We start from the raw sequence: 268,425 nt of genomic DNA, 5'->3' as shown, positions 1-268,425 counted from the left end.
GGAAGTGGGTGCTGCACGAGGTCCACCAGAATGTTGGACAGCACGCAAGATGGCAGCCACCGCTGGACGGAGCGAGTTCAACTTAATTAAAACAAATAAATCTAACACGCAGCTCCGGAGTCACACTGGCTCCATCCCCCACGCTCGGCAAACCCCGGAGCCGGGGCCGGGGCCATCCTCGGACGGCACGGCACCAGAGGTTCGGGCTGCAGGCAGCTGGGACGGGCGCTGGGTGCCTGGCCACCACGGGCCCCGGGGCTCCCCTGAGCCAGTGTGCTCAGCACCCAAAGGGCTGCGTCCGCGTTTGCTGCCTCATGGGGTGGGGGGCAGAGCAGGGGGAGTGACCGGAGGGCGGTCAGGGAGAGCTCCCTGGAGGAGGAGGAGTGTCGGGCAGTGGCGTGGGCAGCGAGGGCTGAGGAGGGAGCGAAGAGGAAGGTGGGGGCAGCTGGTCAGGATGACAGCTCACACCCCCAAAGGCGCCGGGCCCCACGCACACGCTCCGGCCGGCAGTCCTGATGGCCCCAAACTTCCTGGGGAGGAAATGCTTTCGGGAGGGAGGCCCAGACCCAGGGAAGCAGGAGGGGGGGACTGAGATAGACTCTGGGCTGCACGGGGCCACAAGGGAGTGGGTGGGGGGGGGGCAGGGAGGTGGCCCACAGGGCCCAGCCCGAGCCCCCCTCGCCTGGCCTGGCGACCTCACCCCCGGCTCGAAGGAGCCGCCGTGCACCTGAAGGGCCCCTTCCCGACGTGTGTTTTTTATTTAATTTTCCAACGAACACGCTCTTTTATCATCCCAAACCGTGAAAGTGAATTAAGGAGAAATGGGTTTCTTTCAATTAGGCCTGGCGTGGCTCTGAGTAACTGCCTATAATTCTATTTAATGAAAAAATAAAATCATTATTCCGCGGCTCCCTGCCCCGTCACGAGCCCGCAGACGGGCTCCATTAGCGTGCCCCGTAGATTTATTTAATTAGAAAAATATTTTGTTTTCTCCGATTCTTTGGGAAAAGGAGAAAAAAGAAAAAACCCTCCAGGCACAAAATTAATCAAATCTGTTACCTGGCGGTTAATGGCTGCTCGGCTGCGGCACCTCTGGGCCCGCGCGGCTCCGGCCCGATTTCCACCCAGATGTGGGCGCCGCCGCCGCCCGGCCCGTCTGCCAAGCCCTCGCTGCCGGGGCGGGACCCCGTGGCGGGCGCACGGGGAGGGAGCCAGGTCCCTCCCTGCCACAGACGCAGTCCACGGGCGCGGGGGCGCAGGATGCCCCACGGCCCACACGTGCTGCTGGTTAGGCCGGCCCGACGGAGCCCACCCGCGACCGCCCCCCGGGCCCATCTGGTCCCTGGACCCGGTGGCAGGAGCCGGTGGCAGGAGGAGCCGGCGGGCCGGCTCCCTGTGACGAAGTGGGGATGGCGGGGTGGGGGGCAGGCACTGGGCCCGATGAGGCCTGCGCTGTCCGGGCCGCCCCGGCCTGAGCAGGGGACCTGGAGGCACCGCCCTCACCTGGCCGAGGACGATGCTCGGGCGGCCCCCCGAGGCCCAGAGGGCTGATAGGGAGGAGGAAACTGGGGCCTCCCCTCCTCCAGGCAGGGGGAGTTGGGGAGCCGGTGAGACTCAGGAGAGAACTTGGGGGAGCAGGAAAGGGGGCAGGACTTGTGCCCCCGGCGTCCAGGCTCGCGTGCGGAAGGTGAGCAGCTGGCCTGAGCAGGAGGGAGGCCGGATCCTCAGCCCCAGAGCTCCCCCCCTTCCCCTCTCCTGCCTGCCTCCCTCTTCCTGCAGGAACCTCAGAGCCTTCCTCCCAGTGGCCAGCCCCGGGGAGCCAGTGGCATGGGGGGTTCAGGGAGTGGGAGCCGAGAGAAGCCGCCAGGCGCTCCGGGGTGCTGTCCCTCCTGGTCCCGTTCTGGGGGGGGGTCCCCCCCCACCCAGTCATGTGGATTTGTGTCCCTGGCCTCCTCAAACACTGCCATTTTCTTTTTAAGTATACTTTTATTGATCTCAGAAAGGGAAAGAGAAACATCACTGATCACTGATGAGAATCATTGATCAGCTGCCTCCTGCATGCCCCCTCCCGGGAATGGAGCCCACAACCCGGGCCTGTGCCCTGACAGGAATCGAACGGTGACCTCCTGGTTCCTAGCTGACACCCAGCCCGAGCCCCACCGACGGGCAGACATGACCTTCCCAACAGCCTGACGGCGTGAGACTCCGTGTTGTCTCGTCGCTGCTTCAGCGTTTCCGGCGAACGCCGCTCACCTCTGTTCCTGGGGAGCCAGGGGGCCAGGCCAGGGGGGCCCCGAGGCCGGCAGGACGCCGGGCCCGTCTATCCGGAGTTCACCTCCAGGACCGGGCCCTCGGCGGTGGCTGCGCGAGGAGTGCCCAGGCTGAGCTCTGACCCTCTGCGGGGTCTGCCCCCCACACCCCCCGACACAACGCTCGCCCTCTGCTCAGCCAGCGAGCCCAGCTCGGCTCCCGTGGCCCAGCCCCCCGTGACTCAGCCTGTGGCCTGGCTCCCCGTGGCCCGGCTCCCGTGGCCCGGCTCCCGTGGCCCGGCTCCCCGTGGCCCGGCTCCCGTGGCCCGGCCCCCCGTGGCCCGGCTCCCCTGGCCCAGCTCCCTGTGGCCCGGCTCCTCGTGGCTCAGCCCGTGGCCCAGCTCCCAGTGGCCCAGCTCCCCGTGGCCCGGCTCCTCGTGGCCTCGCAGAGAGACCTACAGACCCGAGGCTGTAGGACGTGCTGGGAGCACTGAGAGAGCGTTCTCAACCGACACCGTGGCTAACGCCCGGGCCACCCACAGGCAGGCCTGGAGCCCTGCCCCACACCCCACCTTCCACCCCGCCCTGGGCTGCGGACTCCGGGAGGACACCGTGCCCGTGGTCTCCCGCAGAACAGTCGGGGGCCCCCTCTTGGCCTCTATCCCCTCAGAGGCCCCAGCCAGGACCACACCCTGCAGCCACCCCACCCCGCCGGGGTCAGAGGTCGCCAGCGGGAAAACCCGTCTCCGTGGGACCAGTAGTCGGGCCCTGTGCCCTCCCCGACCTCCCAAACAGAACCCAGGCCGGAGTCCCGACAGGTCTGCTGGCCCTAGGCAAGCCCCTGGCCCGCCTGCCTCAGTCTCCCCTCCAGGCACTGCCCCCCACTCAGGCACAGCCTATCGCCCTGTCCATGGTGACATCTCAGAGACCACTGCTCTCCGCCTCCAGTCCCTGCAGGTGGCTGACCCCACTCCGTCCTCCCCCCTTTTGTGAGGGTGAGGCTGAGGCTGGGGCTGGGGCTGGGGCTGGGGCTGGGGCTGAGGCTGGGGCTGGGGCTGGGGCTGAGGCTGGGGCTGGGGCTGGGGCTGGGGCTGGGCTGGGGCTGAGGATGGGGCTGGGGCTGGGGCTGAGGCTGAGGCTGGGGCTGAGGCTGGGGCTGGGGCTGGGGCTGGGGCTGGGGCTGGGGCTGAGGATGGGGCTGGGGCTGGGGCTGAGGCTGAGGCTGGGGCTGAGGCTGGGGCTGGGGCTGGGGCTGGGGCTGGGGCTGAGGCTGAGGCTGGGGCTGGGGCTGGGGCTGGGGCTGAGGCTGGGGCTGAGGCTGGGGCTGAGGATGGGGCTGGGGCTGGGGCTGGGGCCTGGCTCGCCCTCCCTGGCCACCACCTGGAAGAAGGAACCAGCACAGGCCTTCGGTGTGTGGAGCACGGGCTCCCTCTGCTGGCGCCCGCGTGCAATGACCGCAGGAGGGCGTCGGGCGTCGCAGGTGGCTCATCCAAGGCCTTGGCTGGATGGGCTGTGAGGGCGGAGCCCACCCCGGCCAGAGCCCAGCCTCAGCCCTGCAGGGCCCGGCGGGGGCCGTGATGGACAGACCAGCGTCCACGGAGTGCGGCTGGGAGCAGAGCAGGCAGCCTCGGGGTCAGGAAGGAAATGGAGGCACAGATGGGACACGGATCAGAGCTGATGGGAGAGCCACACAAGCATCAAGGTTGTCACCCTCCTCCATGGCCCAGATGGAGGAACTGAGGCTCGGGCCCCGTCGGGAGCTCTGCCCCACGCAGGCTGCTGGTCTGGGCGCTCTGGAGGGGGCCTGGTGTCCGGGAGGACGAGGAGCCAGCATGCCACCCCCCACCACCCCCCGACCTCTTCCCCACGCAGCTGGGAGGGCCTGGAAGCCAGCTCGGACCCGAGCGAGAGGTGAGAGGTGCCTGCTGCTCGGGGTCGGCCCAGTCCTCCCCACAGGTCGCTGGGCCTCCCCCTGGGGCCCAGCCCCGGGCCCTGACCGCCCGCAGGTCAGCGAAGGTCCTCCGGACGGCCCCCCCGGGCCTCCCCGATGGGGCTCTGCGCTCGGGCCTGCCTCCTCGCGGGAAAGGACACGTTGTCTGACGAACTAAACCCGCCACAGAAAGCTTCGTTTTCTTAAAAACCCAGCCTTCGCAGTGGCTCCAGGGAAGGCTGTGCATGAAGTCGGGGAGCAGCGCCCGCGTGGCCGAGGCCGGGGTCCCCCTGCCGGTCCCGGGCCCCGGGCCCCGGCCCCTCCTCAGGCCGCGGCCGGTCCGGGCGCTCCCGGGACCCGAGGGCGCCCCCGGAAACACGAGGCGCAGGCCCGGCGCACCCGCACCCCCATCCCCACCCCCGCTGCTTCCGCCCGAGGTCAGCGGCTGCCCCCCAACTTCCTGACCGACTCCCCGTCCGGGTCCCTGAGGCGGTGCCACTCACAGCTCCCTCCTGAGGCGCTTCAGCCAATGGGATACGAGTACACATGCGCTCTGAGGCACTTCAGCCAATGGGAGACGAGCACACATGAGGCTGAGGTGCTTCAACCAATAGGATGCGAACACACGTGTGGCTCTGAGGTGATTCAGCCAATGGGATGTGAACACGCTGCAGGGCGGGGCCTGGAGCACACTTGGCACCGCCCACAGCCCCTCCCTTCATTACCTCAGCTGAGACCGAGCCCCAGAGCCCCCCTCCCGCAGAGGGCCCCCCGGGCTGAGGGCCCCCCGGGCTGAGGGCCCCTGGGCTGAGGGCCCCCCTGGGCTGAGGGCCCCCCGGGCTGAGGGGCCCCTGGGCTGAGGGCCCCCCGGATGAGGGCCCCTGGGCTGAGAGCCCCCCTGGGCTGAGGGCCCCCCTGGGCTGAGAGCCCCCCTGGGCTGAGAGCCCCCCCCAGGCTGAGGGCCCCCCTGGGCTGAGAGCCCCCCCCCCAGGCTGAGGGCCCCCCTGGGCTGAGAGCCCCCCTGGGCTGAGGGCCCCCCAGGGCTGAGAGCCCCCCCCCCGGGCTGAGGGCCCCCCTGGGCTGAGGGCCCCCCTGGGCTGAGAGCCCCCCCCCAGGCTGAGGGCCCCCCTGGGCTGAGAGCCCCCCCCCCAGGCTGAGGGCCCCCCTGGGCTGAGAGCCCCCCCCCCCGGGCTGAGGGCCCCCCTGGGCTGAGAGCCCCCCTGGGCTGAGAGCCCCCCCCAGGCTGAGGGCCCCCCTGGGCTGAGAGCCCCCCCCAGGCTGAGGGCCCCCCTGGGCTGAGAGCCCCCCCCCCCGGGCTGAGGGCCCCCCCCCCGGGCTGAGGGCCCCCTGGGCTGAGGGCCCCCCTGGGCTGAGAGCCCCCCCCCCCGGGCTGAGGGCCCCCCCGGGCTGGGGGCCCCCCAGGGCTGAGAGCCCCCCCCCCCGGGCTGAGAGCCCCCCCCCCCGGGCTGAGAGCCCCCCCCCCCGGGCTGAGGGCCCCCCTGGGCTGAGGGCCCCCCTGGGCTGAGAGCCCCCCCCCCGGGCTGAGGGCCCCCCTGGGCTGAGGGCCCCCCAGGGCTGAGAGCCCCCCCCCAGGCTGAGGGCCCCCCTGGGCTGAGAGCCCCCCCCCCCGGGCTGAGGGCCCCCCTGGGCTGAGGGCCCCCCTGGGCTGAGGGCCCCTGGGCTGAGGGCCCCCTGGGCTGAGAGCCCCCCCCCAGGCTGAGGGCCCCCCTGGGCTGAGGGGCCCCCTGGGCTGAGGGCCCCCCCCCCGGGCTGAGGGCCCCCTGGCTGAGGGGCCCCCCCAGGCTGAGAGCCCCGCTGGCTGAGGGGCCCCCTGGCTGAGGGCCCCTGGGCTGAGGTCCAGGTGGGCAGCAGGGCCTTCGGGGGGCTCCTGGGGGAGGGGCCCCTCCTCCGCCTTCGGAGCCCACAGTGCGGCTTCTCCTCTGACCTCGCCTTTCAGGGTCACCTCTCTCCCACTGTGTCCCCCACGTCCCTGCGGAGACTCGGGGCCACTGTGTAATCAGGGTAACCCCGTCTCCACAGCTCCTTTCCCTCTAAGGTCCCCTGTCCACAGGCCCGGGACTCGCAGGGCCCCACCCAGCCCTCGGTGGTTAGAAGGAGAGACGGGCGGTGCTGTGCCCAGAGTGGCCGTGGGCACCTGGCAGCCCTGGGCCAGGGGCTGGACGCCCGGAGCAGCTGAGGTCAGAGCAGCAGCACCTGCCCCATCTGACCCTCACGCAGGGCCCATCGCCAGGCCCAGGTGAGAAATCTGATCCCATGCACATTGAAAGGAATCAGAAGGAATATTTTTTTTCTCTACAATAGAAGTGTCAACCCAATTCATGATCAACAATGATGGAAACACGCACACATTGGTGCCAGCAAGAGCTTTATATGTATCAGGCATGTGCGAGTCAACTTAGCCATATATATATATATATATATATATATATTTATAGGGAATAAACTTGCCTCATTAGACCTGCTTTCTGATGGAGCTAAACTTTCCCCAGCCTGGTGAAACACCCCAACTTCTCTTCCAGGTCATTGTCAGCAGCACAGCAGTAAATACCAACGCGAAGCAGATTATTATTGTAGACCACGCAGGGAGAACAAAGGGTGGAATATTTAACTGCAGCAGTGTTTGCACAGTGAGAAAACCTGAAGTCGCTTTCAAGGTCCACCATTTCTTACTTCTTTTCAGTCGGGTCAAGTTTCTAAGCTTTCTAAATCTCCGTTTTCCGGCTAATGAAAAGAGAATGGGGTTCCCCCAAGTCTCCTGTCTACCTACTCCATGACTTCTGTGAGGATCAAATGAGATGAGGCAGGGGAAATGCTTCACAGACATTTGGTTACAGGGTAAAATGTTTGCACCTGGCTGTAAAGCAAGTCGTGCTCCTGGGCTGAAGAAATTGCAAGGAGGCTAGTTGCTAGGGAGAGGAAGCCAGGCGCGGCCCCACCCCAGCACCCACACCACACTTTCCGGGCTGGGCTGGGCTGGGCTGCTCTCTGGGTCGAATTTTACACGATGGCAGCGTCGGCTGCAACTTGGTGGGCTGTGGCTCTGGGGTGGGGCCGCGCCTGTGTCCCACTTGAAGCCGAGAGTTGCTTTGTGAGCTGTGAGCGTCAGGTCCGAGCTTCCCTTCCTCTGTCAATGGCCAGTGCACTTCACAGCAGCTCCTGCGTTGAGCGTCTGCCTCCAACACAGGTGGTCAGTCTGTGTCATAGCGGCCGGCAAGCAGTCCCTTCAGTGGAAAGGACTTTGCTATTAAACGTATCTATAGGTTCTTTGCCTCTTAATCTATAGACACGTTTAATAGCAAAGTCCTTTCCACTGAACACCAAGGCTTTGTCCACATCCCTTCCCTGAACCCCCGGGGTCCTTTGGCCTCCACCTGCCTCTCCAGAGGCCGAGGGGACGATGATGGTGAAGATCACACCTTCGAGGGCCCCCCCACACCCTCAGGCCAGGAGGCGACACCGCCCCGGCTGCTCTGCAAGTGAGAAGTGCAGGCCGGGCACACCTGGGAGCTGTGCAGATGCACCTACCAGACCAGCGTTTGGCCAAGGAACTGTGGGCCCGGCCAGCATGGCTCAGTGGCCGGTCATTGACCTATGAACCAGGAGGTCAGGGTTCAATCCCCGATCAGGGCACAGGCCCAGGTTGTGGGTTCGGTCCCCAGTGGGGGGCGTGCAGGAGGCAGCAATGACCCTCCATCACGGCTGTTTCTCTCCCTCTCCCTCCTCTCGGACATCAATACAAATATGTATTTCTTTTAAATGGCTTCCTTGAGTGTCAGAACAGCTTTATCTCTAACCATGACCTCTGCCGGGTCTCAGGCAGCCAGGCCGGATCTGGGCCCCTCCTGCCCACCCGAGACCACAGCTGGATTGGAGGGACGGGGAGGCCCAGCCTTGGACAGCGCCAGGGGCACCTTGCCTCTCAGCCTCGCCTGCCCTCTGGCACCGACCCCTTGGGCGCTGCTACAAGCCTAGGTGCCAAGTCCTGCCAAGGCCCTGCTGGGGGCGCCACCCGGGCCAGCGAGGCCACAGAGCCCCCACCCAGGGGTCCCTGCCCCCCCACCCCAGAGAGGCCGTTCTCCCGGCTGCATTAATCCAAGCTCGCTCGCGCGTCAAAGCGCACACACGGTTTCCTGTAAAAATGATCAGCTGCTAATTAGGCTGTTCATAACGCGTCTCCCCGGTCACTAATGATCATTAACATGCAAATGAGCTCTGGGAGGGAGGCCGGGCTCATTACCGCGTTAATTACTGTTTGCACGCGGGCGGGATACGGATGGCGGCGGCGAGGCCGGCGCGCCGGTAATTACACGCGGCGTTGGGAGAAGCCGTTCCGCCCGCTATGTTTCTGCGTGATGGATGGCCGCGCCGCCCGTGGGTAAACTTCGTTAGCGCCAACGGCGTGGCAGGTGCCCATCCATCTCCACCCCGGCCAGTTCCCATGTCTCCGAGAAAGGAGAAGGCAGAGGGGGAAGTTGGGCAGCTTTGGGGGAAGTGACCTCCGCTACTCTGCTCTGACGCAAGGGCAGAGGGCGTCCGACTGTCCGTGCGACCGTCCGTCCCAGGTGCTGAACTAGGGGGGACCCAGACTCCAGGAGGCTGACACTGGGGCAGAGTCCAGGTCCAAGGTCATGGCCCGGCTTCCCTCCTCCCTCCCTCCCGTCTCCCTCTCTCCCGCCTGCCAGGCGCCTGCAAGCTGTGCACCCACCCTGCACCCACCCTGCCCTCCCAGGGCCAGCGTCCCGGACAGAAGGGAAGCGGGGAGAGGGGCGAGGAGCTGGTCTGGATGAGGGGCTGAGCGAGGTCTCTGTGGAGGGACAGTGGGAAGTGAGGGAGGAAGTGGGGGAAGAGGGGCCGTGCAGAGGTCCTGGGGCAGGCACAGGCCTGGCAGGGAACGGGCTGGGGCGGGCACCGAGAGGGCCGTGTGGCTGCACCGAGTGGCCCAGGTGCCGGGAGGTGGGCAGCAGAGGGGGGCAGGGCTGTTAGTTGGGGGAGCCGGGCACCTAATGACAACAGAAGAGCCGTCTCCACGGCACTGAGACGTGGCTTCTACCCACTCTCCCCAGGTCAGGAGCTCCGCCCACAGCAGCACCCCCACCGCGGAGGGGCCCCCGCAAACCACCAGCCCGCCACTGAGATCCACACACGCGGCACCAGCTGGGCAGGTGGTGGGGCGGGGACGCTGCATTATTGATCGGGGACAGAGAGCCACCTGGCGGGCGTGCCCGCCCCTCCCTCTGCCAGCCCACAGGAGGCTCGGCAAGGCTGGCGAGGCGAGGGGAGCGGGCGGCCGATCAGGAGCCCCCGACCCAGGCTCCCGCCCAGGACCTGTCCTCCGCCCACAGCTCCCGCCTGGCTGGCGGCCGGGACCAGAGGCTGAAGTTTCACTGGGTGCCCTTGGACCAGGCCCCCGGCCCCCCGGCCCTCTGGTCCCGCAGGCGTCCGGCTGCTGCAGCCACAGGTAAGCCCCGGGGCCGAGCATGGCCTGGGTCCTGGGGTGTCCCCAGGGCTGCCAGCCGGGGGCTCGGGGTGAACACCGGGCTCCGGAGGGCGGGGGAGGGGAGTGGGGGACCCACAGACCTGGGCTGTTGCTAAGTGCTCTCCTGCCTCGTGGGGATTGGCTGAGGGGGTGAGGCTGCCTCCTGGTTGGGGAGCCCCCGGGGGGGGAGGGGGGGAGGGGGGAAGGGCAGAAAAGCTGTGGGCCCTGTCCTCCCTCCTGTGCCGCTGGGGGTGGGGTGGCTGGGGCAAGGCCTACCCATTTGCCCCCAGGGCCGTGCCCAGGCCCCGCTGGGGAGCCCCGCCTGGGCCCTGGCAGGGCCATTGGCTCAGGTGTCGGGGGGCTCAGACTCTCCCGGCCGAGGCGGGGTCTACAGGCAGGGACCTCGCCCAGCGCCCCCTCCTGGCTCCGGGATCAGACGGGACCTGGGCAGCACTTAGGCCTGTGAGGGTGGGCACCTGCCCCTAAAGCCGTGGTCGCCCTGGGAACCTCCCACAATGCACCTGTCCTGAAAGGTTGGCTGGGCCCGGCCGTGCAGAGGGCAAGCGCTCCTCATGGCCCCGCCAACGCCGGGGGCCCCAGGACTAACACAGCCTGGATCCGGCCTCGCCCCGGGCTGTGCCCTCCCCGCTGTCGTGGCCGTGCATCCGGACGGCCCCCCCTTCTTCCCAGCGCGAAGGGGGTGCCCTGGGTCGCCTGCACCTGCCAGCACTGCGGGTGACGTGCAGACCCGGCTCCTCGGCCGGTGCCCGGGGCACGGGGCTCGGGCAAAAACTCTGGGGACCCATCAGGGCTAATGTGACCGTGAACGTGGGGCAGCCCCCCGCCTCCTGGCCCCGGGCCGCCTCGCCTGGTGGCAGCCCGCTCCATCACGGCTCTGCCTAATTAGGGTAATTAAGGGGAGGCCTCAGAGCAGCGGGAGACCTAACTGCCGCGTCCCTGCCCGGCTGTGTCGTGTGCAGGTCAAGGAGCTGGCAGAGCCGGCCGGACAGGAGGACCAGGCCCTGCTGCCCCAGCTGCCCACCCGCCCGCCGAGGCCTCGCCCAGACTCCCAACAGGCCCAATCCCCAGAGCCCAGACCCTGGGAGGAAGCCGGAGACGCAGTACCCCCCTCTGTGCCCACCGCCCTGCCTGGCAGCACCCGCGCCCCCAGGTGGGCACCCAGCTGGCTTCCTGGGCCCTGCCAGGGACCTGGGCTTTGCCTGGCATCTGGGCCCCAAACAGCACCCTCTCCAGGGACCTGCCATCCCCTGCCCCCTCCCAGGGCCTCAGCCTGCCCGTGGGCTGCTGGAATGAGGGGTGGGGGCGGGGCTCCTAATGCATCACCGATGAAGGGGGGCAGAAAGGGCCAGCTGTTCCAGGGGTGCAGGGGCCAAGGCGCCCCCACCTCCCGGGAGCTCTGTCCTCAGCTGCAGGGACTGAGGCTGAGGGGGCCCTAACGTGTGGTCAGCTCCCCCCCGAGTCCAGTGGCCCCGCACGGAGCCTGCCCTTCAGGGTGCCCCTCCTCTCCTCCCCCCCTTGGGCACGGACCCCCCACATCCCCCCCTCCCGTGCTGGGCTGGGCAGCGGTCCCACAGGCCGGGGGCGGGGGGGGCGGGGCCGGAGGGGCAGAGCTGAGCGGGCGGAGAGTGTTGACACTCTCCCGGGAAACGCACGCACCCAGCCTCTGGCCCTCCCTCCGGCTCTCCTGCTTGGGCTCAGCTCGCCCTCCGGCTCTCCCTCCGGCTCTGCCTCCGGCTCTCCCTCCGGCTCTGCCTCCGGCTCTCCCTCCGGCTCTCCCTCCGGCTCTCCCTCCGGCTCTCCCTGGGGCTCTCCCTCCGGCTCTCCTGCTTGGGCTCGGCTCGCCCTCCGGCTCTCCCTGGGGCTCTGCCTCCGGCTCTCCCTCCGGCTCTCCCTCCGGCTCTGCCTCCGGCTCTCCCTCCGGCTCTCCTTCCGGCTCTCCCTGGGGCTCTCCCTCGGGCTCTGCCTCTGGCTCTCCCTCCGGCTCGCCCTCCGGCTCGCCCTCCAGCTCTCCCTCCGGCTCTGCCTCCGGCTCTCCCTCCAGCTCTCCCTCCGGCTCTCCCTCCGGCTCTCCTGCTCGGGCTCAGCTGGGGCTCAGCGGAGGTGGGGCGCCGGGGAGCCCAGCCCGTAGACCCTCCCAGGAGCCCAGCACCCACTCCAGGGAACGCGCCTCTCCCTCCCCTGCTCCCGCACAGCCTCTGAGCACCAGCAAGTGTGACCGTGTGCACACGTGTGAGTAGGTGTGTGTGAGCGTGTGTGAGCCTGTGTGTGCATGCCTAGGTATGTGTGTGTGTGTGCCCAGGTGGGTGTGTGTGAGCCTGTGTGTGTATGCCCAGGTGAGTGCATGTGCATGCCCAGGTGTGTGTGTGCGCAGGTGGGTGCATGTGCATGCCCTGGTGGGTGTATGCATGCACAGGTGGGTGTGTTTGCCCAGGTGGGTGGGTGTGAGCCTGTGTGTGTGTGCCCAGGTGTGTGTATGTGTGTGCGTGTGCATGCCCAGGTGGGTGCATGTGCATGCCCAGGAGGGTGTGTTTGCCCAGGTGGGGGTATGTGAGCCTGTGTGTGTATGCCCAGGTGTGTGTGGGTGTGCGTGTGTGTGCGCAGGTGGGTGTGTGTGCACAGGTGTGTGTGTGTGCACAGATGGGTGTGTTTGCCCAGGTGGGTGTGTGTGAGCCTGTGTGTGTGTGCCCAGGTGTGTGTATGTGTGTGCGTGTGCATGCCCAGGTGGGTGTGTGTGCATGCCCAGGAGGGTGTGTGTGCACAGATGGGTGTGTGTGCGCGCCCGGGTCTCCAGGGCTTGCACGTGCCTGTGGGTGTCGGGGCATTTTGGGGGCGGGGCTTGTCTGCAGGCCCCTGGGGAGCCGGAGAGAGAGGCTGAGCAGCTACTACTTCAGGGGAAGTTGGGGAGAGGAGAGGGGTCTGGGGGGCTGGTCCCTAAACCCACCACACAACTGACCCCCTGGCCCCGGGCCAGTGGCTCCCCAGCGCCACCCAAGGGCCAGGCAGGCGCCCCTTGGCAGCCCGGAACCCCCCCCCCCCGCGGGTGGAGCCGGTGTGGGAGCAGCCAGAGTGCGGCCTGAGGTGGGGTGGGCCTGTTGAGTCTCAGCGCTGAGGAGCTGGGGGCGCCGGTATGACTGGATTGAGGGGTCCGCCTCTGTGAGGACGGAGGGGCAGGCGGTGGAGCGAAGGCTCGGGGTCCCTGACCCCTCAGGCCACCCAGCCTCTCCCCGCTGGGCGCTCAGGGGCACCATCCACAGCCCGGCCATGGCTGGACAGGGCCAGTCCCGCCTGCAGAGGAGGAAGCTGGAGCCCAGACAGCAAATCCTGGAGACTACCCGCAGGCCAACCCCCTAACAGCCCACTCACCCGCTCTGCTCAGGGCCCAGCACCCACACAGGGCTCAGGGGGATGAGCGGGCGGCTGATCTAGAACAGGCCTGGGGGCACAGGGCGGGGGGCACAGGCCTGGGGGCACAGGGCTGGGGGCACAGGGTGGGGGGGCACAGGCCTGGGGGCACAGGGCGGGGGGCACAGGCCTGGGGGCACAGGGCCGGGGGCACAGGGCCGGGGGCACAGGCCTGGGGGCACAGGGCGGGGGGGCACAGGCCTGGGGGCACAGGCCTGAGGGCATAGGGCGGGGGGGCACAGGCCTGGGGGCACAGGCCTGGGGGCACAGGCCTGGGGGCACAGGGCCGGGGGCACAGGGTGGGGGGGCACAGGCCTGAGGGCACAGGGCCGTGGGGGGGCACAGGCCTGGGGGCACAGGGCGGGGGGGCACAGGGCCGGGGGCACAGGCCTGAGGGCATAGGGCTCGGGGCACAGGGCCGGGGGGGGGCACAGGCCTGGGGGTACAATCCTGGGGGCACAGGCCCGGGGATACGGGGCTGAGGGGCACAGTCCCGGGAGCACAGGGTGGGGGGGCACAGGCCTGGGGGCACAGGGCGGGGGGGCACAGGCCTGGGGGCACAGGGCGGGGGGGCACAGGCCCGGGGGCACAGGGCCGGGGGGCACAGGGCTCGGGGCACAGGGCCGTGGGGGGGCACAGGCCTGGGGGCACAGGGTGGGGGGGCACAGGGCCGGGGGGCACAGTCCCGGGGGCACAGGGCCGGGGGGCACCGGCAAACGGGCTGACCGCTGGGAGCACTGACCACACCCCATCCCATCACAGGTGCCTGAGGACTGGACATGGCCTGGCAGGGAGCACGGAGGTGATGGCAGCCCAGGAGCTGGTGGCCTGCCTCTGCCGGGAGGGGGACCAGCACCTGGCCCTGGGGGAGCCCCCGCTGGCCACCGCCTTCTACCTGGCCGCCTTCAGCTGCCACGCCCCCTCCGCGGTGAGGCACGTCCGGGCGGCCCTGGCCGAGGCCCGGGGCGCCCCCGTGCTGGCCACGCTGGAGGCCTGGTGCCGGGGAGAGAGCCAGATCCCCGCCATCCACTGGGACGGCATGGCCGTGGTGTCGCTGACCGGCACGCTGGCCTGCGCCTTCCTGGCCACGCTGTGCCCGGACCACCCGGCCGCGGTGCTGCACGCGCTGGCCGGCCTGCTGGCCCGCGGGCGCCACGGCGAGGTGGTGCGGCGCTGCGGCACCCTGCTGGCCGCCCACTCCCGGCAGGGGCTGGCGCTGCGGCTGACCCGCGCCCTGGCCCGCATCCTGTCGGGGGCGCAGGTGGACGCCGGCCTGGCCGACTACCTGCAGGCCTTCGCCGCCGCGGCCGACCGCACTGTGGCCTTCGTCCTCACCCACCAGCGGCCCTACCTGCCCGTGCTGGTCAGCGCCCTCCAGGCCCACCTCGCAGGGCGGGAGCAGGCCAGGGGCGGCGGCGGCCAGCAGGAGGGCACGGACACCGGCCAGCAGGAGGCCGACGGCTGGAGGCTCCTGGCCGCCCTGGACCCCGGGGGCACCTGGAGCGACGCCCTCTCCCCCGACGCTCTGCTCCGCGGCGGCCGCTACGAGGACTGCCGTGCCGCCTGCAGCCGGGCCCTGGAGGCCGACCCCGCCGGCAGCAGCTCCCGAGGTAGGCGTGCGGGCACGGCCCCGGAGGGTCAGGGTGACGGTCACGGCGGGGTGCTGGGGGAGGGGTTGTGCTGAGGCCGGGACACCCCAGTGACATGCGGGCAGGCCCCTGCCCGCACGGAGTGCCAGGAAAAGGACGGAACAGAACCAGCGCTTTGAGAAATGAAACATGCCCGGGCGCCTCTGGCGGGGTGGTCAGGGAGGGCTTCTGGGAGGAGGTGTCCTTTCCACGGCCACCAGGACTCCAGGTCACTGAGGACGAAGGAGCGTGGGTGTTCCTGCCCCTGAGCAGAGCTAGGGTGGCTTGGGGGGCTGGGGGGCAGAGGGGGAGCAGAGGCCCTGAAGGCCGTAGCCGTGGCCACGCCCTCTCGGCCACAAAAACCTTCAGATCTGACCCTCAAGTCAGGAGAGCCACGGGAGGGCTTTGCACTGGGCAGTGAGATGCTCTTGGTTACACTTGTCACGTCTCCTATGGCTGCTGCATGCGAACCTGCCAGGGGAGCTGGAGTGAGAGCTGAACCTGGGAAACCCAGGGGTGGTCCAACTGGGTGGTGAGGGGCTCCAGGCTGGGTGGTAAGGGGCTCCAGGCTGGGGGGGGGGGCTCCAGGCTGGGGGTGGGGGGCTCCAGGCTGGGGGGGAGGGGCTCCAGGCGGGGGGGGGGGGGGCTCCAGGCTGGGGGGGAGGGGCTCCAGGCTGGGGGTGGGGGGCTCCAGGCTGGGGGGGAGGGGCTCCAGGCTGGGGGTGGGGGGCTCCAGGCTGGGGGTGGGGGGCTCCAGGCTGGGGGGGAGGGGCTCCAGGCTGGGGGGTGGGGGGCTCCAGGCTGGGGGGGAGGGGCTCCAGGCTGGGGGTGGGGGGCTCCAGGCTGGGGGGGAGGGGCTCCAGGCTGGGGGGAGGGGCTCCAGGCTGGGGGGTGGGGGCTCCAGGCTGGGGGTGGGAGGCTCCAGGCTGGGGGGTGGGGGCTCCAGGCTGGGGGGGAGGGGCTCCAGGCTGGGGGGTGGTCCAGGCCTGGGGGGGGTCCAGGCGGCTGGGAGTGGTCCAGGCTGGGGGGAGGTCCAGGCCTTGGAGGGGCCCAGGCAGCGAGGAGTGATCCGGGCTGGGCGGGGCAGGGAGTCTAGGCCGTGGGGGGGTCCAGGCCGGGGGGGGGGGGGGGTCAGGGCAGGAGGTGGTCAGCAAACGTCCTGCAGACCTGGAACACACCTCTGCCTTTGGGAAGAGCTCTGTCCTTACGAAGTGGACACACAGGACGAGATGCAGAGAAAGAGCTGCTTTACCCCCGATCCCCTGCCCTGCGCCCTTGTTCCCTGAGCCTCAGCCAGCTCCGTGTGCCCACGGTTTCTGAGAACTGACAGAAAGGTAGCATCCACCAGAACCTCCCGGAAACCCATGCTCAGTGTGATGTTCGGAAGCCTTCCATTCAGAGGAAGGACGAGGCGGCTGCTCACACTGCCGTGTGTCCATCATTGCACTAGAGATCCTCGCCAAAGCAACAAGACAAGAAGGGAGAAACACGTGTGGGGCAGGAAGGAAGGAATGATGTGACCGTTATTCCACACAATGTCCTTAGCTACGCAGAGGCTCCAAAAGAAACAAGAATGTATTAAATGTAGGAGTAGAATTTATCAGGATATACAAAAAGCATTTATAGTTATAGACACCAGCAAGAAATAGAAACTTTGTGGTTTAAACATAGCCCTAGTTGGTTTGGTTCAGTGGGTAGAGCGTCAGCATGCAGACTGAAGGGTCCCAGGTTGGATTCCGGTCAAGGGCACGTGGCCAGATTGTGGGCTTGATCCGGTGTGGGGCATGCAAGAGGCAGCCAATCAATGGTTCTGTCTCATCATTGCTGTTTCTATCTCTCTCTCCCTCTTTGAAATCAATAAAAACATATTTTTTTAAAAAAGGAATGACACATTTAAAAAAAAAAACATATAAAACTTACTATAGCAACAGAAAGTAATTTACTTCAGAGTCATATGACCTTATGAAGAAAATCATAAAACTTTATTAAAAGATCATAAAGAGCAATGATATGAGTAGGGAAATGTTAGAAAGATTTGATAATATAATATTTTATATTACATTATATATAATTATATTTTATTATCATAATATATAATTATACTATATATAAAATTATATTTTCTATTGCTAGAAAGATTTGGTAATATAATAGAAGAGTAGAGGAGCAATAATAGACAAGACGAAGGAAAAGGGGAGAAAGGGGAGGGGAGGAGGGGAGAGAAGCGGCGGGGATGGAGAAGAAGATGGTGGTGAAGGACTTTCTCTGCCAGTTAATGCAAAATTATACTAATGACACAGAAGGCTGTTGACTCGAGGAACAGAGAGAAATGACAAGGACTGGGCCAGAAATGGAGCAGATGTTTCTGGAACTAACACGTGAGCGTGAGCACCACAGACCCACGGCCCCAGAGAAGAGCATCGTCCGCAGCCCTGCAGCAAAGCCATGTCCCGAGACCACGCCCACCGCCGAGGTTCGGCCGTGGAGGCACAGGAGGCTGCTGTCACTGAGCCTTCTGTGAACATCTGGCTCCTCACGACACCAAAGAGGGAGCCGTAAAGGGAAACGGGGTACCTCTGACAAAACTAAAAGTTTTAAACTTCTGTTTTGCCTCCAGCTGTCGAAAGCGAAGGGACAAGCCACAACAGAGAGAGCGTGTTTGCAGAATGCCCCACAGGCGAAAAATAATAAATACCCAGAGCTCAGAGGAGCTGCTGCTCGTCGATAAGAAGATGTGAATCTGCTGCTAGAGCTTCTCCGCAGACAGGACGCAGATGGCTAACGGACACGTGGGGAGCTCGCAGTGAGGAGCGCGAGGGAAAACGAGGCACCGCGTCCTACCGCCAGCGGGAGAGAGTGTTTAAATAAATGGGCCTCGCTGGTCATCGGAAAATGGACATTAAACCCGCAGTGCGGCAGCCTCTGACACCCCTCAGATCGCCCGGACGGGTGGGTTTTTGCCTGAGGAAATTCCTCAATCCAGGTGTTTGTTTGTTTTTAAAATATCTATTTTTTTTTTTATTGATTTCAGAGGGAGAAGGAGAGAGAGAGATAGAAACATCAATGATGAGAGAGAATCATCGATTGGCTGCCTCCTGCACGCCCTTCCCCCCCTCCCCCCCTTCCCTCTGCCACTAGGAATCAAACCTCGCAGCCCTGGGCATATGCCCTTGACCGGAACCGAACCCAAGACCCTTCAGTCCCCATGCCGATGCTCTATCCACTGAACCACACCAGCCAGGGCTCAATCCAGGTTTTATCCCCATGAAACAGAAGGCGGGGGTTTCACTGGCTGGCGATGTCACAGGTCAGAGTTCAGGATGAAAAAAACGAGTGGCTGGACAGTTAGAAGGAAGTCCTGAAGCGGAGGAAGCCACAGAGGGGGTAAGACCTGGGGGGGGGGGGGGTCCACTTTGAATCTGGGTATCAAACCCACGGAACTCCTGGGCTGACTTAACTGCACGTGCAGGGGAGAGGCTGGTGGTGGAAGAGGCAGCAGCTGGAAACGGTAAGAACATGATGGAGATTCCAGACAGACAGAACACGGGCTTGACTCCCTCCAATGTAACTGCCTGCTCGAACCAACGTGTTTTCTCTTCAGAGGAGCATAACTGATCCCAGTCTCTACAGAGCGTCAGTCAGATGTCTGGTGTGCAATTAAAGATTGCTGGGCATCAAAGAAACCGGAAAATAACACGTGAGCCACAGGCGGGAGGGAAAGAAGTCACTAGAAACCGGCCTTGAGAGGTCAAGACAGGTGCTGACGTTAGCCTGCAGAGGACGTTAAAGGAACTACCAGTCGTACACTGAAGGACTAAAGGAAAATGTAGTCGTAATGAATGAGCAGATGTGGAATCTCAGCGAGTGAATGGAAACTATTGAATGTTCTAGAACTGAAAAGCACAGAAACAGAAATGGAAAATGCATGGCATATTGGAACGACAGAAGAGTCAGTGAGTGAGCTTAAACTTGGAAGAGAAATTATCCAATATGACCCACACAGGGAAAATGTACGGAGCCTCAGTGCCCAGCGGGGCGACGTACAGAAGCCTCGTGTGTGTGACTGGAGTCTCAGAAGCAGAGGAGAGAACACACTTCCATGTGGGTAAAGAAATGATCGTCCCATGGGCTCTGCACCTGCTACAGCCACTCGATCCATGATGTTGTGCACATCGGCGATCAGAGTTCATTTGTCAGGAGTCAAGTTTCTTTTTTTAATAAATATTTTTTTTTAAAAAAAGGGATGGGGAAGGCTCAGAGTTTCTTTTTTTAATAAATATATTTTTATTGATTTCAGAGAGGGAGAGAGAGATGGAAACATCAATGATGAGAGAGAAGCATTGATCGGCTGCCTCCCGCACACCTCACATTGGTGAGCAAGTCTGCAGCCGGGCATGTGCCCTGTCCGGGAATCCAACCACGACCCCCGGGTTCATAGGTCAACCCTCGACCCCTGCGCCACGTCTTTCACTTTGGCCACCAGCACTGGACGGGGCGCCTGGCTGGGGCTGGTTTGCTGATGGGTCGACCTCAGGGTGCAGGATGCTCTCTTGACTTGGCTCTGGGCCGTGGCATGACGCTCAGCCGCACACGGAGGGCAGGGCGCCGCTGGGCCTTCACGCCGGCCGTTTCCACGTCCAGGGCTGTCACTGGCATGGCTGTCACTGATGTGGCGGCCGTGTCAGTGACAGGGAGGCGCTGAGGGCTCCCGAGGGCTCCGTGCACAGAGCGCCTGGGATGGCGGCGGCGGGCTCCGGAATGGTTCCTCAGCAGCACTGTCCTCACCTGTCCTATGGGCCCTGAGGTTCCCTGGCAGTGCGCACCTGCCCTGGCTTTCTGCCCCGACATGAGCCCTCAGCGAGGGACACAGCCATCAGGCCCTGCCCCAGACGCTGGGCCCATGCTGACCCATTCCATTCTCGAAGCTCTGCGACTGCAGGCCATGCCATCCCATTAGAGTAGGGGTGTTGAACTCAATCAGAGAAGGGGCCAAAATCTAAAATCCAGCCTAAATCTCGGGCCGAATGGTTTACTGAACAGTCATAAACTGTCATTGTGATGGAAACGCAGCGGAGTGCAGTGATGACAGCGCGGTGCGGGCCACATTGCAAGGCCTGGTGGGACGGATTTGGCCCGCGGGCCTTGTGTTGACACATGTGCATTAGAGAGCAGAAGGGGAAACTGAGGCATGGGAGTTCCGTCCGTGGCATTGGGTGTGTCCTCCCCTCTTTCCTGGGCCTGCCGGGGGACATCTGTTTCAGAGAGGGAAGTGTTGAGTTCCAGTGTGGCCTGTGGCCCAAAGAATACAAGAAACAGCCCTGGCCGGTGTGGCTCAGTGGATAGTGTGGTCCCCAGTTTGGTTCCGGTCAAGGGCAGGACCTCAGTCGCAGGCTCCTCCCTGGCAGGAACCTGGTGGGCTGCATGTAGGAGTCACCCCATCGGTGTGTTTCTCTCTGTTCTCCCTCTCTCTCCGTCTCCCTAAAAATCAATGGGAAATGCCCTCCGGTGAGGATTAACAACAGAAAGAACAGAGAAACGATGGTGACTGCAGGCCCCTGCCGAGGTCCCAGGGTCAGCCCTGCGCTCTGACCTGGACGGACCCCCGAGGAGCTCACCCTAAAATCCATACTGAAGGGGGGGGGAGGGGGAGAGTTGTAACTAATGTCCTTGTTGGCGGAGCAGGAGGCGGACTGAGCCCCGACTGAGAGCCGGATGGGGTGCACGGCGCCGCCCGCCTCCTCCCGGGGAGCTGGGGGTGCGGGAGCGCTCCGGGGGCCCGGCCACTCCGTCCTCCGCTCTCCCCGCAGGTGAGCGCCTGGCCGCCCTGCTGGTCACCCGCGCGGCCGCCGCCTTCTTCCTGGACCGCGGCGCCCCGGACCTGCTCCGCGACCTGCACGCCGCCTTCGCGGAGAGCCCGGCGGCCGCGCGCCGGCAGCTGGCGGCCGTGCTGGCGGCGGCGGACCGGGCGCGGGTGCTGGCGCTGCTGCGCGAGGCGGCGGACGCGGGGCTCGCGCTCTTCCGGGAGGCCGTGCGCGGCCGCGCCGAGCTCCGCCGCGACTCGGGCCGCGAGCTGCTGGCCCCGGCGGCGCGCGCGCTGCGGGTGCTGGTGCGGGTGGCGCCGCCCGGGGCGCGCCCGGCGCTGGGGGCGCGGCTGGCCGAGTGCCTGCTGCTGGCGGGGGACGCGGGCGGCGCGCGGGCGCTGTGCGAGCGGCTGCTCCGGCCCCGGCGCCGGGGCGGGGGCTCCGGGGACCGGGCGGGGGGCCGGGCGGGGGGCCGAGCGGGCAGCGGCTCCGGGGCCGGAGCGGGGGACGGTGCCGGGGACCGCGGCGGGGACCGTTGGGGGGACGGCGCCGGGGACCGCGCGCCGCTGCTGGCGCTCCGCGGCTTCTGCGCGCTGCACGCGGGGGACGCGGCGGGCGCGCGGGCGGACTTCCAGGCGGCGGTGGCGGGGGGCCCCCCGCACCCCCGCGGCTGCGTGCGCGCCCTGTGCGGCCGCGGGCTGCTGCGCGTGCTGGCGGGCAGCGCCTACCTGGGCGCCCGGGACTACGTCACCGCCTGCCGGCTGTGCCCCGAGGAGGCCCTGCTGGTGGCCAAGGCCTTCGTGCCCTGGAACCTGCGGGGGCTGCTGCGGACCGTGCTGCGCGAGGAGGCCCGCGGCATGCTCCGGCGGAGGCCCGGCCCGGCGCCCGCGGCGCCCCCTGCGCCCACAGGACCCACGGCACCCACCGCACCCACGGGCGCGCGGGGCCGCCGGAGCCAGGCCGCGGAGACCGAGGGCGCCGATGAGCAGGAGGAGCCGGACAGGTAACCACCGGCCCCGCGCGCTCCCGGGCGCCGCATCCTGGGCTTCTGCACATCCGCTTCCAGAGGCGGAGCGGAGGCGGGATAGTTCTTTAACTCACTGGTGGCAGGTATAGAGATAGAGATAGAGATAGAGATAGAGATAGAGATAGAGAGAGAGGTAGAGGTAGAGGTAGAGGTAGAGATAGAGATAGAGATAGAGATATATAGATAGAGATAGAGATAGAGATAGAGATAGAGATAGAGATAGATAGAGACTTGTTTGATGTCAGAATAAGGGAGGGAGAGAGAGAGAAACATCAGCGATGAGAGAGAACCATGGATCGCTGCCTCCTGCACGTGCCCCATTGGAAATGGAGCCCACAGCCCGAGCCTGTACCCTGACCAGGACTCCAACGCTGACCTCCTGGTTTGTAGGGCGGCGCTCACCCACTGAGCCACCCGGCCAGGCGCCCAGGCCTATTCTATAAGCAAATGAGAAACTCAGACACCGACGTGGCAAGACAAGCCGCACCCCTCGCCCCCGCCCCCGCATCCCTTCCAGCTGGCGCTCTGTGCGTGAAACACGCCACAGGCGTGAGGCGGGCAGGCGGGCAGCTCACCCCACTCTGTGCTCAGGGAGCATGAGCACGTCCTTGGTCACGAGCTGCGTGTCCCGCAGCCCAGGAGCCCCCTGGGACCCCGCCACCTGGGACCCCGCCACCCGGGACCCCGCCACCCGGGACCCGCCACCCTGGGACCCGCCCCCGGCCCTAGCTCTTGCTCTTGGCTACAAGGCCTGGTGCCTCCACCCGGCTCTGCCCCTCACACGGAGGCCAAGGGGCTCCTGGTCGGGGAGTGTGCCCCCGTGCGGCCCTGCCTTCAGGAGCTGCCCACCTGCCCATCGGGGCCCACCCCCACCCTGAGGGGCTCTTGCAAACTGCCAGCCCAGTGAGGGCCCCGTGGCTGTCTGAGCGGAAAGCACTGAGCTGGGGCCTTCTGGGGGCGTGTGTGATGCCACCGCCCTCTCTCCCTCTCCCCCTGGCGGCTTGGTTTGGTGGCTGTGATTTGCTGGTGAGGGGGCACCTGTATATTTGTGGGTGGGGTGGGGCCCTTTATATTTGTTCTCTAGGGATTTTCACACCCCAGGGTGCCCACCCCTTCTCCCAGTGGGAGTTCACATCCCTCCTGGGGCCCCAGGAGCTCAGTAAGGCCGGCATTGTCGTCCTGGGTTCGCAGAGAAGAAAAGCAGGGCAGGACATGCCTGTGGCCAGGCTGCCTGGGTGTGTGGGAGGCGGGGGGGAGTATGGAGGCGCCTGCGCCCCCCCAACATCTCTCCCTGCAGAGACGCCGAGGGCGTGTACCAGCTGGCCACGCTGCTGATGGAGCTGGACGCGGAGGACGAGGTGTCCCGCCTGCTGGCGGCCGACGCCCTGTACCGCCTGGGCCGCCTGGACGACGCCCACAAGGCGCTGCTGGTGGCGCTGTCCCGCCGGCCCCAGGCGGCGCCCGTGCTGGCGCGGCTGGCGCTGCTGCAGCTGCGGAGGGGCTTCTGCTACGACGCCAACCAGGTGGGGGCCCTCGCTCCGCCCCGCAGCCCAGCTGGTCCCAGCCTCCTGCTGCCACCTCTCAGCCGGGCCGGGAGCAGGCAACGCTCTGGCCCTCAGGCCCCTCCTCCGTGCCCTGGCCTTGCTGGCTGCCAAGGCCCCTTCCCCCCGCCCCAGGCCTCCGGGACGCAGTAGGCACCCCATATACTGTATAAAAGGGCAAAGTTAAGTTTAGGCTGAGCACACCTCACACCTCCCAGTAAACTCAGTGGACGTGACCCTGCCCGGAAGGGGGGTCGGTGAAGGGGCCCCAGGCCCTCAGACCCCGCTGGCCTCCCCCCGAGACTGGCCGGCTCCCGGGAAGAGCAGACGTCACCCCCGGGGGCTCCTGTTGGGCGTGGCCAGGAGGCTGAGGCGTCTTAGGGGAGGGTGCTGGACTTCGGGCGCTGTCAGCCAAGCTGCCTGTCCAGGTGTCTGTGCCCTGCGCTGGGCATATGGAGGGAGGGAGGGAGAGGAGAGTGCCCAGCAGCCAGCAGGGGCACATGGGGTCTCTGTGGGGTGGGGCTGCCTGAGCTCCAAGGTCATGTCCACCTGGGGCTCAGGCTCCACCCAGACCCTCTGCCTCCCACATCACCGAGGAGGAGGAGTCACTCAAGGACCCTGAGACACCCCAACTCCCGCCACCCAGCGGACAGGAGTAGCCCAAAGGGGCCTCACCTCCCGCACCCAGCCTTCCCCAGGGACTCACAGTCACTGCCCCAATGTGAGCCACGCCCCAGGGCCACGCCCACCACAAGCCGTGCCCCTTTGCTGGCCACGCCCACCCGGGCCACGCCCACACATCTTTCATCGTGAGCTTTGCCCATTGGCCACACCCCCATAGGCCACGCCCATACACCCCACCATGAGCTATGCCCATTGGCTGTCTCCTCGGGCCACGCCCCCATTTGCCATGCCCCCATTGGCCACGCCCTGTGGTCACGCCCCTGCGAGCCCGCCCAGCCCGCAGCCTGGGCCGGAACCGGGTAAGGGGGCACAGGGGTCACTGGGCGCCCTCTGGCCCCGCAGCTGGTGAAGAAGGTGGTGCAGTCTGGGGACACGGCCTGCCTGCAGCCCACGCTGGACGTGTTCCGCCCGGAGGACCGGCAGCTGCTGCAGAGCCACTGCCACGCGCGGGCACTGGCCCTCCTGCGGACGCAGCCGGGCGACGCGGAGGGCGAGGCCCGCACCAGGGAGGCCGTCGCCTACCTCTCTCTGGCCATCTTCGCTGCAGGTAGGAGCCGCCTGCCCGCCCTCGGGGGCCTCTGTGCCAGGTACATGGGAGCCTCTGCCCAGCTGGGTGTGGGGGGCCCGGGTTCCAGGGACGCCCTTGGTTGGGAGTTCCAGGGTGTGTCGCCCTGGGAACATCCATGGGGCAGACAGGGAGAGGTCCCGGGCCTCGGGTGAGTGCTGAAGGCCCGGAGAGGGCAGGCCGGCCTGGACGGAGCTGGGCCTCCCACACCCTGGCCCTGAGGGTAGGGGGACCACCTGAGGGGGTCTCTTCTACCGACTATGGGAGGTGAGTCCCCGCTCCCCTCAGCCCCTCCTGGAAATAGTGGGCTCTCTCTGTACCCGCTCAGTCAGCCAGCCCTGGGTGCTGGGCCGGGGCGGGTCAGAGTCGCAGGGGACAGGGAAGGGACATTCCCAGGGACCACGGTGAGCTGGGGGCTCGAGACTCCCCGTGGACTTGGACTCGGGTGCCAGTGCCTGTCTGGCTGCGCCCAGGGGCACCTCCTCCCCGCCCGGGATGGTGGAGACGCCCCGTGGCAGGACGTGGGGTGAGGGAGCGAATTCCCGCACAGCCGGGGCGGGCCGGGCGCAGAGCTGGGAGCAGGACACGGCCCCATCATCCTGCGGGGCCCGGAGCGCGCCTCCTGTGTCCACCGCTGGGCACACGCGTGGTGACCGCCTTTTTGGGGAGAGGCCACCCAGAGGCCGTGACTGCCCCCCCCCCCGGCACCTACGTGTTTGTGCCCATGACATGCCCGCCCGGAGAACCTGCCTCCTCCTGGCCCCTCCGGTGCCCCCTTCTCTCAGGAGCCCCTCTGCTGTCCCAGGCGCCACCCTCCTGTTTGGGCTCCCACGCCTGCAGCCAGACTGCCCTGCAGCTCCCGAGGGCCCCACAGCCGCTGCCCCCTCTGGTCTTCCCCGGTAAAGGCTGGTGAGGACAGAGGCGCGGTGCCCGCCCGTCACCCACCGTGGCCAGCGAGAGGCCCTGACGCCGCCCCTCCCTCCAGGGGGCCAGGCCGGCGAGTCGCTGCTCACCCGCGCCCGCTGCTACGCGCTCCTGGGCCAGAGGAAGACCGCCCTGTTCGACTTCAACGCCGTGCTGCGGGCGGAGCCGGGGCACGTGCGGGCGCTGTGCGGGCGGGCGCTCCTGCACCTGGCCCTGGGCCAGCAGCAGGTGCAGCTCCCACGCCCCCCGGCCTGGGGAGCACGCGCAGTGGGGAGCGCCCTGGGGGAGGCCCTGCCTTCCCCTCCACCCCCAGAGAAGAGTGGGAATAGGGTCAGGCCATCCCGGCGGTGAGAGGCCCGTCGTGACCCACTGCCCGGGCGCCGAGCCTGGTGGACGCGTCCCAGTGTCCAGTCTCCCTGGGTCAGCATGGACAGGACACGTGCACTAACCTGCAGGGCCACCAGGGGCCCCCCAGCTTAAATACTGAGACCTCAGCTGCATCTTGCTGTCTACGGGGGAGGTGGGGGGCAGGGGGCAGGGGGAGGTGTTTCTCAGAGAAAATGTGCCCAGAGGCAGCCACAGCGGAGCGGACAGGACAGGGTGCCTCTCAGCCAGGCAGAGGCTGCGCTTGGCCGGCTGCCGAGGCTTCACGGAGGTGGGGCGCGGGGAGAGCTGCCAGGTTCTCTGATGAGCCTGGGGCTGGAGTCCTCGGAAGCGAGGAACCCGATCCAAGCTCCCGGGACACGAGGCCTCCTCCACCGCGCTTGCTTCTGTCCGGGGTGCCTGTGTCTGTCCTCCCCTTGTCTGGGTGCCAGGCACACCCGAGGGTGGGCAGGCCAGCCCCTGCCCGCTCAGCCTGTTTCCCCCAGGGCCTGGGCACCCGGTTCCCTCCCCTCCGGGCGCCCTGGAGCTGGGAAGCAGCTCTGGGTGTCCCTCTCGGGACTGGACAAGCGTGTGTTTCCCAGGGCCGAGCCCGTTAACCAGAGCGGGAATGGGCCAGGCGGGCCTGCTGCGGGGGGAGGGGGTGCTCCCACAGGCCCTGAGCTCCTCCTTCGGGCCGGCTCCCCCCAGGCTGAGCAGGCAGGGGCCGGCCTGCCCACCCTCGGGCGTGCCTGGCACCCAGACACGTGACACGCTGACGACCCCCGTCTGCCCTGCAGGAGGCCGTGGCCGACGTGCTCTCCGCGCTGAGGCTGGACCCAAGCTCGGCGGTTGCTGAGCTCCGCTCCCTGAAGCCGGAGGCCCAGGCCCTCATCGCGCAGGGCCTGTCCTCCCACTGCCGGGGCCTCCTGAGCCGGCGGCCGGGCCCTGGGGCCCCACTCAGCGACAGTGACGTCCAGGGCCTCCTGGCCGCGGGGGAGGCGCTGGTGGAGATGGAGGCGGGGCAGGCGCGAGGGCACCTCCTCCTGGCGGACGTGCTCGTGGCCCTGGGTACGTGACGGCCAGGCCCGGGGACGTGGTCTCCCTCCCTCTGTCCCCACTCCTCTCTCCCCTGGAGCCCCTTCTGTAAACCGGGAGAAAGCCTGACCCGGCCGCCTCCGAGGTCCCTCCAGCCGAATCCCAGGCCCCTGGCCCCGGTCCCCTCCTCGCCGTGCCTGTGGGAGGAGAAACAGGCTCTGGCCTCCGTCACTCGGGCGTGAATTTCACAGAGGTTGGCCCAGTGCCCCGGGCCCAGGGCCCATCCAGGTGGGGACTTTCGCCCACACGTGCCCAAATGGTGCCTTTTCCTAAAAAAACCTCATCTCGTTTCAGCACGAACTTGAAGGGGGGGAGTCCTCAGTGCAGCCTGCATGTCTCCCATCGGTCATCCCCGCCTCCAGTCCTGCTCCGGCCCCATGCTGGCTGCTGGTGCGGGAGTGGGGGGTGCAGACCCATGTGGGGGCTCAGAGCCCTGCTCCTCAGCCTGAGAGACACGGGCTGGGGCGCTGGTAGCAGGCACGTCCACGTGACCAGCATGGCATCACCACGTCCCTCTGCGCCTGGCTGTTCCCGCCGGGCTGCGCTCTCCCAGGAGCCCACTGTTCCCTGAGCCAGCACAGAGCAGGAAAGGCCTTGGGGCTCCCCGGTGCAGTGGCCAGCGAGGCCCCCCGCCCCGTCCCCCTGCCCCCGGCACAACCCTGACTGCCCTTCGGAACCCCCGACAGGCAGCTATGAGGAGGCGGGCGCCCGCCTCCAGGACGCCCTGCGCCCCTCCCCACCCTCGGAGGCGGCCCGGGCCCGGCTTGGCCTGCTCAGCCTCAAGAAGGGAGACATGCCGGCCGCTGCCCGGGACCTGCAGTGCCTGGCGGAGACGGACGCCGGGGACCTGGGCTTCCTGCTGAGTCTCCTGGAGGCCTCAGAGCGGCAGGGCCTGGCCCAGGTGCGTGCAGCCCCCCAGGGAGCCCCGTCTGCCCTCCCAGCGCCATGGGCGCTCAGGGCGGCACTGCACTCTGCCTGCTGGTCTCAGGGGGGTGGGTGGGGAGGGGAGCCAGAGACCCCAGGTGTCACCACCTCAAGCTACGCTCTCACTACACCCGGACCTCCAGCTGCTTGGCACAGGCACACAAGCCCCAGGTGACGTGGGTGGGGAGAGAGAGGGGTGCCCTCAGCCTGGCGAGCGCGGCAGGAGCACCTGGCTCCTGCAGGACGCCGTCCCAACGCCAGGTCAGGCGGAGAGACTTCCTGGAAGAGCACAGGTGGGGAGGCGCCCGCAGGCAGCGGGGTCACTGCCTCTCCGGCTGGCTGGTTTTTCACTCCGCTTTATCCCACAAGAACGTCTGAGCGCCTTCCTTCCGCCAGGTGCTGGGGGTAGCCAACAGCCCCGCCCTCTGGCCCTTGAGCTTCAGGGGAGACACGGGGCTCACTTCAGAGGGTGTCAGTGCGGCAGCCCCTGGAGCAGGGCGTGGGCTGGCGAGGTCGCACTGGGGAGGTGAAAGCAGGGTGGGCAGAGAGGTCAAGGCACCGGCCTGGCTGAAGGACCGAGCTCAGAAGACTCAACCAATGGCCCCAAACGGCAGGGCTGGCTTGTGGGGGAGGTTTCTAGCCTTAGCTGTAATGGAAGCCAGCCGCACAGGAGCAAGTGGGTCTGGGCAGGGGGCAGTGCGATCGGTGCGGGTCTGACCACCTCCCCCTGCCAGGGGGGAGGCCACAGGGGAGGGGTGGAGGCTGCCCTGCCCCCCTGCGTGGGGACCCTGCCTGGGGGGAGGAGGGGGCAGGACGGGGGAGGGAGCACTAGGGGACAGAGTGCTTTGAGCCCCGTGTGCCTGGGCGCCCAGGCCTAGCACTCAGGTCCGCCGGAGAGCAGCTCGGTGAGCAGCACTGGCTTTATTAATAGAGGAGCTGGCTGCGCGCAGAGCGATGGGTAAGGCGGCGGGGACGCTGCCCCGAGGGCGGGGGAACCAAGGGGTGAGACAGTGTCTCTGGGACCAAGAGCGCAGGAGGGGCCGCGGGGCCGGGGCTGGTGTCCGCCGCGAGAAGAATCCGCTGCAAGCGCGCGCCAGATGCCCAGGGGCAAGTGCCTGGGTAGGAAAAGAACCGGAAGTGCTCGCGCCCCGCTTCCCGAGGCACTGCGCCTGCGCGGCCGGCGGCCCCGCCTCTGAGCACGGCCGGCGGCCCCGCCTCTGAGCACGGCCCGCGCGGAACCTATCCGAGGGCGCCGCGCCTGCGCAGCTGCGGGCTGGTGTTAACGGACACTGGACCGGTGCCCGCAGGCTGCGCCCCCCCCCCCCGGGCCGTGGCGCCGAGGGCATTGGTAGACCGGCTGCCAGGAGGGAGGGAGGGGCGGGCAGGCTGGCTCCGATGGCCCCGGGCTCTGCAGGGAAGAGCCTGTGAGGGAGCGGGTTGTCGGGGCCGGAGGAGGTGTGGAGGGGCTGCAGCGACAGGGACGCCAGCCCTGGTCCCGCTGGCAATCCGGCTGAAGTGCGGGAGGGCGGAGCGGCCGCAGCATGGCCCCCTGTGACCGGTGCAGCCCTCACCTGTGACCGTGTCCTGCCCCCACCAGTGACCTCGGCTTGACCCCTCCTGTGACCTCGTGCTGTCCCCTCCTGTGCCTGGCCCTGCAGGGCCCTAGTGAGAAGTCCACTGGAGCTTCCTGAGCTTGGGCTCCTGAGGGGGCGCAAGGACCAGGCTGGGCAGAGATGGTGTTTGGCACTGCCCCAGGGCCCTGCAGGGTGGGCAGGGAGAGGCCCAGCAGGGGGCCTGGGGAGGAGCAGGGTTAGGGAGGGAGGAGGCCGCCCAGCGAGAAGCAGCAAGGCTGTGAGAAGGGAGAGCGGGAGGAGGAGAGGGGGGACAGCAGGGAGGTGCCTGCTCCAGACCCGGAGGCCAGGTGTGCAGGGCGGGAGGGGCCGAGGCATCCAGCTGACCGCACTCCCTCTGCCCCAATGCAGGCTGCAGCCCAGGAAGCCAGCGCCCTCCTGACCGCGGGGCAGCCTGGGCAGGCGCTGGGCTACTGCTCGCTGGCCGTGCTGGCCGGCGGGGGCAGGGCCGGCCACCTGCGCCTGCGGGCTGCCGCCCTGGCGGAGCTGCAGGAGTGCAGCCGGGCCCTGGCCGACCTGGACCTGGTGCTCCGCGAGGGCGCGGGGGACGGTGGCCCGCTGCAAGCGGAGGACCTGTGCTCCCGGGGCCGCCTGCTCCTGAGCCTGGGGGACGAGGCGGGGGCCGCCGGGGCCTTCGCCCAGGCCCTGGCGCTGGCACCCGCCCCGGCCCAGAGCAGCCTGTGGGCGCGGCCCGGCCGGGCCCCTGCCGCCCGGGTGCTGCTGGGCCTCGGGCAGCGCTGCCTGGAGGAGCGGCGGTACGAGGAGGCCTGGGCGGCGGCCGAGGGCGGGCTCCTGCTGGACCCCGAGCACTGCGGCCTGCGGAGGCTGAAGGCGCGGCTCCGGAGGGAGGCGGCCTCGGGCTGCCGGCTCCACTGACCCCCTGGGCCGGCCGGTCCCGGGGCCGCCCTGCCATTTCCCCAAACCGGGCGGTGCGGACCCCACCCTCCCGGCTCGGGGTGGGTGTTCGGCAGAGAGAAGGGCGTTACGCCGGCCTGAAGCCCAGAGCCCTTCCTCCAAGGGCCTGGCGTGGGGCCAGCAGGCTGGACACGAAGGCCAGCCCTGGGGCTGCGGAGCCGGTGCAGCCCCTCCCGCCGCACGAGGCGGCCTTTGACCCTGGCCTCACCGAAGACAACGCTCCCCAGCCGGGGCCTGCCGCTGAGGCCCATCCTCCAAGTCACTCTCTGGGCAGCCCCGTGCCCACACCCACCACCGGCCACGGCGACGATGCGGCCCCTCCCCGCTGCCCAGCAGAGAGCCGCCCGGAGGGGCAGAGAGGCTGGCTGCTTGCCGACCGGCCCGGCTGGGGCTGTAACGGAGCGTCCTCTGTTTGCTGGGAAAACCCTCTCTCCCGGGGAGTCGAACCCGGCCCCCCAGGCCCTGGGAAGTCGCCTCCTCCCTTTGGGAAGCTGGGGCAGAAGGTGCACCAGCAGCACGGGGTCACAGTCAAGTTCAGTGAGTGGGAGCCACACCCCGGCTCAGGGCGGGATCCTCGACAGAAGACAGCCGGGACCTGCAGAGGGTCTCCGCCTCCCAGCTCCCCAGGCAGCGTCTGTCCTTCCGTCTGTCCGTCAGCCCTGCTCCCAGCCCTGCCCTCCCACACCCAGTGCAGGTGGACGTGAGGCTGACCATCCCCCCAGCGCCATGCTGGGTGCCACAGCCGGCACTGCACAGGGCCTCCCGGGCAGTATGCCAGGGGGTCGGCCGCGGCCGGTGAGACGCTGGCGCAGGCGAGGAGGCGCTCTGCACCGGTGCCCGCTCTGCCAGGACCGCCGGCCTCGGGACACTGAGGCGGAAGCCTCCTCCCGCCCGCGTGGGAAACGGCTGCTGGTTTCAGGAGGAAGTGAAACCTGGAATTGCACAATTTTGGAAAAACCAGAAACGGGAAGTGCGACGCCTGGGGGAGAGACGCTTGGAGACCCAGAGCTGAGCCCCGCAGACGGCAGCACAGGGAAGCGAGGGAACAGATCAGCTGCCACGTTGGGAAACCAGAAGCAGGAAAGCTTTTGGTAGAAAAATAGAAGAGGCTAAACCGAAACTGCAGTTATTCAAAAACAGTAAAACGGATGAGCCACCTGCAAACAGGAGGAGAAGCACAGGCCCGGTCCTCCCGGCTGGTGACAGGGCCTGTGCTGCCTGCAGGGGCGCCCCAGGCACGTCCCCGTTTGCAGCCGCCTTGGGGTGGACCAGCCCTCGTGGTTGTGATGCCAGGATGCAACTCGGCAGAAGCCGTTGGGGTGGATGGGAGGGGGAGGCCTTGAGGAAAATTCCTTCCTTGGGGTCCACAGGGCAGCTCGGGGCTGGCTCTGCCTTCGCTGGGCCAAGGGGATGCCAGTTTCCTGGGGTCCCTCATTGGCTAGTTAACGAGGGAATGAGGTCTCGGGGACTGGAGACAGGTCGCCTGCAAGGTCAGCGATCGGGGCGCCCAGAGTTCCCCGGCTGCCCAGGCCGCGTGCGGGTCGGAGCCCGCAGCTGAGGGGGCAGCGCCAGCCCTGGGCGCAGCACGAGGGCGCTCGGGGCCGCGGCTGCCCTCTGATCGCTGTGCCTTCAGCTCGGTGTCCCGGGACCCGGACGTCTCCGGGAAGAGCTCAGCCGCACGGCGCCATCCTGGGGCTGCCGACGGCTGGCCTCGTGCGCCCACCACGGACAGCCCCCTCCCCACGGACACACACACACCCCCATCCTCGCTCGGGCCCGTGACAGGGACCGCTCCTGGCGTCAGTGAGTGTCCTCAGCGGGACCACCAGGGCTCAGAAGCCAAACAGCGAGAATCAGAAAGAACTGCTGCCTGGGCGGGCTCAGGTGAGCCAGGAGGCCGCAGCCTGATTCTGGGTCAGGGCACACGCCCGGGTCCTGGGCTCCATCCCCAGTGGGGGCTGCAGGAGGCAGCAGGACCATGTCTCATCCATGTTTCTGTCTCTTCCTCTCCCTTCTCTGAAGTCAATAAAAACATCTTTTAAATAAAAAAGGAACACGCCATTGTGTTAAAAAGAGAAAGAAGAACTGCGCGTGAGCACCGGCTGGTGGCCAGTTGGTTGGGGTGCTGTGCCGATGCGGGGGCACAGCCACGAGCAACCGAGGAGGCCTCCGCGCCGATCAGCAGTGCTGCCCCTTCCCCTCGCGTCCCTTCCATGTAATGAAGAGCTAACATGCAAGTGGTCGTCACGCCGCAGTAACTCCCTAACAGCTCACACACTCAGCACTGGGGAGAGAGGAACGGGGACCAGCCAGGCTGGCGGGAAAGGGACAAGTCACCCGCCCCGCAGTGCTGGGCGCCAGGGCCTCTGGCCCAGTGAAGCCGCCCGCCCGTGTTCCCCTGCAGCTGCGGCCGGCCCAGGGCCTGGCTGCCTGAGGCCGGCCAGAGGGAGGGAAGCCCTGGGCCCCGGGTGTCAGGCGAGGCAGGCGGTTAGGGGTGATCGGGCCAGCAGGGAAGCAGGGGGACCAGGCCAGTAGGGGAGTAGTTAGGGGCGAACAGCCAGGCAGGCAGAGGGATTAGGGGCGATCAGCCAGGCAGGTGAGCAGTTAGGAGCCAGCAGTCCTGGATTATGAGAGGTAGTCAGACATCCCCCGAGGGTCCTGGATTGGAGAGGGTGCAGGCCGGGCTGAGGGAAGCACAAATTTCCTGCGCCGGCCTCGAGTCAGGCAATGAAAAGCATGGCTCCTGAGTTGGCGTTAACTATGGAAGCGGGTTCAGGTTTTAACTGGGATTCCGGAGGCAGTGACTGTAGGGTTCAGATGTGACGCCCCAGCCTCTTCGTCACCCCGACCCTCCTGCCTGCACCCCAGCTCCCTCACAGGCGTCTCCTGAGCACCCCTCTCCTCGCTGTCCCCTGACTGACACCTTCAAGGGAGGGACTCGTGTCCGGCTGTTGGGGCCGAGTTGGTGCTGGATGACGGGAACCTGGGTGGATCCTCAGCGTTCGGACAGGTTCAAGCCTGGGACTGACGGGAGGACAGGTCCTCTTGTGGCAAAGCCACGTGCAGGTCCCAGCGTGGCGGGCAGCGCCCTCCCAGCACAATGACAGCCAAAGGCTGAGGTTGTAGTGTGACCTGATGGACGGAACCTGTGGGCCCAGGTGCTGAGGATGTGGGTTGTGGAGGCGCAGCAGTTGCTGCCAAACAAAGCTCGACAGAGTTCCGGTGCGTGGAACTGAGTGGGTTCAAAACCCGCCAGAACCTTGTAAACATCCTGACCAACCTTCCCTTGCCTCGTGGCAGAAAATCTGACTGTAAAATAGACTCGGCCTGCCGGCTGTGACTCTGTCTCTCCACCCAGACCCAGCTTTATTCTCTTGTATGTCTTCTTTAGTCCTCCCCTCCCCGGCCCCTGCTCAGGTTCACCAGACCCAGACCCACCTCCATCAGGCCTGAAGCAGCGAGGGCTGGGCTCCGACCAGGCCTGCCCAGAGCCCTGGCCCCCACCAAGCCTGCCCCCGCCCCAGCCAGGCCCTCTGGCCCCTGGGAATTGGGGTCTGAGCCTCAGGTCCCCCGGACAGCCCTGCCCACTCCCATCACCATCAGGGCCCCCACCTTCCCTGGCACTGGGCCTCCGGGGGAAAGGAGCCCAGCAGGGCCTGGCACACCCACTACCAGCCCGTGCCCTGGCCCTGACCTCGCACCCTGGGCCAGGTGGCAGCGAGGAAGGGTCTGCCTTCTCTGCCAGCAGCCCCGCAGCCCTTTGGACTGGGCGGTCAGGAGCAAAGGAGAGGGGCTCGGGCGTCAGGGCCACAAGCCTGGAAGGGGCACCCACTGGGCAGGGAGCCTGGGTCTGGGAACTGGCCCCTCCCCCACACCAAGCCAGACGGAACCCGCTGAGGGAGCGGAGGGCCAGCGCCTTGGGGACCCCGCATCACAAACGAGGCTCGGAAGCTCGGAGCCACTGGCCTCGCGGAGCCCCTGGGAGCCCCTCCGCCCGCCCTGCCCCCCAAAACTCCAGGCCACCTGCCCAGCCTCCGACCTGCCCGCGGGGGACGGCCGCGCTGAGTGACCTGAAGGTGAGTGAGAGGAGGGCCTGCCGGCGGCCAGGCCAGCTGTCCTGGGCAGCACCCCGAGAACCCCTCCGGGCGCCCCGCCCAGCCCTGGGGCTCCCGGGCACAGTTCCCTTCTGTAAGGGCCTGTGCCCCTGGAGCAGAAGCCCGGTCCCGCCCCGCCCGCCCTTGCTGGGAGGGCTCCGGGGCAGATGGCGGGGATGCGCACCGGAGGAAGGGACTGGTCCAGGTTGGCCTCAGACAGAGCACAGACGCCGAGCCACCCACCCGTCCCTTCCTTCCTTCCTCACGTGCACTCACTCCCTGTGCTGGCTGGTGCCTGGGGGGCGGGGGGCGTCAGGCTAAGGGCTGGGGACCAGGGAAACGGCCCTGGCCTGTTCCCAACGGGAGGGAAACAGACAGAAATCATGGCTGTTTGTCTGGAGGTAAAACAGAAAAGGTCTGGGTGCAGGGGGTGCTGGGCTGACTGTGTGAATGCAGACCCCACGGAGGCCCCGCTGGGGGTGACTGAGCAGGGCCTGGGGCGGGGTGTAGGGCGGCAGGCGGGAATCTGGGGCACTGGGCGGCCTCAGCCTCGGGGCATGCAGGCGGGGGCACCACCTCAGGGGTGAGCTTGTCCTGAGCGAGGGCCGCACAGCTGCTCCCATGTGCCGAGCAGCTTCCAGCAGTGCTGCAGGTGCAGCAGCGGAGGGGCACACACACCCAGCACGTGTGCACGCCACGCATGCTCACATGCCCACACTCACATGTGCACGACTCACATGCACACACACATGCTCACACACAGTCACATGTGAGTGACTTGCACGCATATGCACACACAGGTGCACACTTCCCGCATGTGCCTGACACACCTGCATGTGCATACACATGCACCCTCACAGCACACAGTACACGGAGCCCTGTGCATGCTCTCGTGCAGGTACACAGGTTTACATGCACATTCACACATGTACCCATGTACAGGGAACCCCTGTGTATACTCACTCATACACATGTGCATGACTCGCATGCAGACACACACGTGCGTGTGCTTACATGGACACGGAGCCCATGCACGCTCACATGTGTATGTGGGTGTGGGTGTGAGTGCGCCCCTGGCAGCCTCCACTGCAGCCCCCGCCCCCCAACCCGCACCGGGCCCCGCCTCCTGGGCCTGCATGGCCCCCGCAACCTCCCCCTGTGGAGCTGGTCCCCGACCTCCCCCTGCCCCTGGGTTCTGAGGCCCCTCCCCAAGCAGAGGCTGGCCCTCTGCTGCCCGGGTGCTCAGAGCCCCCACCCAGGCGCGTGGACTCGGTAATGGAGAGAGGGGCCGAGCACCCCGAAAAGCCCGGCCCCGGCTCCCCGCCAGCACCCAGCCCGCCACCCCGGCAGGGCTCCGGGCTCCGGGCTCCAGGCGCGTCCCCTGCCCTTGGCCCGGGCTGATGGGCGGCGCCCTGTCCCCGCAGGGCCCGGCGATGCGGGAGCCCTGGGGCCGGCGCCCCAGCTTCCTGGCCACGGGGCTGCTGCTGCTGCTGCTGCTGGCGACGCTGGGCCTGCTCCACACCCTCAGCCCAGGTGAATGGGCGCCGGTCCCCGCCCCCCCAAACCCCTCCCCAGGGCCCCCACCCCCCCATCGCCCCAACCCCCCACCCCCCAACCCCTAACCTCTCCAGCCCCCCAACCCTCCCAGCCCCCCAGCCCCTCCCCAACCCCCCATCCCCTCAAACCCCCAGCGCCCCAGCGGCTGCTCCTCCCCGCGCCCCCGAGGGTCTGTGCACCGCCCACCGGGAGCCAACCCCGCCCGTGGGGCAGGCGGGGTCTGCCCGGGGCTGCGGGTGGAGTGTGGGCTCAGGAGGGGGGGGCACTGCCCTGCGGGCCCCGGGGGGGGTGAGGGGGGGCACTGCCCTGCGGGCTCCGGGGGGGGGGCACTGCCCTGCGGGGCCCGGGGGGGGGCACTGCCCTGCGGGGCCCGGGGGGGGGGTCACTGCCCTGCGGGCCCCGGGGAGGGGTCACTCCCCTGCGGGCCCCGGGGGGGGGCACTGCCCTGCGGGCCGGCCCTGGCGGAGGCTCTGCCCGCACGCACCCCCCACCTTGGTGGTTCTGGTTCTGTTGGCTCCGCCTCGGGTCCCTTCCCCTCCCCGCTCCGCACCGCCCCGCACCGCACCGCACCGCGCGCTGCAGTTCCTAGCCGGCCCAGCAGGCGGAGCCCGAGCTCCAGGCTGGGACCTCGGCGCTGCCAAGGCCCTGGGGACCCGCTGCAGCCGCCTACCCCCCTCCTCCCCACCCCCATCTCACCCCCACCCCGGCCCCCGAAGGCCCAGGTCACAGGCGGACACCGGACACGCTGGGTTTGGCTAGACGGCGGGAGGGCGGGGGAGCCAGGGCTGAAGACCCCCACCCCCTCAGGAAGGGGGAGGTGGGGGGGACCTCATGTGCATGCACCGCCCGGGCGCCAGCCACACCTGGGAAACAGGTTGGGGGGGGGGGGGTGCGGAGCAGGGAGCAGAGGGGCGGGTGCAGCAGGGAGCCCCCTGCAGGTGGCCCGGAGGATCAGGCGAGGCTGTGGGAGACGCACGCTTGGCTCTCTCAGCAGCAGGGCACGGCCTTTGTGCTAGAACGTTCCCTCACTAGCCAGCGCCCTCTGCCCCGCCTGCACCAGCTTGGGGCCAACGTCCACCCTGGGCAGGGCTGGCTCTGGGCCCAGCAAGGGCGGGGCAGGGAGCAGGGGCAGGAACAGGGGCAGGGGCAGGGGTAAGGCCACAGGTAGGGGCAGGGCCAGGGCCAGGGGCAGGGGCAGGGGCTGTGGCAGGGCCAGGGGCAGGGCCAGGGCAGGGGCAGGGGGAGGGGAGGAAGGGTCCCTGGCACACAGAGCCCTGAGGACCCGTCCCCGGAGCTCCCAGCCTGCAAACACCTGGCATAGAGGCCTCCCAGGAGCAAGGCTGACCCGCCCCCCGCCCTCCCCCAGCCGTGGATGCAGGGGCCTGACCTCCCCCGGGTAGTGAGGAGCGGCGAAGCCCACCCCAATGAGAGCCCTCCCTGCCCAGCCCCCCCCCCCCCACCGTCTCATAATACCAGGGGGTCTCTGCCAGGGACCTCTGTCCCCCTCCCCCACCACCACCACCGACCAGGGTGACCAGCCCCCATGGAGGGGGTCAGGGCCCCAGCAGGGAGCTGAGCCGGGGCCGGGGCCGGGGCCAGGCTGGAGCCGGGGCCATGCTGGAGCCGGGGCCGGGGCTGGGGCCGGGGCTGGGGCCGGGGCTGGGGCTGACTGAGCTGAGCGTGTCTCTCCCCAGGGAAGCAGCCGCCGCTCCTCACTGGCCGGCTGGCCTCCAGGACAGAGAAGACGGCTGTAGAGCGGAGGCCCCGAGGTAGCCTGGCCTTCCCCCAGGCAGAAGGCAGGGAGCCCGGCTGCGGCTCACCCTGTGCGGCCAGGGGAGGGCCGCCCTGACACCCCGAGTCCCAGGGAGGAGAGGACAGAGGCAGGGCTGCCAGGAACCAGGCTGCCCCCGGGCCTGGGCGCTACCCTGAGGCCTGGGCCTACCCCAGAGACCTGGAGCGGCCCCTTGACACCACCCGCTGGCGTGACACTGGGGGCGGGGCTTTGGGGGTGCAGAGCTGCCTGGAGGAGCTGGCCCTGACCAGGGGGAGCTGGTGGGCAGCCGGGCTTAGGGCCGGCTCCAGCCCTGGGGCCACCCCAGGAGGCACACCCTCCCTGAGGCCTCGGGCCTGGGCCCGGGAGGACCTGTGCTGCCTCAGCCCTTGGCCGGCCTGCCCGTGGGGCTGGAGATGGAGGGAGGCCGGCCCGTCCCTCCTGTGCGCCGCCTCTCCCAGCTCAGGTGCTCCTCCCCACAGCCATCCAGGATCCCCAGGAGGACAAGGTCTGCACCAGCCCCGGCTGCGTGATAGCAGGTACGTCCCGCCCCCTACAGCCCCGCCCCTACCACAGCCCCGCCCCTTCAGCCCCGCCCGCCCTCCCACAGCCCTGCCTCCAGCAGCCACGCCCCTCCCACAGCCAGGACCCTCCCATAGCCCCGCCCTTTTCCCACAGCCCCGCCTCCAAGACCCGCCTCCTTCCACAACCCGCCTCTCCCTCCCATAGCCACGCCCCTTTCCACAATCCGCCCCCTCCATCCCACAACCACCGCCCTCCCTCCCGCAGTTCCACCCCTACAGCCCCACCCCCTAAGCCCCGCCCCGCAGTCCTGCCCCCTCTCACAGCCCAACCCCTACAGCCCCGCCTCTGCCTCCACAGCCCGCACCTTCCCACAAACCCCGCCCCTGAAGCCCCACCCCCTTCCTCCCACAGCCCCGCCCTCACTCCCACAGCCCCGCCCCTGCTGGGGCCGGTGATGGTGCCAGGGCCCAGGACAGGCCTGGGACTGTCCTCATCCTCACCCCCCCCCCCGGCCCCCACACTCCACAAGCCCCTGCCCAGGCCCTGGCCTCCCGGGGCCCCAGGGCCTCGAACCACAGCGTCATCAAATGCTCCCCCAGGAACTGAGCTTAGAGCGGGCTCAGACCTGCAGATGAGCCAGCGGGAGGGGTCCCCACTGTGGGGCTGCCCGCGAGGACCCAGCCAAGTGACAGAACCCTGTGAGCCCAGGGCGGGGAGGGGGGTCCAGCCGGCCACCTCCTCTGAGAGGTCAGCGGGGCCCACTGTCCTGCACACTCGGGGTCTGCCCCCCCATGGTGGGTGAGAGCCCCCCTCCCATGCTGAGGACACCTGGCCTCCAGGGGCAGAGCAGAGCCAGCCCCCCCTTTACCCGTCCCCCCCCCCCCCCCGTGAGCCTGCAGTGTCAGCCCAGCACCCCCGCGGACAGCTGGCTCCCGGAGCTCGGGAGAAGGGAATGGGACCAGAGAGATCACGGGGTTCAAGGTCACGTGGTGGTTCTAGAAGCTGAGTCCCCGCTTGGAGGCTCAGAGAGGGTGACTGCAGCGCCCCGGGGTGCACAGCCCCCAGGCAGCCACAGCTGCACCTCCCCCCCCCCCCCCCCCCCCCCCCGCCCGGGCGAGCAGCCGCCAGGATCCTCAGGAACATGGACCGGTCCGCGGACCCGTGCGAGGACTTCTACCAGCACGCGTGCGGGGGCTGGCTGCGGCGGCACGTGGTGCCCGGGACCAGCTCCCGCTACAGCGTCTTCGACATCCTGCGGGACCAGCTGGAGGTGGTGCTCAAAGGTGCGCCCGGCGCCCGGCCGGCCGGCGTGGAGGGCAGGAGAGGGGTCCCCGGGAAAGGCCAGCCGCCCCGGCTCTGCCAGCCTCCTCCCGCCCACAGGGGCGCTGGAGCACGCGGCCGCCAGGGACCGGCCCGCCGTGCAGAAGGCGAAGACGCTGTACCGCTCCTGCATGAACGAGAGTGCGTGGGGGGGCCTGCACGAACGAGGGAGAGCAGGGCAGGGGGTCCTGCAGGGACCCGAGAGAGTGGGGGGCTGGACCCCTGGTGCTGCAGCGCAGCCCGGTGAAGTGGGTGCCACTCGGGACTCAGGCCAGGGCTGGGAGCTGTGCCCCCGCCTGGCAGAGTGCCCAGCCCCCAGGGGGCACAGACTGCCCGCCAGCTGCCCAGGACCCTCACCCCTGACCCCAGCACAGGCCACACTCTGTTCAGGCGAGAGGAGGCCGGGGGGCCAGTGGCCTGCCCTCCGCCGCTGTCTGGGGCATCTGTGCGTGTCACCTCCCCCACCCCGTGCCCGTGTCCCCTCTTCTGCATCCAGGCCCTCTGGGTCCTGTGCTGCCGTCGACGGGGGGAGGGGGCTGGGCTGCGGGCTGGGGTGCAGCTGTCCGAGGGGCCGTGTGAGGTCGGTGTCACGCACCAGTGTCCGGGCGAGTGACACCCCCCCCCTGTCCCTCCCAGGCATAATCGAGGAGCGAGACTCCCAGCCGCTGCTGGAGGCCTTGGGGGGGGTGGGCGGCTGGCCAGTGGCCATGGACGAGGACGAGTGGACGGACACTGTGGGTAAGGCCTGCAGCGGCTTGCACAGACTGGTCCTCCAGCTCCGAGGGGGGCAGGCATCCCTCCAGGCCCTGAGGAAAGACAGTGCCCCCCACAGGCCGGGGACCCCAGCTCCCAGCTCCCAGCTCCGGTGTGGGCTCGGGCCCCCCACCCTGGCAGCCCCCCCACACTGCTGCCCGGGCCCTGAGCCCTGTGGGCTGTGGGGGAGTGTACCCCATGTCCCAACCCCCGAGACCACACGGGAGCTGCGCAGCCCCCCCAGGCCAGGGTGCCCCGTGCTCACGGAGCTGGGCCAGGACCCAGGGACCGCGGCCCCCGCTTGCCCGCCCCCAGGCCGCCGCTGGGAGCTGGAGCGGCAGCTGGCCACCATGAACGCCCAGTTCAACCGGCGTGTGCTCATCGACCTCTTCATCTGGAACGACGACCAGAACTCCAGCCGCCACATCATCTATGTACGGCGGGGGGCGGGGGGGCGCCGGGGGGCGCCAGGCGCGGCCTGGGCACAGGGGCGTACGGGGGGAGGGGCAGGCCGGAGGCCGGGACCGTGCCTCGCGCACACCACATCGCCTGCTCTGGGGCTGTGGGCGCGGCGCCCGGCCTGGCTCACGCCCTCTGTGTCTCCAGATAGACCAGCCCACCCTGGGCATGCCGTCCCGGGAGCACTACTTCCAGGCGGGCAACAGCCAGAAGGTGAGCCCGCCGGGCGCCCCGCCCTCCCTGGACGCCCCGACCCCTGCCTCCTCCCCCCAGCTGCCCCGTGAGCACCTTCGGGGAGGAGCCTGGAGCCTGGGGCCGGGACCAGCTTTGACACCATCGCAGGGCCTGTCCCCAAACCCTCCCCTAGGGGACAGGCTCCGCGGGCTCAGCAGCCCTCTGGCTGGCTCTCTGCGTGGGGCACCTGGAGACCAGATGCTCCGGGCCAGTCTGCTCCTGTGCCCCGAGGAACCGAGGAGCCAAACGGACGGCAGGGGCAGGGCCAGGGCCAGGGCCAGGGGCCGGAGGAAGGGCAGGGGGTGCGGGCTGGGCAGGGGAGGGGGCACGGTCAGGGGAAGGCGCCGTGGAGAAGCATGGGCAACCCTCAACCCCGGCCCCGGCCCCGCACACGCAGACTCCCCCGCACCTGCTGGTGCCGGCCGGCAGCCTGGACAGGCCCTGGGGCCTCGGAAGCTCAGGGCCAAGTGCCCAGCAGGAAGGGAGAGGGGAGCACCCGCCGGAGCTGCCTGCTGCCGCACCTGGCCTGAGCCTGGGCCCAAGACCAGGCCCCAGAGGCACAGAGGCCTGGGTGGGTGGCTGGGTGGGGGACAGCTGAGCCCCTGACCGGGTGGGCATGACAGTCTGCAGTGTCCCCCATCCCTACCCCCCCCCCCTGCTTCCACCTGCCTGACCTGCAGCCCAGGGTGGCCGACAAGCACAGGGCAAGCACAGGGCGGCCGGCTCCACGCCATAGGCCCATCCGCCCCCGCCCCCGCACAGAGAGCCCTGAGGGCCAGGCGCCGGCTGACCGCCCGTCCCCCGCCGGCAGGTGCGCCAGGCCTACCTGCAGTTCATGGTGTCGGTGGCCTCCATGCTGCGGGCGGACATGAGCCTGCCCGGGGACGGCCGCCAGGTGCAGGAGGACATGGCCCAGGTGCTGCGGCTGGAGACCCAGCTGGCCAACGTGAGCCAGGCCGCGGGCGGGAGGGCCCCGGGCCCCGGCCACCACCCCTCGTCACTGCCGCCCGCCCCCCCGCAGGCCACGGCCCCCCAGGAGGAGAGGCACGACGTGACCGCGCTGTACCACCGGATGCCGGTGACCGAGCTCCAGGGCAGGTTCGGCCTGAAGGTAAAGGGGGGGGGGGCAGGCAGGGGTGGAGGAGGGCGGGGGGCGGGGCCGAGGGACCGTGTGGTGCCTGCCTTGGCGGGAGGCCGAGGGGCCAGCCTCCCCTCCACACATCCTGCCTTCGTTTAAGCCTCAGAAACACTCCCCCCCCCCCCCCCAGGGATTCAACTGGACGCTCTTCATTCAGTCCGTGCTGTCTTCCGTCCAAATCCAGCTGCTGCCGGACGAGGAGGTGGTGGTCTACGGCGTCCCCTACCTGCAGAGGCTGGACAGCGTCATCGACAGCTTCTCCGACAGGTGCGGCCGGGGGAGGCCTGGAAGGCCTGGGGAGGCCAGGGGAGGCCTGGGAGGCCGGGGGAGGCCAGGGGAGGCCCAGGGAGGCCTGGGAGGCCCGGGGAGAGGCTGGGGGAGGCTGGGGGAGGCCTGGGAGGCCCCGGCTGCCTCTGCACCTTTGCCCTGCTCTGCCAGCTCCCCACGGCTCCTCTTCTCAGGAGCCTGAGGGACGCGGTGGGGGTGGGGGTGTGAATGCTAACGGCCAGGGGAGCCATCTGCTAGGGATTAGACCCCTCCTGGAGGCATCTCAAGCGTCCAGAGCCCACAGGCTGCACCCAGGGTAGTGGTTTCCATTCCGAGCACGTCTCCATGTCTCAGGCCCTGCCTCAGAGGCTGCTCCCCGGCCCTGAGCTCCGCCTCAGAGGCTGCTCCCCGGCCCTGAGCCCCGCCTCAGAGGCTGCTCCCCGGCCCTGAGCTCCGCCTCAGAGGCTGCTCCCCGGCCCTGAGCCCCGCCTCAGAGGCTGCTCCCCGGCCCTGAGCCCCGCCTCAGAGGCTGCTCCCCGGCCCTGAGCTCCGCCTCAGAGGCTGCTCCCCGGCCCTGAGCTCCGCCTCAGAGGCTGCTCCCCGGCCCTGAGCTCCCTCTCCGAGAGAACCTGGCAGCCAAAGACCCAGAACCAGCATCCTTCCCCAGCACATCCTCACCTGTCCGTCCACCCTCTGCCCCGCCCCTGCCCACCCCTAGGACCATGCAGACTCCCCTCACCTGTCCCTCCGCCCTCTGCCCACCCTCTGCCCGCCCCCAGGACCATGCAGACTCCCCTCACCTGTCCCTCCGCCCTCTGCCCGCCCTCTGCCCGCCCCCAGGACCATGCAGACGCCCCTCACCTGTCCCTCCGCCCTCTGCCTACCCTCTGCCCGCCCCCAGGACCATGCAGACTCCCCTCACCTGTCCCTCCGCCCTCTGCCCGCCCTCTGTCCCCCCCAGGACCATACAGAACTACCTGGTCTGGCGCCTGGTGCAGGATCGCATTAGCAGCCTGAGCCAGCGGTTCAAGGACGCCCGTGCGAAGTACCACAAGGTGTGTGACCGGCACCAGTAGCTCCGCCCCGGCCTGAGCCAAGCCTCATTCCTTCAGTCCTGCAGGGAGAGGGCGGGGGACGAGCACTGAGGTCATGGGGTCACAGCCATCGAGGAGGCCCGGGAGGCAAGCACAGGAAATGAGGAGCTGGGGCTGGGAAGGGCCCCTCCATCCCCCAGCTCCCTGCCTGGGTGGAACCCCCGGCAAACGGCACACTCGACCCTCCCCACACCCGTGCCGAGCACTCAAAGGTAGGTCTCTGAGTTCATTCCCTGGCCTCCCTCAACCCTGGGCTCTCTAAAGCTGAGGAGGGGGAAGCACACGTTGGTAAATGCCATGGGAAAATGAATGACAGTGAGTGAATGAATAAGTGAATCAATGGGTAAGTGAAAGAATGAATGAGTGAATGACTGTGAATAAATGAATGAATGGACAAGTGAGTGAATGAATGGATAATGAATGAATGGATAAGTGAGTGAATGAATGAATGGATAACTGAATGAATGAATAAGTGAATGACTGAGTAAATGAATGACTAAGTGAATAAGTGAATGAATGGATGGCTAAGCGAGTGAATGAATGTTACGTGAGTAAATGAATGATTAAGTGAGTGGATGGGTGACTAAGTGAGTGAGTGAATGTCTAAGTGAATGCATAAATGAATGAATGAATGAGTGAACGAATGACCGCCAGGTGCTGTACGGCAAGACCACAGAGGAGGTGCGCTGGCGGGAGTGCGTCAGCTACGTCAACAGCAACATGGAGGGCGCGGCGGGCGCCCTGTACGTCCGGAAGGCCTTCCCCAGAGACAGCAAGAGCGTGGTGGGTGCTGGGCTCCCGAGGCCGGGCTCGGGGGCGCACGGTGATCGGGGCAGGTCCACGCCACCGCCTGGCTCTGGACTCGCCCGGAGGAGCCCGTGGCCCGCAGTGTGGTGTGTGCGGGAGGCGGCGGGAGGCACACGCTCACAGGTGCCCGCGGAGGGAGGCAGGGGGCCCGCGGCTGGGGCGGAGCCCGTGAGGGGGCACAGCACTGGGGCAGGACCTGTGAGGAGCGGACAGCACTGCAGGCTGCCCGGGACGGGTCGGGGTTTGAGTGTGTCCGGGGTGGGGGCCCTGGTCCCCTCGACCAGGCACCGCTGCAGAGACCCTGCCCCAGGCGGCCAGCCCCCAGCCCCCTCCGCGCCCGGAGCAGCCGCACTGCGGGGCGCACTGCGGGGCGCACTGCGGGGCGCACTGCGGGGCGCGGCCGGCCGGAGCCCAGGCGTCACCGGGCGCGGGGGCTGCAGGTCGGCGAGCTCATCGACAAGGTGCGGGCCGTGTTCGTGGAGACGCTGGACGAGCTGAGCTGGATGGATGAGGCCTCCAAGAAGAAGGCCCAAGAGAAGGTGGGGGCCGCAGGGCCCGCTGTGACCCCGTGACCCCAGGGCCAGCTCCTTCCACTCCCTCAGCCAGGCCGGGCGGCTGCTCAGGAGGGCTGTGGGCAGGGGCAAGACGGGCAGCCATGCCTGGGAGGCCCCCAGCACCCGGGGGTGGGTGGGTGGGTGGGGAGGCCCCCAGCACCCGGGGGTGGGTGGGGAGACCACCAGCAGCCGGGGGTGGGTGGGGAGACCACCAGCACCCGGGGGTGGGTGGGTGGGGAGGCCCCCAGCACCCGGGGGTGGGTGGGGAGGCCACCAGCACCCGGGGGTGGGTGGGTAGGGAGGCCCCAGCACCCAGGGGTGGGTGGGGAGGCCCCCAGCACCCTGGGGTGGGTGGGGAGGCCAAGGCCTCAGGGATCAGGTGCCCAGAAGTGATGCCAAGACCCACAGGAGCCCCTGGGCCAGGGTGCGGGCAGCAGAGACACCCACAGCCCCCCCTGCCCAAGCCCCCTGGCAGAGGGTCAGATGCAGACCCAGCCCTGCAGGGTCCCCCCATGAGCCGCCTCCGCGCCCTCGGGGGCTGAGTCGGTGACCTCCCCGCCAGGCCATGAGCATGAAGGTGCAGATCGGGTACCCCGACTACATCCTGGACGAGAGGAGCAAGCACCTGGACAAGGAGTATTCCAATGTGCGCCCCACCCCCGCCTCGTGAGCCCTGTCTGCGCCCAGCCCTCTGCCCCACCTGTCCCGCCGCCCTTGACCTCCCTGGACACCCCCTGCCCGGCCCCTGGCAGTGACAGCCCCGGCCCCGCAGCTCAACTTCTCGGAGCACCTGTACTTCGAGAACGGCCTGCAGAACCTCAAGGCCAGCGCCCAGAGGAGCCTCAGGAAGCTGCGCAAGAGGGTGGACCAGAACCTGTGAGTGAGGACAGCAGGGGGGCACTTTCAGGGGAGACAGCAAAGGGGGCGGGGCCTGTGAGGGGGACAGCACTGGGGGCGGGGCCTGTGAGGGGGACAGCAGGGGGCGGGGCCTGTGAGGGGGACAGCACTGGGGGCGGGACCAGTGAGGGGGACAGCAGGGGGCGGGGCCTGTGAGGGAAACAGCACGGGGGGCGGGGCCTGTGAGGGGAACAGCACTGGGGGCGGGGCCTGTGAGGGGGACAGCACTGGGGGCGGGACCAGTGAGGGGGACAGCAGGGGGCAGGGCCTGTGAGGGGACAGCAGGGGGCAGGGCCTGTGAGGGGGCACCACTGGGGGCGGGGCCTGTGAGGGGGACAGCAGGGGGTGGGGCCTTGAGGGGGGCACCACTGGGGGCGGGGCCTGTGAGGGGGGACAGCAGGGGGGCAGGGCCTGTGAGGGGGGACAGCAGGGGGGCAGGGCCTGTGAGGGGGGACAGCAGGGGGGCAGGGCCTGTGAGGGGGCAGCACTGGGGGCGGGGCCTGTGAGGGGGGACAGCATGGGGGCGGGGCCTGAGAGGGGGGACAGAACTGGGGGGCGGGGCCTGTGAGAGTGGACAGCACTAGGGGAGGGGACTGTGAGGGGGGACAACATGGGGGCGGGGCCTTGAGGGGAGACAGCACTGGGGGCTGGGCCTGTGAGGGGGGACAGCACTGGGGGGAGGGGCCTGTGAGGGGGGACAACATGGGGGCGGGGCCTGTGAGGGGACTAACTGGGGGGGCAGGTGAGGGGGGACAACAAGAGGGAGGAGGGGCTGTAAGGGGGGACAGCACTAGGCCGGGCCAGACATGGGGCCAGCTGGGGGAGGCAGTGGGTCCAGTTCAGAGCCGCCCTGCTTTGGGGGAGCAGGCCCTGAGAGGAGCCAGGTGTCCGAGTGGCCCGGCCCCCAGCCTGGCTGCTGGCAGTGCTGGTCCCTCTTGGCCGGTGGCTTGGGCCTAGGGTGCCTGGAGGGAGGTCCCAGGAGGCAGGACCACGCGTGACCAGCTCACTCCGCAGCTGGCTCATCGGGGCCGCGGTGGTCAACGCCTTCTACTCGCCCAACCGGAACCAGATCGGTAGGCCCCCACCCCACCCCGCCCCGCTCTGCCCCTCCTCCTGGGCTCCCTGCCGTTCTCTAAGGGGGAGAGGGCACCATCTCCACCGCAGGGACCCACCCGTCACCCACCCCAGGGCTCTCCGAGGGCGGGCAGCCGGCTCTTTGCCGGAAGGAGCATGAACGGTGCCGAGAACCCGGACTCGGGGCGCTGGCCTGCCGCACCCTCCCCTGCCCCTGGGCCCCGAGCCTCGGCCTGTAAAGGGGGGTCCCCACCTCGTCCTCCCGGGGGGACTACAGGCAGGACCGGGAAGGGGGCGCAGCGAGCTCACCACAGCGCTGCCCCGCAGTGTTCCCCGCGGGCATCCTGCAGCCCCCCTTCTTCAGCCAGGACCAGCCGCAGGCCTTGAACTTCGGCGGCATCGGCATGGTGATCGGACACGAGATCACCCACGGCTTTGACGACAACGGTGGGGCTCCGGGTCAGAGTGCACCCGAAGTCACACCCCCTCCCCCTCAGCCCGGGCTGTCCACCCAGCCCCTTTGTGTTGGGGGGACACCAAGCCAGGTCCCCAAGGAGCTCTGGGGGCGGAGCAGGTCTTGAATGGCAGGCTGGGCGGGCAGAGGGAGGAAGAGGGCTCAGGGCTCCAGGGCCAGATCCTGCCTGCACCCCGTGAGCCGGCCCCGCCCCTCCTGGGCCTGTGACCCCAGAAGCCAAAGCCCGGGCACCTGGGAACTCCAGCGCTGGCCTACAGCCGGGGTCCCCCCAGGCGGCCAGCAGCCTCCGGCCAGGCTGACCCAACACCCTGACTTCCCGCCCCGGGCGCCCCGCCTGGCCTGGGGCCTGTGGCCAGGCCGGGGGCTGCAGCTGCCACCCAGGAGGCTCTTCACCCCGAGCTTGACCTTGGGCACCTTCCGAGGCAGCCCCGCGTCCCAGGACACACCCACCCTGACGGGGCTGACATCGGGGTGGGGTCGGAGGTGGTGTGGAGGCCCCAGCCCTGTCTCTCCGGAGCAGAGCTCTCTCTGTGCACTCCGAGCTCAGACAGGGTCCCGGGAGGGCAGGCAGGAGGGCTCACCACCCCTCTGCCCCCAGGCCGGAACTTTGACAAGGAGGGCAACATGCAGGACTGGTGGAGCAACTTCTCGGCCCAGCACTTCCAGGAGCAGTCCGAGTGCATGGTGCGCCAGTACGGGAACTTCTCCTGGGACCTGGCCGAGCAGGAGCACGTGAGCCCGGCGGCTGGGGACGGGCCCGGGTGGGGACAGGCCCGGGGGGGACAGAGCTTAGGAGTGGGGACAGGGCCTGGGGTGGGGAGAGTCTGGGGGGGGGACAGGGCCCGGGGTGGGACAGGGTCCGGGGTGGGACAGGGCCCGGGTGGGGACGGGCCCGGGGTGGGGACAGGCCCGGGGGGGGGGGGGGGACAGAGCTTAGGAGTGGGGACAGGGCCCGGGGTGGGGAGAGTCTGGGGTGGGGACAGGGCCCAGGGTGGGGACGGGCCCGGGTGGGGACAGAGTCTGGGGTGGGGTCAGGGCCCGGGGTGGGGACAGAGCTTAGGAATAGGAACAGGGCCCGGGGTGGGACAGGGCCCGGGGTGGGGTCAGGGCCCCGGGTGGGGACCTCACGGGGAGGGGGGACCCATCCAGCCCCCTGGGAAGGGAGGGAGCTGCCCGCCCAGTCCTGTCCCTGCTGCAGGTGAACGGGTTCAGCACGCTCGGGGAGAACATCGCCGACAACGGAGGGGTGCGGCAGGCATACAAGGTGGGCCCTCAGAGTGACAGGGTGCCCCTGCCCAGCCGGGTGTACCCCCGCCCCCTTTGCCATCGGCTCGGAGAGCGGTGCCCTGCCGGCTCTGCCCACCAGTCACCTTGACCTTAGCCGAGGCCTCTGCCCTCGGGTGGCCACTGTCCGTCTCCAGGTAGGACAGTGAGGTCACGGCCGGCCCTACCCACAGCCCCACCCTGGTCAGGAGCTCATTCTAGGGGCGGGGGGGGGGGAGCGGGGGGCAGGCCTGGCCTGGGGCCAGCGCCCGGTCGGTGCCCGCAGGCTTACCTCAAGTGGAGAGCGGAGGGCGGCCGGGACCAGCAGCTGCCAGGCCTGGACCTGACCTTCGACCAGATCTTCTTCCTCAACTATGCTCAGGTGGGCCGACCCGCCACCTGCCCCACCCCCCCACCCCCTCCAACCCTTCCCCCTCAACCCCCCTAGTGTCCCCCCACCCCCCCACCCTCTCAAACCCCCACCCCTGTCTCCGCAGACCCTGCTGCGGGTGCCTCCAGGGGCCGGGCAGGCAGGCTAGGGGGAACCAGAAGGGAGAGGAAGAAGGGAGGGGGCGGGAGGAGGAGGAGTCAGTGAAGCGGAGGAGGGGGGCCTGCTGGCGCCCCCTCCCCGGACTCCCTGGGGCCACCTCCCTCCCCTCCAGGCCCAGGCCTGGCCTTTCCCCTCTGGTGTCTGCTCTGATGCCCCCTTACCCCCGGCCCCGCCCCTGGCCCCGCCCCAACCACAACCACGCCCACCAAGGCTCCTCCCCTGGGCCCGCCCCGCCCTGGGCCCCGCCCCGGCCCCGCCCGCAGCCACGCCCCCACCTCGCAGGTGTGGTGCGGCTCCTACAAGCCCGAGTTCGCGGTGCAGTCCATCAAGACGGACGTCCACAGCCCCCTCAAGTACAGGCAAGTCACCCCGAGCCCCGCGCCCCCCGCCCCCCGTGCCCCCAGCCCCCCGTACCGCGCCCCCGCGATCCCCGCCCCCCGCGCCCCTGTACCCCCCCCCGCGCCCCCGCGATCCCCGTCCCCCGTGCCCCCAGCCCCCCGTACCGCGCCCCCGCGATCCCCGCCCCCCGCGCCCCTGTACCCCCCCCCGCGCCCCCGCGATCCCCGCCCCCCGCGCCCCTGTACCCCCCCCGCGCCCCCGCGATCCCTGCGCCCCCGTACCGCCCCGCGCCCCCCGCGCCCCCCGCCTCAGGCCCATCTGCCCGCAGGGTGCTGGGCTCGCTGCAGAACCTGGCCGCCTTCTCGGACGCCTTCCGCTGCGCCCAGGGCAGCCCCATGCACCCGCGGGTGCGCTGCCGCGTCTGGTAGCCCCGGCCGAGCCACCGCGCCGCCCTCCCTCCTCCGAGGCGCCCCGGCTCCGAGCCGCTGCGGCGGGGCCTGCGTGGCTCCGGGCCGGACCCGGGCCGCGGGACTCTGGGCCCGGGGAGCCGAACCTCGAGCCGGCGGGACTCTGTGGAGCCGAACCCTGAGCCGGCGGGACTCTGAGCCCGAGGAGCCGAACCCCCCGCCGGAGGGACTCTGGGCCCCGGGAGTCGAACCCCGAGCCGGCGGTACTCTTGTGGAGCCGAACCCTGAGCCGGCCGGACTCTGGGCCCGGGGCGCCGAACCCCGAGCCGGCGGGACTCTGGGCCCCGGGAGCCGAACCCCACGCCGGGGAGACTCTCTGGAGCCGAACCCCGAGCCGGCGGGACTCTGTGGCTCCAGGGGAGGGAATCCGGCGCTGGCGGGACTCTACCCGGGGAGCCGTGCCCCGCGCCCCACCCCGCCCCGCGCCGCCTGCGCCCGCCTCTGCCCGCTCCGCCTCCTCGGGGCCACCAGCTTCAGGCTTCAGCGAAGTAAACGCTTCAGAGAATCTGTCCCTGCCTGCCTGCCTGTCTGTCCGGCCGCCTGCCTGTCTGTCTCTCCCGCCGCGGGTGTGGGACCCTGGGTGCCGCCCCGCACCCCTCCCGCCTCGGTCCGCCTCGGGTGCCCCCGTGGCCTCGGCAGCGGGGCCGGGGAGGAGACAGCGGGGGGTCAGGCAGCGGTCAGTGCCCGGATGGTGGCCCTGGGTGCTGGGCGCTGGGCGCCGAGGTCGGAGGCGGAGAGGCCCCAGCCCAGAAGGTGGATTTGGGTTCGGTGGGCCGGAAGCCGGTGGAGAGTTAAAGCACCAGGACCCCTCCCCTGCCCTGAGCTCTTTTTTGGGGGGAGAACCCAGCAGCTGGGGGCTCACTGAGGCCCAGACCAGGGGTACAGGGGAGCCACAGGGACAGTCATCTGGGCCTGAACCCCTCAGTCCCCAGAGCCCCGGGGTGGGGGGGACCCCGGCATCCTGGGTGACCCCAGAGGAGGGCTGTGGAGGGGGCCCGCTGTGAGGGGCCGGGCTGGGGCCCTGAGGTGGCAGGTGTGAGGGCGGAGCAGGACCCCCTGGACTGGGCGGGTCCAGGGGGGGGCGGGGGTGGAGGGCAGCACGGAAGAGGGAGGGGGTCCAGGGGGGATGGGCGGGGGTGGCGGGCGGCACCTGAGAGGGAGGGGGAGGTACAGGGGGGACGGGAGGGGGTGGCGGGCAGCACCGGAGAGGGAGGGGGAGGTACAGGGGGGACGGGAGGGGGTGGCGGGCAGCACCTGAGAGGGCGGGGGTGGCGGGCAGCACCGGAGAGGGAGGGGGTCCAGGGGGGACGGGCGGGGGTGGCGGGCAGCACCTGAGAGGGAGGGGGTCCAGGGGGGACGGGCGGGGGTGGCGGGCAGCACCTGAGAGGGAGGGGGAGGTACAGGGGGGACGGGAGGGGGTGGCGGGCAGCACCTGAGAGGGAGGGGGAGGTACAGGGGGGACGGGAGGGGGTGGCGGGCAGCACCGGAGAGGGGCAGGGTAGAAGACACACACGGTAAAGACTTCGGATCTGAGTTCAGGTCAGATCACCAGGGGACACACTGTCCACAGCGCATAGCCGGGGGGGAGGGGCGGGCAGCCGGGGGTAGGGGCGGGCAGCGGGGGGAGGGGGCGGGCAGCGGGGGACAGAGGGTGCGGGCAGCGGGGGACAGGGGGGGCGGGCAGCTGGGGACAGGGGGGCGGGCAGCGGGGGACAGGGGGGGCGGGCAGCAGGGGGACAGGGGGGGCGGGCAGCGGGGGCGGGGGGACAGGCAGCGGGGGACAGGGGGGGCGGGCAGCCAGGTTGGGAGGGGGGCATTGGGGGCGGGGGGCAGGCAGCGGGGGATAAGGGGGGCGGGCAGCGGGGGCGGGGGGACGGGCAGCGGGGGACAGGGGGTGCGGGCAGCGGGGGACAGGGGGGGCGGGCAGCGGGGGACAGGGGGTGCGGGCAGCCGGGGCGGGGGGGGGGGGCAGCCGGGGGACAGGGGGTGCGGGCAGCGGGAGACAGGGGGTGCGGGCAGCGGGGAACAGGGGGGGCGGGCAGCGGGGGACAGGGGGTGCGGGCAGCGGGGAACAGGGGGGGCGGGCAGCGGGGGACAGGGGGTGCGGGCAGCCGGGGCGGGGGGGGGCAGCGGGGGCGGGGGGAGGGGGCTGCCCTGGTCTAGAGTCTCCAGCGGGCAGGGCTCGGCCACACGCCCGGGAGGCGCACCCCAGGCTGGTCCCTGGGGACCCGGAGGCCCCTCTGCGGGCAGCCCCGCCCCCAGCCGCCCCGCCCCGCCCCGCCCCGGGGCTGCTCCAGCGCACACAGTCCCGGGTTCGCCGGTGCCCCGCCCCCCGGTGCTGGGCGGGGAGGGTGCGCCTGCGCAGAGCGCCCAGGGACCTGGGGCGGCCGGACCCCGGGCGCGAGGTGCGGGGCGCGGGGCGCGGGGGCCCGGGGAAGCGGAGGGGCGGGGCGGAACGGGGGCGGGGCGGGCGGGGGTGTAGGTGGGGGGGCCGGGGCGGGCGGGGGCCTGGCCTCGGGGCGGGTGGAGCGGAGGGAGGATGACGGGGGGGAGGGGAAAGGGGCGGAGGGAGATGACAGGGGGAGGGAGGATGACGGGGGGAGGGGAAAGGGGTGGAGGGAGGATGACGGGGGGAGGGGAAAGGGGCGGAGGGAGGATGACAGGGGGGAGGGGAAAGGGGCGGAGGGGGAAGGGGCGGAGGGAGGATGACAGGGGGAGGGGAAAGGGGCGGAGGGAGGATGACAGGGGGGAGGGGAAGGGGCGGAGGGAGGATGACAGGGGGAGGGGAAAGGGGCGAAGGGAGGATGACGGGGGGAGGGGAAAGGGGCGGAGGGAGGATGACAGGGGGGAGGGGACAGGAGCGGAGGGAGGATGACAGGGGGAGGGGAAAGGGGCGGAGGGAGGATGACGGGGGGAGGGGAAAGGGGCGGAGGGAGGATGACGGGGGGAGGGGAAAGGGGCGGAGGGAGGATGACGGGGGGAGGGGAAAGGGGCGGAGGGAGGATGACAGGGGGAGGGGAAAAGGGCGGAGGGAGGATGACAGGGGGAGGGGAAAGGGGCGGAGGGAGGATGACAGGGGGAGGGGAAAGGGGCGGAGGGAGGATGACGGGGGGAGGGGAAAGGGGCGGAGGGAGGATGACAGGGGGAGGGGAAAAGGGCGGAGGGAGGATGACGGGGGGAGGGGAAAGGGGCGGAGGGAGATGACAGGGGGAGGGGAAAGGGGCGGAGGGAGGATGACAGGGGGAGGGGAAAGGGGCGGAGGGAGGATGACGGGAGGAGGGAGGATGAGGGGGGGGAGGGGAAAGGGGCGGAGGGAGGATGACAGGCGGAGGGGAAAGGAAGGGAGCGCCCCCCCCCCCCACCCCGCCCCTCTGCCCGCCCGCCCCGCGCGGGCTCCGGGACGGAAGCGGGAGGAGAGAAGACGGTTAAAAGGCGGAGACACGCACGTCCTCCGGCCGGACACGCCGGCCTCGCCCCCCTCCCCGCGGGCTGGGGTCACTCCGAGGCCACCGGGGGCCGAGGCTCTGAACCTGCCTTCGAGGGCGTCTCTCTCATCCGGGGTTTCCCTTCCGGTCGCGGCTGTGACACTGCCTCAGCAGTTTGAGCAGAAAAGTGCGGATTCAAAGTCCGCAGCAGCCCCGGCCAGTGTGGCTCAGTGGATAGAGCATCGGCCTGCGGACTCAAGGGTCCCAGGTTCGATTCCGGTCAAGGGCATGTGCCTTGGTTGCGGGCACATCCCCAGTGTGGGGCGTGCAGGAGGCAGCTGATGGATGTTTTTCTCTCGTCGATGTTTCTAGCTCTCTATTCCTCTCCCTTCCTCTCTGTAAAAAAAATCAATAACATGTATTTTTTAAATAAAAATAAAATACAGTAAAAAAAATAAAATCCGCAGCAGTGTGTGCGATGGTCTGAGAAGAAGGCTCGCTGACTGAGGCCTCCCCTAAAGAGCAGTTTGTGGGGGAACACAGTTTGCGTGGAGAACAGCTCAGATCCTGATCCTGGTCCGTCTCACCCACCGCCATCCCGCCTGCGCGGGGGGTGTGTGTGTGTGGCGGCGGGGAGGGCCCCCGGACCTCCCCAGGCAACGCCCTCTGCCCTGGGAGGAGGCTCCCCTCCCCGTTTATGGGAGTCCGGCCTCACGGGCCTCCCTCTGTGCAGTGGGTTCTGGCTGCCAACACCGCCTGAGAGGCCCCCCGGCCGCCTCCGGAGGTCTGTGAGGCACATCCCCGCCCGGGCCCCCCGCCCTGGGAGCATCCACGTCCCCGGGGCACTGAGCACTGCTGGGGCACATGTGCCTGTGGCTAGGAATGGGCCTCTGGGAGGGCCTGGCGCTCCCTGCACTCTGGTCCTCCAGCCGTGCTGACCTCTCACGCACACGTGTGTGTGGAGCGTGGGTGTGATTACCCCGTGGCAGTGCGCGCCCCCAGCCCATTAAGGTTCTTTGCAAACACCGTTCTCCGCAGACACCCAGGCTGTTGGGAGCAAAATGCCTGGTGCTGGGTGGGGCAGGGTGGCCCCAGATGTGCCTGGAACATCCTGCTGGGCCAGCGATCATGGAAGGCCCACGGAATGATGGACACGTGACACGGGAATGCAGGAGGCCCTTAAAGGGACCCTCTGCAAAAACCTGGGACAATCTTAGCACCAGAATCAATGGGATTCATGGGTTAGATCCCAGCGAATGAAATAGAAAACGCTGAGGCCATCATGATATCAAGAGTGCATAATGGATGAATGGATGGGTGGATGGATGGGTAAGTGAATGATAGGGTGAGTGAATGGAAGGATGAAGGAATGAGAGAGTGAATGAATGGAAAAGTGAATTAGTGAGTAAATGTATGTATGTATGTATGGATGGATGGATAGGTGAGTGGATGAGTAAATGAATGAATGGGTGAATAGATGAATGAGGGAGGGAGTGGATGCATGAAGGAATGAATGAGTGAAGGAATCAATGAGGGGATGGATGGATGAATGAGTGAGTGAGTGGATGGATGAATGAATGAATGGCTCAGTGAATGGATGAATGGATGAGTGAATGAATGATAAATGAGGGCACTGCTTCCTTCAGTGCAGTGGTGTTGTTCAGAGAAGAGAATCAATGGATGAATGCAGATGAGAAATGGAACTTGCTCATAGGCTAGTCTCTCCCCAAACACTCTCAGCTTCATGCTGCTCCCGACATCTCCCACTTTTCCTTGGTTTTTAAGCTAGCACAATAACTTGACTATTGTTTTTAAACTTGAACATAACTATTAAAACAATAACAAAACATTGCTTCTCGGCCTTTTGGCTAAGATCAAGTGTAAAACAATAACAAAACAATGCTAAAGCAACACAGCAAAAAGAGAGAAATCAAACTACAGACATGTTTCACATTTTAAAAACTTGAATATCAAGAACAAAACTCTGGCTGTTAAAACGATAACAAAACAATACCAATGCAAAATAGCAATAAGAGCGAAATAAAACTACAGACATGTTAACATTTTTAGCTACAAAATGAAAGTTTCTTTTGCTGCTGCTGTATGTTTACATTCCTTGGACTTGGCAAGACTTTACAGAAGACGGGCAGCTCACCAAAGCTAGTCAGCCCCTTGGTCCCCTGCGTAGTCTGCGCTGTCTTCTTCCACATCGCCAGCACCGGGGCAACTCTCAGTCTTTTGAACGGAACCGAGGGACAAGGACCTTCTCCAGCCACCGGTGCCGTTTTTCCATCTCCTCAATGAGGAGACCCCACAGCTCTGCAGGTCGGCGAGCCTCTGTGAGATGGTCTCGACTGCTGCTGTCGGTGACGATGCTCTGGCTCCTCTCAAAGATGCTGTCGAGCCCTGGCTGGTTTGGCTCAGTGGATGGAGCGTCTGCCTGCAGACTGAAAGGTCCCAGGTTCGATTCCAGTCTAGAGCATGTACCTTGGTTGCAGGCACATATCCAGTAGAAGGTGTGCAGGATGCAGCTGATTGATGTTTCTCTCTCATTGATGTTTCTGGCTCTCTATCCCTCTCCCTTCCTCTCTGTTAAAAAAAAAAAAAAATATATATATATATATATATATATATATATATATATATATATATATATATATATATATAAAGATGCTGTCGATGTGAAGATATTGTCAATGCGAGGCTGGTGCTGTTGGATTTCCTTCTGGAGGGTCTGACTTTTCTTTATAGTCCTCAGATTTGGACAGTCTTAGTTTCCCATGTTTTACACCTAGCTGCTACTAAACTTCTCTCCTTACGTTTTGCTTTCTACACGTGCTTCACTGGAGCGTCCTTTCACCTTGCAGTTGCAGTGGCCCTGTACTCAGGCCCCACATTGGTGCCACATGTGCCCCACCAGCACAGACTAGGGTAAACCTGAGGAGGGGCAGTGAAGGATTGAAGAAAAGACAGAAAAGAGAATACAGCTGGGGCTCGGTGGATCTCCCGTGCCTGGAGGAGGACACAAAAGACCCAGCATGCAAGCCAACGCTCTATTTTATAGTCTGATTAAAGCCAGAGTGGAGCCCTAATCAGTTTGGCTCAGTGGATAGAGCATCGGCCTGCAGACTGAAGGCTCCCAGGTTCGATTCCGGTCAAGGGCATGGACCTTGGTTGTGTGCACATCCCCAGTAGGAAATGTGCAGGAGGCAGCTGATGGATATTTCTCTCTCATTGACATTACTAACTCTCTATCCCTCCCCCTTTCTCTCTGTAAAAAATATATATATATAAATGTAAAAAAAATATGTATAAATGTAAGAAATATATATAAATGCCGAAACCGGTTTGGCTCAGTGGATAGAGTATCTGCCTGCAGACTGAAGGGTCTCAGGTTCAATTCCGGTCAAGGGCATGTACCTTGGTTGCGGACATATCCTCAATAGGGGGTGTGCAAGAGGCAGCTGATCGATGTTTCTCTCTCATCGATGTTTCTAGCTCCCTATCCCTCTCTCTTTCTCTCTATAAAAAAAAATCAATAAAATATATTTTAAAAGAGAGAGAGAGAAATCAAAACTACAGACATGTTAACATTTAATATTATTAATATATTTAAAAAAAACAGGGAATGGGGAGGGCGGAGAGTGTGGTGGGAACCTGGTGGTGGGGGGAAGACATGAGGAACCTTTGTAACAATATGAACAATAAAGATTGATTTTTAAAAAAAACAACAACACAGGGAAGATTAACATGTATACAAATGTTCTTGCTGCACCTCCCGCAGCCCATGAGCTCTTATACTTGGGAAGGAATGAGGGAGGCTACAGGGTCAGGGAGAGCTCCGCCCTCCAGCTGGGATGTGTTTGAGGCCCTGACACAGGTCAGCCGAGGCGTGACCCTAGAGCCGCTCCCTACCGTTCCCAAGACTGTTAGTCATATGCTGCGCAGACAGGACACACCCAGGTCCCAGCCCCAGGAGGTGCCTGAGGGCCCGTCCTCCAGCTGAGCAGGGCCTGGGCAGCGCCCGGGGCGGCAGGAGGGCGGCAGGAGCGCCCTGGCTGGGTCCTCGCACCCAGGGTCAGGAGGGGGAGGCTCAGGCCCCTCAGGAGTCTGACGGGGAGACGCGGGTGGTCCCAAAGCCCCGGGCGCAGCTGGCAGTCTCTTCCTCAGCCCGGTGCGTCCCTGTATCCGGTCCCCGGGGCCTCGCGGAGATGGCTCAGGCGTCCGCACCGTGAAGCCAGGTGTCCGCCGGCGGGCCCCTCTGCGGGAAAATGGCCACGGTCTCCTCCACCGGCTCCGTGGTGACGTCTGGCTGGGCCTGGCCGGCCTGCAGGTCCCAACGCGGCTTCCTTTCTGCCCGCTCTCCTGTCCCCTGCACAGACCCTCAGCGTGAGGACCGGGCCGGCTCCCGCCTGGCCCGGGCGTCGGGGTCACGGGTCCCCAGGGGCTGGAGCGGGGCCTCCCTCCCCGGTTAGCACGGTGCACGGAGGACTCCGCCCGCGGGGACCTGGGGCCCACCCCGCCCCAGCCAGCAGCCTCACCGCCGGGGAGCCGGGCTGCAATCCCCGAGGAAAGGCGAATTCTCCTGCAAAACAGAGACGCTGTCAGGATGGGCCACCGGCCGGGACCACGGGCCTGCTGCTCACTGGGCACCGCTAGCGAGACCGACCGACCGCTCAGAGGCAGCAAGACCCATGGGGGGCGGCCCTCCGGGGCGGGCCTGTCCACCTCCCTGCTGCAGACCCCCCATCACCCTCATCATCATCACCACCTCAGCCCCCTCTCCATCCACAGGGAGGGCTGAGCCCCCAAGGGGAGCGGCTGCCCCGGGGCCGGGAGAAGGGACCCTGGGCCGGCCGGGCGCCTCCCGGGAGAGGACAGGGCAGGCCTTGCCCACAGGCCTGAGCCTCTCTGCTCAGCACCCGCCCCCCCCCCTCCCGGGTGGGCACGCAGAGCACCCCATGCAGGGACGGGCGGGGGGGGGGGCGGTGTCTGACGGGGCCTCCCTGTGCTCCTCTGTCCGCGGAGGGCAGGTGGGAGTTCGGGCCTGGTGCTGCTTGGGGGAGGGGGGGAGTCCAGACAGGAAGTCCCTCAGACAGGAAGTCCCGCCCCCGGGCCCGGTGGCCTCTCTTTTTGGGGGACAGAGCAGAGGTGCTGGGACGGAGGGCTGGGTCCTGAGCCGGAGGGACCAGGCTGCTGCTCACCACACAGCTTCCTGGTCCTGAGGTGCCTGAGTCCAAGGGCAATGGCGACGAGGAGGACAATGAGGGCGGAGGTGGTTCCGACCAGGGAGATGACGCGGACTCTGTGGGAGCACGTCACGTCGGAGCTGTTGGTCCCGGGCGTCTCCACGGTGTTCAGGAGGCCGCTGCACCTGGGAGGAGGCCGTGGCAGCGGGTGCGCACCCGGGGCCTGCGCCACCCGACCCCGAGCCAGCGTCCGGGCACAGCCTGGCACCCAGAGGGGAGGCCTACCCCCCAGGGGCCCTGGCAGCGCCTCCTGGGACCCGGGTCACCTACTTGGTCCAGGGCGTGCAGGCCGGCTGGGTGCCCCCCGCAGAGAAGGTGCCCGGAGGGCAGTCTTCACACCACGTGTCCTGCCCCTCGGAGCCTGAAACCAGAGTGTCCGCAGAGGCTCCCGGGGGGCGCCTGGCGGGGGGGGCGGGTCTGTGCCCGCGGGGGGGGGGGGTCTGCGCCCACAGGGGGGGCCGGGGGCCGGGGTCTACGCCCGCAAGGGGGCCAGGGTCTGCGCCCGCGGGGGGGGGTCTGCGCCCGCGGGGGGGCCGGGGTCTGCGCCCGCGGGGGGGGGTCTGCGCCCGCGGGGGGACCGGGGTCTGTGCCCGCCGAGGGGGGTCTGCGCCCGCGGGGGGGGGGTCTGCGCCCGCGGGGGGGGGGGGAGTCTGCGCCCGCGGGGGGGGGTCTGCGCCCGCGGGGGGCCGGGGTCTGAGCCCGCGGGGGGGGGGGGGGAGTCTGCGCCCGCGGGGGACCGGGGTCTGAGCCCGCGGGGGGGGGGGGGGGGAGTCTGCGCCCGCGGGGGACCGGGGTCTGAGCCCGCGGGGGGGGGGGGAGTCTGCGCCCGCGGGGGGACCGGGGTCTGTGCCCGCGGGGGGGGGGGGGTCTGTGCCCGCGGGGGCCGGGGTCTGCGCCCGCAGGGGGACCGGGGTCTGAGCCCGCGGGGCCGGGGTCTGCGCCCGCAGGGGGACCGGGGTCTGCGCCCGCGGGGGGGGGGGGGGAGTCTGCGCCCGCGGGGGACCGGGGTCTGAGCCCGCGGGGGGGGGGGGAGTCTGCGCCCGCGGGGGGACCGGGGTCTGTGCCCGCGGGGGGGGGGGGTCTGTGCCCGCGGGGGGCCGGGGTCTGCGCCCGCGGGGGGACCGGGGTCTGTGCCCGCGGGGGGGGGGGGGGGGGAGTCTGCGCCCGCGGGGGGCCGGGGTCTGCGCCCGCGGGGGGCCGGGGTCTGAGCCCGCGGGGGGGGGAGTCTGCGCCCGCGGGGGGCCGGGGTCTGTGCCCGCGGGGGGGGAGTCTGCGCCCGCGGGGGGCCGGGGTCTGAGCCCGCGGGGGGGGGAGTCTGCGCCCGCGGGGGGCCGGGGTCTGTGCCCACAGCGGGGACCGGGGGCCGGGGTCTGTGCCCGCTGGGGGGGGGGTCTGCGCCCGCGGGGGGCCGGGGTCTGTGCCCGCGGGGGGACCGGGGTCTGAGCCCGCGGGGGGCCGGGGTCTGTGCCCGCCAGGGGCGCTGGGCTCACCTGTCTCCCGCACGCTCTGGCCGGGGCGGCAGGCGCTGTGGGGCCTGCACTGGACACAGGCGTCCCCGTCCTCGCGCACACAGAAGTGGCCGCGCCCGCAGCCGCACACGGTGTTGGCCGTGGAGGAGCAGTTCCGCCGGGTCACCTGGCCCAGGCCTGCGGCCAGAGAAGCCGTCAGAGCAGCAGCCAGACGGCCAGGGCTGGGGCGGTCGCCCATCCCGGGGGAGCCACGCAGAGGGCTGGACGGCGCCCCCAGGCCTGGGGAGGGCGGGGGGGAGGGGGAGGGCCGGGGGAGGGCGGGGGGAGGGCGGGGGGAGGGCCTGGGGAGGGCGGGGGAGGGCCGGGGGAGGGCGGGGGGAGGGCGGGGGGAAGGCCTGGGGAGGGCGGGGGAGGGCCGGGGGAGGGCGGGGGGAGGGCCGGGGGAGGGCGGGGGGAGGGCCGGGGGAGGGCGGGGGGAGGGCGGGGGAGGGCCGGGGGAGGGCGGGGGGAGGGCCGGGGGAGGCGGGGGGAGGGCGGGGGAGGGCCGGGGCCAGCCCCCTCTGCTCCCCCTGGACGCTGCCAGCCCCCGCCCTGCTCAGCGTGACGTGTGCGGGAGGCGGACAGCAGAGGGTGCGGGAGGCGGACAGCAGAGGGTGCGGGAGGAGGACAGCAGGGGGTGCGGGAGGCGGACAGCAGGGGGTGCGGGAGGCGGACAGCCGGGGGTGGGGGGGCGGACAGCAGGGGGTGCGGGAGGCGACAGCAGGGGTGCGGGAGGCGGACAGCGGGAGGCGGACAGCAGGGGGTGCGGGAGGCGGACAGCAGGGTGTGCGGAGGCGGACAGCAGGGGTGCGGGAGGCGGCAGCAGGGTGTTCGGGAGGCGGACAGCAGGGGGTGCGGGAGGCGGACAGCAGGGTGTGCGGAGGCGGACAGCAAGGGGTGCGGGAGGCGGACGGCAGGGGGTGCGGGAGGCGGACAGCAGGAGTTGTGGGAGGCGGACGGCAGGGGTTGTGGGAGGCGGACGGCAGGGGGTGCGGGGATGGACGGCAGGGGGTGGGGAGGCGGACAGCAGGGGGTGCGGGGGCGGACAGCAGGGGGTGCGGGAGACGGACAGCAGGGGGTGCGGGAGGAGGACAGCAGGGGGTGCGGGAGGCGGACAGCAGAGGGTGCGGGAGGAGGACAGCAGGGGGTGCGGGAGGAGGACAGCAGGGGGTGCGGGAGTTGGACAGCAGGGGGTGCGGGGGCAGACAGCAGGGGGTGCGGAGGCGGACAGCAGGGGGTGCAGGGGCGGACAGCAGAGGGTGCGGGAGGCGGACAGCAGGGGGTGCAGGGGCGGACAGCAGGGGGTGCGGGAGGTGGACAGCAGGGGGTGCGGGAGGCGGACAGCCGGGGGTGGGGGGGCGGACAGCAGGGGGTGCGGGAGGCGGACAGCAGGGGGTGCGGGAGGCGGACAGCAGGGGGTGCGGAGGCGGACGGCAGGGGGTGCGGGAGGCGGACGGCAGGGGGTGCGGAGGCGGACAGCAGGGGGTGCGGGGGCGGACAGCAGGGGGTGCGGGGGGCGGACAGCAGGGGGTGCAGGGGCGGACAGCAGAGGGTGCGGGAGGCGGACAGCAGAGGGTGCGGGAGGCGGACAGCAGGGGGTGCGGAGGCGGACAGCAGGGAGTGCGGGGGCGGACAGCAGGGGGTGCGGGAGGCGGACAGCAGGGGGTGCGGGAGGCGGACAGCGGGAGGCGGACAGCAGGGGGTGCAGGGGCAGACAGCAGGGGGTGCGGAGGCAGACAGCAGGGGGTGCGGGAGGCGGACAGCAGGGGGTGCGGGAGGCGGACAGCAGGGCCCGGGGCTCGCTCACCGGGGTCACAGACGCGGCAGGGCAGGCACTCGCGCAGGCCGTTGAGGTGGGCGGTGAAGGTGCCGGGCGTGCAGGGCGCACACACGGTGCCCGCGAACTCCCCGCACGCCTCCTTCACTCGGTAGCCTGCGGGAGGGCACACTCAGGGCGGGGCGCCCGCGCAGGTGTGACCCTCCCCGCACCCACCGCTGTTCCCGGGCCACAGCAAGGACGGGGCCTCAGGGACCCCTCTCCCGGCCTGAAACGGGCTGCCCACCCGGCCCCCGCCCCCTCCCGGAGCAGTGGGGGTGCCCTGTGCCCAGGGCTCCAGGCCTCCCAGGAAGGGGTGCTGGGCAGAGGGCTCCAGCCAGGGGAGGGGGATTCCCGCCCCGAGCACAGCCCGCCCCCCCGCGCCCCGGGGACCCCTGCAGAGCAGCACCCACCTGGCCTGCACTTGGGGCAGCACACGGCCCCCGTGGGGAACTCCTCCTCTTTGCACGAGGGCGTGGCCAGCACGCAGGGCGGGGCTCTCAGGAGGAGAAGACACAGGGCCTGAGGGAGACGGGGCCGGGCCTCAGTCTCCCCCTCCGGGAAATGGGCGCCAGCAGCCCGTGTCCTGGTCCTGCCCTGCCGGGAGCGGAATGGTGGGGCCCAGGACAGGGCGGTCTATAGAGGACCCTAAAACCATGGGGTGGAGCCCTGGCCGGTGTGGCTCAGTGGGTAGAGCGTGGGCCTGCGGACTGAAGGGTCCCGGGTTCGACTCTGGTCAAGGGCATGTGCCTTGGTTGCGGGCACATCCCCAGTAGGAGGTGTGCATGAGGCAGCTGGTCCATGTTTCTGGCTCTCTATCCCTCTCTCTTCCTCTCTGTAAAAAATCAATAAAATATATTTTTTAAGAGCATATGCTCAGGTTGCAGGCTTGATCCCCAGTAGAGGGCGCGCAGGAGGCAGCCGATCAACGATTCTCATCATGGATGTTCTATTCCCTCTCCCTCTCCTTCCATCTCTAAAATCAATATATATATCAATATATATATATATATAATTTTTTTTTTAAGGAGCCTGGTGTGGGGGCGCTCTGTGTGACCTCTGACCCCCTGGGCTCAGGACAGTGGGGCCCCCGCCCCTGGGGAAGCGTGCCCCTGGGGTGCCCTCTGGCCGGTGTGGGTGCTCTGACCCCCTGGGAGCCCAGGGCAGGCACAGCTCTGGGGGCCTCTGGCCTGACCGGCGTCAGAGCCAGGGGCTGGGGAGGGGGCGGGGGCCTGCGGCAGAGCTGCTCCTCAGTATGAGCTTGGTGCTCAGAGGCTTCCTGTCCCAGACGGGCTGCGGGGGTGGAGATTTCATCCCTGAGTGTGTGTGTGGGGGGGGGGGGGGGGGGGGGCGGGGAGTGGGCAGGGTTCGGTCTCTGTGGTGGGGTGTCTCCCCTGGCCGTCCCCCAGGCCCGTGGCCAGGGCCGTGCGCGGCGGGGCTGGCACTGCCCCCCCAGGCTGCTGGGCGCCCCCCCGGGGCCTCGCGGCCTCCGACTCACCAGGCTCAGGACGTCGGCGGAGGGCGTGGGGCTGCAGGGAGTTGGCCCCCAGCCAGGCAGACACTCCATGACCACCTCAGGGACCCTTCACTCCCGGACGGCCGTCCCTGGACTCCTGCCGGCAGGACAGACGGACGGGGGGAGAGACGGAGCCATTCTCGAGACCTCGGTGCTATGGCGGGCAGGTCCCAAATAGAAAGTGAAAGATCCTGTTTACAGCACTCTAGGCAGGCGGGGCAAACCCCACAGGCAGGGAGCGGGCTCAGGCCGGCTGGGCTCCCAGCGCCAGGAGAGGCCAGGCAGGCAGAGCTGTTCTCTGGCCCCGCTCCTGTCCGGGAGCCTCCCACCCCGAGTTCCTAGTAGAAGTGGGCGCCCCCCAAGCACAGCTCGCTCCCCCTGTCGCTCCGCACCCCATTCTCTCCACATGAGGGGCAGAGCCTCTGAGCTCAGTGACCTGGGCACCCACCCCTGCCAGAGGGCACCCAGGGGCCAGCGGGTCCCCCTGGAGCACCCTCAGGGGCTTCCCACCATGTTCCCTGCAGGGGGTGGGCCGGGGAGTGGGGCTCAGGGAGACGGCCGGGCCCGGGGCTCCCGGTGCAAACGGGGCTCAGAACCAAACCCTCCTCGTCCGTCGTCCTCGGGAGAGGCCCCCCCCCCCGCCTTCCCTGCACCCGCTGCCTCCAGGCCCGGGCCCCTGTGGGAGGCCTGGGCGGGAGACCCGTCCCCTCAGAGGCAGGCTCAGGCTTGGGGGCTCCAGAGGGGCAGCCACCCCCGACCGCGACGTTGAGGGGGTGGGGCAGAGGGCGTCCCCTGAGGTGGGGAGGCTGCAGGTGGGGGTTTGGGGTGGGTGCACTGGAGCGTCCGGAACTCACACCCCCCTAGACTGGGCCTGGGGCTCCTCACCCCCTTTCCAGGCCCCTGGTCCCCTCGGTCCCCCCTCCCCTCGGTCCCCCCTCCCCTCGGTCCCCCTTCCCCTCGGTCCCCCCTCCCCTCGGTCCCCCCTCTCCTCGGTCCCCCTTCCCCTCTGGCCGCCTCCCCTCGGTCCCTCCTCCCCTCGGTCCCCCCTCCCCTCGGTCCCCCTCCTCCTCGGTCCCCCCTCCCCTCGGTCCCCCCTCTCCTCGGTCCCCCCTCCCCTCGGTCCCCTCTCCCCTCGGTCCCCCCTCCCTTTGGTCCCTTCTCCCCTCGGTCCCCCCTCCCCTCGGTCCCCCCTCTCCTCGGTCCCCTCTCCCCTCGGTCCCCCCTCCCCTCGGTCCCCCCTCCCCTCGGTCCCCTCTCCCCTCGGTCCCCTCTCCCCTCGGTCCCCCCTCCCCTCGGTTCCCCCTCCCCTCTGACCCCCTCCCCTCAGTCCCCTCTCCCCTCGGTCCCCCCTCCCCTCGGTCCCCCCTCCTCCTCGGTCCCCCCTCCCCTCGGTTCCCTCCCCTCTGACCCCCTCCCCACTCCGTTTCCCAGATGCTAGCAGACCTTGCTCGCCAGGCTCTGAGAGGCCCGGCCGGCCCGGGAGGGGGCCCGGCTCCAGGGCCGGGTGAGGCGAGTGGAGGCCGGGAGTGAAGGGGGATGTGGTCAGCTGCCGTGATGGTCATGGGGCTCAGAGGACCCCGGGGTGATCACAAGCTGCTTCTTCCCCTCCCTCCTCCCCGACACAGTAAAATGACATTAAAAACAGCCCGGGAGCCAAAACGGGTGTGGCTCAGTGGACAGAGTGTCGGCCTGCGGACTGAGGGGTCCCGAGTTCGATTCCGGTCAAGGGCATGGACCTTAGCTGCGGGCACATCCCCGGTGGGGGGGGGTGCAGGAGGCAGCTTGTCGATGTTTCTAACTCTGTCCCTCTTCCTTCCTCTCTGTAAAAAATCAACAAACTATATTTAAAATAATAATACTAAATAAATAAATAAAAATAAAAGCACGCGGGCGCCTCACCTCCTCATGCACCTGCTCGGAGGAGGCGGCGCACGCCCTGGCCCCTCCCTCCACGTCCGTCCGCACGTGGCCCGGCCGTGGGCACGGCCAGGGGCGTGCTGGGCGCCTGGGCCCGAGGCGGGCGGGCGGGGCCGTGCGGGGTGGCGTGTGGGAACTGTGGGCCCAGACAGGACTGTGGTTTCAGGCGAGGCCTCCTGTGCAGAGGCAGCAACCGCCGGAAGAGGCCCGCCCGCCCGCCCTCAGCGACTCCCCCAGTTCAAGGCCTGCGCCCCCTCCAGGGCAAAGGCTGGGACCGCAAAGGGGGCGCTGCTCCCGCTGAAGGCACTGAGTCATGCCCCCCCATTCTCTCCAGAAAGCCATGGGGGGAGGGGGGAGGGGAGGGGGAGAGGGGGAAGGGAGGGAAGGGGAAGGGGACAGGGGGAGGGGACAGGGGGAGGGGAGGGGAGGGAAGGGGAAGAGGGGGAGGGGAGGGGAGGGGAGGGAGAGGGGAGGGGAAGGGGAGGGGAAGAGGGGGAGGGGAGGGAAGGGGAGGGAGAGGGGGAGGGGAAGGGGAGGGAGAGGGGGAGGGGAAGGGGAGGGAAGAGGGGGAGGGGAAAGGGAGGGGGAGGGGAGTGGAGGGGAGGGACAGGGGATGGGACAGGGAGAGGGGACAGGGGGAGGGGAGGGGAGGAAGGGGGAAGAGGGGAGGGGAGGGGTGAGGGGGAGGAGGGGGAGGGGAGGGGAGGGGAGGGACGGTGAGAGGGGAGGGAGAGGGGGAGGGGAAGGGGAGGGAGAGGGGGAGGGAGGGGGAGGGAGAGGGGGAGGGGAAGGGACGGGAGGGGAGGGGGAGGGAAGGGGTAGTGGGAGGGGGAGGGGAAGGGGAGAGAGAGGGAAGGGGAGGGGAGGGGAGGGGGAGGGGAGGGGAGGGGAAGGGTTGAAAAAAAGGAAGGAGCCGGAGGAGGAAGCTCTGGGAGGCGTGTCCGGGCCCAGATGGACCCGCGGCCCCGGGACTGTGGTGGGAGCCAGGTGGCCCTGACCGAGGGGGAGAGGAAGGGGGCGGGTGCCTTCCAGGAAAGCAGGCCGATGCAGAGATTCTGAGTCAGTCACGCGCAGTCACCCAGGAAGTCCCTCTAGGAATTCCGAGTGGGAAACCCACCCGGGGGTGCCCGGAGGCATTTTGGGAAGAGAGACTGGTGGAAACAACCTAAATGTCATCGATGGAGCCACACGGCCCGCCCGGCCAGGCACCCACACGGCCGGCCTGGGCCCCGGCCAGGCACCCACACGGCCGGCCTGGCAGCCTGGCCCCGGGGCCGGCGGAGCTGCCCGGAGTAGTGGGCGCACGGGCGGCCTCGGGGTCCAGGGGCCGGAGGTCAGGGCCGGGGGCCAGGCAGGGGCGCAGGCCGCCTCCAGCGAAGAGGGAGCTGCAGGCCGCGCCCCAGGAACCGGTTCTCTGAAACCAGGTCCGGGCGGCCGGCTTGTGGCTGAGCGTCCACCACTGAACCAGAAGCTTCCATTCCCGCTCGGGGCGCAGGCAGCCGACCCTGATCCTCTCTCATCGTGGATGTTTCTCTCCTTTCCTCTCTGGATTCAGTAAAAACACATCTTTAGCGCTAGCCAGTGTGGCTCAGTGGATACAGCGTCGGCCTGCGGACTGAAGGGTCCCGGGTTCGATTCCTGGTCAGAGGCACAGGCCTGGCTGTGGGCTCAGTCCCCAGCAGGGGGCGTGCAGGAGGCAGCCGACCAGTGATTCTCTCTCATCATTGATGTTTCTATTTCTCTCTCCCTCTCCCTTCCTGTCTGAAATCAACAAAAATCAGGAAACATAAGAAACAAGCCGTGTGTGTAAAGCATAGAACCCCAGCGCCGGCCGGAGTGTCCGGGCGGGGGGACAGGGCGGCCGGCAGAGACGCCGAGGCAGGCGCACCGGTGGACGGGCTGTCCCCAGGCAAAGGCCTGTCCGTCCGGACCCGCCCTGGACGCCCAGAAACCAGCACCGAGGAGCGAGACTCTCCGCGGAGGGGCTGCGGGGCGGGAGGAGGCGGCGCCGGAGAGCCGGCCGAGAAACAGCGAGCGCTCGGCGGTCTGAGGGGCGCCTTCTCTGCGAGCAGACGACAGGGTCCCACACAGAGCCGAGACCCGACGGGGCCACGTATGAAGACACACGCCAGGCTGGTGCACGGACACGCACGGGTCCGGACACGCGGGCACCTCTGCAGAGGCATCTGGGGAAAGCCCACGCGCACCCGCACCCCACGGCAAAGACGGCAGAAGCCACGCCGAGGCCTGTGGGAGGCCACCATGGCCTCCACGGCAGAGGCCCGCCACGGAGCCAGCAAGGCTGGTGACCCTTGAGGCCGGGCAGCGTGCACCTCGGAGCTTGATCACCACCCCGTGGACCCCACTCCCTCTCCGCCAGGTGCCGGGGGGGCCCCTCGGGACAGGCCGCCCCGAGTCCCGCTGGGCGGGCTCTTCGGGTGAGCGGCTCCGAGAGGAACCACGCGCTCCCCTCTCCCGGTGCCCGGAGGCAGGAGGCGCCCAGGGAGCCGGTGCTAGGAGTCGCTGACTGTGCGCCGCCCAGAGGGAGGTGTCCTTTTCCAAATCCCTGAGCAGCACACACAGGCAGTCCCGTAGCCACCCGTTGGGAGCCTCTGGGTCTGCGAGTGACGGTTAGACCGTTGTAACCTGGAATGCATCATGAGCTTGCTCATGGCATAAAGACAGGGAATTCATTTTTTTAAATATGCTTTATTGATTTTTTTTTTTTTTTTACAGAGAGGAAGGGAAAGGGATAGTGAGATGAGAAACATGGATCAGCTGCCTCCTGCACACCCCCTACTGTGTGTGTGCCTGTGTGTGTGTGAGAGTATGTATGTGTGCATGTGCATGTGTGTACGTGTGTGAGAGTGTGTGTGAGTATGTGTGAGAGTGTGTGTGTATGAGAGTGTGTATGTGCATGTGTGTGTGTGTGTGTGTGTGCGTGTGTGTGTGTGTGTGTGTAGGGGCTTCTTGTGTGGGTGGGGGTAGGGAGGAGGGGTGGGGAAAAAGGGAGAGGTGGGTGGGGGAGGAGAGGGCTGGGGAGGGGGGAGGGGTGGGGAAAGGGGGATGGCTGGGGAGGGGGAGGTGGGGGAGGGGGAGATGGGGTGGAGTGGGGGGAGAGGTGGGGAAAGGGAAGGGGTGAGGGTGGGGTGGGGGAGGGGTGCCAAAACCACCTCGGGCGGCCTCTTTTGCATCCTGTGGGTTTTACGCCAGCTCCAGCTCGCTTTACATTTATAAGAACAGACTAATCTAGAACTGAATTAGCGTTCACGGCTGGTGAGGCCGGCACAGGACAGCCCCGGGGGGGGGGGGGGGGGGGGACTGCGGTTCCGCAGAAGGTGGGTGGGTGGTTCCTGTCTACTGCACTGCCCTGTCCCACCTCCGCTGGGCCCGGCCTCCCACGACCTCAGCCCCGGTGGGGAATCAAAGGTGAGTCAGGTGGGGAATCAGAGGTGAGTCAGCCGGCCCCTCCGCCTCCAGGGCTCCCAGCCCACACTCCGGAAGCACCTGCTGTGCGGGGGGGGGGCGGGGGGGGTGAATGAGGGGGAGCACGGTGGGCGTGGAGGCCACCGCCCTCATGGGGGACCCGCTGGCAGGTGGGGTAACTACCCTGTGTCCCCGAAAATAAGACAGTGTCTTATATTAAGTTTTGCTCCCAAAGATGCGCTAGTTCTTATTTTCAGGGGGTGTCTTATTTTTCCACGAAGAAGAATACGGTGCACATTTATTGTTAAATGAAAATAAAGGAAATCTATTACCTGTATATGGTACGGTAGTACGGTAGCTGTTAACACAAACCAGACAAACTGAATCCTATAGTATCAAGAATTTACTCATTTATTCAATGGCAATCATGTCATCATCCTCTGGAACATCATCCTAACAATCCAATTCCTGGATTTCCTGGTGAATTTCTTGTGACTCCATTTCTTTCAGAATCAGTGGACCAAATCTCTCATGTTTAGCCTGGGGGGGCCTTATTTTCGGGGGATGCCTTATATTTCACTCAGAAGGAAACCTGTAAGTAGGTCTTATTTTCGGAGGATGTCTTACTTTCGGGGAAACGCGGTAGAATCTCAGTGCCGTCCACGGGAGAAGCACTCACGCCTGCGGAGAAGCCTGTGGGTTTGGGGAGCCACTGCCCACACCTGCGGGAGGACAGCCCCAGCCCCGTGGTCAGCAAACCGCGGCGCCCGAGCCACAGGCGGCTCTTTGGCCCCCGGAGTGCGGCTCTTCCACAAAACACCACGGCCTGGGCACGTCTGTGCAGATGAAGTGGCGTTAGAAGACGTTTACGTTTAAAAGATTTGGTTCTCCAAAGAAATGTCCATCGTTGGGCTGTTGATGTTCGGCTCTGCGGACCAATGAGTTCCCGACCACGGCCCCAGCCGATGGACAAACGCTCCGGGCACGGCAGCTGTGCCGCTTGCTTCATTATTTGTTTAAATTAGCCCTGACCAGTGTGGCTCACTGGATAGAGCGTCGACCTGCGGACTGAAGGGTCCCAGGTTCAATTCCGGTCAAGGGCATGCACCTTGGTTGTGGGCACATCCCCAGTGGGGAGTGTGCAGAGGCAGCTGATGGGTGTTTCTCCCTCATTGGCGTTTCTACGGTAACTCTCTGTCCCTCTCCCTCCCTGTCTGTAAAAAAATCAATAAAATATATTTAAAAAGTATTTTTGTTGATTTCAGAGAGAGGGAGGGAAAGAGAAACATCCACGAGGAAGGAGAGTCATGGATCTGCTGGCCCGGGGCCCCTGCCCTGACCGGGAACTGAGCTGTGACCTCCTGGTCCTTGGGAAAAACTGCTGTTTGAACTGCCCTGTTACCCTCGTCTCTTATTCCGCAGGTCAGCTCTGCTATGTTTAGACTGTAAAATAACTTGTTTTTTAGCTTGAATAGAAGAGATAAACTTAACTGTCTGACCCTGCAAGCTAGCCGTCTAGCTGATACGCTGACATTGGTGCCATGCGCCGGTATAGATATGTACTCAGGGTCACAGGTGTCTGTGTAGATATGACATGTGTGTTAGCTATGATATGCACTCAAGGTTGCAAATCGTCTGTAAAAGTAACTTACACAGGACCCGAAAAGATAATAATAATAATAATAACAATAGAGAGAATGCTCCCTCCTTTGGGGGTCAGCGCGTAAGGGGCCTCCGCTCTGGACCTGCACGCAGTGAAGATGACTCCTGACGAACGGGTTCCTGCGGCGTCTGGTCCCGCCCGCTGACTGCGACAGGACAGGTCATAGGTCGGCGCTCCCCCTCTGCGCCAGGCTGGCCGGGCCAGTCGGTGTTTTATAACCTAAAAGCAGGGCTCCGCCGGGTGTTTTATATCCCAAACCACAGGGCGCCACCCCTGGGCCTGCAGGAAGTGGCTCCCTGAAGCCCATTGGTTTCAGACCGGGAGCGGGAGAGAGCAAGGCAGGGACCTCCGATTGGGTGAAAGTGAAGTGTGGACACGCCCCTCTCACAGGCGGGCACAGGGCACCTGTGGTCTCCGCGCTCCCGACCTGCCAACGGCCGTGACCGGCTCAGGGAAGGTCTAGCCTCGGACGGGACGGCCACGAGCAGCTTTCGTTAACGAGCTGTCACTCCTCTCCCTCCTGTGGGGCTGGTCCGCCCCGTGTGTGTGAGGCCGCCACCCGGCCTCCCTGCGCTGGCCGGCGTAGCTGTGGCCCCTTGTCTCCCACGGGGAGGGGCACCCCTGGGCGGGCGGCCAGGACCCCCGAGCAGCGTGGCTGACTGCTCTGCCGCCGGCCTGTCCCTCTCGCCGGCTCTGCCTCCCCAGAGGGCCGCCTGGGACCAGTGTCCGCCTTTTCCAGGAATGGGCCCGCCCCCACGTGGCCACCAGGGGGCAGCAAAGCCCTGTGCTCGCTCTTCTGGCGCCTGTGTGAGTGTGTGTGTGTGTGCATGCATGTGTGTGTGTGCATGCGTGTGTGTGTGCATGCGTGTGTGTGCGTGCGTGTGTGTGTGTGTGCATGTGTGTGTGTGCATGTGTGTGTGTGTGTGTGTGTGTGTGTGGCCTGCACACCTTCAGGGAGGGGTGGGTGTGGGTTTGGGCCCCCCTCCCCTTAGGATTGTCTGCCCTCTGTCCCTGCTGTCCTGGTTCAGGGCCCAAGACCATGGGACCCTCCACCTGCGGCCACGCTGGTTGAGGGGTGTCTCTGGGGGGTTTGGGGGACCAGGAAGAGAGGTGCTGGGAGAGGCCACCCCTGCTCTGCTCAGGCCCTGCAGCCCAGTCACAGGGGCGGGACCAGGAAGGTAGGGCTGACCCCACTGCGGAGGGCGCCAGCCACCCCCTCCCCGTGTCCTGGCGCCACCCTGGGCCTGCAGAACCGCAGCTCCTGGCTCACTCATCTGTAAAGTTGGGGGGCAGGGGGCGGGCTGGGTGCCAGGGAAGAGGCCAGCAAGGCAGGGTCCAGCCCTGGGCACAGTGCCCCCTCCCAGGAGGCCTGGCTTCCCTCCCCCTGCTCCGGGCAGCCGTCCTGGGTCTTAGAGGTGCTGTCAGCCTTGGGGGACAGTACAGGGGACGGGGGACGAGGGGGTGGGGGCTGGGGACACAGCCCCGGTGGAGGCTGCAGACTAGCGCCCTATTCCAGCTCCCCTGGGGTCCAGGCTGGGCTGGGTCCTGCAAATCTCAGCACCCCAGCCCACCCCCCACTTCCACATAAACCCCCAGGCCTCCCCTGGCTGGGAGAAGCGGGGGTCCAGCTGTGGGCCTGGCTGGCTGACCAGGCAGCCCCACCGACACACACACACACACACACACACACACACACACACACACACGCCCTGCAGACCAGGCTGCAGGACGGCACTGCCCCAGCCTCCGCCCTCCGCCTGGGCAGCCTCTGCCCTCCACAGCCTTTGTTACCTGCCAAGCCCTGGCCCCGGACCCCTCCTCCAGGGGGAAGAGAGGGTGGGGGTGGGGGCAGGGAGGGGAGCCCGCTCACAGCTAAGGGCCAGCCTGTCCCAAAGCTGGGCTGCTGGCCTCGCCCTGGCACTGGGCTTCAAGTGGGAGGGGAGCCCCAGCTGGTGCGGCTCAGTGGATAGAGCATCCATCGGTCTGCAGACTGAAGGGTCCCGGGTTCGATTCCAGTCAAGGGCATGTGCCTTGGTTGTAGCACATTCCCAACAGGGGTTGTGCAGGAGGCAGCTGATCGATGTTTCTAGCTCTCTAGCCCTCTCCCTTCCTCTCTGTAAAAAATCAATAAACTATATTTTTTAAATGAAAATAAAAATAGACGGAGGAGACAATCCCTCCCCAGGAGGACGCTGAGGGCCGCAGGGCTGCCTTCCCCCGGTCCCTCCGAGGCGGACGCCACCCGTGTGGGGTGGGCCCGGGCGGGCGGAGTTGCACCCCGGGAAGCGGGCCTCTGGAGCGCCCCCCCACCCCCGGGAGCCGCCTGCGCCCACCCCGCCCGCACCCACCGGACGAAACCCCCTCTGCCCCCGGTCCCATCCAGCGCAGAACCAGAACCAGAACCAGAACCAGAACCAGAACCAGAACCGGGCCGCGCCGCGGGCTCCCCTGGGGAGGGCGAGCGGGAGAGGCGAGGGGGACCCGCCCCCCAGGGCGCCCTGCGGGGCACGGCACCCCATCTTCGCTGGGGTGTGGGCGGGGTGGGGGGCGCCCCCCCTCTGGGTCCGGCTCTCACACCCAGCAGAGCAGCACCCCCTCTTTCCCCCCCAGACCCCCAAGTCCCAGCGCTGCCGGGACAGAGGCCGGGGAGGGGTCCTGGCACCCGTCTCCCTGTCCCTCTGTCCCCGCCTCTTCCCCCCCCCCCTCCAGGTGCCCCGGAACTCCTGCTGCCGGCCCCCCGACTGGAGCTCCGGCCGGTGACCCCGTGGCTGCAGGGGGTCTGCCCTTTGGGGGGCTGTGGCCCCTGAGAACCTTCTCCTGGACACCCCGGAGCCCCCAGCACCTCCCCCAGGAGGCCCCCTCCTCCAGGGCCCCCCTCCTCCAGGAGCCCCCCCTCCTCCAGGGCCCCCTCCTCCTCCAGGGCCCCCCTCCTCCTCCAGGCCCCCTCCTCCAGGGCCCCCCTCCTCCAGGGCCCCCCTCCTCCAGGGCCCCCTCCTCCTCCAGGGCCCCCTCCTCCTCCAGGGCCCCCCTCCTCCTCCAGGAGCCCCCCCTCCTCCAGGGCCCCCCTCCTCCTCCAGGGCCCCCCTCCTCCTCCAGGAGCCCCCCCTCCTCCAGGGCTCCCCCCTCCTCCAGGGCCCCCCTCCTCCTCCAGGGCCCCCCTCCTCCAGGGCCCCCCCTCCTCCAGGGCCCCCCTCCTCCAGGGCCCCCCTCCTCCAGGGCCCCCTCCTCCTCCAGGGCCCACCCCTCCTCCAGGGCCCCCTCCTCCTCCAGGAGCCCCCCCTCCTCCAGGGCCCCCCCCCCTCCTCCAGGGCCCCCCTCCTCCTCCAGGGCCCCCCTCCTCCAGGGCCCCCCTCCTCCAGGGCCCCCCTCCTCCAGGGCCCCCTCCTCCTCCAGGGCCCCCCCTCCTCCAGGGCCCCCTCCTCCTCCAGGGCCCCCCCCTCCTCCAGGAGCCCCCCCTCCTCCAGGGCCCCCCCCTCCTCCAGGGCCCCCCTCCTCCAGGGCCCCCCTCCTCCTCCAGGGCCCCCCTCCTCCAGGGCCCCCCTCCTCCTCCAGGGCCCCCCTCCTCCTCCAGGGCCCCCCTCCTCCTCCAGGGCCCCCCTCCTCCAGGGCCCCCCCCTCCTCCAGGGCCCCCCTCCTCCTCCAGGGCCCCCCTCCTCCAGGGCCCCCTCCTCCAGGAGCCCCCCTGTTTGCTCTGCCCCGGGCTGGGCCCATGGGACACATCACCATCCGCTCGCTGGGCTGTCAGATACACACACCCCGACTAGGGCCAGGGATTGAACCTGCAACCCAGGCATGGGCCCTTGACCAGGAATCGAACCCGTGACCCTTCGATGCATGGACCAACGCTCTAACCACTGAGCACACTGGCCAGGGCAAGACCTGGTATTTTTTTTTAATTTATATATATATAATTTCAGAGAGGGAGAGGGAGAGAGAAACACCAATGATGACAATCACTGGTTAGCTGCCTCCTGCACGCCCCCTACTGGGGATGGAGCCTGCCAGCGGGCACGTGCTCTGGACAGGAACCAAACCTGGACTGTTGGGTCCACAGGCGGACACCCTACCCACTGAGCCACACCGGCCAGGTATTCCAGGCAGCAACTGGACCGTAGGGGCCCCGGGGAGAGGCAGGGCTGCTGTGTGTCTCAGAAGAGGAAGCTGCAGTCGGGAGGAGGCCCCACCTCTCGCCCCCACCCTGTCAGTGTGTGTGTGTGTGTGTGTGTGTGTGTGTGTGTGTGTGTGAGGCGCTGGCAGGCGGGGGCGGGGGAACAGCACAGGCGGGCGCTGGCAGGAGGAGGCCAGCGTGCGGCGGGCGGAGCGCAGCCCGTGGCGGCACCGGCACCGGCTCAGCAGCAGGACGGGAAGGTGCCCCCAGACCGGTGCCCGGGACCTGGGGCTGTGCCAGGCTCGGCCGCCGGTGCCAGGGCCCTGCCCAGCTGCCCCCGGGGCCCTTGGGCAGGAGCCGCCCGGACGCTGGCCGGCCCCGTGTGGTCCCGCGCGGCCCGGGTGGCCAGGTACGCGGGCTGCCCGCTGCGCCAGCCGCGGCCCTGAATGGCCGGAGCCTTTGTGGGCGAGCAGCTGGCGGCCTTTGTGCGGCCGTGGGAAAGCCCTGCCGCCTCTCAGCCCTCAGAGCCGGATTATCTCCGCCAGGACACCTCCCAAGGACGTCCCGGAGTGGGGAGGGGCCGCCCAGAGGCCCCCCTGCCTGGCAGGAAGGTCCCTGAGCGAGGAGACCCCAGACACGCTCCCCGCCCCCGAGGCCAGCTGCCCACACCAGGCGGGTTACAGGGAGCCCCCCGTCCCTCCAGGCTGTCCCTCCGGGGTGTGGGGGCCCCTGGCCCCCGGGGGCATGGTCAGCGGAAGGGCCTGCTGGGGGCTGACAGCCCCCCTCCCTGCCCTCCCCCTCCCAGGGCAGGTCCATGACGGGGGAGGGGGGTGCTCGGGGCCTGGATGGGGAGGGGGGCAGGAACGCACCCTTAGTTAGCACCTGCTGCATACAGGCCGAGCGGGACCTTCTCCTGGACCAGCTCAGGATTCTGAGAAGGGAAGCGAGACCACATGTGCCCAGGCCCAGCGCAGGGGACAGGCCACACGGTCCCCAGTGCCTTGAGGCCCCAGCACCCCAGCCTTCCTCTGCACCGCCGGACGCAGGCGGGGTCGCCACCCAGCTGGCTGAGTGAAGGGGGCGGACCCCAGGGCGGGCAGAGCCGGGTGGCCGCAGGTGACTGAGACGGTGACGCCGGCTGCACGCCCAGGGGCCTGGATGCTCTGCCTCTATCGCCCCCTTCGTCCTCAGCACAGGCCAGGGAGGAACTGCTGCCAGCCCACTTCACAGATGGAGAGACGGAGGCCCCGAGGGCAATGTCTGAACGCCAAGGCCGGGCACAGCCCTGCCCGCTAGGCAGGGACTCCCCACAGAGGCCTCTCCAGGCCCAGAGCCGTCTCTGCGCCGGGAGGTGGGCTCCAGAGACCGAAGACGAGCCCGGGGCACTGGCTCAGTGGCTGAGCGTCGGCCTAGGAACCAGGAGGTCCGGGTTCGATGCCCGGTCAGGGCACAGGCCTGGGTTTTGGGCTCGACCCCCTGCGTGGGGTGTGCAGGAGGCAGCCCATCCACGATTCTCTCTAATCACTGATGTTTCTCTCTCTCCCTCCCTCCCCCTTCCTCTAAAACAACAACAACAACAAAAACAAACGAACAAAAACCCCTAACTGCTGTGACTCAGTGGATAGAGCGTCGGCCTGCGGACCGAAGGGTCCAGGTTCCGTCCCCGTCAAGGGCACGGACCTTGGTTGCGGGCACATCCCCAGTTTCTCTCTGTCTCCCCCCCCCCCCGCTCCCTAAAATCAATAGGAAAATGTCGGGGGGTGGGGGTAACAAACAAGCAAAGATCAGCCAGGCCAGACCCTGAACCAGGCCTGTGGGGGTGAAGCAGGCACAGGGGGGGAGGGGGGAACCAGGCTGGGCACCCCCAGGAGCTGAACTTGGGGTGGGGGAGCTGGGTGCTTTGGGACAGCACCAGGCTCTGCAGGTGCAGAGCAGCCAGGCCCTTGGGTGCGGAGCTGTGTGGGTGCGGGAGGGAAGGTCCCGGGCCGGGGAGAAGCACAGGGGAGAAGGGGGAGGGCAGCGGCCTCCTCTGCTCAGCCCCCGGCCAGCAGCGGGGCCTCGGTGTGCCCACCTGGGCAGTGGGCGCGGGGCGCTCCCACAGCAGCCCCCCAATGAGAAGGGGCGGCAGGCGCCTGGGGGCGGGGACCCCAGGCAGTCTCCCCCGGGGTGACCCCGCTCCGTGCCTCAGGGGGGGAAGAGGCGGGGACAGAGGGACAGGGAGACGGGTGCCAGGACCCCAGCTGCGGGCGGGTTTCCGGAAAGGTCTTTGCGCTGAGGGAAATCAGCCGTCAATGAAAGGAAAACAGCGCACGATCCCACTGGTTTGTGGGTAATAAAGAACGAACGAAGAGATGCAGAGGCAGTAAAGCAGCGGGCTGTCCAATGACGGCGGGAAGGCTGGGGAGAGGCGGGAGAGAAGAGACCAACCGAAGGACCTGTGTCATTCACATAAGCACCCAACGCACGCACAGCACCGGGGGGGGGGAGGGCATGTGTAGGAGTTGGGGGCGGGGGGGGGGGCAATGGTAAGATGTGAACACATGTAATACCTCATAAAAAACGAAAAAAGCCGAAACCGGTGTGGCTCAGTGGATAGAGCGTCGGCCTGCAGACTGAAGGGTCCTGGGTTCGATTCCGGTCAAGGGCATGTACCTGGGTTGCGGGCGCATCCCCAGTGGGGGACGTGCAGGAGGCAGCTGGTCAATGATTCTCTCTCATCGATGTTTCTAACTCTCTCTCCCTCTCCCTTCTTCTCTGTAAAAAGTCAATAAAATATATATATATATATATTTTTTTTTAATGGGAAAAAAAATACTAAAAGTTCCCGCTGGAGCTGACCTGTGACCTTCCTCCCATCCCACGGCACACAAGAGCGTGTTCTCCGGGATTGTTCCAACTTTCCAAACTGTGAAGCCACCTGGCCGGGCGGCTCGGTGGTTAGAGCGCGGCTGGGTCAGAGGGTCCGGTCGGGCCCAGGGCACGGACCTCGGACCCGGGTTGCAGGCCCCTCCCTGGCCCTGGTCCCGGCGGGCAGGAGGCAGGTGCCTCTCTCACATCCATGTTTCTTTCTCCACCCTCCCTGAGTCAGGGGGAACAGCCTCGGGCGAGGATTAAAATTAATAATAATAACGACGATAATAACAAAGAAAATGGGAAGCCGTGGGGGGCAGAGGTAGCCCCCTCACCCTGTCCTAAGCCTCCAACCGCCCAGACCTGGTGGGTGGCACGGACGCCACCGGCTCACAGACGAGGGAACTGAGGCACGGAGCGGGGTCACCCGGGGGAGACTGCCTGGGGTCCCCGCCCCCCTCAGCCCCTGCCCCTGGCTCTGGGCATGGACCCCCAGCCTGGAGGCGAGCGGGCAAGGGGGCGGGGGGCGGGGGTGCAGGGCTGGGGGCTGTGGCTCTGGGGGGGCTGTGGCTCTGGGGGGGCTGTGGCTCTGGGGGCGGGGGGCTGTGGCTCTGGGGGGGCTGTGGCTCTGGGGGTGGGGGGCTGTGGCTCTGGGGGGGCGGGGGCGGGGGGCTGTGGCTCTGGGGGGGCTGTGGCTCTGGGGGCGGGGGGCTGTGGCTCTGGGGGCAGGGGGGCTGTGGCTCTTGGGGGGCGGGGGGCTGTGGCTCTGGGGGGGCGGGGGGCTGTGGCTCTGGGGGGGCGGGGGGCTGTGGCTCTGGGGGGGCGGGGGCGGGGGCTGTGGCTCTGGGGGGGCGGGGGGCTGTGGCTCTCAGGGGGCGGGGGGCTGTGGCTCTGGGGGGGCGGGGGCGGGGGCTGTGGCTCTGGGGGGGCGGGGGCGGGGGCTGTGGCTCTGGGGGCCGTTCCCACGCTGGCGGGCGGAGCGTGCCTGGGGCATTAGTGCCGCCTGTGCCTCTGAATGGAGGGCGGCCGCAGGGGGCGGGGGCGGGCGCCGCCCAAAGGCCATCTGCCCGGGCTGGGGGGGCGGTGGGAACGCGCTGCTCCCTGACTCAGGGTTAGCCGGCTCCTGAGGGGGGGGAGAGGGGAGGGCGGGGGGGGGCGGCCACGTGGGCGGTGAGGCCTGGGGGGGTCGGGGTGTGGGGCCTGCGGGCCACCGAGTTCCCACCGCCCCCTCGGCGCCCTCCGGCCCCCGGCCCTCGCCCGCCCGGCCCCAGCGCCCCAGCCTGGCCCGGGCTCCAAGGGCTGTGGCGGCCGGGGGGGGGGGGGGGCACCCGCCATGGAGGCAGGAGCACCCGGTGGGGGGTGCCCTGCTGCACCCACAGCCCGCCAGGGGGCCCAGCCCGGTCCTGTGAGGAGGAGTGGGGCTGGGGTGCAGAGCTGGGCCGCCATTCGGGGGCCAGGCCCCCGAGTCACAGGTCCGCACCCCAAGTGTCCCATTTCTGCGGCTCACCCAGCGGTCCCCAGCGGCCCCCCCATAGTCCCCTCGGTCCCAGCGGCCCCCCCATAGTCCCCTCGGTCCCAGCGGCCCCACCGCGGTCCCCTCGGTCCCAGCGGCCCCCCCATAGTCCCCTCGGTCCCAGCGGCCCCCCCATAGTCCCCCTCGGTCCCAGCAGCCCCACCGCGGTCCCCACGGTCCCAGCAGCCCCACCGCGGTCCCCACGGTCCCAGCGGCCCCACCACAGTCCCCACGGTCCCAGCGGCCCCACCATAGTCCCCTCGGTCCCAGCGGCCCCACCATAGTCCACACGGGGCCCTTTCCACCCCGCAAGCCCGTCCCTCTGGGCTCTGCGCTGCCTGCCCAGCGGGTGACCGGCTAGCCGCTCCTGCTGGAGGCGGTGCACAGGCTGCGGGCAGTGCCCCCTCAGCACCCGGGCCCCTTGGAGAGCCGCCGGGAGAAACTGCCGGACCCAGGTCCCGGGACTGTGGGCACCTGGCCCCTCCCCTCCAGCTCCGGTGGGTGCCCCACCCCATGGTCTCCACACGCAGGGTCCCCAGCCCCCTCGTCGAGGCCCCAGGCAGGGCCCAGCCTCGGCCGCGCAGCCAGGTGCCTGCTGCCGGGACAGGACCCACGGGGCAGGGGGCACCAGAGCCCGGTCTGGTCAGGGTGCAGGGAGCTGAGGCTGAGGCTGGGCTGGGGGCTTCCTCCTGACTCTCCGTGGTGTCCAGCCCCCCAGCCCTCCACGGCGTGGGGCTGAGCAGGTTTCCCTCTCTGCTCAGCGGCTCAGCCAGAGGCGGCGGCCTGGCGGGCCCTGGGGAGCCGCTGTGCTGTGCCTCTGCCCTGTGTGGCCTCCTGCCCCCCCTCCCCGCCCCCCTCTCCGTCTGCACCTGGGCCTGGCCCTTGCTGTGCCCGCTCCGTGTGCTGCCCGGGTTCGAGCCTGCCGGGAGAGGCAGTCAGTGTCCCCAGGTGCCCAGCTCTCCTGGGAACCCAGCCCTCCATGCACCCACTCAGTGAGCACCCAGACCCACACACACACACACCCCGCCTCCCTCTGCTGCTCGGGAAGGAGAAAGGCAGCCTCCGTGCGTTCGGGTTTGGGTTCGAGTCCTCGCTGTGGCCTCAGCAGCCTCACTGCACCCAGCGCCAGGGGTAGGAGGCCCGTGCCTGCCCCTCCCGGCTCTGCCCTGACCCATGCTGTGCCCGCTCCAAACCATGGCTGCTGGCATCTACCTGGCACCCACTGGCCAGGGCACATGGCCAGGCCGGGCTGCCCAGCCTCAGTGACCCGCTCCTGCGGTCGGTGGGCGCAGGGACCCTGCCTCGCAGAGCTGGCTAAGTGGTCAGACTGCGGGCACCCCGGACTCTCACCCCACAGCTGCTGCAGGGTCCCCAGGGAGAGACCCACCCCTAACCCCAGGCAGACCCGGCGCCCACGGCCAGCCCCCCAGGCAGCAGGCCTCCCTCTGATGCCGCGGGGTCCGGGCGGGAGGCATTGGGTTGGCCGGTCCCTCTCCCGCTGCCGTGTCTGGTCCCGCTCACCGGCCGCTCTCCCTGCCCTCACAGGGCCTGGCTGGTGGGGGGATGGCTGGCGCCCCCGCCCGGGAGTCACTGAGGCCTGGGGGACAGCATTGCATTGGGGGGTCAGGGCCAGGCCCATGCCCATGGCGCCAAACACTGCAGCCCCCCCATCACTCTGTGTTTAAATTGTTTGTATGTTTTTGTTGATGTCGGAGAGGAAAGGATGGAGCCCGCAGCTGGGCCTGTGCCCTCACCTCCTGGCTCACAGGCAGACGCTCAACCTGAGCCCCGCGGCTCCACGTTTAACTTTTTGTAAAAAAATATATTTTATTGTTTTTTTTACAGAGAGAGAGGGAGAGGGATAGAGAGCTAGAAACATCGATGATGAGAGAAACATCGACCAGCTGCCTCCTGCACAACCCTCACTGGGGATGTGCCCGCAACCAAGGTCCATGCCCTCGACCGGAATCGAACCCGGGACCTTTCAGTCCGCAGGCCGACGCTCTATCCACTGAGCCACACCGGTTCGGGCACACGGACACAGGCCGCCCCTGGGAGCCCTGCGCTTTGCCATCGCGGGGAGAGCCATGGGGGGTCCTGGTCCCTGGCCTCTGGGGCAGTGACCCGGCTCAGGGTCCACAGGGGCTGTTTCTGGGGGGCAGTAACTCCGGAACCCCACCCCGCCCGGCCTGCTGAGAGCCGGGGGCGCAGGCAGGACAGACCCCCCGCTGGAGGAAGGACCCCTCTCCGGCTGCTGGAGGGGGGCAGGCAGAGAATCTACACCCCCCCCCCCATTCCTGGTGCAAAGCCCGCCAGCCTCAGCCTCAGCCTCAGCCCTCGCCCTCCCCCCGGCCCCCGCCGGGCGGGCTCACCTTGGCGGCGTGAGCGGGGAGCCCCGGGCTTTCCCACACTCCGGCCCATTCACGGCCTAAACGGCCCACAAAGCCGGCGTGTGCCTGGGGCCGCGCTGCCATCTGGCCTCCGCCGGGAGGGGGCTTTCATCCCGCAGGCTCGGCCCATTCACCGGCGTTCCCACCGCCGAGAGCGGATCAAAGTGGTTGGCCCGGAGGGGGCGGGCGGGGCCCCCACGGCCCCCTGGCCGCGGGCCAGCCACCCTCCGCCGCGGGTGGGCGCGCACTGGGCAGCCAGGGGCTGGACCGTGACTCCGGGCACGTGTGTCTCATTGGGGCTGGGGGCCGGCTGGGAGGAGGGGCCGGGCAGGACACAGCCCAGCCACGGCCCTCCACGCTGGGTGCAGCCCTCCCGCCGGCACCCAGGCCACAGGAGGCTCGGCCTGTGCAGGCTGTGCCAGGGCCCTGCGCCCGCACCCTCCGCCTTGGCGAGGCCCCGGGGGCTGCCCCCGCAGGCTGTGGGCATGAGGGCCCCACCCCAGGGGCACACCGGCGCAGCCTCACTCTGGCACCCGCAGAGCCTGCAGCACCCGCCAGCCCCCACCACGGTGCCAGCCCCTGCCCGTGCCCGGGCTGTGCGCAGGGGTGGGCGTGTGGCCTGGCTGCCCATCACCCTGGAGCCTCTGCCGTTGGCACCAAACGAGCCGGTCTCTGGGGTGGGGTCCCGTCTGCTCACAGCGCGGCCCTCCGCCCTCAGTGTCGCCCGCCTCCCCACAGCATGAGGGAGGTGTAGGCAGGGGCGTGGGGGGGGGGGACCAAGTACCAGAGGGGGATGTGGGCAGGGCTGCCTCTCCTCCTGAGGGTTCACCCTTGGAACCCCTGGCCCACCTCATCCAAGGTGACAGCTGCCGTGGGCCACCCAGTGCCAGCTCCACAGCCCCGACACCGTCCTGCTCCCCAGTGGGTCCTCTGGGGTCCCCATAGGCCCCTCAAGGCTGCCAGGACCCCTGCGGGTGGGTCTGACGGCCCCTGGGAGGGCTCTGGAGTTCCAGCCACACCAGGGCGGCTGTGCCCAGATTTAAAACGGGGCTGACGTGCCTGATGCCAGCCATGGCTGTCCGAGCGAGCGGAGGCCCTGTCTCCCCTCACCCCCCCCCCCCGCACCCCCGCCCGGCTGGGCCCCACCCAGTCCCCTGTGGAGAGCCAGGAGGGTGGTGTTCTGGGCAGAGGGCGCTCCCAGCAGGCCGGTACCAGGATGATGGGTTTTCCCTGTGGGTCCTGAGGGCCTGTCTGAGCTGGTACCACTTTTGAGGGGACTCCGGGCTGCCCTGCTCCGCCCTCATGCCTGCCACCTGGCACCCCCTTCAGAACGTCCAGGCAGAACCAGCCTGGCCGTGCCCCCAGGCTGTGCGGCCTGGGCAGTGAGAGCCCGGGTGGACTCTGGCCACATGGGGGGCACCTGTGGGTTCACAGCACCCGAGATGCCCGGCCTGACATGCTGCTCCTGGGGGCACTGGCTGGGGGGGCTCTGTGCTGGGCCCGGCACCCTCTCTGGCTCCTGGACACTCCCTGAAGCCATCGTGGAGGCAGGGCAGCCCGAGTTTCCCTCGGGAGAAGTCCTGTGTCCCAGGTGACACCCCGGGACCCACCACAGAGGCCCCTGGTCCACCTGTGCATGGGGTGGCCGCCCTCCCCGGGGCAGCAGGTCCCTGTGGGGAGGTGCCCGCAGCCAGGAAGCCGGTGCACTGGTCCCTGATCTGCCCGCCAGCAGGGGACGGGAGGAAGGGGAGGGCAGGGGAGAGGAGGGAGAGGAGGTCGTGTCCCCCTCCCCCGCCTGGGAAACGGCGGCACACTGAGGCGCGGGCCGGCGTCAGGCCGGATGCTAATGAGGGCGCGTTCCCACAGCCGGACATTGTGCGGCCCACCTGCTCCCGCGGCTTTGTGCCCGCCATTCACATGCTGCTGTGTGCGGCCGCCATTGGCCGCGAGCGTGGGAACCGCCGCGGCGCCCGGGCCCCAGGGCCAGCCCGCCCCGCCGCCTATAAAGCCGCTCCGCCCGCTGCCAGCTCTGCTCCCGCCGCTCCGGCTCCGGTGCCCGCTCCCGCTCTCCGCCAGCATGGCCCCCGGCGCCGCCGCCCTGGAGCTGCTGAGCCCCAAAGAGAAGAACCGAGTAAGTGCGCGCCCGCCCCGCGCCCCCCTCCCCGGTCCCGCGCTCCCTCTCCGCGCCCCGCGCTCGCTCTCCGCGCCCCGCGCTCCCCTCCCCGCGCCCCGCGCTCCCCCTCCGCGCCCCGCGCTCCCCTCTCCGCGCCCCGCGCTCCCCTCTCCGCGCCCCGCGCTCCCCTCTCCGCGCCCCGCGCTCCCCTCCCGGGCCCCGAGCCCCGCGCGCCCTCCCCGGCCCCGCGCGCCCTCCTCGGCCCCGCGCTCCCCTCCCCAGCCCCGAGCCCCGTGCACCCTCCTAGGCCCCGCGCCCCGCGTTCCCCTCCCCGCTCCCTGACACCTTCTCCCCCCGCCCCGCGGCCCGCGCCTGACGCCTCCCCGCCGCAGCTGCGGAAGCCCGTGGTGGAGAAGATGCGCCGTGACCGCATCAACAGCAGCATCGAGCAGCTCAAGCTGCTGCTGGAGCAGGAGTTCGCGCGGCACCAGCCCAACTCCAAGCTGGAGAAGGCAGACATCCTGGAGATGGCCGTCAGCTACCTGAAGCACAGCAAAGGTGAGCCCGCGCCCCGCTTCCACCTGCGCCCCGCCCCGCGCCCCCTGCCCGCCCCGCTGCGCCCCGCTCTGCGCCCCCCTGCCCGCCCCGCCCCGCGCCCCCTGCGCCCCGCTCTGCGCCCTCCTGCCCGCCCCGCTCCGCGCCCCCCGCCCCGCCCGCGCCCCCGCTGCCCGCCCCGCTCACGGCCGCCTCCCCGCAGCCTTCGCCGCCGCGGGCCCGCAGAGCCGGCGGCAGGACTTCCGCGAGGGCTACGCGTGGTGCCTGCAGGAGGCCGTGCAGTTCCTGGCGCTGCACGCGGCCGGCGACGCGCAGATGAAGCTGCTCTGCCACTTTCAGCGCCCGCCGCCCGCGCCCCCCACCCCTCACCCCGCGGCCAAGGCCGGCCCCGCGGCGCCCCAGCACCAGCCGCCCCGCGGCCTCTGGCGGCCCTGGTGACCGAGGGCCAGCGGTGCGCGGGGCAGGGCCGCCCGGCCCCGGCCCGGCCTCCGGAGAACGCGCCGCAGAGACCCGAGCCCGCACCCCCAGCCGCCTGCGCCGGCCGGCCCGCGGGCTGTTTGCGTCGCGGCAGTGACTCCGGGAAGGGGGGGGTGTGACGTCCCAGCGGGACCCCCGCTCGCGGAGACCGTCTCCGCTGCCCGCCGGCCGGCCTGGCGGGGCGTTGCCTTCCGTGAAGGCGGAACCTAGTGCGTCCTCATAGGAAGCGTGTCAGCCCCGAGGGGCGGAGGGACCGGCCGCCGCTCCCAGCGGTGCGGGCGGGTCCCCACTCTGATCCTCACAGGATCCTGGGCGGGGGTGCTCCGGGCCTGGCTCTGTACTCAGAATCTGAACTGCTGTTCTCGGATTTCCAATAAAATCTGGCTCCCTGTCCTCGCTGTCCTCCCGTTCCTGTTCCTCCGCAGCCGCCGCCCCACGGGGAGGGGAGGGCACTAGTGAGTGCAACTGCGGGTGGGACCCTGGGGTCACAGGACCAAGGGCTGGGTGCTGGGAGGGAGCAGGGGAGGAAGGGAGAAGCTGAGAGGGAGGAGGAAGGGAGAAGCTGGGAGGGAGGAGGGGAGGAAGGGAGAAGCTGGGAGGGAGCAGGGGAGGGAGAAGCTGGGAGGGAGCAGGGGAGGAAGGGAGAAGCTGAGAGGGAGGAGGGAGGAAGGGAGAAGCTGGGAAGAAGGCAAGGGAGGAGCTGGGAGGGAGGAGGGGAGGAAGGAAGGAGCTGGGAGGGAGGAAGGGAGAAGCTGGGAGGGAGGAGGGGAGGGAAGAGGGAAGGAAGGGAGGAGCTGGGAGGGTGAGGCAGGAGGGGGGACAGCCGGAGGCCTGGATCCCTGCCCCAGCCTCCCTGCTCAGGACCTTCCCGCTCTGCCCTGGGAGGCCCCGCCCGCCCGCACCGGGGCGCTCGCTGCCACAGCAGGGCTTCAGCCGGTCCAAACACACAGCTTCCCGCTGGCCAGCAGCACCCACCCCTGGACAGGCCCCGGGGGCCCCCGCCCTCCCTGCTGGAGGGACAGGCAGTGCAGCCCACAGGGGGTGATGGAGTGAATCTAGAGGCGTCCTGACACGCCACGGGCAAAATGTGGGACCAGGAGACATCATTTCCAGAGACGCGGCCCAGCCCGCCCCTCCTTCCAGCTCCGCACTCCCCTCCTGCCCTCTTCCCTCCCTCTCCATCTCCTCTGCAGGCCATGCCCACCGGCGCCCCCTCCCGGCCAGCCCAGTGCCTGCGGAGGCCCCGGGAGCAGTGAGCCCGGGACCGGGAGCGCCTCTTACTGCAGGGGCAGCAGGCACGCCACAGGCACCCCCTGCCCAGGGTCCCGGCTGAGAGCCTCTTGGGAGCAGACCCTGCACCCTTCCACCCAGCATCCCGCCCAGAGCCGCACCCCCACCCCCAGGAAGACACCTGCCAGGCTGCCTCCCCGGGCCCGATGCCCGGCCCCTCCTGTCTGTCAGCCTGGAGTCTCAGCTCCACGGGCATCCGGCTCGCCAGGAGGCGGCCGAGGCCCCGAGAAAGGAAGTTACCGACCTGGGTCACTGGCAGGCCGGCGTCAAGGCCACTTGGGGGACCCCTCTGTCCGCTCCCAACACTTCTTTCCCAAAGCGCCCCAGTGTCTGAGGGGGACACGTCGGAGCCGGGTCCCCAGCACCACCACGGTGCCGTCCCAGCGCTGGGAGATGCTCAGCCCATGGATCCCCTCGCGGCAGAGGCTGCTCCTCCAGGCGGGCTCCGGCCTCTCCGCGGCTGGGCCGCCAGAGCTCACCGCCTCCCGGCTCAGAGCGGCACGTCCGTCTGCGCTGCCCTCGAGGGCACGGTCCCCAACACCCACCTGGCCTGGGGCTTCCGGCACCCGCAGCCCAGCACCCCTGGACACCCCCGGGCAGGGGTCACCCCCAGCCCAGCACCCCTGGACACCCCCGGGCAGGGGTCACACCCAGCCCAGCACCCCTGGACACCCCGGGCAGGGGTCACCCCCAGCCCAGCACCCCTGGACACCCCGGGCAGGGGTCACACGCGCCTCCCGCGCAGGCGCCAGGCTTGCAGCCCACTGGCGGGAAATCGGTCTCCGGTGGCCGGCAAGGCCCAGTGCCCCTCTGGCCGGGCTCAGAGCACCGAGGCCGCACCGAGCAGGGTGCAGAGGTTCTGCGTTGAGCTCCCTTCCGGGCCGGGCCTCTGGGACCTCCGCCCGGGCCGCCCGCGCCGCCCGGAGCCGGTCCTCCAGCCGCCCGGACCACGGAGGGGAGCGGGGCGGGGCCGGCCCGGAGCCTCATTAGCATAATCTATGCGCGGGCGGCGTTTAGCAGTCAAATATATGCGCATATATCTCCATGGCTGATGAGGCTGGCCGGGCACATTCAAAATGGCGGAGTGCGGAGCGAGCGGCGGCGGGAGCAGCGGGGACGGCCTGGACAAGAGCATCACGCTGCCCCCCGACGAGATCTTCCGCAACCTGGAGAACGCCAAGCGCTTCGCCATAGACATCGGTAGCCGCGGGCGGGCGCGGGGACGGGGCGGCGCGCAGCGGGCGTGGGCGCGGCGGCGGGGCCGGCGGGCCGGGGGCGGTGGCAAGGACGAAGGGCGGGGCGCGGGCCGTGGGCGCGCACGGCCTGCCGGGCCTCGTAGTCAGCGGGCTGCCGGCGCGCACGGCCTGCCGGGCCTTGTAGTCCTAGGGCCGCCAGTGCGCACGCTCGTCGCGGGGGCCGGACTACAGCTCCCGGCAGGCTCCGCGCAGCGGGAGCGGGACATGCCGGGCCTTGTAGTCCGGCCTGGGGAGGGTCAGCAGCGCGGTGTGGCCTCTCCGGCCGCCTGGGGTGGCTGCCCGGGCCCGCGACAGGTCTGGGCCAGGATGTGGACGGGCGGGAGCCCCGGCTTTGGCCACGGAAGCCTTGACGGCCGCCCGGAGCCCAAACCGGCTGGCCCTGATTTCAGCCGGTGGCCGTTTGGCGGGAGTTTCGATGACCTGGACGTGGGAGCTTGGAACCTCTGCCGGCCTCTGGCCAGAGCCTCCGAGTCTCCCGGGGGCTGCAGGGGAGCCCCAGGCCCGCTCTCGCCCCCGCCGCTCCCAGGCCCTGCCCCTCTCACTGCACAGGCCCCGTGCTCCCTCCCAGCATCCCGCTGTCACCGGACACTGAGCGGGGAGGTCACCTCGCTGGTAGGCAGCCAGCCCTCGGCCTGCCACGCTGCTGCTCTGCCCACCTATGAGGACAGAGGGCCTCCCGGGGTCAGCTTCCCCGGCGTGGAGGCCACAGCGGCTCTGCACCTCCTGCTGAGTTTGCCCACCTCCGAGTGGGCAGTGTCCCCTGCCCTCCAGCACCTGCCCCATGGTTGCCGCTCAGTAGATGCTGGACGGACCTCACCTTTTCTCCTAGAGAAGCTGGGCCACTGGGTGGGCCTTTGCATTTATTGTGTCCCCACCGCGGGGACCAGCCCAGGCTCCACAGCTGCGCCTTTTTTTTTTTTTTTTTAAATATATTTTATTGATTTTGTACAGAGGAAGGGAGAGAGAGATAGAGAGCTAGAAACATCTATGAGAGAGAGTCATCGATCAGCTGCCTCTTGCACACCCCCTACTGGGGATATGCCGCAACCAAGGTACATGCCCTTGACCGGAATCAACCCGGGTCCCTTCGGTCCCCAAGCCAACGCTCTATCCATTGAGCCAAACCGTTCTCAGCTCCACAGCTGCGCTGGGAGCTCAGCTGGGTCAGGCGTGGGGCGCAGGTCCTGGTGGGGATGGAGACGTGGGGCGGGCCCGAGTTGCCAGCGGCTGGGTGGTAGCAGGGTTGAGATGGTTGGAGGCCAGGTAGGTGCTGGGGTGGCTGGTGCAGACCAGACTCGGTGCCCACATGCATGGGGTGCTGGTCACCCACCACCAGGCCTCCAGGGGCCCCGTCAGCCTCTCGGCCTGCTCTGCAGTCTCCTCAGTGCTGCCCACGCTGGGAGTGACCGTGGTCCGGGTGGTGGGAGCTCTGAGGTTCCGACTTTGCCTCCCTCCTTGGGGGGTTCTGCTCCGAGGAACGGCTCGGCCCTTCACGTTTCTGCAGATGGACTTGCCACGGGGCTCAGCGCGGACCTCCGGTGTGGCCCCGGGGGCCAGCTGGTGGCCCGGGAGGAGGAGCCGCTGCGGGGCCGGGAGCCGCCTGCCGCCGGGGCCAGCCCCGCGGGCTCCGTTGCCTAGGACCTCGGGGTGTTCCCAGCCTGGCCCGTCCTCTCCGGGATGCCGCTGGGCGCCGGGCGCCGTGCCTGTTTGTCAGCGCAGTGCAGGCCGGTCCTCTGCCCGGAGCCCCTGCCCGGTCTGACCCGTTGGCTCACAGATTGGCTGGTCTGCCTGCTCTGCCCTCCCTGAGCCCCGCCAGGAAGAGGCTGTTCCCGACCGGCCCTCCTGGGGGCACCGGTCAGCAGGCAGATTCCCTGTGAAAGCGCCAGGGGAGGCGCAGGGCCTGCGGGGCGGGGTGTGCAGCCCCCGGGCCCCAGCGAGGATGGGTCTGAGGCGAGGACGCTCAGAGGCGGCGGGACCGGGTCCCAGCTCCCAGGCTGGGTGAACGGAGAGCCTCTGTGTGTGGGGCGTGGGCTGGTCGGGGTGGTGGCCCTGGCAGGGTTGGTTGTGGGGGGTCCTGGGCACAGCTGAGCTGCTCCCCGAAGGCTCTGGAGGCCCCCCCCGCCCCCGCTCCAGACTGAGCCCGCACCCCCAGGTGTGCCCTGGCCCGGCTGTGCTCTGGGGGAGCCCGAGGCCCCGTCGTGGCTCCAGGACAGGCAGGCGGCATGGGCCTTGGACCGGGAAGAGCTGCGGGCTCACACCCTCCGGTGCTTTCGTGGCCCCGTAAGAAACCGGCCTTTTGTGGCTCCGAGGGAGTCACTCCCTCCGTGGCTGTGGCCGTGGCAGGGGCGGCAGGACATGGGCCTCCCGGTGTCCCCGTCTGCCCTGAGTGCTCGCCAGGGTGCAGCCTTGAAACCGGTGCCCCGGGGCCCTTCCCACCTGCCCTGACTGTCCCTCCTGCCCCCTGGGCCATGTCACCGGTGGCCTCCCGTGGTCACTCTGGGCCTCGGGCCGCCCAGCCCCAGCCAATGGGGGCAGGATGCTGCTCTCCGGCCCCCGGGGGTGGGGGGTCCTGGTGAGCGCCCCCGGTGGCTAGGACACCCCTTCGCCTCCTTCCCCGTGTCTCCACGGCACCCCCGGTGCTGCTCGGTGGAAGCACTGGGCTCGTCAGCTTCTCTCTTTGGTCACTTTCCTGACCCGCTTGAAGCTGCTGATGAGCCACACGGTTGCCTGGAGACGGGGCAGCTTCCTTCCCGGGGCCGGGGTGCAGGGACGGCGCAGCTCCGGCCGGACTGCAGGGCCTGGGAGGAGCAGAGCTGTGGGTCCTGGAGCCCAGCCTCGGGGTGGTGCCCGCCGGGCCTTCCAGTTCACGTGGCAGCACACGCCCGAGCCCACGACCACGTCCGGGAAGGAGAGCACCGGGCTGGGCTCGGTGCCTCCGTCCGCCTCTCAGCGCCGTGTCTGTCTGTCTCACCAGGCGGGTCGCTGACCAAGCTGGCCTACTACTCCACCGTCCAGCACAAAGTGGCCAGAGTGAGGTCCTTCGACCACGCGGGCCAGGTGGGCGGGGTGTCCGGGGGGCGGGGCGCCCGGGCTATGGGGGCCTGGCATCCCGGCCTCGGGCTGCTGTCCCTGAGCCGCTCCCCCAGGTCCGCGCGGCCCCTGCGCTCCCGGGGGGCTTCCTGGTGTCCGTGTCGCCCCCTCTCGCTCCTCGCGAAGCTCCTTCCCCCAGGAGCCTGCCCCCGCGGCTCTGCGTTTCTGGGTGACGGAAACGGGTGGGCGCGAGGCGGCTGGTCTCGGGTCTCCCCTCCCGCACGGCACACAGACCCCCCTCCGCCCCAGGACGCGGAGCGGGACCGCGAGTCGCCCTACGAGATCTCCGTCCAGGAGGAGGTGACGCCCCGGCTGCACTTCATCAAGTTCGAGAACAGCTACATCGAGGCCTGCCTGGACTTCGTCCGGGACCACCTGGTCAACACCGAGACCAAGGTCATCCACGCCACCGGGGGCGGGGCCTACAAGTTCAAGGACCTCATCGAGCAGAAGCTGGGGCTGCGGTAAGGGGACCACAGGCCCCGGGCCTACAGCCGGCTGCCCGTGGCCCAACCCCAGGACAGAAGGGGCAGGAAGGCTGCAGCCCGGGGGCGGGGCGGGGCGGGGCTTCAGGCGCACTCAGCGCGGGGGGCCGGCCTGTGTGCCCCGCACAGAGGGCCCTGGCCTTCCCGGCCGCTCGGCCGGGGACCTCGTGCCTGGGGGTGAGGGGCTGCGCTCGGCAGCAGGAGGGCGTCCGGGACGCGGGCCCGGCTGCTTCAGGGCCCCCTCCCCCGCAGCGTGGCCAAGGAGGACGTGATGACCTGCCTGATAAAGGGCTGCAACTTCGTGCTGAAGAACATCCCACATGAGGCCTTCGCGTACCAGAAAGACGCCGACCCCGAGTTCCGCTTCCAGACCAACCACCCCCACATCTTCCCCTACCTCCTGGTCAACATCGGCTCCGGCGTGTCCATCGTGAAGGTGAGCTGGCCCGCCGAGGCGCGGCCGCAGGGGGCTCGGCAGGCGAGGGACCTGGCCCGGCCTGGCGGGTACGGCACCAGCCCCGCGCAGAGCTCCCGGCATCGTCAGCAGTACGGTCCCCGCGTCGCCGGCAGTGGCTGGCCGCTCACCGGCGCCTCCCCCGCAGGTGGAGACGGAGGACCGGTTCGAGTGGATCGGAGGCAGCTCCATCGGCGGCGGCACCTTCTGGGGGCTCGGGGCGCTGCTCACCAGGACGCAGGTGCTGGCCGGGGGCTCGGGCTGCAGCTCCCCCTGGGGCTCCCCTCGGCCTCGCCCCACCGTCGGGGCCCCGAAGGGCGGGTGCATCCTGTCGGCAGCACAAGCTCGGCTGCGGGTCCTGGGCGGCCTGTCCCCCTCGCTCCTGGGCTTGGCTTCGAGGCCGGGGTCCTTCCCACACCCACACCTCGCTGCTCCCCGCTCCGTCCCTGCAGAAGTTCGACGAGCTGCTGCACCTGGCCGCCAGGGGGCAGCACGCCAACGTGGACATGCTGGTGCAGGACATCTATGGCGGCGCCCACCAGACGCTGGGGCTCAGCGGCAACCTCATCGCCAGCAGCTTCGGGAAGTCGGCCACCACCGACCAAGGTACGTCAACTCGCCCTCCTGCCCCTGCCCTGCCCTCCTCGGTGCCCCCCCCGCCCTCCCCGGTGCCCCCCCCCGCCCTCCCCGGTGCCCCCCCGCCCTCCCGGTGCCCCCCCGCCCTCCCCGGTGCCCCCCCCACCCTCCCCAGTGCCCCCCCCCCGCCCTCCCCGGTGCCCCCCCGCCCTCCCGGTGCCCCCCCCCACCCTCCCCAGTGCCCCCCCCACCCTCCCCGGTGCCCCCCCGCCCTCCCCGGTGCCCCCCCCCGCCCTCCCGGTGCCCCCGCCCCGCCCTCCCGGTGCCCCCCCCCGCCCTCCCCAGGTGCCCCCCCGCCCTCCCGGTGCCCCCCCCCCGCCCTCCCCGGGTGCCCCCCCGCCCTCCCGGTGCCCCCCCCACCCTCCCCGGTGCCCCCCGCGCCCTCCCCGGTGCCCCCCCCCGCCCTCCCGGTGCCCCCCCCCGCCCTCCCCGGTGCCCCCTCCCCCCGCCCTCCCCGGTCCCCACTCCCCTGCCCCGGCCCCCCCCGCCCTCCCCGGTGCCCCCCCGCCCTCCCCGGTGCCCCCCCCGCCCTCCCCGGTGCCCCCCCCGCCCTCCCGGTGCCCCCCCCCTGCCCCGGCCCCCCGCCCAGCGCCGTCCCGCCCTCCCCGGTGCCCCCCCCGCCCCGGCCCCCCGCCCAGCGCCGTCCCGCCCTCCCCAGTGCCCCCCCCGCCCCGGCCCCCCGCCCTGCCCTCCCGGTGCCCCCCCCGCCCTCCCCGGTGCCCCCCCCGCCCTCCCCGGGTACCCCCCCTCCCTCCCGGTGCCCCCCCCCCGCCTCCCCGGTGCCCCCCCCGCCCTCCCGGTGCCCCCCCCGCCCTCCCCGGTGCCCCCCCGCCCTCCCCGGGTACCCCCCCCGCCCTCCCCGGGTACCCCCCCCGCCCTCCCGGTGCCCCCCCCCGCCCTCCCGGTGCCCCCCCCGCCCTCCCCAGTGCCCCCCCCGCCCTCCCGGTGCCCCCCCCGCCCTCCCCGGTGCCCCCCCCCCCGCCCCGGCCCCCCGCCCAGCGCCGTCCCGCCCGCAGAGTTCTTCCCGGAGGACATGGCCAAGAGCCTGCTGCACATGATCAGCAACGACATCGGGCAGCTCGCCTGCTTCTACGCCCGGCTGCACGGCCTGGACCGCGTGTACTTCGGCGGCTTCTTCATCCGCGGCCACCCAGTCACCATGCGGACCATCACCTACAGCATCAGCTTCTTCTCCAAGGTGCGCCCGCCGCCACCCATGCCCGCTGGCCGCCTGTGACCGCCACCCATGCCCGCTGGCCGCCTGTGACCGCCACCCATGCCCGCTGGCCGCCTGTGCCCGCCACCCATGCCCGCCCGGCCGCCTGTGACCGCCCGCCCATGCCCGCCCGGCCCCCTGTGACCGCCCGCCCATGCCCGCCCGGCCCCCTGTGACCGCCCGCCCATGCCCGCCCGGCCCCCTGTGACCGCCACCCGTGCCCGCCGGCCCCCTGTGCCCGCCACCCGTGCCCACCGGCCCCCTGTGACCGCCCAGCCCCAGTGCCCCCCCCACTGCCCACCACCCCAGTGCCCGCCCGCCCGGCCTCCCTCCGCTCCCCTGTGAGCCGGCAGGTGACCGTCTCCCTGTGAGCGCGGCAGACTCCGGGCCGGCGGCGGGCGGACGGGCGGGCGGACGGGCGGGCGGGTCGGCGTTCATCCCGTTGGGGTCGTCCCCCCGTATTTCCTGAAGGACGGCCTTTCGTCTGCGTTCCACCCAGTCCCGTTGGCACATCGCGCGGACGACTCAGGACCCCCATCCCCCGTCCGGCGGGGTTGGGGTTGGGGTTGGGGGCAGAGCAGGTGGACTAGCCAGTCACAGCCTGCGCCTCGGGCTCTGCGTTGCAGGGGGAGGTCCAGGCGCTGTTCCTGAGGCACGAAGGCTACCTGGGCGCCATCGGGGCCTTTCTCAAGGGAGCCGAGCAGGACAGTGAGTGGGTGCGGCGGGGGGACCTGCGGCCGGGAGGGGTGGTGGGCACAGGTGATGGGGGAGGGGGCCTGCGGAGGGGGAGGGCGTGGTGGGCACAGGTGAGGGGGGAGGGGGGCCTGCGGAGGGGGAGGGCGTGGTGGGCACAGGTGTGGGGGGGGGGGGGCCTGCGGAGGGGGAGGGCGTGGTGGGCACAGGTGAGGGGGGAGGGGGGCCTGCGGAGGGGGAAAGCGTGGTGGGCACAGGTGAGGGGGGAGGGGGGCCTGCGGAGGGGGAGGGCGTGGTGGGCACAGGTGAGGGGGGAGGGGGGCCTGCGGAGGGGGAGGGCGTGGTGGGCACAGGTGAGGGTGGGTGGGGGCCTGGCCGGGTGGCTGTTGGTGGGACGGCGTCCGGACTCAGAGGTGCAGGTTCCGTTCCCCGGAGGCACCTGCCCGGGGTTGGGGTCGGTCGGGCGTGGTGCCCGCGGGAGGCAGCGATGGTGTCCCTCCCTCCGCTCCTCTGAGTCAGTGCGCACACCGCGGGCGAGGATTGAGTAAATGGGTGAAACGAACTGGGGCGCACAGCAGGCTCCGGGGTGCTGGCCGGTAACACCCTTCTCCCTCCAGACCCCGACCAGTACAGCTGGGGCGAGAACTACGCGGGCAGCTCCGGGCTGATGAGCTCGGCCCCCGAGCTCGGCCCCGCGCAGGGCACCCTGAAGGGCGGCACGGTGAGTGTGCTGCCGGCCGGTCCGCATGCGGGGCTGGGGCCGGCTCACAGGCCCCGGGCGTCCCGCTGGCAGGAAGCGACGGGGAGAGGTGGGCGGCCGGGAGGGCGACTGACCGGGAGGGCGACTGACTGGGAGGGTGACTGACCCTGAGGGTGACTGACCGAGGGCGACTGACTTCGCTGGGAGCAGACAGGGTCCAGCGGGCGGAGGGCACCGCAGGCCCTGGCGGGCGGGCCCCGAGGTGGGGCTCTGCTGGCCTCTCCCCAGGCAGCTCGTTGGCCTCAGACGAAGCACAGCCGATGTGCTCGCGTCCCGCCCCCAGTTCGACCTCCTGGAGATGGACCGGCTGGAGCGGCCGCTGGTCAGCCTGCCGCTGCTCCTGGACCCGGCGTCCTACGTGCCCGACACCGTGGACCTCACGGACGACGCCCTGGCCCGCAAGTACTGGCTCGGCTGCTTCGAGGACGCCCTGGACGGGGTGAGGCGCTCGGCCGGCGGGTGGCCGCCAAAGCCGGTCCCAGGCAGTGACCGGCGAGGGGCGCCGGAGCTGGCCCCTGCGGGCTGGCCGCTTCCTCCTGGGGGAGCAGTGGCTCCTGGTTCGCGGGGACGGTGAGCTGGGACGAGGCGTCCTGGGGCTCCTGGTTTACAAATCCCCGCTGGTCCCTGCGCTTCCTCCGGAGGCTCAGAGCGGCCAGCCCTGGGGCCCTGGGTCCGTTTCCTGGGCGGGTCCCTCCTGCCGGGACCCCGCGGCTCTGAGGATGGGACCCCGCGGCTCTGAGGACGGGACCCCGCGGCTCTGAGGACGGGACCCCGCGGCTCTGAGGACGGTCCCAGCCGCCTGGCCGCTCGGGGTGGAGCCGATGGCACGGCCTGAGCCCGGGCCGGCTGGAGGGCCTGCCGGGCCCCGGCCCCGCTGAGCCCCGGCCTCCGCAGGTGGTGAAGCGCGCTGTGGCCAGCCAGCCGGGGGCGGCGGACGCGGCGGAGCGGGCGGAGAAATTCCGCCACAAGTACTGGGACAAGCTGCAGACGCTGCGCCTCCAGCCCTTGTGAGCACGGTGCCCCTCCTCCCCTCCCCCCTCCCCCCCGCCAGCCCGGCCCCTCTCTGCTGTGGGCGCGGGCGCTGTGGGTGCAGGTGCTGGGAGGGTGGCCCGGACGGTGTCCGCCCGCTCAGCCCTCCTCCGGGCTCTGTCTGCAGCGCCTATGGGACCCTGACGGTGCGCAGCCTCTTGGACACGAGGGAGCACTGCCTGAATGAGTTCAACTTCCCGGACCCCTACTCCCAGGTGAGTGCGGGCACCTGACCCCCACTCCCAGGTGCGTGCGGGCGCCTGACCCCCACTCCCAGGTGCGTGCGGGCGTCTGACCCCCACTCCCAGGTGAGTGAGGGGCGTCTGACCCCAACACTCAGGTGCGTGACAGCGCCTGACCCCCACTCCCAGGTGCGTGCGGGCGTCTGACCCCAACACTCAGGTGCGTGAGGGGCGCCTGACCCCCACTCCCAGGTGACTGAGGGGCGTCTGACCCCCACTCCCAGGTGCGTGAGGGGCGTCTGACCCCCACTCCCAGGTGCGTGAGGGGCGTCTGACCCCCACTCCCAGGTGCGTGAGGGGCGTCTGACCCCCACTCCCAGGTGACTGAGGGGCGTCTGACCCCAACACTCAGGTGCGTGACGGCGCCTGACCCCCACTCCCAGGTGACTGAGGGGCGTCTGACCCCCACTCCCAGGTGACTGAGGGGCGTCTGACCCCCACTCCCAGGTGCGTGCGGGCGCCTGACCCCCACTCCCAGGTGCGTGCGGGCGGGCATGGGGTTTGGCCGCCGCCCGGCCCCAGCGCTGGGGCTGCACCTGGAGCAGCACCCGCTGAAGAGCCGCAGCCGGAGGCCGTGGGGACCCGGGTGAGAGCGCTCCCCTTGGCCAGAGGGGGTGGCGAGGGGGCCAGGGGGCGCCGGGCGGGGCTGTGGACGTGTGGGACCAGGGCCTGTGTGCTGACCAGGAGGGCGCGGCCTCCCAGGAGCGGGTTCTCCTGTGCCCGTCCCCCTGGCCTCCCGAGGCCTCGGGTTTGTGGGCTCTGTCCTGCCTCAGGGGTGACCGGGCCAGGGGCAGTCCAGGCCCCGCTCCACAGCGATCACCGGGCCAGGCGCCTGCCCGCACTGGTGCCTGAGCCGCGGCGGGAGGCTCCAGCGGGCGGCACTGCCCTCGGTCAGTCGGCTCCGTCGCCCGCAGGTGAAGCAGAAGGAGAACGGCGTGGCGCTGCGGTGCTTCCGGCAGGTGGTGCAGGCGCTGGACGCGCTGGCCTGGGAGGAGCGGCAGCTGGCGCTGGTGCGGGGCCTGCTGGCCGGCAACGTCTTCGACTGGGGCGCCAAGGCCGTGTCCGAGTGGGTGCCCCGCCCGCCTCCGGGTCCCCTCCCCCCATAGCCCTCAGGTCCCTCCCCAACTGCCCGCAGGGCTCCGGGTCCAGCAGCTGCTGAGACGGGCCCCTGGGATGGTCTCTGGGATGGCCCCTGGGATGGTCACTGGGATGGTCACTGGGATGGTCACTGGGTTGGTCCCTGGGATGGTCACTGGGATGGTCACTGGGATGGTCCCTGGGATGGTCCCTGGGATGGTCACTGGGATGGTCACTGGGTTGGTCACTGGGATGGTCACTGGGTTGGTCCCTGGGATGGTCACTGGGATGGTCATTGGGTTGGTCCCTGGGATGGTCACTGGGTTGGTCCCTGGGATGGTCACTGGGATGGTCATTGGGTTGGTCCCTGGGATGGTCACTGGGATGGTCATTGGGATGGTCCCTGGGATGGGTCACATGGAGCAGCCCGGCCCTGCCCGGCCGTGAGGAGGTAGCAGTGAGGGGACCGGGTCCTGGTTGGCTCAGCTGCTGGGGGTGGGGGAGCCCTTCCTTACCCAGATGGTGCCTGTGGGCTAGGGGTGTGGGCTTGGGGCTGACGTTCCCACTGGCCAAGGCCAGTGCTGGTCACCGCATGGAGCAGGGCCCCCCAGGAGCAGGGCCCCCTTCCCCCGTGTGGAGCAGGGCCCCCCAGGAGCAGGGCCCCCATGGGTGAAGGCCCCCGTGGAGCAGCCCCCCCGTGGAGCAGCCCCCCCCCGTGGAGCAGCCCCCCCCGTGGAGCAGCCCCCCCCCCGTGGAGCAGCCCCCCCCGTGGAGCAGCCCCCCCTCCCCCCCCGTGGAGCAGGGCCCTGTGGCGTCTGTCTGAAGTGGGAGGCCCTGTGCCTCTCGGGCGGGTGGTAGCACGGATGACCGGCCCAGCACGGTGGACAGGGAGCCGTGGCCGAGTCCTGGTGTGACTCCCTCTTTCCTCCCCGTGCAGCGTCCTCGAGTCTGACCCCCAGTTTGGGTTTGAGGAGGCGAAGAGGAAGCTGGAAGGTAGGACGCCCGGGGCGCCCCTGGGGCCGGGGTGGGTGGGAATGGGGGTGGAGGGTGAGGGTGGGATTGGGGGAGGCGGGGGTTCTGTGGAGGTGGGGGGCCACCCCCTGAGCTCTGCAGGGAAGGGGTGTGAGGTGGTTGCGGGGAGCGCTGACCGCACCCTGTGCCCCCAGAGCGGCCCTGGCTGGTGGACTCGTACGACACGTGGCTGCAGAGACTGAAGGTACACGCCGCCGCCGTCCCGGGCCACGTGCGCGGGACCAGCGGGGTCACAGGGGGGCGGGGGCCCCCACGTCCCGCCAGCACCCCGGCTGCAAGGCCCAGCTGACCGTTCCCTGTCCCGAGCCTGACCCCCCGGGGCCCCCGAGGGGGCCTGACCTCGGCTCAGAGGGCGTTGGGGGCAGCGGCTCTGGAAGCTCAGGGCCGCCCAGCGCCGGGCCCAGCAGCCCCGTCCGGGAGTGGCGGGCGGGTGGGCGGGCGGAGGGGCTGGAACGCTTGGCCGCGCTGTGCCCAACTGGACGTCCTGGTTTTGTCTTGCAGGGGCCCCCTCACAAATGTGCCTTAATTTTCGCAGATAACAGTGGAGTAGACGTCATTTTGGGAGTCTTCCCCTTTGTCAGGGAGCTTCTGTCTAGAGGGACGGAGGTGAGTGTGGGCTGCACGCGGGGCCCTTGCCCGGCTGCTCCGCCGGCAGGTAGGTGGGCGAGCAGCGGCCGGAGCCCGGGCGCCTGCCTCCACCGGGCGCTCCTCCGCGGGCCCCGGGCGGTGTCCGGCCACGCACCGCAGCTCGGGGGCGGGGAGCGTGGGGCGCAGCTGGGCTGGGGCTGCGCGGCCGGGGGGCCCCTCACACGCCGGGGTGTCTGCTGCAGGTCATCCTGGCGTGCAACTCGGGCCCCGCCCTCAACGACGTCACCTACGGCGAGTCCCTCCTCGTGGCCGAGCACATCGCAGCCATGGACCCCGTTATCCAGTAAGCCTGGCGGGGCGGGGCGGGGCGGGGCCTGGCGGGGCGGGGCCTGGCGGGGCGGGGCCTGGAGTGTCCCGTCCCCCTTCACCGCGCCCTGTGCCCACAGCTCGGCGCTCGGAGAAGAGCGGCTGCTGCTCATGCAGACGGGCTCCAGCTCGCCCTGCCTGGACCTCAGGTACCGCCGCTCGCTCCCCTGGCCCGGCCCCTCCCCGCCCCGGGCGGTCAGCCCCCTGCCCTCGGCCCGTCCCAGCATCACCACGCTCTGGCTCATGTGGGCGGGAGACGTGGACACTGGGTGCCCGGCTCTGAGGCTGCGGCCGGTCCCCTGGGCGCTGGTCCTGCTCAGGCTCCGCCCCCCCAGCCGCGTTGGCCATCTCAGTCCGCCCGGCGGTCACTCAGGCCACTGCTGACCGCAGGGCAGGAGGCAGATCCACGGTGGGACCAGATCCTTTATAATCTCTTTTTAAAATATATTTGTATCGATCACAGAGGGGAAACCGGAGAGCTAGAAGCTCGATGATGAGAGAGGATCTTTGATTGGTTGCCTCCTCATGCCCTCTACTGGGAAGGGAGCCTTGACCCTAATCGAACCTGGGACCCTTCAGTCTGCAGGCCAACGCTCTGACCACTGAGCAACACCAGCCGGGGCGGGCAGGTCCTTTAGAGGTCAGAGTAGGAGGCGTCGCTGCCGTTGCTTCCAGCCAGGCTGCCCGCGGGCCGGCCTGGGGGCCCCGCCCGGAGGGGCCTCCATGCCCGGGGGCAGACGGGGGCAGGCGGGGTGGGGTGGCCGGGCCGTCGCGGAGCCCGCCTCACTGCCTCCTCCCGCAGCCGCCTGGACGAGAGGCTGGCGGTGCTGGTGCAGGAGCGCGGTGCAGACCTGGTGGTGATCGAGGGCATGGGCCGGGCCGTGCACACCAACTACGGCGCCGCCCTGCGCTGCGAGAGCCTCAAGCTGGCGGTGCTCAAGAACCCCTGGCTGGCCACGCGCCTGGGCGGCCGGCTCTTCAGCGTCATCTTCAAGTTCGAGGCCCCGGCCCAGTGAGCCCGCCCACCGCCCGCGGGCATCGGGGACGCACTGGGCGGCACGACCCGTCGATATTTATGTTGTGCTTCTGTGACTCAGGCGGGCGCGGCGGCTGCCGGCGCCGGGCGGAGGGGCCGCTGTGTCCGTGCCGGAGGCCCGCCCGCCGGACACTCGCAGTGGATGTATTTAACTGTTAAATAACTTTTGTATATGGGAAGTACCTGTCTGCCTGTCGGCGCACAGGCGCGGCACACACCCAATAGAGTTTCTAGAGTGAGCCCGAGCTTGTGCCTCTGCTGCGCCGTCCGGAGCCTGCGGCCCTCCCCGGCGATGCCTCCGCAGCCACCCCAGAGCGAGGCCCCCACTGCTCCGCCCAGGCCGCCGTGCGGGGGACGGCAGGGCCGGGCAGCTCCGGTGAGAGCCGGCGAGCGGAGCCTCAGGGCCCCGAGGGCTCTCGGCAGCAGGTGCGTCTTCAGAGCTCCTCAGACCTTGTGTGGCCTGAGCCTGTGCCCACAGCCCTGCCTGGGCGTGGGAGCTCCGTGGCCCAGCCCTGGCGGTGGCACCGGTGGCAGGAGCCCCTTTCCCTGGCTGCTCCCCCAACGGGACGTGTCCTTGGGGTGCAGGCTGGCATCACGCAAGACGCCATTGGGGACCTGCAAGGCCCCGCGTGTGCGCCAGGCGGGAGGGCTGAGTCTGTCCATCTTTCTGGCTGTCCCCCCAGGGCCCCGAGTGCCCACCTTTCTGCCCACCCTTTCCTTTCCCCTGAGGCTCCCGGTCACGGCCCCCACGGAAGCCGGGGCCCTGGGCCCTGCAGGTGGCTCTGCTGGGAGTCGGGCGCCTGCGCTGCCCGGCAGCAGGGCACAGGCGGAGCCAGTCCACAGCGCTGGGTGGAGGTCAATCTCTCCGGACGTCGCAGGAGGCCCGGGGCCGCCCACGGCGAGGGGAGCGTGTTCTTGGCAGTCGTGTTTGGGAATTTATAGTCTAGAGTGGCACAGAGCAGGGACCCTGCAGAGCAAGCCAGGGCAGGGCCTGGGCACTCACGGGCTGGGCACCCCCCTACACACACATCACACGGCGAACACCGGGAAACAGGGAGCACTCCGCCCATTTTAATGCCATAGAAGCTTTGTCTCGGGGTAGATATGTGTGCACACGTGGTAAAACGCCGTGACAACGCTGCCGGGGGTGGGGGCTGCCTTCCCTGGCCCCCGGGAGAGGCCTGGGCAGAGGGCGGGCGCCGGGGCACAGCTCCGGGACCAGCACGGCTGCAGCGGCGGGTCACAGTCTGAGCAGGATGCCGGCAGCGCCCTTGGGGGCGGCCACGTCCCCGCAGCCCTCCGGGCCCCCGGAGCAGGCGCCCTCAGGGGCACCCCGCTCCTCCTCGGGGAGCCCCCATGGGCCCTGCCGCCGCCGCCGCTCCTGGGCCTGGCGCGCCCGGCTGGCGATGGCGCGCACACGGCTCTGGCTGCGGGAGGAGCGGCGCTGGGAGCGGGGGCCGCCCGCCGCCCCCGCCCCGGCCGGGCCCAGGCTGGTGGGCGAGGTGATGTCCCCCGCCTGCTGGAAGCCCGTGAGCCAGAGCAGCTGCTCCGTCAGGGGGTCCCCCCGGGCCGCCCGCCCCGCCGGCCCCTCCCCGGCCGGGCCCAGGCCGCGGCCCAGGCTCCTGCCCGGGCCCTGCACGCGGGGCGCGAAGTCCTCGGCCGTCAGGTCGCCCAGGCTCTTGGACTTGGCGGACACGGGGCCGTCCCTGCGCGGGGCCCGGGGGGCCGGGGGCCGGGGCCGCAGCGCGGCGGGGGCCACGGGGAACGGGCCGGCCGCCCGCAGGTTGGGGCTGGATCTGCTCTTGGTCACCGACAGGAAGTCCGGGCGGGCGGCCGAGGCCGAGCAGGGCCGCAGGGGCCGGCGTCCGGCCGGTGCCCCCAGCAGGCTCTCCCGCCCCGGGCCCGGGCCCAGGCCCGGCAGCGCGAGGTCGATGACCGTGTCTCCGGACGACAGGCTGGAGGATGAGGACACGCTGTCCCGGTGGCTGCCGGGCTCCGGCCGCTGCCAGAGCCGGTCTCCGGCCGTGGCGTCCGAGTACAGGGCCGGGGAGGGCCCGGCCGGGGCCCGGCGTCCGCCCGGGGGCTCCGAGGGCACCTGCCCCTCGCTCTTGGCCCTCCTGACCGAGGGCAGGTGGCCCGGGGCCCGGGGGGGGCCCCTGCCGTCCGTCTGGCCGCCGGGCGCCCCCTCACACGCTCCGCCGGGGCCCCCACCACGGCACGCCTGCCACCTGCTGTGGGGGGCCGGCTCCGTGTCCCCCTGGCTCCGCGTCCTGAGCCGGAGGGGCACCCCTGGGGGCCGCTCAGCCGTGGCTGCGGGGCCCGTGGCGCACCAGGGCCCCCCCTGGGCGGGGCTGGGCGGGGTGGCCGGCTGAGGCGGGGGCCCGGGGCCCAGCGCTGGCTCCTCCGCAATGGTCTCCAGGCTGCACAGCGAGGAGACCGACCTCTGCATGGAGAAGGGGCGGGGATCTGCGGGGAGAGGAGAGGGGGCGTCGGGCGCAGCCCGTGCCACAGGCCCCCTGACCAGGCCCCTCCAGGCACACGGCGGCCTGCACGATGCCCTCCACTCCGCTGCCGCTGGCCCTCCAGGCGGGGCCCCACGGGGCACATGGGCCACACAGGGCACACGGAGCCCACACGGGGCACACGGAGCACACGGGCCCCACAGGGCACACGGGCCACATAGGGCACACGGAACCCACATGGGGCACACGGAGCACACGGGCCCCACAGGGCACACGGGCCACATAGGGCACACGGAACCCACATGGGGCACACGGAGCACACGGGCCCCACAGGGCACACGGGCCCCGCAGGGCACACGGGCCACACGGGGCACACGGAGCCACCCAGAGCCACACGGGGCACACGGAGCCCACATGGGGCACACGGAGCCACAGGGCACACGGAGCCCACACGGGGCACACGGAGCACACACTGGGCACACGGAGCCCACATGGGGCACACGGAGCCCACACGGGGCACACGGAGCACACACCGGGCACATGGAGCCCACATGGGGCACACGGAGCCCACACGGGGCACACGGACCCCACACGGGGCACACGGAGCCCACACGGGGCACACGGAGCCCACACGGGGCACACGGAGCCCACACGGGGCACACGGAGCCCACACTGGGCACACGGAGCACATGGGGCACACGGAGCCACACTGGGCACACGGAGCACACGGGGCACACGGAGCCCACACGGGGCACACGGAGCACACGGGGCACACGGAGCCCACACGGAGCACACGGGGCACACGGAGCCCACACTGGGCACACGGAGCCCACACGGGGCACACAAAGCTCGCATGGGGCACACGGAGCCACAGAGGGCACACGGAGCCCACACTGGGCACACGGAGCCCACACTGGGCACACGGAGCCCACACGGGGTACATGGAGCCCACACAGGGCACACGGAGCCCACACAGGGCACACGGAGCCCACACGGGGCACACAGACCCCACACGGGGCACACGGAGCCCACACGGGGCACACGGAGCCCACACGGGGCACACGGACCCCACACGGGGCACACGGAGCCCACCCGTGGCACCCAGAGCCCATGGGGGGCCGTATAAGGCACACAGGGGGCTGTATAGGGGCACATGGGCCGCACAGGGGCACACGGGGCTGCCCCATTACCTGGCACGTGGCTGCGCTCAGTTCCTAACTACGGAGGCCGCATGGGGACAGAAAGAATAGGGTGGTCAGCGTGGGGGCGGGGCTGGCCAGTGGCAGAGGGACAGCAGGGCGGGGTGCAGGGAGGGGAGCAGGAAGGCCCAGCATCCCCCTCCCCAGCCTGTGACCCGCCCCACGGCAACATGCTGAGCCGGCTGGCGGCAGGGCTCAGGCAGGCTGCCTGCAGCCCAGGCCCTGACGGCACCTCGGCCGGGGGCGCGTGGGAGCTGCGACGTGGGCCCCCCCGGCAGCCTCGGAGCCCCACCAGGAGTCAGGGGCAGCGGGCCCGCTCCCCGCGGACTGAGGGCAGGGGCAGGGGCAGGACCCCTCAGCCTGGCCCTGGAGGGAGGCCGGGCGGGCGGGGTGGGGTGGGGTGTGGCTGGACGCTGCCCAGGTCCGAGGAAAGCCGGCAGGAGCAGCCAGGCCAGGGAGGGGACCGGCAGGGGCACAGGGCCGGGCCCAGTGGCCTCGCTGGGCTGCAGGCCTTGGGCACAGCCCGGCTCTGTCCCTGCCCAGGGGACACTGCGGGGTGAGGGCGCTGGGCTGGACTGGGCCCTCGCGGATGGACGGGGGCCCCCAAGAGCAAGAGGCCGGGGTCAGGCTGGGTCAGGCAGGAGGAGGACTGGGGCTGAGGGGCAGCCATCGGAGCAGGGGATGCGGGTGGAGCGCACGGCGGCAGCGGACACGAAGCACAGCGAGGGGTCCGGCCAGGCCATGCGGAGTGGGGGCAGGCCACGGGGCGGGGGGCGCCCCGTCTTACCGGTGGAGAACATGGGGGATTTACTCCTAATCTCCTCCAGCTTTTGAACGAACAGGGCGTTCATCTCCCTCTGCAGGGCCCCCGGCGGCCGGCGGGCGCCCTCGGGCCAGTGGGGGGCCCCTTCGGGGCTGCCAGGGCTGCCCGAGCCCGGCCCCGGGGACGCCCCTCTGCCGCCTCCGCCCGGGGCAGCCCGGGGGGCCCCCAGCAAGTCCGCCCGGGCCCGGGGCTGCTGGCGGACGGCCTCGTGCTCGGCCAGGGGCCCCGGGCTGGGGGGCCGCGCCCTCCGCAGGCTCTCGGCGGCGTCCTCGCCTGCGCAGGAGCCCACCACGCACTTCATGCAGGAGGCGGCCATCCCGGCGGGCCTGGGGCCCTCGGGGCCGCGCGGCGGCCGCCCCTGCCCGGGGCTCCTGTCCGCCGGCGCCTTACCTCGGGGGCCGGGGCCTCCGGGCTCCTCCCGGGCCGGGGCCTCGGGGGCCGGGCCGGGGCTGGGAGGCGCCACGTCCGGGGCCTCGCCCGCGTCCGGCGTGCCCGGGGCCGGCTCAGGGGAGGCCTTGGGGCCGGGCTTCTGGCTCTTGGCGGGGGCGCTGGCCGTGCGCCGCAGCAGCCGCTGGCTGACGGAGGGCCGGGGCGCGGGCCGCCCAGCAGCATGACTGTCCAGGGAGCCGGGCTTTGGGCCTCGGAGGAACAGACCCTTTAGGCCCAGAGCCTGCTTGACCTGCAAGAGAAGGAGCCCAGGTAGCCGGCAGCCAGGCCGGGGGCAGGGACGGCCCCGCCCGCCCGGCCCGGCCCTGCTGCACTCGGGCGGGCGGAGGGTCAGCCCTCGGAGGGCACGGTGGGCGCGCTGGGACGGGGCGCTTGGGGCTGTGTAGGGAGAAGGGTCTCGGAGCCTCTACCAGGGACAGAGGCCGCTGTGGCTCAGCGCTGACCACCGCACGGGTGAAGCCAGCAGAGCTGGGGTCAGCAGGTCAGAGGGCACACAAGACCCCCCGGGCTCTCCCAAGCAAAGGCCTCGGAACCTGGACCCCGTGCCACCTCGCTGGGCACCTGCCCCAGGACCCCGGCCCCACGACAGGGTGGTGCTGATGTGGCGAGAAGATGGGCTGAGAAGCAGGTGAAGGAGGCCCGGCCCAGCTCACTGGGCCCGCGGGCACTGCAGGCCGAGAAGCAAGCACAGCCACGTCTGCTCTCCATGCCCCTGCCCACCCGGCCTCGCCCGCCCACCCGCCCCCCACGTGGCCCCAGGGCAGGGCTCAGGAGGGCAGCAGGGGTCCCCGGGACCGGCGGGCGCGTGCCAGCGAGGCCATCGGCTGCAGCTCGAGGGCCCCGAGGGCAGGCCGGAGGGTCCCCACATGCAGTGACCAGGGACGGGGAGCGGGGGGCCCTCGGGGCAGAGGCGTGTGGCCAGCACTTGAATCCACTTCGGGATTCAAGGTCCCAAAGGCAGAGCAATGGTCCCCGATGGCTGGGAGGCCACTTAGAAGAAGGTCCAGGACTCGAGCTCGGAGCCCCTGGTCCCAGGGACCCCCCCCACCCGGCACAGGGAGTGAGGAGCACACGGGACACACGAGGGGTGCAGAGAGGGGGTGCAGAGAGGGGGTGCAGAGAGGGGGGCGGGGGCGGGTGTGGTGAGAGCTTGCAGCGTGGTGGGACGCGGGCGAGGCCGAGGGGCCTGTGGGAGGCCTGGCCAGTCCTGGACCTGCTTCTAAAGGCTGCCCTGTGGCTGGCGATGGCCCGAGGGAGCCGGACCCCAGACCCCGCCGCCGCCATCCGTGTCCCGTGAGCGGGCGGGCAGCCCCCACGGGCTGCTAACGGGGGTCACGGATGCTAACGGCGCCCGAGCATGCGGGTGGCGCTGCGCCCCGCGCCCCGCGCCGGGTACCTCGAGCTCCTAAGGGGCTTTGCTCCTAAAGGCGGGCGGGGCCTAGGGAGCCACTGCAAGACCAAGAGACAGAGCGGCGGCCGTGAGGCGCGGACAGCGGGCGCGGGCCACGGACAACGACAGACAGACGGACGGACAGGTGGGCGGACGGACGGACGGCAGACGGCGAGCCCTGGGAGGCCTGGGGAGCCCGCGTCCAGCCGGCGGCTTGGCCCGTGGCCCGTGGCCCGTGGCCCGTGGCTCATGGCCCGTGGCCCGTGGCCCATGGCGGGAGAGAGGCGGTTAGTGCTAAGGCTGCCCGGGCCCTGACACCGGCCCTGGGACCCCTGAGCCCTGATGACTGAGCGAGTGAAGCCAGCCCGGTCCCAGCAGAGGCAGGCGGGGCGCTGGGGGGTGGGCGGGAAGGGGAGAGCCAGGCCTCGCCTCCTGAGGAGGTGAAGAGCAGGACCCTGAGGGGGGGGGGCTCAGGAGACAGACAGGAGGGTGGGGGGCGCTCGGAGGGCCAGGATGTCCACGTCCTTGTGCCGTGGCTGCCGGGCCCGTGGCTCAGGTGTCCTGGTCGCCATCATGGGTGGAGACAGGCCCTCAGGGTCCCCCCGCGACCTCAGGGCCGGGTCCCTGCCGGGGTGCGCGGGCGGCCCTTCGGGGAGGACTCACCTTACCACTGACGTCGCTGATGGCCACGTGGACGAAGATGGAGGCCTCCTCCATGCCCTCCAGGTACACGTGCCGATAGCCTGGAACGGCAGGCCACATCAGGACCGTCCCACCCCACGCCCCGCCTGCCCCCAGGTCCTGTGCCCACCCACGGCCCAGTCCTGGGCTCAGGAAGCCGCTGGGAATGGCCTCCCCACAAGGACCTCCTCCTCCCCAGCCTGATGCCCCTCCGACCCTGTCCACAGAGCACCCGTGGCCTTTCCCTCAGCTCCCTCTGGGTCCCCCCCTCCGTGGCCAAAGCCCACCCCCAGGGCAGCTGAGCCCCCCGGCCCCGGCCCCTCCGGGCTGCAGGGACAGTCTCGTGGGGCCGGGGGCCGGGAGCCGCCCTCCCGCCCTCCCACCCTCCGGCCCTGCCGCCGGCACCTGGCATCATGCTGCTGAAGGCCAGCGTCCTCTGGCCGATGAAGTCGCGGCCGATGGGGTCGTGGTCCCAGACGAGGAAGCGCACGAGGGCGAGGTCGGGCATGTGCACCACGAACACCATGGTCTCCTCCCACACGGGGTTGAACCCTGGCGGCCCCCGGGAGGAGGTGTCACTCCGCCAGCTCTGGCCCAGGGCCGCCCGGACGGGGTCAGGTGCCAGGGGAGCCGCCCTGGGGGCCGGGGACCCCCCCGGACGGCCCCGTGGGCACAGGAGAGGCCCGGGCCCCTCCGCTCCGGCAGCCCGCCCACACCGTTGTCGTCCACCACGCGGGTCTGCTCCTTGCTGCAGTCCACCGGGAGCCCGATGACCTCCACCTCCACGAAGGGGTCGATGATCTGGGGGGGCACAGGGTGAGGCCGGGCCGGCCGGGCCCCCCGCCCCCGCGCGCCCGCGCCCGCGCCCGCGCCCCTACCTCCCCGCGGTCCCCCAGCATCGAGTCGCGCGGCTTGGGGAGCTGCTGCCCGCTGATGACCCGCAGCACCAGCTGCTTCTTGAGCTGCCCGGGCAGGGGGTCCTCGGAGTTGGGGTTGAAGGTGCCTGGGGGGAGGGGGGCAGGAGGCCGGGGAGAAACCGAGGTGTCGGAGGAGGGAGGGTCCTGCGAAGGCCTGGACGCAGTTGCCAGCGGGATCTCCGCCCTGTCCCTGGGCCCCCTGCCCCTCACCCCGTGCCCCTCACCCCGGCCCCGTGCCCCGTGCCCCTCACCCCGTGCCCCTCACCCCGGCCCCGTGCCCCTCACCCTGGCACATGCGCTGGGGCTTGAGCACGTAGCCGCAGTTGCCGTTGGCGCTGAACTTGGCGCGGTTCAGCTGCAGCATCCGCCCCTCCGACTGGTAGTTCAGGGCGACTGCAGGCCGGGACGAGAGGGGTCTGTGCTGGCCGGGACCTCCCACACCCTGCACGGTGCCCACGCGCCCGGCGGTCGCTGGCACAGCAGGGCTGGGCTCACAGGGGCGTCCGTCCAGGCAGACGGCCCCCGGCCCTCAGGTGCCCGAGGATGAGGACCCAACCCTGCACCAGGCGGTGACGTTGGCCGGACACTGGGCAGGTCCAGAGCCGCAGAGAAAAGCAAGCAGAGGCGCTCAGAGCACAGGCCGCACCCCTTCAGGCCTCTGTGCGCCCCCTAACTTCCATGACCCCTGACCTTCGTGCCCCCTGACCTCTGTGCCCCCCCTGACCTCCGTGCCTCCCAACCTTTGTGCCCCCCAACATCCATGACTCCCAACCTCCGTGGCCCCTGTACCCCCCGACCTCCGTGTCCCCCACCTCTGCGCGCCCCCCCTGCGCCCCCCTGGCCGCTGCGCCCTCCCTGACCTCTGTGCCCCCCACCTCCGTGCCCCCCAACATCTATGATTCCCGACCTCCGTGGCCCCCTGGCCTCTGTGCCCGCCTGACCTCCGTGAATCCCAACCTTCATGCCCCCCAACATCCATGACTCCTGACCTCCGTGCCCCCCGACCTCCGTGTCCCCCACCTCTGTGCCCCCCTGGCCGCTGCGCCCTCCCTGACCTCTGCGCCCCCCCACCTCTGCGCCCCCCACCTCTGCACCCCCCTGGCCGCTGCGCCCCCCACCTCTGCACCCCCCTGGCCGCTGCGCCCTCCCTGACCTCTGCGCCCCTGGCTGCTGCGCCCTCTCTGATCTCTGCGCCCCCCCACCTCTGCGCCCCCCACCTCTGCGCCCCCCTGGCCGCTGCGCCCTCCCTGACCTCTGCGCCCCTGGCTGCTGCGCCCTCCCTGACCTCTGCGCCCCCCACCTCTGCGCCCCCCTGGCCTCTGCGCCCCCCCACCTCTGCGCCCCCCACCTCTGCGCCCCCCTGGCCGCTGCGCCCCTGGCCGTGGTGCCGGCGGCGCTGGACCCACCCATGTGGCAGCCGGCGTTCCAGAAGGGCTGGGGGTTGTAGTTGCTCGAGTCCACGCGGTAGGACGAGGGGTAGATGCGGGACAGCTGGCGCTGGTTGAAGCGCAGGTACTGGGCCGGCTTCTGCTGCAGGAGCTGCTGGGCCCGCGTCTCGCTGAAGGAGGACACCTGCCAGCTGGACGCCACTGCGGGCGCCCGGGGTCACGGCGGGGTCACAGCGGGGTCAGGGCTGGGTCAGGGCTGGGTCTGCCCCCACCACCACGGCGCCCCCGCGCCCGGCGCCCTCACCCTCCGTGTCCACGTCCTGGGAGCCCACGGACTTGGTGTACTTGACCAGGTCCGACAGGGCCCGTGACAGCTGCATGGTCTTCCTCTGCCGGGCAGCCCTGGGGGCGGGGGCGGGGGCGGGGGAGCAGGAGGTCAGGGGTCAGGGGTCAGGACCTGGGTTGGCCTCCCGCTCAGGAGGCCACCTTCTTCAGCTTGTAGTTGCTCGAGTCCACGCGGTAGGACGAGGGGTAGATGCGGGACATGCCGTGGACACACAGCTGACGCACTGGGAGGCGACACGGGGGGCGGGGGGCCCGGAGCCCCCAGAGGACCCTCTCTGACCTGTGACCTGGATGGGCCCCCTGCGAGGGCCCTCTCTTCCGGCCACACCCTGGCCCTGCCCGCCCCTCTGCCCGCCCGGAGCCCTGGGGGGCGGGCACATCTGGCTTTGGCCGTGGCCGGGACAATGGCCACTGTCTGTCTATCGGGGGGTCTGGGGGCAGGCCCTGACCCTCGGTTCTGGCTGCCCTGCGGGTCCAGGTCCTCGTCCGCCTCCTCCACGCTGGCCACCTTCTTCAGCTTGCTGCTCCTCTTCTGTGGAGGGAGGGCAGTCAGGAGCTCAGAGGGCAGTGCTGGGAGGTGGGCCGAGGGCCCTGGGGGCTGGAGGAGGCACAGCGGGGGCAGGGGGGCAGGGAGGACCCCAGCCCAGCGCCCCCTGACCTTGCGCTTGGAGAGGCTGTGCACAAGCAGCCGGCTGTTCCGCCTGCTGGCTCCGGCGTCCTCCCCGGACTCCACGTCCCCCTCAGCCTGGGGGGGGGGGCAGACAGGGACGGCTGAGCCAGCACCGGGCAGCGGGTGGCCAGGCAGCTTCTCCAGGGAGCCAGGCGGCCTTCCCGGAGGAGGGGGCTGAGGGCGGGTAGCAGGTGAGCTGGCTGCGGCCCAGAGGGCTGCTGGGAACTCATTACGTCTGGTTCTAGTGCTTTCCGCAGGCCGCGGCTGCATGGTGAGTGCCGTCAGCCCTCAGCGAAGCAGCTTCTGTGACCCCATGAAGCCCCACGCCTCTGCGCTGCCCGCTCCCTGCCCGGCCACGGCTCCACCCCCCGAGGCGGACCCGGCCCTGCCCTCATCAGCTCTGCTCACCTCGGCCGCAGTGACCCCGGCCCCACAGGACTGAGCGCACTGCTGACGGGGTCCCTTCCCTGCCGGGCCCCTGCCCCAGGCCCAGCCGGCCCATCCCTCCCGAAACTCACACAGGCCCAGCACCCTGAGCCCCCTGCCTCCCGCACCCCGAGCCCCCAGGCCCCGCCCCCGCCCCCGGCCCCTCCAGAGGCTGACAAACTGGTCCAGCTCTGCTCCGGATGTAGGACTCCATCCTGACCCCTGGGAGTCCAGGGTGGGGGTGCACCGGAGGCCAAGGGCCCGTGATGGACAAGCACATGGAGGTGTGACCGTGACCCGCTGACCCCGATGCCCGCCCTCTGCCTGGGTCCCCTCAGGCTCCCTGTGACTCCACCCGGTCACCCCGGCAGGAGAGCAGGCGCTGCCCCCACGTCCTCAGCCTGGAGGCTCAGCCCGAGCGTCCCCTCTCCTCCAGGAAGCCTTCCCTGATTGCCTCCTCTCCGCCCCGAGGAGACGCCGCTCAGACCAAGGCCCAGGGCCAGCAGCCCTCCTGTGTCCCCAGGTGTGTCCAGGGGCCGCCTGGCCAGGAAAGGCAGGGACCTCACATCGCTGCCCAGTGGGCACGCTGCCCGCCATCCCCTGGAGCCTCAGGCACTGTTCCCTTCCCCTCCCGACATCCTGAGACTGAAAATAAACGGCCGTCTGTCAGCCCCCTGACGGAGCACCCCTCAAGTCTGTGGTGGAGCCAGGGCCCTGCACCCGGGTGGGGCGGGACACGCACGCGTCTGAATGTGCCGAGGACCAGCCTCCTCACGTGGCCGGGAGCTGTCCTCCCCCCCTCCCCCGGTCTTGAAGGGCGGTGGGGTCTGTGGTGGGGCGGGCAGGGCTCTCCAGAAACTAGGAGACACTGTGCCACCCGCCCCTGAGACAGGTGTGCACCCCACCAGCCCATACGGCCCTGGGGGCTCGCTGCCCCCGAGGGACCCTGACAGCCCACACCCAGGCTGGCACCCCCCCACACACCTCATGCCTGCTGTGACGGCACCCCTGTTGTGTGTGTGTGTGTGCGTGTGTGCATGCAGGTGTGCACGTGTGCGGGTGTGTGGGTTTATACACAAGTGTGTGAACACGTGTATGTATGTGCACGCAGGTGTGACGTGTGCGGTGTGCGCGGACACGCGTGGTGTCGGCGCAGCAGGGGCAGGCAGGCTCACCCTCCGGCGCTCCGCCGGGGTCCCAGGCCTCCGAGGCAGCGGCAGCGCGGACACACGTGTGTGTGTGTGTGTGTGTGTGTGTAGGTGTGTGTGTGTGTGTGTGTGTGCACCACAGCGGCAGGCAGGCAAGCTCACCCTCCGGCCCCCCGCCCGGGGCCTCCGGGGCAGCGGCAGCGCGGACACACGTGTGTGTGTGTGTGTGTGTGTGTGTGTGTGTAGGTGTGTGGGGTGTGTGGGTTGTGTGGGGTGTGTGTGTGTGTGTGTGTGTGTGTGTGTGTGTGGTGTGTGGGGTGTGTGTGGTGTGTGTGGGGTGTGTGGGGTGTGTGTGGTGTGTGTGGGGTGTGTGGGGGGGGTGGGGTGGGGTGTGTGGGGTGTGGGGGGTGTGGGGTGTGTGGGGTGTGTGGGGTGTGGGGTGTGTGGGGGGTGTGGGGGGTGTGGGGGGTGTGGGGGGTGTGGGGGGTGTGGGGTGTGTGTGTGTGTGTGTGTGTGTGTGGTGTGTGTGTGTGGTGTGTGGGGTGTGTGTGGTGTGTGTGGGGTGTGGGGGGTGTGTGGTGTGTGGGGTGTGTGGGGTGTGTGGGGTGTGTGGGGTGTGTGGGGGGTGTGGGGGGTGTGGGGGGTGTGGGGGGTGTGGGGGGTGTGGGGTGTGTGGGGTGTGTGGGGTGTGTGTGTGTGTGTGGTGTGTGGGGGGTGTGGGGGGGGTGTGGGGGGTGTGGGGGGTGTGGGGGGTGTGGGGGGTGTGTGGGGTGTGTGGGGGGTGTGGGGGGTGTGTGGGGTGTGGGGGGTGTGGGGGGTGTGGGGGGTGTGGGGGGTGTGGGGGGTGTGGGGGGTGTGTGGGGTGTGTGGGGTGTGTGTGGGGTGTGTGGGGTGTGTGTGGGGGGTGGGGTGGGGTGTGTGGGGTGTGGGGGGGGTGGGGTGTGTATGGGGTGTGTGTGTGTGTGTGTGTGTGCACCACAGCGGCAGGCAGGCAGGCTCACCCTCCGGCCCCCCGCCCGGGGCCTCCGGGGCAGTGGCAGCGCGGACACGGCGAGGTCGTTCAGGTCCTCGCAGTCTCTGATCTTCGCTTCCTTGATCAGCGAGTCCAGCTTCCTCTTGGCGATGTGCTCCACCCGCTTCCGGTTAGCGGAGGCCTGGGCAGAGAGGCCGGCGGCGTCAGCCCAGCCCCCGGGCAGCCGGGAGGACCAGCCCGGGGCCTGGGCAGGAGCGGAGGGAGCCGGGCCCGGCTCAGCCCCTCGCCCTGGCGTCCCCCGCGGGTCCTCACCACCCTGACCCCCAGGGACAGGCAGGCCCGGACCCAGGCCCGTGGGCTCAGCTCCACCTCCCTCCCCGCAGGACCCTGCCCTCGGAGCGGCCAGCGCCCACAGGACGCCCGCCCAGCCCCACCCGCCATCCCCACCGGCTCTGCTCACAGCCTCCAGGGAGGCAGTCGGTGAGCACAGCGCCCGCCCGCTCCCGCCAGGGCCTGGGCTCCCACCCGGCGCCCGAGGGGAGGGGGGTGGGGACAGGCGGCCTGGCCCTCAGCGGGCTGGTCCGTGTCCCTCCGGTGCCCTCTCTGCCAGGCAGTCCCCAGGGGCGCTGATGAACTCTGACCCGCAGGGCAGGGCCTGGGCTGTGGGCCGCTGGGTGCTCTGGGCACAGGTGAGGCTGGATGCCAGGCGGACCTCACAGCACTGGGCTCACCGTCGCCCCGGCCACGCGGCCTGGCAGTCAGGAGGCGGCCGCAGGGCTTCCTCAAACAGCCGCCCCCACAGAGCCCTAGGGAGCCACGGGGGCCTGGGTGGGGCCCGGCGGAGGGGGCGTGCAAACCAGCTGGTGCTGGTTTGTGGGTGATGGACAGGATCCCTGGGCACCCGGGCGGGCACTGGGGTTGGCTGGAGAGAGGCAAGGAAGGGGCATCCGGGGCCGGTGCGGGTAGGGGTGGGAGCACCCTGTCCCCCAGTGCCGCCCCGACTTGCCGAGGACAGGCTGTGCGAACAGCGCCCCAGACTGGGCTCAGAAATGGGGGCCGCATCAGGCCACGGCAGCATGCGGCCAGCAAGCAGGCCACACGGGCTGGGGACCCGGGCTCCAGGGCTGTGGGGGGCCTCCGAGGCCCAGGCCATGCGTTTGCCCGGCAGCCAATGGCCAGCAATCGCCTCCTGGCCGCCCCCCCAGCCCGGAGCCCCCTCTCCTGGCCAGCCCCCCACGGCCAGCTGCCCGATCCCCCCTCTCCTGGCCACCCCCCCGGAGCCCCCCTCTCCTGGCCAATCCCCCAAAGCCAGCTGCCCGATCCCCCCTCTCCTGGCCGCCCCCCCGGAGCCCCCCTCTCCTGGCCAATCCCCCAAAGCCAGCTGCCCGGTCCCCCCTCTCCTGGCCGCCCCCCCGGAGCCCCCCTCTCCTGGCCAATCCCCCAAAGCCAGCTGCCCGGTCCCCCCTCTCCTGGCCGCCCCCCCGGAGCCCCCCTCTCCTGGCCAATCCCCCAAAGCCAGCTGCCCGATCCCCCCTCTCCTGGCCGCCCCCCGGGGTCCCTGACCTCCCACTCACATCCCCATTGAGGAGCTTGCAGTCCTCGTCCATCTCATCCGCGCTGTCCTCGTCCGACACCTCACCCTCCTCCGCGTCCTCGCTGATGTTGGGGGGCAGCTTCTTGCCCTGGGGGGTGGAGGGGCCAGGGGGCGGGCTCAGCCCAGGGGCATGGGGAGGGCTTCGCGAGTGTGCGTGGGGCCCCAGGCAACGGGGCTGGGCCGGCCGGGGCAGCCGTGTGGGAGGGGACACGTGTGTGCGTGTGGAGGTCCCCAGATGGTGTGGCCACCGTGGAGAGACTGAGCCAGCGCAGGGGCAGATGGCACAGAGCCCCATCCGGTGGAGGAGCCCTGCCCCCGCCCTGCCCCCCCGCCCCGCCCCATGCCCTGCCCCCTGCCCCCCTGCCCTGCCCCCGCCCTGCCCCCGCCCTGCCCTCCTGCCCCCAACCCCCAGCCCTGAGTCAGGGCCCAGCAAGAAGCACCCCAGCCCCAGCCCAGGGGCAGGCGGGCTCACCTTCACCAGGATCTTGCCCTTGAGCATGTGGGGGGAGGGCAGGCTGGAGGCGTCCTCGCTGCCCACGGACGACAGGTCCAGCTTGTCGCCGAGGACGTCGGTCAGGTACTGGGCCATCTTCTTCTGCTGGGCTACGCTGCAGTGGTTCTCGATGGACAGGATCACCGGGTACCTGCGGCCCGCGGGGGAGGGCAGTGAGGCCGGGAGCGGGCGCGGGAGGGGTCCCCCGGAGCCGGGGTGCACGGGGCTGCCGGCTCGGGGTGGGGGTGGGGGCAGCAGCTCGGAGAAACACCTGCAGGTGTGAGGGCGCGGGGAGGCCTCGGGGCGGAGAAGGTTTGCACTTGCTCAGGGGTGAGTGTCGACCTATGAACCGGGAGTCAGGGTTCAATTCCCAGCCAAGCGCACAGGCCCGGGTTGTGACCTCGAACCCCAGTGTGGGGCGTGCAGGAGGCAGCTGATCCAGGATTCTCTCTCATCATGGATGTTCCTCTCTCCCCCTCTCACCTTCCTCTCTGACACCAACAGAAACATTTTTAAAAGAAAAGGACAGAAGGCCCGGGCCCCTGCCGCTGGCGGAAGCCAAGGCGCTGGAGCTCCAGGAAAACACGGAGCCGCAGGTCGCGGTCTCGGCTCACAGGAGGGGAGAGAGCCAGGCGAGCGGCGGCCGAGGGTGAGGACGGACCCCTGGCCCCGGCCCTGCAGCCCCCCTCCCCGCCCCCCTGCCCGCCGTGGCCCCCGAGGAGCAGCGTCCGGGAGAGCACGGGGCCTGCCGGTGCGGCCGGCTGTTCGCTCTGTTCTCCCGTTGTTTGATTTTTAAAAACCAGGCACACATCCTCCTTGGGTTTTCGCCAGAAAAACACCACCATCCTTTCAGGAAATGTAGGTCACTCCGGCGGGAGGCGCGAGGCGGCGTGGGCGACAGGCCAGCCCTGCCTCGCCGAGTCCTGGGGCGAAGGTGTGCACCCCCCGTGTCTGCGGCCAGGAGGGGCCTGTGCCGGGGCCGGGGGGCCCGGGGAGAACCCCGAGTCTGCAGAGATGAGCCGGCCGCAGGGTGCGAGCTCAGCCTGAGACCCCACAGCACCGGCTCCTGGGCAGCCTCAGGGCCTGTGTGTCCAGCTCCGCCCGAGAGGTCCCCTCCCCCCGCCCACCGCTCTCCGCCGCCACCTCCGTGGCCCAGACTCGGAGGTAACGCTAACAGCACTGGAGGCGGCTGCGGTTCCGGAAATGAGATGGGATTTTGTCAACAGTGTCTGCGGCCGCCGCTGAGTGACAGCGAGCGGAGTCTGGGCACAGGGCTGGCTAATTAGTGTGGAGGCGCGCGGCTGTGGGCGCTGGCAGTCACCGTGTGTGCGTGCATGTGTGTGTGTGTGTATGCGTGTGCATGTGCATACATGTGTGTGCAGGTGTGTGCATGTCCACCCACACGCTGGCCTCTCTCCAGGGCCACTCCCAGCCCAGCTGTCCTCAGCAGAGACCCTGGAGCCGAAAAGGTGTGGCCAGGGCAGGGGAGGGAGGAGCCCCCAAGGCCCACCTCCGGGGCCAGTCTTTGCCACTCTCTCATTCTTATTTTTCTTTTTTTTGGCTAATCCTTCCCTGAGGATATGTTCCCATTGACTTTTAGAGAGTGCGAGAGAGAGAGAGAGAGAGAGAGAGAGAGAGAGAGAGAGAGAGAGAGAAACACGGGTGTGAGAGAAGCACATCGATTGGCTGCCTCCTGCACACGCCCAGACCTGGGAGGAGCCTGCACCCGAGGTACGTGCCCCTGACCGGAACCGAACCCGGGACCCTTCAGTCCCCAGGCCGACGCTCTCTCCACTGAGCCGCCCCAGCCAGGCACTCACTCGTTCTTGGCAAAGGCGTGCTTGTTGATGGTCTCGACGACGTCTTTGAAGAGGATCTTGGAGGTGAGGGTGTAGCCGTGGTGCACGATGGGCTCCCCGTCCGGCCCGTCCCAGCAGTCCACTGCGGGCGGAGACCCGTCAGCGCCGGCCGCCAGCCGGAGCCCTGCGGCCCTGAGCCCGGCAGGGGGGCCCTGAGCCGGGCAGAGGGGCCCTGAGCCGGGCAGAGGGCCCTGAGCCGGGCAGAGGGGCCCTGGCTCCAGGTGAGGGTGGCACCCGGCCCGCACGGCCACCCCTCGGCGGGGGAGGGGGCCCGGAGCCGGCACGCACCCTCCACGCAGCGGCAGCCAGCCTGCAGCACCCAGGCGTACATGTCCGCCCGCGACTGGGACATGAGCTGGTCGCCCACGAGGTAGGTGTTGTGGGAGGAGGTGATGAAGTAGTGGCTCAGTGGCCGCGTCATGTCCTGGTGCACGCCGTGGTGCGCGGGGTTGAAGATGTCGCCGGCCGGGCTGCGCGTGTAGTTGGTGAAGCCTGGGGCGTGGGAGGGGGCTCAGCCTGGGGCCGGGCCGTCTCGGGATCCCCGGCCCCCCCCCGCTCCACCCCCCGCCCCAGCAGGGAGCAGCTGCTCAGGCCGCCCCCCGGGCCACGGCCGCCCACTCACCGTCGATGCCCAGCACCCCCTTGCTCCTGTTCTCGGGGCAGGGCTCGAACTGCTGGATGAGGTCCTGGCAGCTCTCGAGGGTCACCCCGGTCATCTGGGCCCAGAGGGGGCGGAGCCAGCCAGCGTGTCACTCACCCGGGCTCTGCCTCCCGCCCCACCGGCTCTGAGGCCAGGTCAGGGCTGCCCGCGGCGCGCGTGGCTCTGGCCCTGCCCTGGGCTCCCTCCCCTGCCCGGGGCTCGCCGGCCACTCCAGCATCACGTGGCGGGACGGTGGCCAGCAGACGGGGGGGGGGGGTGTCACGTGGCTTTGCTCTCAGGATCCTTCGGGCAGGGAATGGCTCTCTGGCCCCTTGGGCAGGGCCACCCTCAGGGACACGTTAGGGGCCTGAGTGCCGTCGCCGGGGCGGGTGAGGCGGGCAGGGCCCGTGGGTGAGAAGGCCCAGCGGAGCCGGCCGACATGCCACGGAGGAGCCCGACGCCCGCGATCCTGCCCTTCCCCTGCCCCCAGGCTGCGACCACGGCCTCCGGCTCAGGGGGCAGAGCTGGCCAGACCCCCAGGTGAGAGCAGGAACAGGAACAGACGGGGAGGCCCAGGCCCACGGGGGCCCCACGCCGCACCCCCTGCCGTGGCCGTGGGGCTCCCTCTGGACGTGGGGTGCCGCCCCCGGAGCCGCCGGGCGCACCTTCTGCTCCGCCTCCAGGAAGCGCTGCAGGTCGGCGGCGGCCAGGTGGTCCTTGTGGCCGCTGTAGGCCAGCAGCAGCAGGTACAGGTCGCGGCGCGTGGACATCATCTTGTAGAAGGCGCAGAACTCCTCGAAGCCCAGCGTGCCCTGCTGCTCGTCCGTGTCCGCCTCCTGCAACGCCGGGCGTGGGTCCCCCAACCCCCCAGCCCTCCCAGCCCCTCCCCAGGGGTCCCCCAACCCCCCACCCCCCAGCCCTCCCAGCCCCTCCCACAGGGGTCCCCCAACCCCCCAGCCCTCCCAGCCCCCCCACAGGAGTCCCCCAACCCCCCAGCCCTCCCACAGGGGTCCCCCAACCCCCAACCCCCCAGCCCTCCCACAGGGGTCCCCCAACCCCCCAACCCCCCAGCCCTCCCACAGGGGTCCCCCAACCCCCCAACTCCCCAGACCTCCCACAGGGGTCCCCCAACCCCCCAACTCCCCAGACCTCCCACAGGGGTCCCCCAACCCCCCAGCCCTCCCAGCCCCCCCACAGGGATCCCCCAAACCCCCAGCCCTCCCAACCCTCCCACAGGGGTCCCCCAACCCCCCAGCCCCTCCCAAAGGGTCCCTGCCCCCCAGCCCTCCCAAAGGGGTAACCCGGGGTCCCCCAGCCCCTCCCACAGGGTCCCCCAACCCCCCAGCCCTCCCAGCCCCTCCCACAGGGGTCCCCCAAACCCCCAGCCCTCCCAACCCTCCCACAGGGGTCCCCGCCCCCCAGCCCCTCCCACAGGGTCTCCCGTCCCCCCTCCCACTTCCTTTATTTTAACCCTCACCTGAGGACATGTCCACATTGGTTTTTAGAAAGAGAGTGGGGGAGAGAGGGAGAGGCAGAGAGAAACATTGATGTGAGAGAAACACATTGACTGGTTGCCTCCTGCATGCCACCCGGACCAGGCCCCAGGCCTGGGAGGAGCCTGCACCTGAGGTACGTGTCCTTAACGGGAATCGAACCCGGGACCCTGCAGTCTGCAGGCCGACGCTCTATCCACTGAGCCACACCAGCTACGGCCCCACCCCCACTTCTCAGTCCTCCCCGCAAATCCACCCTCCTCATTCCAACACCACAGCCAGGTCACAGCCCCAGGTCACTCCCCGGCCCCCTCTGACTCAGCACTGAGACCAGAGGGCCCCTCCCCCTCCCCGCCTCCGAGCCTGCCAAGGTGACCTGCAGCCCGGCCAGCCGGTGACCCGCACGGCGGGCCAGCAGCCCCGGGAGTCAGCGCCCACCCTGGCTCGGTCACCTGGAGTGACCTGGGTGCCCGCCGAGCAGCCGGGCGCCAGGCCATGGCGTCAGGGGTCCCGGCGCCACAGCGAGGCGAGCGGACGCTGGCCTTGGCCGCTGTCCCCTTCTGTGGAGAGGGGCTCACACAGCGCCCACGGGACCCCCCGGGCAAGGCCACTGGCACCTCCACAGCCGGTGGGCCCCTCACGAGCGAACGGCGCACCTCGGAGGGGCCAGGCCCTGGGGACGCCGGGGCCTGGCTGCCGCCCTGCCCCAGGCTCAAGGCCAGGGACAGACCCGAGGACCAGGGGCCCAGCGACAGGCCGGGCTGCCAGGACCTGAGGTGCTAGGAGCTGGCAAGAACGAGACCCTTAGGAGGGGTGGCTCCGTGGCTGAGCATCAACCTGTAAGCCAGGAGGTCACAGTTCGATTCCCGCTCAGAGCACAGGCCCAGGCCGTGGGCTCCACCTGGTAGAGGGTGTGCAGGAGGCAGCCGATCGGTGGTTCTCTCATCGCCGATGTTTCTATCTCTCCCTCCATCTCCTTTCCCTTCTCCCTGAAATCAGTAAAAAAAAAAATGTCCTTAAAAGCACCCCGAGTGCGGACTGGTTCTTTGCCCCGGCAGGGTGCAGGTGGGCGCAGGGCGGACATGACGGGCTGGAGGGGACCCCGGGGGCGGAGCGGGCAGCACCGCGGACAGCGGCACGCGCCTGACCAGACCAGCTGGCTAGTGCTTCCTGCTGAGCCGCACAGGCCGGGCGGCGGGGTGGGGCCCGCTCCCCGAGGCCCCTCTGGAGCAGGAGCCTCACCAATGAGCCAGGGGGTGGCAGCCACCCCACATCCCGCCCCACGAGACAGGGACAGCTGCGCCGGCCTGTGCTCCCGGTGGCTGCCTCCCTGGCACCGAGGCGGGCACCCAGCCGGGCCCAGCGTCTCCCTCCAGGACCCTTGCCTGTGCCGGGCGCCCATGCCAAGCCTGGGACGGGCCAGAGGCAGGCGGGATGGGGCCCAGCAGAGCCTGGCGTGCCCGGTGCAGGTTGAGGGCAGCCCGGCGTCTGAGCTGCCAGGACAGGCCGTGCAGGTCGGAGGCCCCTTCGAGTGGGGCCGCCCTGGCAGCCCTCCAGGGGCGGCTGGAGCCGGGCACAGAGTGGCCGTGTGCCCTCGGGCTCAGCCCGGGCAGCACAGCCGGACTGGGGGGCGGGGGCGGGGGGAGCTGCCCGCTCTCCACCCGCTGCTGAGCCCGGCAGTGGCTACAAATGCTCCATGAGCCCGTGTGGCTCAGTGGTTGTGCATCACCTGTGAATCAGGAGGTCAGGGTTCGATTCCCCGTCAGGCACAGGCCGGGTTGTGGGCTCCAGCCCCAGCAGGGGGCACGCAGGAGGCAGCCGGTCAGCGATGCTTCCCTCTCATTCATGTTTCTATTGGTATCTCTCTATCCCTCTCCCTTTCTCTTCTTCTAATAAACACATTTTGTAACTTAAAAATGCTCCACGAGGCCTGAAAGGAAGAGCGACTGCCCAGCCCCAGAAACAACCCCCCCACGGGGTCGGGGGCTGCTGTGCTCCCCACAAATGGACAGCAGTCACGCTGGGACCCCTGGGACCCGCCCAGGAGCCACCCGGGACCCACCAGGTGCTGGTGAGGCCCCAAGGCCCTCGCCCACACCCACTGTCATCTCAGATACGTGACGTGGCGCCCAGACACGCTCCAGCCTTCACACGGTCTCCCCTCCGACAGGGCGATCGCGGGCGGACAGGGCATCGCGGCGCTGACACTGCCCAGCAGGCTGCTCGCCTCCCTCCCTGCTCCAGCCGAGCGTGACCACCGCCGTCACAGAGCCCAGCAGGAGCGGCAGGGCTGCACCTGGCAGAGCTCAGGCTGTGAGTGGTGTGTGTGCATGTGTGTGCACGTGTGTGCATGCATGTGCCAGTGAGGGTCTAGATGTGCACACATGTGCGTGTGTGTGCCTTGTGTACCTGTGTGCTCATGTGCACGTGTGTGTCTGTGTGTACAAGCATGTGTCTCCGGGGTGGGGGGTTGAAGTAGCTCTCCCGCTGCAGTGAGAACGAGGCCCTAATCAGACAGACAGGCCTCTGCTCGGCTGAAGGGGCCGAAGGGGCGTGTCCCCAGCTTCTCACACCAGCTGGCTGGGGACCAGAGGGCAGTGCAGGGCAGGGGACCAGGCCTGCTGCCCATCCGGGGAATCCCACCAGGAGAAGTGCACCCCATTAGGGGGGAAAGGGGGTGCAGCCTCCAGTGGGTGTTCTCACTGACCAGCCCCTGCCCTGAGTGCCCAGCTCCGCTGGCCAAGCTGTGCCCCCTGCCATTTGCTGCAGCTCCAGGGCTGGCCTGCCCCAGACACGCCCCTGCAGCCCCGGAGCCTCCCGTGGGAGCGGCTGTGCCCTGGACACGCCCCTGCCCCGACACGCCCCTGCCCACAGACACGCCCCTGCCCCAGACACGCCCCTGTCCACAGACACGCCCCTGCCCACAGGCACACCCCTGCCCACAGACACGCTCCTGCCCCGGACACGCCCCTGCCCACAGACACGCTCCTGCCCCGGACACGCCCCTGCCCCGACGCCCCTGCAGCCCCGGAGCCTCCGTGGGAGCGCCGTACCCTCACCTTGAACATCTGCTTCACGCGCTGCCGGGGCAGATTCACGTTCAGCTTGTGCAGCAGCTGCAGGACCTCGCCGATGCTCAGGCTGCCGTCCCCGTTCTTGTCCGCCTCGTCGAACGTCTGCTTCAGCCACTTTGGGGCGAGTTAGGGGCCACATGTCTCTAGGGCCTGCGCCCCGGCCCCGGCCCGGCTCCCTCCCTCTCCCCCCCCCACCCCCCCACCCCCCCACCCCCACCCCCCCACCCCCCCCACCCCCGCCTTCCCCCGGGTATTGGTCCCGCGTGCGCTGCCGCCGGGCCAGGCTGTCCTCGTCGCTGATGCCGGCCATGAGGTAGCGCAGGCCGGTCACCCAGGTGCGCGCCCCATCGCTGCTGGACGACACCAGGTCCAGCGAGCGGCGGAGGCCGCCGTGGAAGATGCTGAAGCAGCAGGCGGGGTCGAAGCTGCCGTCGGGATAGCGCTGGAACGCCTCGGACTGCCGGCCCTCACTCACCTCCTGGATGGAGTCGATGGAGACTGCGGGGCGGGGTCAAGGCCGCCCGGCCAGCCCCCCCCCCCGGCCCCCCGCCGCCCCGGAGCCCCGCTCACTCTTGGCCTTCTCGTTCTTGCGGGAGGGCCGCCAGCGGATGCAGGAGCGGTGCTCGTCCAGGAAGTAGAAGCGCACGAGGCCCTTGGCGCCGCCCCGGAGCTTCACCATCTGGGTGCCCGCCTGCATGGCGCTCATGCAGCGCTCCACTGGCGCCGCGCGCAGGGGTGGACAGCGAGGGCCAGGGCGGGGACAGGGGACAGGGCGCTGTGAGCACCGGCACCCGCAGCCCCGTGCAGCCCGTCCCCGCCCCCACGCGCTAAGGGGACGCTGAGCCCACAGGGGCCCAGCTCAGACGCCAGGGCTGCTGTGGCCCAGGTGCTGGCACTGGGTGCCAATCCCCCCGGGGACCCTGCCCGGGGGCCGGAGCCCTCGGGGACACAGCGGTCCTGCTGCTGGCCTGCTGCACCCCCTGACACCCCACCCGTGCTCCCCGCAGGGCAGCAGACAGGACCCCGCCCACCTCCTGGACAGGCCACAGCAGCCTCCCCGGAGGCTCCTGCCAGGAGAGACACAGACCAGGTGGCCAAGCTCCTGGCAGGATCCTGGGTGCCGGGCGCCGGCGGGCACCCCTCACGATGCCCAGCCTGGCTTGCCGTTGCCTGCCCCCGCCTGGCACGACCGGGAAGCCGCCCTCCTGTGGGCAGCAGGGATCACTGCAGCGGGGGAGGCCCCGCACATCAGGTCGGGCTCCAGAGCCAGAGCCTTCCCCAACCGGCCCTGGCCCTCCCCGCACCCTCCCCTGCGCCCCGCTGCCCCTGTGCTCGCCCCCCAGGACCAGGGCTGCTGCCGCCCGGACACGCCCTGGGGCTGGAGGCGCCGGCGGAGGGGGGCTCGCGAAGGCCATGGCTCGGGCACCGGCACCCACTGGGTCGGGGCCCCCGCCCTGAGCCGCAGCTTCAGAGCCGCCGAGTCCGGGCCAGCAGGTCCCCAGGAGCTACCCCTGCCCCGCCCTCCTGCACTCAGCCTCAGGCCGGGGCAGCAGGGGGGGCACTGGGAGCCCGGCCCCGAGGAGGCCCCTGGTGGGCAGGCCCTGACCTGTTACCACCTCTGGGCCCCACTGGCCTGGACTGGGCGGCCAGGCGGTCCCTGCCCCGCACCTCCCGGGCCGAGCTGCCAGCTCCCTCCGAACCAGAGCACGGCCTCGGCCAGGCAGGCCAGGCTCCCTCGTCCGGCTGGAGGCTGACCGGTGCTGCCGGTGATGGCCAGGGGTGGGCGCCCGGGGCAGAGCGGCCGGCACCCCAGCAGCCGCCATGGCAGGCACGGGGGCTCCCCGAGGCCCCTCCCCTCCTGTCAGCGTCCCGGAGGCCCCGCAGGGCTCTCCTGGGCCTCTCGGCCTTGGCCTCCTGGCACCTGCTGTCCGAAGGCCCCAGGCCAGCCCCCCTCCCCCAGGACTCGGGACAGATCCAAAGAAAAGCCGAGACTCAGCGTCCGGGGAGGGGAGCCTCCGGGCTCCGCCCGGCCTGTCCGCTCCCTGAGCTAATCCGCCAGCTGGCCCAGGATTGAGGCCGAGGGGCCCCGCGGCTCCGGGAGGGCCCAGCGGGCAGTGGGGACTCTAGGCCCCGACCCCGCACCGTTCTCCCACACTGGGCCCCAAGGCCGCTGCCAGCGCCCGTCCCATCCTGGGCCTCTCCCCTCCCGGCCACGGGAAGGGTGTCCTCAGTCCCCCCCAGCCGACGGCCCCTCGTTCCTCCTCCCCAAACCCCCAGAGGACGCAGCGCCGGGAGGAGGAGCCCTCGCTCAAGCCCGGAGTGGTGTCCAGGCGCTCGCCCTGGTCCTGACAGCGCAGCCAGCACTCTGCCCGCTCCCCCACCCCCCGCCCCAGGGGAGGCTGGGAAATCAATTCAGTCTTCAACCAAACCCGCAGGGGACACCCCCAGGTCCTCGGGACGTTCCCACAGGCTGACCCGCCCACCCCGGTGCCCCACCGGCTCGCGCCTCCCGTCACGGCGCGGTCACTGAGCCGCACTCTCAGCGGGGAGGGGCCGTGCTGGGAGCATGGGGCTCGTCCCTGCCTCCCTGACCCCCGCCAGCCCCCACCCGCCTGCTCACCCAGCCCAGCCCCTTCCTCCGCCAAACCTCCTGGCCTTGGAGGACCTTTAGGTGCCACTTGCTGAGCCCACTTTACGTGGTAGCAACAGCAGGAGGCGTGGCTCTGCCCCCTCCCCCGTCCTCACCCCCCCACCCTCCTCTTATCTGTGGTGGGCCCCTCTCAGCATACAGCAGGCGCTCATCTGTGCTTGGGTGGGGAAAGAGGGAGGGCAGAGGCCACACGGGTCAGCCGGACCAGCCGGCTGCTGGCCAGCACCTCCAGGGGGAGGGACAGGCCCCCCTGGACGCCGGGTCACCCACACTCCTGAGAGCAGCTCCCCTCCTGGTCTGGGGGCCTCCTCCCCCTGCTTTTATTTTATCAGAGCGTGTGAGTCGGCTTCTCACCCCCCCAGGACCCAGCACCCCTGCCCCCCCCCCCGAGACAGGAGTTAGGGCTGGTCTGAGGGGCCACGTGGCAGTGAGGCCTGGGGGGGAGCTTGGCAGGGTCTGCAAAGTCCGGCCTGGGAGTGGCTGAGGGGGCAGCTGGGAGGGAGGACACACCTTTCTCCCCACAGGCTCTCCCCCTGCACCCCACCGGGGTAGGCTGGCCTCAGGAGAGCCCCTCAGAGCCCCTTCCCGTCCTCTGGGCCCCCCACCTCCATGGCATTAACCACAGGAGGCAGTCCTGCAGGGAGGACTATTAATAGCTCCCGGCCGCTCCCTCGCAGATGCCCGGTCTGTGGTTCAGGGGCTCCTAGCCAGGCCCCTGCTCAGAGCTGGGAGGGCCCACGGGCACCCCCTCGGCCGGAGCTCCTCAGGGGGCGCCCAGCCCGTGGGGAGACTCCCGGGGGGCCCGGAGCAGCCGGAAAGGAAGGAGCTCAGCGGCCGGCCGGGCGGGGGCGCGTTCCTGAAAAGTCACCAGATGGAGCCTCCGGAGGAGAGGAAGCTCCCGCCGGGAGGAAGGGGCACGGTGCCAGGGGGTCCTCCAGGCTCCGTGGAGCCAGCCCTGCCCCCCTCCCCCGGGCCCTCGGGCAGCAGCTGGCCCGGCACAGGGGCCAGAGGTCGAGAAGACAGGAAGCAGGAGAGGCCGAACCCCTCCATCTGTCCGTCCGCCCGTCCGCCCGCAGCCTCAGCCCCTCCTCCAGGGCAGTGGCTACAGAGCAGCCTCCCGGGGAGCCGGGCCTCCACGTCTGACTCCCCGCTGTCCCCGTCCCTCCTAGGATCCCAGCCCGCCGCCTGCCTCCTGCCCGGAGGTGACCTCTTCGGGCCTCACCGACCCTCCTGGGGGCCACGCCCCACGCCCCACGCCCCACGCCCCACACGCCCCACGCCCCACACGCCCACCGCTGGCCGCTGGCCAGAGGGCGCTCAGGTGCGCATCCCAGGCCTGAAGGCCGGTGAGGACCTCCATGAACAGCTGCCCGGCTGAGCCCCTGGGGTGAGCCTGCCGCTCGGAGCTGGGCGCCCTGAGGGACCCTCAGGATGGTGGCTCCCAGAACCTGCCTGCGGATGGACCTTCCTCAGGTGCCCCCCTTGGGCCCCCACCCTCGAGACACAGTGCTCGGGGATCCTGGGCCCCTGGGGCGGCTCAGCAGGAGGACTTCCTTCTCCCTCTGCCAGCCTCCCAGCCCTGCACACGCCTGTGGGGGCCCCCTGAGGGGCTGTCCCAGTCAGCGACCTCCTCTCCCCATCCCAAACCCCCCTCCACCCCCCCGGCCCCCGCTCCCCGCTCCCCAGGACCTGAGAAAACCTCCAGTCCCCGTCCTGGTCCTGGGGGGGGGGGTACCCACTGCCCTGCCGGAGGCCACGCCCACGGAGTCCATGCAGGAAGCGGGCCCAGCCAGCGGGAGCCCACGTGCGCCAGCTGGGCACGCAGACCCAGGGAGAAGCAGACACGCCAGTTCCCCAGCCCCCCTCGCCCCTCCCCACGGCCGGTGCACAGAGCGCAGGAGCCGGGCGGCCCCCACGGCCCCCGGACACACGCCAGCCCCGGGAGCAGCACTTCCGTCCGTCCACAGGCTCTGGACACGGTGCCAGGGACAGGCTGCCGTCATCCGCTCATTAGCCGGGCAGATGGAGGCCGGACCGGACACGGGCCATCTGCTCGTCCTCAGCCACGTCCAAGACCGGTTCTCCGGGGAGCGGGCGGACACTCCTCCCAACACCCGCCGGGCCAGGGGTGTCTGCAGGGGCAGCCCACCCACGGCTGCCCCGCCGCCCGGCCACAGAGGGCAGCTCGGCCGGGGGGAGCGGGGCCAGGGGCCCGCTCCAAAGGCTCCCGCGCCCGCGAGGGCTGCCCGTGCCGTCCTCTCCTCCGTGATGGGCTCAGAGAGGGCCAGGGCCTTGCTGGAGGCCACACAGCTCCCGGCAGACCCCCCCTGCGCCCGACAGCGCTCCCAGGCCTCCGAGCCCCTCCCAGGGCATCCGAACCGGGTCCGGGACAGCCGGGTCCTCACGAACCACCAGGAGGCCAGCCCCCGGCCGCCTGGACCCCGGGCCGTAGCCGGGAAGCCCCTCTGCTTCCGGCCTAAGCCACTGCGGTTACACCCAGCACCCGCCCCTCCCCGCTGGCCAGGCGGCGGCTGCCCTGTCCGTGGTGCTGACCGGCGCTCAGCCGCCACCCTCCGCCCTCCAGGAATTAGGGGGCTGGGAGGTTGGACCAGGCGAGCCCCCAGGGTCCCACAGGTCAGGACGCCCCATATCTGAACCCCAATGGAGGTCAGTGTCGCTGGGGGCGGCTGGAGGTCAGGGCCCTGTGAGCTGCCCAGCGGAACTGTCCCCACCCGACACGGAGATGCCCGGACAGGCAGGGGGACGGTCCTCCCAGGCCCCCGTGGAGGGGCCGAGCACTGCCTGTGGGGTCAGGGGGTCACCATGGGCAACTCAACGGTCGCCCTGGGCTCCCGGCAGGGGTGGCCACAGCCCCTTCCTTGAGCCCCTCTCCCCCCCTTTACCTTGGTCCTGGCTGAACCCTCCAGGGTCCCCCGGCTCTCCCATGGCCTGTGGGCGTCACCACGGCTGGCACTGCCCGGGGACCCGGGCAGCAGGCTGGCCCTGCCTGTGCCCATGCCAGTCAGCATCCCAGGCTGCCAGAGCGGCTGGGCCCGCCCCCCCTCAGGAGCTCCGCCCCTCCCCGGGGAGCCCCGCCCTCCTTAACCCTTCCCCACCCGCTCTGCAGCTCTGCCCAAGGTGGTGTGGGCACTCAGAGGATAGCCAGGAGGCCTTGCCACTGTCCCTGTTGGGGTACCTGGGACAACCCCGCCCCCGCTCCTGCTTCCCAGGTCTCCCTGCCTGCTGCACGCCCCCCAGTGCTGCATGCTCCTCCCCCCACTGTGCTGGCAGCCCCCACTCAAAAGCAGGCCCTTCTGTCCTTACAGTCACTGCAGACCCCACAGGCTGAGTCCAGGACAAGTCACCCCCCAGCCCAGCAGGTTGGTTGGTGAGGGTGGCAGCCCCCACACCGCCTGTCAGGGTGCACAGGGTGGGAAAGCAGGGCCCAGGACCCCACATCCCTCCCGGGCCCCCTGCCTGCTTCCTCTGGTCCCCCCACCAGGTCCTGGGGTCCCCACAGATGCAGGGGAGGCCCCGAGCCCACTCCCTGTCTGCCCAAACGGTGTGGAAAGCGTGTGCTGAGCAGCCCCCCATACCCACCGGCCTCCGCAGGGAGAGATCTGGGCGGCCCTGCCGCTCTGGCATCCGAGGTGGCCGCCCTCGGGGCATGGGGAGCGCTGACCTCCGCCCGCAGCTGCCAACAGGCCTGGCCTGCAGCCAGAGGGCAGCTGGAGGTTTGTGGGAACCCTGGACTCAGAGCTTGAGGTGGGCAGGCAGGTGGGGTCCCCTCAAGGCACGACCGCCTCCTGACAGCGAGGCCCCCCTCCCCGGCGTGGAGAGGGCGGGGCCGGGCCAGCTGGCACCGCCCACCCGGGTCCTGCCCTGGGAATGCCCAGGTCCGGCTGCCCAGCTCCCTTAAAGGGGCAGCCGTTCTCCACTCACACCCCTTGAGGAGGCCCTGCCCCTGGTCAGAGCGCCCTCTGCCTGGGCTCGGGGCCCTGCCCTCGTGAGCTGACCTGTGACTCTCTCCTGTCCACCCTGGCCACTGTCCACTCAGTCCCAGAAGGGAGGGGCCCCCGTGTGCCTGGCTTGCACCCTGTTGAGCGGGAGGCCGAGGTGGGGTCCTCCAGGCCAAGGGGGAGCCGGGGGTCAGGGAGCCCCCTCGGACAGCCCCTTCTGGGAGGGGAAACCAAGGCAGAGCCAGGAGGGAGAGGAGACGCGGGTGGACCCAGACGGACTGGGCCATGTGTCCTCGGCGATGACGCGAGACTGAAGTTCAAGTTCCGATGAATAATCCATGCACGCGGCCCCGCCCCCGCCCGCGCCCCGCGAGAGGCCTCCGTTACCACGGCTGCGATTACAGCGGTGATTAAACACCGCCTGCCGCACGCGCTAATTTGCTTAAGATTCTCGTCTCTTAAATCTCTCCGGGCGTTTCAGCAAAATTCTGTCTCTGCGAGCATTTGGCTGGGCGGGCAGTGGGCGGGGCTGCGTCTGTGCTGGGCCCCCGGAGTTCAATCCTTTTCTTGTTCGAAGAGGAACAGCAGACCCTGTCAGGTGCTGGGGGAGAGAGGGCCTGGGGCCCGGCCTGAGCCCCTTACTGTGGGGGTAGGGTTGGGGGGAGTGGGGGCGCCCGTGCCCTGAGCCCCAGGGCTGCCCTCCAGGCCCTGCTCCGTCCACCAGGCGCACTGCCCTCCGGGGCGGCCACCTCTCCCGCCTCCCTCCCAGGTGCCCTCACCTCTGCATGGACCAGACCTTTTCCTGCCTGTGGGCAACAGCACACAGCCACAGGGTTATGGGGGGCATCCTATCCCTGGGGTCGGAGCTCAGGCCCAGACACTCCAGTGAGCGGGCGGGTGTGCCCAAGGCAGAGGGCGCCCAGAGCCATGGTCCCTGCTCCCCGGTCCTGGGACGGAGCCCTCACCTCCACGTCTACAGCTGAGCCCGGGCAGGGCCAGCCTGGGGCGCGTCTGGCCGAGCTCCGTGGGCACCTTGGTGCCCAGAGACATGGCACCCGCCCAGACCTCGGGCCCCGAGCCCTGGGCTCCTGGCAGGCCTGCAGGTGGCGAAGCGTGCCCCCCTCCCGCCTCGGCTGCTTATTGTGCAACGGGAGGGCTGCTCCCAGCAGCCCGGACCACACGGGGCTGCCCAGCCCCCTCCCCACCAGAGCGGAGCCCGAGGGACCGGCTCCTGGCCCCCCTTGTTTCCCAAGCTGGCCTCTGCCGGCCTGTTCCAGCACCCATGGCATACCCATCGGCTCTGTCTCAGCCGGAGGGGCTTTCCGGCTCCACAGAGGCGGCAGCGGCCCTGAGAGCAGAGGCTGCCAGGCTCCGTGGGCAGCACGAGGACCCCTGACTGCCGCCAGCCACTCGAGTCTGATTGCCAAGTGGGTCACTGTCTACAGGACGGGCTCCGGCCCCAGCCGCCTGGCACCCTGTCGGCAGCCCGCCTGGGGCAGGGAGCGGAGAGGGGCCAGGCCAAGTCCTGTGGGGACCCACAGGCCTGCATGTGTGCGTGTGTGTGCACATGTGTGTGTGTGTGTGTGTGTGTGTGTGTGTGAGAGAGAGAGAGAGCGAGCGCGCGCGCCTGTGTGTGTGTGCCCATGCGTGTGCCGGGGCTGGGGAGTGCCACCCTCACGGCCTCCTCGGGATGAGCAGTGTGAAAGGGGAAGCCAGGCCCCCCCACCCCAGAGAGCCAGGAACAGAGGACCCGCTGGGGACCCCCAGCAGGCACCTGTCAGGCAGGGAAACCGAGGCAGGGGCCTGGCCCTGGTTCACAGCCAGGCAGAGGCAGAGCCAAGGCCAGGACCCAGACCCTGGTCCCCAGCAACAGCACCACAGCTCCTCCTGGGCGGGGGGCACCCCAAGGGTCACACTGGTCCCCTGTCCCCTCCCCCACGGAGCACATGGCACATCTTGATCACCCCCCAAAAGGGTGAGTGTATGTTCCCAGATGGAAGGGCCACCCCTCGGGGGACACGGGGGACAAGGTGGCACCCACCACCCTGCCATGCCCCTTACACACACACACACACACACACATACACACACACACCCTGGGAGACAGGCCCTGGGAGGGAGGCATGCCTGGCGGCTCATTAGTCACATCAGAGCCAGTTCGGGGTTGCTTTCTTGCCCCATCAGCTCTGCAGGGCAGTGGGTGCTACCTGGAAACGAATTGGGGTGCTCTGGAGGTCATCGTGCCCCCCCACCCCCTCACTCAACAGGCCAGTGTGCCTTAGCAGCCTCCAGCCTCAGGAAGCGGCGGGGGAGTGAACGGCCAGGGGCTCATGCAGGCAGGGGCGTGCCCCCCCTAATCCCCCACCACATGGAGTCACCCCAGAGCTGAGGAGCTGGGCGGGCCGTGCTAGGGGTGAGGCCCAGAGTGGGATGGACTGAGTGGGGCCGACCTGGTCCCGGCGCCCCGAGTGGCCACAGCTCTGAGGGGTGAGGCCCGCGGACCATAAGAGGGCAGTGAGGTCCCACACAAACAGCTGCAGAGAGGGGGCCTCTGGGAAGATCCCCAAGAAGGTGGGACCTGAGCAAACCCCAGAAACTGGACAGACACGGCCCAATGGGCAAACGGCCGCGGGACCCCCCACGAAGGGGTGGGAGGGGTGCTGCCCTGGGACAGTCCCACCTGCCCCGGGCCACCCCCAGGACCATGCCAGCCTCAACGGGGCATGAACCTGCCTCCCGCTGCCCCCTCATCCACAGAGCTTAAAAAATGGCTACATTCCCCAAGAGTGCACAGTAAAGGTATCACTAAGAAGGCCTGGCCAGCAGGGATCAGTGGCTGAGCATTGACCTATGAACCAGGAGGTCACGGTTCGATGCCCGGTCAGGGCACAGGCCTGGATTATGGACTCCATCCCCAGTATGGGCATGCAAGGGGCAGCCGATCCATGATTCTTTCTCATCATTGACGTTTCTCTCTCTCCTTCTCCCTTCCTCTCTGACATCAATAAAAATATCTTTAAAAGAAGACACACACAGAAGGAATGGTTGGATTTGGGGTCTGTGGAGTTGGAGGGGGCCGCAGAGGAGGTGGAGACCCACTGGCCAGGGTGGTCATCGCCCTGAGGGGGCCCAGGGTGGAGGGGAGCTGGGGCCCCACCGTGGTAACTGACTCGGCCCAGGGACCCAGGCCCCAGCCGGACCAGAGAGGAGGCAGGGAAAATGGGGTGATTCGGGGTAACAAAGGTCAGGAAATAGAGGCCACAGCCAGCCAGGGGGACAGGGCTTCCGGAAGGTTCTGCCTGAATGGGCACAGCCGCCATGTCCATTCCCCCTGGTGTCCAGGGGCCAGGTCCCCACGGGGACAGACCCTGCTGGGAGCACCCTCAGCACAGCTCTCGTCACTCCCCCCTCCTCCCTCCCACAGCCCTGAGCCCCACTCAGCCCAGGGGCCCGGCCAGGGCCCGGGGTCAGAGCCCGGCCGGGGCGGCTCTGACCTCATTGCCGGGAGCCCTTGGGAGCAGCCCTGCCTGCACCGCCCGGCCTGCCCTGTGCCAGGCTGACCTAGATTCCACGCCACGGGCAGCAGCCAAGCAGAACCACAGCCAGCCTGGCATCGGGACAGGCAAGCCCGATTCCAGGGCAAGCACAGCCCCTCGCCACCAGCCCCCCCCCCCCAGCCAGGGGCACCCTCCCCTCAGTGCCCCCGCGAGGTCAGCGGGGAGCTGCCTTGACCTGCCCCCACCCTCCCACCGCCTGGGCCACAGCAGCCCCGCTGACCGGCCTGGGTGCCGCCTGGGCACTGGGTGGGAAGCCGTTGGGCCATTGCACTGATTAAAATGCATAAATCCTCGGAACCAAAAGCGCATGCAGGCAGATGTACCAATCAGCCTGCCCTGGTCTGGGGAGCCCTGGGTGGGGGTGGGCAGAGGCGGGGTCCTGGAGGGGGGTCACAGGATCTGACGAGCCCCGGGAAGACCAGAGCACTGTCCCAGGGACCAGGACCTGCGGAGCAGGAGGGGAGGACTGAGGCCCCAGGGGTCCTGGACAGGGTGGGACCGTGCCCGCTGGGGCCCATCTGGCGGCCCAGGGAGGAGCCAGAGGGGAGAGGGCAAAGGTCGGGGGCTGTCCGCCGGGCCCCACCCTGAATGTCAGCGCCTGCCCCTCTCACGGGGCCACAAGGGGAGGCCATGGCGGACGCTGACATCGTCCTCAGCGCTGCCGGCTGGTCTCTGTGACGACGCGTTTTGAGTGAAATTATTCCTGACTGCACTGGGCTGGGGCCGCTCACACGGTGTCCACACCATCATCTTCACACCGGGAACAGAACGGGTCAGCCGTCACAGGCCGGGCCACAGACGCTGTCGCCAGGGCACATGGGGGGGAGCGGGCAAGGCCAGGCGCCCTGGAGGGGCACGGGGGCATGGCTACGGTTTATCCCCGTGGGGCATCTGGGGAGTAAAGGGGCTGCTCTAGGCGGCCGGACCTGCGAGGTTCCAGGACTGTGCACCTAGGAGGGACCAGGGGGGACCAGGGGGACCAGGGGGACCAGGGGGGACCAGGGGGACAAGGGGGGACCAGAAGGGACAGGAGGGAACAGGAGGGACCAGAGGGGACCAGGTGCCCAGGAGGGACACGAGGGACCAGAAGGGACCAGGGGGGATAAGGGACCAGGAGGGACCAGGAGGACAAGGTGGGACCAGGGGGACCAGGGGGACCAGGGGGGACCAGGGGGACCAGGAGGACAAGGGTGGACCAGAAGGGACAGGAGGGAACAGGAGGGACCAGAGGGGACCAGGGGGGATAAGGGGGACCAGGAGGGACCAGGAGGACAAGGTGGGACCAGAAGGGACAGGAGGGAACAGGAGGGACCAGGAGGGACCAGGAGGACAAGGTGGGACCAGGGGGACCAGGGGGACCAGGAGGACAAGGGGGGACCAGAAGGGACAGGAGGGAACAGGAGGGACCAGGAGGGACCAGAAGGGACCAGGGGGACCAGGGGGACAAGGTGGGACCAGGGGGACCAGGGGGACCAGGAGGACAAGGGGGGACCAGAAGGGACAGGAGGGAACAGGAGGGACCAGGAGGGACCAGGAGGACAAGGTGGGACAGGAGGGACCAGGAGGGACCAGGGGGACCAGGGGGGACCAGGGGACCAGGGGACAGGAGGACAGGGGGACCAGGGACAGGGACCAGGAGGACAAGGTGGACCAGGGGGGACAGGAGGGACAGGAGGGACCAGGAGGGACCAGGTGCCCGGGGGGGAGCTTGAGGCTGACGTGGCGAAGGGGACGCCAGGCGTAGGGGGTTGGGGGTGTTGCACCCACAGCCCGGACCCCGGTGCCGTGCGCTCCTGCCAAGCAGCCGGGAGAGGTGCCCGGAGCAGGAGCGGCCACACACCGCGATCGCCACGTCGGGATGTAATCACTTTAGCGCCAGGGAGCGGCGGTTGCATAAGCGCAGATATTAAAAGCCGGCAGGACTCGGAGCGCGGGGCCGGCCACGGGAGTTACTGCAGCCCCGGGGCCGTGCCGGGAGCTGCCGTGGGCTCAGCCTCCGGGGCCAGGGCTGGGCCGCTCCGGACACCCAGCCGCTCTTGCTCAGCGCTCACTGAGTGGCCCGGGGACCCAGACGCAGGTGGCGGGGAGGGCCAGCGGGGGAGGGGTGCTGCCCTGGTGACACCCCCCACCCCCTCCTGGAGGTCAGGCCAGCAGGGGCAGCCCCAGGGAGAGACAGCCTGGGCTCCCCCACTCTGGGCCCCACTGTCTCACCTCAGTCTGCTGGTCCGGGGGTGCCCTTCCTTACACAGAGCACCCCGAGTCCACACAGCCTCACTCAGCGCCCCGTGCACCCCGGAAAGTGGAGCAGGCACGCACAGCTGCAGTCGCTTTAAAAACACACACACACTCCCGCCTCCACCAGCAGGTCGCCTCCCCCACAGCTCCGATGTGGGGTGAAGGTGAGGACACGGGGGGAAGGGGGACGGGCGCCCCAAAAGCCCTCAGGCGTCTGCCCTTTGCACTGCGCCCCCTCTGCAGTGGAGTCCTCCCTGTGCCCCAGGATCTCAGGAAGGAGGGCTCTCCCAACGGTGGGCCCCTGAGGGGAGGGGGCCCAGGCTGCACCTGCACGTGCCCCCTCCCCCCGCCTGGGCGGGGTCCCCGCTCCTGCTCCCCTGCGCTCCGCCTGCCAGCCCTGGAAACAGCCTGTGAGCTACTAAAGCCTGGGGACCCCTCCCTGGGAGGCAGGGTGGGCCCGTCAGGCTTGGTGGAGGGGTGGTGGGACCCCACACCCCAGCTCGGGCCTCTCCCAGGCCGGGGTGCGGGTCCGGGCAGGGCAGGTGGATGGGCGCCTGCCGGGCCTCTGGGACCCCAGAGGCCAGCCTGACCCCCAGCACCTGGAGAAGCCCACGGCGCCCACATCCTCCCTCCCCCAATCCAGGACGTCATCAGACAGGGGAGCCCCAAGGTCCTGCTGGGCCCTACACCCCAGCACCCCGGTCAGGAAGCCCGGGGCTGGCCAGCAGGCCCCGTCCCAACGGCCTGAGGGCGGCCACAGCGGGCGGCCAGAGGGGTGGGGCTGCCTCTGCCAGGCTCTGAGCCTGAGCGGCGGCCTCGGCTCCCACCCCCCTCTTGGCCCCCCAAACCCCACGAGCCTCCGGCATGGGGCCTGGACCAGAGAGCGCATCCCTGGGCGCAGCCCCGGGCTCCTCGGGATCCACCTGCAAAGACCTGCTTCCCAGTGAGGCCACGTGTGCACGTACTGGTGTGGATCATCTTGGGGGGCCACCACAATGGCCCCCTGCGTCCGGCTGCAAGGCCGGGGCTGAGCAGAGGGACCGGGCAGAGACCTGCCCCAGTCCCTGCCGTCCTGCCTGCAGGCCGCTGGCTCAGGCGCTCAAGGGCTGCAAATAGAGCCACGTCACCTACAGCCACGTCACCTGGAGCCACGCCACCTGCCGCCTCCCGACCCCGCACCCTGTCCCGCTGCTGCTCCCATGGGCGCCTCTGAGCACCCGGACACTCAGGAGGAGGCAGGAGCCGGGAGCGCCCTGTGCCGGGTCCCGGGGCAGCGAGGTGGGTGCTGGCCTGTGGACGCAGGGGCGTGGGTGCCCAGTCCGACCTCCCAGACCCAGGTGGGACCAGGTGCCACCCCAGCCTCCTGGAGGCCTCCACCCCACCCCCACCCCCACCCCCGCCCCAGGGCCTGAGGCACAGCAGGAGCCGGGAAACAGGTGTGGGAGCCGCGCTGATCTGTGGGGGCGGGACCCCTGAGTCAGTGCGGAGGCTGCTGGGAGCACAGACGGCAGGAAGCAGCGCGGCAGGGGGCAGGAAGGGCCGCTGTGCCCGAGGAGGGAGGACACACACACACACACAGACACTCTCTCACACACACAAACACACACCCCACTGCAGGGCCAGCGGCTGGAGGAGCCCCCCCGGACGCAGCCCCTGGGAGCCAGTGCGGGCACCTCGCCGGCCCAGCCCCTCCAGGGCCCGGCCGGGCGCGCTCTGCTGGGCGGTGACCACAGCCTCTGTCCCTTTGTGCGGGCAGCCGAGGGACAAAGCCGCTGGTGGCAGCTGCGGAGACGCGTCTGCAGGCGCCCTTCCTCCCTGCGCGATGCGAGATGCGGTGTTACACAACAGCTAAGAATAAGCCGAGGGCGGCCGCGGAGCCGTCCTCCTCCTGGGCCTGGCGCTGGGGGGAGAGACAGGGTGATGGGCCAGCAGCATGATCACGCACGCACACACTCACACATTCACACACACTTACACATACATTCACACACACACTCACACAAACGCACTCACATTCACACACACTCCTGCCAGGCCAGGACCAGCCAGAGGCAGGGGGCCCGGGTGCACCTCCCGCCCCTGGACGCCGGGTCTGGGAGTCCTGACGCTGCCGGCTCCGGGGGGGCTGGCCTGCGGTGGGACCAGCCGGTGGAGCCCAGAAGGTCCCGGGCCATCTACCCAGTGGCCCCAGTTCCCAAAGTCCCGGCTGGGCCTTGACTGGCCAAGAGCAGCAGCCAGGAGGCTGGGTTTTCATGGGCCCGTGACTGCGTTCCCATGGCTGCCCTCTCAGGGGTCACTCACACAGCCCCCCCCAACAGGGCCAGGGGCCGGGTGGACGAGGAGAGGGAGGGGGCTGGCCTGGCAGACACAGGAGCCGCTGGCAGCCCACCCCTCACGCTGCCCCGGGAGCAGGTGGCAGGCAGCAGGCTCCGGCGGACACCCCTTGGGGAGCCGGCTGCGGGCGGGCGGGCGGGGAGTCCCGGCGAAGGAAGCGGTTCTGCTCGGCGCGGAGTAACAGAATCTGGACGCGGCCCCGAGCTCTCCGTCGGCCGCGGACATTAAACATTAAAATCCAATTACAACCGTATTGTCAGCTGCTGCGGCTGCTTACGACGGCAATCCGTGTCCCGGGCGGGTTACGTAACCGAACTCTCCGCCGGGGCCCGAGGGCCTCCTGCCCCTCCAAGCCCCCCCCACGAGGGTCCATGGGGTCCTCCCCCCTGCCGGCCCCACTGGCTCCTGTCCTGGGGGCCCTGGGGGCCGATCGGCTGGGTCACCCACAGGAGGGAGCACTGGCTGGGTGCCCGGGTGACCCCTGCCAGTCCACTCTGGCCTCCTGCTCACCGCAGGCCCTGGGGGGGCTGGGGTCCACGAAGTCGGGGCCACAGACAGGCCCTGCGGAGCCCCCCAGCAGGCCAGCCCTCCCGTCCTGGGGCCAGGGCGCAGACCAGAGCGGGCCCCAGTGCCGGGCCTCGGGGAAGGAGGCCATGGGGCCCTCCACCCCTGAACAAGCGCACACTCTCCACCTGCCTGCCCTCCCCTTTCTGGGGCCCCAGCGCCTCCCCTAGGGCCATGCAGCGGCCGTGGCTACCGGGTTGGTGCAGGGTCCGAGGGGACGGGATGGCTGGGGTCTTTAGGGTCTATTTCCTCTGCCACCTCAGGCAGGGGAGATGGGCGGTGTCCCCCTCAACCCGGAGAAGGGACAGTGACCTCTGACCTCCGGTCTGCCCCTCCCCCCTCCCGAGTCCCCTGGTGCCTGGGCTCCCCTTGGCTCTGCGGCTGCAGCTCTGATGGAGCCTGTGGGCTGAGGGCCCGGCCGGGTGCCCGTGGGCTCCTGTGACAGAAGCACGCGTTGCCACGGCCCGGCGCCTGGCAGCGGAGTGTCCCCCTCAGACCCGGGCAGGAGGGTGTCACCGGAGGAAGCAGCCTCGGGGGGAGGCAGCGGCCCTCTGTCCCCCCCACCCCGGGGTCACAGAGGGGGGGACACAGACTCCTGTTTCCATGGCGTCTCTCCTTCGCCAGGTCCCGGGTGCCGGTGCCCCCACCAGCACCCTGCAGCCCGGGGTCCCACCCGCCCTCCGTGCCCACCGCACCCCTGAGCTGGGCTGCGGGAGCGGGAGCCGGAGCCGGAGCCGGGCTCAGGGCCAGCAACCGCACCTGCTGCCCAGACTCACGTGCCCAGCGGGCAGCTGCTGCGTGTCCACCAGCGCCTCCTGAAGCCCAGTCCGCCTGCCCTCACGCACCCCACGGGGACCCGTGTCCGCCCGGGTGTCCCGTCCTGGACTCAGCAGTCACGGCCCAGGAGAGGCATTGGCACAGGGGGCCCATCCCTCTGCCCCACCTGCGGCGCCAAGAGCGCAGGACCCTTCACTTCCCGCCGCCCACCCGCTGCCCGCGCCCCTCGGGTGGGCGCCCCTCCGGGTCGGGTCTGGGAGCCCCGGCGCGGACGGTTCGGTGCACGGGGACCGGCAGCTGGGAGCGCGGGGAGCAGCGCACCCCTCCCTGCGCCGCTCAGACCCACCGGCGCCGAGGGCAGCGGCGCTGCCTGTCTCGGACCCGGACCCCGGACCCCGGACCCCGGACCCGGGCGGGAGGGTGCATTCCGGGCGCGCAGCACCTACTGTGGTTCCGAGGGGCGGCTCCCGCGTCCATTGTCTCCGAGGCGGCAGCGGCTCAGGGGGCGCGGGGGGCGGGGGGCGGGGGGGGGAGGTGGGGGTGTCCTCAGCGCCGGCCTGGGGCTCCCGCTCCGGCAGCAGCGCCCGCGCCCGCGGCCCCGGGCTGTGCGCACCGCGCGCGCACCGCGCTGCGCCCGAGCTGCGGAGCGAGCCGAGCCGCCGCTGTCACTCGGCGCTGCACACACCCCCTGCCCGCCCCGCGTGGGGAGGGGGCCGGCGGGCTCCGAGCGGGAGCGGGGGGCGCACCTGGGGCCAGCAGCACCCTCCCCACACTGCTCCCCAGACCCAAGCGCTGTCCCGGGAGAGGCGCCGCCGCCCGGTCCCCCTCCCCGCAGCAACCTGGGAGGGGGCGGAGGGCGGCCGTCCTGACACCTGATGCTTCGCACAGGGCCCCCCTGGCCCCTGGCCCCCCTGCCCCCTGGCCCCGCCCTCAGGACGCGGGGGGCTCACAGGTGCCTGGACTGGGGGGAAGGGGGACAGCAGCCTGCCTGGGGGGCCATCTGACCCCTGCCTGGGCCGGTTCTCCGCCTCCTCCCCCAACGGCCCTCCTGGCCCCAAAGCAGACGGACCCTGGATTCTGCAGACACTCCTTCCTTCGCTCCTTCCTTTGCAGGAGCCTCTCTCCCAGCCCCCCAGCCCCAGCCCAGAACCCTCAGCCCCTCCCCCAGCACCCCTCTGCTCCCCCCTCCCCTCCCAGTCCCTGCAGCCCCCCCAGCCCCTCCCAGTCCCCTCAGCAGGCGCAGTCTGTGACTTCAGAGGAGACACCCCGCAGTCCCTGTCCCGGCTCCTGCAGACCCACTGGTGGCCCCAGCCAAGCCCTGCCCCTCTGGGCCTCAGTTTTCCCAGGTGACGCACCTGCGGGTGCCTAAGGTTCTCCAGATCGCTGCTGCCCAGAGGCCTCTGCCTCCCCCCATGCCACACAGCAGCTTCTGGCCTGAGCCGTGGGCCCTGAAGGCCGCCCCCCGCCCAGAGGGCACCTCGCCTCGACACCTGCAGGCCAGCTGAGCTCCTGAGCCTTCCCACCGCCCAGCCCCCCAGACAGGACTGCACCCCAGTTCCCAGCCCTGGGCCCAGCTGTGCGCCCTAGGGCTCCTGCCACCGCTTCCTGGCTTCCTCTCCTGGAGTGCTGTGCCCTCCCACCCCCCGCCAGGTGACCCCACTCCTCTCCTCCCCTCGCCTGGAGCAGGAGCTCAGGGCCCCAGGAGTGAGGACATGCGGAAGGAGGGAGGCAGGCAGGGAGGCTGAGTGCAGGGAGGGTGGGTGAACGGTCTCCTGAGGCCACTGGGAGCCCGAGGAGCCACAGAGGGAGGGGGCCGGGGGGGGGCAGCTCTCCTCACAGGGATAGAGACGCAGCCGGGAGCAGGGTGACAGGGGCATTCGGCAGCCCCTGGGGTGCAGCCCAGGAACCAGGGTCCTCGCCAAGAGCCCAGACCCAGAGCCAGGGCCAGAGCACAAGACCCAGTGCCAGACCCAGGACCAGGGCCAGAGGCAGAGCCAGTGCGACCATAGAGGGAGACGGAGACGGAAACCAGAAACCAAACCGGGGCCACTTTGTGGTGAGAAGCCGAGACTGAAATGCAAATTGGAAACCACGAAAGAAACCTCCCTCCGAGCCAGGGACTCCAGGAACAGGGGAGAGGCACCTCAGGGGAGCCTGTGCGGGCGGTTCCTCTGCGGACACCCCCACACCCACCAGCGGGTGACGCCCGCAGCCAGGGCAGAGGGCCTGCCCGCAGCCCCGCATCACCCTCTCCTCGCCCCCGAGTCACTCCGGGGCTGCCCTCTGTCTGGCCTGGCCTCCCGGCCTCCCCCCATGCACCCGCCTTGATGCAGGCACACGGCCGGACTCGGTGCTCCAGGCTCCCATTGCTCAGGGACTCCACCACCGCCCACCAGGAGCATCTGACCCTCAGCCTGGCACCCAGGGCCTCCAAGGCCTGGGGCACGGCACCTCCTCCAGGGAGCCTCCCGGGTTCCCTCCTCCCTCGTTCGCCTCCTCTGAGGCGAACGGCATGGAGCCAGGTCCGAGCCACAGAATCTCACTCGGGAGGCGGCCGGCCTCTCCCTGCTTCCAGTTGGCGCTGCCCAGCAAGGTCCTGAGGTACCTGCTGCGTTTTGCCCACCCACTGCCCCCCAGACACACTGGCCAGACCGGCTTCTGGCGGCCTCGGCAGCGAGGAGTCCCGTCCGGTGGACCTGCCGCCCGTGGCCCTGAGACGGCCCTTTGGCAGCGTCCCTCCGGCCGAGCAGGCAGCCGTGGCGAGGGCCCGGCTCAGGAACCTTCTGCAGCCGGAGGTCAGCAGCCAGGCCTCGCCCGGGACGCACAGAGGCAGCGAGAGGCACAGCGGGCCCTCAGCGCTCACACCCGTTCGCGAGCCTCGCTGGGTAAATGTGCAATCAGACGCCAAATTTAGAAAGTGTGCGTCTCGCCTTCTCACGAGCATCTGGTCCTAAGACGTCCCGTTCCCGATCGGAGCTCAAGACGGCAGGCGGCCGGCTCCCTGCCTCCGCCCTCACACAGCACCCGCCGGGGGCAGCCCCAGGCCACGGCTGCCTGGCTGGCTGGGGGCCGGGGTCACAGGCCCCTGCTAGGGGCTCAGGAGAGGGTGAACCGCCCCCGCCCCCCGGACCCCGGCCTGAGACCGCAGGGCGCTCTGCTATGCCAGGGGGTGCCCATTAGAGGAGGAGGGGCCCGTGGGGAGGGGCCTCCGGAGGGGGGCACCGAGGCTTCCCCATGGGGCCCGGGACCAGGCCTCTGAGCTGGGCCAGGGCACGGCCTCCTGCACAGCCCGTCGGCGAGCGGCCGCTCCCTTCCCTGGCTCCCGCACGGAGGTGCTGCCCCCACAACGGGAGCCTCGCCGGGGGACCCCATCCTGGGTGGGCGCTTCCTCAGCCTCTGCATGAAGCCTCTCCTGCCTGCCCCCCCACCCCACCCCACCTTCCAAACAGCCAGCCGGACAGCCGGCCTCAGCACCCCAGACACTCACAGCAGCTCCCCCACCCGGGTGCTGGCCCAACTGCTGCCCTGTCTGCCGGCAATGGGAGGGGATAGGAAGGGAGGGGAGTGGGGGGGAGGGCGCCCAGCCCTGGTCGGCCCAGAGGCATGTGGGTCAGTGCATCAGCCCCAGGTGCCCCTGCCCTGGCCGAGGGAACCCCAAGACCAGGTTCCCCTACAGCACATGTGTCAAACACAAGGCCCTCGGGCCAAATCCGTCCCGCCAGGCCTTGCAATGTGGCCCGCACCGCGCTGTCATCACTGCACTCCGCTGCGTTTCCATCACAATGACAGTTTATGACTGTTCAGTAAACCATTCGGCCCGCGATTTAGGCTGGATTTTAGATTTTGGCCCCTTCTCTGATTGAGTTCGACACCCCTACCCTACAGCAAGCCGCTCCCAGGCCCACACCCCAGAGCCCAACCAGCCTAGGCCTGCAGGCTGGCCCCAGTGACCTGCTGACCACTCCCGGCCCCTTCCCTGACGTGATGGCCCGCAGCACACGACCTTCCCGGACGAAGCCAGCCTCAGTGTGGGGTTCACCTGCCGCCCTGTCCGCCTGCAGAGCGGGTCTCCATCCCCCACGCTGGCCTGGCGTGGCTCCGTGGCTGAGCATCCACCTGTGAACCAGGAGGTCAGGGTCCGATTCCTGGTCAGGGCACATGTCCGGGCTGTGGGCTCGATCCCCAGTGAGGTGCGTGCAGGAGGCAGCGGTCAGTGATTCTCATCACTGATGTTTCTCTGTCTCCCTCTCCCTTCCTCTCTGACATCAATACCAACACACGTTTTAAAAGGAGAAGGACCCACCTCCCAGCCTGCAGACCTGACGCCGGGCCATGAGCCTGAGCCGGTGGCCTCCCGGCCCTGCCCCTCGGCGTCCTGGTGCCGGCCCTGCCCCCCAGTGGTGCCGGGAGGATGTGTCGGCCTCGGAGGCCTGAGACTCAGGCGGCACTATTCTGTGTGGGGACCCCAGCAGTCCAGGCGCACCCCCTCTCCCCTCCCCTTCCCCCCGCCCCCCTCCCACCACCAAGACCTGCTGTCTCTAGTCCCTGGGCTGGTGGGTCCAGCACTGCGTCCCGCCCTCGCCCGCCCACCCTGGTCCTCCTGGTCCAGCATCCGTGACCCACAGCGTCTTGGGGCCGGTACCCTAGATCCCGGGGGCAGGGGGGGGAGGGGGGACAGGGTGCTGTCAGGACCAGGGGCCCAGCCTCGGGCAGCTGAAGCCTTTCCACACCCAGTGTGACCCTTGGTGCCTATAGCTGTGGGCACGGCTGGAAGCCACGTGCCAGGCCCGGCACCGGGTGAGAGCCAGACCCCGCCCTCGGCCCCCGGCCCCCTCCCCCCTGGGCCCCTGGGAGTTCTCGCTCGCTCGTCTGCATTCTCCCCAACCCCGAGCCCCGGGAATGGGATTAAGGAGCTCTGACACCCCCTCGGTTACCATGGAGACCGAGAACTGGGGTAAGCATGCGCAGGGTGGGGGCAGGGGCTGCCGGTGGGGCCCGAACCTCGAGCCGCGGGCCATGCGCATGTCCACCCCCAGCCCGGCCAGCAGGGGGCTTCTCTCCGGCCGAGGGCCAGGGGCCAAGGCTGTGCCAGACCAGCCCTGCTCACCGCCCAGTCAGGCATGGCCACCGCGAGTCTCCACGGGGCTGGCACGGAGCAGGCACCGGGCAGTGCCATGGCTGCACGTGAGCCGCCTGCCCGGGACCCTGTGGTCCGCAAGGCGGGGGCGCAGGCCAGACCGCAGGCCGCACCTTTGGACGCCGCCATGCCCCCCCCACACACCCACCCAGGCCTCGCCCACGGGGGCTGCAGCTCCCGGAGCCCAGACACCGGCCCCAAACGGGAGAGCGCCTGCCGGGCAGGGGACAGTCAGGCAGCCCCGGACAGGACCCGCCCTCCTCTTGGCTGGGACGCCTCCCATTGGTCAGTGGTGCTGCCAGAGGGACCTGGGGGCCAGATGAGGTGTCCATCCCTCAGCCCAGCACCCAGCAAGGACTGGCCGGCTGGCCAGACAGATAGACATCAGCAGAGCCAGCCAGGCCTGGGGGGACAGGGAGTGCAGGAAGGGAGGGGCCCCACGAGGGACAGCAGGTGGAGGGGAGCCCCGTCTCGGGCACCATCCCCTCTGGATCCGGTCACCTCCCCACACCCAGGACTGTAGGCTTCCGCCCCCCAGGGCCCCGCCTGGGCCCGGCCTGGTCTCTGGGCCCAGAGCCCCCCTGCCCCATCCAGCTCCTCCCCACGGTGCTCCCTCCCCGCTGAGCCCGGGAGGGGGTTGTGAGCTCCGAGCGGACGGAGGCCTGTCTGGGCCCATCTGGGGATCATGGAGGAGCAAGCCCAGGCTGGCTGGGCGGGCGCAGCAGGGCGAACATGCACGCACACGCAGAGCACACGCTGCACATGTGTGTGTGCTCCTGCCACCACTGTCCTGGGAGCCGTCGCCGAGCAAGCTGCAGGCCCCCCAGGAAGAGCAGGTCCTGGGGGGCAAGCCCCCCGGGAAGAGGCCCCTCATCACCCCACAGGCTGGCCGGACTTCACGTGAACCCTCACTCCTCGCGCTCCCCCCTCCCGGGACAGCTGAGCCAGTGGAAACCCCCCACAACCCTCCACTCCCCCCAGCAGCCTGCCTGGGCCTGAGCAGAGGGCCCAGCCAGCTGGAAGCCGGGGCTCCCCCACCCCAGACAGGCTCCCCGGCCCCAGGTCCACACCCAGCGGGACCCCTTCCTGTCTGATGGGGCCCATGCCCAGGCCCCTCCACCCGGCGGCGAGGAGGTCACTCCTGATGCACCCACAGCCCAGGGCCCCATGGGGCCCCCGACCCCGGGGGCTGAGTGCCCACCCCTCAGGGTGGCTGAGTCCAGGCTGCCAGGCCTGGGCCCGTGGGCAAACACCCGCCATAGGCATGGGCGGCCTCAGCTCAGCCCCATGGGGAACACCAGGACAGGGAGCAGCCGAGTGTGCGGGGGGCAGGCCAGCGCCCGCTTCCTGTGCCACCGCGCCCGCCTGGGTGGCAGGGCTTCTCCCAGGTGGGCAGATCCGCCCGCTGGACCCACAGCTAATTACACGGCGGCGGGAGAGGTCTGTGCCGTGGGCGGGGCCTCACCTGCACAAACGGGGCAGTCAGAGCAGCGGGCCCCTGGGGCTCAGGGCAGCCCAGGGAGGGGCAGGCGGACGTCCCACTTCCCGTCTGGGTGGCGACTGCCCCCCTCACCGGGCTGCTCACGGAGGCCCCTGCAGGACACTGTGCCCCTCCCAGCGCCCCCTTTACAGATCGAGAGAGAAGACAGTGTCACCTAAACTGGCACAACCGACTTCAGGAGGTCACAGGTCACAGATCCCAAGTCACGGAGAGGACAGGCCCCACCCAGGAGGCGCGGCCGCCAGGATCAGAAGCTGCTGAGGACCCGGAGCAGAGCCAGTGTGCACCTGCAGGGGGCCCCCTCAGCAGCCTGTCCACTGCCCCCCAAGGCACCCACTGCCCCCCAAGGCGCCCACCGCTCCCCACGGCGCCCACCGCCCCCCACGGCGCACACCACCCCCCACGGCGCCCACCGCCCCCCACGGCGCACACCGCCCCCCTCGGCGCACACCGCCCCAGAGACTCGCAGGGCCCGGGGCCTCACTCACCCACGGGCAGGACGTTGGCGCTCAGGAAAGGCCGCTGGCTCCGCAGGGGGGGCCCTGGGTCCCCGGGAGGGGGCGCCATGGCAAGGTCTAGGGCTCTGCAGGGGGCCAGCCGCTGAGAGGTGGGGTGACCTGTCACCAGCTGGGGTGCGCTGTCAGCAGGAGGTCCCTCTGTGCCGGGGTCCCCCGCCGTGATGGAGTCTGCCGCTCATGGCGCCTGGCGGGGGCAGGGGTGTCTGTCAGGCGCGGGGTTCCCTCTGCCTGGGACTCGGCCTCTTACAGAAGCCGTTGTGCTGCCTGGACAGGACCTGCCCCCTGGACCACACACCCCCCTCCCCCGCTCCCAGCCCAGGTCCCCCTGAGGTCACCCCCTGGTCCCACTGAGGTCACACTCTGTCCCACTGAGGTCACCCCCAGTCCCACTGAGGTCACACTCCGTCCCACTGAGGTCACACCCGGTCCCACTGAGGTCACACCCGGTCCCACTGAGGTCACCCCCGGGTCCCACTGAGGTCACACCCGGTCCCACTGAGGTCACACCCCGTCCCACTGAGGTCACACCCCGTCCCACTGAGGTCACACCCGGTCCCACTGAGGTCACCCCCGGTCCCACTGAGGTCACCCCCAGGTCCCACTGAGGTCATGCCAGGTCCCACTGAGGTCACGGCCCAAACCACTGAGGTCACACCCCATCCTACTGAGGTCACACCCCATCCCACTGAGGTCACACCCGGTCCCACTGAGGTCACACCCTGTCCCACTGAGGTCACACCCCGTCCCACTGAGGTCACACCCGGTCCCACTGAGGTCACCCCCGGTCCCACTGAGGTCACCCCCAGGTCCCACTGAGGTCATGCCAGGTCCCACTGAGGTCACGGCCCATCCCACTGAGGTCACACCCCATCCTACTGAGGTCACACCCCATCCCACTGAGGTCACACCCGGTCCCACTGAGGTCACACCCGGTCCCACTGAGGTCACACCCGGTCCCACTGAGGTCACACCCCGTCCCACTGAGGTCACATCTGGTCACACTGAGGTCATGCCCAGGTCCCACTGAGGTCACACCCCATCCCACTGAGGTCACACCTTGTCCCACTGAGGTCACACCCTGTCCCGCTGAGGTCACACCCTGTCCCGCTGAGGTCACATCTGGTCACACTGAGGTCACTCCCGGGTGCCGCACGGCCCTGTGGGCACCCCTCGGTCTGTGCCGTGAGGTGGGGCTGCTCTGGCTCCGAGGCTGCCATCTGCCCCTTGGCCACTTGGCCGAGCTCCAAGCCCCCAGCTCTCCCCCCAGAGGCCCAGGCCCCCTCCTCCTCCTCCCCCCTCCTCCTCCTCCTCCGTCTCCTCCTCCTCTTCCTCCGGGTCCCACTGAGCTCAGCCCTCCCAGCCACTGCTCAGGCTCCCCTCCTGCTTGGGGCCCCCTCCTCCTCCTCTCCCTCCATCCAGCACCTCCTGTGCCCAGGCCAGCCCCCCGCAGACCTCTGGGTGCCCACCCCTCCCTCCCGGGCCTCCTCCCAGCCTCCCCTTCCTCCCCGCCCCCAACCTCCCCACCAGTCTGCTCCCCGACCTCCTCCCTGGCCTCCTCCCTGACCTCCAACCGGACCTCCTCCCAGCCTCCTCCCCTCCTCCTCCCAGTCCCCCTCCTGCCCCCTCCAGCCCCCTGCCCGGCCCCCCTCCATCTCCCCTCCTGCCTTCTCCAGGTTATCCCTCCTCCTGCCCGCCCCCGCCCGGTCCCCCTCCTGCCCCCTCCAGCCCCCTGCCTGGCCCCCCTCCAGGTCCCCTCCTGCCTCCTCCAGGTTATCCCTCCTCCTGCCCGCCCCCGCCCGGTCCCCCTCCTGCCCCCTCCAGCCCCCTGCCCGGCCCCCCTCCAGCTCCCCTCCTGCCTCCTCCAGGTTGTCCCTCCTCCTGCCCGCCCCCGCCCGGTCCCCCTCCTGCCCCCTCCAGCCCCCTGCCCGGCCCCCCTCCAGCTCCCCTCCTGCCCCCTCCAGCCTGTCCCTCCTCCTGCCCGCCCCAGCCCGGTCCCCCTCCTGCCCCCTCCAGCCCCCTGCCCGGCCCCCCTCCAGCTCCCCTCCTGCCCCCTCCAGCCTGTCCCTCCTCCCCGCCCCAGCCCGGCCCTCCCTCCAAGGTCCGCACAGACCGGGACTCGCCGCCGGGCCCCGGGGTCCTGGCTCAGGAGCCTGTGGGCGTGGACCCGGCAGGACTCAGGACGGCTCGTCCTCCCACAGCCACGGCCCCCGCCCCGCCCTGGGCCCGCTGCCGCCGGGCTCCCCCTCACCGGGGTCTCTCCGCCGGCTCCCCTGGCCGCCAGGCTCTCCCCGACCTGGTCCCGGGCGGCGCTTCCTGGCGGCGGGAGCGGCCGTGTCCCGACACGCCTGCCGGGCGCAGGCCGGGCGTGGGGCTCAGCGGGCTGGCACCGGCACCCTCCGGAGGCACCAGCCCCGCCTGGCCCGGCACGGCCAGCCCCCAGGCGGGCACCATGCCACCGTCCCTGACCCTACCTGCCTGTCCCCGCCCCTCGAGCTCTGCCAGCCCCTCACAGGCCCTCCAGCCCCGGGCACCACTTCGGGGCAGCAGGAGGGAGGTGTCCCCAGGGCTAGTGGCCACGTGGGGTGGCGGGGAGTTGAGGGGCTGAGCTGGCCACGCAGAGCCCGTCCCTGGATCCCACCCCCCCCCCCGGGCTAAGGAAGGCACCTCCCGTCTCAGGCCTCAGGCCTCTGCTCAGACCTCGTCCCAGACAACAGTGGCTCCTTCAGGCCCTGGAGACGGCCCCTGCCCCCCGGTGCCCGCACAGGTGGCACCACTCATGCCAGGCGGGCTGGAGGACAGACAGTGTCCCCCCAACAGCGGGTCCCGGTTCCTCAGGACATGGGACCCAGACAGACCGGAGAGGGGCCCAGCCCAGAGCTGAGGGCCCAGCCCCGGCGCCCAGACCGGCCAGCTTGCTGGGGCCCTACCCCCAAAGAGTGTCTCCCATCCTGAGGACTCCAGGCTCCGGAGTGGCTGCCACAGAGCGTGGGGGGCCCTCTGCAGGCCCCAGCCTGCTCCCTCCAGCCCCCACCCCACCCCCTCCCCTGGCAGCGCCCAGGAAGCCGAGCGCCACACCCGCCACCGGCATCCCGGCAGGGACCCCTGCGGCCTCCTAGGATCGAGTGTCTGGGTGGGGCGTCCTCTCCTCCCAGACCACCCGCCCCCGACCACCCAGACTGTGATCCGGCTCCGGGGAGGCGAGGCCCCGGACCTGGCAGGTGGCTGTGTTGGGACTCTCCCTGGCCCAGTCCTCCTGGGTCCCCCTCCCTCTCTCAGGCTGCACCCCTGCCGCTGCCTGTCCCAGCTCCTCCCCCTGGGGCCCCGCAGCCAGCCCCGCCCACTCCCCCCACTCCCCCCCCACACCCCCACACACGCTGGCCAGTGCCCCCAGCTCAGTCTCCAGCCTGGGAGTGGGGTCCAGGGAGGAGGAACCCCGATGACGGGGAGGCAGCTCAGGGCACCCCCATGGCCGGCGGGTGAGGGAAGCTGTAGCTTCTCCTGGGAGCCACCTACCCCCCCCACCCCCAGCCCAGACCCAGAGGAGGAGGAGGAGGAGGCGAAGAGTGAAGGCTGGCGCTGGGCCAGACCCACCAGGCCATGGCAAGCCCTTCGCTCACGTGGGGCTGGGAGGTGGGGTGCATGGGGCCGGGGGGAGGGGCGTGTGGGGTCCATGCTGCTCAGAGAGCATCCGTTTCCCAAAGTGTGGCCCAAGGAACCCCAGGGGTCCCCAGAAACTTTCAGGGCCCAGGCGGTCTGACGTGTTTCCTAATAACGCACCCCAGCAGGAGGCCCCGCACCCCAGCAGGAGGCCCGGCACCGACTGGACGGCAGCTCCAGGAGCGGGGCACCGAGAGCTCGCTCCGCAGTGACCAGTTTATTCCACCTCAGCCCAGAGCTCACGGGGCTCAGATATTCTCTGCAAGGAGACCAGGGAGGGGACAGAGGGGGAGGGGACAGAGGGGGAGGGGCCCCGGGGGGGAGGGGACAGAGGGGGAGGGACACAGGGGGGAGGGGACACAGGGGGGAGGGACACAGTGGGGAGGGGACACAGGGGGAGGGACACAGGGGGGGGGGAACACAGGGGGGAGGGACACAGGGGGGAGGGACACAGGGGGGAGGGACACAGGGGGGAGGGGACACAGGGGGGAGGGACACAGGGGGGAGGGGACACAGGGGGGAGGGACACAGGGGGGAGGGGACACGGGGGGAGGGACACAAGGGGGAGGGGACACAGGGGGGAGGGACACAGGGGAGAGGGGACACAGGGGAAGGGGACACAGATGCCCTGGTCAGTCATGCTGGGGCCTGGGCCTATGAGGAAGGGGTGCCGGGGTTTGCAGGGTGACTTGGGGTGCAAGGAGGGGCTGGGGCTCTGGCTGTCATGGCCAGAACAGGAAGGCGGACTCCTGGTTGGACGGGGTTTCCCAGGCCCCCAGCTCCCCATGGGCCCCAGGCTGCTCTGCTCGGCCCTTGTCTGTACCCCGACAGGGCACACCTTGGGCCCACCTGTGCCAGGCCCAGCCCCACCCCCTGGCCACCACCCCAGTGCCTCCAGGGCCAGGCCTGCGCCACCCAAGGAGGGGGCGGGCCTCCGGGCTGCAGGCGGAGAAACCTGTTTCCCAGGTTCATCCCAGTGAGCGGTGAGATGAGCCCTGAGCCCTGAGCCCTGCCGCCACCTCCCCCAAGCCCCGGCCCAGGCCGTATGCGAGGGAGGGGGCGGCCACGGCGGTGGGGGGCAGGCTGGGACCCCCCCATAGCCACCTGCCTGCGGCCCAGCAGGGCCTCCCCCCCCTCCGCCCCCTGGGGACCCACGGGGCGGGAAGTCATGTGGACACAGGCCCGTTGTTCAGCAGGAGGAACCGGAGTGAGGGCTGAGGCTGTCCTTCGGGACAAGACGACAGAGTCGGAGAGAACGCCTGAGCCGCGCTTCCTGCCCGAGAGGATCCGAGAAACCTGCCCTGGAGCCAGCAGGGGTCTTCAGCCCGGGGTGTCCCGGCACCCTGGTGTGCCCCAAGGCCCTGCCCACAGGCAAGGTCCTCCCCCTGAGCCTGTCCAATAACAGGGCAGCAGCTCACCGTTCACCGTGCGGTGGGAAGGCCTGTCTCAGCCGCAAACACAGGTTTCCCCCAATGCACGCACACACTTTGGACGATTACAAAGGCGTGTGCACAAGACACATCCATCTTCACACGGAGCCGCCCGCGGTGAGCGCGCACGTAGGTTCGGGGGGACAGCCGATAAATAGCGCTTCCTCTCTGTCAGTCACAGAGTAAGGCTGCATCTGAGTGGTTAATTTGGTACCAGAAATCCTTACGTAATTTTTTTTAAAATTTACCGTTTATTGATCTCAGAGAGGAAGGGAGAGGGAGAGAAACATCCACGATGAGAGAGAACCACGGATCGGCTGCCTCCTGCAGGCCCCCCACTGAGGATGGAGCCCGCAGCCAGGCCCTGTGCCCCGACTAGGAATCGAACCCTGACCTCCTGGTTCCTAGGTCGATGCCCAGTCCCTGAGCCCCGCCAACGGGGTGGCGCCTGGTTTTTTAAAAAGTCACTTGGGGCCGAAACCGGTTTAGCTCAGTGGATAGAGCATCGGTCTGCGGACTGAAAGGTCCCAGGTTGGATTCCGGTCAAGAGCATGTACCTTGGTTGTGGGCACATCCCTGGTGTGGGGTGACACCAGCAGCCGATGGCCGCGGCATTAGTGCGGGGCCGACTTGTTTGGTGAGCGCAGTGGGAAACATTTCGCTTCCAGAGAGCAGGAAAAACAGGTTTACGTGCGAGACGCTTATAAATTTGTGCCGTTACTCAGTGTCTGGTAAGTTAACGTTCAAGAAGGAATGTTAATTTTTATTAAGCTGACCTGTTATTTTATGTTGATGACGACTCATGTGTCTCAGCCCCCCGTACCCGGCCCGTCTCTGTCGGGATGAGCCTGCGTTCCTATGAAAATGGAAGCCTTGGTTTGTTGTGGCCACACCCACTCACACCTGGGTCACTGGGCCCCCGGTGGCCTCTGAGTGCGACACGCTTGTCCTCTGTCTGTTCCCCACCTGCCACCCCCGTCAGTCACTCGCTCGGGTGCTGAGGGCTCAGACCTGCCCCTGCTCCTTCGTCCAGGAAGGTGCTGCCTTGTTCTCGTCCATGCTTCCTGGACAGCCCACAGGTCTGGGCGTTAAGATCCAACTTTCTGCCGTAACCTGTTTGGCTCAGTGGATAGAGTGTCAGCCTGCAGACTGAAAGGTCCCAGGTTCAATTCCGGTCAAGGGCATGTACCTTGGTTTCGGGCGCATTCCCAGTAGGGGGTGTGCAAGAGGTAGCTGATCGATGATTCTCTCTCATCGATGTTTCCAGCTTTCTATCCCTCTCTCTTCCTCTCTGTAAAAAATAAATAAAATATACTTTTAAAAAAAAAGATCCGACTTTCTCCCACGACCCTGTCTCTGTTGGTTTGAACACCGACCCAGCTGGAACTTGGAAGACGGGAGGAAAAGTGTTAAATATCTTAGCTCTCCATGGGGCTAGTGTTGACCAGGGGCCCCACCCCCGTTTGCCCCCCACCCCGCCCGCCTCGCCCATCCCAGAGTCCCAAGACCTGAGGACTAGTCGGTCACCCCCTCAGCCATGTCCACACCTTGACACGGAGGCCGGGGAGCGGTCACTCCGCTCTGTCTTTGGTTCCCATCTAAGTTCACACGTGGAGGTGTAACTCAGGCCCTGAACCCAACCCGCTCACGTGGTGGAGCCCATGAGCCCATGGCGACACCTGCTGGCCGTGCTGGAGTCTGACCCCCAAGTCCTGGAGCTCCAGCTGCTAAATGTGCATAGATTTTGGGGGGCGGGGGGAGGACACCCCGTAGTTAGGTGATACAACAGCGTTGCGTCTTTATTGGCCACCTCCCATGATAAAGTTGCATCTGACTGGTTCATCTGGGCATCAGAGATCAGTATGCAAGTATAGGCACCTAATTTTTCAAAAAGTCACTTTGGGCCCTGACCGGTTTGGCTCAGTGGATAGAGCGTCGGCCTGTGGAATCAAGGGTCCCAGGTTCGATTCCGGTCAAGGGCATGTACCTTGGTTGCACTCCCCAGCTTGATTAAGTCTACTCTATCACTGTCCTCTGTAAAAGTCAATATGTATTTTTTAGTCACTTTAGAGCAAAAAAGGAAGGCAATTATTACTTTTTTTCTCTGCCAGTGGCACCCAAACAAGCAGCTGTGGGCGCCCGTGATGGAACCAAGGCGACCTCTGTGAGGCGGGCGCTTCCCGGCCGGCAGCCGGCGGAGGCCGCGCTGGGCCCTGCCTCCCCCACAGGTGCCGCGGGCACTGAGGCCCCGGCCTCTGGGTCCCCCACACCCGCCTTCTCCCACTGTCCTTCCTCAGGCCCTCAGCCCAGCCTGAGGCTGTGCCCCTGGCAAGCCCCGGGGTGTGGCCCTGACCAGCCCCGGCCTCCCGGGTCTGCGCTCGGGCGGGCAGCGGGCGGGCAGCGGGCGTGCCGGGCTGGTCCTCCTGACCCTGGTCCCCAAGCCTCGGAGCCCCCGCTCCCAAACGGGGTCCCCAGAGCCCCTGTGGTGGGGCCGGCGGAGGGCGCCAGCGCAGGAGAGCCGGCCCCGCGCGGGACCGCCCCCCTCAGGCCCGGGTCCCAGCGGCCCGGAGGGCGGGAGGCGGGCGAGGCTTCCCCGGCTCGCGGGGGGTCACACCGCCTCTGGCTTCCAGGCCGCCGCTCAGTCCACGCGCGGGAGCAGCAGCTCCGCTTTCAGAACCGGAACCTCGCCCTCGGACCCGGGCCCGCCCTGCGCCCGCCCGGCTCCCGCGGGTCGGCGCCCTTTGAGCCCTGGCCTCAGGAGGCGGGGCCCCGCGGGGACCCGCCCCCGTCCCGTCCCGCCCCCCTCATCGCCCAATCCGAATCCTCGGGCTCGGCTGTCCTCCGACCCGCCCCGATGGTCCCGCCTACCATTAAGCCCCGCCCCTCTAGTCGCCCGTCCCCGCCCCTCTCACTGCCCAATCGGAGCCCGAGAGCCGCCCAACAAGTTCCCGCCCCCGTCCCCGCGCAGCCCCGCCCCTCAATCGCCCGCCCCCGCCCCTTTCACCGCCCAATCCGAACCCGCGAGCCCGGCTGTCCCCCGCCCCGCCCCAGCCTGGCCCCGCCCCACGGTCCGTGACGCACGATGTGTGCGCCCCACGCCCAGCCGGTCATCAGGCAGCGCCGTGTGGGCGTGGCCATCCGGGTTCCCGGGTCCCTGCAGCCATGGCTTCGGCGGCCGCCAGTCCCCCCGAGGTGGTCCGCGCGGCCCAGAAGGACGACTACTACCGCGGCGGGCTGCGGAGCGCGGCGGGCAGCGCCCTGCACAGCCTGGCGGGTGAGCGTCGAGGCGCCGCTGGCGGTGACCGGCCCGTGGGTGGTCCTGGGCGCCCCCGGACCCGCCCGTCGCACCCCCAGACTGCCGGAGGAGGAAGCGAGGCCGTGGGCGCCCGGCCGCCGGGGGTGGGCCGGGCCGGTGCTGAGGGGGCAGGGCCGGGCGCGAGTGGGCGCCTTAGGAATAACTCACCGAACACCCTGCAGAGTGGGCGTTGGCGTGCCCGGCCTCCGAATTGGGAGCGGGGGGTCCTGAGACCCTGGAACTGCCGAGGCCGGACGAGGGCGGGGAGCAGGGTGGGCGCTGGGCCGCCACTCGGTCTGTTACAGTCTGTCCTGTGGCCCTCCGGCGCCAGGACACTTCTCAGGCGGACCCCGGGGGGAGATGGACTCCGGGTGGGCAGGTACTGGGGAGACGGGGGGGGGGGGCCTGGCGAGGTGCAGGGGGAGCAGAATGGGCCGCTCGGAGCCGGTGGAGGGAGAGGGTGTGCGTTTGGGGCAGCTCCGCTTCGAGGACAGGGTTGTGCGGGGCCTGGGCAGCCGGAGGACCTCACTGAGCCCCTGAGCCCCCAGGAACATACTGCTCTGCTCTCAGGCGCCAGGAAGTGGCTGGAGTGGAGGAAGGAGCTCGAGCTGCTGTCGGACGTGGCCTACTTCGGCCTCACCACACTTGCAGGTGGGCTCCCCATGGGACCCAGGACCCAGGGCCACAACACACGCCAAGCCCAGAGGACAGGAGGGGGGCTGACAGCTCCCGGGGGTGCTTCCCAGCCTCCTCGGAGCCGGACCCCACAACCCTACCCTCTAAGGGGAGGCCAGGCCCGGAGCCACAGGGCCTCAGAGCTCTGACGGCCGTGCACCCGTCCTGTCGGGTTCCTCCTCATCCTCTCTGTGTCCCTGGGACCTTTCTCCTGGGTCGCCGGGTGCCATGGAGACCACTTCTCCGTGGCCGACCCCGTGGTCCGAGAGGGGCCCTGCCTCAGCCCCTCCCCGGTGTCTCCCGCCCCCAGGCTACCAGACCCTCGGCGAGGAGTACGTGGGGCTGGTGCAGGTGGACCCGTCCCGGAGCCAGGTGCCCCAGAGGCTGCGCCGCGGCGTGCTGGTGGCGCTGCACACGGTCCTGCCCTACGTGCTGGACAAGGCGCTGCTCCACCTGGAGCAGGAGCTGCAGGCCGACGGCAACGGCGCCCGCCCGGCTCCCGGCGCCTCGAGGGGCCGGTCGGGAGCCCGGCGCTGGGTGCACAGGCAGGTGGCGGCCCTGCCGGAGCCGCAGAGGAGGGCGCTGCTGCGGGCGGTGCTGGTGCTCAGGCAGGGCCTGGGCTGCCTCCACCGGCTGCACGTCGCCTGGTTCTACATCCACGGCGCCTTCTACCACCTGGCCAAGCGGCTCACGGGCGTCACCTACGTAAGTGCCGGCGCGCCCACGGCCTGACCCGGCTTGCCTATGCGGAGGTGGCTCTTCGGGCCTCTGTGGACCGGCACACGGGCTGGCCAGACCCTCCACTGGGCTTTGTTGGTTCACATTTTGCTAAAAAACAAAAACTGGGGAAGTTTAGTTTCCACAAACCCTGAGGGTCGGGCACGTGTGCCTTTGGGGCCACGCTTGGTGCCAGGCCCTGCGCCTGCTCCGTACTTGGAGCGCAGGCCTGTGGCCACACCTCCCAGCCGTGGCCACACCTCCCAGCCTGTGACCACACCTCCCAGCCTGTGGCCACACCTCCCAGCCCGTGGCCACACCTCCCAGCCTGCCCTGACTGTGGGTCACGTGTAGGTGTTTCCTGAGGAACTTGAGCCCCTTCGCTGACAGCGTCCCACTGTCTGCCCGCCAGCTCTGCTGGACGACAGCTCACACCCTCCTGTCCCAGTCCCCTGGTCCCCAGTCGCCTAGAAGCCGCCCCCGGACCTGCCTGCCCACAGAGGGTCTCCGGCCCCCTCTCCAGCTGCTCTCAGCATGGCACTCCCTTTGAGAAAGCCGCACCGACTCCCCTGCCCCTCTCCACCTCCCCCAGCAGCAGGTCCCGGGCAGGTGCCTCCCCTGTGGGTCCAGTCACGTCCCCATGTGCTCCTGTGTGCTGCTGAGCTGCTGACCAGGAGCCCGGAAACTCAGGCTCAGCCCCAGGCTCTGTCCTCTGCTGGGCACCGGGCAGCCTGGGCTCTTCTCTGCCAGGCACCAGGCCCAGCCGGTCTGCTGGCTTGGCTGCCTCATCCCCAGCCAAGGGAAGGGAGGCGGGCCGTGGCCGCCCCGTCACTGGCTGCAGGAGCGGCTGCTGACCTGTCACACCAGTGGCATGGGCACCTGTTCCTGCCACACAGCTGGTTAGAGCTGCTCCCGCCCCGCAGGGTGCTCTTTCTCAGGCTTCTTTGCTGGCTCCTCGCCTCTCTGAGATGGATCCTTGGATGTCCCCACCCCACATCCTCACATGCAGCCAGCGTGGTCAGCACACTTCTGGCTTCCGTGCTGGGACGAGCCCTGAGCTGTCCAGTAGCGCCCTGACTGCCCCCCTGTGCTCAGGCCCTGGGAAGTGCCCTGCCCTTCTCCCTCCCTGTGGGCGCCGAGGTGGGGGGGCTCATTTGACAGGACACGCACAGTGAATGCAGGCAGAGGCTGGCCTCCCGGTCTGTCCAGTCGTGTGACCGTCTCCGGGGGGCCCTTGGCAGCTCCGCCTCCACCGCCCGCCGGCAGAGGACCTGCGGGCCCGGGCGAGCTACCGGCTGCTGGGCCTGGTCTCCCTGCTGCACCTGGCGCTGTCCCTGGGGCTGCAGCTGTACGGCTTCCGGCAGAGGCAGCGCGCCCAGCGCGAGTGGAAGCTGCACCGCAGGATGTCTCGCCGCAGGTGTGCAGGGCCGGCCCAGGGCTCGGGGTGCTCAACAAGGACCTGGGGGCTCAGTCCTCTCCCCCAACCACAGGAGCCTCACGGAGGAGAAAGCTGTGTCCCGGAACTCGCTGTGCACCCTGTGCCTGGAGGAGCGCAGGCACTCGACGGCCACGCCCTGCGGCCACCTGTTCTGCTGGGAGTGCATCACCCAGTGGTGCGACACCAAGGTCAGTGCGACACCAGGTCAGCTCGCCCGAGTGCAGGCCCGTCGTGACCGCCAGGCGGCCGCCCTGAGCTTGGCGGGCGGGGGTTGGGGGAAGGGGTGTCTGAAAGCCTTGGTAAGCGGGGTCGGATTCGGAGTCAAGGCACCACGGCTGCCGTGTGTGTGGACACTTTGCCGAAAGCACCAGAGAACGTGCGCTGCTGGGAAGGTGTCCCTTCCCCGGTGGCTCTTGGTCACACACGCCAGACCCGCCCCCTCCAGCCAGACAGGCCCCCTACCCAATGACGGCTGTGCGGGAGCTCCTGGCTGCAGGGTGAGAGGGCGGGAGCCCGGGCCGCAGGGCGAGGGTGCAGGAGCTCCTGGCTGCAGGGTGAGAGGGCAGGAGCCCGGGCCGCAGGGCGAGGGTGCGGGAGCTCCGGGCCTCAGGGCGAGGGTGCGGGAGCCGGGTGACAGCAGAGCCTCTCACCTCCATGCTGACCCAGGGGGCCGGTCCCGGGCCCCTCACCTTCGTGGCGTCTCCGGGGCCGGCTGAGGGGAGTGGGAGGGCCACCGGGTGAGGAGGCAAACATGGGGCATGGTGCTCACGGCTCACCAGGCTCGGCTGCTGTCCCCGTCCCTGCTCTGGGCCCCATGGGTGCCTGACAGGCGAGCGGCCGGCCTTGCAGGGCGGGAGGGGAGCTGACCTGGTCGCACCCAGGTGGTCTTGGGGTGGGCCGCCCGGCGTCAGGGATGGGACAGAGAGGGGCACAGGCTGCCCCGGGGTGTCAGCCCCCGCCCGTCACTGAGGGGCAGGCTGGCCGGGGTGACGGCCCTCCTGGTGGGAGGCCTTGGAGAAACGCTGGCTGTCCTACGTTGATGCCGGTGCCGGTGCCGGTGGGGAGGGCGCAGTGGTCTCGCAGGGATACAGTCATGTGACCTCCCCCTCCCCCCCAGACGGAGTGTCCCCTGTGCAGGGAGAGGTTCCCTCCCCAGAAGCTGGTCTACCTGCGGCACTTCCGGTGACAGGACAGACAGAGCCACCGCAGCCGCTGCGGAGCGCCAGGCACAGCCCTCACAGACGTGGAGACCAGGGCGCCCGCCCACACCCTGTCCGGCAGGTGCCTTTCCTGCCTGAGGATCTCCTCAGACTGTGGAGGGAAGGGGAGACACAGAGCATGGACATGAGACACCTCGATTGGTTGCCTCTCACCTGGGCCCCAACTGGGCCGAGATCAAACCTGAAGCCAAGGTACATGTCCTTGATCAGACTCGAACCCATGACCATTCAGTCCGTGGGCAGAAGCTCTAACCGCTGAACCACACCAGCCTTTATTCACATGTCAAGTCTGTTCTCCATTTAGGATTTGAGGTCTGTCCTGGTCCCTACAGACTCTGAGGCCCTTGCCCCCTCGGGGGCGCCCTCTGGGGCAGAGCCAGCTTGCCCGAGAAGTTTTCCTAACATTGAGGCACAGACCCCCTCGAGTTTGGCACTAGGACAGCCGCCACCTGTGTCCGCCTACTTCCTGCCACAGCCACACACTGTATTTGTCAGGTTTGAAACCGTTTAACTCGCACCAGAGACAGAACTTGGCCATAAAGCCCCTTAAAAGCCGGCGTGTTGAGAGCCCTAAGGGTGGGGCCACCCCCGGCCAGGACCTTGGGTCTGCGTGGCTCCCGCTGGAGTGGCCACGCAGGCCGCTCCCTAGAGGGAATTGTCCAGCCAGACTCTGTTCTGAGGGAATGACGGTCATGGCCGCTGACCGGCCACTGAGCAGAGACCTCCCGCCGAGGGCCCAGGTGGCCGCCACCGGCCCAGAAGTCCTGACTCACACTTGGCCGAGCACAGCCTCCCGCCACGCCGGCCTGGCGCGCACTGGGACGGAGCGCTAGGTGAGGCGGCCGGGCCCTGGCCGCAGACATGCTGCTCGGGCCCGTCCACTCCAGGTTCCGCAGCGGCAGGTGGAGGTCTGAGCAGTCCGCTTCGAGCAAGAGCAGCCCTGGCCGGCGGCGAGAGCACCATCCTGTGCACCAAAGGGGTTTTCAGGTCGATCCCGGGGCACGTACGGGAGGCAGCCGTAGGTGTCCCTCTGACATCGATGCTTCTCTTCCCCCCTCCTCTCAAATCAAATCAAATGGACACATATCCTTGGGGGGAGGCGGGTTAGAAAGCAGGAAGAGCTCAAGTCCAGGTGGGCAAAATGGCCAAGAAACCCGTCCACGCCCGATGGCAGAACCCCAGGACACGGGCAGCTGCTCACCGAGTGTGAGCCCCGACCCCCAGAAAGGACTCCGGCTCCGCGCCTGCCCAGCCCTGCCTCGCTCTGCCCACCCTGTGCCTGGCAGAGTCCCGCGGGCGCTTCTGGATAAAGACTCCGTGCGGAAGGGGACACCGTCTTTAATAAAGTTTGAATTAAAAAGTCACTTAGGAAAAGGGTCAGAGTATCTGTTTTCAGTACATCAGAAAGTCGGCATGCAGGTCCACGTTGATCCTGGAAAGAGCCGGGACCCACAGAACTGGGCCTCCCGCTCGCTGCTGTGGGGCTGCCGTATGGGAACTCAAATTAACCAAGCAACTCTTTACGTATGAAAGAATGTCAAAATAATCCAAACAATTAAAATATAATATATATTTATAATTCCAGGCCCCACAGCAATCATGTGGCTAAGACAGAGCTCCAGTCATGAGGCCGTGGGACCGCCTTGGTGAGGGGCGGCTGGGAGGCGGCTGGGACCGGTGTCCTGCAAACCTGTGAGCGCGGCTCCTGCTGTGGCTCCGCTCCCGCTGGGCTGGGTGTGGCCTCCTCGGTCCTTCGCCCCCAGCCCCTCGGCCACGGCCCAGCCCGACTCCCAATTCTGTCCGTTACACCTGGCGTCACTGCAAAGGAATCAATGCAATCAGGTTCAGTGGCAGTTTCCTGAGAACCCGTTATTTCAGTAACAAATAAGTGAAGTCTCTTTTACAAAGAAAATCCGACTCCCTCGCCATCAACTACTTTATGTGGAAAGAAGGCGCGGTTACAATGGCTCAGACCGCCGCAGGCTCCGAGGGCAGCGGGCGGCGTCTAACTCGCAAACGTCTTGCCCACGTCCTCCTTCCCCTTGTACGTCCTCTTGCCGTGCGTGAACGGGATGTACCGGTACTTGATCATGTGCTGGGGACAGAAGGACACGCGTCAGGCGATAAGAGGGCTCCGGCAGCGAGCTTCCACCCCTGGGTCCCTCCAGAGCTGGGGAGCGGGGCGGGTCCGGTCGGAAAAGGTCCCAGAGCAGGAGGGGCCGGGCCGGGAGGCGCCCTGGCAACAGGGAGGTGATCTGCCCAGGCCGCTTTAGGGTCCATGTGCATAACCCTGCACTGTCGGGCAGGTCCTGGCTCTGACCCACAGGACGCAGTGCCAGGAGGGTACCACCAGGACCTTTCCACCCAGCCCAGGGCTGTCTGCCCGGCCCGTTCCCCGACACCGGCCGTGGCCCAGAACCCCTGGCAGAGGGGAGGGAGCCCGTGTCCCCACCCCAGGCCTGCAGAGCTGCTGCTGCCGGCCCTCCCCACGCACTGTGGCCGCTGTGCAGGCCCCGCCTTGCGGGCTCGGGCCCGGGTACCTTGATCTGCCTCTTCATGGTGATGCAGAAGAGCATGATGAAGTACATGACCAGGATGGGCCAGAACACAGGCACATTGAACGCCTCGAAGAAGGTGCAGACCATGGCCACCAGGATGCCCTTGGTGGCCGAGTGCCTGGGGGGTGGGGGGGAGGGGAGGGAGCATCTGACATGGGCTCTGGCCGGACACAGCTCCGTGTCCTCCCGACTCGCCCGTCTGACCGCAGTGCGGGTGCTGACCCACTCCCCCAGGGACCACCAGGGCTCCACCATGCAGCCTGGCCCCCGGCCCCACTGACCCTCCTCCTGGGCTCCCCTTCCTACAGAGCAAGCCGGCTTCCTGGGGGCTCCCAGGTCCCCCCCCCCCCCCGAATGTCACGCTCAGTCCCAGCACGCTGAGCGCCACCAGGTCCCCCCACACGGTGGCTCAGTCCTTCAGGGTTTTGACCCAAAAGTTCAAGACAAAGGGCCCAGAGCCCCACCCCGACTGGAGTCCCCTTCACAGAAGTCACTGCCTCTAGGGGGTCTGGGGAGCAGCCAACCTGGTCCCCTGGCCCAGCACTTCCCGGGGCACAGCCACCCAGCGCCCGCCCCGGGCGGCCCAGCGCGGGGACACCTGAGCGGAGGGGCGCTGTCCGGCTGCCTCACCAGAGGGGAGCAGGAGAGAGACTGCCACGCAGCCCACCCTTCGGGGGGCGAGTCAGCAACGTACCCGGAGGCTCTGCCTGGAAAAACCTCTTTGCACTTTGCATGTTTCAAAGACCTTTGGCCTCAACTGGGAGAGGCCAGGCAGCCGTCACAGGGGCCTGGCCACCCCGCCTGCAAGCACAGGCTCCTGCTGGGGCGAACCCCGTTCTAACCAGTGACGACAGCGCTCATTTCTCCGAAAACTCCCCCGCTGCCTCAGGCGGACCCCGGCCTCGAGGACCGCTCCGGGGCACTCACCAGAACTTAAACTCGGGGAGCCTCCGGATGAACGGCCGGAACTCCTCGTTCTGTTTGGTCGGCAAAGAGGGGCCGTCATCTGAAAGGCAGAGCGCCATCAGCAAAGGCGCACACATGGCGCCTCTCACTTCCACGACCTACACCTGCCCCGCACCTGCCCCCCACACACACACCCCCACACACACACCTTCCCCCCGAACAAGGAGAGCGGGCCTCCAGCCAGTCAGAGTTCGGCCGCTGCTACAGAAAGCCCGTTAGAAACCCTTCAGGAAGAACTGCATGGGTTTCAGTTGCTTAAAAACCCAGCTGCCCCTGGGTTACCTCCGCACACCACCAGCACCACACCGAGGGGCAAAAGGAGACTGGTGTCCGCGGGGGACAAGCCCACCCGCCCGCACTCTACCCCCCCCACCCCCCCCCCCATCCCACCCCCCCCACCACCACACCGAGGGGCAGAAGGAGACTGGTGTCCGCGGGGGACAAGCCCACCCGCCCGCACCCTAACCCCCCCCACCCCCCCCATCCCACCCCCCCCACCACCACGCCGAGGAGCACAAGGAGACGCGGGGGCTGAGCCTGCCCGCCCACACCCCACCCCACCCCACCCTCACCTCCACCCCTACCCCCACCCCACCCCTACCCCCACCCGCCCGCACCCCACCCCCCGCCCCCCCACCCACCCCCCACCACGCCGAGGCAGGTGCTGCTGCTGCTGCTGGAGAAGCTGCGGCCGCAGACACGGCCTCAAGTTCTCCCCCTCCCGCCAGGGGCAACATCTCTGTCCAATAGTCTGCAGAGAAGGGGCTCCGGGTCAGCACTGCACAGCGAGGACACGCCGGCCCTTTCTCCCCAGCCAGGGCGTCCCCAGGCGGGCAGGTGCTGGGACAGGGACACCCCTCCCGCTGCCCGCCCCTCCCTGCTGCCCACCCGCCCAAAACTGGCCGGAGCAGCAGGGCCGGGACCCGGAGCGCCACCCACAGGGCTGCCCGGGCTCAGGCCCAGCTGTGCCGTGAAGCTCTGGCTACATGAGGCCCAGCTGACGAGGTGGAGGTGCCTCCGAGCCAGGCCGGCGGGCGTCCACCCTCACCCTGCACCCTCTGCACGCGGCCTCACAGCTCCACGCTGAGCCTCGGGGTGAGAGGGAGCAGCCAGCGACGTGGCCGAGGAGCTCAGGGAGCCGCCACGACCGGCACCAGGACGGCTCTCAGAGCAGGCGCCGCGGTCTGTGTCCGGAGGCGGAGCGGCCCTGCAGCCGCGGGCGCGCCTACCTGAGTCCTCCATCAAGGACGGGTCCACCTTGGGAGACAGGAACGCGATGAAGAGGTTCAGGTGGTAGATGCCCAAGGCGTAGGTCACGATGTACCAGCCCTGGAAGGGAAGCCAGCAGGTCAGGCCGGAGGCGCCGTGGGCACGCTGCCCTCGCCCGGGCTGCAGACTGGTCCGCCGGCCAAACTCAGAGCAGACACGTCCCTCACGGAGGGGGTCACGAGGGACAGCAAAGTGTGGCGACCGTCCATGGGGACAGTTCCTGCTCTGTGTCTCAGAGGACAAGCCAGAGGGCCAGTGAGATGCCCAAATCCTGAAGCCACCAGCTCCTAGGAGCGCAGAGGGAGGGTCCTCACAGCCGAGTGCCTGGGCCCCGTCTGCCTGACTGCTGACAGCCCTGCTGCACCTTGAACCTGTCCCCACACACACTGAGAGCCTTCCTAAATCCCAGGAGAAACCAGAACCAACAAAACCGGAAATCAAGAATGCAGTTAAGAATGTTCTAGAGCCCCACGGCCTCGGGAGAGGAGGCGGAGGAACCCTGCACTGAGCTCCCTTGGGGAGCCCGGCCACCCTCCAGGTCAGAAAGCAGCCGGTGCGCAGGCCGTGGCCGCCCACAGCCTCCACAGGCCCAGGCCGAGGGGCCACCAGGTGTGACTGGGACAGTCACATGACCCCGCCTGGACTCTCTAACGCAAGGTTCCTGGCTTGTTCTTGACGTCACAGAACGGACCGAGTTCCGACTGAAAACACAGAACTAAACCCAGCGGCAGTGACTTCACCGCGAACCGCAGGCGGCCGTCCTCGGCGCTCCCGCTGCGCTGGCCGGCACAGCCAGGAGGAACGCCGAGGGAGTGTCGGCTCCGCGTCCGGGAGAGGCCCAGCAAACGCCGCGTCCACCTGCGGACATGCCCTCCTCCGTCCCAGGCAAAGCCAGGACACACCTGCCGCTCCAGAGAGAACGCAGAACCGGCCACCTCCCAGAGAACCCGCCTCAGGCCAGGCAGCCGCCAGGCAGGCGCCGCGAGGCGGACCCACACGCTCAGCACCGCGGCGGCCTCGCCTCACACCCACCTGCAGCAGGTAGACCCGGATCATGTAGACGAAGCTCAGGCCCAGCGTCACCACCCATCGCACGGCCGTGTACGGCGTGGACCTGTCCAGCCAGGACTGGTAGATCTGCAAGGACAGGGGCGCGGCGTCACCCGCCCGCCCGCCCGCTGCCCAGCGGGCCCAGGCTGAGCACCCCGGGCAGCAGCGGCGACAGCCGACCCGTTTACGGCGACAACTGGAGGCAGGGCAGCGCCCGGGCAAACACACACCGAGCAGACGTCCCCGGCACCGGCGTTCCCGCCGAGGCAGGAACGCGGGCACCGAGGAGTCTCGCCTGCAGCAGGACTCCGCCCACTGGCCGGGGCCGCCCCGCCCGGCACCCTGGAGCAGGCGCAGGCGCAGGCGGCGGACCTGCAGCCGTGGAGTCTGCAGAGGAACTCGAGTTTATATGAACATACGCATGTATGTATGCATCCATGTATAATAGCATGTATGTTTCCAACTTACTTTTGAAATTGCTTGATTTGAACACTTAGGTTTTAATTGTGAAAACCTTCACCCACTCATGAAGGTACAGAATGTGCGAACCCAGGCCCCTCCCCCACTCCCACGTCGAGCTGTTCAAATCCTTCCCGAGGTTAACACGGACAGCACGGCGCGCAGACGCCCGGGGCTGACCGCAGGGACGGAGACCGCGTGGTGCTGGGCACTGTGGAGGCGCCGCTGGCCGCACAGGCTGTCCCAGCCCACGCTGCTCCAGCACGGAGTGCACACGGCAGGGGCCACGGATGCAGAGGCAGGTGCCAGAAGGGGCGCCGCTCAGTCTGTACCACTTGGAAGCTGAGATGGTTTCCTCGTTATTAAAGGTTGGAAAACAACTCAGAAACCAAGCATGTGGTAAAGCCCAGGGTCATCCATGGCCCCTTAGAAGATACGGCTCCTGACAGAGGGAGCCGGTCCTGAGAGCAAGTGCGAGGCTCCTGTGCCTGCCTGCCCCCCTCCCCCGTCACTCCCATCCCCCTTACCCCACCCCACAGCACCCCCACCCCCGCCGTCACCCCCACCCCACAGACACCCCCACCCCCCGTCACCCCCACCCACAGACACCTCCACCCCGTCACCCCCACCCCACAGACCCCCCGTCACCCCCACCCCACAGACACCCCCACCTCACAGACACCCCCCGTCAACCCCCACCCCACAGCCACCCCCACCCCACAGAAAACCTCCACCCCGTCACCTCCGCCCCACAGGACCCCCGCCCCCCCGTTACCCCCGCTCCACAGACACCCCCACCCCACAGGACCACCCCGGGCCCCATGGCACCCCCGCCCCTCGTTACCCCCCGTTCCACAGACACCCCCGCCCCCCCACCCCGAGGACTCCCCAGTCACAGCTCCGTGCAAACGCGCACCGGCACCGGCACCCACCTGGCCGAGGCGTGTGAAGAACCTGTACACCACAGAAGGCTTCCCGTGGACGGAGTCTCCCACGCTGTCCCCTTCGGACATCCTGTAACTGAGCAAGCGCACACGCTGTTAACCAGGAAGAGGCAGGGCTGGGCCTCGTGCCACCCATGGCCGGCCTCCCCGCACCCTCTGCCGGGCGCCTCCCGTGCGCTGCCTGGAGAACAGCAGGTGACACGGCTGGTGGAGGGCCAGGAAGGCACGTGACATGCAAAGCAGCCCTGGGTGGACTTTCATTTCTCCACGTCACCCAGGGCCGCCCTGCCACAGCCGGGCCACTGCACCCACGCCTGCCGCTCCTCAGACCGCCTCCAGCACCTGCTCCTGTCACAGCCCGGCTCCTGAACGCCCTCCTCTGGCCCAGCCCCTCCCCGCGGCCACTCCAGCCCGGCTCTCCTGCCCCCTCAGGCCGCATCCTCCCCTCCTGAGAGGAATGGCCACGTCCGACCAGGGGTCAGCTCTGCGCCCCAGTTCCTTATCGGCAGGTGGAGTAATGCTAGCTGCTCATGACTATTTCAACACCTGGGGACGGGCCTGCGAGAACCCGCAACCCAGCGAGTGGGCAGCATCGCCCGACTTCACCCGGACGAGCAGGTCTAGGCAGCGAGCGCCTTGCCCGAGGTCAGGAGCACGGACCCACCGGCCGCTGCCCGGTCCTCCGAGTGAGGACCCAGGACCCAGGCGCTTGCTGTCCCTAAGCTGGCCAAGAGGCCAGGACAAAGCTCCCCGCTGCCCCCGCCCACAGGCGGTTTGTTTCCACGGCCCCTGAGCTGTGCGGTGAGACCCGCTCCTCATCTGGGGAAAGGTTCTCATTCCCAGACGGGACACAGGCTGAGGCGTCTGGGGCCCATCAGCCCTCCGTTCACCGCTGGCACCTGCCCGCCTCCCCCGGCTGAGCCCGCGCTCCAACACGCTTCGCCCCAGGAGCATGCAGGACGTCCTCTCTGCAGCGAGGGCAGCAGCTGGGCTGTGGTCCTGGGTCTCAGACAGAAACATTTCCCAGTCACCACTTCCACTGAAAGTCACCGCAGTCGGCCGAAACCGGTGTGGCTCAGTGGATAGAGCGCCGGCCTGCAGACTAAAAGGTCCCAGGTTCGATTCCGGTCAAGGGCATGTACCTTGGTGGCGGGCACATCCTCGGTAGGGGGTGTGCAAGAGGCAGCTGATCGATGATTCTCTCCCATCGATGTTTCTAACTCTCTATCCCTCTCTCTTCCCCTCTGTGAAAAATCAATAAAACATAAAAAATTTAAAAAAAGTCACCGCAGTCCCCTCTGCCACAGGAGCCAGCCGGCAGGGTACCAGGGAGACGCACACAGAGACGGGGGCTGACCAGGACAGGATGCCGCTCCGGGCCCCATGTCGTCGCGTCCCGGAGGGCAGCTCTCCATCCGCCGGGGAGAGTCCGCGTTTCCTAAGGAGCTGACCAGGCAGCAGGAGCGCATCCCAGCAGTCGCCATTCTGCGGTTCCTGGACGATGGTCCCAAGCGGCACCTTCTCACCACGGAAGTGGTTTTTCTCACACCGAGGCCAGGGTGAGCCGGACAGAGAGCACCCGCTGCCCGGTAAGGACGCTGCAGGTGCCCGGCACCCCGTTCCCGGCCTCTGACCAGCAGCAGCCCCGTCTCCAAGACACACATGTCAACAACACGAAGGATGTGAACTTTGGAGTCAAACGCGCTGCCTTCAGCATACGAGTCTGCGGCTTCCTCGCCCAGGGCGGGCCACATTCCAGCCCGCGGCCTGATCCCCGCACCCCGGTGCTCCTCCAGGTGGGGTTCACCGCGGCCCGCGGCCTCCCTGGCACCCGCGGCTGGTCCTGGCTGGGTCCTCAGCACAACGCGCAGTCACCTCTCCTCGGTCCCTCCTGGCTTCTCTCTACTTCCTCCACGGAGCGCAGGCCTGGAGGGGCCTGGCTGGGCCTGTCGCCCGGGGAGGCCTGGGACCAGCAGGCGGCGGGTAAGCTGTCAGCTGGACTGCAGCGCTTTCTTCTCAGTCACACAAACAAAGCGGGACCGAGCACCAGGCTGGGGTCGTGTGCAGCCTGTCGGGCGTCTCCGGGTCCCCTCTCCTGGCAGTGAGCAGCGCAGGCTCCCGCCTCCGCCAGCGTGGCTGCCTCCCGCCCCTCGTCCTCCTGCGGCCTCCGGCGCCGCTCCCGCCGCCGAAATGCCCGTCCAGCCATCGTCGGCTGCCCCGCACGGCCGAGGGCTCCTCCCGCCACGGCGTGACCACCCCGGGGTGTCCACCCGGCCCCTCGCCGCACCCGAGCGGGCCACCGCGTGCGCTCAGCGGAGCGCGTCCACCGCCGGGGCCTCCCGGCGCCCGGCCTCAGCACAGGGTCCTGCCGGCGGCGGCGCCCTCGGATGTGCCCTGGCACCGACGTGTCATCTCGAGCGGCGCGACTGCAGCCCGTCGCCTTCCCGCCGGGCCCCCGGACACCGGACACCGGCGCGGGGACGGAGGACCGCGGCGCCCCGCACGACCGGGCGGGCGTCGGCCGAGGACCGATCACCCACCGACCCGGGGCCCGGCCCTCCTGCCCCGCCTATCCCGCCCCGCCCGCCGCCCGCCGCCCGCCGGTACCTCGCGGCTCTGCAGCGGCCGAGCGCGGTCTCCGAGGGCCGCGGGGAGGAGGACGCGGGCAGGGGCCGCGCCGGCGCTTCGCTCGGTCCGGGAAGGGGCAGACTAGCACTTCCGCTCTGTACTGCGCGGCGCCGCCTCCGGGCTTCCAAGATGGACGCCTGGGCGGAGCCAAGAGCCTCCAACCATTTCCGCTTCCGGTGCGGGCGCCTTTTCCCGGCGGAAAGAACGTAAGCGCCGGAAATGCGCTATGCCGCGCAGGCGCAGGCGCGTCGTCTGGCTCCGGGCCCGCACGACGCCACTCCAGATCTTGCGATCGCCCAGAGGCTGGGCCCGTGACCACACCCCTAGCGACCAAGCAGCCAATAGAGGAGGCTGTCGCGGTTGGCAAGGTAAACCGCTAGCGGCAAGATGGCAGCCGCCAGCCCAGGGAGCCGGAGCTCCCGCCCGCAGCGTCGGGACCCGCAGGGGCGGCCGCCACAGGACGGTAACGGCTGCAGGGCTGGGCAGCGGGCGGGGGGCGGCTGCCCTACGCCCTTCCGGGCCTCCGTCCGGAACCCGCGCCCCTGATCCCCACGCGAACCTCCACCAGCCCCGCCGGTCGCCCCTGGCCCTGGAAGCGGCTTCGTCTCCGCGGGTGCGGGTGCGGGTGCCCCGCGGGCCGGGCCGGAGGGGCCTCGGGGCCTGGAGACCGAGCCGGAGGCGCCCGAGCCTGGACGCGCGGTTCGGAGGTTTGACGGGAGCTGTCCTCAGAGTCAAAGGAAAGGGGCTGAACTCCGAGTCCACGCCGCGCTCCCCTAAACCGCCCCCCGCAGGCTGTGCCCCCCACACACACCAGGGGACTGGGGGGGGGGGGATGGGGGATGGTGCGCTCAACAGCGGCGTGGCAGGAGGGAGGGCTTTGTTCTGATGGGCCTGGAGGCCACCGGAGGGGCCAGCTCTCCCCCCACCCCCTACCCCCCACCCCACCCCCGCATGCCCTCACCTCCCTCTGCTGGCTAGGCTCAGCTCAGAAGTCCCCTCTCCACTCTCAAGGCCCTCCCACCGGGCCTGCCTCTGCGGGAGTAGGCCGGCTCAGCATGCTTGGTGCATAAGCAAACGAGGGAGGGAGGGGAGAGGGGTGGGCAGTAAACAGGTCAAGTCCCCACTCCAGACTGAAGCCCGGGCAGCCATGTTGGGAAGTGCACAGACCCCTTGAGGACCCCCAGCCCGCCCAGCTGGAGCCTGGGCTGGCCGCCATCTGGGCTGCCCGTGCCACATGCTCACCGTGTTCTGTCCACGTCAGGTTACGGCGTCTACGTGTACCCCAACTCCTTCTTCCGGTACGAAGGGGAGTGGAAAGGAGGGAAGAGCCACGGTAAGAAGCCTCTGGCCTCTCCCCGAGGCTGCCCCCCTGGGGGGAGGGGGGGGGACGGGTGCCGGGGGGACTGGGCCCCTCACGGCCACCTTCACCCGGGCCTGCCACCTTCCCGCCTTCAGGGTGCATCTCTGACGAGAAAGAGCTTGTCTCCTTTCGTGGGACGTCTCAGCCGCAGAGAAGCCAGTGTCTGAACGGCACTGGCGGTCTCTCAGTGTCATGTCTGCCTGGGGCTCTGCTGACAGTTCTGTTGAGGAGGAGAGGGAGGGAGGGAGAGAGAGAGAGAGAGAGCGTATTGATGTCAGAGAGACACATTAACCACTCGCCTCCCACACGCACCCCAACTGGGGGTAAGAAGCAAACCCACAGCCGAGGTGGTGCCCTTGCCTGGACACGGAGCCCGGCTGAGACCCCGGCCGGCAGGCGGACGGTCCGGCCCCGGAGCAGGCGGCCGGGCCCGTGTGCTTCCGTGTGAGCCCTCGTCCCCGTGGCCCGCCCAGCGCCGTCGCTGTCGGAGCCTTTCGGCTTTTCTGGCGGTGCTTCTGCCCGAGGTTCCCACTGCTACTCACGTCGCGGCTCTCCCTGGGCTCTTCTCCCTGAGAAGCGTGGGGGCTCCCGCGGTCCGTTCCTCCCAGGCCGCGGGAAGCTGCTGTTTAAGGACGGCAGTTACTACGAGGGCGAGTTCGCGGACGGGGAGATCATGGGCCGAGGCCGCCGCCACTGGGCCCACACAGGTCAGCCCCGCGGAGCCCCTGGCGCCCGCTGGCCCCTGCACCCCGTCCCCCTCACACCCAGACCCCCTGGCACACCGTCCCCCTCACACCCAGATCCCCTGCACACCGTCCACCTCACACCCAGACCCCCTGGCACCCCATCCCCCTCACACCCAGACCCCCTGGCACCCCGTCCCCCTCACACCCAGACCCCCTGGCACCCCGTCCCCCTCACACCCAGACCCCCTGGCACACCGTCCCCCTCACACCCAGACCCCCTGGCACACCGTCCCCCTCACACCCAGACCCTGACGGCCTGCTGCCCCCTGGCACCCCGTCCCCCTCACACCCAGACCCCCTGGCACCCCATCCCCCTCACACCCAGACCCCCTGGCACACTGTCCCCTCACACCCAGACCCCCTGGCACCCCGTCCCCCTCACACCCAGACCCCCTGGCACCCCGTCCCCCTCACACCCAGACCCCCTGGCACACCGTCCCCCTCACACCCAGACCCCCTGCACACCGTCCCCCTCACACCCAGACCCTGGCACCTGCTGCCCCCTGGCACACTGTCCCCCTCACACCAGACCCTGACGGCCTGCTACCCCCCTGGCACCCCGTCTCCCTCACACCCAGACCCCCTGGCACCCCGTCCCCTCACACCCAGACCTCCTGGCACCCGTCCCCCTCACACCCAGACCCTGCGGCCTGCTGCCCCTGGCGACCCTGTCCCCCTCACACCCAGACCCCCTGGCACACTGTCCCCCTCACACCCAGACCCCCTGGCACCCTGTCCCCCTCACACCCAGACCCCCCTGGCACACCGTCCCCCTCACACCCGGACCCCCTGGCACCCCGTCCCCTCACACCCAGACCCCCTGGCACACCGTCCCCTCCACACCCAGACCCCCTGGCACACCGTCCCCTCACACCCAGACCCCCTGGCACACCGTCCCCTCACACCCAGACCCCCTGGCACCGCGTCCCCCTCACACCCAGACCCTGGCGCCCGCTGGCCCCTGGCACACTGTCTCCCTCCCGGCGCGGAAGGCACTCCCAGCTGTGAACAGAGCCTGGCTCCCCGAGGGGTCTGTCACTGCCGTGCCAGCGGGGAGGGTGCTGGCGTGTTCCCACGGCGTGGCCAGGGGCTGCCTCGGACCCTCAGGCCCCCAGGGCAGGCGTGTGGTCAGTTCCAGGGGAGAAGGCTCCCCCTCGGATCTGGGACGTCGCTGCCCACCGAGGCCCCGGGGTGGGCTCTGCGGGAACCGGGAGGTCCCATGTTCCCTCCCAAACCGGAGTCCGCCACCGCTCAGGCGACGGGCACCAGCTCCAACCCTGACCCCGCGCCCCCCCCACCCCCCAGGAAACACCTACTCTGGCCAGTTCGTCTTCGGAGAGCCCCAGGGCCAGGGCGTCATGGAGTACAGAGCGGGGGGCCGCTACGAGGGGGCGCTGTCCCGCGGCGTGAGGGAAGGTCTGCCCCCGGGCCGCACCCCTGCCCGGCGCCCCATCTGTGGGGCGGGTGGGCTCAGGGCCCCGCGGTGACCGGGGGCCCAGCTGGCTGTGGGGTGGGGAGCAGGCGAGGGTGCACTCTTCTGCCCGGAGCCGTGGCTGGCGCAGTGTGCGTGTGTGTGTGTGTGTGTGTGTGTGTGTGTGTGTGTGCACAGGGGGGGGGGGGCGGGGGGGGGCGGGGGGGGGGGGGACGGGGGCTGTGTTTGTAACGCCAGCCACTGCTGCGTGACAAGCCCCCCAAAACCTAGTGGCCCAGCCCTGGCCAGTGTTGCTCAGTGGGTAGAGCATTGGCCTGAGGACCGAAGGGTCCTGGGTTTGATCCCGGTCAAGGGCACGTACCCGGGTTGCAGGCTCAATCATTGGCCCTGGTCGGAGCGTATGCGGGAGGCAGCCAGCCCATGTGCCTCTCACATCGATGTTCCTCTCTGTCGCTCCCTCCCTTCCCCTCTCTCTAAAGATCAATGGGAAAACGGTCTCAGGTGAGGATTAACACAAAAAACAAACCCCAGTGGCTGAAAATAACCCCCTTTCCTTACTTGTTTGCAATCCCGGGTCCAGAGTCGGCCTGGGCTCAGCCTGCAGGTCTTCTGGCCTCGCGTGGGGTCTGCAGACGGCGGTCACGGTGGCCGGAAGCACCGGCAGCAGAGGCCTTGGCGGTCAGGCCTCCTCACCGCCCCAGGGTGGCCGGTGGGCGGTGGGCACAGCCCGAAGGCCGAAGGCTCACGGTTCCCGGAAGCCACTGCCCAGAGGCCAGCAGGACGGTCCTCTGAGGGCTGCTCGTGTTAGAAGTAGGAGGGCCCGGCCGGCAGGCTCAGTGGCTGAGGTCGGCCTAGGAACCGGGAGGCCAGGGCTTGATTCCCGGTCAGGGCACAGGCCCGGGTTGCAGGCTCCATCCTGGGGCCGGGGGAGGGCGGGGGGGGGGGGCGGGGGGGCGCAGGAGTGGGGGGGGGGAGAGCAGGAGGCAGCCGATCCACGATTCTCTCTCCTCAGTGATGTTTCTCTCTCTCCCTCATCCTTCCTCTCTGACATCAATAAAAACACGTTTTTAATAAATAAATGAAAGCAGTAGGAATGGCCTGGCTCAGCCGTCCGTCCAAACCGGAAAACCCGTAACATGGTGCAGCTGCGTCCCCACAGGCTGAGGCCCCTGGAATGGCCACTCAGGCCTCCCCACTCACACGCAGGTCCCAGTAAACACACGTGTGCGCACACGAACACGCATGCATGCACACGCCCCACAAGCAGGTCTGGGTGTGTAGCATCCCCCCGACACACAGCAAGTGCGCCCCGTGCGCCCCTCCCTCGGGGCCTGGAGAGCTGCCCCCCCAGCCACTTCCCCCGGGGCAGCCGCCCCGTCACCCAGCCCCTGGGCGCCCGCTCACCCCAGCCCCTGGGCGCCCGTCACCCCAGCCCCTGGGCGCCCGGTCACCCCAGCCCCTGGGCGCCCGCTCACCCCAGCCTCTGGGCGCCCGGTCACCCACAGCCCCTGGGCGCCCCGTCACCCCCAGCCCCTGGGCGCCCGCTCACCCCAGCCCCTGGGCGCCCGTTCTGCTCCTGTCCCGGGGCCACCCCGGGCCCGCCCTGTCCCGGTCCCCCTCCCGCCCGGCCGCAGCTGGCCTCTGGCTTCTCCCAGGACACGGGTGTCTCGTGGACGCGGACGGGTGCGTGTACTGCGGGGACTTCCACAACAACAAGCGCCACGGCCACGGGCACATGGCCTTCCCGTGAGTACGGGCCTCGGCACGGACAGCTCCGAGCCCGTGTGCGTGCGTGTGTGTGTGTGTACGTGTGTGTATGTATGTACGTGTGTGTGCGTGTGTGTAGGACCCTCAGGCAGGAGGGCCTGCCCTCCTGGGCTGGTTTCTCATCCAGAATCCGACCGCTGGGATCTGTGGGTTCACCTCCCCCTCTTCCTCCCTGTTGTCTCTCCACGTCCCACACCTGAGGCCGAGCCCTCACCTGGGGGGGCCGAGCCCTCACACGGGGGCTGAGCCCTCACACGGGGGCTGAGCCCTCACACGGGGGGGCCGAGCCCTCACACGGGGGCTGAGCCCTCACCTGGGGGGGCCGAGCCCTCACACGGGGGCTGAGCCCTCACACGGGGGCCGAGCCCTCACACGGGGGCTGAGCCCTCACCTGGGGGGGCCGAGCCCTCACACGGGGGCTGAGCCCTCACACGGGGGCTGAGCCCTCACACGGGGGGGGGGTGAGCCCTCACATGGGGGCTGAGCCCTCACACGGGGGGTGAGCCCTCACACGGGGGGGTGAGCCCTCACACGGGGGGGGGGGGTGAGCCCTCACACGGGGGCTGAGCCCTCACACGGGGGGGGGGCTGAGCCCTCACACGGGGGTGTGAGCCCTCACACGGGGGCTGAGCCCTCACACGGGGGGGAGGGGCTGAGCCCTCACACGGGGGTGTGAGCCCTCACACGGGGGGGGGGGCTGAGCCCTCACACGGGGGGGGGCCTCATACGGGGGCTGAGCCCTCACACGGGGGCTGAGCCCGCACACGGGGGCCATGTGCTCTCAGGCCGGGCTGTGGCCGTGCCCATTCCTGCCGGCGCGGCCCATGCAGAGCCTGCGGTCAGGGAGCGGCTGAGCCCGGCGGCCCCCGGCCTGAGGCGGCCTCGTGTCCGCAGGAACGGGGACGAGTACGAGGGCGACTGGGTCCGGGACCAGCGGCAGGGCCACGGGGAGCTGCGCTGCGCGGACGGCTCCGTCTACGAGGTACCGGCCCCAACGCGGCCGCAGCTCAGGCCCTGGGTCCGCGGGCGCCTGAGCCTCCGCCCACCGCCCGCCTGGGTGGGCGCCGAGGCCGGTTCTGCTCCTCCAGGCCAGCCGTGTCCCTCCCCCTCCTCCCTCTCCCCTCCCTCCTACCCGTTCCCCCTCCCTCCTCCTCCCTCCTACCCCTCCCTCCTACCCCTTCCCCCTCCCCCTCCTCCCTCTCCCCTCCCTCCTACCCCTTCCCTCTCCTTCTCCTCCCTCCCCCCTCCCTCCTACCCCTTCCCTCTCCTTCTCCTCCCCCTCCCCCTTCCCCCTCTCTCCTCCTCCCTCCCCCCTCCCTCCCCCTCCCTCCTTCCCCTCCCTCCTACCCCTTCCCTCTCCTTCTCCTCCCCCTCCCCCTTCCCCCTCTCTCCTCCTCCTCCCCCCTCCCTCCCCCTCCCTCCTCCCCCTCCCTCCTACCCCTTCCCTCTCCTTCTCCTCCCCCTCCCCCTTCCCCCTCTGTCCTCCCTCCCCTCCCCTCCCCCCCTCCCTCCTTCCCCTCACCTCTCTTCCTCCTCCCTCCCTCCTCCCTCCCCCCCTCCCCCTCCCTCTCCTCTTCTCCCCCCTCCCTCCGCCCTCTTACCCCCTCCCCCCTCCTCCTCCCTCCTCCCCCCTCCCTTTCCTCCCCCTCCCCCTCCCTCCTCCCCTTCCCCCTCCCTCCTCCCTCCCCTCCCCTTCCTCCCCCTCCCTCCTACCCCTTCCCTCTCCTCCTCCTCCCTCCCCCTCCCTCCTTCTCCTTCCCTTTCCTCCCCCTCCCCCTCCCTCCTCCCCTTCCCCCTCCCTCCTCCCTCCCCTCCCCTTCCTCCCCCTCCCTCCTACCCCTTCCCTCTCCTCCTCCTCCCCCTCCCCCTCCCCCCTCCCCCTCCCCTCCCTCCTCCCCCTCCTTCTTCCTCTCTCTACCCTCCCCTTCCCCCTCCCTCCTCCCCCTCCCCCTCCCTCCTCCTCCTTCCCCTCCCTCCTCCCCCTCCTCCTCCCCTTCCCCCTCCCCCCTCTCTCCTCCCCCGTCACTGCAGAAAGCGCCACCTCGGCTTTAGGGGTGACACGTGGGTGAGGAGGCTCAGGCGCTGGGGAGCCCCCGCCCAGGCCCAGGCCCATGTGCCCCCGGCCAGGCTGCCCCCCACCCGGTCATGGGGCCACGTGTGGACGAGGGGCAGCTGGTGGCTGGAGGCTGCGGTGCTCGGTGTGGCCAGGGGAGCCGAACCCTGGAGACGGGAGCGGCCGTGGGAGGGCCGGCCGGGCTGGAGCTGGCGGAGGGGCACGGGCAGGCGGACCCGCAGAGCGGGCGCGAGGAAGAGCTTTGTTCCCGGAACCCGGTCCTCCCTCGGCCCCCAGGCGCCCAGGGCCTGGCCGTGGGCACGGCTGCCCCTGGCCTCCCTGGCCGGGCACGGCTGGGCCTCCCCTGCACACTGGGGAGGCCGAGGCCGGAGGTGGGGCCGGCTCCTGCCAAAGCCAGGCTCGCCCGGTGCCTGCCGCCCGTCCACTCGCCACCAGGGGGCAGCCCAGCTCTGCCCGCGCCGCAGCTGCGAGCGGATGCCGGTGGGCCGTGGCCTGGGGACCGGCTGCAGCCTGGCCGGAGAGGAGGAGCGGTCTGCTGGACAGCAGCCCCTGGGCAGGCCCAGGGCCCTCGGGGGAGGCCTGCCAGAGGAGCCGTGGTCCCGCCGGCACCGGGGACACAGCACGCAGGCTCCGACCCCAGGGGCACGCGTGGCCCTAACCCCCCGCCCCCCGCCCCCCAGGGGCAGTGGTACAGCGACGTCCTCAGTGGCCTGGGCAGCGTGGCCCACTGCTCCGGGGTCGTCTACCGGGGCCCGTGGATCAGCGGCCAGCCTGTGGGTAGGTGCCGCCTCCTGGGTCCTGCCCGGGCCTGGCCAGGCGCCGGCGGAGCGGGGGGCCCGGCCGAAGGGGGAGCTGAACCCCCCGAGAAAACGCTCCCCGCGGCTCCCAGGCTCCTGACCTCCGAGGCCCGTCAGGCTTGGCACCCAAGGGGGCCGTGCGGGCAGGGCCTCCAGCGCTGGGCGCTCCCGATCCCGGGGTCCCCCACCCACAGCCCCGCCCGGCCCCCCCTGAGCCTGCCCGAGCCTGAGCGCAGGTGGCCAGGGCCCGCAGGGGCCTCCTCGGGGGGCTGCCCTGAGCATTCAGAGGCCCCGACAGGACCAGGGTGACTGGCTGGGAGAGGCCACCGGGCACCGCGGAGCCGGCTGGGGCCTAGGTCCTGGGAAAGGGTGTGCCGGGCCTGGGGGAGGGCGGACCCCTGGGGTGCAGGGCCCCCCACAGCCAGGCACCCCCTCAACGGAGCCTCCCAAGGAGCCTGGCCCTGCAGGGGCCCCCCTGCCTCAGGCTCCTCAGTCACATCACCCCCACATCGGGGTCCTGTCCGAACCCCTGGGTGTGACCCAGCCTCACCTCCCCCAGCGGGATCCGGGGTGGCGACTGCCCCGACTCCCCCCCAAGTGGGCTCTGGCGTTGGTTACCCTGCTGGGCGCACCCCAAAGGCCCACCGCCCGGGGCCTGCTCTCCCTCCTCCGCCGGCCCCGCTCCTCCCATCCCCGGTCCCCTCTCCCCGGCCCCCTCTCCCCGGTTCCTGCTCCCTGGTCCCTGCTCCCCGGTTCCTGCTCCCCGGTCCCTGCTCCCTGGTCCCCGGTCCCTGGTCTCCGGTCCCCGGTCCCTGCTCCCTGGTCCCCGGTCCCTGCTCCCCGGTCCCCGGTCCCCGCTCCCCGGTCCCTGCTCCCCGGTCCCTGCTCCCCGGTCCCTGCTCCCTGGTCCCCGGTCCCTGGTCTCCGGTCCCCGGTCCCCGGTCCCTGCTCCCTGGTCCCTGCTCCCCGGTCCCTGCTCCCTGGTCCCCGGTCCCTGGTCCCCGGTCCCCGGTCCCCGGTCCCTGCTCCCTGGTCCCCGGTCCCTGCTCCCCGGTCCCTGCTCCCTGGTCCCTGCCTGAAGCCCCAGCGCCCGTCGGGCTGTGCGAGAGGCCTCACTCTTGGGGGGCAGACCCCAGAGGGTCCTTGTGCGGGGACCCGCCCACACCAAGCCGCCCGCAGACGCAGGGGGTCCGGGCAGGAGGGGGGCCAGGGGCCGGTCCAGTGTGAGCGCCCAGACCCCCCGCCCGCGCCCCCAGCACTTGGTGCCCAGGAGGTGGAAGCGGGCGGTTCTGCCCCAAAGAATCCCGGGGGGAAACCCCAAGCCCAGCCCCCCACCGGCCTGGGCACCGCGACGCCTCAGGGACGCCCCCCCCAGGCGGCCGGTCAGGGGCTGGCCTGTGCGTCTGCCTGTGTGACCGGCAGGCGGGCCCTCCGTGAGGACGCTGCAGGGTGTCGCCCGTGGGGGCTCTGGCCTCGGGCACCGGCACCGGCACCTCTGCTCCCCCAGGCCGCGCTGTGAGGACGGTGATCCTGGGCCCCGCGGTGCTGGAGGTGGCCCCGGGCGCCTCCTTCTCGGTGCGCGTGCAGCTGCTGCAGGACGACTGGACGGTCGCCGCCGGTGAGCAGGAAGCCTCGTGCGTGTGCGTGTGTGTGCACACGTGTGTGAGCTCGTGTGAGCGTGTGTGTGTGTGTGTGTGTGTGTGTGCATGCCCGTGTGCAGTGGTCACGCAATCAGAGCGAGAGGACGGTGACGGTGCAGCCGGGCGCGTCTGGGAGGCCGGTCTGGCCAGGAGGGGAGGAGGCCTGGCCTGGGAGGGAATCCCCCATCCCCCTGTCATCCCCCCTCCCCCCGTCACCCCCCCATCATCTCCCGGCACCCCCCAGGCCCCAGCCCGTCCTGCAGCCCTTCCCGGGACCCGTCAGCCGGTGGTGCGGCCGGGAGGGACAGGCCGACGTCCCACCTGAGCCACGTGGGGTGGGGGGCTACGGGGGAGCAGGACCCGCTAATCAGCGCACAGGATCCCTGCTGTCACACTCGCCTCAAATATATGTTTACTGGAGGCCGGTGCACGGAGTCGTGCGCACTGAGAGGAAATTAATTGGAAGGTGGCCCCGGGCGGGACTGGGCGAGACGGGCCGGACAGGCCCCGGAGCCGGCCTCCTGTGGCCCCTCCCTGGCTGCTGCCCCGGCCCCTCGGGCAGGCGGGGTTCCTCGGCCTGGCCTGCAGGGGTCAGGCTGACAGGCTCTCTGACATCCCCCGAGGGGTCCCGATTGCGAGAGGGCAGTTCTCCGGTGACGCACCCTGAAATCGGCCCCCTCCTTTCTGGCTCTGGGTGTGTCACCTGAGAACCGCAGATGCCAAGTCACCGCAGCTGGGCAGCTCCTGCGATGAGCGTCTGCCCCCTGGTGGTCAGTGTGCATCATAGCTACCGGTCGGATGGTCTGACGGTCAGAAGGTTGGATGGTCACTCAGGCTTTTACGTATATAGATTGACGTCAGAGAGGAAGGGAGGGTGGGGGAGAGATAGAAACAAATAGAAACATCCATGAGGAGCCGAAACTGGTGTGACTCAGTGGATAGAGCGTTGGCCTGCGGACTGAAGGGTCCCAGATTCGATTCCGGTCAAGGGCATGTACCTTGGTTGCGGGCACATCCCCAGTAGAGGGTGTACAAGAGGCAGCTGATCGATGATTCTCTCTCATCGATGTTTCTAACTCTCTATCCCTCTCTCTTCCTCTCTGTAAAAAGTCAATAAAATATATATTTTTTAAAGAAAGAAACATCCATGATGAGAGAGAATCACGGATCAGCTGCCTCCTGCACACCCCCTACTGGGGATCAAGTCCACAACCGGGCGTGTGTCCTGATCTGGGATTAAACCCTGACCTCCTGGTCGATGCTCAGCCACGGAGCCACGCCGGCCGAGCTCAGCAGGCGTTAATCAGGACGCCGAGGGGTGGTGGCACCACGTGTGTTCACTCACAACTGGCTTACGTAACCACTTCCTGCCCCGTCCTTCACACACCACAAAGCTCACCTGTGTCGTGATCCCACGGTTTTCCGTACATTTTAGTGAATTCGCAGTCGGACAGCCGTCTCCACCTCACAGCGCCACCTAGACGCCCCCAGACAGGCCCTCCACCGCGGGCAGCCCGTCACCCCCTCGGCCCCACCAGCCCCCCCTCCCCGCTCTGCCTCCTGGCACCTCCCATGGGACCCGGGGGTGCGTCTCGGTCCGCCGGGTCCTGCAGCGCCATGCGTGGGCCTCCCTCCCGCCGGTCTCGTGGTGGGAGGCGGGCAGTGAGGGGCAGTGTCCCCTGGGTGGTGGACGGGCCCCCGCTCCTGGGCCAGCGCGCTCCCCCCCCAGGCGAGGACGGCCGGGTCCTGAGGGTTTCCGCGGGCGTCCGGTACGTGCAGCTGCCGGCCTACTCCGAGGTCAGCTTCTTCAGCGTGGACGCCGGCCGACGGGAGACACCCATCCAGACCCCGTTGTGAGTGAGGGGGCGGGCAGGGCCCCTCATCCTGGGGGGGGAATGACCGGAAGTTCCCCCGGCCCGCCTGCTCCCACCAGCACGGGGCACGCGGTGACCAGCACACATGCTCCATCTCGGGGAGGAGGCAGAGGCTCGGGCACGCAGTGGGCACCGCAGGCGGGGGGAGTGGGCACCGCAGGCGGGGGGGGGAGTGGGCACCGCAGGCGGGAGGGGGGAGTGGGCACCGCAGGCAGGGGGAGTGGGCACCGCAGGCGGGAGGGGGGCGTGGGCACCGCAGGCGGGGGGGGGGGGCGTGGGCACCGCAGGCGGGGGGAGTGGGCACCGCAGGCGGGGGAGTGGGCACCGCAGGCGGGGGGAGTGGGCACCCCAGGCGGGGGGAGTGGGCACCGCAGGCGGGGGGAGTGGGCACCCCAGGCGGGGGGAGTGGGCACCGCAGGCGGGGGAGTGGGCACCGCAGGCGGGGGGGGGGAGTGGGCACCGCAGGCGGGGGGGGGGAGTGGGCACCGCAGGCGGGGGAGTGGGCACCCCAGGCGGGGGCGTGGGCACCCCAGGCGGGGGGAGTGGGCACCGCAGGCGGGGGAGTGGGCACCGCAGGCGGCGGGGGGCGTGGGCAGCGCAGGCGGGAGGGGGGAGTGGGCACCGCAGGCAGGGGGGGGAGTGGGCACCCCAGGCGGGGGGGGGGAGTGGGCACCCCAGGCGGGGGGCGTGGGCAGCGCAGGCGGGAGGGGGGCGTGGGCAGCGCAGGCGGGGGAGTGGGCACCCCAGGCGGCGGGGGGCGTGGGCAGCGCAGGCGGGAGGGGGGAGTGGGCACCGCAGGCAGGGGGGGGAGTGGGCACCCCAGGCGGGGGGGGGGAGTGGGCACCCCAGGCGGGGGGCGTGGGCAGCGCAGGCGGGAGGGGGGCGTGGGCAGCGCAGGCGGGGGAGTGGGCACCCCAGGCGGCGGGGGGCGTGGGCAGCGCAGGCGGGAGGGGGGAGTGGGCACCGCAGGCAGGGGGGGGAGTGGGCACCCCAGGCGGGGGGGGGGAGTGGGCACCCCAGGCGGGGGGCGTGGGCACCGCAGGCAGGGGGGGGAGTGGGCACCGCAGGCAGGGGGAGTGGGCACCGCAGGCAGGGGGGGGAGTGGGCACCGCAGGCGGGGGGAGTGGGCACCGCAGGCAGGGGAGTGGGCACCGCAGGCGGGAGGGGGGAGTGGGCACCGCAGGGGCGGGGGGAGTGGGCACCGCAGGCGGGGGGAGTGGGCACCGCAGGCGGGGGGGGAGTGGGCACCGCAGGCGGGAGGGGGGAGTGGGCACCGCAGGCGGGGGAGTGGGCACCGCAGGCGGGAGGGGGGAGTGGGCACCGCAGGCAGGGGAGTGGGCACCGCAGGCGGGGGGAGTGGGCACCGCAGGCGGGGGGAGTGGGCACCGCAGGCGGGGGAGTGGGCACCGCAGGCGGGGGGGGGAGTGGGCACCGCAGGCGGGGGAGTGGGCACCGCAGGCGGGGGAGTGGGCACCGCAGGCGGGGGAGTGGGCACCGCAGGCGGGGGGGGGGAGTGGGCACCGCAGGCGGGGGAGTGGGCACCGCAGGCGGGGGTGGGGAGTGGGCACCGCAGACGGGGGAGTGGGCACCGCAGGCGGGGGGAGTGGGCACCGCAGGCGTTGGAGTGGGCACCGCAGGCGGGGGGGGGAGTGGGCACCGCAGGCGGGGGGGGGAGTGGGCACCGCAGGCGGGGGGGGGAGTGGGCACCGCAGGCGGGAGGAGTGGGCACCCCAGGCGGGGGGGGGAGTGGGCACCGCAGGCGGGAGGAGTGGGCACCCCAGGCGGGGGGGGGAGTGGGCACCGCAGGCGGGGGGGGGAGTGGGCACCGCAGGCGGGGGGGGGAGTGGGCACCGCAGGCGGGGGAGTGGGCACCGCAGGCGGGAGGAGTGGGCACCCCAGGCGGGGGGGGGAGTGGGCACCGCAGGCGGGGGGGGGAGTGGGCACCGCAGGCGGGGGGGGAGTGGGCACCGCAGGCGGGAGGAGTGGGCACCCCAGGCGGGGGGGGGAGTGGGCACCGCAGGCGGGAGGGGGAGTGGGCACCGCAGGCGGGGGGGGGAGTGGGCACCCCAGGCGGGGGGGGGAGTGGGCACCGCAGGCGGGGGGGGGAGTGGGCACCGCAGGCGGGGGAGTGGGCACCCCAGGCGGGGGGGGGAGTGGGCACCGCAGGCGGTGGAGTGGGCACCCCAGGCGGGGGGGGGAGTGGGCACCACAGGCGGGAGGGGGAGTGGGCACCGCAGGCGGGAGGAGTGGGCACCCCAGGCGGGGGGGGAGTGGGCACCCCAGGCGGGGGGGGGAGGGGGCACCGCAGGCGGGGGGGGGAGTGGGCACCACAGGCGGGAGGGGGAGTGGGCACCACAGGCGGGAGGGGGAGTGGGCACCGCAGGCGGGAGGGGGAGTGGGCACCGCAGGCGGGAGGAGTGGGCACCCCAGGCGGGGGGGGGAGTGGGCACCCCAGGCGGGGGGGGGAGTGGGCACCGCAGGCGGGGGGGGGAGTGGGCACCGCAGGCGGGAGGAGTGGGCACCCCAGGCGGGGGGGGGGAGTGGGCACCACAGGCGGGGGGGGGGGAGTGGGCACCACAGGCGGGGGGGGGGGAGTGGGCACCACAGGCGGGAGGGGGAGTGGGCACCGCAGGCGGGGGGAGGCAGGCTGGGCTCCGCGGGGTCTCAGGGGGTCCCAGAGTGAGACCCGCCCCCCTGGGGTGCCCCAGGGCCCCCTGTTCCCACGGCCGGGCGTCCCCAGCTGGTGCCACGCGGAGCCCAGCCCGCCCCCGCCCCCTCCGCAGTGGGTTCCAGTGCATCCCCTACCCGCTGTCTGACCGCCCGTCGGGCCCCGAACGTGCCCGGGCCAGCGCGTCACCCCCCACGGGAGACCCTGAGGCGGCGCGGACCCCGGACGCCCCCTGTGGCCAGGGAGACGCCCCCGGTGGCCTGCCCGGTGAGTGCAGCCAGCGCGGCGAGGGGGGCGTGTGGGGGCGTGTGGGGGCGCAGGCGGCCGGCGCCTGGCACAGGGGAGCGGGCGGCAGGGCGTCCAGGACGGTGCCAGGTGCCGTTCCTAGGTGAGACGCCAGGCTGGGGCTGCCCACCGGGCGCCAGGCACCCAGGCCCGGGCCTGAGCCTGCGGGTGCGATGGGCGCGGGGGTGAGCCGAGCCAGGCCACAGCGCCGTCCCGCAGGTCAGGGACCTCAGCGGGTGCCCCGGGCGGGCTGCCAGGTGCTGCCGGCTGTCGGGGGTGGGGGGAAGGACCTGCCTGGAGGAGGCCTGAGGGCAGCCTGGCCGGACTCGAGGCCCCTGCGAGGGAGCCCGCCCGGGGCCACCTCCGCCCCAGGGTGTCAGTCCGAAGCGGCCGAGGGAGGCCATGGAGGCCGGGCCCGGGCCTGAGGCGTGGACGGCGTCTGCCGGGCGCTGGCCCTGCCTGCCCTGGGCTGCCCTGGGCGCCAGCACCCGCCAGGTCCGGCCGTGCCGGTGGGTGCTGCCTGGCGGGGGGGGGTGCGGGGGGGGACGCGCCCGTGTGTCTGAGACCGCCGGGCGCCGCTGGGATCCAGTCCAGACCGATTCCGGGAACTGAGTCGTTGATTTCTGTTCCGCCGGTTTTTGCGTTCAGTCCCTTCCCTGTCCTGGTTCCCACCACAGCTCTCCCTGGACCTTTTATGCTCTTGTTTTCAGGGGGTGTCTGCCGAGACCCCGTCTGCTAGCCCACTGACCCCCGATGTCCGTGCTGGCCGTTGCCGGGCGCTGGGGGGACACTGGTCGGGCTGGCTGGGCCCGCGGGTCCCACTGTCTCCGAATATGGAACCTCAGACGCTGCAGCAGGCACAGAGCTCAGATTGCTTCTCTGCTGCTGCTGTTTACATTTTATTTTTAATATATCTTACTGATTTCTTACAGAGAGGAAGGGAGAGGAGAGAGAGCTAGAAACATCCATCAGCTGCCTCCTGCACCTCCCCCACTGGGGATGTGCCCCCAACCACGGTACATGCCCTTGACCGGAATCAAACCCGAGACCCTTCAGTCCGCAGGCCGACGCTCTATCCACTGAGCCAAACCGGCCAGGGCACTGCTGCTTTTTATAAATATGTTTTTATTGGTTTCAGGGAGGAAGCGGGAGAGAGAGAGAGATCAATGAGGAGAGAGAATCATGGACCAGCTGCCTCCTCACGCCCCCCAGCCCGAAACCGGGCTGTGCCCCGACTGGGAATCGAACCCTGACCTCTTGGTGCCTAGGTGGACGCTCACCACTGAGCAACACGGGCCGGGCTTTTTTTTAATGAAGGAAACCCTCCAGGAAGTGCCTCCAGCGGGCCCGAGTGGTTCCCCTTTTCCTTGTCGAACGCGTGGCTCTGCGTCCTCCGATGGAGCTGGGCGCGCCCGCCACTGTCGGACTTTAACAGCCAAGGTGCCCTTTGCCGCTCAGCCGATGGGCCATAAAGCGACGCTGAGCCGCGGCCTCCTGGGGGACGGCGTTAGTGCTAATTGCCTGGTTAGCTGCGGCAGAGCAGCCCCTGTCCTTTCGCGCGGAGGGGATATTGGCGCTGGTGCCCTGTCCCAGGTCGGCCCGGCGGGGGCTCCGGGCCAGCACGCCGGGCATGGGGTGAACTCAGACCGGGGGTGTCGGGGGGGTGTGCCGGGAGCCGGGGGCCCGGGGGCCCGAGGCCACACGCCCTCCCTCTGTCCGGGACGTGGGCTCCTTGCCCCAGCTGCCCCGCGTTCTGGGGGCTCCGTGAGGAGGAGGAGGAGCCGGCGGCGGGGGGCAGACGGCCTGGGGTTCGAGGGAGCACCCGGGGCCCGCTCCTTCCTGCCACCCGGGCCTGGTCTGGGACCCGGAGCACTGCCTCCCTTGGCCTGCGGCCACATGGGCGCAGCCAGGGGGCAGCGGCCTGGGACCCACAGCGTCCAGCCCCTCCCGGCAGCTCCGTGGGGTCTGAGAGGCTCCAGGATCCTGGGGGCGAGGGGCAGCAGGGGGGAAGGGGGGCGCTGGGGCTCCCTCCGGCCCGCTGGCGGGCGGCCTGACTGCGCCCCCGGGGACGGACGCCTCTGGCGGGGCTCGCACAGGGGCCCCCACGGCCTCGGCCTGGCCACGCCTGCTCTGGCCCGCGGGGGGCGCCCTCCCTGCGGCCGAGGCCTCGGGGGCCTGGGCATCAGCCGGACGGGCCAGGCCTCTCGCCGGGCCTGGGGAGGCGTCTGAGGAGCCAGCCCTGGCCCTGCGTCCGCCCTGAGGAGGAGCCGGGTGTCCTGGCCCCGTGGGCCCTCCGTCCGAGGCCCAGCCGCTCCCTGAGCCGCGGAGAGGGAGCGTCCGCCCGCGGCCCCGCCCGGTGCCCCCGGAGTCCGTTTCCGGCGGCCTCCCGCCGTCCCCGCGCCCTACACAGGCAATTAGGGAGCTAATGGAGTCCTGCGAAAGGCGATTAACGGACACGCTCCTCGGGGAGGTCACGCCGCCCTCCCCCCCGGCCGCCCGGCCCTCCGGGACCGTCCTGCTGACGAAGCCGCAGTTGCCATAACCGCCCTCCGCTGCCGCCACCGCTGCAGGCGGCTCCGAGCCGGGGGCTCTGCCCGCAGGCCCGGCTCCGGGCGCCCTGGCCGGGCAGCACCCGAAGTGCACCAGGAGCCGCTCAGGGCCCGGTGAGGCGGCCCCCCCCAAGGGTGCTCAGGCCCCGAGCTCAGCTGCGCGAGGCAGCGGCCGGCACCGTGCCCTCGGCGTCTCTTTAATTTTTAATCTATTTTTGTTGACCTCAGAGCGGAAGGGAGAGGGAGAGAGAAACTTCAACCATGAGAGGAAACATGGACGGCTGCCTCCTGCACGCCCCCCACCGGTGATCCACCCCTGGGCCTGTGCCCTGAACCAGAACCGAACCCGGACCCTCCGGTCCGCAGGCCGACGCTCTGTCCCCGGAGCCACGCCGGCCGGGCGGCCCCGTCCTTCCCGTGGGAGCTGCCGGCAGCCGCAGCCTTTTCGCTTCGTGTTTCAGGGGCGCAGAGGGGCTGCAGGAGGTGGGAGCGCCCAGGCTGGGGTGTGTGAGGCTGAGGGGCCCAGGGGGGCCCAGGAGAGGGGGTGAGGCGGGTGTGGCCATGCCGGAGGCCTGCCTGGGGCCAGGAGGGCGTGGGGGGCTGGACTCCAGGCTGGAGCGTGAGGAGTGGGGGCTTAGAGCAAGGGGGGCGAGAGGCCGGGCCGTTGGCTGCACCTCAAGGTGGGGCCGAGGAGAGGCCGGATGAGGGCCGGGAGGGGCGCAGGCCAGGGGGAGGGGCTGTGCCTCAGAAAGGCGGCCGGGGTGCTGGGTGCGGGTGTCGCTGGGGGACGTACGTGGATGGACACGTGGACCAGCTGGTGGCCAGGGTGCAGGCCCGTGTGGGTGGCGTGTGTGTGCAGAGCGGGTGCCGAAGGTGGCGAACCACACGCGTGTCCAGGCGCTGAGGGAGGGGGCTAGGCCGGTGGCGGCTGGGGATCTGCACCCCAATGCCCTCTGCGCCCCGGCCCCTGGAGACGCCTCGGGGTCCGAGGCTGCGATGGAGGAGCTGCGGCCTCAGTGCCCGCCGTCCAGCGCACGCGTGCCCCCCCCCCCCCCCCCGGGCAGAGGGCCGAGGGCGCAGAGCTGGGGCCTTGTCCCGGCGACGGGTCCCGCCATCGCCCAGCGCAGACAGTGCGGCGGGTTGTGTGCGTGAGGTCAGCCCCTCCACCTGCACTCGGGACACGCTGGGCCCGGGCCTCCCCCCTCACAGACGCGGGCCCCCGGGGGGGAGGGCGGTCAGGCCTGGGCCGGGGCCTCTCCCCCTCACAGACGCGGGCCCCGGGGGGGAGGGCGGTCAGGCCTGGGCCCGGGCCTCTCCCCCTCACAGACGCGGGCCCCGGGGGGGAGGGCGGTCAGGCCTGGGCCCGGGCCTCTCCCCCTCACAGACGCGGGCCCCGGGGGGGAGGGCGGTCAGGCCCGGGCCTCTCCCCCTCACAGACGCGGCCCCCGGGGGGGAGGGCGGTCAGGCCTGGGCCCGGGCCTCTCCCCCTCACAGACGCGGGCCCCGGGGGGAGGGCGGTCAGGCCTGGGCCGGGGCCCATCCAGTGCTCGGGGACAGACGCCGTCCGCTCGCCGTCCCCATGGGGAGCGCGGAGGGAGGGCGGGGCGGACCTGCACTCCTGCGGGGGAGCCGGGCAGGGGAGGGAGGGCAGCGGGGCCTTCACCCTCACGCCTGGGAGCCCCGAGGGGCAGGGGCCACAGAGGGTACCCCCTGCAGGGACACCAGGCCCGGCCAGACCCCAAGGGCCTCGGCGTCTCCTGATCTCCGTGCCGAGTCCCCCCTGTGCAGACAGGACTGGGGGTGCCCTTGCCACAGGCTCGGGGGGCCTGAGGGGGCTGCTGTGGCCGGAGCCCGCCCAGCCCCCCGCCGGCCGCCCCCGCCGGGCAGCGGGAAGGGCTGTGGCCGGCTCAGGTGCTCAAGGCCGTCTTTCTGGGGTCCCCTGTCTCCGCAGCCGGGGGGCGCTGTCTGGAAGGCTGCCGGCGAGCGTGGCAGGGCTGGGCCCAGTTCGAGGATGTCCGGCTCGGGGCGCCCCCGCCCGGCTACCACCCCGTCCCCTTCCTGGGCGGCCCGCAGGAGGTAGGGGCCGGGACCCCCCAGCCACACGCGGCCCCGCGGCAGCCGGGGTGGGGGCTGGGCTACGGGCGCCCCTGAGCCTCCCTGCTCCCCCAGGAGGCCAGCAGCCGGCCCAGAGGCGGCCCGGGCCCCGGGACAGGGGCGCCCACCACGCAGGGCCCTCCGGGAGGCGGCAGGTAGGAGGGGCCGCCCTCGGGCATTGGGGGGGTTGTCTGCTGCCCCAGGGGTGCACATTCTGGGGGGGAGGAAGCACGGGGCACAGCTGCCTCGGTTTCCCCCGCCTTCAGCCCTGCAGACGCCACAGGCTTCTGTGGCCTGGACAGCGGGACCTGCCGGGCCTGCTGCTTCGAGGGGAGCCTCGGGGACAAGGGGAGGAGGGGTGAGGGCACATGACCGGAAGCGGGAGGGGGTGCGGAGGGCACTTCCCTCAGAGGCACCTGCGGGCAGCGGGCTGGGCCCCACGGACACGGGGGAGGCCAACCCACGGCCTCCTCCCCTCACAGCCTGAGCCCCCTCACCCTTCCACCCTCCCCTCCCACCCTCACCCCATCCGGTCCTCAGGGGCCCTGGGCCTCCTCCTCACCCTCCCACCCGCCCTGCTGAGGGGCCTCCGCCTGGGACCCAGCTCTGTGCCCGAGTCCCCCAGCCCCCCCAGGGCAACGGGCCCCGCCTGCTCGGCCTCGGGTGCTCCCCCGCCCCCTGGCGGCCGGCTGCCGGCACCAGCTCCCTCCGCCCGCACCGGCTCCGGACCCAGAAGCCCCGGAGCCGGGGCCGCCCTCCCCGCACGGGCGTCTGGTTCGCATTAAGGCCCTGCCTCGCGAGCCGCGGCCGAGGGTGTGTGGTTCCTGCTGGCCCCGGGGGCGGGGCGTTTGCAGGGCTCAGCCGCCCGAGGGGGGCAGGACTGGGTCCCCCTGATTCCCTGGGAGCCCCCCAGGCTCCAGGCTGTGAACGAGGGCCACACGCAGGTGGAGGAGGGGTGCCAGCTCCCGCCCCTCGCGCCCCCAGCGCTTTCTGCCCCAATGTTCCTGCCCCCCTGCCCCCCGCATGGGGCCGCATCATCCGCCCCTGAAGACCTGCTGTGAGGCCTCCCCCTCACGGGCTCTCTGGGCCAACCCTCCTCCTGCAAGGGGGCAGGGGGCAGCTGGCCTGACCCGCTGCTGAGATGGGGTACAGGCGCTCGGGTCCCCCCGGAGCTGGCTCCCACAAGGCCCAGCCCAGTCCAGCAGGCTGCCCGGCCCTGCTCCCCGCACTGGTCCTGCTCCCCACACGGCGACTGTGGCCTGGACACGGCGACGACGTGGCCGTGGGGCCTGGACACGGCGGCACGTGGCCGTGGGCACAGGGTGGCGTGGCTGTGGACACAGAGGCGACGTGGCTGTGGGCCGTGGGCACAGGGCGAGGAGCTCCTGGCGTCAGGGCCATGGGGGAGCCCTGGGCTGGCACGAAGGAGCCTTGGTGAGCAGCTCTGTCTCCCGGTCGGCCCCCGTCCAGGCCAGGGAGAAGCAGCGACCAGGTGGTCGCACTCCACGGGGGAGACCCACATGGACAAGGCCGTCCCTCGGCCACGAGTCCTGGGCTGTGAGCTGACCGGGCTGGCGGCCACGGCCCTCTCGCCCTCCGAGCAGCCTCAGCCGGGCCAGGAGCCCCTTCCTCCGCCCGGTGACCCTCAAAGCCAGGGCCAGCCCCCTCGCCAGGGAAAGGGCGCAGATGGCGGGGGGGGGGGCAGGACTGCTGTCCCGCTGCCCACGGGCTTCACACTCTCCCCACGTGGTCCCCGTGGTGCCCGGCCGCCGCCCCGGGCCAGGTGAGCCTGCCCGTCACCGCTTCCCGCTCCGGGAGGGAGGCCCGTTGCAGCCAGCATTCCTGCGGAGACATTCCTGGCACATGACGGAATTTCACAACATGACAGGCCGACGTGTGGGCCGCAAAGCCCGGCCTGGATTCCACCGCCTCTCCCCGGGAGCCTCTTTCCCCTAAACCGATGGGGCCTCGGGGTCGGAGCCGGCACAGCCCTCCGCCGGCTCCGCGCCACGGCCACGGCCACGGCCACGGCCACGGCCAGGGAAGCCGCGCGCCTCGCCCACGGCTGCGGGAGGCTCCGCAGAGACCCCGGCCGCCCGCCCGGAGGAGAACGGGTGTGACCCGGACTTCCTTCTGGGGCTGCCGCTTCCGTGGTCGTTAGCCGACAGGGGGAGCCGGTTAGCGGTTCTGTTGGGTCAGTGTTGGGGGCTCACAGCCCGCGGCCCCTCCACTCAGGTCCGGGGTGACCCTGAGCATCACAGCAAACGCAGCCTCCCCCCGACCCCCGTGGCTGGGCCAGCGCCCACTCCTCACCCGCCACAGCCTGGCCACAGGACACACACACACACCCGCCGTCCCTCAGCCTCCGAGCACAGCAGCCTGGGCAGGAGCCCACCGGCCGGCCCTGCAGGCCCAGGAGCTCGGGCAGCAGCCACAGGGTCCCGGGCCCCAGAGGACACCTGTCCTCTCGGGTGCCAGCCCCTCGGTCACAGGGAGTGCGGTCAGGGGGCTCCTCCTGGCCACGGGGGCCTGAGCCCGGGCAGTGTCCTGGCCAATTGGGGGGCCCAGCGGGGGAGCTCCTGGGAGCTCAGCAGCCACATGGGGGGAGGCCAAGGGCCATGACGTGGGGCTGCAGCCACAGGGCGTCCAGGCTGTAGGCCCGTGGCCTGTCCCCGTCCCTCCCGGCCGGGGCCTGCGGTGGGCGCTCAGAGAGGACGGGTGGGCGGGTGCCGTGCGACCCAGCGCGGGTGAGGGGAGCAGGTCAGGGGAGCAGCTGGCCGCCCTCACCCCACCCCTTAGCCAGCAATGCCTCCGCCTGGCCCGGGGCTGGAGCGGGCACCCCGCAGAGAGGCTGGGGGTGCTCCGGCAGTCATTGGGGCACCACTCACCGGTACCCCAAACTGAGAACAGCCGGCAGGCTCCCCTGGGCCTGGAGCCCACTGCCCCCGGGATGGGGCCCCCAAACGCTGCCAACCCCTCACCCAGGCCAGGCGGGGCTCATTAGCCTGTGTGTGTGTGTGTGTGTGTGTGTGGGTGTGGGTGTGAGTGTGTGAGTGTGTGTGTGAGTGTGTGTGTGTGTGAGTGTGTGTGAGTGTGTGTGTGTGAGTGTGTGTGTGTGTGTGTGAGTGTTTGTGAGTGTGTGAGTGTGTGTGAGTGTGTGTGTGTGTGTGTGAGTGTGTGTGTGTGTGAGTGTGTGTGAGTGTGTGTGTGTGTGTGTGTGTGTGTGGGTGTGTGTGTGTGTGTGTGTGTGTGTGTGTGTGTGTGTGAGTGTGAGTGTGTGTGTGGGTGTGTGTGAGTGTGTGTGTGTGTGAGTGTGTGTGTGAGTGTGTGTGTGTGTGTGTGTGTGAGTGTGTGTGTGTGTGGGTGTGTGTGGGTGTGTGTGGGTGTGTGTGTGTGTGTGTGTGTGGGTGTGAGTGTGTGTGTGTGTGTGTGTGAGTGTGTGCGGGAGGGACGGGGGCTCACTCGGAGGCTCAGCGTGGCCCCGGGACCCCTGGGACCCCGGAGCCGGGTAAGAGGCCCCCCCCCCGCTGCCCCAGGGACAGAGGGGCCTCCTCGGCCGGCTGAGCCCCGGGGCTGTGGCTCCGGTTCTGGGGGTCCCGGGGAGGCGCCACAGAGGCCTGGCCTCGCGCCCCCGCGGCGGGTCAGGCGGGGAGAGCCCTGGCTCCCCAGTTGTGTCTGATTGGGGCGGGCTCTCCCCGCTCCACGTGAACCCCGTTACCGCGGCGACCACAGGCTGTGCGAGCGCCCCCCACGGCGGGCCCGACCCTGGCTCCGCGGGGCCTCCCTCGCCAGCCACGGGGGCCCTCGCCAGGCCAGGCCTCGGGCACACCCACGCCGAGCCCCTGCCCCCAGGTGGCTGGGCCGTGGCTGCTGAGCTGGTCTCAGCACGGCCGCCTGTCTGACCTCGGGCGCCAGGCCACACCCCAGGGCAGGCTGGGCTGGGGCGCACGGGCTTGGCTCACCAGGGAAGGGCCCCCCCTCTCGCCGCCCACCGTGCGCTCGGCCCGGGTCCAACGCGGCTCCGAGCCTCGGCGTCCCAGCTGCCCAGCGGAGGGCCGGCTGTGCGGGCCGGCTCCGCCCCCTCGCAGTGGTGGCGGTTCCTCCGCTCCCGGCTCCGCCGTGGGTATCCCGGCCCGGCCACTCGGAGGCCTGAGCCAGGCATGGAGCGTGGCTGCGGCCCCAGGTCCGCCGGGTGCATGGCCACGCCAGGGCCACGGCCCCGCTGGGGTCCGTGTGCTCACCCTCGTCCGCCAGCCCTGAGGCCCTGACCCACAGAGGCCGTCAGGGCCCGGAGGCCACGGGGTGTGGGCACCGGGCCCCTCACGGGGGAGTAAACCCCCTCAAACCCGCGTGGCAAAGCGTAACAGCAAAGCCCCAAAGGGTCCCACTCTGTCTCCTCCTCCTCCTCCTGCAGACACAACTCCCTTGTATAACTAATAATTGCTAGGAAACGGAGCTTGACATTATTTACCATTATACCAGCAGCACCCATGGGGCTGCGTTACCACGGGCATGAGAAGCATGTTTTCATGTTTCCCAGGCAGTTTTCTGTTTCAGCTGAAGGTCGGTTACCACAACCAAACGTTCTTAACCAGCAGAAATGTTATGTCCGTTCAGCCAGAGTCTCGCACCTCTCCCGGGGCCCGTCCCTTTGCACAGTAGAAACTGTGACCAGTTCTTGGTGTCATGCAGTCACATGTGACGTCCAGTCTTTATTTGCTGCCCAGTTTCTTTAAGAAAAGAGGAGCAGTCCCCCAGGGCCACATAGACGAGGAGGCTGTGTGTGCAGGAGGCCGCCGCCTCCCGCCGCCTCCGTTTCCTCTCCGCAGGCCCAGCTCCGGCGCCGGGCGTCCGTACGGAACACGGCGGCTCTGCCTCCCGGCTCCCGCCAGCCGCGCTGAGCTCTCCTCCCCTCCTCCTCCTTTTAATGTTTTTATTGATCTCAGAGGGGAAGGGAGAGGGAGAGAGAGAAACATCGATGATGAGAGAGACTCCGGGATCGGCCGCCTCCTGCTCGCGCCCCCACTGGGGTTGGAGCCGGGAATCGAACCGGGACCTCCTGGTCCCCACATCGACGCTCAGCCCCTGAGCCACGCGGGTCGTGGGGCAGGACCCTGTACAGCACCAAAAACACAAGAACACAGGGTGTCCGGCCCCCGGGGGTCTCAGCGCCTGGCCCAGGCACCAGGGGAGTGCCAGGAGGGGGACCCTGACCAGGAGCCCAGCCAACCGCAGCCGCCTGGCCCGCAGCCGGGAGAGGGCGGGGGGACGAGGGGGCGCGGGCCGGGAGGGGGCACAGCCGGGCGGGGGGGGACGACGAGGGGCGGGGGACGAGGGGCGCCGTGTTCAGGAAGGCGGCGTGGCGGTTGGGAGGGTGGGCCGGGAGGGGGCACAGCCGGGCGGGGGGGGGGACGAGGGGGCGCGGGCCGGGAGGGGGCACGGCCGGGCGGGGGGGGGACGAGGGGGCGCGGGCCGGGAGGGGGCACGGCCGGACGCCGTGTTCAGGAAGGCGGCGTGGCGGTTGGGAGGGTGGGCCGGGAGGGGGCACAGCCGGGTGGGCGGGGGGGAAAGGGGGTGTGGGCCGGGACGGGGCACGGCCGGGCGGGGGGGGACGAGGGGGCGCGGGCCGGGAGGGGGCACGGCCGGACGCCGTGTTCAGGAAGCGGCGTGGCGGTGGGGAGGCGGAGGTGTGAGGAGCAGGATGTGGAGAGGTCACAGCAGCTCCCGGGAGACGGCGGGGGGCGGGGTCAGCGGAAGGGGGGAGGACGCGGGAACTCCAGGACGGACGGACGAACGGATGGACGGAGGATGCTGCCGGCCAGAGGCGGCGGAGCTGTGGGAGGACTCCGGCTCCGAGGTGGGGGAGGGAGGAGCCGGGAACACGGAAGGAAACAACAGAAACATTCCCACGTTTTGTGGGAGCCAAACCCCCAGCCGGGAAACACGGGGACAGGCCCGGCCGGCCCAGAGGAGCTGTGTCCTCAGTGTCTCCTGGGTTTGGAGGGAGAGGAGGGAGACGGAAACACCGATGACGAGAGAGTCCTGGGCGGGCTGCCTCCTGCACCCCCCCACACCTGCCCTGACCGGGACTGAACCAGCGACCTGGGTTCCTGGGTGACACTCAGCCCCGGACTGAGCCTCGTCCGGCCCAAGCGGAAACCCCAGGCCCCGCCCGCCCTCCCCATGTCGGCCCAGCCCAGCCTCTCGGGAGGCGGGGGGCTCGCTCCGCGCTGTGCACACAGCCGGTGCCCAGTCCGGGTGTCGGGCTCCCACGGCCGCCCCGGCTCCAGCCGCCTCCGCGGGAACCTCAGCGTGGGGCCTCCGGCGTCTCCCGCTCTGCGCCCCGGCCCCTCGCCGCCTGGCGGGCCCCTCGCCGCCCGGGGGTCCCCCTCTCCGCCCGGCGGGCCCCGTAAAAACCTCGGCTCCTCATAACCGTTCGGTTATTCTCGGCGCCGCCCCTCCCCACACGTCCGACCCCAAACGTGGCTCCGGGGCCGAGCCGAGGCGAAGGAATTTTTAAATCTTTTGTCTTTAAATTTTTATCACCATGTGGTATTGCAGCTCGGCCAGGGCCAGCCTGGCTGGTCGCCAAGCCATCGGGAGCCCCAGTCCCTGCCCTCTGACGGCTAGAAGGGGGGCCATGGGGAGGGGGGGCTCCTGGCTCCCTCCAAGGCCTTTGGGGGGCCGTTCAGGGCAGAGCCAGCCCGTCACACCCGGGGCCTCTGCGCCACCCAAGCCGCTGCCCGGGGCCAAGGACCGGGCGCCCCCTCAAAGCACCCAATCTCCGCCCCTGCCTGGTCCCTGAGGACGGGCGTCAGATCCCCGGGCACAGGCAGTCCGCGGGCCGCTGACCCAGGGGGCCGGCGGGCGGGCCCTTCGCTCCTGCCCAGTGACCACGGCCCCAAAGCCCTCTGCTCCGGACGGACGGGCCAGGCGGGTCTGGAGCTGCCCACCGGGGACCGCAGAGACGCCGGCCGGCCGCCCCTCGTCCCCGCCCTGCCAGGCGGCAGTGACCTTGGTTCCCGGAGGGCAGCCCTGCCCTGGGCCCGGCCCCCGCGGAGCCCTGTGCCCGCCGCCGCTTCTGGTCACTGGTCAGCCGGCCAGGGGGTGGGCTTGTCCCTCTGGCCACCGCTGTCTGTGCCACGTTGGTGTTCAGACAGCGAGATGCCAAGGCCGAGGGCAGAACGTGGCCCGGCCTCGTGGCCCCTCTCCTCAGGGCCGGGCACGCCAGAGGGGCCGACGCGCTGACCCTGAGGGGGGCGGCCTGGGGGCCAGAACAGCCACGGGTGCCCTCCGACCTTCCAGGGCCCCGCACTGTGGCCCCGTGTGCGTGTGCGTGTGCGTGTGCGTGTGTGTGCGTGGCAGGGGAGGGGTGCCACATACGCGGCTGCACTCAGGGCCTCCCTCCTCTTCGCAGGCCGGACGGGGCGGCCAAGGCAGAGCCGGGGACCGAGGCGCTCCCAGGTAGGGGGGCCGTGGGGGGCGGACGCCCCACCCAGCCATCATCTGTCCCCGCTGGGAGGCGGGCGCCTGCTCCCTCCTCCGAACGGGCTGCAGGCCGGGCCGTGGGGCGGGGCAGGCACCCTGGCTGCCCAGCCTGACACCCCCAGAGGCAGGGTCCCCAGAGGCTGTGGGGGGGAGGGAGGGGCGCCCTCAGCCCAGGGGTGTCTGGGTCCAAGCCCAGCCCCCCAGGAAGGTCCTTGTGTGGGTGCAGCTCTGGGATCACCCCGTTTCAGGACCCAGGCGTGCCTGAAGAGGGGTGAGGGCGGGAGGGGGCGCCCCTTGCCGTCTTGGGGGCCAGGGTGGGGTCGCCCCACTGCCGGGGCCTGAGGAGGGGCTTCCAGCTGGCTCGTGGGGCGCCAGGCAGGAGGTTCTGCGGCCGGCGGTGGCCCCAGCCAGGCTCCCTCCGTCCCGCGGCCTCAGGACGGGGTCAGAGGCGGCCGGGCTGGGCCACTGCCCACTGCACCCCCCGCGGTGCCCCTGCCCGCGGCCGCGCTCCCGGCGACACCTAGACGAAACGCATTGCCGGCCCCTTTTCGCCCGGCTGGAATGCGGCCCTCCCCCGCCGCCCGGCCCCCCCCCCCGCCCCAAGCCCCCGCCCGCGGCTCCGCAGGAACCGACCGGGCCCAGCCCACCGGCCCGTGTCGTGTGTGTGTGTGTGTGTGTGTGTGTGTGTGTGTGTGTGTCCCCGGTCCTGCCCGGGCACCGCGGGTCCCGGCCAGGCCGCCTCCGCCCGCTCAGCGCATTCCTGTGTGAGTGCAACCGCGAGGCCGGGAGGGAGAGGGCGGTTTCCATGGCAACCTTACTTTCTGTTAGTCCTTATTTTCCTTTTTATGTTTCCCCAACTTTGGAGCTCTCCGGAGCGTCCTGGCTGCAGAGCGGAGTGCTTTCTGACCCCCCCCCCCCTGCCCCCCACGACCCCCACACCCTGCTCCCCACGACCCCCCACACCCTGCTCCCCACGACCCCCACACTGCTGCCGAGCAGAGCGGCCCCCGACAGTGCCTGCGACCCCCCGACAGTGCCCACGACCCCCCACACCCTGCTCCCCACGACCCCCACACCCTGCTCCCCACGACCCCCCACACCCTGCTCCCCACGACCCCCACACTGCTGCCGAGCAGAGCGGCCCCCGACAGTGCCCACGACCCCCCACACCCTGCTCCCCACGACCCCCACACTGCTGCCGAGCAGAGCGGCCCCCGACAGTGCCTGCGACCCCCCGACAGTGCCCACGACCCCCCACACCCTGCTCCCCACGACCCCCACACCCTGCTCCCCACGACCCCCCACACCCTGCTCCCCACGACCCCCCACACCCTGCTCCCCCGCCGAGGGGGGCGAGGCTTCAGAACGGGCAGCCAGGCCTTCGGAGTGCGATGATTTGGAAAAACACTTTAGAGGAAACGAATTCCTTTTCTCCTAAAGGGGGAGGTGTTTTCTGAAGGGTCCAGCCACGTGGCCCTCAGTGGGAGGGGCTCTCTGCCCCCCGCGCCCCCCACGGGCCTGCCCGGCCCCCCCACAGCCCACCCTCCCCTCCGGCCCCAGCTCTGCCCCCCTCCCCGGAGCCTGAGTCCTGAGGGTGCAGGGGTTACTCGCCAAATTCATTTCTTTTTAAAAACTGTTTTTACTAGAGGCCCGGTGCACGACATTCGTGCATGGTGGGGGGGCTCAGCCCAGCCTGCGCCCGTCAGCATCCGGGGCCTCGGGGGGGTGCCAACTGCCCCGTGGCAGGAGAGGCTCCCACCTGGAGGCTGTGCTGGCAGCTCCGGCCCGCACCCCCCCCCCCCCCCGGAAACACACACTCCTGAGCTGAGCATCTGCCCCCTGGTGGTCAGTGCACGTCATAGTGACCGGTTGTTCTGCCATTCAGTCCATTTGCATATTAGCCTTTTATTATATAGGATTGACTTCAGAGAGGAAGGGAGAGAGAGCATCCATGATGAGAATCGTGGATCAGCTGCCTCCTGCCCGCCCCACACTGGGGATCGAGCCTGCAACCGGGGCCTGTGCCCCAACCGGGAATCAAATCCAGAACCCTTCAGTCCGCAGGCTGATGCTCTATCCACTGAGCCACACCAGCCAGGGCCCAAATGCATTTCCTCACCGTGTGCCCCAGCAGCTGGGCAGGTGGGGGCGGGCGGGAGGCTCGGGTGCCAGCGGGGTGGGCAGCCGCCGGCAGGCAGAGGCCGTGGAGCCAGCTGGAGCCCCTCCCGTCTCCCCCAGGGGAATACGTCATCATGGTCCAGGACGTGACCGACCCCCCATTCCTGGGCCACAGGCTGCCCACGGCCTTCAAGCACCTCCGGGTGTCCGCGAGGGAGAAGGCCCCGGAGCCCGGAGCCGGGAGGGCCGCCCTCCCCCGGGCACCAGCGCCCACTCCGGACACCACCTCCTCCTGAGGGCAGACACGGCACCCAGCTTCCCGGGCGCCACCCTCTCCCCTCCCCGGGGCCCAGGGCCCCAGGCCCCAGAGCCGCTGTGTTAATAAAGTTCTCAACGCTGACGACCGAGCCCCGAAGTCCCGTCACGCCTGCCCCGTGGTGGCCGCTCCGGGGGCGTCCGCACCCCCACGCTCCCCGTCCTGCAGCGAGGCCGGCCCAGCTGCCCACTCACCCCCCGCCCGGCCTCGGTGGGCACTGGGAGCCGCCCCCCAGGGAGACATTGGGGCCAGTGTCGGGGGTTGGTTTTCAAGAAATGGGCTGCCCGTCCGAGCCTCACAGGACCAGCAAGGATGGCGGGGGGCGCGGGGGCCCAGCCGGACACGTGCTCAGCGCGAAGGGACGCCCCTCGTCGGACGCCCCTCCCCGTGGGCTCGCCTGCCCAGAGAGCCCGGCTCCACACCGCTGGCCCCCGTCCCCCATCCTCTCACTGAGCCCCGCTTCCTCCCGGGGCTGTTCCTCCTCAGCACCGCCCCCTCTGGGCCCCTGCACCCTCTGACCAGGCCCCACGGCTCCAGTGGCTCAGGGTCCCCCTCCCCGGCCTTCCCCCGGCCTCCCCCCAGCTCCAGGCCACGACGGCCGGGGCGCAGCCACGACGGGTGACAGGCAGACTGAACGCCCCAAGCCGAGATCCCGCCCATCCCCCAGACCAGTGCGGCCACATCACACCGCTGCCCTCTCCTCTGTGGCCCCAGGTCTGATCCCACCTCCAAACCCCCCTCCCCCTTCCCAGCAGGGGGCAGGAGACACCCAATGGCTACCAGGACCCGGGCTCCCCCCCCCCCCCCCCCCCCGGGCTCGGCCTCCTCTCCTGCTGCCCCACTCCTGCCTGGGCCCTTCCAGGAGGCCTCCTGGCCTCGCTCACCCACCCCCAGGCTCCTCCCACTCGCTCCGGTTCCTCTTGCTGCCTTTGCACGCTGTCAGTCGGCGTCTCCCGAAGGTGGGCGTCTTGCTCACGGTGTGGCCCCAGCGCCCAGCCCGGCGTGGCCTCCGGGAGGGGCTCACCTGGGCAGGTCAGCGAGGATCTGGAGCACCTGCCCGCCAGGCCGTGCGGGAGGCGCTGGGGACAAGCCAGGGGGGGGGGGGAGCAGGAGGATGACAGGGACCAGCTGGAGGGACGCGGAGCGGATGGAAACCAGAGGGTGGGAGTGGGTGGGTGGGTAGATGGACGAATTGGGTGGGTGGTGGATGGGTGGGTGGTGGGTGGATGATGAGTGGTGGATGGTGAATGGATGGTGGAGGAATGAGGTAGGTGATAGATGGATGGATTGGTGGGTGGATGGGTAGGTGGGTAGATTAGTGGATGGTTAAGTGGATGGATGGGTGGATAGGTGGATGGATGGATTGTTGGGTGGATGGGTGGGTGGGTGGATGGGTGGATGGATTGGTGGGTGGATGGGTGGATTGATGGGTGGATGGGTGGGTGGATGGGTGGATGGGTAGGTGGGTAGATTAGTGGATGGTTAAGTGGATGGATGGGTGGATAGGTGGATGGATGGATTGTTGGGTGGATGGGTGGGTGGGTGGATGGATTGGTGGGTGGATTGATGGGTGGATGGGTAGGTGGGTAGATTAGTGGATGGTTAGGTGGATGGATGGGTGGATAGGTGGATGGATGGATTGTTGGGTGGATGGGTGGGTGGGTGGATGGGTGGATTGATGGGTGGATGGGTAGGTGGGTAGATTAGTGGATGGATGAGTACAGATGGACAGCAGACAGATGGGTGGTCAGTGACTCTGGGTGGAATGGAGATGGGCTGGTCCTCAGGAGGTGGGTCCACGTGGGAACTGCTCTTACGTGGAAGGAAGAGCCCAGCATCAGCCCAACACCAGACAGTCCTTCTCGACCCGCCCTGGCGCCACCCCATCGCCCGCCCTCAGCGTTTCCCACCCAGCTTTTCCTCAGCACCCATCGGCGGTGCGAGGACAGATGGACCCCCTGCGGGACCCGAGGGCAGAGCCTGGGCCCCGAGTCACCTCCCCATCCCGAGGCCCCGCTCCCCCAGCACCCCGCCCCCCGCAGGACGGGGCGGTTCTCCGGCTCAGACCCCCCTCCAGCCCCAGCCCCGCGCTGGGCCTCCCAGTGACACCCGGAGCCCTGGGCCCGCGCAACCCCGCCCCGCCCACAAGCCCCGCCCATCACAGACCACGCCCCACAACAGGCCCCGCCCCTTACACCACAGGCCCCGCCCACAGGCCGGTCAGCTGGGGAGGCGGGGGAGGGGGGGGGGGTCAGGCCGGCGCCGGCCCGGAGGCTGCTGTCGGCGGGCGCCCAGGGGTCCCCGCGCCCTGTCCCCCGCCCCCCAGGCCGGCCGGAAGCCGCGGGCCGCCGTCGAGGCTGGTGGATGGGCGTTTGCACGGCCCGGGCGGCGGCGGGCAACGCCGGGAAGTGAAACGGGCGGCGGGGGCGCAACGGGCGCTGCGGGGGAGGCAGCGCCGTCCCGGCCCCGCTCCCGGGGACCCCGCCCCCCGCCGGCCCCGCTCCCGGGGACCCCGCCCCCCGCCGGCCCCGCTCCGGGGGACCCCGCCCCCCGCCGGCCCCGCTCCGGGGGACCCCGCCCCCCGCCGGCCCCGCTCCCGGGGACCCCGGCCCCCCCCCCGGGTTCCACCCCCCCGCCCCGGTCCGGGGGACCCCCGCCCCCCGCCGGCCCCGCTCCCGGGGGACCCCGCCCCCCGCCGCCCCCCTCCCCGGGCTACCCCCCCTCGCCCCGCTCCCGGGGACCCCGCCCCCCCCGCCCCGGTCCGGGGCGCCCGGGGGAAGAGCTGCGCCCGCTGGGCGAGGCCCGGAGGGCCGGCCCGCGTGGAAGGCGCCGGGGCCGGGCTGGGGCTCCCCAGGGGCCCCGCGGGGGCACCAGCGCGCCCCCCCCCCCCCGCCCGGCTTCCGGCCGGAGGCGCGGGAATCCGGGAAATTTGGGAACCGGGACTCTAACCCCCGGAGGTCCTGTCCCGCCCGCCCTGGGCCCCAAGGCGGGGCCTTCTGCCCGGCGCCCCTGCCCGCCCCCCAGCGTGGGGCGCATGGGTGGTGGGTGGCCGCCCTGACCGGAGCCCGACAGCCGGGCCCACACTCGGCCTGTCCCGGCAAGCCCTGCCCCCGCCGGGAGCACCGGTGGAGGGGGCCAGATGGCCCGCCCGGAGGGGCCACACCCCTGCAGCCTCCTCCGGGCCCCCTCCGCCTCCCAGCCTGCAGGAGCCTTTTCTGGGCTTTTTCCTTAGAAACAAGAAGTCTGGGTGTCCAGGCCGGGACAGGAGCCGCCGGCTGGGGGTAGACCCCCTGGGAACTCGCCCCCCGCCCGGCCCCTGCCGCCCCGGGGCACCGTGGAGAAGGGAAGGACACCCACCTGGACCAGCCTGGGTGCCCAGGCTTTGCCCACCTGGTTCCAGCCCAGCACCGGGGTCTCAGACGGAGACGTGAACTCGAGGCACAGCTGCAGGCCTGACCCAGCCCCCCAGTCCCCGCTGCCAGGCCCAGGAGGGCCGCGCCCGTCTGGTCCAGAGTCTGAGAGGCGTGGCTTTGGAGGGCGTTCGGTGCAGCCTGCTTTTGGGGTCTCCCCATGACTGCCTACCCACTCCCACCCCCACTGTGGACCTGGGAACCCCTCCAAGATGGAGGATGGAGCCCAAGGTGGGTAGCCAGGGAGTCGGTGGTCACGGGAGTGGGCCCGGCCGACACCAACTGCCCAAGGGGCCTGGCCAGGTTTGGGGGAGCAGGGGAGGGCTACACCCCCAGACCTGCGTGCAAGCTGATTCATCCGGCTTCCCTGTGCACACCGGCCTCCGGGAGGACACGGGGCCTGTCTGGGCCGCAGCTCAGTGCCCAGGGGACGAGCTGGGCCCAGGCCGCCCCTCCTGCCTCCCCCCCTTCCCCACCCGGCCTGGGCCCGGAGCCGGCCTCAGGGGACCCGGACACGTGTCCTCCGCGGGGGCCTTCTGGGACGGGAACCCGAGCCGCCCTCGAGCTGCCTCCTTCACAAGGTGCCCTGTCCCTGGAGGTTCCTGGAACAGCCTCGCGGCCGCAGGAGGGACGGGGCGAGCGCCTGGGCCAGCTTCCTGCACAGACACTGCCAGGCCGGGCAGAGCGCGAGGCCCGCCCAGCCGGCCGGACACCTGCCCAGCATAGGACGCTCCGGAGACAAGCCGGGCTGGCCCACCTGCCCGTCCGCCCCCGCGGCGGGGCCACCTGCTCCCGGGCCGAGCCGCGGCCCCGGCCCTGGCACTGGCCTGGGCACAGATGGCGTGTGCGCGGGGCCTGCAGGGCACACGTCATCCTTACGCAGGGGGCGGGGGCTGGCGGGCCGGCAGGAGGGCGGGGGCGGCTGCCCCCGCAGGGCAGTGGCTTCCATGTCCCATCCAAGCTCCGCCCAGCAGGGTCCCAGCCCCATCATTCTGAGGGCCAGTGGAGCGGGGTGGGCCAGCCCGGGCCCGGGCACAGCTGCCAGAGGCCTGGCCTGCGGAGCACGGGGAGGGCCTGGGACTCCTGAACCCCTGAGCAGGCTCGGGCAGAAGGAGTGACCCTGTGGTAGACCGGCCGGAGGGAGGGAGGGAGAGGGGCAGGCGGGGGTGTGGGTGGGGTGCAGGCTGAGGCCACCCTGAGGCCGGCTGGGGGAGGGGGCCGTGCAGCTGTTGCTGTGAGTGGGCGGCGGCTTCCTCTTTTCAGGAGGGCGCGCCCCACACCGCCTCCCCATGGGGCTCAAGTCCTCCGCCCCCAGCTGCCCTGACCACAGGGTCTGGGCGGGGTCCGGGGACCCCCTCAGAGGACACGTCACAGGACAGGTCAGGCAGGCGGGCACAGCTGGGGGCGAGGGTGGCCGGGCTGCAGGTGGCAGGCAGAGTGAAAGCTGGGGGTGGGGGGGTGACAGGGACCCCAGGAGGCTCCCAGGAGCACCCCCATTCAGGGCTCAGTTCACCCCCAGGTCTTGGGGGGCAGGAGTTGCCCCAGAGGGAGAAGGCAGGGAGGCTGGGCTGCAGGAAGATCCGGGGGGTACGGGGACCCTGCCCAGGCTGCTGGCCCAGAAACGGAGGTGGGGCCGCTGTCCCCTCCAAACCTGTGCCCTCTCCCCTGCCCTGGAGGCAGGGGCTGCTCAGGACCCGGGGGAGGGGTTTCTCCTGTGCTGACCTCTCCCCTAAACCCACAGGAGGGTCTCTGACCCCCCAGAATGGCTCTGGGAAGGGGGTTCTGACACCAGGTGACTCCCATGCTGCCTGCCCTGGGTGGGGACCTTTTTAATGCTGTGAACTTAGACCGAAGTGGAGCCTGGGCAGGCGGCAGAGCCGGAGCCGGGAAGCCGCCGTGGGCCCGGCTCCAGCCGCCCGCCCCCCCCCCCCCCCCCCTGCCCCCTCCGCTGGCCACATGGACCCACGCCACCTGCCCAGGGCCTCCCGCTGGGCTGGCCTCCCCGGGACACGCCTCTTGTCCAGATCCACCTCCCCACCATCCCCCCCTCCTCCCCATGGCCCCACCCTCTGGAGGGGGGAGGAGTGGCATCTGGACCTGAGTGGGGAGCCAGGGCCAGGGGCTTGGGGAAGGGCCAGGCACAACTCAGGACGGGCCTCGGCCCTGGGTGGACACCAGAGCCCAGCGATGGCAGCTGGTCGGACGAGCCCACGGGTCACATGGTCACGCTGCCCCTCCCCTCGGCTTCCCCATGGCTGCAGGGGCTGGGACCCCGATCGGCTGCAATGGACAGGCGTCCACTAGAGACCTCAGAAGACGGTGGGAGGGCAGCCCTCCTGGTGGACAGAGCAGGGGGGACCCCCGCACCCAGGCAGAGCCGTGGTCAGGCAGGAGACCCCCTCACTGCCTCTGGTGGGGTCCAGGCCCAGGTGGCCCTGGGGGCAGCTGCAGTGGGGGGTGCTCTTGGGGCAGAGGATAGCGGGGCCTCAGCTGTGCCCACTGAGGTGCGTTTGCCCCCCACACCGTGGTGCCCAGGACCCCAGGCAGGGATCCGGGTCCAAGCACAGCAGGAAGGGGGCAGCAGCCGCCCTGCCACCCGGCCTGCCTCCCACCCTGGGCCTCACCCCCCGGGGCAGCTGCTGGGGCCCAGGTTCTGGCCTGGCAGGGGCCATAAGCAAGTGGCCAGGGGTGTGGGAGCTCTCTCTGGAACCCCGGTTCCCCTCAACGCGGTCTGGCCAGCCTGGGGGCGGCGTGGCCTTCTCAGGACACGTGGCCAGGACCCTGCACCTGGGGACACGTGGCGGTGGGGAGAAGAATCTGTGTGCACCCACACTCTGGGCCAGGCTGGGGGGCTTCCCAGCTGCAGGAGACGGGCCTGTGCCGGCTGCGCCTGCGCTCCCACCGCCCGGAGGACCAGTGAGGGGCTGGGCCGGGCGGGGAGGCCGGGCACCCGGGCCCAGCACAGCGGGTCTGCGAGCCTCTGGGGAGCGAGGTGGCGTGCAGGGCCCTGCTTCTCCCCAGGGTTTGGGGTCAGGGTTCGGACACCGTTCCCCTCCCCGTGCGAGACACACTCCGCGGGGGGAGGCCTCCGAGCCCATGGAGGCTGGGCCTCGAGCTGATGCCCCGGCACCAGGAGGCGCAGCTCGGTGACCTGGGGGGAGGATGGGCCTGGCAGCACCCCCCCCCCACCAGGGGGCAGGCGCGCCGAGAGGCGAGCGGGCGGGCGAAGGCGACAGACAGGCCAAGCTTCTCTTTCTCTTTAAATCAGGCATTTATAAACAAGAGCGCATACATTAATTACATAAAAATAGCTTTCGAATCGTAGAGTAAGTCATATTGTCGTTAGCAGCAGCAAAGGAGAGGGGGACGCGTGGGTGCTCCTGGCGGGATGGGAGCCGTGTCTGTTCCTTAATCCGGGAAGGTCCTGGGGACGCGCCTTCGGGAGGACACGCCTCCCCCGGGCCCCGGGCAGGGCCCCCGCCCCGCCCACCGAGGAGCTGCACAGGCGGCTCCGGGCAGGAGGGCTTCTGGGACCCACGCACACGGGCGGCCCCGGGGTGACGGCGTCAGGTCAGCAAGGCGGCGGGAGCTGCCCGGTGGTTATTGCTGTCGTTTCCCTCGGGTCGCCGCTCGGGCAGGCCGGTGAGCACCAGGCCGCACACCCTCGCCGGACGGAGGCGTCACACCTGGTCGCCTGCCCACAGGACCCGCCTCCCCTGGGGAAGGACAGGGCGCAGCGGCACCAGGGGGTGGGGCCCGGCCTTGCCCAGGGAGCTGCCAGGAAGCCTGAGCTGCTGGTGAAGGGGAGCCTTGTGCCTCCCGCCCCATCACTCCCTCCGGGCCAGGGTGGGACCAGAAGCCGCTGCGTCTAGCTCTGCTGGATGCCGTGTGGGGACACAGCTGGCAGAGGCATGGGAGGCTGCAGGGGACGGTGCCAGGGGACGGACAGGTGGCTCCCTCGTGTCCAAGTGGGAGGAGCCGCGTGCGTCTGCCTTGGGGCCCGCCCGCCGCCTCGGTCTCCCCGCGGCTCGCCCGGCAGCGCGGCCGCACAGAAGCACACCAACACGCACAAAGCTCCAGCTACACCGTTTAGTTTCCCTTGAAAAGTGACTGAAAAGAAACACAACTCTGGAAAAACAGGGCTGACACAGCATTCTGCGAGTTGCCTAACTGACCTTTACATGGCACGGTAATAATGCCCATCGAGGGTATACGTGTGGCAGAGGCTCGATTCCATGCATACAGGTTTAATAACTGCAAAAGAACAACAAAGCGGAAAGAATGAAACGAAACCCAAACGCTCGCTGCGAAACACGGAGTCCCCTTTGCATTGCACTTCAGAGGGCCCGGCAGCCCCGGGCCCGTACACCCAGGCCCACGGGGCCCGCGCACCGCTCTGCTCTCCGCGTGGCCGTGGCCGTGGCCGTGGCGTCAGGCGGAGGCGGGAGACTCCGGCAGATCTTCTCGTCTCAGCGGGCGGCCCGTCTCCTGGGACGTCACTTCCGGCCTGGGCGCAGAGAACCTTCTACGGTTTGCATAAACAACAGCGGAGAGTAAACGAGATTATCTGGAATAAATGCAAGGAACTTATTTTATAGTGGCAGATTCGATCGCTATGGAGACGGATATCTGGGGGTAAAAAGTGGGGATTCGCTGTACAGGATGCTGGAAGGCACAGAGCTACCCCCCGAGTTCAGTTTTTGCGCTTCGTTTCCTTGTGATTCCCTTGTTCCACCGAGCACCAGAGGGTCCAGACACCGCGCAGGCGGGACCTGCTCCGGGACCGGGTTCGGCGTCTGGAGAGTAAAAACCTCAGTCCACTGGGGGATAAAAACGGGGAAGGTTTTGACAAAGTGCAGTTCTAAGTGGACGTTTAAATGAACAAACAAGGAGGAAAGAAAGAGTGAATAATGCTGTTTGTTCCGATGCTGCGGCCTCGGCGGAGGGGCAGGCGCCGCCCGCGGTCGGCGGCACGGACAGTCCGGTCCCCTCCGGCCCCCGGGCGCCGAGGGCGGCGGCTAAGGCGGCAGTGTCAGCTCAGGGCGGGTGCACGCTCCCCGCGGCAGCACGGAGACCGGGTCCTCATCGCTGAAAAAATAGACTCTGGAGGGGACCCTGCGCGTCCGCGTGGCCATGGCCGTGGCCGTGGCCGTGAGCTGGATGGCTTCGCCGGGCGGCCCGGCTCCTGGGTCCTCGATGCGTCGCGTGGTGGTGGGGCTTTAAAAGTGAGTCGTTAAAAAACATGGTGATTTTTCTTTTTTTCTGAATGTCAAGTCTCCTTATTGGTTTTAAATAGCTTATAACAAAAGTGTGAACGTTGGGGTGTCCCGGCAAGCGGAGGCCGTGGCCCGGCGGCCGGTCCGGCTGCGGGCCCGGCTTGCGCCTGAACGTTGTGGCCAGTAGAAAATTTGCTCTGGATTCCAAAAGGATGTGGTTGCAAACACTTGCTTGGTTGTAGGCACAGTAAGACGTTGTGCTATCTGGGCTGGGAGGAGGGCGGCCCCCCAGAGCCCTCCAGGCAGGGCCCGCGGCGGCGTGGGACCGCCCGCCCGCCCTCCCCGCTGGTCCGAACGGACGGGACGGCCCGCTAGGGCTCCAGCTCGGTGGCGCTCTCGCTGCCGGCGGCGTCGGGGCGGGGCCGCGGCCACAGCTGCTCCTGCAGCTCCTTCACCACCTTCTCCAGGTGCTCCCGGGCCTCGCGCTCCCGCAGCAGGTCTGCCCGCAGCTGCTCGCGGTCGGCCTCCGCGTGCTGCAGCTTCACCTGCAGGTCCTCGATCTGCAAGGGAACCGGCGTCAGCCCCACGGCCCGGCCGTCAGCGGCCGGGAGCCTCCGGTGCCGCCACACCCAGCGGCCACCGCCGGGCACACAGGGCCCCAGGACGGAGGCTGCCCAGCCCGCTGCCCGCCGGACTGCCCACAGCGCAGGACACCGGCCGCCCCCCGTGGCCCCGGCCGCCCCGCGCACCTGGGCCGAGTACTTGGCGCGCAGGCGGCCGGCCTCGCAGCCCTTGTCGCACACCCGGACCTGCCGCGCCTGCTCCAGCTCCCTCTTGAGGCGCAGCCGCGCCTCGTTGGCCTCCTTCATCTTCTTCTCGTTCTCGGCGCGGAGGCGCTCGATCTCCTTCCGCAGGTTGCGCTTCGCCTCCGTGGCCTCCCGCAGCTTCTCCTTCTTGGCCACACGCAGGAACTCCAGCTCCTGGGGAGGCGCGGGTCACCGCCTGCCGCCGCCCGCGGCCCCCGCCCGCCCGTCCCCTAACCCACACAGCACCCCACAGACACACACAGACAAGTGTGCGCATACACACACAAAAATACATACATGCATGCACAGACACAAATGCATACAGACACGCGCACACACACATAGAAACATGGACGTGTGCATAAACACAAACATGCACATGCACACACACACACCTGCCCGCCCTCCTGGCATCTGTGACCCAGGAGGTGCCACCCCTGGGCCACACCCTCTGCCTCACACCCTCCTGTCTCCCTCACCCTGGCGGGTCCCCACAGGTCCCTCGGCCTAGGCTCTCAGCCCGCGCACCAGGGCTCCACTCTCACCAGCACCCTGAGCCTGGGGTCTGGCCCAGAGGCTCCTGCACCAGAAGCCGCTGTGGGGCCCGGGCCGCCTTCTCCCGCGCCCCCTCTGCCCACGGTGCCAGCCCTGGGCTTCTGTGCAGCCAGGGGTTCCCTCAGCTCCAGCGGCAGGCGCACCGAGCCAGATGGAGGCAACCTCTTCCCGGCTGCTCCGGCCGGTCACCAGGGACCCTGCAAACACGTGTCAACATGCACGTGGGACGTCACTGGACCAGGCTGGGCCGGAGGGCGCTGGGGAGGGGGCGGCAGAGCGCAGAGCCCGATGCCTGAACTCCATGCAGAGCGGCGCCTGCCTCCGGCTCTCAGACCGAGACCGCAGGGCTGTGTGTGCTGGCAGCCCACGTGTGAAGCTGTCCCCGAGCTGCCAGACGCCAGCAGAGGTGTGAATTCACCAGAGCTGGTGTGAGGCCCCGCCCGCCCGCCCAGGCGCTGGGAACACTGCTCGCAGCCTCCCCGCTCGTCAGAGCAGCAGCCGGCAGGCCGGGGACCGAGCCTGGGGCCGCGCCTGGGGGGCTGCTGAGCTCCGGACCCACAGGTGGCCCTGCCGCGTCTGCCCCGCTCAGGGGGCGAGGGTGGCCCTGCCTGTGCCTGGCACCTCCGTGCTGAGCCGCGCAGACACCCTGTGTGGGGCCCGGCGGCACCTCCTCCTAGAACTGAGGCTCAGGAAAGGCCCCGAAGCCTGTCCCACAGACGAGCCCTCTGTCCCAGGCGGCAGCTGCCTCACCTGGTGCAGGCTGCGCTTGGCCTGCAGGGCGGCGCTCAGCTTCTCCTCCTGCTTGACGCGCATCTTGACCACCTCGTGCAGGAACTTCTCCTTGGCCTCCTTGGTGTCCAGGCCGCCCTCCAGCGCTTGGCGCAGGTGCTCCAGCTCCGCCTCCAGCCCCCCGCTCGGGGGGTCGGTGGGGGCCGCAGTGTCGGGAGCCGAGGGCGGGGCGGGCGGAGCGTGCACCCCTGGGGAGCTCAGGTCCTTGGCCGAGCTGGATGAGGTAAAGGACGGCGAGGAGAGCGAGGACAGAGAGGAGGTGACTGTGGACGAGAAGCGGGTGCAGGTTACCGGGGTGCTCGCACCCCCTCCCTGGCAGGGCTGGCCGAGGGGGAGGGCTGGCCGAGGGGATGGGCTGGCTGAGGGGGGTGGGCTGGCCGAGGGGATGGGCTGGCTGAGGGGGGTGGGCTGGCCGAGGGGATGGGCTGGCCAGAGGGGGGTGGGCTGGCCGAGGGGGAGGGCTGGCTGAGGGGGGTGAGCTGGCCAGAGGGGGAGGGCTGGCCGAGGGGGAGGGCTGGCCGAGGGGGAGGGCTGGCCGAGGGGCTTCCACGTACACTCCTCTCTGCTCTCCACCTCCACCTCGGCCTCCGAGTCCTTGTCCTCCTCCGGGGCGGCCGTGGGTGCCTGCGCCTCCGGGGCCCCGGGCGTGTCGGCTGCCAGCTTGCGCTTCCGCGGCTGGATGCAGGAGGCGTGGGGCTCGGGCGCCCGGGAGACGATGGTGGCACATGGCGGGCTGCTCACGACCTTCTGCTGGGCCGGCGGCGCCAGGGCCACGTTGGGGGCCACACCGGTCTCGAAGCTCTTGTAGGAGTAAAAGCTGCGGGCACAAGGCGGGCACGGGGTGGGCATGGGGCGGGCACTGTAAGGCCGGCCCAGCCCCACCCCCGCCCCCGCCGCGGGCCAGCAGCCAGTGCTGAGCACGGAGTGCGAGGGAGACACCTGCAGGGGCCTCGGGAGCTGCCGCCACCCTGCCCCACCGAGTTCCGGACGAGCTCTCCCTGAGCCCATCACAGTGGCCAGGCAGCTGGGCCAGGGCATTGGGAGGCCTACAGTCACCACTCGCCGTGACAGACGCCCAGGGCAATGCCAGGCGGCCTGGCTGGCGGCTCAGTGGTTGGCGTGCCGGCCTGTGGACTGAAGGGCATGTGCCTCGGTTGCAGGTTCCGTCCCCGGCCCCAGTCGGGCGTGAGCAGGAAGGAGACTAACAATCGCAATGTCTCACGTGGATGTCTCTCCCCCCCCCCCCCCCAAAACTCAGTGGGGAAATACCCTCAGGTGAGGACTAACAAAAAGCAAGTAACAACGAAAACACACGGGGCGGGTTCCACCGCCCCAGCCACGCAGGCTCCAGTCGCGGCAGCTGGGCTGCGGGAGCGTGCGCTAGGGTCCCGCACAGACCACCACAGGCCACGCACACATGCACGTGGCCGCCTGAGGCCGCCCCTGGCGGGGCAGCTCAGCAGGGAGCTGACCACTGACTCGGAGGCTGCAGAGTCCAATGGTGCCCGGGCCTGCGGGGCCACTGGCCGCTGAGCAGGGTCCTTACCTGTCTCGAATCAGGGCTGGGAGGTGTGGGGAGAGCTCCTTGTCGCTGGCAGAAACCGCAGGGGACCAGGGTCGGAAGGCGGAGAGGCGCTGGCGAGGGTGAGCACAGCCCAGGCTCTGAGGAGGAGGGAGAGGCTCCGGGTCAGAGGCCAGTGAACTGCACTAGTGGTCCCGCCCACAGCCCCGCCCCACAGCCCGCCCCCAGGCCCCGCCCCCGCCGAACCTTGCTGGAGGAGCTGGCCAGGGTCCGCAGCCAGCTGGACTGCTTGTCCTTCTCCGAAGATGCGGGGTGCTGGGAGGGAGCGTCGTCTGTTTTTCTGATGGAGACGGGGGGCTCAGAGGAGACCTGTGAGCGACACACGTTCCCGTTGGCATTGGGGCGCCCACGCCTGGGTGGTCCCCCCAGCGCTGGACACCTGCCCTGGGACCAGCCACACTGCGCTCAGGCGATGGCAGCGTCCTCGTGGGACGGCCGCACACCGCCCGGTGCCCACGGCCGGCAGCAGCCAGGGCCGCCCAGTCCGCCCAGAGCAGCCTGCGCCGGCCCGGTGGCCTGTGTCCGGCCGCCCAAAGCTTCCCCGCGGTGTCACCGGCTCCTCAGAGCTCTGGGTTTCACCAGAGAACTAATGTCAAACTGCTCTGGCCTGTGCTGTGTGAGTGTGTGTGTGTGTGTGTGAGTGTGAGTATGTGTGTGTGTGTGAGTGTGAGTGTGAGTGTGTGAGTGTGAGTGTGTGTGTGTGTGTGTGTGTGAGTGTGAGTGTGTGTGTGTGAGAGTGTGAGTGTTTGTGTGTGTGTGTGTGTGTGTGTGTGTGTGAGAGTGTGAGTGTGTGTGTGTGTGTGTGTGTGAGTGTGTGTGTGTGTGTGTGTGTGTGTGTGGAGGGGGGAGTGACCATGGGCCTCCGAGCTCACACCAGGCACGCTGAGCTCCCAGGCTCCTGGCATCCAGACCACAGGCCTCCCAGCCAGGACTCTGGGTCCATGGGACCCCACCCCTGAAGGGCCAGGGCCTGCGCGTCCAGGAGACTCCGTGGGCACCCACACCCCATGGGGCCGAGGCTGGGGGAGAGGCCCAGGCACTCGCCAGCCCGTCCTCAGGGGCGGGTTCCCAGGGAGGGCAGAGGGCGGTCAGTCCCGGGCTGCTCACCACAGCTGTCACCAGGGATCAGGAGACCCGGCAGGTGGACCCGGGGCAGGGCCGTGGCCTGAGGGCTCCAGGGGAGGTCCTGCCCAGGCCCACGGAGTGAGCGAGCCAGTGCGTGTGCGTGTGCGTGTGCCAGGCGCCCGCACCCTGCCGCGGGCAGCCGTTCGTCCTCAGCCCTCTCCCTCAGGGGACAGGGCGCCCTCGGTCCGATCTCACTCCAGGAAGCAGGCAGCCCCGCCCAGGAGGACAGTGACCCCCACCCGTGGGGCCAGGCGGCACTGGGCAGCCCCGATGGGACAAGCACCGGGGGACCCACCGGGTGCTGCCCTTTAGGGGAGACGCCCCCACGGGGGTGCCCGCAGGCGACCTCTGCCTGCACTGGCGGTGCCCACCACCTGGCACAGACGGGGGCGGAGGGGGCCGTTCAGGGCGAGGGCGGGGCTTCCTGTCTGAGAGGACGGTGGCGGAGGAAACTCGCCGAGAGGAAAGCCACAGGCGCCGATTCCGAGAACCTCAGGGAGGGAGCCGGTGTCAGACGGCTGCCGCTCGCCTCACCCACCCGCGCGCGCCACACCCTCCCACCCGCCCGTCACCCCGGCCTGGCCACCGGGCAGGGTGTGCGGGGGCGCCCGCACCGTCAGGGTTTGGGCACTTCCTGTTCAGGGCAGTGTGTGGACACCGGGCACGCAGACCACCACCCAGGGATGCCCAGGGCCTCCGCACCGGGTGCTGGGGCCGGGGCATCAGGCGGGACCTGGCGCTGGGCGAGGGGCATGCCAGTCCCTGAGCCTGGTCCCCACGGACACACCGCTCTGCCTGCGGGAGGCACGCCGGTCCCTGAGCGCCTGCCTGCCTGCCCTGCCGCGGGCCAGGCCCGGAAACCAAACAGGGCTGTCGCCTCGGGCCGGGAGGGCAGGGGGAGGGAGGGGGCCGGCACCAGGCCGGAGAGGTCACAGGGGCGCCTGGGGCTGACAGAGCGGCAGCGGGAGCTGGGGAGGGAGGAATCCCGGGGAGGTGGCGCCCCAGCGGCCGGCACCTGCCAGGTCCGCTCCTGCACGGGGAAGTGAGCGAGCTGGCCCAGAGGACGCCCCGTGCACACGCGGCCCAGAGTACACCGAGGGCGGTGCCCGCAGCCCTGCCACCGCCTCGCACACCTGAGCACAGGCCCACATGCCCTGGTCAGCTCCCTCTTCTCACCACGAGGCCATGGGCGGGCCGGGCCGCACAGGGAGGCGGTGTCGGTGCTGGAGGACAGGCTGGGGGCCCCACCGCCGCCCCAGGGAGAGGGCCCCCACTGCCCCTCACAGACAGGGGCCCCCACATACCTGCCTGGGTGAAGCTCAGAGCGGGGTGTACCACCCAAAGCATGTGCTACCCTGGGAGCACCCTGCCTGCACCTCCATCACCCCCTATTCCTGTTCCTGTCCCCCCACCTTCCCCATCCCCCCTCTGCAGGCCGGCGCCCTGACCACTGAGCCAGACCGGCCAGGGCTAAAGCCAGAAACTTCCACGCTGCAAAGCACACGGTCACAAGAGTGGAGACAGGCCAGCCGAGCGGAAGGAGGGGTCTCAGATCAGAGTCTCACAGGGGCCGGTCCAGCATACAGACAGGAAGCAACTCTGAGACCCCCCACACACACACGGCTAAGAAAGGGGTCAAGGACGAACAAACATTTCTTCTAACAAGACACACGCGTGGCCGACAAGCACGTGAAGAGACGCAGCATCGATGGTCACCAGGGAAACGAGTGTCAAACTCAGCCAGGCCCCGCCCCCAGCAGGCCCCGCCCACGCCCACGCCCACGCCCACGGGAACAGCGGTGCCCGGAAGCCTGGCAGCACGGAGCTGCCCTGCGGGGACATGCTGGCTGCGTGGCCCGCGACCCCGCTCCGTGGTCACACGCGGGAGCTGGCGGGCGGGACCGGAGGACATGCAGCCAGAGGGAGCTCTCGGCTCTGACGTCCGCGCGGAGCCAGCCCCCCCACTCGCCGGGCCCCCAAGTGAAACACAGCAGCCCCCCCGTGGCCCGGCAACGCCACCCCTGGCACGGACTGGAGACGGTGGGAAACACGTCCACACACACGTGTACCTGTGTGCTCACAGCGACCCAACCCGGGACCGCCCGGTGTACGGCGGTCTGTCCACACGCGTGTGCGGCCCACGTCGGGAGGGAGGCTCGGACTCGCGCTGTCTCGGGAGGAACCCTGAGGGACTCAGTGAGGAGCCGGCACAGAGGCCACGGCGCGGCTCCACCCACGGGAAGGCCCTGAACGGGAAGTGGGTGCCGGTGCCGGGTGCCCGGCGCCAGGCGGGAGAGCTCGGGAGCCGGGCTTTTCGGTGAAGAAAGGCCCTGATCGGGGAGGCGATGGCGCTGAGACGGGAACCCTGGCCTGCTCTCAGGCAGGGCGAGTTTTACGTAAACAGTCTCAGTAAAGCTGTTATTTAAAAATCCACGTTAAAAAGTGAATAAGCTGCTGGGTGAGAACCAGAAGCCGAGGTCAGTGCTTTCCGACTCCGAGTCGCCCAGCAGCGGCCGGGCAGCTGCCTCGAGGCGGGAGACACGGCGAGCAAACAGCCCGTGGCCACGGTGCCAGGCACGTCCGACCCCGACACGCAGGCTCCCAGCGCCAACCCCGAGGCCCACGTGGCCGCACCAAAGGTCAGGCTCACCCGGAACCTCAGGAGCAGCGGGCAGAACAGCGGGCAGGGGGGTCAGCCTCACGGGGCTGCCCGGGCCCTCGGCCCCGCGGCCCCGCCCGGCCTGAGCGGTGCCCACGAGGACGAGGTGCCGGGCGGCTGGCAGGGGGCTCAGGGAGACGGGGCGTGGGCTCCGGGAGGCGCTGGCACCCCAGGTTGGCCCCGGGCAAGGTCCCGGGGGGCGGGCGGGAGCACGCACAGGCGGGGGTCTGGAGAGCGGCCAGCCCGGCTCTCACCTGGCACAGGCCCCAGGTGGACAGATGGCCATCGCACCAGCAATGGGCCAGGGCACGTCCGGCCTCCACTGGACCGGCCCTCCAGTCACTGGACGGGCTTCTGTGCCCCGCCCTCGGCCTCCCGACCCGGTCCCCTCGCAGCGGCCTGGCCGCACGGCTTCTCCCAGCCCAGGAGAGGGAAGGAACGTTCCAGAAAGAAAGTTCTCGAGGCGACTGTGCAAGCTCAGTGGAAAATGAAATAAAGACGGGAACGGAGGGGGAGGGACTCTGGGGCAGGGAGACTGCTCTGGGGAGGCAGGAGCCGGTCCGCCAGGGACACCACCGGCCAGGGGCAGGCCGGGCACAGGGCCGGACTGCGAAGCCCGAGGCACTCTGGGGTCTGGAGGAGAAAGGAGGCGCCCCTTCCCGTGAGCGTGTGGACGGCTGCCCCTCTGCCGATCTCCCGCTGCCGGGTCACCCAGGGCCCGCCAGCACCCGTGGGGGAGGGCCAGGAGGCGCTGTCCTGAGGGTGGGGTGCCCTGTGAGCGGCACCACTGCCGGGCCCTCACTCCGTGGGGGACCCACACCGCCCGGGACCCGCGCCCGGACCCCCGGAAGTCTCCGGGCTGGAAACTGGAGCTATTTTTACCCGCACGTCAGCGCCGCCCACGTGAGGGGCCGGTTTCAGATTCTGCTTCGCTGAAATTAACCTATTTTCTGGTGATTGTGGCAGAGGAGCAGATTGAATCTGAGACAACCCCACACTCCACAGTGACGTGGGAGCGCGATTTTAAAGTCACTTTGATAAAATAAAAAAAATACGCCGTGCAAGTCTTTCTCCCGCTGCCCCCCTCTCCGAGGACACCCGCTGGCCCCCGGGCCCCCGCACTGGCCCCCCAGGCTCCAGGCAGGGCCGGCACACGGGAACACCCACCAGCCCCCGTCTGTCCCCACACCAAGGAGCCCTCGGATGTGGGTGCCTGTGCCTGGGGACCCCCCCAGCAGCCTCGGGAGGTGGGCCGGGGGCCACGGAGCCTTCCCATGAGCCCTCACCGCCCCTCCTCCTGACCCGGGGCCTCCCAGCCACAAACCCTCTCAGAGCCGCCGGAGAGCCAGGCAGAGGGAGGGGTGGGCGGAACCGTCCTTTCCTTTCAGGCTTCGAACAGCCCACCAACCCAGGACGGCGATGCGGTTTGAAAACCCTGTGTGCCTGGGGGCTGGGAGCCAAAGGGTCTTTCCCCAGCGCCGAGGGGGGGGGCCGCTGCTGGAGGGAGGGGAGTGGGCGGGGCTGTTCGGGCTCCTGGGAGGAGGATGGAGGCGGCCTTACCAAAGGCTTCCCAGCCCGCGCCCCCCGCCCCCCCTCACCCGAAAGCCCCCGGGGGGGGGCCTGCCCTCAACAAGCCTTGGACACCAACGGCCCGGACCCAGAACCGCCGGGCTGACCAGAACCGCCGGGAGGACCAGAACTGCCGGGTGGACCAGAGCCGCCGGGCGGACCAGAACCGCCGGGAGGACCAGAACCGCTGGGCGGACCAGAACCGCCCGGAGGACCAGAACCGCCGGGCTGACCAGAACCGCCGGGCGGACCAGAACCGCCGGGCGGACCAGAACCGCCGGGCGGACCAGAACCGCGGGCGGACCCAGAGAACCGCGGGAGGACCAGAAATCCAGAACCGCCGGTGGACTCAGAGCCTCCGGGCGGACCCAGAACCGCCGGGCGGACCAGAACCGCCGGGCGAACCAGAACCGCCAGGTGGACCAGAACCGCCGGGCTGACCAGAACCGCCGGGTGGACCCAGAACCGCCGGGCGGACCAGAGCCTCCGGGGCGGACCCAGAACCGCCGGGGAGGACCAGAACCGCCGGGGAGGACCCAGGAACGCCGGGCTGGACCAGAACCGCAGGGTTGACCAGAACCGCCGGGCGGACCAGAACCGCCGGGAGGACCAGAACCGCCGGAGACAGAACCCGGCGGACCAGAACCGGCCGGGCTGACCAGAACCGCCGGGAGGACCAGAACCGCCGGGCGGACCAGAACCGCCGGGCTGACCAGAACCACCAGGTAGACCAGAACCGCCGGGCTGACCAGAACCGCCGGGCGGACCAGAGCCGCCGGGCGGACCCAGAACCGCCGGGAGGACCAGAACCGCCGGGAGGACCCAGAACCGCCGGGCGGACCAGAACCGCCGGGCGGACCAGAACCGCCGGGCGTGGGGCCGGCCAGGCCCGTGCGACGAGGCATTTCCCAGCGGTGCCGTGGCTCGGCCCGGCCCTCGCCTGGCGGGCGGGCGTGCTCTGACGCTGGGTTGGGAGCAGCACAAACATGCAGTGGCCGCTGCGTCCACCCCCCCCCCCCGGCCCAGACCCTCCCGTGTCCTCGGCCCGCTCCCTCGCCCCCATCTGCAGCAGGCGGCGCGTGGGCCCTCCGACGCCCCCTCCCGCCACCTCCCCCGATTCACAGCGGCACCGGCCATGTTTGGGCACACAAAGACCTCCGTGCATGTCCATGCGCATGCATGCATGTGTCGCATGTGCACACGTGTAAGAACACATGGTGTGTCATCTGTCGGAGGTCAGTGTGCGGTGTGAGGCCGCCCCAAGGACCTCAGGGCTGTCAGCTGATGCCCCACAGAGCTAAGGGCGCAGAAACTCGCTTGGCCACACTCCCACCAGGCTGGCAGGGGGCTCGGTGCCGGGACGGTCCTGTGTGGGCGACGCCCGCCTCCCCCGCCTGATCACTCGGTACCGGGCAGCGCAGGTGCTGGCCGAGGGGTTACCGGGCCCTGGGTGTGTCCACACGCCTGTGACTGCCACAGTCAGGGCCCAGGACCTGGCTCCCTCCCAGCCTAGAGGAGGGTCGGAGGCTTCATCTCAGCAGAGCCAGCGGGAGAGGCCGGTGAGCGGCCGGATGCCGTGTCTGCACCCGGGACACCTGGTCCGAAAGGAGCTGTCCCCGGCCACGCGCCCCTGGCGCCATCTCCCCCTCCGCTGTGGGAGAGCAGCTGCCCGCGCCGGCAGCGCCTGCCAAGCCTCCAGCAGAGAGAGCGCCATCCCACCCTCTCCGGCACAAAGGCTCGCTCACGCCCTGCGCTGAACGATGCACAACGGCGCAGTCACACGGAGACGGGGCTGGGAGCCCAGCAGGGGGGGGGAGGCGGCAGCTGGGGGCCCAGCGGTGGCAGAGGGGCTCCCTGCCCGGCCGGGCCAGCAGCTGGACGTGGGCAGGAAAACAGCCGTCCTCAGTTGGGGTGGGGGTGGGGTTTGGGGAGGGGTCCAGGGACGAAGACCTCCAAACCCAGAATTAAGTCCCATCCGCCACCCTGGGGCTCCCCATCATCCAGGTCCCGAGGACCCTGCCCTGCCACCCCCCCACCCCCAAGCCAGGCAGCAGCGCAGAGCTGACCGGTCGCAGGAACTCACTGCGAAGAGCCTCGAGGCACCACCCCCCCGTGGGAGGCACCCCACGGCCGCACCCCCCCTCAGTGCTAACCTCGCAGGCAATTCACCCGCAAAAACCACAAAGGGGGCTTCAGAAGGCCGGGGAGGAGGAGGTACCTTCTCTAAAACAGCCCCAGGGCCCCCAGAGGCAGGGTGCAGCCCACCCCCCCCTCAGGGAGGCCCCTGGGTGAGGTGGGCTCCGGTGGGGACACTGCCAGCTCCAGCTCCGCTCTGGCCGGGCACCGACCACCTGCCCACGCCCGAAGGCCCACTTCTCTCCAGATCAGAGACTTTCATGTCCAGACTCGACGCTTCCCGCTTTCAGACCCACGGTGCACACCCCCGGGGCACCACCTGGCAGAGGGGTCTGCACAGCCTGGCCCGAGAGGGACCGAGCTACCCCAGAGGCAGGAGGGGGAAAGGGCCCTAGCTGGGCCCCGCCCCACACATCACTTTAGAACCCAGGCTGCTTCGAGGGAGCAACTGCCCCTGGGTCCCGGCTCTGCTGGTGCTGCATTGGGAGGCCGGCACGGGGCGTGCACAGCCAGGGCCGCATCGGGCAGGCGGGTGGGCGGCCGAGGCCAGCCAGGGCTGCATCGGGCAGGCGGGCGGGCGGCCGAGGAGAGCCAGGGCCGCATCGGGCAGGCGGGCGGCCGAGGAGAGCCAGGGCCGCATCGGGCAGGCAGGCGGGCGGCCGAGGCCAGCCAGGGCCGCATCGGGCAGGCGGGCGGGCGGCCGAGGAGAGCCAGGGCCGCATCGGGCAGGCGGGCGGGCGGCCGAGGGAGCAGGCCGTAGTGACCCCCTCCCACTCCGCCGTGAGTGCGTCGGGGACTGAGGCGTGAGCCAGAAACAGCACGTGGACAGAGCCCGACGTGCCCCGCGGACGCGGACCGCCGGCCGAAGGCGCTCACACCTGTGTGCGAAGGGGCATCACACACACGGGGACCACAGCTAAGCGAAGGCCCAAGTCCCACCTGTGCGTGCGACACCTTAAACGGGTGAAGCCGCACCCGCTGGGCAGGGGGGCGCAGGGCTGACCGGGCCGGGGCCGTGACACCGGCGACCCCCTCCGCACGCCGTCCGCGTGGGTCCCAGGAGCCCACGGAGCCCACCCCCCGGAGCCTCACGGGCCACAGGAGCATGGAAACGCCAAAGCTCCGAAGGCAGGCTCAGAGCCGCCCGTGTTCAGAGCGCCCAGCATGCTCAGAGCAGGAGCCGGCCCAACGCCCAGCACGCCCAGCACCAGCATCGGAGCAGGAGCCAGCCCAGCGCCCAGAGCGCCCAGAGCAGGAGCCGGCCCAGCGCCCAGAGCGGGCCTCAGAGCAGGAGCCAGCCCAGCGCCCAGAGTGCCTGGAGCAGGAGCCGGCCCAGCGCCCAGAGCGCCCAGAGCAGGAGCCGGCCCAGCGCCCAGAGCGGGCCTCGGAGCAGGAGCCGGCCCAGCGCCCAGCGCCGCGTGGCAAGGCTGGTTTTCCGGAAAACGGCTGCGGGAGCTCCAGAGCTCCGCTCCACCACCTGCCACCGAACTCAAGAATATTCTAGAAGCTCCAGACACCTGGAGATAGCACTATACTTCAGTGCAAACAAAAACCTCCTGTGCTAATTCAAATCACAAAGTAAAGAATTCCTTCTTTCCACGCCAGAAGGGTGGGTGTGGGGTGCATCTGGACAGAGTGGGGTGCTGGCCCCAGCCCTCTGTGCCAGCCATGGCAGCCTTGCAGAGTCCGGCGTGGGCGTGGCCAGCGTGACGGGAGGGGCAGGACAGGAACCACAGGGCGTTCTGGGGTGCGGGAGCCCCGCTCAGCACTGAGCCTGGAGCCTCCCTGGAGGGGCTCTCAGGAGCCGGCCACCTGGGGGCATGGCCTCAGCCCCACCCCAGCCTGTAAATGGAGGGGAGGAAGCAGGGGAACCAGTGCTGCGGGCAGGGGCTCTGGGAGGCGCTGCCACAGGGAAGGTGTGTGCAGGAAGGAAGACAGGGCGGTCCTTATGGACGGATGGACAGCCGGCCCACACCCATGGGGTCTTCTCTGCTCCACTGCCCTGCCCACCGCAGGACAGGCTGCCCTCCACAGATTCCCCAGGGCGGGTCCCCCAGGGCAGGTCCCCTGGGGCAGGTCCCCCCAGGGCAGGTTCCCCCCCCCACGCAGGTCCCCCCGGGGCAGGTCGCCCCAGGGCCGGTCCCCCAGGGCACGTCCCCCCCTGCAGGTCCCCCCGGGGCAGGTCCCCCCAGAGCCATACCCCGGGCGGGTCCCCCCAAGGCCGCCCCCCCAGGTCCCCCCCCCCGCAGGTCCCCCCAGGGCCGGCCCCCCAGGGCAGGTCCCCCCAGGGCCGGCCCCCCAGGGCAGGTTCCCCCCAGGGCTGGTCCGCTCCTGCCGGAGGCGCAGTCCGGGCCAGGCCTTCCAGGCAGCCCTCAGGGAACAGGACACTCTCACCGGCTTCCCAGCCAGGAAGTGGAAACCAGCGCCAGCCCCGCCCACACGCGGGTCTGTTTTGCTTCCTGGCGCCTCCCCCTCCGCCTCCCCCTCCTGGAGCAGCAGACGCCCTGGTTGTTTTCTCTCCATAGAAACCGACACAACACTGTGCCGGCCGGCCGGCCAGTGGCGGTGGCGGTGGCGCTGCCCAGCTGCGGGAGGCGGGGCGGGCGGGGGCTGGCCGCGGACCAGCGCGTCACCCTGTGCCCAGGCCCGGGCTGGCCGGCTCCGAACGCGGGGCTCCGGCCCAGCGGCACCGCCTGTGGCCAGTGCCCACGCGGGCGGGCCGCAGAGGGAACATTCCGGGTGAACTGAGAACACTCCGCAGGATGCCCTCACTTTCGAGCAGCAGCGTGACAGACCGGGCTGTCCCGCGGGCGGGCGGGGTGAGGCCCTGCCAGGGCCAAGGAGCCGCTCGGCTGTGTGTGCTCTGGCCTGAGCGTCCGGGAAAGACGGGGCACCAGGCCACACCTGGGGCCATCAGCGCTGCCCCAGCAGCCCAGGCAGGACCCCGCATGCTCCTGCCGTCACCCCCACCCCGAACCCTGTGTTACAGGGAGGACACGGCTTCCACCGCACAGTCACTGCCCAGCAGGGCCCGGCTCCAGGCCTGGCATCGGGCCCTCACAGGGTGCCAGGCCACGTCCAGGTGACAGCCTGCACCAGGGGGCCCAGGACTGACCCCCTCCCCCAATGCCAGCATCAGCCCGGCGCCAGTCCCTGCTTCCTTCACTACCAGAGACCAAGGACCATGTGGAAGGGCGGGGTCTTCCGGAGGCTTCTTGGCAGAGCAGTTCATGGGGGGGGGGGCAGGGGGGACAGAGGAGGGGTGACCAGGCCCTGGGAGGACAGCTGGGCTGGTGTGAGAGCTGTGGGCTCAGGAACACAGGAGAAGGCCCGCCCACCACCCCAGCACCGACCTGGGCCCTGTGCCTGGCCAGGGGAGGTCGCAGCCGTGGCGACCGCCCCCCCCCCCACGCTGACCCTCACGGAGACTGGGCTCCATGGCCTCACAGCACAGGCTCCTCTCTATCTGGTTCCACGCCCGAGCACAGCCCGTCCCCGCTGTCTTTCCACAGGTGCACGTGGGGAGGGTCAGGTAACGGGCCTCCCGCCCTCCCCGGAGAGGCCGCTGAGGAGGAGGTGGCCCAGAGGGCAGCAGCGGGAGCCCTGCCCGGGTCCTGTCCCTGCCCGGGGTCCTGTCCCTGCCCGGGTCCAGTCCCTGCCCGGGTCCTGTCCCTGCCCGGGTCCAGTCCCTGCCCGGGTCCAGTCCCTGCCCTGGTCCAGTCCCTGCCCGGGTCCTGTCCCTGCCCGGGTCCAGTCCCTGCCCGGGTCCAGTCCCTGCCCGGGTCCTGTCCCTGCCCGGGGTGCGGTCCCTGCCCGGGTCGCGGTCCCTGCCCGGGTCCTGTCCCTGCCCGGGTCCTGTCCCTGCCCGGGTCCTGTCCCTGCCCGGGTCCAGTCCCTGCCCGGGTCCTGTCCCTGCCCGGGTCCTGTCCCTGCCCGGGTCCAGTCCCTGCCCGGGTCCTGTCCCTGCCCGGGTCCTGTCCCTGCCCGGGTCCAGTCCCTGCCCGGGTCCTGTCCCTGCCCTGGTCCTATCCCTGCCCTGGTCCTATCCCTGCCCGGGTGCGGTCCCTGCCCGGGTCCGGTCCCTGCCCGGGGTGCGGTCCCTGCCCGGGTCCTGTCCCTGCCCGGGTCCTGTCCCTGCCCGGGTGCGGTCCAGAGGGCCCGGCTCCTGCAGTGCAGACAGGATGCCGAGGGCGGCCTCGGGGACGGCCAGGTGAGCCCGGCGGGGGGTGGGGCCCCTCGGTGCTTTGAAAAGCCGGCTTCCTTGGCCGGCTGAGCTGCCTGGAGCGGAGGCAGCTCACAATGGCGGCCGGGCAGAAAGGGCCTCTGTCTGCAGGCTGGGCGTGGGGTTCGCCTCGGGTTTGCCTTGGCGGGGGAACAACTTTCCGCGCCGCCCCTCCCCCGCCCGCGCCTGCAGCTGGAGCTGTCCTCCGAGGGAAGGAGGCATTTCCTGTGTCCCCTCCCCCTAATTTCCCGGCATTCTTGGCAAGTCCAGAGGAGAGGCGGGAGAACAGGGAGGGGGCCGCCCGCCAACCCCTCGGGGCGGGCACCAGGGCAGGGACGGGGGCACACGGTGCCCAGAGCAGGCGGAGGGGGTCAGGGCTCGCCGTGGCTGCCTCCCCAGGTGGCTGCCAGGCCCGAGGCCCACAGGCGCAGGAGGAGGGGACGGCTCAGGCTGCCCGCACCCAGCGCCGGCTGTGGGCTGAAAGTGTCCGGCATGCGGGCCGGCCCGCTGGAGGCGCCTCCGGGACACAGAGGTGCCAGGTGGCAGTTCAGGTGACGGTCCCATCACCGCACGAGCCCCGCACACGCGTGCCACACGGAGCTGAGCCTGGCTTCCAGGAAGGGGGCGGGGAGGTCGGGGCAGCTGGGCTGGCGGCCACCAGGAGCGGCTGAGGCCTCCCAGCCCTCTCCCACCTCCCCAGGGCCTCCATCTGACCTCACTCTGCATCAAGGGAAGACGAGTTTCTGCCTGGTTCTGTAGGTCAGTGCCCGTCAGGGAGGGGGCCTGGGGAGGAGGTCCCAGCTGGTGTGGCGATGCCCCTGGGGTCACCATGGACACGTGTCTGAGGCCAGCAGAGGCCCTGGGTATCTCTGGGCCTGGCACTTAGTAGGGGGGATGCTGCTGCCACGCGGTGACCACCCCCCTCCGGGCCCGGAGCCCCAGCGCCAGGTGCTGGGCCCTGCATGAAGGCATGGCCGGGCCTGCAGGGGGCATGCCGTGCTGCCCTCCTGGCACCGCGGAGGACAGCCCGTCCCGTGAGCTGAGCGCAGGTACGCAGGCTGCGGCCGGCTCGAGGGCGGGAAGACGGCGCCGTGAGGCAGGAAGCGGAGTCACATGCAGATGGCAAGGACAGGGCGGCCGCCAGCCTGCCTGAGCTCCGCCCGCAGCCCCCGGCACCAGAGGGAGGGAAGCCCCTCGCACACGGCCGCTGGGTGCACACTGCTGGTCACACGTTGCCCTCGCTGGAAGCCGCCACAAGGAGAACGTGGACAAGGACACGGACGCACGGTACTGACGAACGAAGCAGGAGGTCACAGGCTTCAAGAAGTGTTATGCACCGAAACCGGTGTGGCTCAGTGGAGAGAGCGTCGGCCTGCGGACTGAAAGGTCCCAGGTTCGATTCCAGTCTAGGGCATGTACCTTGGTTGCAGGCACATCCCCAGTAGGGGGTGTGCAGGAGGCAGCTGATCGATGTTTCTCTCTCTCATCGATGTTTCTGACTCTCTATCCCTCTCTCTTCCTCTCTGTAAAATCATCATTAAAAATATTTTTTTTTTTAAAAAAAGTGTTACATTTTGCCCCGGCCGGTGTGGCTCAGTGGCTAGAGCGTCGGGTTCGATTCCCATCAAGGGCACAGGCCCGGGTTGGCGGCTCAATCCACAATAGGGGGTGTACAGGAGACAGCCGATCAAGAGTCATTGATGTTCAGACTCTCCTGCAGCCGGAGGAGGATGCTGGCCGGTGGCTGCTGTCCCGCCCCCGCCAGCCCGCTCGGCAACTTCCTTCCAGCATTAAAGGCGCACTAGAACGTTTCCACAAACAACACCCCACTCCTCCCGCCCCAGGCTGGGGACCAGGCCCTGCCCAGGTCACGTCAGAAAAATGAACCCCGTTTAAGACGGTAAACCCAGCCCCAATGAAAGCCAGAGGGCCACCATGTCCTGGATGTGTGCGACCTCTGGCCCTGCCCTGGCCCTGAGCCACCCCCCGCCCCGCCGCTCAGCACAGCTGCCCTCTGCTGCCCCTCCGGCAGCCACAGCGGCCCCCAGGGAAACCCAGGCAGAGGGCACCGTCCATCCCACTGCCCACCGCACGCTGGCCCTGGCCGGGTTCCACGTGCAGGAACACGTCGTCGGGGTCACGTGGCCAGTGTAACGAGGCTCTGCGTGCCAGGACACAAAAGGCCACGGTGTGGCCACGAACGCGGGGCCACGCGAGCGAGTGGAAGGACGTGGACCGGGAACGTACACACAGGCTTCGCTGAGCACAGCTCCAGAGGCGCGAGCAGCACAGCGGAGTGAGGGGCCCCCGGTGCTATGGGCATGGGCTGCCCGGGCGGGCAGAGAGCAGGCGGAGGCGCAGGGCGAAGGGCTGCCCACACCTCGGCCACGCCGCCTCCGAGGAATGACGCCAAGATGGTCCGTGCCCGCCACCCCCTCCCCCACAGCCACACGACACCCTCCCCAGGCCCAGGCCCGCAGCTCTGTGCACCCCCTACTCTGGAGCATCGAGTCCTTGGGCCGCCCCATCTTCAGGGCCACCAGCGGGGACTCCGCACAGGATCCATGGTCACAGTCACCGTGGGGGCCCCCACCAGACCTGGGGTCCACAGGCCGCACTCAGGTCAGAGCCTGAGACCCCTCGGATTCCATGCTCGGACCCCACACGCATGGGTGCCGTGCTGGGCCCGAGCGTGCCACCCTCAGGGCATGGCGCCTCCCCCCGCGGAGCCCGCGCACCGCCTCCCAGCTGCCGGGACGGGACCAGTGCCGGACGGCAACGTGACCAGCAGCAAGGGGGGCGGGCGGCCACGCCCCACAGCCCAGACTCGGTCCCACCACCGGCGCAGAGCGAGGAGGAACCTCGGCACCTGCCTCCTGCTGGCAGCTTCGCACAGAAGGGCCCGTGGGGCCACCCCGCCTTCACCCACAAAGAGTGTCGGATACAACGCCAGCCACCCCCCCCCCCGCCCAGCACCCTCTTCCAGGCTGGGCGCGGGCCGAGGCCCAGCACCCTCTCCCAGGCTGGGCGCGGGCCGAGGCCCAGTGGGCACCGGGGGCACAGGTGAAGGGCCAGAGGCCTCGGGTCGTTGGGAAGAGTGAGCCAGGCAGACACGTGGGCCTCGAGATGGATGTTTCTGGCGGGAGGCAGGCCCCGTTCACAGCGGGCAGCGTCACGGGCAGCAGCTCCCCGACCTCGGACCCGGGCTCCTGCTCCTGACGCCCCCGAGGGAGGAAGCGCGCTGCAGGCCGCTGGGAGCCGGGGCCTCGGGGTCACTGGGGCTGCGGGTGCGGGCGTGGCACATGGCGCGTGGCCAGGGTGCCCGCCGCCCTGGGAACAGAAGTGCCACCTGATGGGCCCGATAAACTGGGCACACGTGACAAAGGCGGGAGAGGAGACCGGCACTGAGACAGGCCCCGCACTGCCACAGGGCGCCAAGCTGCAGCAGGAAGCGAGTCTGGCCATTAAGCCACAGACGACAGTCAGGAGACGTGGGCGTGTTTGACTGCAGGGCTGGGGTGACCAGCAACAATGTGGAAATGCTGCCGCACCTGCCGGTCCTTTGTTTTTTTTTAAATATGTCTTATCGATTTTCTATAGAGAGGAAGGAAGAGGGATAGAGAGCTAGAAAAACCGATGAGAGAGAAACATCCATCAGCTGCCTCCTGCACACACACACACACACACACACACACACACCCCCACTGGGGATGTGCCAGCAACCAAGGTACATGCCCTTGACCGGAATCGAACCTGGAACCTTTCAGTCACAGGCCGACGCTCTATCCACTGAGCCACACCGATTAGGACACCTCCGTTATTTTAAAAAAGGTGCCAAGGGCTTCAGGCCGGAGCCAGTGCGTGCCCATCATCCTGCAGGGACCCCGGAGCCCGGACAGGGTGCTGCTCTCGGTGCCCCACGCGGACGGGGATGGGGACGGGGGCGGAGGCTCCGGGGCTGCGCCGTCCCCGTCACCCTGTACGCGGAGGGTACGCTCACCTCGCCCTGGTTTCTGGCCCGACCAGGACGGACAAGTGTCCCTGCTCCGTTTCCACCGCGTCTCTAAGCCGCTGAGACGGCAGCGGTGGCTGCCATTCAGGCCGCCCTGTTTCTCACCCTGAAAGGGCCTGTCAGAGCCCCCGGCCCCGGCCTCAGAGGGCGCGGGGTCGTGAGAACGGGAGGGCCGGCCATAAAAACCAGGCAGTGACCTTTCGACCCGGCCTCTTAGCAGGCGCAGTCCTGGAGCTCGGCGAGGGGCTGGGGGCGGGGTGCCCCCCGGCCAGGCCGAGCCCCTTCCCGAGGCCCCTCCGCCTGGCTGGCCTGCACCTGCCCACGGGCCAGGCCCCTGAAGCAGCCCGGACACCGGACAGGCACCACCCTGTCCCGCCGGGCTGGGGGCGACGCCGGTGGTCTTGGGGACCAGGTCCCCCTTCACGAAGGGGCTCTGGGAATCTGGCCGCAGCCCTGGTCCCCCACACCCGCCACTCGGCCACCAGCACAAACGTCAGCACATCTTGGCCCTGTGGCTGGGGGAGGGCCCCGGGGCACCCAAGTCCCCAGGAGCCCCTCGGAGTCAGGTGTGGACCGAGCCCAGGGGGCCGTGGGGCGGCGAGGCCCGGCACTGACAGGCAGAGGTGTCAGTGGGCACAGGGCGGCACCAGCAGGGCCTCAGCCTCCTGGGAAACTGAGCAACGGGACGCTGAGGAGGCGACCAGGCTGCCAGTGCCCCCGGAGGAAGGAGGCGGCTCCCCCCAACTCCCAGCAGACCACGGGGCCGGTACCCGCCAACTGGAGCCTTCGGGATGGGCCAGAGGCTGGGGAGGGGAGGCGTCAGCTAGGGGAGAGCGTGACCCGGCAGCCCAGGCTGGCGCAGGCCGAGGGGCTCCCGTGAACGTGTCTGTCCGTCCGAGGCCGTCCCCCGGCCGCCCGCTCTGTCCGCCCGGATTCCCAACAATGGGCCGGCCCTGCTCGGCCGCCGGCCGTACTGGGACCCCGAGGAGAGAGGGCGCTCGCTCCACCCCCGCTCCCGCTGGAGGGGCTGAACTTTTCACCCCCCGCCCAGACCGGGGGGAGGGCCACAAAGGTGTCTGCGGGGTGGGGGCCGCCGCCATCTGCACCCGCTCCCCCGCCCCTCGCGATGTGGATTGCCGTTTTACAATCGCCAGATGGCGGCCAGGGCCTGCAGGCCTCATCACCACTGTGACCGCCTGACCCCTCGTAAACGGGCCGGGCCCGGACCTGGGAGGGGCCGTGCAGGTCACCAGGCGGCGGCCAGCGTCCCCAGATCCGCTCCAGTGCGAACGGAAAAGAACCAGAACCCGCTGGACGGGCACCGGGGGCAAAGCCGACGACAGCCCAGCAAGTGCCATCCGGCCGGCCCCTCCGAGCAGGGCACGCCTGGCGTGGCGGCCACAGGCCTGCGCCCCGCCCGCCTCCCCTCGGGGTGACGGGACAGCAGCCAGGCCGCACGGCGGGTCTCAGCCCTCCTGGTGCAGGAGCCGCTAGTCGCCTGGAGAACCGCCCGGGCCGGGGCCAGGCACGTTCGGGAGCAGAGGCCCTGCCTCCACCTGGTGCCGGACGCCCGGGCCTCTCGTGTCCCCAAAACATGCCCAGCGAAGAGCCGCCGAGAGCCGCGGGGCACGCCCCTCCCGGGAACAGCCTTTGCCCGCACCGCGCAGGTGAGCGGACACGCGCTGACGCGGGGCCCGGAGCCCGGAGCCCACGCCGGAGTCTCCGGAGCACACGGCCCTGCCGTGGCCTGGCCACAGCCCACGGGGGCTGGGGCACAACGGGGCGCTCACGTGACCGCACCCGGGGGCAGCGGCCGGCCGTGCCTACAGCTCGGCTGTCCGGGAGGGTCCCCAGCGAGCCGCGCCTCCCCGGAGGGAGCCCCGAAAACGGAAACAGCCGGACCTGCCCGGCCCCCCGCCCCCACCGCGGCCACAGCTGTCGGCACTGCCCACACTTGCGGGCGGGCGCCCCGAGAGCACGTGGACGCCACGCCGAGCTGCAGCCACCAACCGGGCCGGCGCGGGCCCGTGCAGCTGCCAGTCTGAACAGCCAAAATCACGGCACTTTGTTCCCATCAGCTCTCGCTGACGCTGAAAAGGCGGTAATGGAGATGTGAACAAAACACACCAACGCAGCCAAATCACCGCAGAGAGGAAACGGCATCCGCTCACGGACACGCCAGTCAGCACAATTCAGCAGCTTCCGGAACCTTCCACCTCGGAGCTGGATTCGCTCACCTTCCTCCCCAAGCCACGCTCACCACGAGGACCTGCCACTCAAAGGCGGGCGGGCTCCGGCCCCATGGCTGCGCTCCGGCCGCCTCAGCTGTCTCCTGCCTCTCCGTTCCCCGTCGCTGACGAGGAGGGCGCGGACTAGAGGCTCAGAGTCCACGCTGTGGGGGCAGCAGCCACACTGCGCCGGGGCCACGTGCTCCAACACGCGCACTGGACACGGGGCCACAGGACACAGCCACTGCAGGCGATGATGCAAGAGACAGGCCATCACGGGGGCTCTAAGCACCCTGCCTGCTGCCCTGGGTGCCAGGCCTCCGAGGGGACCCAGGCGGACCCCAGAGAAGAGGGTGCACGGCTGGGGACCCAGGGAGACTGTGTGGCCAGGTCCATGGGAGGCGGGGCAGAGGGGGCGCAGGGAAACCCTCAGGAGGATGGAGGGGGTGGGCTGGGGCTGCGTGGCCCGTCCGCCTCCAGCCCCGTTCCCACTGGCAAACCGGAAACCTCCGACTCAGGGCCGGCTCCGGAGGAGGCTTCGCCACTGGCCCAGCGGAGCCCCCCAAACCTGTCTCCAGGGGCTCACTGCGCCCGGGACAGTGAGGGGAGGCCTCAGGGCCCGGAGACCCCGGCGCCCGCCGGGCCCCCCTGCGCGGCCGCGGCTGCAGCGGGAGTGTGAGCGCGACGAGGAGACCCTCGTCCTCGGGGCACCAGGAGGCGCAGACGGCGTCCCCCAAGGACACACACCGGCTCAGACACAGGCACACGGACACAGTGTCCCCGAACCAGAGGGGAAAGCCAGGCCGGTGAACCGCGCTGGGTGGCGGCGGGCGGGCAGCTGAGGAAGCAGCGGGAGAGCAGGCCCCAGGTGAGACCAGCGCCCGGCCAGGGGCCGCCCAGCACGGCCAGTGGACGGGCAGCTGAAGGGACCGGAGCAGGTGTGGGGGCAGGAAGAGCGGGAAAATAGTGGCCAAAAACCTCGGGAAAAAATAAATAAATAAGAAAACCTACAGCCCTAGCCAGTCTGGCTGCACCGAAGGGTTGCGGGTTCAATTCCTGGCCTTGGTTAGGGCGTGTGTGAGAGGCAACCAATCGCTGTTTCTCTCTCACTTTCCATCTTTCCCTCCCTCCCTCCCTCCGTCGCGCTCTCTCTAAACAAAAATAAAAGTAACGAAGAGAAGCTCCCTGTCCGCCCTCCGCTGGGAAGGCGCTGGCTGTGGGGGAGGCCCAGGCGGCGCCTCCTGCGTTTCTGCTCCGGCCGCCGGCCTTGGCTCCTTCCCGGCTGCTGGGCCCTTCCCGGCGAGGCACTCTGCCTCGTCTTCCGGGGACACTTGTGTGTGGTTTACAGCTTTTCCTCTTTTTTATTTCGTCACTCCTCACCCTAGGATGTTTTTTCCGTTGATTTCTTTTCCTTTTTTTTGAGAGAGAGAGTGAAAGGAAGGGGGAGAGACAGAGAGCGAGAGAAACATCCATGTGAGAGAGACACATGGATGGGTCGCCTCCTGCACATGCCCTGACCAGGGCTGGGGTTTGAACCTGCAACCAAGGTCCGTGCCCTTGCCCAGCCTGGAACCCAGAACTCACCTCTGAGCCACACTGGCCAGGCAATGAGGACACTTCAGACTCACAAACGCCGTCCCCAGCAGACCCTGTGCTGAAGGAACCGGGCAGAAGGAGCACCAGAAAGAAGGCTGTCATCTGTCTGTCTGTCCACAGGAAGAAGTAGGCCAGAAACGGTAGCTACAACGTAACCACGTCCAGTCTGTCCTCATTATCTAAGCGCCTGGAAGCAGCGATTAGGCACAAACAGCCACGCTGTATCCGTGGCTCATGGCCGTGGTGGTGGTGTATGACGGTGTATGGCGGTGTATGATGGTGTATGGCAGTGTATGATGGTGTATGACAGTGTATGAAGGTCCAGCAGGAGCAGTTGGCGAGCAGGGGGAGGGAAGGCCTCTCACAGCCAATTGCTGACGGTGGATGGTGGAAAGTGAAAAGGTGGACACCCAAGGCCCAGAGAAACCCAAAAAACGAGAACAAGCACAGCCAACCATGAGACATAATTATATCTAATATCAGTAATATGCAAATTAACCATCATTCTGTCACACCCACAAGCCAATCAGGAGCAAGTATGCAAATTAACCCAACCAAGATGGCTACAGCCACGGAGGGAGCAGGAGAGGCTTGGGTTTCCCTAGCAATGGAGGAAGCCAAACTTCCTGGCCAGCCCAGACCTCCGCTCCAGGCTACAAAGTTTCAATTATAGAAGATAAATAAGTCCCAGATACTAGGGCCTCTGCTTGGTCACTGGGGGGCCTTGGCCTGCAAACCAGCACAGGCCCCTCTCCCAGGCAACCCAACACCACAAGGGAATACCCACCATGATCCAAGACACCCTTTAGGGCAAACCAGCTGGCCCCCTCCCATGCACCAGGCCTCTATCCTATCTAATAAAAGAGTAATAAGCAGATTGACCATCACTCCAACACATAAGATGGCTGCCCCCATGTGGTCGAAAATCTTTCCTCCATGTGGACACAAGATGACCACCACAAGATGGCCAGCAGGGGAGGGCAGTAGGGAGGGACCAGGCCTGCAAGGGAGGGCAGTTGGGGGTGATCAAGCCTGCAGGGGAGGGCCGTTAGGGGCAAATAGGCTGGCAGGGGAGCAGTTAGGCATCAATCAGGCTGGCAGGGGAGTCATTAGGGGGCGATCCAGCTGGCAGGCAGACGTTAGGAGCAATCAGGAAGGCAGGCAGGTGAGCAGTTGGGAGCCAGCAGTCCTGGATTGTGAGAGGGCAGTCGGACATCCCTCGAGGGGTCCCAGATTGGAGAGGGTGCAGATTGGGCTGAGGGATGCACCTTCCCCACCCCCCCCAAGCACGAATTCCGTGCACAGGGCCTCTACTCCTATATAATAAAAGCCTAACATGCTAAGTGTCTGGTCATCCAATCAGGTGTTCAACCAATCAAAACACAATATGGTAATGATATGCTAAGGCCACTCACTACATGCTATGACATGCACTGGGGTAGACACTCCAACCAGTAGGTTACCTTGCTGCTGAGGTCCGGCCAATCAGGACCGAGTGAGATGGGCTGGACATGCCCTCGAGCCCTCCCGCGTCCCTCCCAGTCCCAATCATGCACCAGTGGGGCCCCTAGGCCTGGCCTGCGCCCTCTCACAATCCGGGACCCCCCAGGGAATGTCAGAGAGCCGACGGTGGAACGACTGGTCGCTATGATGTGCACTGACCACCAGGGGGCAAACACTCAGAGTAGGAGCTGCCTCCTGGTGGTCAGTGCACTCCCATAGGGGAGCGCCACTCAGCCCGAAGCTGGGCTCACGGCTGGTAAGCTCAGCGGCGGTGGCGGGAGCTTCTCCCGCCTCCACAGCAGCGCTCAGGATCTCTGACTGACGGGAGCGGGCCTAAGCCACCAGTCAGAATCCCCCAAGGGCTCCCCGTCTGTGAGAGAGTGCAGGCTGGGCTGAGGGGGACTCTCCTCCCCCACACTGGGCCTCTGGTGGAATCATAAAAAGCACCTGGTTACCCCAAGGAAAGCAGAAAAGCACTAGATAGGAAACATTTAAAGAAAAGGAAAAAAAAACTGCAAGATGAAAGATTCAGACCAAACCTCAGCAGTCACGTTAACGTTCGTGGTGGCGACACCCAGGGAAAGGGCAGGGGAGGCCGGGCGGGCAGGGCCGCAGCCGTGCGATGAGCAGAGAACTCGGACGGGGGGAGAGACGCAGCCGTCAGCAAGGAGCGTGAGGCCGTGCGTTTCGGGGCAAAGAGCGTGCGTCGGGGACGAGGGGCCCTCAGGATCAGTAAAAAGGCCGAGGAATAAAAGACACGGGACACCCACAAAAAACAAGCACTGTGTCCCTGGTAACAAAGCTGCGGCACACACGGAGCACGGACAGACAGCTCAGTGACAGCACAACCTCCGCTCCGAGCGACGCCATCGCCGGCGTGGGTGACCGGGCGCTCACCAACACCCGCCAGCACGGTGCCCCCAGGACAGGCCTCTCCCGGGAGGACCGTCCGGTGGACACACGCCTCCGCACGTTCAAAGGCGACTGGAAAGTGCTGCTGACCCCCAAGCAGAGTCAGGGTCAGGAGGGGGACCCCAGGCGCAGCTGAAAACCTGTGCGTGACTCCCGAGGCCCCCTCCCCGTGGACCGGAAGCCTTACCGACGATGCGTCAGCGCACACCGGCCCGGGCCCGTTACAGCCCGTGTTCTGACAATAAAGGCGGCCAAGAAAAGACCACGTTAGTTACCCAGGAAACCAGGAGAGAAAACACACATGCGTGTTTACTGAAGATGGCCGCAGAGACGCGGACCCGCGCCCGCAAACCCCTGCATCGCCCCAGCAGGTTCGGTCCAGTGGTTAGAGCGTCCGCAACGGCTGCAGGGTCTCGGGTTTGGTTCCAGTTAAGGGCAGGTTTCTCGGCTGCAGGCACACGCAGGAGGCAGCCAATCAATGTGTCTCTCTGACATCGATGATCCTCTCTCTCCCCCCTCCCCTCCCTTTCACTCGCTTAAAAAGAAAAAATATCAATAAAAAGTAAATATCCTCGGGTGAGGATTAACGAAATAAACAAGTAAATAAAAGGGTCAGCTGGATTTTGAACTGAGTGAAAATAAAACAACCTATCAGGATCTGCGGGCTGTCCCTAAAGCAGGACGTGGTTCTAAGGGACGTCTCAGATACGAGGCAAAGGCCGCCTGCAGTGAGCCATGTCGGGGAGGATGTAATGATCGAGACGCACGTCTGTGAGACAGGAAACAGAAAGATGGCGGGAAAGAAAAACCAGTGAAACCCACTCTGGTTCCGAGAAGATGAGGAGGGCGACCGGCTTGGCTGGGGGCTGGTGCCGCGGGTCCCCGGGATCGAGAGGGGACCCCGTGAACGGCCTCCTGCAGGCCATCCGCAGACTCGGGTGAGTGGGAACCTCCGGTGAACACACAGCTCCATCAGCGAGGGCCTGGGCGCCCGTGGGGTCAGAAACAATCCCCCCACCCCCCAAAGCCTCCACCCAACGGGCTGCGCGCTTCCGCGTCTTTCCAGAGGACAGCTCTCCGCTCAGGAAACTTCCCAAACATCCCGTGAGTCCAGCGTGACCCCATGCCAAACCAGACAGACGGTACGAGAACAAAACAACCACAGGCCCAGCGCCCTCACGAGCATCATTTCGGCAGCCCAGCTCAGCGCTGTCTGACCGGCACCGATCGCCGAGGACAGGCATGGAGGGAGCCGGAGATGCAGCGCGCCACATGGCGAGCTAAAGGAGGAGCGACGCGCGCATCAACGCGGAGGCAGCATCCGGCAGGACCCACACGGTTCCGGTCAGGGCCCCGTGGGCCGGGGCGGCGGGCGGGGTCCCCTCCGACATTCTCCCCCCCAGGGCCCGCGGCTCCTGTCTCTGCAGCCCCGCCCTGCGCTCGGCGGGCGGACACAGGCGTCCAGCCTGTGCCCGCTCACCGATGACATCACCACCGCGCAGACCAGCAGGCACATCCACAAAACGCCACCAGAACTGGTAAGCAAGCTGCAAGATCAGACGCAAGACCAATCCACAGACATCAGGGACTTAAAAGCTTAAAAACAAAAACTGTACTACCTGTGATAACATGAAAGGAGAAAAAGGAAATCCTTTTCTTCAAGAGAATGGACAGGCCCAGTCTGGTGTCGCTCAGTGGTCAGGATGTCAGTCCAGGAGACAAAGGGTCTTGGGTGGGCTCCGGGCCGGGGTGCAGATTCAATACCCGGCCCCCATCGGGGGGTGTGCAGGAGGCAACCAACCGACGTGCCTCTCTCACATCAATGTTTCTCTCTCTCCCCCCCACTCCTCCCTCTCTTCCTCTCTCCAAAAAATCAATTGAAAAAATGGCCTCTGGAGAGGACAACGGAACAATGACCCACTCAGGTGCTTGTTGCATCAGTTTTGCCTCTAAAATAACGACACAGCAGCCCTCCTGGACCCTCTGTGCTCCCGGACTCGGTCTGTGAATTCAAACAACGTCCCAGCTCAATAGCACAGCTCAACCAGCAGCACACGGCCAAATCTCCCAGGTCATCCCACCCTCCTTCCCGCCCACACACAGCACCCCGCCGGCGTGGCCCCTCCTCACACAGGGCCTCGCACAGCCCCTCTGGCTCTGCGGGCCCGGGCTCTGGCTGCCAGGGCCGGGAGCCAATAAAACTTTATTTACACAACCAGGTGGGGGCTGGCTGCGGCCCGGGCTGCAGAAGCGCAGCAGCAGCAGCAACAGCACCTGGGAAGTGATTCGAAATGCAAATTCTTTTTTTAAAAAAATATATTTTATTGATTTTTTACAGAGAGGAAGAGAGAGGGACAGAGAGTTAGAAACATCGATGAGAGAGAATCATCGACCAGCTGCCTCTTGCACACCCCCTACCGGGAATGTGCCCGCAACCAAGGTACATGCCCTTGACCGGAATCGAACCCGGGACCTTTCAGTCCGCAGGCCGACGCTCTATCCACTGAGCCAAACCGGTGCCGGCTCGAAATGCAAATTCTCAGGACCCACCTCAAGTCTAGGATCTGCAACTCTGGGGACTGGACCCCGAAGCCAGCCATTCTAAGACTTCTCAGCTCAAGTTTACGAACCCTGGCCTGAGACGCCGGCCAGAGGGACGGGCTGGCCAGAGCCGAGGAGCAGCAAAGCTGAGCAAGCATTTCTCAGGCAGCGCTGGGCCTCGGGCGGCCTTGGGGGAGCACACGTGTGCTGGCTGGGAACACGCACGGGAACCGCAGGAGAAGAGGCAGGAAGGGGGACGCCTCAGACACCCTCCTGGGGAAGGCGGCCGCCGGGCCCTTCCCCTCCCCACGGCCGCTCCGCCCATCGGGGACACGGCCTTGCCGCCCGCGCTCCGTGACGCCCTCCCCTCCACACGAACAGGACTGAGTCACCTCCAGGGTGAGTCAGCCGAGAGTGTGGGGCCTGAGTCAGGCGGGCGTGGCCGGGACCACACTCTGCCGTGGGCCCTGCAGATGAGGCCTCCGAGGACGGCGAGTCCCGTGTGCACACGCACACGCATGTGCACACACGCTGGCGTAGAGTAAGACATTCCGAGAGGATGAACCCTGCTCACCCAGGACGCTCTGGCTCAGGTCACACACAGCGGCACGCAGTGCTTTCACTTGTTTTAACGCTCCAGCACGTGCTCCGTGGTTTCAGAGCAAGGGAGAGAGAGACACCGATCGGTGGACTTCACACACGGCCTGACCGGGAACGACCGCAGCCTTTCAGCACACGGACGACCCAGCCAGCAGCTTCTCTCTAAAGCCCCTCCTTCACCACGAAACACAGCGGGTCCAGCAGAGCAGGAAGAGGTATCGGGCGGCGCAAGGAAAGAGAAACGCTCCCACCCGATCTCCTCCCAGACACGCCACACCCCGCTCTGCAGCGACCACGGGCCCTGGGCACCCGAGGGTGGGAGGCGGCCGGCCCCGCAGGGAGACGCCCAGGGGTGACACGCAAAAGCCGGGGTGCCTGCCGCCAGCCCCCCAGGAGGTGGGATGCTTCCAGGGAGCATGCCTCCAGAGAACGGAGCTGCCCACCGGGCCCTGCTGCCACGCAGCCCACGCAGCCCACGCAGCCGCAGCCGCGGCGGCACCAGCCGAGACAGCAGCCCGGGAAAACTGCCCCACAAGAGCCGCGTCCAAAACAAACCCAAGAGCTTGGGGAACCGAGGGAAGATGCTGCCAAGTAGCACCGTTATCCCGCGGGCAGGACGGCGGAGGCGGCGGCGGGAACAAAGCAGGCGGGCGCGCTCACAAAAGAAACCAGCGCAGCAGGCGCGTGACGTAAAAATGCCACCACAGCCCGGCCGGCGGCTCAGTGGTTAGAGCACTGGCCGTACCAAAGGGAGGAGAGGCAGCCATCCCATCGGTGCCCCCTTTTCCTCCCCCTCCCCTTCTCTATCAGTAAACACATCCTCAGGCAAGGATTCAAAAACAACACTGGGGAGGGGGGTTGGCGGGGAGGGGAACAGGCAGGAAGTGAGGTCAGAACTGCAGGGCCCAGGGGAACAGGCAGGAAGTGAGGTCAGAAGATCTAGGCCGTGATCGGCAAACCGCGGCTTTCAAGCCACATGCGGCTCTTTGGCCCCTTGAGTGTGGCTCTTCCACAAAATACCACGGCCTGGGTCTACTTTGAAGAAGTGGCGTTAGAAGAGGTTTAGGCTTAAAAACTTGGCTCTCAGAAGAAATCTCAACTGTCGTGTTATTGATGTTTGGCTCTGTGGACCCATGAGTTTGCCGACCACTGGGCTATGCCAGTCGGGCGAACACGGGCCCCTGGTCACAATAACGGGCAGAGGACGGATGTGAGCGCCGGGACAGGCCAGGCACGGCCACAGGAAGCAGCAGCTCGGGGACACCCCGCCCTGAGCCCTGCAGGCACCGCCGGAAGCACCGTCCGCCCGGCTCCTCCTGACCCTCCCAGCGGGCCGGCCGGGGCCGTGAACCAAGGGCACATCACACCACGTCCAAACCCGCTACGGGGATCAGGCCCTGGGCCCACTCGTGTGAAGATGGAGGCTGGGGCTGGACAGGATGGTCCCTGGAGGTCCCTCTCTGTCTCAGCTCCGCTCAGAGCCCCCCGGCAGGCACACAGCATTGCGGCCCCAGGAGCCCTGCGACCCGGGCCCAGGCCGCTCCGAGGCCCAGCACAGGGCGGCCACGGGCGCCTGTCGGGAGCTGCTCGCCCGCGCCCACCGGACCTCCTGTCGGTCGGGCACACCTCGGCCCGCCCTCCCCCAACAGCAGCCCCCTCGGAACACAGTCCGGGCACCGCGGCGCACACGGGCTCCGGGCAGAGGCCAGTGAACCCGGGACGGCGGGGAGGCCTCGGAGCGGGAGCCAGAGGAAGACGGGAGGACGGCTGGTCCCTGTAAACGGCCTGCGGCCAGGGACACGGAGCCAAGTTCACCTGCAGAAAACACGCCGTCAGCGGCCGCGCCTGCCGTCCCCACCCCAGCCCGAGGGAGAAGGACGCCAGGTCTCCAGCGGGGTCAACCGGCCGGTGACCTGGTTCCTGAGGGACGGCTCAGAACGGTGGGCCGCACGCTGCCATGAGGTAAGGGCGGGGGGTGGGGGGCTCGGGGAATAGACACCAGGAGAGACCGAGCCCAGCCGGCGGCAAAGGGGGCGATTTCGGCCTCAGAATGCCGGCACGAGCCCGCAGGCTCTAACTGGGTCAGCAGGATCCGCAGGGACACTGAGCCCCTGGGGGAAAGTTCACGGGGACAGGATGCCGACAGGGTCCAAAGTCCCCCACGGGTTACTCATTAACCAGGAGGGAAAGGCAGGCCCGCCCGGGAGCCAGACGGGGCCACCCACCTCGGGGGAGGGGCGGTCGGAGCGCCTGCCCGGAGCGCCTGCCCGGAGATGTGGAGGCGCCACCGGGCCCCCCACATGCACCCCTGCATCCCACCAGGGGCTGGGCCAGGCACCCCAACGCGAGGCCCCACACTCCGAATGCACTGGCGCCACAGGCGGTGAGGGGCCCGGGAGCGGGCGCGTCCCGCTGGGCCCTGGGCGGGAAGACTGCCGCGGAGCGTCACCCTGAGGTGCCCTCACGGCTTCACCAGAGCGGGAGACGGTCCAGAATAAAAGGCCGAGCCCGCCCGGCCCGGCCGGCTCAGCAGCTGAGCATCGACCAGGAGGTCATGGCCTGATTCCCGCCCAGGGCACGTGCCCAGGTTTCCGCTCGGCCCCTGGTGGGGGGCCTGCAGGAGGCAGCCAACCAGTGATTCTCTCATCCTTGATGTTTCTTTAAAAAAAAAATACATTTTTGTTGACTTCAGAGAAGAAGCGAGAGGGAGAGAGAGAGAGAGAAACATCAATGATGAGAGAATCACTGATCAGCTCCCTCCTGCACGCGCCCCCCCTCACCCCAACTAGGGATGTGCCCTTGACGGAATTGAACCTGGGACCCTTCAGTTCCCAGGGCAATGCTCTAGCCACGGAGCCAAACCGGCCAGGGCTCATCACTGACGTTTCTCTCCCTCCGCCCCCCCCTTCCTCTCTGAAGTCAATAAAAATATATTTAAAAACAAACAACAAAAACCGCTGAGCAAGGAGGAGAGGTGGGGTCTATGACACGGTGCCTGCCCTCCAGGGGGCGGCCGCCCCCACGCCGTGGACACGGGCGCACACGGGACCGCGTGGCCATCCCCACGCCGTGGACACGGGCGCACATGGGACCGCGTGGCCATCCCCTCGCCATGGACACGGGCGCACACGGGACCGCGTGGCCATCCCCTCGCCGTGGGCACGGTGCACACGGGACCGCGTGGCCATCCCCTCGCCATGGACACGGGTGCACACAGAACCACGTGGCCATCCCCTCGCCGTGGACACGGGTGCACACGGGACCGTGTGGCCATCCCCTCGCCGTGGACACGGTGCACACGGGACCGCGTGGCGAGAACGCGCTCCGGTGCCAGCTGGGGCCCCGCAGAGCCTCCGGTTCGTCGTGCGGAACGTGAGCTCCCTCCCCTGAGCCGGCGGAGACCTCCGGACCGCAGGCCGCCGAGGCCCTGCGTGACACAGCGCGTCACCGGCCCCTCAATGCACAGCCCGGGCCGTGGCCCAGCCCGGGACAGCCAGAGCCGAGTCCACTTGACGAGCAGGCGCCGAGGGCCGAGGTGCTGACCGCCGGGGCCCGTGCCGGTCGGAGGGCAGGCCCACGAGCCTGGCCTCGCCCTTCTTGCCCCAAACCTCCAGCGAGCGCCCGCCAGCGGCGGGACCGGAAACCGCGCCCCCACGCGGGTCCTCCGGGCGCGGCCTTTCCCGTCTTCTGTAAAACCCACCTTCCCCCATGAGACCTGCCCGGACTCCGCCTCCCCGTCAGGCCAGGCTGGGGGCGAGGAGCCCCCGCTGCTGGCTCCTTCACAGAAATCTCTGCCTGAAGAATGGCCGATCGCTGACGGGGAGCGGGCCTCAGCCATCAGTCAGACATCTCCCGACTCCGAAACCGACGCCAGCTCCCTCGCCACAGCATCGCCTGAAGGCTGCACTCGACAGGGAAGTGCCCCTCAGCCCGCCACGGGCACCGGCTCACCGCCACGGGCACCGGCGCACCGGCTCACCGCCGCGGGCACCGGCTCACCGCCCCGGGCACCGGCTCACCGCCACGGGCACCGGCTCACCGTCCCGGGCACCGGCTCACCGCCACGGGCACCGGCTCACCGCCACGGGCACCGGCTCACCGCCACGGGCACCGGCTCACCGCCACGGGCACCGGCTCACCGCCACGCTGTCTGCTGCACCCGCGGGCGAGGCAGGCTGTGTGGGCCCCCACAACCGGACCGCACACGGAGGCTCCGGCCAGATGCCCCCTCAAACGCCCACTGCGGACGCTGTGCAGGGAGGCTGGCCAAGACCCCGGGTCCTCCCCATCGGGGTGGCCAGTGTGGGCACGCCGGTCGTGGGCAGCACGGGCCTCCGTCTACGAATGTGCCCGCTGCCGGCACACCCCTCGGTGCTCCCCCTCACAGCGCCTGCTGGTGTCCATCGCTGCCTGGCGGGCTGTGGGGGCGCCGTGCCAGCCCAATGTGCCCACACGGCCCAGCGGGCGCCGGCCAGAGGCCCGGGCTTCGCTGGCAGAGGGAACCGGCCGCGGGGAGCCTCGCCCTCTCCATCCTCCCGTCCACGTGCAGGCCAGCACCCCAACCCCACCCCACCCCCTTTTCACCGGCGGGGAAACCGAGGTGGGACCTGACATAACCCAGCGCCCAAGAGAGGAAGTGGCGGGCCCCGGGAGTCCACGCCCTAACCACTAGACATGCTGCCTCTCCAACTTCTAGAAACTTCTCCTTGGCTCGAAACACCAAACATTGCACCACCTCGTCCTTGCGCAGGGAGACGGGGAAGGAAGGAGCAGGGCAGTCGGAGCTGGAGAAAATGATTTCTGCGGGGGGGGGGAGGGTTGAGGGGGGGGGCAGCTGAGGGCACTGCCTCTCCCCAGCACCCTTCAGCTCCAGCAGGGCCACCCTCACCCAGCAGGTGGGGCCCCACCAGTTTTGCAAAACAAAAATCCAGGCTCCTCCTTCCAGAGCCACTGGGGAGGGGGTGCCACCCTCACACCCCGCCCGCCCCCGTCAGCAGGGAAGACAAAGCTGGACGGGGAGCAGGAGGCCGCCCGCCCGCCCGCTCTCCGGCTGAGGTCCAGGCTTGCTCAGACTCAGGCGGCCAAGACGGGCGTTTGGAAACCAAGGAACGGAAATGGCTGCCACGGCTGAGTCATCAGTTCCATCAGCACCGCCGGGAGGGGCCGCAGGCAGCGTGGGCACCGCCCGGCCCGGCCCAGGCGGCTGTCCAGGCCCAGTGCCGCGGCCGGCCATGCCCTCGGGGAGGGGGAGGGGCTGGCTTTCTCCCGGTTCTCGGCACAGCCACGTGCCCAGCTCGCCGCCCCGCGAGGCCGGAGCGCTCAGGCCGCCGGTCACCACGGCCCGGCTCGGCGGAGGCCGCGGCCAGGCCGTGCACCGTGGAGGCCGGAGGCCGGAGGGAGAGCAGGAAAGGCGGCCGGTGGTCCCGCCGCCCCAGCTGCGTCCTTCCCGGAGCCGCACTGGACGCAGCTATGGGCCGGTGTGCACGCCCCCCGCTGCCCCCCGCCGCCCCGCGCCCGGCCGCCAGGAGCAGCCCAGCTCTCCTCCCGGGACACGCACTGTCAGGCTGTCCGGGTCACGGTGGCCGGCGCCAGCTCTGGGTCTGACGTGCTCGGTGTGCGATTAAAAAGGAAGGAGCCCAGCCTCTGGGGGTGAGATGGCCCACCTGCCCACCCCCCCTTCCCGGGAGCCCCCCTCCTCTCGCTCTCTTTAAAGAACTTCTCCCGGCCACGTGGCTCCGTGGTGGAGCGTGGACCTGTGAACCAGGAGGCCACGGTTCGATTCCCGGTCAGGATCAGAGGCGTCACCAGCGGCCGGGCACACAGTAGGGCTCCTCACGGAGGACCTCTGCACTCAGGCGGGCCTGCTGCCCACTCCCCCCAGGGCCCCAGGCCCCAGCAGCCGGGCAGCAGCACTGCGCCTCTAACAGCAGGGCCGGGCACACGGGGGCCTCCTAAGAAGGCGGGTCCCAGCTCACGGCTGCTCTTGCCTCCAACGCTCCACAGCCCGGCTTCGCGACAGACGGACGCTAAGCCATGACACGCACAGCACACGCAACGGGACTCACCCCCACCGTGCAGAGCGCGCACGCCGAGGCCCGAGTAGGCACCGCCCCACAGGCCGCACGCGGTCAGCGCGCACGGCCAGACGCTCACGTCGCTGACCACCAGGCAGGCAGCTCCAGCCGCAGCGAGGCCCTGGCGGTGGCTCAGTCGCTTAGAGCGTGTCCCGATGGGCCAAGGGTTCGATCCCGGCCCAGGGCACAGACAAGGAGCAAACAATAAAGGCATCAGTAAGCGAAACAAGCCCATTTCTCTCTAAGTCAATAAATAAAACTTTAAAAAACAACAACAGTGAGACACCAGCTCACAGCCACTGGGACGCCCACCATCAGAAACACAGAACAGGCGCCAGCGAGACACGGAGAGCAGAGCCTGTGCCGACTGGTGGGCTGCACACTGGCGCAGGCGGGACAGAGAACAGCGGGGCGGGGAACGGCGGGGCGGCTCCTCAGAAACTGACACAGAATCACCACCGAACCCCCCACTCCACTCCTGCACCAACGCTCACAGCACTGCTGCTCAGTGGAGTCGGACGTGGAAACAGCCCCGTGTCCAGCGATGGACGAACGGACACGCGGACACACACACACAGGAACACCCGGAGGCTCCGACGTGGCGACGTGGCTGGGCCTCGGGCATGCTGTGCTCCGTGGCATTAGCCCGGCTTGGAAAGACGGAGGTTGTGTGACCCCTGAAGGGGTCAGGTCCAGGGACAGAGCAGCCGGGGGTGCAGGGGCCGGGGCAGGGGGGAGCGTGACAGGGCAGAGGTCACGGGGGGCAACGGGAGTTCTGGAGACGGCGGCTTCGGCACAGGAAGCGCTGTGCTTTCTGGGTGGCAGGAGCTGCAAATGGGCAGCTTCCCCCTCGGCCCGAGTTTAGAGAAAAGTCGGTAACACACAAAACCAAGACCCGCACGCAGGCCCCGTGCCCCCTGGGATGGAGTCACTGAGAGGACGACGGCCATGAGCGCCCGGGGCGGCGGGGGGCGGGTGTGCGCCCGGGGCGGCGGGGTGCGGGGGTGCGCCCGGGGCGGCGGGGTGCGGGGGTGCGCCCGGGGCGGCGGGGTGCGGGGGTGCGCCCGGGGCGGTGGTGTGCGGGTGTGCGCCCCGGGGCGGTGGTGTGCGGGTGTGCGCCCGGGGCGGCGGGGTGCGGGTGTGCGCCCGGGGCGGCGGGGTGCGGGGGTGCGCCCCGGGCGGCGGGGGGCGGGTGTGCGCCCGGGGCGGCGGGGTGCGGGGTGCGCCCGGGGCGGCGGGGTGCGGGTGTGCCCGGGGCGGCGGGGTGCGGGGGTGCGCCCGGGGCGGCGGGGGGCGGGTGTGCGCCCCGGGCGGCGGGGTGCGGGTGTGCGCCCGGGGTGGTGGTGTGCGGGTGTGCGCCCGGGGCGGTGGTGTGCGGGTGTGCGCCCGGGGCGGTGGTGTGCGGGGTGTGTGCCCGGGGCGGTGGTGTGCGGGGGTGTGCCCAGGGCGGCGGGCCCCGGTCCCAGGACTGAGCCGGAGAGTCCCGGGTCCTCACCTGGGTCACTCACGGCGACAGAAAGGAACCCCACGACCCGGTCACCACGCGATGCAGAAGGAGCTCCTACACCTGCACGTCAGTGTGAGTGAGAAGGCGAGGGCGCGCCCACCCCGTCTTCCAGGGGAGAGCCCCCACCCCTATGAACCGCGTGGGGGGATACCCTGTAGCAACACTCCACCCTCCCTGCAGGGGGACGCCGGCCGGGGCCCCCAATTCAGAGCCAGCCATGGGACCTGCCATCTTTCTCCCCGGCCCCAGACAGGCGTGCTCACACAGGCCTCCACGGGAGAACGGACGGACCACGGTGGGAGCCAGCGCCCCCAGGAGAGCCGGGCTCAGACCACACGGCAGACCAGGCCCCGGCGCCGCCCAGGGCACGGCCCAGACACGGGGACGCGGAGGAGGGTCCCGAGGGCGGAGAGAGAGGAACAGGGCCCAGCTCGATGACCGTCCGCACCGTCAGTGCCGCCGGCTGGGACATCACCCTGTAGGCAGCCCTAACGGGGACGAGAAAAGCCAGTGTCCTCAATGTCCAATGGCCACAGCCTCAACACCACGGAGACTGACCCGCTGCGGGGCAGGTGCCCCCAGAGACGTGCCCACCCCAGTGCACACGCAGCCCCAGATGCCCAGATCCAAACAGAGCCCGCTGGCTCTGCCGGGCACGCCCATGGCACCGCAGTCCTGCAGTCCTGGTTCCCATAACCCGCGTGTGAAACCGACACTGAGAGGTGTCAGCGTGAAGTAACGTGATGTCAGGACGGCTTTCAACAACAGCCCGTCTCCGCACACAGAGGGGGGGTCAGACCTGTCACCGCGGAGCTGGGCGCGGGTCGTGAACCAGGCTCTGCCCTGTGCCGCGAGGAGGGACCCCAGACACGACAGGATACAACACTGTGTGTCCACGGCACGCCGTGAGCTGCGAGTGACCTCGGGATCGGCCCACAGCCCCCTGCACCACTGTCTCCTCGGAGGCAGAGCAGCCCGGCTGAGGCCCGGGCCCGTGAGCCCACCGCCAGCGCCCGCCACCCCGTCAGCCTCCGGGAGGCCTCATCACGGGGAGCCCGGCCCGCACAGAACACAACTCAGACGTCAACGTGTCCGAGGAAACACTGCAACCGGCAGAACGAGCGGCTTCCGGCTCCGACGGCAGTGAGGACGGCGCGAACAACCGGAGTCAGCTGACAGCGGCCACGGAGAAATCATCGCGGCTCTCCCCCCACGCTCGGGGCCGAGCAGAGCACGCCGCTCCTGAGCCCACGCCCCGCACGCGCGCTGCCTGCGGGAGGCTTCCTACAGGCAACCCAGACGGAGCATCGAGATTCGGAGTCGCCGGGCTGCAGCAGCAGGACCAGGCGTGCACTCAGGGCCCAGGCGCCAGGCCCACGGGTGGAGGCCTCACTGCGCAGCTCCCAGCGCGGGGCCGGGGGCCACTGCTCCTCCGTGGTCCCGTCAAGACCCTCCGGGACCCCCGTGGCGGGCCTCCCGGCTCACGTCCCAGCGGCCCCCGCCTGGGCGGCCCCCCTCCATCCAGCGCCTCGCCCGCCCGCAGCTCACCTAGCTTTCACAGCTCTAAGACCTTTGTAAATCGAGACAAAACCGACGAGGGTCAGGCGGGCTGGGCCACACTTCCTGTGCACAAGGACGTTAAAAAAATCACAGTTTTGATAGTTCTGCAAAAAAACTTAGCAAATTTACAACAAAACTGTCAAGTAATTAAGGCAAGGCACTTCACACATGAACTTAAACTGCTAATTAAAATCCCCTCGCTTAATTGACTACATTTGCATATCATTCAACTTGGGAGCGTAATTTTTTTAATGGTTTGGACAAATCGGTTGTAACCTCCGGGAGTGGGCAGCAGCCGGGAGGCCCAGGTGGGTCTGGGGCGCCAGGGGCATGACCCCAGGAAAGGGGTCCCCCACCCGGCAGGCCGGACACCCCACAGGTGTGCAGTGTGGTGACGGTACCTCCCTTCTGCCCAGCTCCCGACTCCACGCCCAGCGGGTCCCAGAACCGCCCGGGCAGGCACTTTCCTCCCCCCGGGAGCGGGTCCTGGCCTCCCGCCCACCAGCCACGGCGGCTCTGCGTGCTTGCCCAGCGCCAGCCCTGCCCTGGGGAGACCCCCTCACCCTCCAGTGGCGACGGGTCCGAGTGCAGATGACCCCGCTGACCTTCCACAAGCACCAGCCCAGCCCGGCAGAGCCAGGCACGCGTAGGCTCGTCCTCAGGAAGGGCCTGCCAGGACTCAGCCCAGGAGCCCAGGGCTGCTCGGACCCGGCCGGACCACGCCCACGTCCCAGGCGGGGGCTTCCACGTGGTTCTCAGCGCAGCACCCGCAGTCCACGGAATTGGCGTTTTCCCCGCACCGGAGCCCGGGCCTGCACAGGCACCCGGCCCCGCACAGCTCGCTCCGACGGGCACGTGCAGCAGCGAGTGCACACGAAGCCGGCGCCGGGCTGCCCGCGCGGCCTCAGGACGGCGGGTAGCACGGCGTCGCCCCGCGCGGCTCGGAGGGACCCGAGGCCGCGGCGAGCACCACCGCGAGCAGGAGGCCACGGAGACGGGCAGCAAGGACCACAGGCGGGGAGGAGACGGCCTGGCACCGGCCCCCCATCACCGCAGGCCTGAGCGGCAAGACAGCGCCACCGGCTGGGCTCGGGGCAGCGCCACGGCGACGGCCAACAGGCCGGCCGAGCAGGAGGAGCTGGCACGCTCCCCGGGGAGATGGTGGCGCCAGCCCCCGACTAGAGGCTCTCGCAGGTCCCCCGGGCCCGTGGTCGCATGGGGGTCCCTGGTGCCTGTCAGTGCTGATGGGGGGGCTGTACGGGCTCGGGCCGTCCCTGACCCAGGTCACTGAACGGGAGGAGAGACCGGGCCTCAGCCTCCGTGCTGTCCCCCAGCGAGCACCTTGGGGTGCGAGGCCGGAGAGGCCTGGGGAGCCCCCCAGCTGGGAAAAGCGAGGACCAGAGACCATCGCCCAGACCCTCCCCAGACACGTCAGCCCTGCCCCTGGCAGAGGAGAGTGACGTGGGCACACGACACCGCCCCTGGTGAGGGTCCCCAACACGCACCCCCACCCGACTGCTCCTGGCACGTCAGCCCGAACCTCAGTGCCACCCACACACGGGGGTCTCACCCTGGGGCTGGGGGTGCACAGCTCAGCTGCCATCGGCGACTCACCCCTCACACGGGGTCCAGACCCGCTGCACCTCGGCCCCTCGGGGCAGAGTGAGCCCGACAAGTGCCCACTGCCCTGCCCTGCCCGGCCCCGAGCGAGCCCCTCGCTCGGCCTGCCCTCCGCCCATTTCTCCGCAGCAGGAAGCCTGCTTTCCACAGAAGCGTTCCTCCCCAAGGACCAGCCGGCGCCCGGGGAGGCCGGCCGGGCAGGGCCACGCTGGACGCCGCCATCAGCGGGCGGCAGGCGCCTGTCGGGTGCCTTAGGCTCCTCCGGGTGCCCACACAACGGACCTGAGCGAGCATCGTCTCCAAAACCCAAACAGGCAGGACAAGCGTCTGCCAAAGGCCCCTGCCCCCGAGAAAGGCCCCCCCACCAGCCGTCAGAGGGGAGCTGCTAGCACCCCGAACGTCATGCCTCCGAGCCCGATGGGCTGACGGAGCCCCCGCCCGCCCGGTGACGCCCAGCACAGCCCGCCGCCCACCGGAGAGCCGGGCCGGGGCGGGCCAGGCCCCCCTGACTGCCTGAGTGCCTGCCGACGGTGCGGCCCCGGGTCCTTACGTCATAGTGACACCGGGAAGACGCAATCCCCGCGCCCAGTCTGGGTCTCCCCCCAAACGCCCACTCACGGCCCTGGATGCCCAGCAGGGGGGCTCCCTCCGCCCAGCAGGGGCCCCATCCCTCTGGTTCCCGCCACTTCCCTTACAGTTGGTATCTGAGTCCAGGTCCTCATTTTATTGAGTAATTTTGTAGTTGATCCTCGCTGAGGGCATTTCCCACTGGTCTTCAGAGAGCGGGGGACAGCGGGGGAGACAGAAGCATCGAGGTGAGGGACACCCCGGGCAGTTGCCTCATGCCAGGGCCTGCCACAGAGGTAGCGTCTCTGACCGGAATCAAACCCGGGACCCTTCAGTGCTCACGCGGCCGGACGCTCTACCCACTGAGCCAAACCGGCCAGGGCTGGGCCCTCCATGCCAGCAGTAAGCAGACACACGTGGGGGTGACGCCCAGCGCTGGGGGGCCCCAGAAACTCCCTTGGCCCCTCCTCGGCGGGGTCCCAGCAACGCCCCTGAGAGACAGCCAGCCGGGCGCAGCCAGGGGCCACGGGGCCGGCTGCGGGGAGGGCAGGTTCCTGGAGAGCCGTCCTCCTGGCGAGCCCGTCCCCCTTTCTCGGGGCCCGGCTCCACGCCCGCCCGCCACCAGGTGCTTCCTGAGCAGACGTCACCTGAACCAGCCCCACCCGCTCTTCCTGGGGCCCCGCCCCCGAGGTCAGGACGGAGGCTGGGGGGGCCGGAGCCACACCGTTCCCACGAACAGCCGGCCAGACACAACCCCCACACGCTCCCAAGCAATGACTTCCTGTTCCTCCTGCGAGTCTGGCCCGCCCCCCGCGTCTGAGCCCGTACACAGGCACAAGGCGTGCCCGGCCACCATCTCGCCGCCGGCCGCCATCCCAGCGAGCCGCCCGCGCCCGGCGCTGCCAGGGGAGGGGACCGCCTCCTCCTCCAGCTCTCACTGATCGGAGGGAAATAACCCAGCCGCTGTGTTTTGACTCAAAACAAAGAAACTTTTAAAAAACATTTCGGTTGAGACTTGCACAATTCTTCCAGCCAGAGGTCTCCCTCGCTTTCGCAATCCTTAGAGAGAGCCACACTATTGCTGCTTGTGTAACAGTCTCCGGCCGCGCCGGCACGGGCACCTCCCGCGGACGGTCTGGTGCAGCCCGGAAGCGCCGGTGGCCCGTCTGGGGCTGGGGTCACGCTTCCTCCCGTCCGTCCCGTCCGCCTCGCCGACACCCAGCACCGACGGCACAGCCCGCGCCGGCGACTCACGGGCCGAGGGCGGCAGGGGCGGAGGTGAGGGCCGCTCGGTGACCTGCTGCCCCCAAGTGCGACGCCCACGTCAGGGAAACCCCAGGAGGCAAGGGGCCCAGCCCAGCTCCAGAGGAGGAGCTGGACCCGGGAGGTGGGCCATTCCCGGGGAACCACCGGACGGGGCTGCTCGCTGCAGACAGACAGACGGACGGACACCAGGCAGCCCCCCCTCCCCTGCTCCACGGCCAGGGACAGGGTGCAGGGCAGACCAACCGCTGTTCCCCATTTGAGAAGACACCCCGCAACCTTTACCCTAATGTCCAGACTGACGCACAGACCCATCCTTCTGCATTGGGGGGGGGGGGGTGTGTGCCAGGAGCCTCCCCTCAAAGCATCACGCGAGATGGCACCCCACCTTCTCAGCCAACGGTCTGGACCCAGGAAATCACCTGGAACCCCACAAAACAGAGCACACCCAGGGGACACAGGACAGTGGACCCTTGAGATCGTGGGGCCCGGCGGCCAGGGGAGCACAGCTGCCCGCGGAGGGGGGTTCCTGGAGGGACACGCTGGCCGGAGCGGCTCCCGATGGGACCCCCTTCCCGTGGGAATCCTAGCTCAGAGGTCCCCCCGAGAGGGGTCCTGAGAGGCCAGCCGCTCGAGGCTGAGCACCGGGAAGCCAGCGTCCACTCGACAGACCGTCCAGCCGTGGGCGCTCCCGCCAAGCCCCGTGGGCCAGGGGGCGGCCGGCCTAACGCGCCAGCCACACGCCAGGGCCACCCTGCGGGAGAGCCCCCTGGAACTCTGTCGGAGGGACGGAGGGTCAACACTTCCGAGGAGCCCTGCTGGGGCCCCAGGGACGCATGCAGCACCTGGTCCCGGCAGGAGGGGCAGCGGCTCACCTGAGCCGCTAGGACCAGCCCGACCGACGTGGCCGACGCCACCGGACCAGCTGGGGAGGCGGAGTCCCAGCAGCAAACGGACACGTTTCCACCCGGGGACACCGACACCTCCACACCAGGAGGAAGCGGCTGCCGCCACGTCCCACGTCCCGGTGACACGTGAGGAAACAGAGGCACAGGCTACGCAGCCCGCTCAAGGCCACCAGGCCAGCGAGGCCCCATGCGGCTCCCACCCTGCTGCACTGTGGCGCCCGGACAGCAGGCGGGGGAACTGTGGGACCCGTCACAGCAGAGGCGTCATGAGGAGGCGTCATGAGGGCGATGCTGCCCCCGCGGGGTTCCCAGCCAGAGCTGGCACCCGCCCCACGCTCGGTGCCGCCCGGCAACCACAGGAACCGCCGGCCCCCGGCTGGGCCGCGGCGAGGGGCGCGCAGGCGACGGGGCCTGGGGACACCGCCCAGGCACAGAAGCGAGACCCAGCGTCCGTCTGGCAGGCCCGGCGACACCTCGGCCGCTAACACCCGGGACGCACTTCCTCCCCGCAGAGCCTCCGCCAGGGGAGCCGGGCCCAGAGAGCCGCGCCAGCCCCGCTTTGTGCCTCCCGCCGTCCTCGGCGCATCAGAAACATCACAACGAGCTACAAAGGACGTGGAGGCATCCACGCGGCCATGGACGCCCGTCCAGAGGCAGCGGGAGGAGCGGGCGGCGCTGGGAGGGGTCTCCCCAGCGGCTGCTTCCAGAGCAAACAGCCTGGGCAGCTGTGTGTCCCCCAGCCCGAGGCCGGGACCCTCCCCTCACGTGGTGCCTCTGGCGTGTAGACACGAGCACACGGCTGTGCTGGGGAGATTTAAAGGGGACCACACACCCCAAGCCTCCATGGTGCTATCAGAGCCAAGGCAGCAGGGGAGGGGCCAGGCTGGCAGGAAGAGCCCAGAGGCGGGGTAGGGGTGGGTGTGGGGGGGCAGCAGGAGGGCGGGCAGGAGCCCTGGAGCTGCAGCCGGCAGACGGGACAGACCTGGGGCCCAGGCCACGGTGAGGACGGGGCTGGGCTGCCCTGAGGCCTGGAGGCCCACCGCTTGGGAAATGTCTTAAGCCCGTCCACGCGGTTTCCGAGCGGCTCTGAAGGGGCAGTGCTGACCATCTGCCGCGGTGGCCGGAGTGAAAGTGAGCTCCGACCGCGGTCTGTGCCCTCTCCCCCGGCCGTGCCCTCCCCGCCTAAGGACACAGCCCGCACGGGTGCAGGGCTGCTGCGGGCGCCAGGCCGGCCGCGGCGGCGGCGACAGAGGCAACACCAGGCCGGCAGGAGACCGCAAACACACACATGACCCAGATTCGGACACAAACACGGAGCAGACACGCCCTGCCAGACAACACCCTCTGCTGTCCGCGCTGAAGGTGAGGGCCTGCCACGGCCTCGCCCGCCAGCTCCAGGCGGCCAGGACCCACCCGTCCCCCACACGGGCCCCTCAGGCCACGCTGGCTGTCCAGGGTGCAGCCACCCCAACTGGGAAGGCTCCCAGGTCCAGGGAGGGCCCAGCATGCCTCCGAGAGCCAAGTCCACCTCAAACGAAGGGCCCTGCCGGCAGCCTTCCACCAGCACCCCCGGCGCACCCGCTGCCCCACGGCAAACCACGGTCTGCACACAGCTGCCACCTGGGCACTGGGCTAGCCAGGGCAGAAGCTCACACACACACACACACACACACAGAGGCGCACACACACAGGCAAGTACACGCACACACACATGCACAGGCGAGCACACACGCACATGCACACAGGCAAGCACACATGCACAGGCGAACGCACACAGGCGAGTACACGCACGCACACATGCACACACACACATGCGGCGCCCCTTCCGAGCACAGGCGACAGGCCCTCATTCCCAGCCCCTCCTCCGCTCCCAAGACTGACACTCCGCTGGAGGGGCGCCCAGAGAAAATCGGGCGGGAGCTCTATTCACAGATTCAGAAAAAGAAGTTTGATGCAATAGCTGAATTAATTAGCCTCCCAGAATAGCTGAGCCAGGGCAGCATTCTGTGCAGCTTTAATAAGCCTGGAAATGCAAAAGGAAAGTTGCAGATTCGTGGGGAGGGGGCGACGCCAAGGGAAGCTGGTGAGGACCTCAGTGTCTCGTCCAGTGTCCGGCAGTACCGGGAGGGGCCAGGCACACACCGGCACCGCCTGGCCTGCCTGCCCTCCCTGTCCTCCAGGCCAAGACAGAGGGACGTGGGCGCCTCCAAAACAGACTGCAAGCCACAGGCCTCTCGAGCTCCCGCCTGGGTGCCCGGTGCCCGCTGCCCGCACACGGACTCTGGGCTCCCTCCCTGGAAGGCCCGGGAGACACAGAGCTGGAGTCCCCAAGTCTCGGCCCCCTGCCAGGGTGCCAGGACACAGCTCTGCCTTCCAGTTTCCCCGGGACTTCCAGGCACACACAGAGGCTCGGCCTGGCCAAGTCTGTCCGCGGGAGCTGCGGGCAGGCACCCCTCGGTCTGCAGGTCTGGGAGCTCCGTGCTGACGGCAGTGCCCTTTGCCCCCACCTGGTCTGGACACTTCCCGGGGTGCCCAGAGGAAGGCAGGCCTGGTAAGGCTCCCGCTGGGCCCGGCCTAGGTCTCACTTCCCAGGACCCTGGGCAGGAGCGTCCCGAGGCCCGAGGCCTGCCCTGCCCCGCCTTTCTGGGCAGCTGCGCGGCCGGAGGGCTTCTCCCCCCACCGGGCCAGGCCAGGCCAGGCCGGCCGGCCAGCCCTAGGGCTCAGGCAGGAGGAGGCCGCCCCCCCAGCCACAGGGCCATCCGGGGACTCCAAAGCTAACCTGACTCTCCTTCAAACAAAGCAAAACCCTGCGCCGTGGGGGAGGCAGCGCAAAGCAGGTCTCAGCCTGCAGAGGCAGGGCCCCTGCCCGGGAGGCCCCCACCCTCGCCCGGCCCGGCCCGGCCCCACCCCGCCCGCCCGCCCGCTCCCTCCCTCCCTCCCCCGGCCGGCGGGGACACTCACCAGGGGCACCCTCCGCTTGTACTTGTTGCCGTAGTCGAACTTCTCCTTCACGTCGTCCAGGCAGCGGCCCAGGCGCGCCTGCTCCTCCTTGCCCGTGTAGTCCTGGCTCAGCAGGATGTAGGCCCGCCAGTTGGCCGAGTCGAAGCCCCAGTGGCAAGTCCGGTTCTCCAGCGCCTTGTGCGAGTGCACCACGAACTTGTGCGGCGGGTACATGAGGCGGCAGTCGAGGCACTGGATGCAGGCGGCACTCGGGCTGCTGTAGAGCTCGGGCACCAGCAGCCCCTTGCACTTGCCGAAGCACTCGTGGTACACGCGCAGGCTGCGCTCGCGCAGCTCCAGGCCCAGCGCCAGGCCGGCCGCCAGCTCCTTCTTGCAGGGCGGCGGGTAGGCGCCGCCGTAGAGCAGCGCGTTGCACAGGCGCTCGGCGTCCGTCTTGGTGATGAGCCCGCACGAGGGCGCCGAGAAGGGCAGGATGCCCATGACTTTCAGGATCTCCAGCTGGTCGGCCGTGCAGCGCGAGCAGTAGATGTGCAGCTCGTCGCACACGGAGTTGATCTGCTGCAGCGAGAAGTCGCGCAGCACCGAGTTGAGGATCTGCGGCAGGCACAGGCGCTTCTCGCCGCCCACCACGAAGCACGAGATGGTCTCGCCCTCCAGCACGGTCTCGCAGCGCTCGGTGGAGCGGTCGGACGGCATGAAGAAGGGCCCGGGCAGCACGGGCGGCGGCGGCTGGATGGCGGGCAGGTGCAGCACGGGCGGCGGCTCGGCGGCGGCGGCGGGCAGCGGGGCGGACACGGCGGCCGCGCCCGCCTCCTTGGCGCTCTCCTTCTTGTAGGCCTCCTGCGCCCAGCGCGCCGAGAAGGCCGCCGGGCCGCCCAGCGAGCTCATGGAGCTCAGGTGGAACTGCTCCAGCGTCTTCTGCAGCCCCGGGTGCGGCTGGAAGCCGCCGCGCCCTCCCGCCGCCGCCTCCATGGCGCGCTCCGGCTCCGCGGGCCGCTCCCGGTCCCGCGCGCCGGGGCCCCCGCGGCCGCCGCCGCCGCCGCCCCGCGCGCCCCGGCGGCGGCCCCGGCCCCGGCCCCGGCCGCCCCCCGCCGCCGGCTCCCGGACGATCACGGCCGCAGGCCTCGGCCTCGCCCGGGGGCGCGAAGGGGAAGGCGGGCGGGGCGAAGGGGTCCCGCCGCTGCAGCCCGCCGCCGCCCGGGCCCGGCGCCACATCCACGCGCCCCGCGCCGCGCCCGCCGCCCGGGCCCCCCGCGCGCCCCCCGCGCGCCCCCCGGGCCCTAGGCGCGGGGCATGCCCCCGCGCGCGCCGCCAACGCCAACGCCAACGCTCGCGGGCCCGGGGTACGCGGGGGGCGCGCGGGCAGGTGCCGGCGCCGCGAGGCGCGAATCGCCGCGGTGGCCGAGGCCGCGGGGCCCGGGAGGAGCGGGGGCGCGGGCGCGGGGCCCGCCGGGCCGTCCTCGCGCGGCGCGCCGCCGCCCCGCTCCTCCCACCGCGCGGCGCCCGCCCGGCTCGTCCCGGCGGCGCTGGCCGGCCGCGTCGCGCCCGCCGCCGGCCGCCCCGGCCCGGCCCTGCCCGCGCCCACCCCGCCGCCCGCGCCGGCTCCGCGGCCCGCCCGCCGGCCGCCCCCCGCGAGCGCGGCCTCCGGGGCGGCGGAGCGCCTGTGAGGCGGCCTCAAAGCACGGCGGCGGCGGCGGCGGCGGCGCGGGGATCGGCGTACATCCTCCCGGCGGCTCGCTCCGGCTCGGACTGAGCGCCCGGCGTTGAGCTCACGCCGCCCCGCCCCGCGCCCCGCCCCGCGCCGCGCCGCCGCCCCGCCCCGCGCGCCGTCCGCGCCGCGCGTCCGCCTCAGCCGAGCGCCGGCCAGGAATGCGACCGCCCCGCGGCGGCTCTTCCAGGAACGCGCGCTCCCCCGCCCGCGCCGGGCCGCTCGGCCGCGCTCGGCCGCGCTCGGGCCTGTCCGCCTGACACTCGGCCCCGTCCGCCAGGCACTCGGCCCTGCTCGGCCCCGCCCACCTGGGGCTCGGCCCCGCTCGGCTCCTCTAGGCCCCGCCCACCTGGGGCTCGGCCCCGCTCGGCTCCTCTAGGCCCCGCCCACCTGGGACTCGGCCCCGCTCGGCTCCTCTAGGCCCCGCCCACCTGGGACTCGGCCCAGCTCGGCTCCGCTCGGCCCCGCCCTCCGGAAGGCCGCTCTGCGGGGGCGGCGGCGGCGCCGGGGGCCCCCTTTCCGGCCGAGGCCGCTTCCTGCGCGGCTGGGAGGGCTCCGGTCCCGTCGCCGACGCCGGGGCCCAGGAACCCACTTGCGGCCCCGCCACAACCGCAAACCAGCGGGGAAGCGGGCGGGACGGGACCGCGCGGCCCCACCGCACGCCCCGCGACCCCTTCCATGACGGGGTTGCAACACACCGCACAGCCCCGCTCCCTACGAACACGCTTCCCCCATGACGGAACCCCGCGCGGTAGGACCCAGGGTCCGACATAGGACAAGGACGCCACGGAACAAAAGGGTCATTAACACGTTAGGGTAGAAACACCCCGAGGCCCCACGCAGGAGACGCACCCCTCAACACGTCCCAGGACACCCCCTCCCCCTTCTGGCCAGGGCTGCATTCACCCCCCCAACCCCAGGGATGTGCCCGAGCAACACCCACCACCTCAGGACCCTGCACCGTGGTGGCCCGCACGGCCAGCAGGACCGCTAGCCAGCAGCTTGGGCTCCCAGCTGTCCCCACGTAGGACAGCGGGCTCCAGGGGCACGGGCTGTGCCTGGGACGGATGGCCCTGCACCCAGGGGCCTGTGGCCAGGGCCAGGCCTAGGGGGCGGTCCTCGGGAATGGGGACCCTGCGTACCCTTAGCCTGCAGCCTCCCAGGCCGGAGAGCCACGTCTGCAGCCCCCTCCCCGTATGGCCCGTCCCCCACACTGGCTGTGTCCTGGGCAGACAAAGCACCTGAGGGCAAAGAACTAGGGACCTTGGGCAGGGTGGCCCCCAAAGAAGGCCTGGGGTGGGGACTTGAAGTCGGGAGCAGTCCTGGCTGTTTTCAACCTGAGTGAGGATGGGAGCACCTTTTCCTCCACACCCTGAGGGCACCCACACCCGCCTGGGCATTGGGGGGCCTGGGTCGCCCGCCGTGCTGGGCAGCGGCCCCGGGACCGCACCCACTTCAGCTTGGGGGGCCTTGAGCGAGTCACCTACTGCTCCCACCTCCCCAGTGGAGACTGGCACTGACCCCCAGCCAGTGCTGCTGGGGGCAGCGCCTGCCCAGGTCGCTGGCCGGGCATCTCTGCAGATCCGGAGGTGCAGGCAGGTCTCTGGAGAGGCAGGTAGCTTGGGCGGGCGGACCATGACCACATACCTTCCCAGCCTCAGACCCAGGCAGGCACCCGGGAGGAGCTGAGGTTCAGGGTTTAGGGCTCCATGTTTGAAAACCAGACTGCTCCCCACCGTGGACGTGAGCCCCTCCCCATCCCACCCCACCCCCATCCCCCGAAAAACCTGTGCCCGGGGACAATCCACCCTGTCCTCACTCCCACGACTTCTCCGGGTGCGAATATGAGGTCAGAACAGGGGCCGGCGGGGCTCAGCGGTTGAGCATCGACCTAAGAACCAGGAGGTCACGGTTCCATTCCCGTCAGGGCACATGCAGGCTCCATCGCTGGGAGTGGGGGGGGACAGGAGCCGAGCCGGAGGTAGCCAATCAGTGATGTTTCTCTCTCATCAATTTTTTTTTATTATTATTATTTTTAATATATATTTTGATTTTGTACAGAGAGGAAGGGAGAGAGAGAGTTAGAAACATCGATGAGAGAGAGTCATCGATCAGCTGCCTCTTGCACACCCCCTACTGGGGATATGCCCGCAACCAAGGTACATGCCCTTGACCGAATCGAACCCGGGACTCTTCAGTCCCCAAGCCGACACTCTATCCATTGAGCCAAACTGGTCTTGGCTCATCGATGTTTCTATCTCTCTATCCCTCTCCCTTCCTCTCTCTCTAAAAAATAAAAAACATAACAAAACAATAACAGTCCATGAAAGCCAAAGAAAAGGGACTTTTCAGAAATCGCCCTCTGGGCCCAGAAGCACTCGTGTTGCACCTGAGAGTGTCAGTCCCTTCCCCGTGGACAGGAGCCCTGGAGGCGGGCAGCCTGTCCCTGCAGGAGGGCGTCTGCACAGACTGTGCCACAGCGGCTGGCAGGAAGGGCTTCCTCCTGCCCTGTGGCCGCTGGGCACTGCCCACCCGCAGCGGGCTGTGCTGCCTCCTGCTGCCCATCCCTCCGTGCCCCGGCTTTGCAGGGCTCTGGGAAGGGGCCGCAGGGAGCGCAGCCACAAGGTCCAGAGGGAAGCCAGCGGGTGTGAGGGGGTCAGGGGCAGGTGTGAAAGGCCCTCAGATGCAGGATGGGGGGCGGGGGGCTGCTCTCAGAACCTTCTGCTCCCCGTGGGAGTGGAGGCCCCCTCCCTAAGGTGTTGGAGCTTCTGAAGGAGCCAAGCCCTCCCACCGGCCAGCACCAGGGCCGCGTGCCCTCATGGAGCCAGCCAGGCCCCGTCTGCCCTGAGCCTGGTGGGGGCGCTCCCACCTGCTGATCCCCTCCCCCCCCAGCAGCCCACTCCTCCCAGGGTCTCAGGACCATGGACCAGGCACCATGCCGGCAGGTGGAGGGTCAGGGCCCAGGCACAGACAGCCGCGTGGGGGCTGAGGCAGGGACCAGGCCCTTGCCTGGCAGATGGGTGTGGGCAGCTGGTCATGCGTGTCCACTCGCTGCTCAGCCCCCGCAGGTGTGAGCCGGGGTCTGGGACCAGCCAGCTTCTCTCCTCCTCCCGGGCGGCAGGCACAGGATGGGTCCTGCAGGCCGGAGGCAGCTTCGGGGGCAGGGGCCGAGAGAGGAGGGTGCGGCAGGAGCTCAGGGGCCCGGACCCGCAGGCTGCTCGGAGGGTCCCCCCGGCGGGCGCTCCAGCCTCCGGCTCCCGCCTGCCCCTGCTCCCTGCACCTCGAGGCGTAGAGGAGACCCTGGGCACAGCCGGGCACACACCACCATCGTCAGGAACCTGCTGAGACGCTGTCTTAAGCTCGGCCGGCACGGCTCAGCCGGTGAGCGTTGACCTATGACCCAGGAGGTCAGGGTTCGATTCTGGTCACAGCACAGGCCCAGGTTGCGGGCTTGATTCTCACTGGCGGGTGTGCCGGAGGCAGCCGGTCCTTGATTCTCTCTCATCATGGATGTTTCCATCTCTCCGTCTCCCTTCCTCTCTGAAATCAATAAAGACATATTTTTTTTAAAAAAAGACATTGTCTTAAAACTTTAAATCTGAATAACTGTTCTCGGGTAACGTGACTGTGTAACAGCTTAGAAAAGACCTTTGTCTCCGTCTGTTTCCACCAAAGCCAACCTCAGCCGGAGATGGGCAGACGGCTGACTTGTGAGGGGGCGGGGCCGGAGGAGGCAGGCCCGGCCAGCAGGTGTGTGTGTGTGTGTGTGTGTGTGTGTGTGCGCGCGGCCTGCACCCTCCTGCCCAGGGAGCTGGGACCTGGGCACAGCGGGGGCCCAGTGCCGGGAGCAGGGAGAGGGCAGCGGGGGCACAGCTCGGTGAGGAGCGTCGGGGCCGAGGGGGGAATTCGCACCCGGGACCGTGCGGGACCCTGTGGTTCTGGGCTGGAATTCGCTGTGAACTCGCTTCGGCGTTTATGAGCAAAGGAGCAGCTGCGGATGAGGATGTGGTACCAGCCTCCACCCGGGGGAGCTGTGTCCAGAGAGAGGCCCCCCACCCCGAGGCAGCCCCCCCCGGCCCCCGCGGTGAGCGCCCAGAGGGCGGCTCTGCTGGAAGGAACCGGCTCAGCTGGCCGGGCGTCGATTCCCAGTCAGGGAACACAGAGGCTGAGGCCGATTGATGCTTCAATGCTTTTCTCTCCCTCTCTCTCTCTCTCTCTCTCTCTCTCTCTCTCTCTCTCTCTCTTCCTCCCTCTCTTTCAAATCAGTATTGTTTGGTTTGGTTTTTTTAAACAACATACCGTCTAGTGAGGATTTAAAAAACAAAAAAGAAAAGAGAGGAACCAGAGGGCTTTAGGGAAATGGCGGGTCCAGGACCAGGAGGGACCGAGGGCTCACCACAGGGCAGGCAGGTCAAAGGGCACGGAGCCCTGAGCGCGCCCCCCCCCCCCCCCAGGGCCCAGGGGAAATCCAAACACATTGAACACAACCAGGGAATAAAATAGGAATCCACACGTCCACGCCGAGGTGAATATTTATTAAAAGTAAGTGTATTCAGCCCTGGCCGGTGTGGCTCAGTGGACAGAGCGTAGGCCTGAGGACTGAAGGGTCCAGGGATCGGGCCTGGACTGTGGGCTCGATCCTCAGTGGGGGGCCTGCAGGAGGCAGCCGATCCACGATTCTCTCTCTCTCCCTCTCCTTTCCCGCTGACAGCGATAAAGAAATATAAAAATAAAATGAGGCCAAAACCGGTGTGGCTCAGTGGATAGAGCGTCGGTCTGCGGACTGAAAGGTCCCGGGTTCGATTCCGGTCAAGGGCATGGACCTTGGTTGCGGGCACATCCCCAGTAGGAGGTGTGCAAGAGGCAGCTGATCGATGACTCTCTCTCTCATCGATGTTTCTAACTCTCTATCCCTCTCTCTTCCTCTCTGTACAAAATCAATAAAAATATATTTAAAATAAATAAATAAATAAAATAAAACGAGGTGAGTGTGTTCCTGCGTTGAGGGTTTGGTGAGAAAGGGGCTCCCTCACAGGGTAGAGCCTCCCGTTTGCCGCAGGGAGAACGGGCGCCCGGGGAGACGCTGGCAGGGCCATGGCCACGGCCATCGGTGGGTGCCCTCGGCCTCCGGTCACCTCGGTCCCGTCCCCACGTCACGGCCACCGCAGTCCTGCCAGGAGGCACAGCCTCTCCCGTGACGACACCTCGGACGCCCACACGGGGGACTTTGTCCGGGCCGGCGGTCAGGGAAAGGTCCGGAATGTTCTGGGCCCAGGGGACTGAGCAGGCAGGAAGGCCCAGCGTCCATGAGGCCAGAGTGGCCTCCCCGGAGGGCAGTAACGGGTCCGACCTGGGACGGGTGCACAGCCCCCTCCTCTGGGGTTCGGGACCTGGGCTGCAGCCACCTGCCAGGCCCTGGGGAGGGCAGCTCAGAGCTTTTCTGGAAGCTGGAAACCGTGGGAATACAGGAAACACGGCTTTTTAAAATATATTTTTTTATTGATCTGAGAGACGAAGAGAGACAAACATCAGTGGTGAGAGAGACCACTGGCTGGCTGCCTCCTGCATGCCCCGCCCTGGGGAACCCAACCCGGGCCTGAGCCCTGCCCGGGAATCGAACCTGGGACCCTTCAGTCCGCAGGCCGGCGCTCTATCCACTGAGCCACCCCAGCCAGGGCAGACCACAGCTGTCAGGCCGTGCCCGGAGGAGGCCGGTGCCTGCAGCCGCACTGAGCAGCCCGGCAGGGGCCCTCGGGCCAGGCCTGAGCGGACACAGGGCCACCTGGAGCTCCCGTCCCCTCCCCACCCCTGTGACTCCAAGTCCAACGCCCTCGGGAGGAGCTGCCCGCCCAGCCATCGCCTGGCGCCAGAGCACAGGGCCCCCCGCACCCCCAGCACCCCCTCCGCACCTCCCTGCACCCCCTTCTCACCCCCCTGCACCCCCTCCGCACCCCCCTGCACCCCCTCCGCACACCCCTGTACCCCCCATACCCCCTTCTCACCCCCCTGCACCCCCTCCACACACACCCTGCACCCCCTCCACACACACCCTGCACCCCCTCCGCACACCCCCTGCACTCCCTCCGCACCCCCTGCACCCCCCCGGCAGCCCCGGGGTTCCCGAGTCGGAAAACACGGAGTGGGTCTGCCCGCCGAGGGAGGGGGTACAGGGGTTTCTGTGTTAACTTTCCCGCTGATTTTTAGAGAGAGTGGAAGGCAGTGAAGGGGGAGAGAGACATGGGGGAGAGAGACGGCGATTGGTGCCCCCGCACTGGGATCAGCCTGCCACGGGGTGTGCCCTCGACGGGAGATGAACCGGGCCCTCCGGTCCACGGGCCACGCTCTGTCCACGGAACCACACGGCCCTCCGGTCCACAGGCCCGGGCTCTGTCCACGGAACCACACGGGCCCTCTGGTCCACGGGCCGCGCTCTGTCCACGGAACCACACGGCCCTCCGGTCCACGGGCCACACCCTGACCACGGAACCACACGGGCCCTCCGGTCCACGGGCCACGCTCTCTCCACGGAACCACACAGCCCTCCGGTCCACGGGCCACACTCTGTCCACGGAACCACACCGGCCGAGTAGAGCCTCCGTCCCCCGTGGCGCTGACCTGCCTCCCGCCCGGGAAAGGCCGCGCTCGGCTTGGTTGACCTTCAGTGTTGGTTCTTCTGGACCCTTCGCCGGGATGGACCCTCCTCCCTCCCTCCCTCCCTCCTGGAATGTTCTGTGGGGTCAGCCCCGGACCCCACGCAACTCATGTCCCCCAGGCTGAGGGTGTGGGGGGCCTCCCCTGGAGGGGTCACACGTGGTCCCAGCATCGACCACGAAGCCAAGACCTGCTCGGTGGGCGGAGAGAGGCGACGCCGGGCCCAGGAGCCCCCCTGGTCTCACCGACAGCGAGGGGGCGCCGGGGGCACTGCAGGTGCTGGCCTCCGGGGGGGTGCCCGGCTGGGCTGGGCCCGCAGGTCCTCCCTCCCCTGTGGACGGCACCCACAGGCACTGCCCGCCGCCCTCCTTAGCCTCCCGCAGGCGGAGGAGACGCAGGCGGGTCCGTGCCAGCCCGGCTCCCTGGCTCTGCCACCCTGAGGCCGGCCGCGGCCGCGCACGCCATCGGACGGGCCACGCCGGGCCCTGCGGCTCCGGCCGGGCAGGCACCGGCTGCCCTGGAGGCCGGTGTAGCCACTCCGGGCCCAGGCCGGGGGGCGGGAGGGGGCGGACAGGCCGCTCGGTGCCCCGTCCCCGGGGAGCCCTGCCTCTCCTGGGGCTCTGGGGACATGTCCTCGGGGGTCACCGCGGCCGGCCAGGCGGAGGAGCCGGAGAGCCCGCCCGGCCGCCCGCCCCGGCCCGCAGGCCCGGCCCTGGCGCGTCCTGTCCCTGCGGGATGCTCCTGGCTGGCCGCACCGCCCGGGGCTCCGGCCACGCCCCCGATCAAAGGTGCCGCCCGCCTGTGCCCTGGGCCACGGCCAGAGCCCTCCTCCGGGGCACACGGGTCCGAGGGGGCGTCCCCGCTCCCACAGAGACTGCTGAGTGCGGCCAGGGGCGTGGGGGCAGGGGGAGGGGGCACGGGGAGGGGGCACAGGGGCACAGGGAGGGGGCAGGGGGAGGGGGGCACGGGGAGGGGGCACAGGGGCACGGGGAGGGGGGCACGGGGAGGGGGCACGGGGAGGGGGCACGGGGAGGGGGCACAGGGGCAGGGGGAGGGGGCGGGGGGGAGGGGGCACAGGGAGGGGGAGGGGGCCATGGGGAGGAGGAGGGGGGCATGGGGAGGGGGCACGGGGGAGGGGGAGGGGGCATGGAGAGGGGGCGGGGGGCATGGGGAGGGGGCACAGGGAGGGGGAGGGGGGCAGGGGGAGGGGGGCACGGGGAGGGGCACGGGGAGGGGCACGAGGAAGGGGAGGGGGCATGGGGAGGGGGAGGGGCATGGGGAGGGGGCACAGGGGCAGGGGGAGGGGGCATGGGGAGGGGGAGGGGCAGGGGGAGGGGGCAGGGGGAGGGGGGACGGGGAGGGGGCAGGGGGAGGGGGCACGGGGAGGGGGCAGGAGCTGGGGGCAGGGGGAGGGGGCACAGGGGCAGGGGGAGGGGGCAGGGGGAGGGGGCACGGGGGCACGGGGAGGGGACACGGGGAGGGGGCATGGGGAGGGGGCAGGGGAGGGGGCAGGGGGAGGGGGGACGGGGAGGGGGCACAGGGGCACGGGGAGGGGGCACGGGGAGGGGGCACGGGGAGGGGCACAGGGGCACGAGGAGGGGCACAGGGGCAGGGGGAGGGGGCACGGGGAGGGGGCACAGGGGCACGGGAGGGGGCAGGGGGAGGGGGCACGGGGAGGGGCACAGGGGCACGAGGAGGGGGCACAGGGGCAGGGGGAGGGGGCACGGGGAGGGGGCAGGGGGAGGGGGTACGGGGAGGGGGCACGGGGAGGGGGCAGGGGGAGGGGGCACGGGGAGGGGGCAGAGGGAGGGGGCACAGGGGCAGGGGGAGGGGGCACGGGAGGGGGCACGGGGAGGGGGCAGGGGGAGGGGGCACAGGGGCAGGGGGAGGGGGCACGGGGAGGGAGCACGGGAGGGGGCAGGGGGAGGGGGCACAGGGGCAGGGGAGGGGGCACGGGGAGGGGGCACAGGGGCAGGGGAGGGGGGCAGGGGGAAGGGCATGGGGAGGGGGAGGGGGGAGGGGGCACGGGGAGGGGGCAGGGGAGGGGGCACGGGGGCACGGGGAGGGGCACGGGGGCAGGGGGAGGGGGCAGGGGGAGGGGGCACAGGGGCACGGGGAGGGGAGGGGGAGGGGGCACGGGGAGGGGGCACGGGGAGGGGGCAGGGGGAGGGGGCACGGGGGAGGGGGCGCAGGGAGGGGGCATGGGGAGGGGGAGGGAGCATGGGGAGGGGGAGGGGGCATGGGGAGGGGGCAGGGGGAGGGGCACGGGGAGGGGGCGCAGGGAGGGGGCATGGGGAGGGGAGGGGGCATGGGGAGGGGCAGGGGAGGGGGAGGGGCAGGAGGCTGGGGGCAGGGGGAGGGGGCACGGGGGCAGGGGGAGGGGCACGGGGAGGGGGCACAGGGGAACGGGGAGGGGGCAGGGGGAGGGGGCACGGGGAGGGGGCACAAGGGCAGGGAGAGGGGGCAGGGGGAGGGGCACGGGGAGGGGGCACAGGGCACGGGGAGAGGGCACGGGGAGGGGGCACAGGGCACGGGAGGGGGCACGGGGAGGGGGCACGGGGAGGGGGCAGGGGCACGGGGAGGGGGCAGGGGGAGGGGCACGGGGAGGGGGCACAGGGCACGGGGAGAGGGCACGGGGAGGGGGCACAGGGCACGGGGAGGGGGCACGGGGAGGGGGCACGGGGAGGGGGCAGGGGCACGGGGAGGGGGCAGGGGGAGGGGGCACGGGGAGGGGGCACAAGGGCAGGGAGAGGGGGCAGGGGGAGGGGGCACGGGGAGGGGGCACAAGGGCAGGGGAAGGGGGCAGGGGGAGGGGGCACGGGGGCAGGGGGAGGGGGCACGGGGAGGGGGCACAGGGGCACGGGGAGGGGGCACGGGGAGGGGCAGGGGGAGGGGGCACAGGGGCAGGGGGAGGGGGCAGGGGGAGGGGGCACGGGGAGGGGGCAGGGGGAGGGGGCACGGGGAGGGGGCACGGGGACGGGGGTGGCAGGAGGGCAGGTCCTCTCGCCGTGCTGCAGTGGCACCTGAGCGCCCCCGCCGTGACCCATCGCCGGGTCAGAGGTCAGGTCAGCGGCAGCCTCAGGCATCTGCCCTCCGGGCCCAGGGGTGGCGCCGGCCCAGACGCCCAGCCGGCTCAGGGCCCGGAACGGGGAGGCAGCCGTGGGGGGCGCAGGCGGCTCCGGGAGGGGGCGGGTCAGGGTGCACTGAGAGCCCACCCCGGGGCCGAGCCCCTTCCCCCCCCCCCTCCCCCCCTCCCCTCCCCCCCCCCGCAGCCAGGGCGGCCGAGGCCCACCCCCAGCTCCCCCAGGAGACACCCTCCCGCCCCAGCCCCGCCCTGGCTGTGCCCTCCCCCACAACCCTCCCCCACCGCCCCGCCCCTCCCCCACAGCACCCTCCCCCACAGCACCCTCCCCCACCGCCCCTCCCCCACCGCCCCTCCCCTCCCCCACAGCACCCTCCCCCACAGCACCCTCCCCCACAGCACCCTCCCCACAGCACCCTCCCCCACAGCCCCTCCCCCCACCGCCCCTCCCCACAGCACTGTCTTCCCTCTTCCCCCTCCCCCAGTCGGGGAGCAGGGCTGCCCACGCTGCCCGCCCAGCACGTCTCTGACCTCCTGTGCCCTGGCCCAGGCCCCGCACTGTTGTCACTCTGCACTCACTGCCCTTCCCTGTCAGGGCCCTTGGGTGGGGGCTGGGAAGGGTCCGAGGAGGGGGAGGGACCGCTCTCAGCAGCCCCGCCCCCTCCGGGAGGCCTGGGGGGCCTGGCACCGGGGCCGTGCTGGGCTGGGAGGCATCTGCCGAGGGGAGAAAGGAGGCAGCTGAGCGGCACCCCTCCCCACAGAGGGGTAGCGGGAGCGGAGGGCAGCTGACCCCCCACAAGCTCCGAGCTGCTCCCCAGAGGGTCCCGGGGGGTCACAGGGCCGGGTCTGACACCCCGTCCTGCCAGCGTCCGGCTGGCCCAGGGGGCAAGACAAGGGGGCTCTGGCCACACCCTGCACCCAGCAGCCCCTCCACCACCCAGGCCCCGGCCCCTCTGCCCCCGGCCCTTCTGTCCCCCCCTCCCGCCCCGGCCCCTCTGCTCCGGCCCCTCTGCCCCCGGCCCCTCTGCCCCCGCCCCTCTGCCCCGGCTCCTCTGCTCCGGCCCTTCTGACCCCCCCTCCGCCCCCGCCCCTCTGCCCCGGCCCTTCTGTCCCCCCCCCCCCCGTCCCTGCCCCTCTGCTCCGGCCCTTCTACCCCCTGCCCCCTGCCCCTGCTCCGGCCCCTCTGCTGCCAGCAGGCCCTCCGCCCTCCTGCCGTCACTGCTGGCCGCAGAGGCAGTGAGCTCACCGTTACATAAGGCGGGTGAGCTGTTCCCGCATACGGCTCCATTCTCTCTCCCCGTCCGAACACCAAACCCAGCCCCGCCAGGCCCTCCGCCGGCACCCCGAGGCCGGCACCCCTCCACCGGCACCCCTCCACCGGCACCCCTCCACCGGCACCCCTCCACCGGCACCCCGAGGCCGGCACCCCTCCACCGGCACCCCTCCACCGGCACCCCTCCACCGGCACCCCGAGGCCAGCACCCCTCCACCAGCACCCCGAGGCCAGCACCCTGAGGCCAGCACCCCTCCACCAGCACCCCTCCACCGGCACCCCGAGGCCAGCACCCCTCCACCGGCACCCCTCCACCGGCACCCCGAGGCCAGCACCCCTCCACCGGCACCCCTCCACCGGCACCCCTCCACCAGCACCCCTCCACCGGCACCCCTCCACCGGCACCCCTCCACCGGCACCCCTCCACCGGCACCCCTCCACCGGCACCCCGAGGCCGGCACCCCTCCACCGGCACCCCTCCACCGGCACCCCGAGGCCGGCACCCCTCCACCGGCACCCCTCCACCGGCACCCCTCCACCGGCACCCCTCCACCGGCACCCCTCCACCGGCACCCCGAGGCCGGCACCCCTCCACCGGCACCCCTCCACCGGCACCCCTCCACCGGCACCCCTCCACCGGCACCCCTCCACCAGCACCCCGAGGCCAGCACCCCTCCACCAGCACCCCGAGGCCAGCACCCTGAGGCCAGCACCCCTCCACCAGCACCCCTCCACCGGCACCCCGAGGCCAGCACCCCTCCACCGGCACCCCGCCGCCGGCACCCCGCCCCCAGCACCCCTCCACCGGCACCCCTCCACCGGCACCCCTCCACCGGCACCCCTCCACCGGCACCCCTCCACCGGCACCCCGAGGCCGGCACCCCTCCACCGGCACCCCTCCACCGGCACCCCTCCACCGGCACCCCTCCACCGGCACCCCGAGGCCGGCACCCCTCCACCGGCACCCCTCCACCGGCACCCCTCCACCGGCACCCCTCCACCGGCACCCCGAGGCCGGCACCCCCGGGACAGCACCCCGAGGCCGGCTTCTGCGGGAAGTGGGCCCCTGGGCCAGGGCAGCCACCCGCCTCACCGCCCCGGAGAGGGCAGGCGGGCGCCGGCCGCGGACGGAGGGGGTGCTGACAGTGCCGTCCGGGGTGGGAGCTCTGGTCTGGGGGCGGGGTCTCCCCGGAGGCAGCCCCCCTGGTGCCCTTGGCGGGACGGCGCTCTGGGGGGCAGGCAGCACCCAGATTCCAGTGGTCAGAGCAGAGGACCCAGGGAGGTGCCACGTGGGGTGGCCTCCTCGAGGCTGCAGGGGGACCCGGGCTGGGCATCCGGAGGGGTCTCGGCCCTCCTGCCTGGTTCTGGGGCCCAGGGCGACCAGGGGACACGGTGGCCTCGGGGGTTGGGCAGGCCGAGGGCTGGGCACCCAGGGGCCACGGGCGCCCCCTCGCTGGAGGGCCCATCTCCTCTCAGGAGCCAGGAGCCACGGGGACTGAACGGAGGTCGCAGGCCCATCCACGGCCTGAGGGGCTGGTGACCTGCTTCCTCCCTCCCGGAGAACTGGGGGGACGGGCCCTGCATGACCTCCCCCAGCCCGCCCAGCGGGAGCCCCTGTGCCCGGACTTCCGGTCGCCCCTGCGGAGCCCGTGGCCCCGCCACCCCCCCTGCGGGAACAGCTCCGGGCCGGACGGCGGGAACCGGGGACGGGGGACGGGGACGGGGGACGGGGACGGGGACGGGGAACGGGGACGGGGACGGGGACGGGGACGGGGACGGGGGACGGGAAGGGGACGGGGACGGGGACGGGGACGGGGGACGGGGACGGGGACGGGGACGGGGGACGGGAAGGGGACGGGGACGGGGGACGGGAAGGGGACGGGGACGGGGACGGGGACGGGGACGGGGACGGGGACGGGGACGGGGGACGGGAAGGGGACGGGACGGGGACGGGGACGGGGACGGGGACGGGGGACGGGAAGGGGACGGGGACGGGGACGGGGACGGGGACGGGGGACGGGAAGGGGACGGGGACGGGGACGGGGACGGGGACGGGGACGGGGACGGGGGACGGGAAGGGGACGGGACGGGGACGGGGACGGGGACGGGGACGGGGACGGGAAGGGGACGGGACGGGGACGGGGACGGGGACGGGGGACGGGAAGGGGACGGGACGGGGACGGGACAGGGACGGGGACGGGGACGGGACGGGGACGGGGACGGGGACGGGGACGGGGGACGGGACGGGGACGGGGACGGGGACGAGGACGGGGACGGGGGACGGGAAGGGGACGGGACGGGGACGGGACCGCCCTGAGCTCTGCCTGCAGCCTGGGCCAGGGCCCGGCCTCAGGCTGGGGCACCTCTGACCAGCGGGGTGGGGCGGGGCTGCCTGCACCCTGTCCCCCTCCTGGAGAGGCACCCTCGGGTGCCTGCTTGGCTGTGGCCTGGGACGGGAGCGGGAATGGGAGGGGGAGGGCACTTGGGGAGCTGTACCCCCTCCCCAGTACCCCCTCCCTCCCTGCAGCCCTGAGTCCCCAGCTTGTGAGGCCCGCACCCGTCTGCGGGGGGCGGGGCCCGTCCCCGAGTGGGCCTGCTCCTCCCGTCACCCCATAACCGCCAGCCCCCTCTCCCCCGCCTTGGCCTGGACGCAGGCGAGGTGGGTGGAAATGAGGGGAACGGGGGGCTGCGGGCTTTGGGGGGCTGGAGCCCCCGGCACAGGCCGCGTGAGGGCAGGGCACCCTCCGCTTGAGGGGCGGGTTCGAGGCCGCATTCCTGCCGTCCCGCTGGGTCCCGGGTACGGGGACGGGGACGGGGGACGGGAAGGGGACGGGACGGGGACGGGACAGGGACGGGGACGGGGACGGGACAGGGACGGGGACGGGGACGGGGACGGGGACGGGGACAGGGACGGGGACGGGGACGGGGACGGGGACGGGGACAGGGGACGGGACGGGGACGGGGACGGGGACAGGGGACGGGAAGGGGACGGGACGGGACAGGGGACGGGGACGGGGACGGGGACGGGGACAGGGGACGGGAAGGGGACGGGACGGGACGGGGACGGGACAGGGACGGGGACGGGGACGGGGACGGGGACGGGGACGGGGACGGGGACCGAGGACGGGGGACGGGGACGGGGTCGGGGACGGGGACGGGGTCGGGTATGGGGACGGGGACCGAGGACGGCGAGGACCGGGGATGGGACAGGGACGGGGTCGGGCGCCTGCAGCCTGTGGCCGCGGAGCCAGGAGCAGCCCAGCTTTCCTCTCCTCACAGACTCAGTTCTTGGAACTTACACCCTCTTGGGTTTGCTATTTTTACCCACCCTGAGCCTTCCGGTCTCCATGGCGACGCCTCCAAACAGCAGATTCCAGGCAGCGGTGACGTCACCTTTCCCTTTCCTGCCGCTCAGGCCTGGAGGCACCGCTGTGTGTGAGCGAGGACTGCAGGCCGCCCGACCTGCTCATCCCCCTGCCACCCCAACCCTCCCTCCCCCCCAACCCCCCATCCCCCCATCCCCCCATCCCCCAGCCAGACCCGGTCTGGGCCCCCGGCCCTGCTCATACCCCCCCTGCCCACCCCAACCCCTCCCTCCCCTCCCCCGTCCCCCCATCCCCCTAGCCAGACCCCGTCTGCGCCCCCGGCCCTGCTCATACCCCCCTGCCCACCCCAACCCTCCCTCCCCTCCCCCCGTCCCCCCATCCCCCTAGCCAGACGCCCCCGGCCTGTCTCCTCTGGCTCTGCCTGGGCCTCGGGCAGCGGCCCCCTCTGTGCCCCCAAGAGCAGAGGGCGCGGCCCAGGAGCTGCCTCCCCTCCTGCGGGTCCCACTGCAGCCCTGGGGCAGGGAGGGGGGCCCTGGGGCAGGGAGGGGGCCCTGGGGCAGGGAGGGGGGCCCTGGGGCAGGGAGGGGGGCCCTGGGGCAGGGAGGGGGGCCCTGGGGCAGGGAGGGGGGCCCTGGGGAGCTGCCGAGGCCCTGGGGCAGGGAGGAGGCCCTGGGGCAGGGAGGGGGGCCCTGGGAGCTGCCGAGGCCCTGGGGCAGGGAGGGGACCCTGGGGCAGGGAGGGGGGCCCTGGGGAGCTGCCGAGGCCCTGGGGCAGGGAGGAGGCCCTGGGGCAGGGAGGGGGGCCCGGGGCAGGGAGGGGGGCCCTGGGGAGCTGCCGAGGCCCTGGGGCAGGGAGGGGGCCCTGGGGCAGGGAGGGGGGCCCTGGGGCAGGGAGGGGGTCGGGGGGGGGGAGGCCAGGCAGGGGCCTTGCTGGCCTGGGAAGCCCCTGTGGCGCCCACCGGAGCCGGGGCAGCGGCAGCGGCTGGCAGGGTGGCGATGGCACCAGGAGGCCTCTGGCCTGGTCTGCCCAGCGCCCGCCAGAGAGCCCCCAGCTGGCCCCTGTGGAGGCAGCTGGACCCCTGGCAGGGCTGTGCCCTCCGCGGGCTGGGGGCCATGTCCAGGCTGCTGCAGGCGCCCCTCCACCCCGTCCCCTCAGCGGCTGGAGGGGGGCCAGCTGTGGTCATCGCTGAGCCTCTGGCGGCCGCCCTCTCGGCTACTGCCCGGCAGCACCGCCCTGAGCTCTGCCTGCAGCCTGGGCCAGGGCCCGGCCTCAGGCTGGGGCACCTCTGACCAGCGGGGTGGGGCGGGGCTGCCTGCACCCTGTCCCCCTCCTGGAGAGGCACCCTCGGGTGCCTGCTTGGCTGTGGCCTGGGACAGGAGCGGGAATGGGAGGGGGAGGGCACTTGGGGAGCTGTACCCCCTCCCCAGTACCCCCTCCCTCCCTGCGGCCCTGAGTCCCCAGCTTGTGAGGCCCACACCCGTCTGCGGGGGGCGGGGCCCGTCCCCGAGTGGGCCAGCCCCCTCTCCCCCACCTTGGCCTGGACGCAGGCGAGGTGGGTGGAAATGAGGGGAACGGGGGGCTGCGGGCTTTGGGGGGCTGCAGGCCGCGGGAGGGCAGGGCACCCTCCGCTTGAGGGGCGGGTTCGAGGCCGCATTCCTGCCGTCCCGCTGGGTCCCGGGTACGAAGTCCCAACTCGCCTCCGGACGGGGCGGGCACTGCAGGTCCCGGCAGGAGGCGGCCGGTGGGCGGCCCGGCCCCAGCCCCACACAGACGCGCAGGAAGGAGCCTGGGATCCCGCGCTGGGGGCTGGGCCTCCCCGCCCGCACGCCTGCCGGAGCCGCCCTCCGGGCTCAGTGCCGGACGCGGTGCCGGGAGAGGCCCCAGCTGTGGCGCCCGGAGGGGCCCGGGAGAGGCCGGCCGCGGAGCCAGGAGGGGCCCGGGAGAGGCCGGCCGCGGAGCCAGGAGGGGCCCGGGAGAGGCCGGCCGCGGAGCCAGGAGGGGCCCGGGAGAGGCCAGCCGCGGTGGGCGAAGACCGTGCTGCCCGGCCCAGTACCCGCCGTGGGGCCTGCAGGGTGGGGCACGGCC

The 268,425-nt window shown here is 69.8% G+C and overlaps 10 protein-coding genes and 1 long non-coding RNA gene across 18 annotated transcripts; 6 read left to right on the top strand and 5 right to left on the bottom strand.

Moving 5' to 3' along the window:
- The first annotated feature begins 13,867 nt into the window (after positions 1 to 13,867).
- Positions 13,868 to 30,613, top strand: TTC34 (tetratricopeptide repeat domain 34). Its single transcript, XM_045570536.1, has 9 exons — positions 13,868 to 14,709; positions 20,535 to 20,954; positions 21,030 to 21,531; positions 22,853 to 23,078; positions 24,123 to 24,327; positions 25,331 to 25,497; positions 26,430 to 26,700; positions 27,414 to 27,628; positions 29,634 to 30,613. The coding sequence occupies exons 1-9, from the start codon at positions 13,905 to 13,907 to the stop codon at positions 30,156 to 30,158; spliced, it is 3,336 nt and encodes a 1,111-aa protein (XP_045426492.1). The 5' UTR covers positions 13,868 to 13,904; the 3' UTR covers positions 30,159 to 30,613.
- A 5,111-nt stretch (positions 30,614 to 35,724) lies between these two features.
- Positions 35,725 to 50,378, top strand: MMEL1 (membrane metalloendopeptidase like 1). The gene is made up of 23 exons (XM_045570491.1): positions 35,725 to 35,824; positions 37,543 to 37,617; positions 38,102 to 38,158; positions 39,266 to 39,427; positions 39,525 to 39,605; positions 40,101 to 40,202; positions 40,533 to 40,651; positions 40,824 to 40,889; positions 41,722 to 41,856; positions 41,932 to 42,021; positions 42,179 to 42,315; positions 43,277 to 43,370; positions 44,064 to 44,192; positions 44,657 to 44,755; positions 45,333 to 45,416; positions 45,543 to 45,646; positions 46,682 to 46,740; positions 47,069 to 47,188; positions 47,815 to 47,948; positions 48,415 to 48,480; positions 48,766 to 48,861; positions 49,312 to 49,388; positions 49,697 to 50,378. Exons 1-23 carry the CDS (start codon positions 35,725 to 35,727, stop codon positions 49,794 to 49,796), a joined length of 2,286 nt encoding a protein of 761 aa, XP_045426447.1. The 3' UTR covers positions 49,797 to 50,378.
- Positions 50,379 to 56,929: 6,551 nt separating this feature from the next.
- On the bottom strand, positions 56,930 to 63,526 carry TNFRSF14 (TNF receptor superfamily member 14). The gene is made up of 8 exons (XM_036460824.2): positions 63,332 to 63,526; positions 62,247 to 62,355; positions 61,825 to 61,950; positions 60,000 to 60,155; positions 58,780 to 58,870; positions 58,465 to 58,634; positions 57,802 to 57,845; positions 56,930 to 57,632 (listed from the first exon to the last, which is right to left on the bottom strand). The coding sequence occupies exons 1-8, from the start codon at positions 63,398 to 63,400 to the stop codon at positions 57,477 to 57,479; spliced, it is 921 nt and encodes a 306-aa protein (XP_036316717.2). The 5' UTR covers positions 63,401 to 63,526; the 3' UTR covers positions 56,930 to 57,476.
- Positions 63,527 to 82,953: 19,427 nt separating this feature from the next.
- On the top strand, positions 82,954 to 84,428 carry HES5 (hes family bHLH transcription factor 5). Its single transcript, XM_036460823.2, has 3 exons — positions 82,954 to 83,347; positions 83,722 to 83,887; positions 84,087 to 84,428. The coding sequence occupies exons 1-3, from the start codon at positions 83,057 to 83,059 to the stop codon at positions 84,320 to 84,322; spliced, it is 693 nt and encodes a 230-aa protein (XP_036316716.2). The 5' UTR covers positions 82,954 to 83,056; the 3' UTR covers positions 84,323 to 84,428.
- Positions 84,429 to 86,706: 2,278 nt separating this feature from the next.
- PANK4 (pantothenate kinase 4 (inactive)) lies at positions 86,707 to 99,847 on the top strand. Of its 2 annotated transcripts, XM_036460979.2 has the most exons (19): positions 86,707 to 86,851; positions 89,882 to 89,964; positions 90,247 to 90,461; positions 90,735 to 90,918; positions 91,085 to 91,177; positions 91,389 to 91,542; positions 92,589 to 92,770; positions 93,415 to 93,496; positions 94,099 to 94,202; positions 94,525 to 94,680; positions 95,136 to 95,248; positions 95,398 to 95,485; positions 96,427 to 96,578; positions 97,527 to 97,582; positions 97,756 to 97,805; positions 98,123 to 98,227; positions 98,452 to 98,552; positions 98,656 to 98,724; positions 99,378 to 99,847. In XM_036460979.2, the coding sequence occupies exons 1-19, from the start codon at positions 86,728 to 86,730 to the stop codon at positions 99,589 to 99,591; spliced, it is 2,325 nt and encodes a 774-aa protein (XP_036316872.1). In that variant the 5' UTR covers positions 86,707 to 86,727; the 3' UTR covers positions 99,592 to 99,847. The 2 variants fall into 2 exon arrangements, with proteins under 2 accessions (XP_036316872.1, XP_036316873.1); XM_036460980.2 differs by lacking the exon at positions 97,756 to 97,805 and having other exon boundaries at positions 98,157 to 98,227.
- Positions 99,848 to 100,768: 921 nt separating this feature from the next.
- PLCH2 (phospholipase C eta 2) lies at positions 100,769 to 145,019 on the bottom strand. 4 transcript variants are annotated; one of them, XM_045570499.1, is made up of 23 exons: positions 144,836 to 145,014; positions 122,204 to 122,350; positions 121,888 to 122,131; positions 121,619 to 121,748; positions 117,732 to 117,902; positions 117,049 to 117,142; positions 116,715 to 116,918; positions 116,388 to 116,508; positions 114,547 to 114,718; positions 114,055 to 114,162; positions 112,509 to 112,661; positions 109,922 to 110,008; positions 109,713 to 109,795; positions 109,223 to 109,320; positions 108,937 to 109,119; positions 107,816 to 107,923; positions 107,492 to 107,616; positions 107,330 to 107,414; positions 107,019 to 107,165; positions 106,596 to 106,675; positions 104,486 to 104,774; positions 103,264 to 103,287; positions 100,769 to 102,077 (listed from the first exon to the last, which is right to left on the bottom strand). In XM_045570499.1, the coding sequence occupies exons 1-23, from the start codon at positions 144,912 to 144,914 to the stop codon at positions 100,852 to 100,854; spliced, it is 4,158 nt and encodes a 1,385-aa protein (XP_045426455.1). In that variant the 5' UTR covers positions 144,915 to 145,014; the 3' UTR covers positions 100,769 to 100,851. The 4 variants fall into 4 exon arrangements, with proteins under 4 accessions (XP_045426455.1, XP_036316840.1, XP_036316842.1 ...); XM_036460949.2 differs by having other exon boundaries at positions 101,962 to 102,077; positions 103,264 to 103,291; positions 104,060 to 104,774; positions 144,836 to 145,019; XM_036460950.2 differs by lacking the exon at positions 144,836 to 145,014 and adding an exon at positions 127,187 to 127,350 and having other exon boundaries at positions 101,962 to 102,077; positions 103,264 to 103,291; positions 104,060 to 104,774.
- An 8,033-nt stretch (positions 145,020 to 153,052) lies between these two features.
- On the top strand, positions 153,053 to 158,661 carry PEX10 (peroxisomal biogenesis factor 10). Of its 2 annotated transcripts, XM_036461011.2 has the most exons (6): positions 153,058 to 153,226; positions 153,818 to 153,898; positions 154,233 to 154,627; positions 155,881 to 156,056; positions 156,130 to 156,265; positions 157,195 to 157,373. In XM_036461011.2, the coding sequence occupies exons 1-6, from the start codon at positions 153,115 to 153,117 to the stop codon at positions 157,261 to 157,263; spliced, it is 969 nt and encodes a 322-aa protein (XP_036316904.1). In that variant the 5' UTR covers positions 153,058 to 153,114; the 3' UTR covers positions 157,264 to 157,373. The 2 variants fall into 2 exon arrangements, with proteins under 2 accessions (XP_045426483.1, XP_036316904.1); XM_045570527.1 differs by lacking the exon at positions 155,881 to 156,056 and having other exon boundaries at positions 153,053 to 153,226; positions 157,195 to 158,661.
- Positions 158,621 to 167,286, bottom strand: RER1 (retention in endoplasmic reticulum sorting receptor 1). 2 transcript variants are annotated; one of them, XM_045570534.1, is made up of 8 exons: positions 167,151 to 167,286; positions 164,532 to 164,619; positions 163,123 to 163,227; positions 162,051 to 162,150; positions 160,783 to 160,861; positions 159,838 to 159,973; positions 159,260 to 159,392; positions 158,621 to 159,115 (listed from the first exon to the last, which is right to left on the bottom strand). In XM_045570534.1, the coding sequence occupies exons 2-7, from the start codon at positions 164,610 to 164,612 to the stop codon at positions 159,303 to 159,305; spliced, it is 591 nt and encodes a 196-aa protein (XP_045426490.1). In that variant the 5' UTR covers positions 164,613 to 164,619; positions 167,151 to 167,286; the 3' UTR covers positions 158,621 to 159,115; positions 159,260 to 159,302. The 2 variants fall into 2 exon arrangements, with proteins under 2 accessions (XP_045426490.1, XP_036316915.1); XM_036461022.2 differs by having other exon boundaries at positions 158,621 to 159,392.
- A 221-nt stretch (positions 167,287 to 167,507) lies between these two features.
- Positions 167,508 to 196,415, top strand: MORN1 (MORN repeat containing 1). The gene is made up of 15 exons (XM_036460822.2): positions 167,508 to 167,634; positions 168,433 to 168,504; positions 169,140 to 169,238; positions 170,583 to 170,693; positions 172,365 to 172,455; positions 173,371 to 173,458; positions 175,231 to 175,327; positions 176,855 to 176,965; positions 178,717 to 178,840; positions 181,645 to 181,796; positions 184,385 to 184,477; positions 186,315 to 186,439; positions 186,533 to 186,612; positions 193,875 to 193,921; positions 196,184 to 196,415. The coding sequence occupies exons 1-15, from the start codon at positions 167,559 to 167,561 to the stop codon at positions 196,357 to 196,359; spliced, it is 1,542 nt and encodes a 513-aa protein (XP_036316715.1). The 5' UTR covers positions 167,508 to 167,558; the 3' UTR covers positions 196,360 to 196,415.
- A 7,604-nt stretch (positions 196,416 to 204,019) lies between these two features.
- SKI (SKI proto-oncogene) lies at positions 204,020 to 251,727 on the bottom strand. 2 transcript variants are annotated; one of them, XM_036460970.2, is made up of 7 exons: positions 250,301 to 251,727; positions 208,924 to 209,046; positions 208,702 to 208,817; positions 207,710 to 207,972; positions 207,117 to 207,418; positions 205,755 to 205,985; positions 204,020 to 205,565 (listed from the first exon to the last, which is right to left on the bottom strand). In XM_036460970.2, exons 1-7 carry the CDS (start codon positions 251,513 to 251,515, stop codon positions 205,377 to 205,379), a joined length of 2,439 nt encoding a protein of 812 aa, XP_036316863.1. In that variant the 5' UTR covers positions 251,516 to 251,727; the 3' UTR covers positions 204,020 to 205,376. The 2 variants fall into 2 exon arrangements, with proteins under 2 accessions (XP_036316863.1, XP_036316864.2); XM_036460971.2 differs by having other exon boundaries at positions 205,815 to 205,985; positions 250,301 to 251,586.
- On the bottom strand, positions 220,376 to 239,925 carry LOC118732038. The gene is made up of 3 exons (XR_004992027.2): positions 239,570 to 239,925; positions 224,666 to 224,670; positions 220,376 to 220,388 (listed from the first exon to the last, which is right to left on the bottom strand). It is a non-coding gene; the product is annotated as an uncharacterized LOC118732038 (long non-coding RNA).
- Positions 251,728 to 268,425: the final 16,698 nt, after the last annotated feature.

Source organism: Pipistrellus kuhlii, unplaced genomic scaffold (genome assembly GCF_014108245.1).
Source record: "Pipistrellus kuhlii isolate mPipKuh1 unplaced genomic scaffold, mPipKuh1.p scaffold_m20_p_34, whole genome shotgun sequence".
Classification (NCBI taxonomy): domain Eukaryota; kingdom Metazoa; phylum Chordata; class Mammalia; order Chiroptera; family Vespertilionidae; genus Pipistrellus; species Pipistrellus kuhlii.
Note: the sequence above shows the minus strand (reverse complement) of the source record. Positions and strands in the feature narration are given on the sequence as shown.

Bases quoted from the DNA above. Each gene is read 5' to 3' on its own strand.
- TTC34 (XM_045570536.1), top strand. From the start codon at position 13,905: ATGGCAGCCCAGGAGCTGGTGGCCTGCCTCTGCCGGGAGGGGGACCAG. The intron at 20,955-21,029 runs GCCGGGGCGGGG...CCGGGGCCGGAG, and splicing joins GCGGCTGCTCCGGCCCCGGC to CGGGGGACGGTGCCGGGGAC. The intron at 27,629-29,633 runs GTGCGTGCAGCC...GCCCCAATGCAG, and splicing joins AGCGGCAGGGCCTGGCCCAG to GCTGCAGCCCAGGAAGCCAG.
- PLCH2 (XM_045570499.1), bottom strand. From the start codon at position 144,914: ATGGCGCCCCCTCCCGGGGACCCAGGGCCCCCCCTGCGGAGCCAGCGG. The intron at 107,617-107,815 runs GTGAGGGGCACG...CCCTCCCCCCAG, and splicing joins GCCCCAGCGCATGTGCCAGG to GCACCTTCAACCCCAACTCC. The intron at 107,166-107,329 runs GTGTGGGCGGGC...GGGGGCCGCCAG, and splicing joins CCGCGTGGTGGACGACAACG to GGTTCAACCCCGTGTGGGAG.
- SKI (XM_036460970.2), bottom strand. From the start codon at position 251,515: ATGTGGCGCCGGGCCCGGGCGGCGGCGGGCTGCAGCGGCGGGACCCCT. The intron at 208,818-208,923 runs GTTCGGCGGGGG...CCTCCTCCTCAG, and splicing joins TGGCCAGCTCCTCCAGCAAG to AGCCTGGGCTGTGCTCACCC. The intron at 205,566-205,754 runs GTGCGCGGGGCG...GTTCCCTTGCAG, and splicing joins GCGCCAAGTACTCGGCCCAG to ATCGAGGACCTGCAGGTGAA.
- PANK4 (XM_036460979.2), top strand. From the start codon at position 86,728: ATGGCGGAGTGCGGAGCGAGCGGCGGCGGGAGCAGCGGGGACGGCCTG. The intron at 92,771-93,414 runs GTGCGCCCGCCG...TCTGCGTTGCAG, and splicing joins GCATCAGCTTCTTCTCCAAG to GGGGAGGTCCAGGCGCTGTT. The intron at 98,725-99,377 runs GTACCGCCGCTC...CTCCTCCCGCAG, and splicing joins TCGCCCTGCCTGGACCTCAG to CCGCCTGGACGAGAGGCTGG.
- HES5 (XM_036460823.2), top strand. From the start codon at position 83,057: ATGCTAATGAGGGCGCGTTCCCACAGCCGGACATTGTGCGGCCCACCT. The intron at 83,348-83,721 runs GTAAGTGCGCGC...TCCCCGCCGCAG, and splicing joins GCCCCAAAGAGAAGAACCGA to CTGCGGAAGCCCGTGGTGGA. The intron at 83,888-84,086 runs GTGAGCCCGCGC...GCCTCCCCGCAG, and splicing joins CTACCTGAAGCACAGCAAAG to CCTTCGCCGCCGCGGGCCCG.
- RER1 (XM_036461022.2), bottom strand. From the start codon at position 164,612: ATGTCCGAAGGGGACAGCGTGGGAGACTCCGTCCACGGGAAGCCTTCT. The intron at 160,862-162,050 runs GTAGGCGCGCCC...TCTGCCTTTCAG, and splicing joins GTCCTTGATGGAGGACTCAG to ATGACGGCCCCTCTTTGCCG. The intron at 159,393-159,837 runs GTACCCGGGCCC...TTCTGTCCCCAG, and splicing joins CCATGAAGAGGCAGATCAAG to CACATGATCAAGTACCGGTA.
- MMEL1 (XM_045570491.1), top strand. From the start codon at position 35,725: ATGCGGGAGCCCTGGGGCCGGCGCCCCAGCTTCCTGGCCACGGGGCTG. The intron at 42,022-42,178 runs GTAAAGGGGGGG...CCCCCCCCCCAG, and splicing joins AGGGCAGGTTCGGCCTGAAG to GGATTCAACTGGACGCTCTT. The intron at 46,741-47,068 runs GTAGGCCCCCAC...GCTGCCCCGCAG, and splicing joins GCCCAACCGGAACCAGATCG to TGTTCCCCGCGGGCATCCTG.
- TNFRSF14 (XM_036460824.2), bottom strand. From the start codon at position 63,400: ATGGAGTGTCTGCCTGGCTGGGGGCCAACTCCCTGCAGCCCCACGCCC. The intron at 60,156-61,824 runs GTGAGCGAGCCC...CTCTGGCCGCAG, and splicing joins CTGCCGCGTCTGTGACCCCG to GCCTGGGCCAGGTGACCCGG. The intron at 57,633-57,801 runs GTGAGGCTGCTG...GGGTCTGTGCAG, and splicing joins TGCAGCCCGGCTCCCCGGCG to GGGACAGGAGAGCGGGCAGA.
- MORN1 (XM_036460822.2), top strand. From the start codon at position 167,559: ATGGCAGCCGCCAGCCCAGGGAGCCGGAGCTCCCGCCCGCAGCGTCGG. The intron at 170,694-172,364 runs GTCTGCCCCCGG...GGCTTCTCCCAG, and splicing joins GTCCCGCGGCGTGAGGGAAG to GACACGGGTGTCTCGTGGAC. The intron at 181,797-184,384 runs GTGAGTGCAGCC...CCACCGCTGCAG, and splicing joins CGCCCCCGGTGGCCTGCCCG to GCGGCTCCGAGCCGGGGGCT.
- PEX10 (XM_045570527.1), top strand. From the start codon at position 153,115: ATGGCTTCGGCGGCCGCCAGTCCCCCCGAGGTGGTCCGCGCGGCCCAG. The intron at 153,899-154,232 runs GTGGGCTCCCCA...TCCCGCCCCCAG, and splicing joins CGGCCTCACCACACTTGCAG to GCTACCAGACCCTCGGCGAG. The intron at 156,266-157,194 runs GTCAGTGCGACA...CCTCCCCCCCAG, and splicing joins CCCAGTGGTGCGACACCAAG to ACGGAGTGTCCCCTGTGCAG.